General features: G+C 42.2%; 6 protein-coding genes across 12 annotated transcripts; 5 read left to right on the forward strand and 1 right to left on the reverse strand.

Annotated features, from left to right (window-relative positions):
* The first annotated feature begins 8,627 nt into the window (after positions 1 to 8,627).
* Positions 8,628 to 43,577, forward strand: LOC102147741 (putative KRAB domain-containing protein ZNF788). 2 transcript variants are annotated; one of them, XM_023646505.2, is made up of 5 exons: positions 8,628 to 8,828; positions 36,628 to 36,690; positions 39,976 to 40,102; positions 40,308 to 40,368; positions 40,764 to 43,577. In XM_023646505.2, exons 1-4 carry the CDS (start codon positions 8,799 to 8,801, stop codon positions 40,352 to 40,354), a joined length of 267 nt encoding a protein of 88 aa, XP_023502273.1. In that variant the 5' UTR covers positions 8,628 to 8,798; the 3' UTR covers positions 40,355 to 40,368; positions 40,764 to 43,577. The 2 variants fall into 2 exon arrangements, with proteins under 2 accessions (XP_023502273.1, XP_023502274.1); XM_023646506.2 differs by lacking the exon at positions 40,308 to 40,368 and having other exon boundaries at positions 8,678 to 8,828.
* Positions 40,906 to 42,384, forward strand: LOC138915114 (zinc finger protein 709-like). Its single transcript, XM_070274998.1, has 2 exons — positions 40,906 to 41,500; positions 41,714 to 42,384. Exons 1-2 carry the CDS (start codon positions 40,906 to 40,908, stop codon positions 42,382 to 42,384), a joined length of 1,266 nt encoding a protein of 421 aa, XP_070131099.1.
* Positions 43,578 to 78,526: 34,949 nt separating the features above from the next.
* On the reverse strand, positions 78,527 to 110,006 carry LOC100066332 (zinc finger protein 709). The gene is made up of 4 exons (XM_014741428.3): positions 109,670 to 110,006; positions 81,395 to 81,521; positions 81,130 to 81,190; positions 78,527 to 80,736 (listed from the first exon to the last, which is right to left on the reverse strand). The coding sequence occupies exons 1-4, from the start codon at positions 109,670 to 109,672 to the stop codon at positions 79,341 to 79,343; spliced, it is 1,587 nt and encodes a 528-aa protein (XP_014596914.1). The 5' UTR covers positions 109,673 to 110,006; the 3' UTR covers positions 78,527 to 79,340.
* A 9,845-nt stretch (positions 110,007 to 119,851) lies between these two features.
* On the forward strand, positions 119,852 to 143,323 carry LOC102147835 (zinc finger protein 844). The gene is made up of 4 exons (XM_023646496.2): positions 119,852 to 120,012; positions 139,407 to 139,532; positions 139,732 to 139,792; positions 140,187 to 143,323. The coding sequence occupies exons 2-4, from the start codon at positions 139,499 to 139,501 to the stop codon at positions 141,475 to 141,477; spliced, it is 1,386 nt and encodes a 461-aa protein (XP_023502264.1). The 5' UTR covers positions 119,852 to 120,012; positions 139,407 to 139,498; the 3' UTR covers positions 141,478 to 143,323.
* LOC100066418 (zinc finger protein 709) lies at positions 119,869 to 220,493 on the forward strand. Of its 4 annotated transcripts, XR_011440606.1 has the most exons (5): positions 166,296 to 167,100; positions 216,159 to 216,285; positions 216,491 to 216,551; positions 216,939 to 219,006; positions 219,917 to 220,493. XR_011440606.1 is itself a non-coding variant. In XM_023646478.2 (4 exons), exons 1-4 carry the CDS (start codon positions 120,210 to 120,212, stop codon positions 218,752 to 218,754), a joined length of 2,007 nt encoding a protein of 668 aa, XP_023502246.1. In that variant the 5' UTR covers positions 119,869 to 120,209; the 3' UTR covers positions 218,755 to 220,493. The 4 variants fall into 4 exon arrangements, 3 of the variants coding, with proteins under 3 accessions (XP_023502246.1, XP_005611941.1, XP_070129168.1); XM_023646478.2 differs by lacking the exon at positions 166,296 to 167,100 and adding an exon at positions 119,869 to 120,212 and having other exon boundaries at positions 216,939 to 220,493; XM_005611884.4 differs by having other exon boundaries at positions 216,939 to 220,493.
* A 15,302-nt stretch (positions 220,494 to 235,795) lies between these two features.
* LOC111774454 (zinc finger protein 709-like) lies at positions 235,796 to 253,930 on the forward strand. Of its 3 annotated transcripts, XR_011440607.1 has the most exons (5): positions 235,805 to 235,958; positions 248,557 to 248,683; positions 248,889 to 248,949; positions 249,341 to 250,987; positions 253,205 to 253,930. XR_011440607.1 is itself a non-coding variant. In XM_070273068.1 (4 exons), exons 1-4 carry the CDS (start codon positions 235,956 to 235,958, stop codon positions 250,791 to 250,793), a joined length of 1,644 nt encoding a protein of 547 aa, XP_070129169.1. In that variant the 5' UTR covers positions 235,796 to 235,955; the 3' UTR covers positions 250,794 to 252,425. The 3 variants fall into 3 exon arrangements, 2 of the variants coding, with proteins under 2 accessions (XP_070129169.1, XP_070129170.1); XM_070273068.1 differs by lacking the exon at positions 253,205 to 253,930 and having other exon boundaries at positions 235,796 to 235,958; positions 249,341 to 252,425; XM_070273069.1 differs by lacking the exon at positions 253,205 to 253,930 and having other exon boundaries at positions 247,903 to 248,683; positions 249,341 to 252,425.
* Positions 253,931 to 269,428: the final 15,498 nt, after the last annotated feature.

Genomic DNA, 269,428 nt, shown 5'->3' on the forward strand with positions numbered 1-269,428 from the left:
CATGATCAAGTGGGATTTATACCAGGGACACAGGGATGGTTCAACATCCGCAAGTCAATCAACGTGATACACTACATTAACAAAATGAAAACCAAAAACCACATGATCATCTCAATAGATGCAGAGAAAGCATTCGACAAGATCCAACACCCATTTATGATAAAAACCCTCAGTAAAATGGGTATAGATGGAAAGTACCTCAACATAATAAAGGCCATATATGATAGACCCACAGCCAACATCATACTCAATGGACAAAAGCTGAAAGCCATCCCTCTGAGGACAGGAACAAGACAAGGGTGCCCACTTTCACCACTCCTATTCAACATAGTTCTGGAGGTGCTGGCCAGAGCAATTCGGCAGGAAAAAGAAATAAAAGGAATCCAAATAGGTAACGAAGAAGTAAAACTCTCGTTGTTTGCAGACGACATGATCTTATACATAGAAAACCCCAAAGAATCCACAGAAAAACTATTAGAAATAATCAACAACTACAGCAAAGTAGCAGGGTATAAAATTAACGTGCATAAATCAGTAGCATTTCTATACACTAACAATAAACTAACAGAAAAAGAACTCAAGCACTCTATCCCATTCACAATCGCAACGAAAAGAATAAAATACCTTGGGATAAACTTAACCAAGGAAGTGAAGGATCTATACAATGAAAACTACAAGACTCTCTTGAAAGAAATAGGCGATGACATAAAGAGATGGAAAGACATCCCTTGCACATGGATTGGAAGAATAAACATAGTTAAAATGTCCATACTACCTAAAGCAATATACAGATTCAATGCTATCCCAATCAGAATCCCAAGAACATTCTTCACAGAAATTGAGCAAACAATCCTAAAATTCATATGGGGCAACAAAAGACCGCGAATTGCTAAAGCAATCCTGAGCAAGAAAAACAAAGCCGGCGGAATCACAATCCCCGATTTCAAAACATACTACAAAGCTACAGTGATCAAAACAGCATGGTACTGGTACAAAAACAGGTCCACAGATCAATGGAACAGAATTGAAAGCCCAGAGATAAAACCACACATCTATGGACAGCTAATCTTCGACAAAGGAGCAGAGGGCCTACAATGGAGAAAAGAAAGTCTCTTCAACAAATGGTGCTGGGAAAACTGGACAGCCACATGCAAAAGATTGAAAATTGACCATTCTTTTTCACCACACACCAAAATAAACTCAAAATGGATCAAAGACCTAAAGATTAGGCCTGAGACAATAAGTCTTTTGGAAGAGAATATAGGCAGTACACTCTTTGACATCAGTTTCAAAAAAATCTTTTCGGACACTGTAACTCCTCAGTTGAGGGAAACAATAGAAAGAATAAACAAATGGGACTTCATCAGACTAAAGAGCTTCTTCAAGGCAAGGGAAAACAGGATTGAAACAAAAAAACAGCTCACTAATTGGGAAAAAATATTTACAAGCCACTTATCCGACAAAGGGTTAATCTCCATAATATACAAAGAACTCACACTACTTAACAACAAAAAAACAAACAACCCGATCAAAAAATGGGCAGAGGACATGAACAGACATTTCTCAAAAGAAGATATGAATATGGCCAATAGACACATGAAAAGATGTTCATCATCGCTAATCATCAGGGAAATGCAAATCAAAACTACACTAAGATATCACCTTACCCCCGTTAGATTGGCAAAAACATCCAAAACCAAGAACGACAAATGTTGGAGGGGTTGTGGAGAAAGAGGAACCCTCATACACTGTTGGTGGGAATGCAAACTGGTACAGCCACTATGGAAAACAGTATGGAGATTTCTCAAAAAGTTAAAAATAGAAATACCCTATGACCCAGCCATCCCATTACTGGGTATCTATCCTAAGAACCTGATATCAGATATCTCAAGAGTCCGTTGCACCCCTATGTTCATTGCAGCATTATTTACAATAGCCAAGACGTGGAACCAGCCTACATGCCCAGAAACTAATGATTGGATAAAGAAGATGTGGTATATATACACAATGGAATACTACTCAGCCATAAAAAAAGACGAAATTGGCCCATTCACAACAATGTGGATGGACCTCGAGGGTATTATGTTAAGCGAAATAAGTCAGTCAGAGAAAGACGAACTCTATATGACTCCACTCATAGGTGGAAATTAGTATATTGAGAAGGAGATCTGATTGGTGGTTACCAGGGAAAAGGGGGGGTGGGGGGAGGGTACGGAGGGGGAAGTGGTGTACCCACAACATGACTAACAAAAATGTACAACTGAAATCTCACAAGCTTGTAATCTATCATAACATTAATAAAAAAAAAAAAAAGTCAAAAAAAAAAAAATGCATTGCATTCCCCTCTGTTCCATGGACAATAGCCCATTTATTGTAGATTTAAATGTGAAAGATAAGACTGGGCCACTTTTAGAAGTCACAGGTGAATGTTTTATTGACACAAGAATAGGGAGAAAATTCTCATACAAGAAAAAGAACAAGCCATAAAGCCAGAGACAGACAAATTCAAATATATTAAAATTAAGGTACTTAAAAGATAAACATCAAGGGAAAGAAAAATATCACCAATACATACAACATAAAAGGGTTAGTTTCCAGAGTAAAAATGAACAGACGCATAACTTAAAAATGGGAATAAAGCAAAGTGTACTTAACAGAAGATCATACAGTTGGCCCTGCATCTCTGCAGGTTTTGGTTCACGGTTGGTTGATTCTGTGGCTGCAAAACCTGTGGATACAAAGGGCCGACTATATATATAAGGAAATGTCTAGCCCCTTGGCAATGAGGTAAATAGAAAATAAAACATCCAGTAGATCCCATTTCACAGTGATTGGAACAAAAATTTTTCAATTAAATAATCCCATAAACCTAAGTGTTGAAGACTATTGTGAACAAATCAATAAGTTATGCACAAATGGAGGAAGGGTCAAGTCATGTACTCCATTGCTATTTCCTGTAAATTCGAACTTGATCACTATCTACAGCCCTGCAAGTTTTTTTGTTTTTTGTTTTGTTTTATTTTTTATTTTTATTTTTTCTATTTTTTTGAGGAAGATTAGCTAACCCTGAGCTAACTACTGCCAGCCCTCCTCTTTTTCGCTGAAGAAGCCTGGCCCTGAGCTAACATCCGTGCGCATCTTCCTCTACTTTATATGTGGGATGCCTAGCACAGCCTGGCGTGCCAAGCTGTGCCATGTCCGCACCTGGGATCCAAACCAGTGAACCCCAGGGCGCCGAGAAGCGGAACGTGTGAACTTAACCACTGCGCCACCGGTCCGGCCCCAATCCAGCAAGTTTTCAAGAATGTCCACAGAATGCACTTAGAGACTCATACAAGGGTGGCATCTATTAATATCAAATGATCTGGAGGATTTATCAACAGAAAAATAAAGCAACAAGTACTTAAAAATATGCAGCATGTTACCTATTGTATAAGCTTTATGGTCACCTGCACAAGCAGGTGGACCCCAACCCTTGATTTGGTTCAGATGTCTACACTAATGATAACACCCACATGCCTAGAGGGTATGAAAGGGTTTACTATTCTCATCACGGAACTGTCAGGGGAGGGCAGGGCAGGCCTCTCAGGCAGGTGGGAAATGCCCGGAGGGAGCAAGGAGAGGAGCCTGGCCTGGGTATTTTACTGAAGGAGGTGGGCTAGGGTGAGAGTTTGGGTAAAGGGGCAGGGCCTTTTGTGGACTGAATCATTTGCCGGAACTAAAGGAAGGGGGATCCAGGCTTTCTTATCACCATGTTAAGATGTGGGGCACAAGGGAATGAAGGAGAGATGAAACTTTAAAGCTGTCAGTAGTCAAAAAAAAAGAGACTTCTGGTCTCTGGTCTGGCACGTCAAGAGCTTAGAAACCACCTTCCAGTCTGCAGAAGAGAAAAGCCAAGAAACTTAAAATCAACTCTTCCATCAGATAAATGAGTACATGCGGTAAACTAGCATCCCCAAAATTAAAAAGAGAGACCAAAAAGTAGGTATTTTAAAATATGCCCAGAATATTTTGTTCCTAACAAAGCACATCCTCAAAACAACCTCACAATTGTTGAAATCACAACAATTTCACAAGAGCGTAACTCACTGGGATTTTCCCAGAGCCTAACTGACCTGTGGGGAAGGAAAGAGCCAACTTGAGTCTCTTCTAGCATTTTCTGCTCTCAAAGGTGGGGCACTTGTGAGAATGATAGGGTTTTTCCCCTCCAGACACCAAATACATGGAGTTGGTTCCAATGCCACTTCTCCAACTCTATGTCACCAAAGATATTTGAGTTGAACTGTTGGACATCTAACACTAACTACGCAGAGCTCTTGTCAGACTCCACAGGTTAAGAGCTCAGTCCCACACACTGACTGTTCTGCAGATGCCATCCACAAATGGGTGCCTGGGCTGCTGACATTTCCACTCAGCCTTCTACAAATTCATAGATTCCCTGGACACCCCATCAGGTTTTGTAATTTCAGGACGATTCCGAGAACTTAACAAAGCACTTTACTTACTACTATTGGTTTATATAAAGGATACAACTCAGGAACAGACAAAAGGCAGAGTTGCATAGGGCAAAGTAGGGCAGTGGTATGGGTGAGGGGAGTGGAGGCGGAGGGGGCTGCAGAGATTCCACATCCTCTCTGGACACTCCACCCTCCCAGCACCTGCATGTGTTCACCAACCCAGAAACCCTCTCAATTCTGTCTGTAAGGGTTCCGAAGGAGGTTTCATCACATGGCCTCAATTTATTAAATCATTGCCCATTGGTGATTAACCCAGTCTCCAGCCCCTCTCCTCTCCACAGAGGCTGGGAGCTGGGGCTGAAAGTTCCAAGCCCCTAATCAAGGCTTTGTGTTTCTGGTGTCTGACCCCCATCCTGAAGCCATCTAAGAGCTGGCCAAGAGGTGCCTCGTTAAAACAAAAGATACTTTATCACCCTTATAACTCAAGTATTCCAAGGGCTTCAGGACATTTTTGCTAGGAACTGAGGACAGAGATCAAATATCTTTCTTATCGTACCACAGGAGGTCAAACCCAGGCACACAGTCTCACTAAGAGATTGAGACCCAATTGCTGGACTGGAGGATGCTTCCCCTCTGCCCACACCTACCGCTACATCAACTGGGCTCTTGTTTAATATTAGTGGACTACACTGAAGGAACTAGATGTTTTCTGGTAATATCAGGAAGAAGTCAAGGGTGTCCCCTCTCACCACTCCAAGTTAACCCTGTACTGGAATTCTTAGCTAATGCAACTAGACACACAAAAATAAGAGATATACAGACTGGGAAGCAAGAGATACAAATGTCTTTGTGGCATATAAAAATGTTCTCTGTGGAGAAAATATTGAAGAATTCCAAATGGGAAAGAAAACCCGTTGGACTAATAAGAGAGTAGAGGATGTTTGAAGGATAAAAAGTTAATATACAAAAGTCAATTGTTTCCTATAGAGCCACACAAATATAGTGAACTCATCTTTGACAAAGGAGCAAAGGCAATTCAATGGGGGAAATATAGTTTTTCAACAAATAGTGCCAGAAAAACTGGACATCCACATGCCAACAACAAAAAAAAGAATCTAGATACAGACTTCATACTTTCCATAAAAAATTAACTCTAAGTGAATCATAGATCTTAGTGTAAAATGTAAGACTGCAACACTCCTAAAAAATAACACAGGAGAAAAAATACTAATATTGTATTCTGTGTATATACCACATTTTGTTGATCCAGTCTTCTGTTGATGGACACTTGGGTTGCTTCCACCTTTTGGCTCCTGTGAATACCACTTCTGTGAACACAGGTGTACAACTATCTGTTTGAGTCCATTTTTTTTTAAGATTTTATTTTTTTCCTTGTTCTCCCCAAAGCCGTCCAGTACGTAGTTGTATATTCTTTGTTGTGGGTCCTTCTAGTTGTGGCATGTGGGACGCCGCCTCAGCGTGGTTTGATGAACAGTGCCATGTCCGCACCCACGATTTGAACCAACGAAACACTGGGCCGTCTGCAGCGGAGCGCGCGAACTTAACCACTTGGCCACGGGGCCAGCCCCCTGTTTGAGTCCATTTTTTAACTTTTTTGGGGTAAATATTCAGAAATGGAACTGTTGGATCATGTGGTAGCATTCTCTGTAATTTTTGAAAAACCACGATATTGCTTTTCACAATGGAGACATGGTTTTACATTCCCATCAGAAGTGCACAGGGGTTCCAATGGGTGTTTTCATTGTCTTGATGGTGTCCTCTGAAGCACAAAAGTGATTACTTTCAATGAAGTTCAAATTATCTGGGTTTTTTTTTCTACTGGTTTTGCTTTTGGTATCATATTTAATAATTCTTTGCCAAATCCAAGGTCATATTTTCTCCTATGTTTTTTCTAAAAGTATAGTTTTACCTCAGATTTAGGTCTTCAATTCATTTTGGTAAATTATTTTATGTGGCATAATGTAAGGGTCCAACTTCCCTCTTCTGTGTGTTGCTGTTCAGTTGTCCCAGCACTAATTTTTTTTTTGAGGAAGCTTAGCGCTGAGCTAACATCCACCACCAATCCTCTTCTTTTTCGCTGAGGAAGATTGGCCGTGAGCCAATATCTGTGCCCATCTTCCTCTATTTTATATGTGGGACACCTGCCACAGCATGGGTTGATAAGCTCTGTATAGGTCCATGACCAGGATTCGAACTGGTGAACCCTAGGCTGCTAAAGTGGAGCACATGAAGTTAACCACTATGCCACTGGGCAAGCACTGTCCCAGCACTAATTTTTTTTGGGGGGGGGAAGATTAGCCCTGAGCTAACTACTGCCAGTCCTCCTCTTTTTCGCTGAGGAAGCCTGGCCCTGAGCTAACATCCGTGCCCATCTTCCTCTACTTTATATGTGGAACGCCTACCACAGCATGGTGTGCCAAGCAGTGCCATGTCTGCACCTGATCTGAACCAGTGAACCCCGGGCCACCAAGAAGCGGAGTGTGCAAACTTAACCACTGCACCACAAGGACGGCCCTCCCAGCACTAATTTTTGAAAGGAATATTCTTTCTTCATTCTTGGTACCTTTTTAAAAACTCAGTCGACCTTAGATGAATGGGTTTATATCTGGCATCTCAATCAAATCCACTGGTCTGTGTGTCTGTCCTTGTGTAATTACCACATACCTTGATTACCATGCTGACTAGTCAGGTTGGAAATCAGAAAATTTTAATCCTATTAATTTGTTTTACTTTTGAAGATTGGTTTGGCTGTCCTGGTTCCCCTGCAATTCCATGTAATTTATGAAAAAACTTGCTAATTTCTACTGTCAACTTAAAAAGCAAATTTGCCTGTTATTTTATCTCAAAATGAGTTTGTTCAAGAATAGCCAAGAGCCAGTCCTGATGGCCTAATGGTTAAAGTTCAGTGTGCTTGACTTCGGTGGCCCAGGTACGGTTCCTAGGGGTAGAACCAAATCACTTGTCTGTCAGTAGCCATGCTGTGGTGGTGGCTTACATAGGAGAACTAGAAGAAGTTACAACTATCATACATAATCATGGGGAAAAGGAGACTAAAAAAGAGGAAGATTGGCAACAGCTGTTAGCTCAAGATGACTCTAAAAAAAAAAAATCCATCCTTTAAAAATAAAGAATAGCCCAAAGAATTGCAATTTGGGATGGCATGCTATGGCAAACCATGGGCAAATCCAGAAAACTAAGAAAAGGAGCTGCTTTTATAGAGAACAATGGGGTGTAGGGATTGGTGTTCTAAATGAAAATCTATCGGGGGTGTTACGGCACATTGGGTTGTTATTCTCCCCCAGGATAGAAATGAAGAGAGACAACAAACGGGAGTAGAATAGTAAAAGTCTGTTAGCTTATGCACAGGAGAGGCACAAGTGAGCTGGCGCAGAAAGGAAAGGGGCAGGTGACTGGCTTGTTAGGGAGCGGGATTATGGGGTTTTTATTAGGCAAAGGCTGGGGAGGAGGGCCATGTCACAGCATATAGAGGTGGGATTGTGCTTGTGCTTACACTGTTGTTCAACATACCACTTCATGTGACACATGCATCATTAGCATGCTAACTCTCCACCCTTGGGTGTGATTTTTACAATGCTAGTGGGGCTAGGGTCACCTTCAGTGCACTCCTGGGTGCTAGGGCGCATGTGTAAGCCCAGGAAAGCGCAGAGGCTGGGGAATGTGGATCTTGGTCGTCTCTATCTGATTTTCCTAGCTTACTGATTGGTTAGGGCCAATCTTGTTAGGGCTTTATCTTGTTAGGCCCAGGGCCTTGCAGATGGCCCTGTGTCTTTAGGATGGTTCCTGTCTCACTTGCACCCAGCTAGGGCTGTGGGTTCCAACTTCGCACCAGAGCTAAGGGCTTGGGAGGCCATAGGGTTCATTAAAGTATGCTATCAGTGGAGGTGGGGAAGCGCTGGGTGGGAGATCAACACTGTCAACACAGATCAAAGAGAAGCCAGGCTAATTATTATATGTGGCGAGGTGACTTTTAAGTGTCTGTGTTTGCAAAGAAGGGTCACAGTTCCTCGAGTGGCATCACAGCACCGCGTTTCAATGGAAAAGTCCCCGGAGAGGACAACGTTCAACTCCAACCCAACTCAGACGTGTTATCTCCGTCCCGCTGTCACTCAGGACGGGGCAGTTCGAACTGTCCAATCAGAGTCGGCTCCGGGGCAGGTGGGCGGGGAGACGCTCCGCAACCACCTCCAACTTTCTGTCGCTCCACACTCCTTCCGATCACGGGACGCTTGCCCTTGAAGGCCCCACATTGTTCTGCCGCTGACTCTGTCGCCCTGTGACCTGATCCGAAGCGTAGGAAGGATGCTGGGGGACTCAGGGAACTCAGCAATGGTGAGAGTTAGGCCCAAGGGATCCAGAGACGGGGAGAAGGGGCTGGTGGGAAGCGGCGGGGCGGGCCCGGCCTCCCGCGGTCCCCTCCGGGCTCTGCGACCCCGAGTCCGTGGTGGCGCCGCTCGGCCCTCAGGCCCCTCCGGCCGCAGCGTGGGGGCGGGGCCGGCAGCCTGGCCCGGGGCGTCCTGTGGTCCCTGCGCGCGGCGACTGGGGCCGGAGCGTCTCTGGGCCGCTGTGCGCCCGCAGCCCCGCGTATCCCAGACGGTGCGGGGCCCGCGGGAGGGCCCGCAGGACAGTCGGGCCTCGGTCTCCGGGGTCCGTGCGCGGAGGGGCTGCGGTCTGTAGGTCCCCAGGGCCTCCTTCTCCTCAGAGGGGACTTATTTTCTCCCGAGTTTTCTGAATGTTTGGGGAGCAGGGTCTCAAATCCACGACCCTGTCCCCCCAGCTCTTCCAGGACCGACAATAAATCCCTAAATTTCCAGATCCCTCTTCACGTTCCCGAACGCCAACTTCCCGTCTCCGATTCCCAGCATCATTATCAACTACAAACAGACCCAATAATTTAATCATCGTTTTTCTATAGGCAATGAGTGGCCCTTTTAGAAGAGTTTCTTTCTTATTTGTGGATGTTTTACTTGAGAGAAAGCGAATCCCCCTGGAGGCGCGTGGTGCGAGCTCCTCCCGCCTGTCCTCCAGGCTGCGTCCTGGGCGCGGACGCGCAGCTGGCAGTCCTTTGCTGCAGGTTCCTCTGGAGAAACTTTCCTGGGCGATCTGCCCTGTCAGCACTGCCCCTCCCTGGGGTTGTCACCTTGGGAAAAATAGATTCACTTAAATTTAGTCTCAGTTTTTCAATGAATAAAAATTTGTGTAATCAATACTGCTTGAAAGAGAATATAAAATATCTCCAAAGAGGAAAGGAAGACGTGAATTTAAGAAAAAATAAAATACTCCAGTTTTACATTGCTTGATTTACAAATCGTTTTCCTTTTTTCCTCTGTTGAGAATGATAGTAACATTCTCATATCTGTTATTTTGGGTGAGTTCAAATGGATTTCTGGGACTTAGACTTGCAGACCTGAAGTGTTCATTCAGGATTAATACTTTAAATTTTCTGATCATGGAAATAATACTATATTAGCATCTTTTTTTTTCCAGAATGTAATGCATTCTTATGAAATTTCTTGTTGAGCCGGCAAATTGCCATACAATTTTCTTCCCTCGTCTTTCTTCCACATCAAGACTGGTTTGAGTGTTTTAGCTGGATTGTTCAAACACTGGGTTTGTGTATTTAAAATACCAGTGATGGTCCAAAAAACTCCAGTGGGGGCAGAGGCCTGAGTGCAGTGAGTCTAAGCTGAGGCCCCCTTGGGCCTGCAGAGGGAAGGCCTTGAAGGCCCAGTTGCTCTTCCTGGGGAGCCTCCCCCTGCAGGTGTCCTACTGCTCACACCCTGTGGAAGGAGCCTTTATCCTGAGAGGAGCTGCAGAGCCCTGGAAAGCTGGGGGTGCACATGCTCATGGGGTGGAGAGTGACACCCTTTCTGAGGTTGTCGCTCTGGATTCCTTGGGCCTGTTTCTAGACGTAATTGGAGTTTTGCATCCACAGTGTAGGTGCACTCAGAGTAATTTGTTTACACTGAGAAAGTCTGTGAGAGTCAGGAGCTCTGTGTCCTGGATTAGGGCCCATTAATCTTGGGTCCATCTGGGTCAGAACCTTAAACTGGATCCAGCTGAGTTTCCTCACTGTGAGAATGGGAGCCTGAGCCTTATAACGTGCTGCTTATTCCTGAAAATACCCCAGTGTGAGCTATAGGGGAAGGACAAACTAGGATGCTGCAGATTGTTTTAGTTAGAGATTTAAAAATTTTCATTTTGAATTCTGTACACTTTTGTAACTGATAGTGTAAATGAATTAAATCTTAGAATGGTTTCCTATGTGCGAAAGTTAAAATTAAGTAAAAGATTGTTAAATAGTAAAATATAGGATAAATTTCTGTTTACCTGAAGTAAATCTGTAAGATAACAAAGTCTAACTTAAGACTCAGTGCGGCATATCCTGGTCCCCTCCAGCGCTGTTACTCCAGCCACCCTCGAATACAGTTTTGATCGTTTTTGAGCCCCTGTTAGTGTTTGTTTATATAAGTCAATTGAGAATGCATATTTTTCTTACCCACTTTGTCCTTGTAGTGAGAAGTCAGACTCCACATTTTTGGGTGACTGCTCACAGCTTAAGCCCCGCCCACCCTCCTCCCCTCATGCCCCGACCTGGACAAGCTGAGGAGGAAGCCTGGGTCTTCTCTTCTCTGGAGTAGGCAGGAGATTCCGACCACCCCAGCCCCTGCCTGTGTGCAGAGCTCTTGCCCCGGCCCCACCCCCAGGCCCAGTGAAGCCCCAGGCCAGGCTTCATTCCTTGCTTTCTGAGCCCTGTCAGAGCTGCTTGAGAGGCTGGCCCTGCCCTCCCCTCAGACCTCGGTTATGTGAGTCCTAAGCCTTTTCCTCCCCTCTGTGTTTGTGCGCGCGCCACCCTGGCATCAGTGTCAACAGGGGAACCAGCCCTCTGCAGGGGACCTTAACAGTTGGCGCCCTGAGCAGCATGTCCAGACGTGACCCCACCCGTGGGTCTGTCTTCTCTTGCTCTGCCTTGCTCCCCTGCTCTGCTGCCTGGTGGCGGCATGCGCTGTGGGCTGCTGCTCACTGGGGAGCTCGTGCTGTGAGCTGTGCTGCCCCGTGTTGCGTTGTTGACCCACCAACCTCAGTTCTAGGTTCAGCTGAGCAGGTTAGCAGTTTGAAGAATTTATAGGCATCTGGGAGCAGGACTGTGGGATTGGGGCCTTCTGAAATGAGTCCTGGGTCAGTGTCTTTGTCAGGATTTATCTGTGTTAGAGTGAAGCCGTGACAGAGACTGGGTGGGCTCTGACATACTCCAGGGACGGGGGTAGACAGGAAATATACCCTGTGGAACTGGTGGGTCCATCAGATGGTCACTCTTGAAAGAGCAGTCATTTAAAAGAAAAAGAGAAGTGAGGGGAAAGGCAGACAGTAGGTGGCAGGCTGAGTCCACGCCGCTAATACCAGAGGGCTCCCCAGGCCCCTTCAGTACCTCTACTGCCACAAAGACCCTGACCTTCAGGGTTGCAGGGGACAACACCATGGCACCCCTCTGGCACAAGGGATTAGTGAAAACTTGGCTTGAGACCAGGATTTAAAACTTATAAAGAAACCAGTTGTCATGGGGGAGGCTCCTAACCCTGAAGGCACTGTTTTGAGGGTCTTGGGTGGAAAAAAATTGTAAATAGCAGAGTAGAGAGGCACTCCCTCCCCTGAAGTGTATCCCATGATGAAGAAAACAAAACAGGAAAGATCAGGAGGAAGGAAACAGTAGATAAAGCACTGATACAAAGGTACCACTTGGAAACCACTTGGAAAACCCACTTGGAAATCCAGAATATACTTAAAGAATTTATGTAACAAACAGTTAAAGGTACACTACTTGGCTTATGGGCCCCTACACCATAGGGTCTGAATTACTTTTGCTCTCTGATGTAATGCACCAATTCAGAAACCTTCAAGCAGTTAATCAGTACTAGGTGTCAAGTTACAGTTATACCTGGGATCCCACTAAATTTAAGGAAGGTGCCCCTGATGATACTTCAAAATGGTTTACATCAACCTTGAGGCTGTGGTTTCACCACGGAGCCCTCTATACTCAGTCTCCGACATGGAAATTACTCACTACAACCAATCAGCAATTGATAGGTATCCTGCTCTCACAGGTTTGGCTAAGTCTGTTCTGTGCAGTCCTGTGTCCACAGCCTCTCAGTTGCACTTGGCCTTCCTCTCTGAGGGGACGTGATGCCCCTTTAGTGGGTTATCCTCATGGATCTTCCACAGCTGTCCCCTCCCACAGTCATTGCAGGCGGGGTCTGAACTGCATCCCTGTTCCTCCAAGACCACAGGTACGATGTTATATTAATGACATCCTTTGAGGACATTCAGGACATACAAATATTGAAAAACAGCTCACAAAAAGTGATGGGACATTGCCATACATATAATGTGAAGCCCTCACAACTTTGTGAAATTACTGGAAATTATTTGATAATCGGAGACCCACTGCTTCCCTGACACCGTGAGGAATTAGATATTGTTCCTCTCAGCACCCACCACATCTGCTAGGTTTTCTTGATGTTTGGGAGGCAATACATTCCTTGTTTACAAGTTTAATGGAGCCCAATTGTGCTGCTACTTGCAACTTGGCCAACTTGAGTGGGAACACCTACCACGATTGTCTGGAGATTGTCTTCAAATTGTCATACAGCCAACAGTCCTGTTAGTGCTGTCAGAGACTCCTTCACTATAGAGGCCTCACTGGTTTTCTGTCATGTCTCCTGGGGTACCCATGATGGCTTGTCATGCAAGAGCCTACCGTAGACCGTGCACTATAAGCTGTTTGAGCTACAATTCCTCCTATTTCTGTGGTTATCCTGAAAGTAGGTGGCCCTGAGCATGGGGCCACCTATCCTGCAGTCCATTTTTATTTAGGACCTGGAAACAGCACTCCGTGAGCTCAGCATGGCTACCAAGAGCCCCTGGAGACTTGGAGTCAAACCTGGGCCCTCAGGGATATCCTACCTGCAGGATGGGGTGGCCTTCCATGTCCTCAGTTTCCTGCCAGGTGCCATGGTGTTGAAGGAGGTCACCCCTTTCCCAGACCCCCAGGCTCCCTGGGGAGCTCCTTAGGATTCTCTGAGTGAAAAGCAATAAGAGTTCATAGACTTTAGGGATGACATCACCACATTCGTACATGGTGGAGCTCGGGCAGGGTTGTTGCTTTTTATGTCTTAATTGTGACATCTCTGATGAAGGACTGGACCTGAGGGTCATCACACTGACCATCCATCAAGTGGTCCTCTTATCACTGACCAACAGTTGCCTCCAGCTGCAGACATTAGACTACAGGTGATTCTCTGAGAGTTGCCCCTTTGTGGTAAAAGACTCCGGGAATCTCTTGCCTCATAGTTACCTCCAATACAAATCAAAGTAACACTTGTCTCCACATATACGAAGGCCACACACAAAGCCTTGGAGGGCAATCTTTAACCATGTCAGAGTTCCAGACACTACTGATAGTAACAAAGGAATTTATTTCACTTCTAAGAATATACAATGCTGTGCTCTTAACAACACGTTTGATGGAAATTTCTCCTCTCTTCCAAGTCTCAGGATGCAGGCCTCATAGAGCACCATCATGGATTATTGAAGTAAGTTCAAATTAGTGGCATGAAAAATGGTCTGTTTATGTCATCAGCCAGTCTTTATGGGTGAAAATTAATGCATCTGTCCTTATCTTTTTTTCTATTAGAATTTCCCTTTTTTTAAGAACAGTTTTAAGTTTACAGAAAACTTGATCAGAAAGTACAGAGATTCCCACATAACATCTGTCTCCACTCAGTTTGCCCTATATTTTATATTTGTATTACTGTAATAGATTTGTTACATTTGAAGAGCCAATTTCATGCGTGAAAGTTCATAGTTTACATTAGCATTGACTGTGTTTGGTTAATATCAAATGACATGTCTCCATCCTTTCTGTATCATATGGAACACTTGCACTGTCCTAAAAATCTCCTGTGTTCCATCTATTCATTCATCCCTCCCTCCCACCCCAAATCCCTGGTAACCAGTGATCTTTCAGTGTCTTACATTTGATCTTTTCTAGAATGTCACATGCATGGAATCATAGAGTATGTAGCCTTGTCATATTGGCTTCTTTCACTTAGCAATATGATTTTAAAGTTTTTCTATGTCTTTTTGGCTTGATAACCTCATTTCTATTGATCACTAAAAAATATTTTATCCTATGGATGTACCAGCAATTGTTTGTTTATTCACCAATTGAAATTATCTTGCTTACATCTCAGTCTTGACAATTATGCATAAAGCTCCTATAAACATTGCTCTGCAGGGTTTTTGTGAACATCTGTTTTCAACTCATTTGGGTAAATTTGAAAAACTGTGATTGCTGCATTGTGTCGTATGAGTAGGCTTAGTTTTAAGAAACTGCCTTTCTTCCAAAGTGAGAATATCATTCCTTCCAACCAGCAGTGAATGAGGGTTCCTGTTGCTCTCCATCTTCACCATTATCCGGTGTTGTCAGTGCTTTTAATTTCAACCTTTGTAATAGGTGTCCGGTGATATCCCGTTCTTTTATTTGCAATTTCCTAGTGACATATAATTTTGAGCATCTTTTCATGTGCTTAGTTACCATCTGTCAATCATTGTTGAAGTGTGTGTTCAGTTCTTTTGCCTATTTTTAACTGAGTTGAGTGTCTTCCATTTGTTGAGTTCTAAGAGTTCTTTGGGTGTTTTGGGCACCAGTCCTTTATCAGATCAGTGATTTTCAAAGATTTTCTGCCAGTTTGTGGTTTGTGTTTTCACTCTTAACACTGTGCTTCACTGAGCAGAAGTTTTTAATTTTAATGAAGTCAAACTTATTTTTTTCTATTTTGGATCTTACTTTTAGTATTGTATCTAAAAATTAATGACCAAACCCAAGGTCACCTAGATTTTCTCCTGTTTTATATCAGTGTTTTAGTCTTACATTTTACACTAAAGATCTATGGTTTATTTTGAACTGAGTTTTGTAAAGTGTAAAATCTGTGTCTAGATTCTTTTTTTTTTTTTCATGTTTTTGCTGATTTTTTCTGGTATTTGTTGAAAAGACTGTTTTCCCATTGAATTGCCTTTGGTCCTTTGTCAAAGATGAGTTCACTATATGTGCGTGTATCTGTAGTAAACAATCGACTTTTGTATACTAACATTTTATCTTTCAGCCTTTCTCTACTCTCATCTTAGTTCAAGGGGTTTCTTTGGTATTGGAGATTCTCTGAGATTTTCTCCATAGACAATCTTGTGCCACAAGGACAGTTTAATTTCCTGCTTCCCAATCTATGTACATAATTTCCTTTTTGTCTAATTGCATCACCAAGAATTTCATTACAGGGTTGACTAGCGGTAGTAAGAGGGGCATCCTTTCCTTCTTCCAGATGTTACTGGAAGCATCTAGTTCCTTCAGTGTAGTCCACTAATACTGAACAAGAGTCTAGTTGATGTAGGGGTAGGTGTGGGCAGAGGGGAAACATTCTTTAGTGCAGTGATTGGGTCTGAATCTTTTAGTGAGCCTGTGTCCCTGGGCTTGATCTTCTGTGGTATCATAAGGGAGATATTTGGTCTTTGTCCTCAGTTCCTAGCAAAAACCTCTTGATACTCTTGAAATTACTTGAGTGATAAGGGTGATAGAGTGTCTTTTGTTTTAATGAGGCAACTCTTGGCCAGCTCCTAGGTGGCTTGAGGATGGGGGTTGGACACCAGAAACACCAAAGCCTTGATTAGAGGCTTGAAACATTCAGTGCCAGCTACGAGCCGCTGTGGAGAGGAGAGGGGCTGGAGACTGAGTTAATCACCAATGGCCAGTGATTGAATAAATTGTGCCCATGTAATGAAACCTCCATCAGAACCCTTACAGAACTGAGAAGGTTTCTGGGTTGGTGAACACATCAGGTGCTGGGAGGATGGAGTGTCCAGAGAGGATGTGGAATCTCTGCCGCCGCCTCCACCTCCACTCCCCTCACCCATACCACCACCTTCCTTTGCTCTATGCATCTCTGCCTTTTGTTTCTTCCTGAGTTGTGTCCTTTATCCTAAACAATAATATTAAGGAAAGCATTTTGCTGAGGTCTCAGAATCATTTCAGTAAATTAATAAATGTAGTGAGGTATTGAGAGAATCTATGAATTTGTAAATGGCCAAGTAGAAGGGGCAGTTTGTGGGACTGAGCTCGTAACCTGTGGAGTCTCATGTGACCTCTGGGCAGGTAGGTAGAGTTAGAATTGAATCAAACTGTTGGACATCTCTTTGGTGATGTGGAGTTGCAGAAGTGACATTGGAATAGACACCAAATATTTAGTGTCGGGGGGTGTATAAAATCCTATCATCTTCACAATTGCCCCACCTTTGAGAGCAGAAAAGGCTAGAAGTGGTTCAAGTTGCCTATTTCACTGCCCTCTTGTCAGTTAGGCTTTGGGAAAATCCCAGTCAGTTATGCTTTTGTGAAATAGGTTGTTTTTGGACACTTCTTGTTAAGAAAAATTTACTATTTTGGGCATTTTTAAAAATTACTATCTTTTTGTCTCTCTTGCCAGTTGTGGAGACAATGCTTTACCCTATGACCTCAGTTCTCTGATGGAAGAGTTGTTGGTTTCAAGTTTCTTGGCTTTTATTTTTCAGAACTTGAATCCAGCTTCTGAGCTCCTTGCATAACAGTCCAGAGACCAGCAGTCTCTGGCTCCTTTTTTTTTTTTCAATTTTATTGAGAAAAATTGGCCTACATGACTGAATAAATTCAAGGATACAACATGATAGTTTGATTTGCACATATTGTGGAATGATTACCAAAGAGCTCAGTTAACATCCATCTTCTGATATAGATAGAATAAAAAGGAAAGAAAGAAGAAAAGAAGAAAAAAGAATTTTCTCTCTATGTGATGAGAACTCTTAGGATTTACTCTCTTAATAGCTTTCCTAATATCACACTGCAGTCTTCGCTATAATCATGTTGTACATTACATCCCTAGCAAGTATTTATCTTATAACTGGACGTTTGTACCCTCTGACCACATTCCTCCAGTTGCCCCTACCCCTCTTTAACTCTGGTAACAAGAAGTCTGAGTTCTTTTTCTATGAGTTTTTTTTTTTAGGTTATACATATAAGTGACATCCTAAAGTATTTGTCTTTATGTCTGACTTATTTCTCTTAGCATAATACCATCAAGTTTCATCCGTGTTTTCACAAAAGGTAAGATTTCCTTGTTTTTTATGGTTAAATAATGCTCCATTGTATATATATGCCACAACTTCTATGTCCATTCGTCCATAGGTGGATGTCTATCTTCTCGGTGGTACGTAGGAGCCTCAGTGAGTGAGGATGTCATCATTGATCATTGTTTTCCTGCCATTTAATACATTTTTAAGCACTTTTGGAGGAGCTGCTTGGGTGTGGGTGTAAAACATGGACAGCAATACCGAAAGTCTGGCATTCTTAGGGTCAACAGCAGTGGTTCCCCGTAGAGATAAAGGCATAGACAGAGTTCATCTTCATGTTAGCCATGGCCAAACTTTTTACCACATGTGCTATTTGAGCACGATCCAGATACACGATTATCTGAAACTCGAGACTTCCATTGCTTTGGGCCATGGGTATTTGTTGTATTTATGCTCCTGTTTAACATCAGTTGAAAGGATTTGAAATTGCCTTTTGATTGAGCATATCATTGTACCTGCTATTCAGACTGACTGGCACAATTCGTTGCCCATGAAACCTTCGAGTTTCTCCCAGTTTGAGGAAGGGTTCTGGTCATCTGCACAGTTGTAGCCCATCATGGGTTTTCCTATGAATAGAAAGATACCTGTGCAAGTTCAGCATGATTTCCTGGTTAAAACACTAAAAAGAGCTGTGAATGTTTAGAGGGTAATTAATCCAAGCAATGACTGAGGTGAGCTGTAGACAGACACAGTATCATTTTGAGTAATATCCCATGTGATAGGAAAGGAGGTAAATTTGACATCCTCTAACTGGGAACTTTTCTCTGTCTTTTTGGAAGAGGAGTAGCTGGGAGGTTTTGTTTCCATGAACAAAGCCCCCAAAGCCCGTTTTTACTGTTTTCTAGGATCATTTCCATATGTTGACATTTCCAGGAGATGTTATGTAAGACGGGGTAAAACCTGACAGCTTTTTTTTCTTTAAGCAACAATGGAAATCCAAACTTGTTCCCTTTTTATTCAGTGCTAATTTATGTTTTCTTAGCAGTGTAGCAGTTAGGTGAGTTTGTAATTACTAGTATCTCATGTGATCCCCTGCCCCCATCCCTCCTCCCATGATGCAAATATAGAAAGTTAAGCACAGGCTCTTAGCCAAATTCACAGAGCTCATAACAGTGGAAACTCTTAGTTTTTTGTTTGTTTGTTTTGTGTTTTTTCTGAGGAATATTGGTCCTGAGCTAACATCCATGCCAGTCTTCCTCTGCTTTGTGTATGGGATGCCACCAGAGCATGACTTGATGAGCAGTGTGTAGGTCCACGCCCAGGACCCAAACCTGTGAACCCCAGCTTGCTGAAGTGGAACATGCAAACTTAACCACTGTGCGACTGGGCTGGCCCCAGAATCTTAGTTTTCAAGGCATAATGGGCAGTGTCAAAAATTTTAAACTCAGAACACTGCAAGGTTTGTATAATTATGAACTTTTACCAATATGGCGTCAAAGCTTCCAAACAGGACTTATAAGGCAACGTGGTGTTTTACTTGTATGACATTCTGGAAAAGGCAAAGGTATAGGAACCTAAAACAGATCAGTTCTTAAGAGTGGGAGGGTTCAGTACAAATGTCCACCATGAGAGTGTTCCTTTGGGGTGATGGATTTTTCTCCATCCTGATGGTGGTGTAACTATACATTTGTGAAAACTCAGCTATTCTTAAAATAGTATGTGAATAAACTAAAAACAATTAACAGAAAACAACAAAAATGTGCTCACATGCTAGGAGAATGTGAAACTCTCCTGAACTTTGCTACGTGTGCCACACTTCCTTCCACCACCTTGGGTTCCTTCTTAGGAAGAAGTGCAAGGACTGGGAAGAAGGACATAGGCCACTATAGACTGTTCCTGGTACCCAGTCTGAATAGAAAACTCCTTCTGGGACTACACCTGCCCTCATGTCATTCACATAACTGCAGAGAAAGTGATGTGGCTCCCAGCATCCATCTTTGAGTTGACAGCAGGTTTCCTGGGTCATATCCTGGGAATGTGGTGGTCTGAAACATAAAGGTGCATGTAACACCTCTCCAGGAACGTCCTCATCTAACCCTTGGGCATCAATATCACATCTTCCCAGAGCAGGTCTTGAGGCCATTTGGAGCTCTTAAGTTTCCCATCTCAAGCCTACTCTGTGCCTCCTTGCTAGGAAACATGTTTAAATGCAACACTTGTCCCCTGTGGAAATTTGCTGCTATATTGATCTTAAAATAAAAAAAGTCAGTAAAATGAGTTTATTTGGGAATAGCAGAGGAATTACAATGCAGGACATGGAAACTATGGTGAACCATAGACAGGTGGGGAGAACAGAACAGAAGGACTTGCTTTTATAGTGGAAAGGAGAAAACGGAGGGGCTGTGTCAACAGAAGTCTATTGAAGGAGGAGAGTTCAGGATGGTGACTTTTGGTGAATGTGGTGGTTTCTTATTGGCTGAATATGGTGGTTTCTCATTGGCTGGGCTGTTGCTGGGCAAGGAGAAATTCTTCCTCCCTCCTGCTGGGATCTGTAGAATAAGCTTCCTCCTGTTGCAAAATGGGAGGGACACTTCTTCCTGTTTGGGGTGTGCAAGGTAGGCTGAATAGTAGTGTGTGAGAGCTCCCCCTTCAGGGCTTCCTGACTCCATTTTAAATGAGATTTCCTGTATTTTCACATTTGCAGCCCCAGGTGACTGTGAGGTGAGGCAGTGGCAGAACCCAGACCCCATGTCATGAGGCACAGGCCACTGAAACACAGTACTCCCCGCTGTTGCATAAATATCAGCTCTGTACCAACAGGCACAGTTTGACAGTAGTTGCAATATCACCAATAATGTCAAGAAGAGATGTCCTGCCTTGTCCTAGCTCTGGGAGTCCCTCAGGTGCCTGGCTGTACCTAAATCACTCTCCTCAGATCTCTGGCATGTTCCACCCTATGGTTTCAGTGGCTCATGCACTGACCACCCCAGCTCCCTCACCTCAGAACCCGCCTCCAGAGTGAATTTGGAGCCCATCCACCAAGGCCTGTGCTTGCTTTTTCTGGATCAGGACTCACCCTGTAGAGTTCCAGCCCTGAGACCTGCATGAAACAGTGGTCTCAGCCAGACCCTCCATTGTCACAGTGTCCCCTCCCTTCACAAGGCTCCCAGAATGCAACGGGTACCAAGCCAAAGGATGTAGTGAGAAAAGCGGGGATTTCCACCTTCCTGAAGTGCGCAGGCGCAGGAGGTGATGCGCGCCTCCTTTGTCAGAGGCAGCGCCGAATGTTTCTAGAAGGGAAGAAGCAGAAATGAGGCAAGCCATCTCACAACATGCTCTCGCAACAACTTGCAGTGCTTTCCTGGGTCCCCAAGGTGATTCTCTGTGGCTGGGAGACCTGGGGGCTGAGGTCCCGAGGCCTCCACCCATCATTGAAGCCTCCAGGGAGGGCAGTGATCACGGCCTCAGTGAGGATGGCCCAAGGGGCTGACATGCACGAGGTCTGCATGCAGGTGAGACCTCAGCGGGTGATGGATCCCAGACTGGGGAGACCCCAGCCGGGGACATGGCAGCTGGGTGAGGACACACAGACCTTTGTTGTCAGCCCTGAGCTTCCAATGGGAAAGCAAAATGAGGAAGGGGCACGTGGTGAGGGGCGTGTTTCTGGAAGTGATCATAGCAACGTGAGGGGCTGGAACACGGTGATCACTGCAGCCATCGTGGGCCCCGACTCTCCCTCTTCGGGGCCTGGGCGGTGGGTCTCTGGGCTGTTATCTCTGAGGGTCTGTGACTTTGGGTGTCTGTGTGTGGATGTGAGCACATGTGTGTCCAGTGAGAAAGCGTGTGTGATTTTGTCTGTCTGTCTGGGGGGCTATATATTTATGTCCTTAAAATCTGGAATGCTGTTATGTCATTTGGTGCCTAACTGCCCTGCTAGCACGTCCCTCACCCTGTTGAATTGAGCTGACGTGAGCAGACAAATCCTTGTCTTCTTTCTGATTGTATTAGTCATGTGTTTTGTTTTCTGTCTCTTCAGATGTTTTGACATCTTGGGGGGCCTCTCAGACATAGGGAGACCCTGCCCCTCCCAGGGGCACCTCATTCCACGTTGGCGGTGGACAGCTTATGTGGAGCAGGCCTCTCATGTGCATCCTGTCCTATCCAGTGCCCTGTCCCTACAGACCTCCTTATCTGCCTCTCAAACGCCAGACGGTATTCCCTGCTCTAAACCCACCCCAGGGCCAGGAACCAGATGACAGGACCGTCCCTAGGCCCCAGAGGCTGCTGGGATTGTTCAAAGCAGCCAGTCCTGAGCTGCTCACTCTGCCCTGACTCACATTTCCTGTGGACCCAAATGAAGGCTGTGGCCTAGGTTTGCGTCCCACTCCTGATTCTGCCTCCTGAGCAACCCTGATGCAGCCCCTGTGACCCTGCCTGGCATGGTGTGCGCCTTGGGAAATGTAAGTGAAAAACTTCTTTCAGTGACATTGGCCTGTCCATGTTGTCACTTAGTCACCTCTGTAAATTAAAATCTCAAGGGTACAAATTGGACTCTGGTCCTGAGGAGAAAGTGTTCAGTGAAGATGGTGGAGCCACCGTGGGAGGACGGAGTGAGGTCTGTGGGAATGTGAGTCCACAGCAGAGCTGATGTTTCCCAGGGAGCCTGCAGCAGGGGACATGGGGGCTGAGCGAGGAGATGCTCACCTTTGGTCCCCTCGCTGAGCTCACAAAAGAAAAGCAAAGTGACAAAGGGACAGTTCATGATGGGATTTCTGGATGCATTTATAGCAGTGAGAGGGGCTGGCATGTCATGACTCCAGCCATTTTGGGCCCTGACTGCCATCCAGTCTCCCATTTTGTGATTTTCGTAGAGATGTCCTGTTTGTACTGTGTGGTGTCAGGAAGGGTGAAATCCCTTCCCCATCTGGAAGGGCTGAGACCCCCTCTTTGGGGATTGGTTTGGGAGCCAGGAGACACCCCTCTACCAGGAGGGGTGGGAGTGAGAACAACGCATTTTGTGAAGATCTGGGCCTGTGATGAGGCTTGTATAAGGCTTCCATGTGAGTGTGCGTCTGAGCCCCAAATGGAAGAACATTGGTGTGAGCCGTTCTGGTAGGTGCTTTGGTGAACAAAGCAGAACAAATGTCAGTTTGCTTTTTCTGCTTTTTGGGGTAAAGAAAGGAAATTATATAAATAAAATTATACCATGTGTCTGATGATTGGCCCTAAAGAGTAAAGAAAAGCAGTGAGGAGTGCAGAGGGCCTGGGCTTGTGTCTGTGGTAACATCTGTGTGTCTCTGAGCCATTAACTCTTAGGGTTTGAGAGTTTGTGTGTCTGTGCCTGTGTTTGTCCTCCTATGTGTGCCATGCCAAAGTCTGTGTGATTTTGCTTGTCTGTCTGTGGAGCTTTGTGTGTCTGGAGTGGTTGATTTTTCCCATGTTCTTGCCTAACTGCCCTGGTAGCGCCTTTCTCACCACGGTGGGTGGAGCTGGTGAGAGCAGACATCTCTGTCTTCTCTCTGATCTGAGAGAGCAAGCCCGCAGTCCTTCACCATCAAGAGTGACGTCAGCTGTGGGTTCTTCACTGATGCTTTATTTCAGGGTGAGGGAGTTTCTCCTAGTTTCTTGAGTGTTTTCCTTGTGAAGGGGTCTTGAACTTGGTCTAATGCTTGTTTGTATCTACTGAGATGATCCTGTAGTTTTTGACACTTATTCTATTAATGGTTCCTTATGTTTATTCATTTTTAGATGAAAAGCAACATTTCTTTCCTGGGTTAAGTCCCATGTGGTCCTCTTGTTTAGGTTATTTTTTATTTTGCTGAATTCCCTGTACAAGTATTTTGTGGAGGCTTTTTTCATCTATGTTAAAAATAGATATGGACAGCCCCAATGGCTGAGTGGTTAAAGTTCTGAACGCTCCACTTTGGTGGCTCAGGGTTCAAAGGTTTGGATCTCAGGTGTGGACCTACTTCATTCATCAGCTCTGCTGTGGAGGCATCCCATGTACTCAGTGGAGGAGGATTGGCAACAGATCTTAGCTTAGGACAAATCTTCCTCACCAAAAGAAGATATTTGTGTACTGTATTATAATGGAGTATACAGTTTAAAATTATCTAATACTGCATATAGTGTGTATCTTTGTGTGTATGTGTGTATACATATGGAGAGAGAATGTAGAATACAGTATATATATATTTATATATGGTATATGTGGTATATTACCTGTATATAGAATGAGTAATGTATAGTATAATATACATAATTAGTATATATTATATATAAGTAGAAGATATTATATGCAATTAACATGTATAATTAGTTTTGTAGTTTACAGTATAGTTATATTTTACAGAATAGTATTACAATCTTATCAGTCTGTAGCATAGTGGGTCTCATTACCATATCTGTCCACAGAATTATCCAAATAAGCCATTCCCATCCTCCCTTGGGAACATAGGGGCCCCTTACTGTCCTGATACCCCAAAGCCCGCCTCCCCAGCCCCTGTTTGTTTTCTCTGCTTCTGAGTGCAGCTGAGGTGTCAGTGTGTGTCTCGGAAACTGTAACTAGTTTATCAGCCTGAGGGTTGAGGTGAGGCTCTGCGGTTTGATGTCAGTACATGTAGAGACGTGTGTGACCTTATGTAGTTGAGTGACTGTAAGCAAGATTCTCCCAGAGTGCTTTCTCCCAAAGGGTGACCTTGGATAAGGAGCTGATGTTGTTGCCAGGCAGCTCGACCCTTGGCACTGGGCTAGAAGTCTGTAAAACTGTGAGGATGGGGTGGACCGTTGGCCAGGGCATCCTCTAGTATGACTGCCTGGAGTTTGACTGACCCTGCTGACCACTGGGTCCCATTGTAGGGGAGGAGGACATTTCCTCTCCCCAAATGTGGGTTCGTCTGGCTGGAGAACGAATTAAATTCACATGAGACAGAATAGCAAGAGAAAATTAAACAAAGCTTTATGAGGAACCATGGCCCGGGGCCTTTCTTCCGGAAGGAAGAAAGGGCACCGAAGACGTGGGGTGCACACAGTTGTTATATACCCCCCAAACAGGGTGTTTCACATGTGATTGAAATGTCCCTTTTACAACAGTCATGAGGCCGCTCTGTCAGCACAGCACTTGATGGAGGCAGATAGGTCTGCTGTCTCAGAGGGCGTAGCCGGAGGCAAGTCATTGTCTGGAGCTGGGGGGTCACAGGTGAGCTCAGCAATCAGTTCCTAGCCTAAAGAAAGATGCTTAATCCTTAAAGGAGACGCCAACGTTGGGAGGGGGAGGGAAGTCAGTTACAGGAGGTTACCAGAGAAGCACAATAAAATGCAGATTTAAGTCCTTGCCTTTGGTATTGATTAAGAGTTTTTAGAGAGAAGGTCATCGCCTTTCTTCCTGGTACAGAGAGGGAGGCACCTTTACAGATATTTACCTTACAAATGTAAATGTGTCCTAACGAAGGGCAAGTTCCATTCCTCCTTCCCTGTCCCAGTTTATCAAAAGCAATCAGCCTCAAATAATCCTGATGCCAAAGAGACATATCTTGGGGTGGCCAATTCCAGGTCCCCACACATCTTTGATCAGGGACGGCCTGGTTAGGGACAGCAGCAGCAGCCCTCCAGTGTGCTCCATCACACATGCTGGTGGCACACCACCATTGATGTGACATAGGTGCAGGATTTATTTTACATGAACAAGAAGTCAAAGCATATTTCACAGTGTAAACCTCTTGATCTTTGCCTATGAGGGGAAAAATAGTATATGCTTTAAATTGCTTCTTTGTACATGAATGCTGAAAAGACTGACAAAAAATGAATTACACTGTTATCTGCATGAGCATGGGGAATCTAGATGCCAATGCTAGGATTCATGCTAGGAGCAGCCTTCAGACATGCTTTTAAATCTCAGGCTGAGTTTTTGAAACTTGATATTCACAATAAACAATTCATGATAAACAACGGAAAAAATGTGAATGAACCGTATTTTATTTATTTTTAAAGATTTTATTTTTCCCTTTTTCTCCCCAAAGCATAGTTTTAGTTGTGGGTCCTTCTGGTTGTGGCATGTGGGATGCCACCTCAGCATGGCTTGATGAGCGGTGCCATGTCCGCACCCAGGATCTGAACCGGCAAAACCTTGGGCTGCCATAGCAGAGCACAGAAACTTAACTCGGCCATGGGGCCAGCCCCAACCATATATATTTTTTTTAATTTTTTTTTTCCTTTGTCTCCCCAAAGCCCCCTGGTACGTAGTTGTATATTCTTCGTTGTGGGTCCTTCTAGTTGTGGCATGTGGGACGCTGCCTCAGCGTGGTTTGATGAGCAGTGCCATGTCCACGCCCAGGATGTGAACCAATGAAACACTGGGCTGCCTGCAGCGGAGCGCGCGAACTTAACCACTCGGCCACGGGGCAAGCCCCCCAACCATATTTTTAATAGTGTTGAATAACAAAAATTCAACCAAGTAAATTTAAAGATCTAATTGGCTTTATTGAGCAATTCTTCCATTGGAAAGCATCCCTTCTAATAAGTAGAGAGGAGCTCCATGTGACTCCAGAAAGGGAAAAGTTTTAAAGGCAGGACAAGGAAGTCATACGTAGGAAAAAGGATTATTTTATGCAAGGTTCGCTCCCTCTGGGGACACAAGGATCTTATTAGGTGGATGACCTCATCTTCTTTTGGGGGATGGAGAGGCCCGTGTGGCAGATTGCCTCATTGGTGCTGAACAGAGAATCCTAGACTGATGGGTTAGACTACATTCCTGGGGAAGGCTGAAGCTGCCCATAGGTTAGGTATCAAGCCCTTTGTTTGGTGATGTAGGCCTAGCAAAAGTGACTCAATTTGGGAGCTGTGGTTTTCTTTCTCACAACTTCCCCCCTTTTATTTTATTTTTTTTAGAAAGGATGTAGCTGTTTGTTTTCTTCCTTGTTTTTTTTTGTGAGGAATATTGGCCCTGAGCTAACATCTGTTACCAATCTTCCTCTTTTTGATGAGGAGTATTGTCACTGAGCTCACATCTGTGCCAATCTTCCTCTGTTTTATGTGGGATGCCACCACAGCATGGCTTGATGAGTGGTGCTGGGTCTGTTCCTGGGATCTGAACGTGCCAAGCCTGGGCTGCCAGACCGGAGCACGTGAACTTAACCACTATGCCCCTGGGCCAGCCTCTACAGTTTCTCCTTTTTGATGAGAATCTTGGCTTAACTGAGAGATGTGATTGTCCTTTCAGGCATTAGTGCCACTCTCAGCTACCACTGTGAAATCCTCTCAGATTTTGTTGTTCCTTTGGGTGGCATCCAGAGGTCATGACATTTTTCCTTAACCCCTGTGACATTCACAGGTCAAGGCTTCAGGTTTACAGTCTTTAAGTCGGTCATCTCTTCCTTCCTGTCTGAGGTTCCAGTCTTAGGGAGATCATTTGATTGGTGGTTAATGGCTGCAAACCTGCATTTAAAGGTTTTGAGAGAACACAGTGCACCAGGGAGTTTATTTTGATTATAATAAACAGGATAGTTCTGAATATCTGGGGTGCACTTTGGAGCCATTGTCCCCAAGACCCAAACCAATCAAATCAAATTAGTGAAAGAAATACCACATTGAAGGAGTCACCTTCAAAAAAAGACAGGTGGCTTGCTCTGTGATATTCCGTAATTGAGTTTCAGCTTCCCCAGGAGTGTTCATTCAGGAGCAGCAGGTGGTGGTGGCCACAGCACAGACACCTCCCTGCTCAGCTAAGAGAGAATCAAGGGCTGTCCTGGTGCCAAGGACAACTGTGGCCAGAGAGTCTAAGGATCTTTGTTGGGCAGCTCTTGTCTTAGCAATGGGTTTGCAATGTCTTCAAGAGCTAAGGAGAGGTTTTCAGATTATATTCTCATTTACCTTTACTCCTAACCAGGTTAGTGTGGCCCTGTCAAAGGAAGTGAATCCTGAGTCCTGAATGCCTCCTGGTAGGTCCTTTCCAACTCAATGATGTAAATTCAGGAGAGTCAACCAGTGAGATGTCTGAGTTCACCTGTGAAAAGTTAGGGGAACAGTCAGATAACCTCAGAGGTCTTGCCCAGTTATGCAGCAGCCGTCCGGGCATTCATAGGCCCAAGGAGAAAGATAACCACTACAGACAAAGATAAATCCTGTAAGGGCAGATACCGCTCTCACTAAGGTGGCCTTGCTAGTGGATGGATTCATTCACAGGGATTGTTGCATTTGCCATTCAAGCCAGGCATCAGATTTTCTACTAGCCTGAAATAAAAAGTTGGTGTAAATTCCAGAGATGACCCTTCTTAGCAATGGCCTGGGACATACAGATGATGGTGTTACCTTTCCAGGCCCATGCCAGACTAAAGGAAAGGGAAAGGGGCCGGCCCGGTGGCGCAGCAGTTAAATTCGCACGTTCCGCTTCTCAGCGGCCCAGGGTTCGCTGGTTCGGCTGGTTCAGATCCCGGGTCCGGATATGGCACCACTTGACAGGCCTTACTGTGGTAGGTGTCCCATATATAAAGTAGAGGAAGGCGGGCACGGATGTTAACTCAGGGCCAGGCTTACTCAGCAAAAAGAGGAGGACTGGCAGTAGTTAGCTCAGGGCTAATCTTCCTCAAAAAAAAGGAAAGGGAGAAAGAAGGAAGGGTTTTGTGTTTAGCTAAAGTAGGAAATCTTGATCTGACATCTTAGGGTGAAGCAGTCTACATCTGTCAGCTGTTTCTCTCCCTTGTCAATCTGATGTGGAGGTCTCCGACATCTGCACAGGCCCAGATGTCAGGAGGAGCCTTCTTCAGCTGTGAGGGGTATATCTAAGGTTCAAGTCCCTGAAGTTTGGCTGTCATCTGTGTAGTGAGGAGGACCTGATGGAGTATCTTCCAAGGAGATTTCAGAGCAATTCGTATTCTTATCAGTTCATTTTTACAGTCTTAAAGTCATCAGAAAGTTACACTTGTCAAAGAGTTCTTTCTTTGAATCTCCTTGAAGATAAAGCACTTTTTCAGGAACACTTGTGAAAACATCAGTGTAAAACAATAACTGTAAGTGACAAAAGACTTAAAAATGCCCATGGTTAAAGATCTGATGAGAGTTCCTTATAATAGACTGACAAGGAAAATTTGTTATTTTGGTAACATATAGCATTTTAAGATAATAACTGGAACTTTGTTGACATTGTCCCAGAACAGATCAGATTTCCAGGAATTACACACAACTTCTGGAACACTTAGAACAGATACCTACACAGACACAACATAAAGGTTTAGTGTTACCTCCTATTTGACGATGCCTCCCACGTACTTTGACATATGAAATAAGCCTAATTAGTTTAACATCTCCCTTTCTATAAGGAGAGAGAACAAATACTTTGAAATGTTCCAGGGGCCTTCTGGAAAAGTCAGAGTTAATTCAAAGTCAAAAAGGCTTCATTTAGAATTGGATTTTTGGGAAATTTGTCAGAAATATCAAAAGGTTTTAGATACTTGCCTAAGTAGGATCACAGATCATTATGAAACGAAGTATTTAATTATCTATTTGACCAACGTGACATGAAAGATTTCAAAGGCAAATACAGAAGTTTACATACTTGTGAGCAAAATGTAGCTCTTTTAATATCCAGTACTGGGTTTAAGTAAACAAAGACCTGATGAAGACCACATGGAACACAGGTGATTGTTTTGACAAGATGCAAGATTTGTTTTTCTTCTAGGTAGGCAGTTTAATTAGTAAGGAAAGCAACAAACCTTTTCTAATTTCTGATTATCAAGATGAGACCAACAGTTCAAGAAAACATTGTCCTTTTAACGGCGAGAAAACCAAATACTAATTTTGCAGCATCTTACTTTTGATATTAAAACTCAGCTACTTAATTAAATTTATTCCAATCTTAGCCAACCCTGACCACACAAAAAATTCCTTTTCCTTGTTATTTTTAGTAGTTTTAATTAGATATATTAGAACTTTTAGCCCTTAGAAATTTTTAATTTCTAGTGAAGACTAAGAAGCAAGCAATTATGAACTATCTTTTACATTAGCATTCTGTGGCTTAGCAGACTTGTAAATACTTTTTGTAATATCTAGTAGTAGTAGTAGTAATATCAGTAGACTTTTCAGCATGGCACAAGACGTGTGTTCTGACAGACCCAAATATCTTTAATTCGTCTGTAGAAGGAAGCAAAAAGTGGATAAATCTATATTCAGTAATTAATATTTCAGTATTTTTCTTATTTGGAAATGATCTGGATATTCAGTGAATTTAACTGAACTCATTTAATTGAACTCAGCAAAACTTTAAGGTTATAGGCTACCAAAATGATTTCAGGAGACTATTAAAAAAGTACACTTGGGACATTTTATCTTACATCTCTTTAATTTGCCTGTTATTAACAACTATGTTTGGATGACCCAGAAAACTTCATTAGACATTAGAAAAAGACATCATCCTAAACTAATTCTTCTTGCTGACAAATTTCGTGAGAGATAACATGACGTCATTTGATTAATAAACTCAGGTGGAAGAATAGTTGGATGTTTGCATTATATTCAGTGTTGCTAACTCTAAAGACTTGTCTATTTTAATTAAATCAACTAACTGAAAACCAGTTTTAATACTGAGTATTTTCCCAGATCATGTGAACCTGAAAAACATTTGGGTTAGTTTATATTATATTTTTGAGAACTTTGTGAATACTAAGCTCTTTGTTTAAGTCAGTTAAGTAGAACTACTTACAAATTAACTTTGCTGATACCACCCACGGGTGGAAAAATACCACATATCTACAAAACATACCAACAAAGATAAACAGAGACCTTACAGTTCTCATTTTAAAATTTTACCCTTGAGACTGGTGTGATAATTTAAAATTCACTGGTTATTAAGAAGTTGGGTCTAAGTTGTTCTCCTGGTAGATGGAATAGGTTCAGATTCCCTGCTCAGATGGCTAAAGCCTTTCACTAATATCTGTGGAGAAACACTAAAAAGATTTTATTTGTCCAAGTTTCAAACGACCTTTCCCCCTTTCATTTTTCTTCTGGTAAGGATGACCTCCCTGAGTTCATACTTTCACATTTACGTCTCAGAGGCATGGGGAACGGATGCCAGTTTGTCCAAGAAGGACTTTGATCTCCTAAGGCCAATCATTTATAAGCCTTGAGTTGGAAAGGAGAGGTTTTGGGATTGCTAAAGGAATTTGACTGCCTCTAGAGCTGCATTTCTAGTTCTGTAAGGATTGGGGAGGCCAGGACAGTTGCTCTCTGTTCCTCAAAGAATTGGGTTGTAGCCTGGATGCTAAAGGACTGACACTCATCCACCAATGTTGGAATGTTTTTCTCTCCTCTGGGTACATTTAGCTTAGGGGAGAAGGAAAAAAAAAATTCTATCAGGCTCTGCATATCAGTTTGCAGTTTGGCCACATTTCTGGTTATAAAGTTATTAAGTCCATTAGAATATCTTCCCAGGTTTCATTCAGGACAAGCAGCAACAAGCAATGAATACTTCTGGCAATACTGAAAAAGCTCAAACTCAAGAAGTGTCCCCAAGGACCATGCAAAGACATTATCTTCAAAAGATCTAGACTCACTCCCAAAGATAGCCCCAAGAAAGAAGTGACAACTTGGTGTCTCCAGCAGGCAGAAACCCAAACCAGGTTTTAGGACATAAAACAAGAACAGCAAGAAGGCACTACCTGTTCTTGTGAGAGAAAGGATCAATAACCAGTTGGTTTGGATGTGGAAAGGAAGGGACTGTGAAATCTTATTTCCCTCTCTTGACTGGGCCCTGCAGACAGTGGTCCAGGAGAGCTGGCTCTGTAAGAATTCTCACCCAAAGCCGGCTGTTGCCAGTTCTCCCAGGATCCCAGCTGCAGGCTCCAAGTAGGGTTTAGAGTAGAGTATGTAGGTCTGGTATTTACCAAAATTTGGGAAATTTTCCCACTAATTTTAATTGTAGTTTCTATTGGCTGTTTAAGGGAATTCCATAGTCATTTGCTAAAAATCCCTCAGAGTCCCATCAACATTAAAAAGGGCCCATAGGGGCTGGCCCCATGGCTGAGTGGTTAAGTTCGCGCGCTCCGCTGCAGGTGGCCCAGTGTTTTGTCGGTTTGGATCCTGGGTGCGGACATGGCACTGCTCACTGAGCCACGCTGAGGTGGCGTCCCACATGCCACAACTAGAAGGACCCACAACTGAGAATATACAACTACGTACCGGGGGGCTTTGGGGAGAAAAAGGAAAAAAAATACATTAAAAAAAAATAAGAAAAGGGCCTGTGTGGGGGCCTTCTTTTGACGGTAGATATGGGGGTGTCAGGCCATTAACTTGGTGAACTTTAGTTTATGGTCATGTAGTCTTGTTTTAGGTACATCTTATATCTTTAATTTTTCATTAAGTTTTTGCAATGAAACATTCAGTGATCTATTTTTGGAACTTTGAAGCTTTGTTTTTAAGTGCATTTCTTAAATGATCTTGTCTAATGGAACATTCCTCATAGTAGCCATTGTTATTTCCTGAGAGCTGACAGCAGTTTGGTGGGACCCTTAGCTGTAAATGGAGCATCACCCACGTTTCTGTACAGCCTGATCTAGCTGCACATGGGGTGCAACCCACACTTCTACCCAGCCTTGTGTTGGAAAAGCAAAGTTTAAGTGACTTTGTTAGATTATTCAAACACTGGGTTTATGTCGCTTAAAATGACAAAGAGATTCCAAAGCAGCTCCAGTGTTGAGCAGAGCAACACAGTCAGAGACCCAAGCTAAGGCCCCCCTGGGCCTGCAGAGGGAAAGCCTTGAAGGCCCAGTTGTCCTTCCTGGGGAGCCTCCCCCTGCAGGTGTCCTACTGCTCACACCCCCATGGAAGGAGCCTTTGTCCTGAGAGGAGCTGCAGAGCCCTGGAAAGCTAGGGATGGACGTGCTCATGGGGTGGGGAATGATGCCCTTTCTGAGGTTGTGGTTGGTTCCTTAGGCCTGGACATTTTAGACATTGTTTGAGTTTTGCACCCACACTGTAGGTGCACTGAGAGTGTAATCTGTGCACAGTGAGGAAGTCTGTGAAGATCAGGTGTTGTGTCCTGTGGACAAAGCGTTCATGAATTTGGAGTTCATGTGGGTCAGAAGCTTAAACTGAATCTGACTGAGAGTTTCCTCCCATGTGAGAATGGGAGCCTGGGGGAGGCAGTGCTTCCATGCTCACAGGAGAGGGAGTGTGTGTGGGGCTCCCAGAGTGCATTTCTGTGGCTGCTCTGGGGTCCCCACCCTCCTTCACCAGGGACTGACCCACTCCAGGGGTTACATCTCAACCAGGAGAGTCTAGACCCCAAGTTTGGGAATATGGTCAACTTTCTGAATGTGAGTTTTCCTTCTGAACGATAGGCAAGCAGGCTGCTTCTATGAGCTGATTTGAATAAATATTCTGTCCTTGGATTCCTTTATGAATTAAAGATTGCTGCCCTTTGATTCTAGTTTCCATTAGCACTTGGGGTTTTAAAATGTAAGTTGAGGGCCTGGCCTGGTGGTGCAGCGGTTGTGTGTGCACGTTCCGCTTCTCGGCGGCCCGGGGTTCACCGGTTTGGATCCCGGGTGCGGACATGGCACTGCTTGGCAAGCCATGCTGTGGCAGGCATCCCACATGTAAAGCAGAGGAAGATGGGCACGGATGTTAGCTCAGGGCCAGCCTTCCTCAGCAAAAAGAGGAGGATTGGCAGCAGTTAGCTCAGGGCTAATCTTCCTCTAAAAAAATAAAAGTTAAAAAAATAATAAAATAAAATAAAGTTGATTGAGAGATATGATGTAAGACAAGAAAATTGTTGAACCTAATAGAAGTTTGGGTCCATTTAGGCAAGAGAGTCTCATGATGTGAGACGGGTGTACCTAAGTTGTCATGTGCGTTTTCCAATTTTAGGTCAGTTTTTGTGTCCATGTTCCTACAAAGCTTTGACATTTAAAAGGCTATATTATTCCTAAGGCAAACGAATTCCTATTTTAATGGATGCGAGGAAGAAGCACTTGAATTTCTATTTGCAGTGATATGAGGAACCAGGTCAAAGCTTATGTAAATCCTGGGAGTTCCTAGTTTATCACAGGGCTTAATTGCAAACGCCTTATGCATTACAATCTGCTACTCCTTCCTAAAAATATTCCCAGTGTGAATATAGTGGACGGACAGGCTATAATGCCCCTTGTCCTTTTTGCTGGAAAAACATTGGTAAATTTTGTATCGTCTGCTGTTTTATATCCATTAGTGTTTAAAGGATTATATCGGAGTGGTTTCCTATGTAGAGATGTTAAAATTAAGTTAATTTTATAAAGCAGAAGTTAGTTAAAAATAAAGACCAAGCATAAGAAAATATAGTGTATATGAATTTCTCTTATTTTAAATAGATAGTGCATGCAAAGGTCTAAAAATTTCCTAAGAGAGGAAACTCACTTAAGGAGACTCCCCGCCTGCTCGTCCTGCCCCGCTCCTCTGCTCTGACTCCAGCCTCCCTCACATGACCAGTGTTGCTCACTGCTTCACCATCCTGTTAGTGCTTCTTTATGTAAAAACAAGCCAGTGTGAATGCCTCTTTTCTTCCCCCATCTCTTCTTGTAATGAGTGGCCAGGGTCCACATATTTGCTGTTTGACTTCTGAACACTTAAGCCTCGCCCTCCCTTTTCCCCTGGGCCTTCTTACCTGGACAGGCTGATGAGAAAGCCTGGAGGCTCCTGCACTGTGGGCTGCATGCTGGGCAGCTCCTCCTGTGCGCCATGCTGCCCTGTGTTGCACTGTTGACCCCACCAAGCCTGGGTTGTAATTGCAGAGGACTCTGAGTTCACAGTTTTGATAATTCTTTGTCCTTGGGAAGCAGGAGTGTGATAATGGCACCATCCTTATTGTAGGCCATGTGCTATGTCTGGGGCAGAATCTGGGTGTTTACAGTGATGGTGAAACTGAGGCTGGGGTTGCCTTGACATTAGGGGATGTGTAGGGTTATGAGGATGATTATGTTCTGTGAATGAGGTAAACCCATTAGATAGCCACTCCTTAAAGAGCAATTATTTCAGAGAGAAAGAAGAGACAGGAAAAAGCAGCCAGTAGGTGTTGAGATTCCATAGGGCTCACCAGGACCCTTAAGTCACTTTGCTGCTGCTGTCACCCCTGCATGCGTTGCAACAAAGATCCTGACCCTCTGGGTTGTAGTGGACAACACCACAGTCTGAGTTTGGACCATTAAAGGGATTATTTCAAACCAGACTTAAGCCCAGGTCCGTTAAACTCTAGAAAGCAACCAGTTGTCATGGAGGCCTCTGACCCTGATGGCAGTGATGTGAGGCTCCCAGAGGAGGACCTTAAGTTGTCCATAGGCTTCTGATGCAAGAAACTGCCCCATGTCCCACATTGTCTGCCATTAGAGCTGCTGTCATCCTCTCATACTGAGATCTGTTAAAAATAGAGGCTCTGAGAAGCGCTCAGCATGTGACCCTCGACAAGGCACCTGTTATGCCTTTGGTGCTGGAAACAGTCCCCTGCCAGCTCAGCCTGGCTACCGACACCTGCCTGTGATGTGAAGGAGCCCAGCCCTGGCCGTGCAGCGTATGCCACCTGCTGAGGGGCATCGCCTTTCTTCAGTTCATTGAACAATGCTAGGGTGGTGGAGGAGGCCACCCCTCTCCCAGACACCTTGGTTCCCTGGGTAGTTCCTGGGGATTAATTGAACACACAGCACTGGGGAGTGCATAGACTTTGATGACATTACACATTTGTACATGATGGAGCTCAGTGGAGAGTTGCTGCTCTTCATTCCTTAATTGGGACATCCCTGATGAAGAACCAAACTTGTGTCACCAGAGGCAACCAAAGAGCAGGCAGTCATCGTACTACTGGCAAAAAGTTGGGCTCATCTGTGTATGTTCACAAACACTTGGATGATTGTCTAGGAGATGACCCTTTATGGTAAGGGAACTCTGGGAATCTCTTGACTCAGAGATAATGAAAAGAGAAATTAACATAACCCTTGTGTGTACATTACTAGGTCTACAATACAAGGACTCACCAGGACACTCGTCATCCACCTTGGAGTTCTGCCTCTACTGGTAGTGACCATGGCGCTTTTCAGAGGATACAGTGCTCTGCTCTCCTACAAGGAATTTGATGGAAGTTTCACCTCCCTTATGGGTCTCAGGCTCATAGAGCACCTTTCTGTCCTATTGAAATCAGTTGAATGAAAAATGTCTTGTTTCACTCATCAGGGGTGAATTAGAAAGAGTCTGTCTTCATCTTGTTTTTGAAAGACTCCAGTTTTTTTTAGAACAGCTTGTTTACAGAAAAAGTGATCAAAATTCACAGTTTCCACGTAACCCTTTTCTCTGCTTCTGCAGTTTGCACTGTTTTTTCACTTTCTGTATTACTGTGTGTTACAATTTCTGACCCATATTGATGCATTGCCATGCACAGTGTATATTAGCATTAACTCTTTATGCTATTCAATGTATGAGTTTTGATAAATGTGTAATGACAGATCTATCATTTCTGTATCATGGAGTGTAGTTTCACTTGCCTGAAAATCCTCAGTGCCCAGTCTACTTACTGATTCATCTCTCCTTCCATCCCCCAAGCTCTTCCCAACCAGTAGAAAGCTACTGGCTCATGCTTTTGTCTTTTCCAGAATGTCATGTAGTTGGAATCATACACTACATGCACTACATAGTCTTGCCACGTTGGCTTCTTTACTTGACAATAGGCTTTTAAGTTTCCTCCATGTGTTTTCATGGCTTGATACCTCATTTATTTTTATCACTGCACAGTATTTCATTGTACGGATGCACCAATGATTATTTTTGTGTATTTGACTCTTGAAGGACATCTTGCTTAAAACTCTCTCTTGCCAATTACAAATTAGGTGCCTGTAAACATTCCTGTGTAGGTTTTGTGTGGACATAAGGTTCCAACTCATTTGGAAAAAATCCCCGAGAGCCTTATTTTGGTATCTTACTCTAGGTAGCAACAGTGTATTTTGTTTTTAAAGAAACTTCCTGTCTTCTGCTGTAGGTGGAGCAAATTCCGTGTCCACCAGCAAAGAGTGAGGATACCTGGAGCTTTGCATCTTTACCGGTATTTGATGCTCTGAGGGTTTTGCACTTCACCCATTTAATAAGTGTTGAATGATACCTCATTGTTGTCCTGTTTGTAATTTCCTAATGACATTTGATGTGAAGCATGTTTTTATATTGCTCTTTTGCTGTCTATATATCTTCTTCAGTGAGCTGTCTGTTAGATCTTTTGCCCGATTTTCTAATTGGGTTGTTATTCTTTGGCTGTTGAGTTTTAAGAGTTCTTTGGATATTTCTGATACCATTCATTTATCTGATGAGCGTTTTACAAAGAATATCTCTTACTCTGTAAATTATGTTTTTATTCTCTTAACGCTGTCTTTCTGAGAGCAGGAGGTTTTAATTTTAATGAAGTAAAATTTTTGTTTTGGTTTTTTTTTTGGTAGACCCTGGGTTTCGGTTTTGTATCTACAAATTCATCTTGCAACCTGAAGTCATCTAGATTTTCTCTGTTATCTTCTAGGAGTTTATTCCTTTGGCATTTTACATTTAGATCTGTGACATGTTTTGACTTAGTTTTTGTGAAAGGTGTATGGCCTATGTCTACACGCATTGTGTGCGTGTTTGCATGTGGATATCCATTTTCCCACTTCTATTTGTTTAAAAAATTTCTTTTTCATCTGCTTTGCTTTTCCTTCTTTATCAAAGATCACTTGAGTATATTTGTGTGGGTCTGTAAGGAAAGCATTGACTCACATATCCTTCAGCCTTGCTGTACTTTTTTATTAATTCTAGGAGTTGTTTCTCTTGTTGTGAATTCTTTTAGATGTTTCACCAAGACAATCATCCCATATGGAAAAAAATGATATGAATTTAGCAACGGATTCATAAAGGTCTTCCATCTCAAGAAGTGGAAGTTCTGCTCTATTACTAGTTTGTCATAAATGAATGTTGGATTTTATCAAATCCTTTTTGATTTTCATTTCCCCCTCCTTTCCTTTTTTGTAGTAGTAATATCTGTCCTCCCTCTTTTCTTTGTTATCTTGACTAGATGTTTATCAATTTTATTAGTCTTGTCTAAGAACCAGGTTTATTTGTTTTAATTTGCTCCATTGATTTCCCACAATGACATTGATTCCTTTTTAATTTTGGTTATTTCATTTATTGTGCTTACTTTGGACTTTGCTTGCTCTTTTTTGTATTGCTTCTTAAGGTAGATGCTTATATCAATGACTGTAGATCTCTGGTTTTTCCAGTATATTTGTTCACTGGCATAAATTTCCCTCTAGGCACTGCTTTTGCTGCATCCAAGTATCTTTTGTATGTTGTAATTTCATTTCATTTCATTAAGTTCAAAATAAGTTTTCAATTTTCTTGAGACTTTTTTCATCTTACATATTACTTAGAAATGTATTGTTGAATCTCCACATACTTGCGGGTTTCCAACTATCTTGTTATTGACCTCCATATGAATGCCTAGGTGGCGTGAGAGCATATTTTCTATGATTTCTGTTCTTTGAAATTTGTTAAGATGTCCCTTTTTTCCCCAGAGGTTGTTGAATTCTCCAGCTGTTGAACTAGATTCATCTATTTCTGCTTGCATTCTGTCAGCTCCTGTCTTATGTATTTTAGCCCTCTGTCATACACATACACATGAAGGATGGCTGTGCCTGCTTGGAGAACAGACTTCTTCATCAGTATGTAATACCCCTTGTATCTCTGCATTGTCTATAATTCATATACCTATGCCAGCTCTCTTTTGACCTGTGTTGGCATGAGATATTTCTCTCCATCCCTTTACACTACGTCAGTCTGTGTCTTTATATTGAAAATGGGTGTCTTGTAGACAGTATATAATTGTTTGTTTTTTAAAATCTGATATTATGATATCCTTCAATTTTATTGAGACCATTGTTGATTAAAGTTTTTTTGTGTTTTTTTTTTTTGAGGAAGATTAGCCCTGAGCTAACATCCATGCCTATCTTCCTCTACTTTATATGTGGGATGCCTACCACAGCATGGCTTGCCAAGCAGTGCCATGTCCACACCTAGGATCTGAACTGGTGAACCCCGGGCAGCTGAAGCGGAATGTGCAAACTTAACCGCTGCACCACCAGGCCGGCCCCTAAAGTGGTTTTTGATACAGCTGGATTAATATTTAGCACCTCTGTTACTGTTTTTTAATCACTCTTGTTTGTTTTTTTTTTGTCTTCCACATTTTTCCCATATTCTCTGCCTGAAATAGAGCATTTTATCTGATTCTTTTGTTTCCCTTCTCTTAGCATATCAATTACACATTTTTTAAAAAGCTCTTTTAGTGGTTGCCTTTGAGGTTTCAGTACACATTTGTAACTAACCCACATTTTCTGCCAGATAACTTTATACAACTTCATTGTATGCAAGTACTTCATAACAAACTGTTCACAATTTCCCCTTCCCTGTTCCTTGTGACATTGCTGTCATTTATTTCACTTGTCTTAAGCTTCTCATTACCAAATAAATTTTTGCTAATATTGTTTTAAACAAAGTTATCTGTTCTATTAATTATAAATATATAAAAAATATTTTACCTTCATTTTTTCTTTTTTAATCCTCTACATTTATCTTTTACATTCTTTCTGATAAATTTTTGAACATTTCATTCAAAGTGGGTGCACTCATGACAAATTTGCTCAAATTTTGTCTCAGAAAGTCTTAATTTTTACCTTACTTTTGATGGATAATTTTGCTTGACAGAGAATGTATTCAGAAATGTCTTCTTTGTCATTTTCAATATATGCTCTGTCTTTTATTTCTCTGTGGTTTGAATGTGATATTCTTTGGTGTGCCCTTGAGTTTATCATGTTTACTGTTCTCTGAGTTTCTGGAATGTGCAGTTTGCTGGCTATGATTAACTTTAGGCTATTTTGTTGATTATTACTTCTTGTTTCCTCCCTTACTTTCTGTCTTTGTTTTCCTTCAGATATTTCCGTTATGTGTATTTTAATCCTTGTTAAAAGAGTGTTGTCCTAGGCTTCACAGATATTGTTTTCTTTCTTTTTTGTTTCATAATTTTAATATTTGTTTCATTGCATGGCATCTCTGTCATTTTCAAACATGCTTCCGACCCTCCCATTACAGAGAAATATGAAATGTGATCACAGTAAAAATGTGTAAATAATTTCCAAGTGTTCATGATGCTGTTAAATTGATGAGGAAGTGTGTACAGAAAAACAGTTTTTGATGATCACATCATGGAATGTTTGGAGATGACAGAGTCACACATAACCTTCCTAGAATTGGCGTATAGCTCCCCAGTACTTTCAGTCTTATGCATCCTGCTCTACACACATTTGTGGTGTTTTAGGACTCAGTGGTCATTGAGGACGTGGCTGTGAACTTCACCCCAGAGGAGTGGCCTTTACTGGATCCTTCACAGAAGAAACTCTACAGAGATGTGATGTGGGAAACCTTCTGGAACTTGGTCTCAGTAGGTAAGAATGCAGACATTCCTTCACTGCATCAATGAGAGAAAAAGTCTTTCCTATCCATCATCATTGTTCCAAGATGTAGAATGTGGAAAGGGAAGATATAGATAAATAAACTAGAAATGGTCATAGCTCATCATGGTCTTCAAATCTAAAGTTTTTTCTACAATGTCCAATAAGTTGGAATCAACTTTCTGGGTCTGCATTTCAGGAAAAACGTGGGAAGATCATGATGTTGAAGATCAGTACAGTAACTAAGTGAGAAAACAAAGGTGAGTCACACTCAGAATAGAAAGCAGTGTCTCACGTGAGAATCCTCGTATGTTATGAAATTTTACAAAGAAGCAAACAAAACAAATAAGCTGTGCTTCAATTTTAGCTATTCTTAGAAAATTTTCACCAAATATACTTTCTAAAATGTGATCTAGAGGTTCAACTTTTGCAGAATAATTCACTTGGAAACAGTTTTAATAAACCCTGGATGTGAATATCACTGGATAATAGCAAGTGTGAGATCCTCTTGTAGAGCATTCAGTATATTCAATTTCCGAGAATTCAGACAAGACAGATAGAAAACCTTAACTTTTCCTGCAAATTATAATAAATATAACAAATATAACATCGTTAATAAAGGAATCATTAATAATGTGCTTCTCATTTTTTACAGAAAGTGTATGATACTGAAACTCTGTGAAAATGAAGAGGGCAGTCAATGTGGAGAAAACCTCAGCAATATTCCAAATCTTGATCTGAAGAAGAAAACTACTGTAGCGATACCGTATAAATATAGTCCATGTGGAAAAGTCTTCATGCATCATTCATCCATGAAATGCTGCATTAGCTGTCTTACTGAATGCAAACCATATGACTATCAAGAATATGGAGAAAAGCCATATAAATGTAAGGAATGTGGGAAAGCTTTCACTTTTCCCAGTGTTCCTCGAAGGCATGAAAGAACTCATACTGGAGAGAAACCCTATGAATGTGAAGAATGTGGGAAAGCCTTTACTGCTCGCATCAACCTTGGATCACACATGATCTTTCACACTGAAGATGGAGCTTATAAATGTAAGGAATGTAAGAAAGTATTTGTTTCTCCTAGTGCATTCCAAATACATGAAAGGAGTCACACTGGAGAGAAACCCTATGAATGTAAAAATTGTGGTCAAGCATTCAGACATCCCAGAACTCTTCGAATGCGTGAAAGACAACTCAGTGGAAAGAAACCCTATAACTGCAAGGAATGTGGGAAAAGCTTTATTGCTCTCAGAAACCTTCGAGTACACATGATCACTCACAGTGGAGATAGACATTATAAATGTAGGGAATGTGGAAAAGTTTTCATTCATCCCAGTTCATTTCAGATACATGAAAGCAGCCACACTGGAGAGAAACCCTATGGATGTAGAGAATGTGGGAAAGCCTTCCCTTTGCACACTAAGTTAAAAAAACACAAAAGAATTCACACAAGAGGGACACCCTTTGGATGTGACAAATGTGATAATGCTTTTATTTCTCTTCGAGTTTTCCAAATACATGAAAGGATTCAAACTAGAGAGAAACTCTATGAATGTATAAAATGCAGTAAAGTATTCTGTTTTCCCAGTTCTCTTTGAGGGCATGAAAGACCTCATACTGGAGAGAAACCCTATGAATGTAAGGAATGTGGGAAAGCCTTTATATCTCCCTCAAGGCTTCGATCACACATGATTTTTCACACTGGAGATGGACCTTATAAATATAAGAAATGTGAGAAACTATTCATTTCTTTCAGTGTATTTCAAGTACATGAAAGGAGTCACACTGGAGACAAACCCTATGAATGTAAAGAATTCAGTAAAGCATTCACTTCTTCCACTGCTCTTCGAAAACATGAAAGAACTCATACTAGAGAGAAACGCTATGAATGTAAAAAGTGCAGTAAAGCATTCACTACTTCCAGTTATCTTCGAAGTCATGAAAGAATTCATACTGGAGAGAAACCCTATGAATGCAAAAAATGCAGTAAAGCATTCACTTCTTCCAGTTATCTTCGAAGTCATGAAAGAACTCATACTGGAGAGAAACCCTATGAATGCAAAAAATGCAGTAAAGCATTCACTTCTTCCAGTTATCTTCGAAGTCATGAAAGAACTCATACTGGAGAGAAACCCTATGAATGTAAAAAATGCAGTAAAGCATTCACTTGTTCCAGTTATCTTCGAAAATATGAACGAACTCACACTGGAGAGAAACCCTATGAATGTAAGGATTGTGGGAAAGCCTTTACAGATCCCTCAAGCCTTTGATCACACAGCATGATTCACACAGGAGCTAGTCCTCATAAATATAAGGAATGTGAGGAAGCATTCACGTATCCCAGATTACTTCAAAGACATGAAAGAAGTCACCCTAGAGAGAAAACCTATGCATGTAAAGAACATGGGAAAGCCTTCAGTTCGCATCAAAGCTTCTAAATACATAAAAGAAATCATACTGGATAGAAACCATATGAATGTGCAAAATGTAGTGAAGCATTTGGTTTTCCAGTTCTCTTTGAAGATATGAAAGAACTCATGCTGGAGAGAAACCTATGAATGATAGGAAAGTGGGAAAACCTTTATTTTTCATGCAAACTTTTGAGGATGTGGGAGAATGCACGCTAGAGGAAACAACATATGTAATGAATGTGGGAAAGCCTTTTGTCATCCCAGTTCTTAGTGAAGGCATAAAGAGTCAGTTGATTAAAATGTCTTGAATGGGGGCCGGTCTGGTGGCACAGCGGTTAAGTTCGCATGTTCCACTTCTTGGTGGCCCGGGGTTCGCCAGTTTGGATCCCAGGTGTGGACATGGCACCACTTGGCACACCGTGCTGTGGTAGGCGTCCCACATAGAAAGTAGAGGAAGATGGGCACGGATGTCAGCTCAGGGCCAGGCTTCCTTAGCAAAAAGAGGAGGACTGGCAGTAGTTACCTCAGGGCTAATCTTCCTCAAAAAAAAAAAAAAAAAAGCACTGAATGTAAACAATATGGGAAAGTCTTCAAATGTCTTACACCATTATATGTGAAATTCTCACCAAAAAGAAATATAAATATAAGTCATATAAGCTTCATGGAAATTAATTTGTGTAGGCTGTTCTAGAAAACATGACAGAGTTGTTATGAAGTTTGTAAATATATTGTGTTTACCAAGCATCTTTCTTAAAGTGCAACATTTGATTGTGGATTTCTATTAAGAACTTTCAGAAATGAATATTGATGTGAGATAATTCTGCAAGTCATCCTTCACCAACAGTATATAAGATTACTAAGTATTGGTTTTTCCTTAAATCAACTAATAATATTTTCTCTTCAACTTTTTTATAAATATTCGTTTTTCTGTATTTAGAGGCCATTCAAAAATGACAGTTTGTTGGCATTTTCTTACTGTCCTTGTATTGCAGTTCCTGGATATGCCTAATCCATTGTGTATATTGTTTAATAAAGAGCAAAATTAATTACCAGTCTTCCTTGTTTTAATGTTAACTTATGTATTGCAGGAGTGTCGTTCAAATGGGCACCACAAGAGGGTTCTTTTTGATGATGGCACATTTTCCATTTTTTGGTGGCAGGATTACTATACATTTGTGAAAATTCAGAAGTATACATAATTTTATGTATTTATATAGTTAATAGAAAATGAATAATGGAATCACTTTCATATGTTAGGAGAATGTTAAACTCTTCTGACCCTTGATTCTTATGCATTCAGCACTTCTTTCTAGCCTGCAGCATCCTTCTTGGGAAGATTGCAGGACTGAGAAGAAGGACTCAGTCCTCAACAGGCCTTTCTTGCAACCCTGTCTTAACTGGATGAAACACACCGTAGGGCTGCACCTGCCCTCAGCTCATTCTCAGAACAGGAGTGAAGTGAGAGGGCTCCCAGACTCTGTCCTTGAGTTTAAATCAGGCTCCTGGACAGGTCTGTAGAAATACTGTGGTTCTGAAACAAAAAGGCGTCTCTCAAGTGAGATCTGTCTGGGGACATCCTCATTCGTGTGCCTCAGCATCAGTTCTTTCCCTTATTATCCATAGAGCATTTCCAGCTCTTCATTTCCCTCCTCAAGCCTACTTGTGCCTGAGTATCTGGAGACATCTTCAGAAATCCATGCAGATCCCACTTTGGAAAATTCCCCTGAGACAATGCCAGGGGCCTGTGGGCTGAGAGGGTCACAGAAACAGTGATAGAACCCATGTCATGGGCACATTCTATGAACAACAGCTGTTCCAGATTTATCAGCTCTGCTTATTTGTTCAGCTACTTAAAAGTGACTGACTTTGAATGAGGAAACGAATGGCTCTAGAATTTCTCAGATTAAGTCCCTCCACTCGAGTCTCCATCCCATGCCCCTCTCCCATAGAGGTTGTAGCAGCCTCCCAGTATGCGTCCAAGAGCTCCAGACCTCCCACAGTGGACATCAATTGCCCAAGGCATTCTACCAGAAACTTCTCATCCAGTGCTGCACACAATTAGAGAAGCCTCTAATGGAGTCTTTTTGTAAATGGATGCTGTCCCAGGGCCTGAGCGGATGATCCTCCACAGCCAGCTTCCCTTTTTTTTTTTTTCTTTTTTTTTAAAGATTTTATTTTTTTTCCTTTTTCTCCCCAAAGCCCCCTCGTACATAGTTGTATATTCTTTGTTGTGGGTCCTTCCAGTTGTGGCATGTGGGACGCTGCCTCAGCGTGGTTTGATGAGCAGTGCCATGTCCGCGCCCAGGATTCGAACCAACGAAACACTGGGCCGCCTGCAGCGGAGCACACGAACCTAACCACTCTGCAACGGGGCCAGCCCCCAGCTTCCCTTTTTGCCTTGGGTCGTGAATGCAGGACCCCTCAAGTTAGGTAACCAGAGGCCTCGTCATTGAAGAGATGGGTACTTACAGCATAGAGCCAAAAATGGCGCTTCTGGCATATCACCCTACAGGAGGGAGTGTGTTCCCCTCTTCTCTGATTGATGGAGGAGGGCCCCTCCTTTTTAGACACATTGGCCACTTTGGCAGTGACTTAGGAGCACATGAATGACCCGGGAGTTCTTATACTTTATGCACAGTGTGCTCCACCGCACATGATGGGGTCCACTATGGAGCTGTGGATCAGAGCAAACAGGCCCTCCCTGATCACAGACTGGATCGGATGGATTAGTCAAAGGCCAGGTAATTGTGCCAGCTATAGAGAATCCCCTGGCCAAGAATCAGACTCATCTGCACAATTTTATAGATTCTTTGCCCACTGCCACTGATCTAGCTGTCTCATCCCACCAGTAGCAACACCTCCTTACCCAAGGTCACGTCCTGTGCCATCAAGAACTCTGGGATAGCTTGCCTCACATACCCAAGTACAAATCAAATCCTTGCTCTGCACACGTTACACCTCAGTCTGCAGGGGCTTATTTCATTGCTCAGGGTGATAAATTCACTCAGATTTCTGAGACACATACTGCCATCTCAGACCTAATGGCATTAATCTTGGCCCAGGGGCCCCTGTAACACAAAATCTTTAAGAGGCCTCTAACCTAAAGATATAGGCAAAATTTGAAGGACTCCCCCTCCTACTATGGAGAACTTAGTCAGTGACCAATGCACTTGGTGTGAAAAAAACGTGTCACGGGTAATATAATCCATGCGTGTTAAGTTCAGGTGGAGGAGGGGTCCCTACAGCTGATGGCAGATGGACTTTGTCGGGCTGCGCACCCCCTCTGCTGGGCTGCTTGCTACGCTCAGACTATGGTAGGACCTTTTATAGACAAATTACTCCTGTAATTTCTGAAGCCAGAATCAAGGACTCACCAAGACACTGGAAATTATTGATATTACCAACTAATGTCTCAAAATATAAAACGATGGGCTCTTGAGAAAGGCATTCAATGGATCTTGTACCTCTCACGACCCAGGCTGCAGCGCTCTTAGGATGGCTGAGGCTTACTTAGACAAACCTTGCTCTCTTCTAAATAGATGTTCCTGCTGTTGGAGTTACATTCAATCCCCAGACTGTGGGGCTTATGACTTTGTTCTGATCATCAGAGTTACTGGCTCCTTGTGAGTAGAGCCTTTCTATACTAGACATGAATGTCAGAACGGTCACTCCTACAGGTCTTTGGTTTACTGTAATCGTGCCCCCTGGCCACCACTCTCATATCCCACTCCTGGGTCTTCCTCCTACATCGCCTGTAGTCTGTGCCCTGTGTGTTAGTATTTCATTTTAGGCACCTGCCTTCAAAACCCCTTCCCTCCATTCAGCACAAATGTGCTGTTTTCCTACCATTACCATGCTCCTTGTCATGGGAGTCACTGGTACTGACCTCGGCACACGTGATGTCACTCAACAAACACATCCTAAATGCCAATCAAGAACTGTCCAGAACACTGAAAATACTTGCAACAGACACAGCTAGTGTTTGAGATGTTTTCCCTGAAGGAAAACCCCCTGGCAGCCATGTAGCTGATGACTACTTGGGTTTGGACTATTTATTAACCAGCCAGGGAGAGCTCTGTTCCCTAAAAGTGCTGCTTGCTGCATGTGGGCAGGCTGCACGGGCAGGGGACCATCAAGAACACAACAAATTAACGCTACTAGAATATTTGAAGAGTTTTGGAGCCACACTGACACACTTTCCGGGATCTCTCCAACAGCCTTGGATAACTGGATTCAAATAGTTTCTGAGGCTTTGTGATCCTAATTCTAATTTCTTGTGCTTTCACATGACTTTTCAATTAATATTCCAGTTCATGTAATGAGATAGGTCATTCAGTCAGTAAGCCTCAGGAATGAACTTTAATAAAGACACCGACCTCATTTTTACCATTTGAGTGTTCATCAGCTTTAGGTACCTGCTCACCCTGTCTGGCCCACAGTGTGACAATGGGTAAATAAGTCAGTGTGGTTGACACATGCCCCTTTTCTTTTGGTGCCAATGGTTAGGAGGGTCAAATTTTGAAAGCCTGCAGCCTCTACCCCCACACACATTAAAAGTTCTGGCCATTCTCCCTTGTACAAGCCAACGCAACCTGCTTAGCCTTGCCCTGCTCTCCTGAGAAAGTACCTGTGAGTATTAAACATGTTTCTATTAACTTGATGCCTCTGGCAACATAGTCTTTGCATCCAATCCTATTTTAGGTAAGGTGTTAATCCTGCCCCCAAAAGGGCAATGATAAAACAGAAGTAACCAATGGAAAGTGTCTTTTGGGTGACAGGTATTCAGGGTAGGGAATTTCTTTTTTTAATTTTATTTTTCCTTTTTTCTCCCCAAAGCCTCCCAGCACATAGTTGTGTATTTTCAGTTGTGACTCCTCCTAGTTGTGGCATGTGGGACGCTGCCTCAGCATGACCTGATGGGCAGTGCCACGTCCGTGCCCAGGATCCAAACCGGTGAAACCCTGGGCCGCTGAAGTAGAGCAGGTGAACTTAACCACTGGGCCACGAGGCCGGCCCCAGGTTAGGGAATTTAGGGAATTTTTATGACATGAGGAAATGAACTCCGAATACAGAGAGATTCCAGTATGATAATGTTTTTAGATGCATTAGTCACAAGAGAAAAACTAGACCACCTACGTGGCTCTAGTAGAATCAACAAATGAAAATAGAATAGTGTCACAAGGGAAAATACAGCAATGGAAGTGAATGGATGGTTTCTGTTCTGATATGTAAAGAGCTCTGAGTGATCATCTGATCTTCACAACAAGAAAAAAACAGAACAGCCTGAAAAGCAACACCTCTTCTTAGAACCAAGAGAGATTTGAGATTCAGGGCAAACCAACGCTCCCCAAATGCGAGACCAGCAAATACAGAGTATTACCACTAACCTGCACAAAAACCACAGGAGCCAGCAACCTCTAGGAACACATCGACTGTTCTGGATGAATTTCCTGGAGACCCAGCTTAGACTAGCTTGAGATTCAAAAGTTTTAGGGACTCCATGTGCTGGCCCCGTAAGTTCGCGTGCTCCGCTGCAGGCGGCCCAGTGTTTTGTTGGTTCGAATCCTGGGCGCGGACATGGCACTGCTCATCAAACCACGCTGAGGCGGCGTCCCACATGCCACAACTAGAGGGACCCACAGCGGAGAATATGCAACTATGTACCGGGGGCTTTGGGGAGAAAAAGGAAAAAAAATAAAGTCTTTAAAAAAAAACTTTTAGGGACTCCAGTCTTAGGGAACCCCCCAAATGTATGTCGTTTTCCACCAGAGCCCAAGGAAGTTCTTATTGTGAAAACTGGAAAAAATGGTCTTATGCTTCATGCAGGAAATGGTGAGAAAACATTTTTATGTAACACACAACATTCTGTGCTCTGTAACTTAGGCCATCCCTCAGATCTAATTTGACAAAACCTTATCTGATTGGGGAAAGAGCAGTCAGACAACTCCCAGGCCCTTCAGGATTTCTGTCTGACAAAAGGGGAGGAATAAATGCTAAGAATTTGTTCTCAAGTTCATAGCTCAGGGATTCTGTCCCATAAAAACTTTACAGGTTTAGTCATAGCAAGAAGACCATTTTCCCATCCTAATACCTTCCCACATATCAACAGGGCTCCAGTATAAAAACTGGGTTAAAACAGGATTGCAAGACACAGACTACTTAAGATTGACTTTCTAGGGAAACCCAAAGACGCCAGGAAGAAAAATACAGGGACACTTGTATGCAGCATATGGGGTCATAAGAGAGAAGTTTATAGCAATAAACATCTGTATTAAAAAAAGATACCAAGTTAACAAGGGAACTAGAAAAAGAACAACAAACTAAACCCAAAGCCCAAAATGATGCACTGAAAACTACAAAAATGGTCAAAAGAAATTAGGAAATGTATAAATAAATGGGAAAATATCCTAGTTTCATGATTTTCAGGACTTAACATTGTTGAGCTGGCACGGCTGCACACAGTCATCTGGAGATTCCAGGCAATCCTATCATAATCTCAGCTGTACACTTCGTAGAAACTTGCGACCTGTTTCATAAATTCTATGGAATTGCAAGGGAACCAGAATAGCCAAACCAATCTGGAAAAAGAAACACAAAGTAACAGGACTACCATTTCTGGGTTTCAAAACAAAAGTAATCCAGATAGTGTGGTACTGACACAGGGATAGACATAGAAATTTGTGGAAGATTGAGATTTGAGAAGTAAACCCCCACATTTATGGTCAACAGTTCTTTGACAAAAGTACCAAAAGTGAGGAAAGAATATTCTTTTCATAAATTAGCGATGGGCCAACTGGACAGCCATAGGCAAAAGAAGGAGATTATATCCTTAAAACACACAACATACAATGACTTACCAAAGAATTAAAGATGAGAGTAAAAGTATAACAAAAGTATATAAAACATAGAAAAAACTCCTGACATTGGATTTGGCAAAAATATGTCAGATATGACACCAAGAGCAATAATGGGAAAATAAGAGGGAATTAGGACTTGTGTAGTATGGATTAGTACTATGGTACTAATCTTATGGGACCACTGTGGTGTAAGCCAGTCGTTGACCTAAACTTCATTATGTGGGGCATGACTGTGCATAGATTATATCTCAATAAAGCTGTTCATTTATGTAAATAAATGCATTAAGAGCTTTGCAATGCAGAAAGAGTTTCACAATCCACTCTCTTAGGCTTCTTAGAATTTCCAGGTTAATTAACACATCCATCACCTGACATACTTACTTTGTGTGTCTGTGATGAAAATGCTTAATCCACTGTCCTAGTTTACACATATCAAGTCATCAGGTTGAAATGTTTAAATATAGACACTATTATTAGTCAATTGTATGTCAGTAAAGCTGGGGGGAAAAGTTTCTAGGTGCATACCATATTTACATAACAATTTAGTTTTCTTATATCAGTGACATTAGGAATCAATTGCCTTAGGGATATTATAGGCATTTACATTTCGAACTTCTCTAGGGACAAAGGCAAAAAGTGATCGAAAATAAATGTCCTTCCAGTGTAAAACATAAACTCGAGAATTTAATGAACACATCTCACAGCTTGTGGTCGGTCTGAAAAGAGTCCCTGCACCCAGCTAGGGCTGCCAGGTTCCTTCTTCCCACCGGAGCCACGGGTCCTGGGATTCTTTATGTTAAGAACCAAACGAGTAGCGGTAGGGTGGGGAAGGGTGGAAGGCTGAACGCTGGGAAGGAGAAAAAGTCAAAATGGAGCCACATTCTTTATTACAGATGGTGAGGTCACATTTAAGTGTCTGCGTTTCTAAACAAGGGTTAGGGTTCCATGAGTGGCATCGCAGTCTCTTACCCCATGCCCCTGAGCCCTACAGGGGCTTGTTCCCGTGTGCCCTGGCCTGGGCCAGCTTCTTGTCTGTACTTGCTCCTTCTTGAAACTGAATCAGGAATTCCCCATCACACCTGTTACCACGCATTCATAAAGAGGTGGGGTAAACAACAGGGTCAGACCCAGGCCTGGAAAAAATTCTCTTTAAATGTAAATAATTCAGGTGGTGACAGGTCAGGACCCACTGGCTGAAGCTGGTTCAGCTGAGCCAGGCGTCTTCCTGCTCACTGCCACTCAGGGTTGAGGGGGCGTGGCATGTAGAAACTGTCCAATCAGGGGAGCCACTGGGACAGGTGGGTGGGGCGATGCACAAGCATGGAAGTCCCTTTTCTCAGGCCTCACTGGGAATTGTAGGTCATCTGCCCTAAATGGTCCCTGGTGGCTCTGCCACAGCTTCTGTCACCCTGTGATCTCCACTGGTCATGGGAGTCATAGGAAGGTGTTTAAAGGATTAAGTCTTGGAGTGGTTTCCTATGTAGAAAAGTAAAATTTAATTTTAAGAAGCAAAAGTTAAGTAAAAATAATGATTAAGCCTAGGAAAATATGTGTGTATAAATTTCTCTCCTTATGTTAAATGAATAATGCATGTGAAGGTTAAAACAATTCCTAAGAGAGGAAATTCACTTAAAGAGACTCCCCGCCTGCAAGTCCTGCCCCACTCCTCTGCTCTGACTCCAACCTCCCTCTCATGACCAGTTTTGATCACTGCTTCACCATCCTGTTGGTGTTTCTTTACGTAAAAACACGCCCGTGCAAATGCCTATTTTTCTTACCCTTCTTTGTTCTTGTAATGTCTTAGGGATCTACATATTTAACTATGGAAAACTGAAGCCTCGCCCTCCCTTTTCCCCTGGGCCTTCTTACCTGGACAGGGTGATGAGAAAGCCTGGAGGCTCCTGCACTGTGGGCTGCTGCTTGCTGGGCAGCTCCTCCTGTGCGCCGTGCTGCCCTGTGTTGCATTGTTGACCCCACCAAGCCTGGGTTCTGTGTACAGAGGACTCTGAGTTGGCAGTTTCCATAATTCCTTGTCCTTTGGGAGCAGGAGGATGAGAATGGGCCGTCATTACAGTGGTTCTGGGTCAGTGTCTTTGGTGGAAACTGTGTGTTTAGAATGAAAGTGTGACTGAGGCTGTGTTTGTCCTCATATTTGGGGTGTGTCTTGGGGGTTAGCGGAATAACTGCCTTGTGAATGAGTTGAGCCCATCAGATGGTCACTCCTTAAAGAGCAGTTATTGCAGAGGAAAGAGAAGAGACAGGGAAAGGCAGCCAGTAGACGGAGTGTGGTGTCCACACTCCTAACACCAGAGGGCTCACCAGGCCCCTTCAGTGCCTCTGCTGCTGCCCCTGCCTCTACTGCCACAAAGACCCTGACCTTTGGCAGCATAGGGGACAACAGTTATGGCACCTGTGTGACACAGCCAAGGGATTAAGCAAACTGGATTTAAGCCTGCAGTCTTTAAACTTTATGAACCAACTGGTTGTTGTGCTGGAGGATCATAACTCTGACGGCACTGATGTGAGGCCCTCTGGAAGAACAATGTATAAATACCAGGGTACAGAGGACACCTCATGCCCCAAAGTATATCCAGTGACCTGAAATACAGAACAGGGAAGGACAGCAGAAAGGGAGCAAGAGGAAAAAGGCACTGAAAGAAGGTCCACAATGTGACCCAAATGGAAATCCAAAATACACTAAAAGAATTTTCACAACAACAATGATAAAAGAGTGCTCCTTGGCTTTTGAGCCTCCAAAACATAGGTTTTGAATCATGTTCCCATCTCCTGTGATGCAATAATTCACAACACTTCACGCAGTTACTCAATGCTGGGTCTCAAATTACAGTTACACCTGGCTGGGGTCTCAGTAAATTTAAGCAAAGGACCCGTGATCTCAGGGAAGTTACTGAGTATAACGCAGAGGCCGGATTGCTATACTTCACCTGAACCATGAGAACTCTTTGCCAGGCCTCCCAGTCAGGACCCATTGTCCCAAAATATCCCACCGTGAGCAGGAAAGCTCTGAATCCATAATTCATAAATTAAAATTCAGTTAAATCAAGTCTTCACTCCTTCCAAACTGGCTTCCCAAAATGGGACTCCATGGTCCCTACCCCTTAGTTAAATTAGATAACATGGCCCAGTGCAAACTGAACAGAACCTTCAAGGACTGAACACTATTGTAAGAAACCTACTTAGGAAGAAGTGATTATCCCCAGGGTTTCTACTTTGAACAGCTGAATTTGGCCTGTTCTTAAATCTGAACTGCATCTACCTTGTGCCAGGGTCCCAGGTATGACATTACATTAATGACATTCTCCGTTGTGGACACTCATCTCATGTTCAGGACATATATTGAATAAAGGGGCTCACAAACTGTGATGGGCCATTGCCCTACACACTGTATGCGGTCCTGACACCTTGGTTGCATTTAGGGAAAATGCAAATCAAAACTACACTAAGATATCACCTTACACTTGTGAGAATGGCTATAATCACCAACACAAAAAATAAAAAATGTTGGAGAGGGTGTGGAGAAAAGAGAAGCCTCATACACTGCTGGCAGGAGTGCAAATTGGTGCAGCCACTATGGAAAACAGTATGGAGATTTCTCAAAAAACTGAAAATAGAACTACCATATGAGCCAGCTATCCCACTACTGGCTATTAATGCAAAGAACCTGAAATCAACAATTCAAAGAGACATGTGCACCCCTATGCTCACTGCAGCATTATTCACAATAGCCAAGATGTGGAAGCAACCCAGTGCCCATCAACTGATGATTGGGTAAAGAAGATATGGTGTATATATATGGAATGGAATACTACTCAGCCATAAAAAATGACAGACTCATCCCATTTGCAGCAACATGGATGGACCTTGAGGGTATTATTTTAAGTGAAATAAGCCAGAGAAAGACAGACACTGTGTGATTTCACTCATATGTGGAAGATAAACACATGGACAAAGAGAACTATTTAGTGGTTACCAGGGTGAAGGGGGTGGGGGGAGGGCACAAAGGGTGAGGGGGTGCACCTATATGGTGACTGATAAATAATATACCACTGAAATTTCACTATGTTGTAAACTATCATAACCTCAATTAAAAAAATAAAATCTGACAGTACAAGTGCTGCGGGCAATGAGGAGCAAGTGGAACTCGCACCCTGCTGGGGGAGCGCAAAACGCCCGAGCTTCTCTGGAAAACAGTTGGGCCATTTCTTCTAAGTTAAACACACACCTACCATATGACCCAGCAGTCGCACTCCTAAGACTTTATTCACCCCAGCAAAATGAAAACTTATGTTCACAAAAAAGCCTAAAAGTGAAGGTTTACAGCAATTTCATTCACAGTTGCCCCAAACCGGAAACAATCCCCACGTCCTTCAGTTGATGACTAACAAAGGAAGTGTGGTTCAGCCACACTCCATGGAATACTGGTCAGCGATGGAGAGGAATGCAGACGAATCTCAAGATGCTAAGTGAAGGAAGCCAGACCCGGAAGCCTCCATACTGTACAATTCCATTTCTCTGACATCCTGGAAAAGGCAAACCCATAGGGAGGAGACCAGCTTAGTGGGGGCGAGGGGTCAGGGGTGGGGGAGGGTGCACCTACAAAGGGGAAGCCCAGGGCTCTGGAGAGGGGAGAATGGTCTGTACCTGGCTCATGGTGGAGGTAACACAACTGCGTGCATTTGTCAAAACTCAAAGAACTGTACCCCAAAAAGTGTGAATTTTATTGTATATAAATTTAACATTTTTAAATTAAAAAAATTATTTAATAAAGAGAAGGCCATGACCTTCCTGACATCATTGTTTATTTCAGTTATCCATAAGCTTTTCATTACCAAATACATTGTTGCTACTATTTTTAAAAAAGTGCCTTGAGTTATATTAATTATAAGAAATATCAAAGATAATTTACTTTCATTTATTCCTTTTCTGATCCTCCACCTTTATCATTTACATTCTTTCTGATGAATTTTTGAACATTTTATTAACAGTACATGTACTAAAGACAAACTCCCTCTGTTTTTGTCTCAGAAATTTCTTATTTTTTCTTTACTTTCGAAGGATAATTTTGCTCGACACAGAATTCTAGGAGAGTGGTTTTTTAATTTTAAAGGTTTAAATATTTTACTCCACTCTGTTTTTGGTTCTATGGTTTCTGAAAAGAAGTCTGATTGAATCTAATCTTTGTTTTTCTATAACTGAGATCTGCTTTCTCCTCTGGCATCTTTCAATGTATTTACTTTGTCTTTGATCTTTGTCTAAATGAATACAGTGTACTTGGGTGTGCATTTTTAGTGTTTTTTATGTTTAGTGTTTTCTAGCTTCCTAGATCTACAGTTGTCATCTATTATTAATTTTAGGAAATTTCAGTGATTGTAACTTATTTCTTCTGTTTCTTTCTGTCATTCTTTTCCTTTAGGTATTCCCATTTTGTGTATTTTATTTTGTTTTATTTATTTAATTGAGGTCATATTAGCTTATAACATTGTGTAAATTTCAGGTATACATTATTATATATCAGTTTCTGTATAGACTGCATCATGTTCACCATCAGTGGTCTACTTTTTATCTATCACCATACATATGTGCCCTTTACCCCTTTCACCCTCCTCTCACCCCCTTTCCTTCTGGTAACCATTAATCTGTTCTCTTTATCCATGTGTTTATCTTCCATATATGAGTGAAATCATATGTTTGTCCTACTCTGCCTGGCTTATTTCACTCAGCATAATACTCTCAAGGTCCGTCTATGTTGTGGGAAGTGGCATGATTTTGTCTTTTTTTATAGCTGAGTAGTATTCTGTTGTGTATATATATATATACCTCATTTTCCTTATCCATTAATCCATTGATGAGCACTTGTGTTGATTCCACATCTTGGTGATTGTGAGTAATGCTGCGATGAAGACAGGGATGCATAAATCTCTTTGAATTGTTGATTTCAAGTTCTTTGGGTAAATACCCAGTAGTGGGTTGGCTCGATCATATGGTATTTCTATTTTTAATTGTTGGGAAATCTCCATAATGTTTTCCATAGCACCTGCACCAATTGCAATCCCACCAGCAGTGTATGGAGTTTCCCTTTCTTCCACATCCTCTCCAACATTTGTTATTTCCTGTCTTGTTAATTTTAGCCATTCTAATAAGTGTAAGGTAAAATCTCATTGTAAGTTTGATTTGCATTTCCCTAATAATTAGTGACGTTGAACATCTTTTATGTGCCTGTTGGCCATCTGTATATCTTCTTTTGTAAAACTGTCTATTCAGGTGCCAGCCCCGTGGCCAAGTGGTTAAGTTCACGCGCTCCGCTTTGGTGGCCCAGAGTTTCACTGGTTCAGATCCTGGGCACGGACACGGCACCACTCGTCAGGCCATGGTGAGGCAGCATCCCACATGCCACAACTAGAAGGGCCCACAACTAAAATACACAACTATCTACTGGGGGGGGGGGCTTGGGGAGAAAAAGCAGAAAAAAAACATGTCTATTCATGTCACCTGCCCATTTTTTGATCTGTTGTGTTTTTGTTGTTGAGTTGTATGAGTTCTTTATATATTTTGGAATTTAAACCCTTGGTGAATATATGATTTGCAAATATTTTCTCCTTTTTGGTGGGTTGTCTCTTTGTTTTGTTCATGATTTCCTTTGGTCTGCAGAAGGTTTTTAATCTGATGTAGTCCCATTTGTTTATCTTTTCTTTTGTTTCCCTTGCCTAGTAGACATGGTATTCAAAAAGATGCTGCTAAGACTGATGTCCAAGAGTGTCCTGCCTATATTTTCTTCTAGGAGTTTTATGGTTTCACATCTTACTTTCAAGTCTTTAATCTATTTTGAGTTGATTTTTGTGGATGGTGTGAGATAATGGTCTCCTTTCATTCTTTTGCATGAGGCTGTCCAGTTTTCCCAACACCATTTATTGAAGAGACTTTCCTTTCTCCATTGCATGTCTTTGTCTCCTTTGTAGAAGATTAGCTGTCCACAGATGTGTAGTTTATTTCTGGGCTCTCAATTCTGTTCCACTGATCTGGGTGTCTGGTTTTCTGCCAGTGCCATGCTGTTTTGATTACTATAGCTTTGTAGTATATTTTGAAGTCTGGATTCTGATACCTCCAGCTTTGTTCTTTTTCTCAGGATTGCTTTGGCTTTTCGGGATATTTTGTTGTTCCATACAAATTTTAGGATTCTTTGTTCTATTTCCATGGAGAACGTCATTGGGATTCTGGCTGAGATTTCACTGAATCCATAGATTGCTTTAGGTAATATGAACATTTTAACTGTTTATTCTTTGACTCCATTAGCATGGAATATCTTTTCATTTCTTTATGTCTTCATATTTTTCCTTATAACAATATAATAGTATCATAGTTTTCAGTGTATAGGTCTTTTACCTCCTTGGCTTAATTTATTCCTAGATATTTTATTCCTTTTTTTTTTGCAATGGTAACTGAGATTGTGTTCTTGACTTATCTTTCTGCTAGTTCAATATTAGTGTAAAGAAATGCAACTGATTTTTGTATGTTGATTCTGTACCCTACAACTTTCCTGTCGTTCTTCATTTTTTCTAATAGTTTTCTGGTGGATTCATTAGGGTTTTCTATATATAGAATCACGTCATCTACCAATAGTGACAGTTTCACTTATTTCTTTCCAATATGAATCCCTTTAGTTTCTTCTAATTTCCTAATTGCTCTGGCCAAAACTTCCAGTACTATGTTGAATAAGAGTGGTGGGAGTGGATACCCTTGTCTTGTTCCTGTACTCAGAGGGATGGCTTTCAGTTTTTCCCCATAGAGTATGATGTTGGCTGTGGGTTTGTCATATATGGCCTCTATCATGTTGAGGCACTTTCCTTCTTTACCCATTTTGTTGAGAATTTTTATCATAAATGGATGTTTTATCTTCTCAAATGTTTTCTCTGCATCTATTAAGATGACCATGTGATTTTTATTCCTCATTTTTTAAATGTGGTGTATCATACTGATTGATTTGCAGATGTTGAACCTTCCCTACATCCTGGAATAAATACCACGTGATTATGGTGTATGATCCTTTTATTGTATTGTTGTATTCAATTTGCTAATAGTTTGTTGAGGATTTTTGCATCTATGTTCATCAGGAACATCGGCCTATAGTTTTCCTGTTTTGTGTTGTCCTTGTCTAGTTTTGGTGTCAGGGTAATGTTGGCCTTGTAGAATGAGGTAGGCAGTATCCCATTTTCTTTAATATTTTGGAGTAGTTTGAGAAGGATGGGTATTAAATCTTCTTTGAATATTTTGTAGAATTCACCAGACAAGCCATCTGGTCCTGGACTTTTGCTTTTTGGGTGGTTTTTGATTACTGTTTTAATCTCTTTACTTGTGATTGGTCTATTCATATTCTCTATTTCTTCTTGATTCAGTTTTGGGAGGTTTTATGATTCCAAGAATTCAGACATTTCTTCTAGGTTATCCAATTTGTTGGCATATAGCTTCTCACGGTATTCTCTTATAGTCCTTTGTATTTCTCTGGTATCCATTGTACTTTCTCCTCTTTCATTTCTAATTTTATTTATTTGAGTCTTCTCTCTTTTTTCCTAGTCTGGCTAAAGGTTTGTCAATTTTGTTTATCTTAAGAAATAACCAGCTCTTAGTTTTGTTGCTCCTTTCTACTGTTTTTTTAAGTTTCTATTTCATTTGTTTCTGCTCAAATTTTTATTTCCATTTTTCTACAGACTTTGGGCTTTGTTCTTTTTCTAGTTCTTTTAGGTGTAGTTTAAGGTTACTTCTTTGAGTTTTTCTTGTATGTTGAGGTAGGCCGGAATTGCTATAAATTTCTCTCTTAGTACCACTTTTGTTGCATTCCATAAGAGTTGGCATGTTATGTTTTCATTTTCATTTGTTGCTCGGTATTTTTTCATTTCTCCTTTGACTTCTTCATTGATCCAATGGTTGTTTAGTAGCATGTTGTTTAGTCTTCACATGTTTGTGACTATCCCAGCTTTTTTCTTATAGCTGATTTCTAGTTTCATGGCATTGTGGTTAGAAAAGATGTTTGATATCATTTCCTTCTTCTTAAATTTATTGAGGCTTGCCTTGTTTCCCAACATATGCTCTATCTTTGAGAACCTTCCATGTGCACTTGAGAAGAATGTGCATTCTGCTATTTTTGGATGGAGTGTTCTATATATATCTATTAAGCCCATCTGTCTAGTTTTTCATTTAATTCCAATATTTCCTTGTTGACTTTCTGTCTGAATGATCTATCCATTGATGTAAGTGGGGTGTTGAGGTCCCCTACTATTATTGTGTTACCATCAGTTTCTCCCTTTAGGTCTGTAAGTAGTTGCTTTATGTACTTTGGTGCTCTTGTGTTGGTGCATATATGTTAATAGGTGTTATGTCTTCTTGGTGGAATGTCCCTTTTATCATTATATGATGCCCATCTTTGTCTCCATTATCTTTTTATCCTGAAGTCTGCTTTGTCTGATATAAGTATGGCTACATCCACTTTCTTTTGCTTGCCATTTTCTTGGAGTATCACCTTCCATCCTTTCACTTTGAGCCTCTGTTTGTCTTTAGAGCTGAGATGTGTTTCCTGGAGGCAGCATATTGTTGAGTTTTGTTTTTTAATCCATCTAGCCACTCTGTGTCTTTTGATTGGTGAATTCACTTCATTTACATTTAGAGTGATTATTGATATATGAGGTCCTAATAGTGACACATCATCTCTTGTTTTCTAGTTTCTCTGTATTTTCATTGCTCCTTTTCCCTTGTATTTCTAACTGCCATTTCCATTTGGTGATTTTCCGTGATGGTTTTCTCGATTTTCTCTGTATTTATAATTTGTGACTCTGCTCTGATTTTTTGTATTGTGGTTACCATGAGGTTTGTATGAAAGATCTCATAAATGAGATAGTCCATTTTCTGATAGCCTCTTATCCATTAGCCTAAGCAGGTTCCATCCTTCTCCTCTTCCCTTTCTATGTTTTTGTTATCACAAATTATTCTTCTTTGCATTGTCAGTTTGTGACTAAATTGAAGTGTTTATAGTTATTTTTGTTGCTTTCTTTATCTTTTATGTTTTAATTGTTTGCTAACCTATTCTGATAGAGAGCTGCAATTCTCTGATTTTGTCTGTCTACATATGTCCTTGCTCAAAGCTTGGTAAACTATTGCCTTTTTGTTTCAGGTAGGAAGGCTCCTTTCATCATTTCTTGTAAGGCAGGGCTAGTGGTGACGAGCTCTGTCAGCTTTTGTTTGTCTGGGAAAGCTTTTATTTCTCTGTCATTTCTGAAGGATAATTTTGCTGGGTAGAGTATTCTTGGATGATAGTTTTTGTCTTTCAGTAATTTGAATATATCATTCCATTCTCTCCTAGCCTGTAACTTCTCTGATGAGAAGTCTGCTGAAAACCTCATGGGGTTCCTTCGCAGGTTATTTTCTTTTTCTCTTACTGCCCTTAACATTTTTTCTTTATCATTGAGTTTTGACAGTTTTAATATTATATGCCTTAGAGTAAGTCTTTTTGCATTGATGTAATTAGAAGTTCTGTTAGCTTCATGTACCTGGATGTTGAGTTCCTTCCCTAAGTTTGGGAAGTTCTCGGCTATTATTTCCTTTTTTAAAATTAATTAATTAATTTAATTTTGAGGAAGATTAGCCCTTAGCTAACATCTGCCGCCAATCCTCCTCTTTTTGCTGAGGGAAACTGGTCCTGAGCTAACGTCTGTGCCCGTCTTCCTCTACTTTTTATATGTGGGACGCCTGCCACAGCATGGCTTGATAAGTGGTGTATAGGTCCGCACCCAGGATCGAAACGGATGAACCCTGGGCCACCAAAGTGGAACGTGTGAACTTGGCCACTGTGCCGTTGGGCCAGCCCCTCAGCTATTATTTCTGTGAACAAGCTCTCTGCTCCTTTCTCCCACTCCTTTCCCCCTGGGATGCCTATAATCCTTATGTTGATTTTCCTTATTGTTTGATATTTCTTGAAGAATTTCTTCATTTCTTTAAAACCTTAGTTCTCTCTCCTCCACCTGAAGCATTTCTAGGTTTCTATCCTTGAGGTCACTTCCTCTCCTCCATAAGTTCTAGTCTATTTTTTGTGCTTTCTCCATTATTTTTTATCTCACTAATTGTATCCTTCATATTCAGAATTTCTGTCTTGTTTCTTTAGAGCTTCAATCTCTGGTAAACTGTTCCTTCTCTTCATTAATTTTATGAACTGTCTTCCTGAGTTTTCTTGTAACTCACTGAGTTTCTTTGTGATAGCTATTTTTATTTCTCTGTCAGTTAGATTATAGTCTTCTGTGACTTCTGGTTTGGTTTCTGGAGAATTGTCCTTTCCCTTCTATTCTGCATTGTTACTGTAGTTCTTCATGGTGTTTGATGAACTGACCCTCTTTTGGCACATCTGTGGTAGTAATCACCTTTTCTTATTTGGGTACCACTTTGGTTACTTTGGTCCCATGTTCCTCTACTGGCTCTCTGTGGGCTCAGGTGCTGCTGGCCTGAGCACCATCTGTGCTGCTATTCCTGGATTGTCTGGGGATCTAGGGACTTGTATACAGCACCTGCTGCTGGTGCAGCTGGTGTTGGGGTTGCCACCACTGGGGGCTGGGCCACTTGTTCTGCTGTGGTTCCTTTTGCTTCTGGTCACAGATTCTGTCTGCCACCATTGTGGGGAGCAGAAGCTGTTTCTCCTGTTCTTACCCTATCTGGTCACAGCTGTGCCACTTGGCTGCTCTGTGTTCATGCCGGCTGGGCCACCATGCTCAGTGAGTGGGTCATGCTCATGCAGGTGTGGCCATCACTCTTATGGGGCACTTTTGCTTGCTTGTGTTGTGCCACTGCCTAGTGGGGCAACTTCACAAAGGCCAGGCTGCCATGCTTTCTGGTCAGGTTGCACTCACATAGTCTGTGCTGCCACCACTTGGTGGGGAGCATTCATGTGGGTGGGCCTGCCACCACTCCACAAGCATTCACACATGGGCTGGGCTGCCCCTGCTTCCACTCACAGTCGTACGGGCCTCTATGTGAGGATCTGCATCCTGGATCACTGCCACTGGGGAGGAGTAGGGGACTGCTCCCTTATTTCCACTACTTCCTGGGCATCCACTCTACCCACCTTCAAATGTATAGCTGCCTGGATCTCTCAGGCATCCTGTTGTGCTGTGTAGGGATTCCAGTGTTGGTGAATGGATGTCTGTTTGGTTGTAACGTAGAAGAGAGAGACAAGAGGAATGACTCACTCTGCCATGATGCTGATGACACTCCCATTATACATATTTTAAGACTTCTGTTAGAGAAGGTTGTTCTAGGCTTCATGGATATTGTGTTCTGTCTTTTTTTCTTCTTTTTTTCTTTGCATTAGACTCTGGTGAAATAGATGTTTTTGAGTACAGGCCTTGTTAAGAACAGATTATCTGGGGCACATTTCAAAATGCTTTCTTTCTTCTCTCTTTCCCAATTTTAGAGACACTCATTTGCCCTGTGACCTCCAGGCTCTCATGGATTCAAGAAGAGTTGTTTATTTCAAGTTTCTTTTCTTTTCTTCTTGTGAGATCAAGAATGACAGCTTCTAAGTTCCTTAAGTTCTGGATCAGAAGTTGGCAGTGCATCATCCCTTGTGGTGGTTGGGAAAGACTTCCTCTTTTTGTTGCTGAAGAAGATTCACCCTGGGCTAACATCTGCTGCCAATCTTCCTCTTTTTGTATGTGGGGCACCACCACAGCGTGGCCACTGACAAACCAGTGGTGTAGGTCCATGCCCAGGAACTGAACCTGGGCCACTGAAGTGAAGCACACCAAACTTAACAAATTAGGCAAATGAGGCCAGCCCAGGAAAGACTTCCTCTTGAAGTTGGGGAATGGATATTTTATGTTATTTTGCAGGAAAGCACTGTTGACTTCTTTATGTAATCTACAATCATGGCCAAATTCACCATCAAACCTATGTGGACTTCGTTGAACTCCCTTGCAATCTGCAGCTCTTAGCCTGTTCCTCAAAGATAGCAGTGCCCAGGTACACTGTTAGGATTTGACCAGAAAGAGGTCTTATGGCACATTATCTCGCTGCCTATTCTAAAATTTGGCTGGAAGCAGTCCTGAGGCACACAGGTATAGGGATTTTTTAGACTTAAGTTGTCATGCCTTCTTCCTGTGTCTGAGCTCTAAGTTCCAAATAACTTTCTAGCCCCATCAAACCATAGAGAGAGAGAAAGGAAAAGCAGAGTCTGTGATAAATATTACACAAGTTAAAAGCAATGCTTCCCCACAAGATTATTTACATTCAGGCAGCTGCATCTCATTACTAATAATGGCCTGAAATACTTTTGGAGAATATAGCCAGGGGGGCTTTGGTAAAAGCTTAATTTTTACAAGCCACCTGGACTCTCATGTTCAGCAATGGGAATAGAAGAATTAGCTTCCAGTTCTTCATTAGGTTTTTATTCACTGCAACCTCATGCACATTTGACCCCACCACATGGAGTGATGATGTAACTGGTGGGTGATAAGGAAGAAGATATAAGAACTTTTCTCATGAGGAGTCAGTCTTAAAATGATAATATTTGGTTGATGTGTACAGCATTTCTGTCATTTCCTGAAATGCTCTGGACCCTGACATTAGAGAGAAATAAGATGTAATGTGATCACAGTAAAAATGGTTAATAATTTCCATGTGATCATAATACTTTTAAACTTATGAGGATGTGTGGATAGAGAGTTCAAGTCAGAGGACATTCACAAATGGGGAGAAAAAGGTAAAAATCAATTAGGAGTACATTTGTGTCTGTATTGAACATACAGCCTAGACTGTAGGCTGACTTTTTCTGGAAAGAACCAGAGAATTAGACTGCTTGGAGGAGACCTGAAAAGCTCAGAACAAATATCAAATAGCAAGCTCAGAAATTATTTCTAAAAATGACAAATTTTCACTGAATTAAATGGTAGAGAATGTTACACTCCCAGGATGTTGGTGATGTCAATTAATAAAAGGCATGAACTGCAAGAGAAGCAAGAAGTTTATTTGGGGTCCTGGGAAATGTAATTCAGGAGGCACAGATTTGAGTAGAAAATTTGCTCTGATGTGGACAAAGGAAGTGTCAGGGGTTTATAAAGTCAAAACTGCAAGCTTCCATAAGTTGTCTTGAACAATTCATGATCAGTTCTGGCAAGGAGCAAGCTGACATGCCAGTAGGTGATTGATTCTTAAGTTGTTCCTAAGCAGTTTGTTCTTTTCTGAAAGAGGAATTGTTCCAGGATATGGTTTCTGTGGTCAGGTGAAGTTCAAAATTCAGTCCACACCTGCCTGTGGATGTGCATAAGCCTCACTTCCTTAATGGCCTCCCAGCTCCATTTTAGAAGTCTTGACATATGTCACACTATTTTGGTATCTTCATCTACAGGGAAAACAATAGAGCAATCAGCCAGCAATTAATGGAGTTTAACCACTGGGTGTGGTCCATGAAAGAGGAAGACAGCCCTGCAAATACCATTGTCTGATGACAGTGGGCTCACCCAGAGCTGTGCCCCACCTTGGGAGATTTACCACAGGTTTCACTCTGTATGGGGGAAATAGGCCTCACTAAAACAATCCACGTTACTGAGCAAATTACAATAAAAACTTCTTGAATAAAGGGGACCAATACCTAGAGTTACTACAATATATTACCTATAATGTCCAGTTTGTAACAGAATTATGAGTTATGCAAAGATACAGAAAAGTAGCAACCATACACGGGGAAAAAAACAGCAATTGAAAAAATGACCCAACTCTTACAGGAAACCCCAGTAAAATTAACAGGTGACATCTCAGCAGAAAAATGGAAGGTCAGAAAGGAAAAAGCAGGTAACATATTCAAAGTGCACAAAGGAAAAACCTGTCAACCAGCAATCCTATGTTCACAAAAATTACATTATTAAAACTGAAGGTGAAATGAAGACTTTTCCTGGAGAAACAAAACTGAGATAATATATCGATAGGCAACTGCCATGCAAGAATGACTGCAGCAGTTCTACAGGCCTAAAGCACGTGACCCAGGGTGGTAATTCATGTTAATACAGAGAAACTAAACACCAGAATAAGGTATTCTGTAATTATGAAAGACACAATGAATACATATTTTCTCCTTTCTTCTCTTATCTGACATCAGACGAATTGTATAAAATACTATATGTAAAGTGCTGTTGGGACTATAATATATAGAAATGTAATGCATGTATAATATGTTTGCCATTAAATGCACAAAAGTCATAGAGGGAGCAAAGCTGTATGGGCCAAGGAAATGACTGCAAATGGTAAAGACATTAGTGTAACAAGATATTATTGGTTATGCTATTAATAGACATAATCTGCCTAACAATACGACAAAAATGGCAAAAAGGAATAGAGGTATATCAGTAATGTTTCCATGTATTGCTGGAATTGAGCTAGGATAAATTCAAAGCTCATTCTTATTAAGAAGTATATGTTAAACAGTTGACTAGCCCCTAAAAAAAATTCAAAAATGTAGTGAAAAAGTCATTTAAAAATTAAAATGCTACATTAGAAAATATTCACTTACTGCAATAGAAACCTTGATAGGAGGAGTAGAGAACCTGAAAAGAATGTGAGAATTGTAGAAAACAAAAAGTAAAACGGCAGGTGTTATTGTAACTATGTCAGTTATACTAAATGTGAATGGATTACATTATCCAAAAGGAGGAAGAGATTTCCACCTCAGATTTAAAACATAAACCATGATCTAAATAGATGCTGTGTACAAAAGGCGCACTTAGTTTCAAAGATACAGGTAGATTGAAAGTAAAGGCACAGGAAATATACATCTGTAAACAGCCCCCACAAGATAGCTGGAGAGATGATACAAATGTCTGGCCAAATAGACTTTAAAACAAAAAATATCACTAGAGATATTGAGGGACATTATGTTATGCTGAAAGGATTAGGTTAAAGTCTATGGCCTGCATCTCACATAGAACATAGAAAAAGATTTATAGCCATCAATGCCTATACTAACAAAGAAGAGAGATCTCAAATCAATAACCTAACCTTTCACCTTAACAAATTTGCAAAGATGGGGTACCAAACTGAAGCAAGGAGAAAAGGAAATAATAAAAATTAGAGCATAAATTAATTAAATGAAGAAGAGAAAAAAACACAGAGATAATTAATGAAATCAAAAGCGGATTCTATGATAAGATTAACAAATTGACAAATCTTGAGCTGCAGAAAATTGGGGAAGATTGAAATTAATATAATAAGGAAGAAAGGGTATTACTACTGACATTGTGGAAATAAAAAAGATTTGAAAGGAATTCAATGAACAATTGTATGGCAATTGTACTGGATAAACTCCTTGAAAGAAAAAATTACTGAAACTCTCTCAAGAGTAAATGGAAAATCTGAATAGCACTAAAATAAGTGAAGTGGTTGAATTAGTAAATAAAGAAGAAAAAATACTCTTCAAGCCAGGGCCCAGATGGCTTCAACTCAGAATTCTCCAAAACACTCAGAAAAGGTTTATTATGGATTCTTTACAAACTCTTAAAAAATAGATTAGAGACAACACTTCACACTCATTTTGTGAAGCCAGTAGTACTCTGATACCAAAACCAAGAAGTGTATTGCAGAAAAAACTACATCCTTATTTGTTTTGTGAACATGGATCAAAAAACTTCAACAAATACTAGGAAGCCTAAACCAGCAACATACAAAAAGAATTATATACAATGAGCAAGTGGATTTATTCCAGGGATGAAAGGTCAGGTTAACATCTCAAAATCTGTTAACATAAAGAAGGATGTCAATAGAGTAAAAAGCAAAAATGGCAAGTTCACTGCAATAGACTCAAGGAAAATAACTGAAAAAATCAATACCCTTTCATGTGTAAAACACTCAGCAGACCATGAATACAAGAAAATTTTCTTACTTCATAGTGATCATCTATGGAAAACCCATAGCTATTATTATGTTTAACAATGAAAGGCTGGGATGCTTTCCCCTGATAATAAGGAGCAGAAGAAGGACGGCTGCTCTTGCCACTTTTATCCTGGAATGTACTGAAGATGCTATCCAGATCCATTAGGCAAGAAAAGGAAATAAAATGCATGCAGATTGGTTTAGAAGAGGTGACAGTCTCTCTACCTCCAGATGTGCTATCTTGTGTAGGGCTTCAGAATATGTCACTCCAAGATATGGCACACTGGGCTATTGATTATTTTGAATTAAAGATCCTTGAGAAATGGCCATCACAGGAAGGACACTCTGACCCTCATTCGCCCCCCTGAAAGCATGAGATGAATCTCTCATGTGAAAGGCACCCTCTTTGAACCAGGAGGGTATAAGGCAACCTTATCATCAGAGACATGAAGTTTAGGGCTGAGAAGGCTGTATAAACAAACCTTGGGGGTTTTTTTACCGCTTACTATAACTAGCTCAAACCCCTCTGACTAGTTAATTTTTGCCAAATATATTGTTTCTATGTCTAAAAGGTATAAAAGCTTCCTGATTTGGTCACTTATTTGAGTCTTGTTTTTTTAATGAATTTTCCGTATGTAGGAAATTATTTTGTTTATTCCTGTTAATCTGTCTTACATCAATTTAATTATTAGACTACCTAAGGAACCTAGAAGGGAAGAAGGTAAAATTATTCCATCCCTATGGTTGCATATAGAGAACTCTGAGTCCACAATAAAACTATTAGAACTTCTAATCGAGTTCTCCAATGTTGTAGGATACAAAAGCAAAATATAAAAAAAAATTGTATTTTTATACACTTTCAATGAACAATGGTGATGATGAAATTAAGAAAACAAATGCATGTATAATAGCATCAAAAGTAATAAGATACTTAGGAATAAATTTAACAAAAAAGTACAAAATATATACTATGAAAACTATAATCGCGATTGACAGAAATTAATAAAAGTATCAATAAGTTGGAAACTATCCCAATTTCATGGATCAGAAGACTTAACATTGTTTAAATAGCGCTGTTTTCCAAAATGAAGAGTCAACACGATACTTATAATCCCAACTGATGGTTTATAGAAACTGTCAAGTTGGTTGATAAATTTATATAGAATTGCAGGGAGTCAGAATAGCCAAGCCATACTTAAAAAAGAAAAACAAATTTGTGGACTTACATTTCCTGATTTCAAAACGTTGTAGTGAGCAATGGTCATCTAGATAGTGTGGTACTGGGGCCGGCCCCGTGGCCGAGTGGTTAAGTTCGTGCGCTCTGCTTCGGCGGCCCAGGGTTTCCCTGTTTCGGATCCTGGGTGCGAACATGTCACTGCTCATCAGGCCACGCTGAGGCGGCATACCACATAGCAGAACCAGAGGCACTCACAACTAGAATCTACAACTATGTACTGGGGGGCTTTGGGGAGAAGAATAAAAAAAAAAGATTAGCAACAGTTGTTAGCTCAGGTATCAACCTTTAAAAGAAAAAAGTGTGGTACTGACACAAGGATAGACATACACATCTGTGGAATAAATTAAGATTTAAGAAATACACCCACACATCTATGGTCAACTTATTTTTGAAAAAAGTGCTAAGAATGGGGAAAGAGTATTTTCATAAATTGGTGCTGGGCGAAGTGGATGGCCATATGAAAGGAAAGAGACGTACACTTATATCACACCACATGAAATAATTTACCAAGAAGAATCAAAGACTCAAACCTAAGAGTAAAACTATCACGTTCAAATAAATCATAGGAAAAAGTTCCTGACACTGGATTTGGCAAAGAATTGTTAGTTATGATATGAAGTACAAAAATGGAGGGAAATGGTAATTTGGACTTTATCAAATTAATGACGTCTGTGCTTCAAAGGACATCATCAAGACAGTGAAAATACCCTTTGGAAACCTTGTTCACTATTGCTGGGAATATAAAATCATGTTGCAGGCATGAAAAACAACATAGGAGTCCCTTGAAAAATTAGGAGCTGAGTTATCATCCAATCTCGCAATTCTACTTATGGGTAAGTACCCAAAAGAGTTAAAAGCAGGGACTCAAACAGATTTATGTCCACTCATGTTCATATGAGCATTAGTTACAATAGCCAAAAGGTGAAAGTAACCCAAGAGTCCATCAATGGATGAACGGATAAAAAAACTGGTACATACATGCACATATATGGGCAGCTAATCTTCAACAAAGGTGCTAAGAACATACAAGGGAGGTAAGACAGTCTCTTCAATAAATGGTATTGGGAAAACTGAACAGCCACATGAGAAAGAATGAAAGTAGACCATTATTTCACGCATACACAAAAATAAACTCAAAATGGATCAAAGACTTGAAGATAAGTCCTGAAACCACAAAAATCCTGGAAGATAATATAGGTAGTAAACTCTGATGTCGGACTTAAAAGGATCTTTTCAAATACCATGTCCTCTCAGACAAGGGAAACAAAAGAAAAAATAAACAAGTGGGAGTTCATCAGACCAAAGAGCATCTGCAAGGCCAAAGAAACTAGGATCAAAACAAAGAGACAACCCACCAATAGGGAGAAAATTTTTGCAAATCATATATCCGAGAAGGGGTTAATCTCCATAATATATAAGGAACTCACACAACCAAACAACAAAAAAACAAACAGCCCAATCAAAACATGGGCAGAGGATATGAACAGACATTTTTCGAAAGAAGATATACAGATGGCCAATAAACATATGAAACGATGTCCAACATCACTAATCATCAGGGAGATGTGAATCAAAACTACACTAAGATACCACCTTACGCCTGTTAAAATGGCTGTAATCACTAAGACTAAAACCAACAAATGTTGGAGAGGTTGTGGAGAGAAGGGAACCCTCATCCACTGCTGGTGGGAGTGCAAACTGGTGCAGCCACTATGGAAAACAGTATGGAGATTCCTCAAAAAACTAAAAATAGAGCTACCATATGACCCAGCTATCCCACTACTGGGTATCTACCCAAACGACTTGAAACCAACAATCCAAAGTAACATATGTACCCCTATGTTCATTGCAACACTATTCACAACTGATGACTGGATAAAGAAGATGTGTATATATATATATATATATATATATACACACACACACATACAATGGAATACTACTCAGCCAGAAAAAAAGACAAATTCATCCCATTTGCAACAACATGCAAAGACCTGGAGGTGGGTCAAAGACCAGCTGTGGGTTGGGGGGCTGGGGTTATGAGCCTACCACTGCTTGTGCTCAATTCTCTGTGGCCGGGGGTGTCATAGCAGCAGGGGAACCAAAATTACATGCACCACCTCCAGTGCTGCTACCTGGTTCTGTGGGGGTGTTGATACCACCACTGCCTGGGGGTCTGGGATCATGGGCCCTGCATCTCCCACTGTGCCCAGGGAGCTGAGGTTGTGGGCACCACCTCTGCTGTTACCCCAGTTCTGCCTCCTCTGTGTGTTCCAATCAAACCAGCTTCAAATGTACAGATGTGTGGACCTCTCCAGCATCCTGGTTGTTAAGCAGAAGAAAGTCTGTTGAGTTACAAATGTCTTACTAGTTATAGATTGAAAGGGAGAGACAAAGGGAGCATCTCACAGTGCCATAATGCTGCCATCACACTTTATTTGTTTCTTTAAGGACGTGGCTCATGTGATTAAGGAGATGGGATAAGTTAGAAATCTGCAATCAAGATGGGCAGGTTGGAAACCCTAGGAAAGAACTGTAGTCCAAGTCAAAGACATTATAGTGGCAGAATCCTTCTTGTTCAGGGAAGGTCAGTTTTTGTTCTAAGAACAATTGATTGGAAGAGGAGCATCCACATTATGGAGCTTAATCTCGTTTACTTAACCTCCACTCATTGAAACGGTAATCTCATGAGAAAGTGACCAGAAATACCCAGCAGGATGTTTGACTAAATATTTGGGCACTGTGGCCAAGTTGAAACAGAGATATTGGCTTGTAGTTTTCTCCTCTTCGCATGTTTTTGTCTGTCTTTGGCATCAGGGAGATGCTGGCCTCAAAAAATGAGTGTGGAAGCATTCCTTCTAGTTTTTGGAAGAGGTTAAGAAGGATTGGTATTAATTCTTTGGATTCATTATTGGTCTGTTCAGACTATTTTTCAATTCTTCCTTGGGGGGTTGTATGTTTCTAGGAATTTATCCAATTTCTTCTAGGTCATCAAATTTGTTCACATATACATGTTCATAATAGTCCCTTTTGATTCTTTTCAGTTTTGAGGCATCTGTTTTAATATGTCCTCTTTCACTTCTGACTTTATATACTTGATATATACAGAGAGATTCTTCTCTCTGCTTTTCATAGTCAGTTAAGGGCTTGTCAATGGTGTTTTTCATTTCAAAACACTGATAGTTTTTAAATTCTTCTGTTTTCCTATATTCTCTCTATTTCTGCTCTCACCTTTATTATTTCCTAACTTTGCTAATTTAAGGTATAGTTTGTTGTTCTTTTTCTAGGTTCTTGAGGTATAATATTAGGTTATTTTGCTACCTTTCTTCCTTAATATGTGTCTATTGCTATAAACTTCCACTTTACTACTACTTATGCTGCGTCCCACCAGTTTTCCTGAGTTGTTTTCATTTTTGCCTCAAGATATTTTTTAAATTCCGTTTTGACTTTCTCTGACGCAGTGGTTGTCCAGGAGTGTTTTAATTTCCACGTATTTGTCAATATTCACAATGCGATTAGAGGTAAATAGTCCTTTGGTGCGAGGCTGTATGATTTCTTGACTAGGCCGTAGACCATTAATGTTTCCTTGGCTGTACATGTCAGGGGCTTCCATATCCTCTAGTGCCCTTGTGTTTTTCTTCCCTAGTGTGTTTGGGAATCCCTAGAAACTCAGTCTTCTGTAGAGTCTGTGTCTTACAGCTCCATTTTAATCCACGGTTTTTATACTAGATCCCTGATGATAAGGTGGGAAGGTATCAGGTGGAAAATACACTCTTATGTTATGATGAAACCTGTAATCTCTTGGCGGGACAGAATCCCCGCCCCAGGAGCTTCAGAACAGGTTCTCAGCATTTACTCCTCCCCTTTGTCAGAGAGGAAACCCGAGGAGTCTGGAGTTGTCTGACTGCCCTTTCTCCCAGTCAGAGAGAGTCTGTCAAATGAGTTTGCTTTGAGGGATGGCCTAAGTCTCAGAGAACACAGTGCTTTGTGTGTATAATGTTCCCCCATTTTCTGCAAGGAGAATGAGACTTTCTTTTCCAGTCTCCACAGTGAGAACCTCCCTGGGCTCCTTAGGAAAAATTCATGAAATTGGGGAGTTTTCTAAGACTGGAGTCCTCACAGGTTTTAACTCTCAAGCTAGTCCACTCTTGGGCAAATCCATCTCTAATAGTTCGTGTGTTCCTAGAGGTGGCTGGCTCCAGTCATTTCTCCTCTGTAAGTGGTAATTCTCTACATGCACCTGTGTCTCATTTTGGGGCACTGGTTACCATGCAGTCGCAAATCACTGATGGATCTAAGAAGGTGTGTTGCTTTTCAGGTGGTTCAATTATTTTCTTGTTGCAAAGATGTGAACAATCACTCCAACTCACTACATATTGAAACAGAAACCATCATTCACTCTGTCGCTCTGCATTTTCCCTTGTGAGTAGCCCATTTTCAATTATTGATTGTCCTGCTGGAGCTCATGTGTGTAGTTTCAAAGTTTTTCAGTTTTTTTCTCTTCTTTCTCTTCTTCTTCTCCTCTTTAAAGCCCCCCAGTACATAGTTGTATATTCTAGTTGTAGGTCCTTCTGGCTGTGCTATGTGGGATGCTGCCTCAGCATGGCTTCATGAGCAGTGCTAGGTCCGCACCCAGGATCTGAACCAGGAAACCCTGGGCTGCCGAAGGGGAGCACAGGAATTTAATCACTGCCACATGGCTGGCTTACCTTTTCATTTCTAACCAGTGCATCTGAAAACATTATCATACAGGGTCTCTGCACTTGGATTTCTTATCCTCACCTTCTAAACATTCCCTACACCGACATCCTGTGCTTCACCTGAAAGCCATTTTCTGGGGGTTGCCTTGTGTTTTATCAATGCCCTTGTGGGGGCAGGATTAATACCCGACCTTAATGAGACCAGACAGCAAGACTGCGTTGCCACACGCATCTTGTTAATGAAATGTTTATTACTCAGGGTTACTTTCTAAGGAGAGTAGGGCAAGGGGAAGCTGGCTCAGGTGGCTTCTGCAAAGGTCCATGGGTTTGCTGTTTAAGGTGTGCAGGCATAGAGGCTGCAGGTTTTCATGGTCTGAGCCTCCTGTCTGCAGACACAGAAAGAAAAGGGCCCCCTGTCAACCTTCAAAACTTGTTTACCATTGTGGGCCAGACAGGGTGAGAGGGAACCTACGGCTGATGGAGAGTCAAATATCAAATACAAGGTCAGTGTCTTTATTAGGGTTCACTCCTGAGGTCAGTTGACTGAATGACGCCATTACTTATTTAAATAATTTTGATTTGAATATTAATTAAAAAGCGATGTGAAAACCAAAAGCAACATATTGTATTGAAGATGGCAAAGCCTCAAAAAAACCCATTTGAATCTAGTTATCCAAAAGTTTTGGAGATACCTAGAAAAATGTCAGTATGGTTCCATAACTCTGTACAAATACTTATGTGATATTACTGTTTATTGTAATTTTTACCTCATTTGTTCATATTGGTGGCACCTTCCCAAAACAGCCTACCCACAGCCAACAAGCTGCCCTTTCTCCTGTCTCTTCTTTTTCTCTCTGAAATAACTGCTCTTTAAGGAGTGACCGTCTGAAGCGCTGACCTCAGGCACAGGGTATAATCATGCTTTTGCCCCCTCCAGACTCCCCCCTAATGTTGGGACAAACCCAGCCTCAGTCACAGCTTCACTCTAGACACAGATAGATTCCAGCCAAGACATCGACCCAGGACCCCTGTGATGAGGGCCCATTCTCATCCTCCTGCTCCCAAAGGACAAGGAGTTACAGAAACTGCCAACTCACAGACCTCTGTACACAGAACCCAGGCTTGGTGGGGTCAACAGTGTAACACAGGGCAGCACAGTGCCCAGGAGGAGCTGCCCAGCAAGCAGCAGCCCACAGTGCAGGAGCCTCCAGGCTTTCTCATCAGCCTGTCCAGGTAAGAAGGCCCAGGGGAAAGGGAGGGTGAGGCTTAAGTTGTCAGAGGTCAAACATCAAATATGTGCACAAATATGGCACCTTGTACAAATATGTGTACAAGAACAAACAGGTGACAAAATAAGGATTCACATTGGCTTGTTTTTTGTTGTTTGTTTGGGTTTTTTTTTTTTTTTTTTTGAGGAAAATTAGCCCTGAGCTAACATCCATGCCCATCTTCCTCTACTTTATACGTGGGATGCCTACCACAGCATGGCTTGCCAAGCAGTGCCATGTCCGCACCTGGGATCCGAACTGGCGAACCCAGGGCTGCCGAAGCAGAGTGTTCGCAATTAACCGCTGCACCAGTGGGCCAGCCCCTACACTGCCTTGATTTTATGTAAAGAAACACTAACAGGATGATGAAGCAGTGATCAACACTGGTCATGTGAGGGAGGCTGGAGTCAGAGCAGAGGAGTGGGGCAGGACGAGCAAGCAGGGGGTCTCCTTAAGTGAGTTTCTTCTCAATGGAATGTTTAGCCCTTCCAATGGACTGTTTACATTAAATAAAAACAGAAATTTTTAAGTACAATATTTTCCTATGCTTAATAATTATTAACTTTTGCTTTATTCACTAATATGTGTGCGCTATGGTCAAGCCAAGTTGCCACGGGGATATTGGCTTGTGGTTTTCCTCTCTTCTTCGTCTGGCTTTGACACGAGGGACATGCTGGCCCCAGAAAATGAGTTTGGCAGTGTTTGTTCTATTTCAACTGTTTGGACGAGTTTAAGAGGGGTTGGTGTTACTTCCTTGAATTTGTTCTTATTTGGTGTTGGTTCATCCAGGCTTCCTAATGTTTAATTCTTTCTTGGTAGGTTGCATGTTTTTATGAATTTATCCATTTCTTCTAAGTTATACAATTTGCATCTAAATATTCATCATGGCCCCTTTTGATCTTTTGGAGACATCTGCTGTACTCTGTCCTCCTTCATTTCTGATTTTATGTACTTGAGTCTTCTCTCTTCATTGTTGGTCTAAGAGTTTCTTGATTTTATTTTTTTTTAAATGGAAACTATTGTTTTTCTATTCCCTATTTCTGCTTTAATATTTATTATTCCTTAACTTTAGCTAACTTTGGGTTTACTTTGTTGTTCCTTTTCTGCTTCCTTCAGGTGTAAGTTTATGTTGTTAAGTTGATATCTTTTTTACATAATATAGGTGTTTTTCATTATGAACTTCCCTTTTACTACTCTTTATACTTCATCCCACAAGTTTCTTAAGTCTTTTCATTTTTTTCTTGTGATTTTGTATGTGTGTGTGTGTGAGGAAGACTGGCCCTGAGCTAACATCTGTGCCAACCTTCCTCTAGTAGGTGTGACACCTCCACAGCATGGCTTGGTGACCAGTGTGTAGGTCCACACCTGGGATCCAAACCCACAAACCTTGGGCTGCTGAAGCAGAGTGTGTGAAGTTAACCACTGTGCCACCAGGCTGGTCCTTGAGTTGTTTGTTTGTTTTTGAGGAAGATTAGCCCTGAGCTAACATCTGCTGCCAATCCTCCTCTGTTTTGCTGAGGAAGACTGGCCCTGAACTCACATCCATGCCCATTTTCCTCTACTCTATATATGGGATACCTGCCACACATGGCAAGCCAAGCGGTGCCATATCTGCACCCAGGATCCGAACCAGCGAACCCCGGGCCACTGAAGCAGAACGTGTGCACTTAACTGCTATGCCACCAGGCCGGCCCGTGAGATATTTTTTACATTTCCTTTTCCTTGTTTGGCAGCACATATGCTGAATTACCTTTTGATTTTTGTCTTTGAGTCAGTGGTTTGTCCGAGTGTATTATTTAATTTCCACATATTTTCACAATAAGATTTGAGATAAACAGGCCTTTAGTGTGAGTGTTATGATTTCTTGAACAGGAGTCAGACTATGTTTAGTGTTTGCTGCAGGTGGAGGGGTCAGGGGCTTCATGGTCTGCAGTGTCCTTGCACTTATCTCCCTGGTGTGTTTGGGTTTCCCTAGAAACTCATTCTTAAATAGAATCTGTGTCTTGCAGCTCTGTTTTCATCCAGTGTTTGTATCCTGAAGCCCTGCTGATATGGTGTCAGGTATTTGGAATGGAAAATGTCCTCATCTGTTACGATGAAACCTGCAATGTTTTGATGGTAAAGAATCCCTGGACCGTGAACTTCAGAACAGGATCCTAGCACTTATATTTCCTCCACTTGTGTCAGAGAGGAACCTGAAGTGACTGCAGGTGTCTGTTTGCACTTTGCCCAATCAGAGAAGACTTTGCACATTAGTTTTCTTTGAGGAATGGTCTATGTTACAGACAAAATGCTTGTTGTGTATATGAGAATGTCTCCCCCCATTTCCTGCATGAAGCAAGAGGCATTTTTTTTCTGATCTTCACTATGAGGACCAGGTCAGGTCTGCTGAAGGAAACATGAATTTTGCGAGCCCATATGACTGCCCCAACCCAGAGTTTTTAACTCTGAAGATAATCCATACTATGTCTCCAACAATCCATCCACTACAGTTTACATGGTCCTAGATATTTGCTGACTCCAGACCTTTCTCCTCCCAGTACACAGTAATTCTCTACGTTTGCCTCTCTCTCATTTGGGGGCACTGTTTGCCAGGTAACCATGTAACCTCCAATCTCTCACAGATCTGAGGGGCTCCTTTTCACAGTGTCTAGTGTTGTTCTTGTGAAGGTGAGATGATCGCTCAGCACTATTTACATATCAGAACAGAAACTATCCATTCACATCTGTTGCCCTGTATTTTCCCTTGTGAGACGATATCATTTTCACTTATCGATGCTACTGCTAGAGCCATGGGGGTGGTTTGTTTTTCTTTGGTGACCAGTGCATCTAAATCATTATCACACAGGGATCTCTGCATTTGGATTTCTTTTCCTCATCTTATAAAAATTCCCTACCCTGAAAACCTGTGCCTCACGCAAGACTTTCAATGGGCTACATTCTGTGGTATCATTGTTCTTTTTGGGGCAGGATTGACACCTGACCTAAAATGGGATTGGATGCAAGGCTGATGCTGCCACAGGCATCAAGTGAATAGAAATGTTTACTACTCACAGGTAGTTTCCAAGGAGTGTAGGGCAAAGGTAAGCAGGCTCAGGTGGTTGATGCAAAGGACAATGGGTTGGCCCTTTAAGGAGTGTGGGGTAGAGGCTGCAGGTTTTAATGTCTGACCCTCCTACCCACTGACACAAAGAAAAGGGGCGTGTGATCCTTCCTGACCTGTTTACCATTGATGACCAGGCAGAGTGAGCAGGAATCTAAAGCTGATTGAGAGTCAAATATCAAAGATGACGTCGGTGTCATTATTGAAGTTCACTCCTGTTGTTCATTAACTGAGTAATGACACATCTCATTTAAATGAATTTGATTTGATTAAAAATCCACGTGAATAAAACAAGGCACACAACTAAGATGACAAAGCCTCAAAAACACATTTGAATCCAATCATTCTGAAGTGTTGGAGAGAAAGGAAAATGTGTCAGTGTGGTTCCAGAACTCTGGTCAAATATTTAATTAACGCTAGCATTTATTTTAATTTGTCTCATTTGTTGTGTTCTTGGAGACACCCTGCCAGTGCAGCCTGCCCACATGCAGCGAGCAGCCCTTTTAGGGAACAGAGCTCTCCCTGGCTGGTTAATAAATAGTCCAAACCCCAAGGAGTCAGCAGCTAACATGGCTGCCAGGGGGTTTTCCTTCAGGGAAACATCTCAAACACTAGCTGTCCACTACAGGTATTCTGAGTGTTTGGGACATTTCTTGATTGGCATTAAGGATGTGTTTGTTGAATGACATCATGCGTGCCCAGGTAGCAGTGACTCCCATGACAATGAGCACATTTGTGCAAATGGTAGGAACACAGTGTATTTGTGTTCAATGGGCTCGAGGACACAGGGTCCACAGACCACAGGTGACATTAGGAGGAACACCCAGGAGTGGGATCTAAGAGTGGTGGCCAGGGGGCATTATTACAGTAGACCAAAGACCTGCAGGAGTGCCCATTCTGACAGGAATGTCTGGTATAGAAAGGCTCTACTTAGAGGTGCCAGTGAGCCTGATGATCAGGACAAAGTACTAGGCCCCAAAGACTGGGCATGAATCTAACTGATGACTCAAACAGCAGGAAGGCCTATTAAGAGGAAAGCAAGGCTTGTCTCAGTGAGCCATTAGCCAGCCTATGAGGGGGTAGCCCAGGGTTGTAAGAGAGGTACAAGGTCCACTGAAAACCTTCTTTAAAAGCCCAGTTTTTTGTATTTTGATAAATGATTTGATATTGTCAATAATTTCTAGAGTATCTTGGTGAACCCTTGCATTTTGGTTTTAGGAGATGATGTATGATAGCATAATAAATTTTTCTATATATTTCTACCATGGATTGAGCATCACAAGTGCCCCAGAAAAGGCGGTGAGGGGCCCTACAATGTCTATTCACCCTAGCTGTAAGGAGCCTTCATCAGCCTGGAGGCGATGTCCAGTGACTTTTTTTTTTCATATTACCTGCTTTGATCAGTCACTAAGGTATCCATGGCAGAGGAGGGAAGTCTCTTGAATTGTGCCTAAACCTTTAGGTTAGAACTGTTGCCAATCTTTTTTTTTCCTGCTTTTTCTCCCCAAATCCCCCCAGTACATAGTTGTATGTTTTAGTTGTGGGTCCTTCTAGTTGTGGCATGTGGGATCCTACCTCAGCATGGCTTGATGAGCGGTGCCATGTCGCCATCCAGGATGAAACTGACGAAACCCCGGGCCGCCAGAGCAGATGACGCAAACTCAACCACTTGGCCACAGGGCTGGCCCCAGCAACAGATTCTTAAAGATCCAGTTCATATTACCCTTACTACAACTTGAGGGTGATATGTCCAGTTCTAGATCTGTTTGCCCCATCACAAGTCTCTACTTAATTCTTAATTAATTAATACTTAATTCAAAGTCTATTCACCAAATACAAATCAGACGGAAGGAAAAAGAGCAAAGGCCCAAATGGGAAAATAAGAATTCGCAGTACACTATACACTCTGATTATCTTGCCACACATAAAAACTTATCCCAACAGTTTAATAGAATAGGAACTGCAAATAGGCTCCTATACCCGCCACCTCAGAAAAGGAGCTTTCTCTAAGAAATGTATAACACGTACAACAGATGAGGCATATCCTGGAACTGCAATATAAAGTCAGTAAAAAAGTCCCAAAGACTACAATGTGTCATTTTTCAATGGCCCCTTAACACAATTAAAACATTTTAAAACAATTAAAGAGAAGACATTAACTGATTTAAGAAAAAAGCAGCACCTATTAATGTTTATATAGTATTGATGAAGGATGACTTGCACAACTATCTCACCTCAATATTCATTTCTGAAAGTTATTAACAGAAATCCAAAATCCAATGTGGCACTTTAAGAGGCTTGGTAAACAATATAATTACAACTTTTATAACAACTCTTCCATGTTGAAAGTTTTCTAAAACTCTACATAAAATTAATTTCTATCAAGCTTTCTCATGACTTACATTTACATTTCTTTTTGGTGGGAGTTTCACAGAGAAGGATGTAAGCCAATTGAAGTCCTTCCCATGCTGTTTACATTCAAGAGATTATCATCAAGTGAATCCTTTCACGCCTTCAGAAAAAACTGGGATGACAAAAGGCTTTCCCACATTCTCTACATTTACATGGTTTTTCCTCTAGTGTGCATTCTTGTAGATCCTCAAAAGTTTGCATGAGAATTAAAGGCTTTCCCATTTTACTGACATTCATGGGATTTCTCTCCAGTGTGACTTCTTTCATGTTCTGGAAGTGAACTGAGAAAACTAAATGTTTTATTACATTTTTAAATTCATATGGTTTCTATCTATTATGATTTCTTTCATGTTTTTGAAGAGAAGTGGAAGACATGAATGCTTTACTGCACTTTTTACATTCAAGAGGTTTCTCTCCAGTATGAGTTCTTTCATGTGCTTGAACATTACTGGGAAAACGGAAAGCTTTACCACAAAATTTACACTCATAGGGTTTCTCTCCAGTATGTGTTCTCTCATGTTTTTGAAGAGCACCGGAAGAAGTGAATGCTTTACTGCATTCTTTACATTCATAGGGTTTCTCTCCAGTGTGACTTCTTTCATGTACACGAAGAGAACTGGAACAAGTGAATGCTTTACTGCATTTTTTACATTCATAGGGTTTCTCTCCAGTGTGAATTCTTTCATGGACTCGAAGAGAACTGGAAGAAGTGAAAGCTTTACTGCATTTTTTGCATTCATAGGGTTTCTCTCCAGTATGAGTTCTTTCATGTTTTCGAAGAGAACTATTACAACTGAACGCTTTACTGCATTCTTTACATTCATAGGATTTCTCTCCAGTGTGACTCCTTTCATGTATCTGAAGAGAGCTGGAAGAAGTAAAGGCTTTACTGCATTTTTTACATTCATATGGTTTCTCCCCAGTATGAATTCTTTTATGTTGTTGAAGTAAACTGGGAGAAATGAATGCTTTACTGCAATTTTTACATTCATAAGGTTTCTCTCTAGTATGAATTCTCTCATGTTTTCGAAGAGAAGTATTACAACGGAAGGCTTTACTGCATTCTTTACACTCATAGGGTTTCTGTCCAGTATGAATTCTTTCATGTACTTTAAAACTTTGGAGTAAACTGAAGGCTTTACCACATATTTTACATTCATAAGGTTTCTCTCCAGTATGAGTTCTTTCATGTAATTGGACATTACTGGGAAACCTGAAGGCTTTACCACATATTTTACATTCAAAGGGTTTCTTTCCAGTATGAATTCTGTCATGTTTTTGAAGAGAACTATTACAACTGAAGGTTTTGTTGCATTCTTTACATTCATAGGGTTTCTCTCCAGTGTGACCCCTTTCATGTATTTGAAGAGAACTGGAATAAGTGAATGCTTTACTGCATTTTTTACATTCATAGGGTTTTTCTCCAGTATGAGTTCTTTCATGTATTTGAAGAAAACTGGGAAATCTGAAGGCTTTCCCACATTCCTTACATTTATAGGGCTTCTCTCCATAGTTTTGATAGTCATGTGGTTTCTGTTCAGTGTGACATCTAACATGCTTATTAAGGGATGACTGATGCATGAAGACTTTTCCACATGCACTGCATCCCCATGGTTTAGCTCCTATAGGTTGCTTGTTCAGATTTAGATTTGGAATAAGGCTGAAGTTTTCTCCACATTGACTACCCTCTTCACTTTCACAGAGTCTCACCACCATATGACTTCTGTAAAAAAACGAGAAGCATATTTTTAATGATTTCTTCATTAATGGCTTTATATTTGTTACATTTATTATTATTTACAGGAAAAATTTAGGTTTTCTACGTTTGCTGAATACTCAGAAATTGAACATACTGAAAGCTCTGCAAGAGGACTTCACTTTTGTCATTATCTAAACAATGATATTCCTATCTAGGATTTGTTAATTTACTTCCAAGTGAACTATTTTGCAAAAACTGCACCTCTACATAACAGTTCTAACAGTATATTTTGTGAAAAATTTCTAGAGAATAGCTAAATTTGAAGCAAGGATTAGTTTTCTTTGCTTCTTCTCAAAATTTCATAAAATACCAGAATTCTCATGTGAGACAATGTTTTCTAATGTGACTGTGACTCACCTTTGCTTTCTCCCCTGGTCTTTGTACTGATCTTCAATATCATGATCTTCCCATGTTTTTCCTGAAATGCAGACCCAGAGAGTTGATTTCAAAGCATTAGATATTATAGAAAAAGCTTCATATTCCAAGTCCATAATGGGCTATGGCCATTTCTAGTTTATTAACCAGTGTCTCCGTTTCCACATTCTACATCTTGGAACAATATTAATGGGAAAGAAACATTTGTTCTCTAATTGATGAAGTGAAAGAATGTCCTCATTCTTACCTATTGAGGCCAGGTTCCTGAAGATTTCCCACATCACTTCTCTGTAGAGTTTCTTCTGTGAAGGATCCAGTAAGGCCCACTCCTCAGGGGTAAAGTTCACAGCCACGTCCTCAATGTCCAGTGAGTCCTAAGACATCACATACATGGTTAGAGTAGGATGCATATGTGTAACAGCACTGAGGACCTCTATTCCATTTGTAGGAAGGTTACATATGATTCTATCATCTCGAAACATTAAATCTATGTTATGATCATCAAAAACTCACCGTTTTTCTGAACACATATTATCAATTTAACAGTATCATGAACACATGGAAATTATTTACACATCTTAATGTGATCACAAAACACTGCGTTTTTCTCTATTTACATGGTCCAGAGCATGTTTAGCAATTGAAGAAAGTGTGTGCAAATGAAACAGTTATTATCCTTTTAAGACTGATGGTTCCTTGTAAGAAAAATTCTTTCATCTTATTTCTTATTACCCACTTAGTTACAGCATTCCATGAGGCAGAGGGTCAAATCTGTATGAAGTCACAATGGATAAAAACATAGTGAAGAACTGGAGGCTCTGTTGTCTAGTCCCATCACCAAAGAGAGAGTCCAGGAGGAGATCTCGTCAAGATGGCAGTGTAGGCAGGCTCTGAACTCACCTCCTCCCATGAACACAACCAGGTTACAAGTATTTTTGGAAAAGTTACCCTAAAGAGAAAACTGAAAACTGGATAAAAAGAACCCCCACCACAAGGGACAGTCCTGACTGCGACGGAAGAGGCAGAAATTCCTTCTGGAGAGATAAAAGCCACCTTCGCGAGTGGTGGAGCCTCACAGCCAGCTGGGCAGGAGCCACCCTAACGTACGCAGCCATCCCTGGAGAAGTGAGGACCTGAGCGGGGGCATGTTACTGCTATAAGCACCCTTCAGATTCAGCACAACTGAGACGAGTGTCCTACTGTCTGGCTTCGCTGGCTATTAACTGCAATGGAGAATACCCCCAGAAAAGCTATCTGATGAAAGCCAAAAAAACCAGCTCTTAAAAGAGCCCATGCACAAATTACCCATCTCAGAGAGCAACCTAAAATCACCAGGAAGAAGGCTACAGTCCTTTGGTGAAAACAGACTCACCTGGTAGGCTCTGGGTGCATCTCGGTGAGAGGTGAGACCTCTCTGGAGACTGAGACATTGGTGGCGGCCATTGTTATGACCTAGTTCAGGCATGCTGACACAGACGCTGGCAGAGGCCATTGAAGCTCTTCCCTAGGCCTGTTAGCCCAGGGGTCTGCCGCACCCACTACAGCGCAGATTTAATCAAGTTCAGCCAGGGCAGGCAGCCCACCCTAGGGACCAGCCCCACCCAACAACAAGCCCTTAGGCTACTTGTCAGCCTGCATAGACTGGGTGTCTAAAGGGAGGCAAGTCTGTCCACTTCTGTGGAGCAGGGCCTGTGTGAGGACCAGGTGAACTGTGGGGGGCATTCGTGGAGAGGTGGGGGCCTCTACAGTGAGCCGACTGGATATGCTCCAGGGGGTCAGGAAGTGTGCATGGGCCAGGACTGTGTTGACAGTGTGTGTAGACCTGTGAGGGGTGGGGCTTATCAGTGGCAGAATACCTGTGATTCACAAACAGGCACAAAAAGTATCAGCCCAACCTACCAAAGCCTGAAACAACTGGGTGCTCCCATGCCTGGGGCCAGCCGTAGTCAGCTGCAATCCTAAGAGAGCTGACAACAGCCTTGCAGGCCTAAGGTCTACAGCAACTGTAAGCCCCTGAGCCTAGCAACTAGCTACACTGGGTACCTATCCAATTAACAGGAAAACTGCAAGAGAAGTGTGCTATTAGACCTTGTAGTCAACAGTGCTGGGGTTCCCCAAACCTAATTTACAAACAGCCAGACAAAGAGGGAAAGCCTAGACTCCCTGGGTACCTGCAGTAAGAGCAACCCTGCCACAGCAGAAGGACACAAGTAGCCCACACAGGGGTCACTCTTGAATCATTTGGACTGGTGACGAGACGGAAGCACACTTCTGGGCCTCAAAAAGCATCCCTTACCTAAGGCCACTTCTCCAAGATCAGGAGACATAGCTGACTCACCTAATACATAGATATAAGCACAGAGAAAGAGGCATAGTGAGGAGGCAAAGGAAGACGTGCCAAGCAAGGGAACAGGACAAAACTCCAGAAAAAGAACTAAATGAAACAGAAATAAGCAATTTACCTGAAAAAGAGTTCAAACAAAAACTCATAAGGATGCTCACTGATGTTGGGAGAAGGCTGGATGAACACAGTGAGAACATCAACAAAGAACTGGAAAATATAAAAAAGAACCAATTAGAAATGAAGAATACTGGAAATGAAAAATTGACTAGAGGGACTCAATAGCAGTGTAGATGATACAGAAGAATGGATCAGCGAGCTGGATGAAAGACTAGAGGAAATCACCCAAGTTGAAGGATAAAAGAAAAAGAAAAAAGAATTAGAAAGAAGGAGCACAGTCTAATGGAACTCTGGGACAATACCAAGTGCACTAACATTCATATTATAGGTGTCCCAAAAGGAAAGGAGAGAGACAAAGGAGCAGAGAATCTATTTCAAGAAATAATGGCTGAAAATATTCCTAACCTAAGGAAGAAAACAGACACCCAGTACATGAAGCACAGGGAGCACCAAACAAGATAAGCCCAAAGACACCCACACCAAGACATATTATAATTAAAATGTCCAAAATTAAAGATAAAGAGAGAATCCTAAAAGCAGCAAAAGAAAGGCAACAAGTGATAGGAAAGCACATGAGGCTATTGGTGGACTTCTCAGCTGAAACCCTGCAGGCTAGAAGAGAGTGGCATGACATATTTAAAGTTTTGAAAGCAGAGTCCAGGAGCCGGTAAAAATCAAACTTTTAACAAAGCCCAGCTGGCCACATTGTCCTCCAGGCCATCATTACAAGTAATCAGATGCAGCTGGCTGAATGTAAATATTCCTGTGGGGAAGCATTGCTTTTAACCTGTGTAATGTTTATTATAGAGTCAGTTCTTCCTTTTTATATATGATTTGATGGGGATAAAAATTTATTCAGAATTTAGCACTCAGACATAAGGAAGAAGGCATGACAACTTAGACCATAAAATCCCTATATTCATGTGCCTCAGGGCTACTTCCCACCAATTTTTACAACACACTGTGAGATAATAATGTACCATAAGAGCTCTTCCAGGTCAAACACTAACAGTGTAGCCTAGGCCTAGCTGGCCTCAAGGGGCAGGTTAAGAGCTGCAGAATGCAGGGAGTTCACAATGGTCTGATGGTAAATTTGCCCATGACTATAACATATGTGAAGGATTTAACAGTGCTTTCCACCAAAAGAACAAGAAATCTCCATTCTCCAACTTTAAGATGAGTTTTTCCTGACCAGATACTGTAAATGATGCCCTGCCAACTCATAATCCTGCACTTAAGGAACTTAGAAGTTATCATTCTTGATATAAAAGGATGAAAATGAACAAATCTAAAATCAAAAACTCTTAGATCCATGAGATCCTTGAGGTCATATGGTAAGCCAGTGTCTCCATAATGGGAAGAAGAAAAAAAAAAAGTGGCATTGTGAAATAAGCCCCAGAGATTCTGTAGTTATCAAGGCCTCTGCTAAACAGAAAAGCTATTTCACCAGAGTCTCATGCAAAGACAAGAAGAACAAAAAAGAGAAAACCCAATATCCATGAAGCCTAGGACCACCCTCTTAAACAGAAGGTTTAAAAAGATATGTTGGGAATACCTGAAGGAAATGGAAGACAGAGAGAAACAGAAGAAACAAGTGAAGTAATAATCACCAAAATATCCTAAAGTTAATGATAAGCAGCAAACTCTATATCCAGGAAGCTCAGAGAACACGAAACATGATAAATTACAAAAGTGCACACCAAAGGATGTTACATTCAAACTAGAGAAAAATGAAGGACAGAAAATGTACTGAGAAATGCCAGAGAAGAAACACCCCTCAGGTATAAAGAAAAAAGGATTTAAATTAAATTGGACTTCTCTTCAAAGACCAGGCAAGAGAGAACAGAGTAGAGTAAAATATTTCAAGGTTTTTGTTTATTTGTTTTTTGAGGAAGATTAGCCCTGAGCTAACATCTGCTGCCAATCCTTCCTCTTTTTGCTGAGGAACACTGGCCCTGAACTAACATCCATGCCCATCTTCCTCTACTTTATACGTGTGATGCCTACCACAGCATGGCTTGCCAAGCAGCGCCATGTCCGCACCCGGGATCCGAACTAGTGAACCCCAGGCCGCCAAAGTGGAATGTACGCACTTGACCACTGTGCCACTGGGCCGGCCCCTCAAGTTTTTTTTTTTTTAAAGATTTTATTTTTTCCTTTTTCTCCCCAAAGCCCCCCAGTACATAGTTGTATATTTCTCATTGTGGGTTCTTCTAGTTGTGGTATGTGGGACGCTGCCTCAGTGTGGTTTGATGAGCAGTGCCATGTCCGCGCCCAGGATTCGAACCAACGAAACACTGGGACGCCTGCAGCGGAGTGCGCGAACTTAACCACTCAGCCACGGGGCCAGCCCCCCGGCCCCTCAAGTTTTAAAAATAAAAAAACACTCTCCTCTAGAATTCTCTGGCAAGCAAAATCATCCTTCATGAAGAAAAGAAAAATAAGGATATTCTGAGACAAAAATTGAGGAAATTTGTCATGACATAGCTACCTTTAAAGAAATGTCAAAAAAAAAAATCAGAAATAGCATAAATGATAAAGGTAAGTGATTAGAAAAATGAAGGTAAAATATTTTTTATATTCCTTATAATTAACATAACAGATGTTACTTTGTTTAAAATAATATTAACCACCATGTATTTGGTAATGAGAGGCTTATGGACAAGTGAAATAATGAGAGTAATATGACAAGGGACAGGGAAGGCAAAATTGGGAATGCTGTGTTAAGAGCTACATGCACTACATGAAGTGGTATAGTGTTACTAGGCAAAGGAGGTGAGTTAGATGTAAATGTATGCTACAAACTCAAGGGCAACCACAAAATGTTTTTTAAAAAGATGTGGGGGGCAGGCCCAGTGGCAAATCAGTTAAGTTTGTGTGCTCCAGTTTGGTGGCCTGGGATTCTCCAGTTTGGATCCCAGGCGCAGACCTACGCACTCCTTATCAAGCCATGCTGTGGCAGGCGTCTCACATATAAACTAGAGGAAGATGGGCACAGAAGATGGGCTCAGGGCCAGTCTTCCTCAGCAAAAAGAGGAAGATTTGCAGCAGATGTTAGCTCAGGGCTAATCTTTCTCAAAACAAACAAACAAAATATATATATATACCCCAGACTTTCTTATCAGCCTGACAGATAAGAAGGTCTAGGGGAAAAGGGAGCATGAGGATTAAGTTTTCAGAAGCCAAACATCAAATACATGGACCCTGGCCACTCAATACAAGAACAAACATGGGTAAGAATAACAGGCATTCACACTGGCTTGTTTTTACATAAAGAAGAATTAACAGGATGGTGAAGCCGAGATCAAAATTGGTCATGGAAGGGAGGATGGAGTCAGAGCAGAGGAGCGGGGCAGGACATGCAGGCGGGGAGTCTCCTTCAGTCAGTTTCCTCTCAGGAATTTTTTAACCTTCCCGCACATTTATTTAAAATAAGGAGACAAACTTATATACACATATTTTCCAATGGTTGATTGTTTTTAATTCAATTTGCTTTTAAAAATTAATTTAATTTTAACATTTCCACATAGGAAACCACAGCAAGATTTACTCCTTTATACACTAATGGATATAAAACTGCAGATAATAAAAATTTAGACATCCTTTTCTAACAGAAAGGAAAAGGAGCATTATAGAATGTCCCTCCACTATATTCAAACTGGGGATATTTTCAGGAAGGAGTAGCATATTATAACACATAAGGGGTTTGCAAATTAAGCCCTCTGATAAACTAGGAATTCCAAGGATTCACATAAGCTTTGATGTGTTTCCTCATATCAATGAAAATAGAAATTCAAGTGCTTTTTCCTCACATCCATTAAAACAGGAATTCATTTGCCTTAGGAATTGTATAGCCTTTTAAACGTCAAATTTCTCAAGGAAATAGACACACAAAATCTGATCTAAAATAGGAAAATGTGCACAGAACTAGGAACTTAAATACACCCATCTCACATCTTGAGGTTCTCTTGTCTAAATGGAACAAAATATTCTATTTGGTTCCCCCAATTTTCTTGTCTTACTCATATAATATCACTCAATCAATGTATGTTTTAAAACCCAAAGTGCTAATGGAAACTAGAATCAAAGGGCTGCAATCTTCAATGGATAAAGGAATCCGAGGACAGAAACATGAATATTGGAATCAGCTCATAGAAGCAGCCTGCTTGCCCAGAGTTCAGAATGAATGCCTACACTCAGAAAGTTGACCATATTCCCAAATTTAGGGTCTAGACACTCCCAAATGAGATGTCACCCATCACCCCTAGACTGGGTGAGTCCCTGGTGAAGGAGGGTGGGGACCCCAGAGCAGCCACAGGAATGAACTCTGGGAGCCCCACACACACTCCCTCTCCTGTGAGCATGGAGGCACTGCCTCCCCCAGGCTCCCACTCTCACATGTGAGGAAACTCTCAGCTGGATTCAGTTTAAGCTTCTGACCCACATGAACTCCAAATTCATGAACCCTTTGTCCACAGAACACAACACCTGATCTTCACAGACTTTCTCACTGTGCACAGATTACACTCTCAGTGCACCTACAGTGTGGGGGCAAAACTCAAACAATGTCTAAAATGTCCAGGCCTAAGAACCACAACCACAGCCTCAGAAAGGGCGTCACTCCCCACCCCATGAGCACGTGCACCCCCAGCTGTCCAGGGCTCTGCAGCTCCTCTCAGGATAAAGGCTCCTTCCATGGGGGTGTCAGCAGTAGGACACCTGCAGGGGGAGGACCCCCAGGAAGGACAACTGGGCCTTCAAGGCCTTCCCTCTGCAGGCCCAAGGGGGCCTTAGCTTGGGTCTTGGACTGGGGGCCTCTGCTCCCCACAGGAGATGCTTTGGAACATCACTGTTATTTATTTAATTTTTTATTTTTTGAGGAAGATTAGCCCTGAGCCAACATCTGCTGCCAATCCTCCTCTTTTTGCTGAGGAAGCCTGGCCCTGAGCTAACATCCATGCCCATCTTCCTCTACTTTATATGTGGGGCGCCTACCACAGCATGGCGTTCCAAGCGGTGCCATGTCCACACCCGGGATCCGAACCGGCGAACCCTGGGCCACCGAATCGGAATGTGCACACTTAATCGCTGCACCACCGGGCGGCCCTCATTGTTATTTTAAATGACACAAACCCAGCATTTGAATAACCCAGCAAAATCACTTAAACCCAGTCCTTCCAGGGAAAATAGAGAAGAAAATTATAAGGTACTTTTACTAGTTTGAGAAGAAAATCCAAAGTATCTATTCCTTTCACAAAAAAAAAATCAGTTTATTATTACTCTTACTGAGCAAGGTCATGCCAACTGATATGCACAGAAGCTGATACCAAGAAGAAACAGTTAACTGTGCAATTGTTTGGGAAGGAGACAGAAGGAAAGGCTCTCAACTCCGTCTCCCTCATCCAAAGCATGGGGTGAGGTTGAAGGCAGCAGGGAGGGCCAGCTGGGATGTAAAAGCTCTGGCAGGACGAGTTTTAATTGGCAGATCAAAACATTTTCTTCTGCACAGGCTCCTGGCTGGCTGGCCTCCCCTGAAAAATAGCTTTAACATCCTGTTGTTAAGATGTGGTTAGTGATGGGAGATTACCAGGAAAAGACAGTAAATAAGAGTAAAGTTGTCATGTAGATTTAACTCACTGCATCTCTCTTGATGAGTTTCTAGAGATTTAGAGTCATCCTGCCCTTCCCGGCACACCCTTACAAATGAACATTTCTCATATATGTAAATTTCCCTTACAAAAGGGTAACTTCTACTAGGTTTTCAGAGCTTTTCCTTTGTCTGCTATTTTTTAATCATCATCAGCTCAAAATAGCCCTTATACCAGAAACATATATTTTGGGCTGGCAAATTCTGTTCCTGGTCCTGTGATTACATTATTTCCATGGCAAGAAATCACACTTGACACTTGTGGTCTGCATGTCTAAGGCCTGGAATTTCATTTGGAAACATCCAAAAGTAAAGAAAAGACCTGAGAAACTTACGACACACATTCAGGAGAAGAAATAGTGAAACAATTATTCTTAACAAATGGAATGTAACATAGGAATATTATTATTATTATTTTGAAATTCACCAATTTGTTGCCTGTTTGGAAATATTTTATATTGTCTTCCGAGGTGCACTGATAAGTACATTTACCTTCATGAAAAACTGAGACTTAAATAAGTGAATGAATCTTTTCTAGGGCACAAAACCAGGGAGGGGCAGTGTCGACAGGCCAGATTACACAAGAAATTTTCTCATGAAGAACCTCCACCGAAAGGACTTCCCATAAGATGTCTGGACCCAGAAAGCTCCTGAAGGGAGAGGCACAAGGATTTCCTGCAATGTAGTTCCAGGTGGGTATTCTCTGCTTTCCCCTTATGTAAAATATCCACACACAAATAAGATCTTTAAAATACTGCATCTGTTGGAAATGCACCAGGGAGGAGGAGGAGGTGATAAAGATGCTGTGAATCGGAGAGGGGAAGTTGGCTTTGGGAATGCGAGGAGGGATCTGAAAATTCAGAGACTTATTGTCAATCCTAGGAAGAACGAGCCTTGGGGGCACAGCATGGTGGATTTGAGACCCTGCTCCCCAAACATTTGGAAAACTCAGGAAAAATCCAGTGCCCCCTAGGGAGAAAAGGAGGCACTGAGGACCCCAGAGACCACAGCATCTCGCATGCATGAACTCAGGAGACAGGGTCACCAATGTCCCTGACGACCCTCTCCACAGTCACCATACAATCTGGGAAGATGTGTGGCTGTGGGTTCAGAGCTGCCCAGAGAGGCTCCAGGGATGAAGTCACTGTGCTAAGTGACCAACAGGATGCCCAGGGTCCCGACTGCCTGCTCAGGCCCCTCACTGCCAGCCAGAGGGGACAGAGGTCCAAGCAGCGCCAGTGGTGGCCTCAGAACTGCAGACTCCAAAGTTGACCATGGGGAGGCCAGGTCCTAACACTGCCGATTCTGACCAGCCCCTCCTCCCTATCCCCTCGCCCCAGGGCAGCACACTCAGCATTTCTAGGTGTCCTGGTTCTCCCCGAGTCCTTCCTAGAACACCCATTACCAATGCAGATCACAGTGTGACAGAGGCTGTGGCAGAGCCACCAGGGACTGTTAATGGAGGCAACAATCCACCCTGAGCATGTCAGGAGCAAGAAGGGAGGTCCAGGTAGGTGCAGTGTATCGTCCCACCCACCTGCCCCAGCAGCTCCCCTAACTGGACAGTCCAGAAGGCCCGCCCACTCATGCCTGAGTGACAGTGTGCAGGTAGGGGAGTTGCTTGGCTCAGCTAAACCAGCCTAGGCTGGTGGCTGGAATGAATTACCTGGCACATTTGCATTTACACAGAACTTTTTCCTGGCCTGGGGCTGCCCCTGTTTTCACCCAGCTCTTTCTGAGCACATGGGCACCCTCGTGCACTGGGAACTCCTGAGTGAGTTTCAAATGGAGCAAGTACAGACCATGAATGTGGGTGACCCAGGCCAGGCCACACTGAAACAAGAGGGTCTTATGTCCTCTAGATGTCAAAGGCTTGTCCTAAGACTGCGAGGCCAATCACGGAACTGTGACCCTTGCTTAGAAATGCAGACACTTGAATGTGACCTCACCATCTGTAATAAAGAGTCAGACTCCATTTTAATCTGTGATCCTTGCTAGCGATGAGCCTTCCACCCATCCCTCCCCACCCCACTCATTTGGTCCTTACAGAATCGGAGAACAATTGGCCCTCAGGGGAAGTCTGAATCCCACAGCCCTAGCCAGGGCCCAGGGACTCTTCTCAGTCTGACCACAGGGTGTGGCATGTGCTCATTAAAGTCCCAGGTGTACATTTTACACTGGAAGGAAATTTATTTTGGATCAATTTTTGATCATCTCCCTAGAGACCTTTCAAATGTTAACCACTATAACATCTGAATCTAAGGCAACTGATTGCTATTTTCACTGATACAACAACAACCATAAATCATTATGTAAATATGGATAGACCTGGAAAATCTTCCTCATACCCCTAGCTTATAGAGGTATAACTGACTAAAAAATTGTCTATATTTAAAGATTACAATGTGACCATTTGAAATACATATACAATTTGTATACTTGAAATTTACTAAGACAGTGTATTAAGCATTCTCACCACACACACACAAAGTAACTAAGTACCTAGGAGTGGAATGGATAGGTCATACGGTCATTTTAGGTTTTACATTTGAGGAACTCCCACACCTTTTTCCATAGTAACTACACCATTTTATATTTTCACCACCAATGTATGAGAGTTCAAATTTCTAAATATATCCTCAACACCTGATACTACGTCACTTCATGACTCTGGCCATCCTAGTGGCTGTGAAGTGGTCTCTCCCTGGGGTTTGATTTGCATTTCCTTGATGACTAACAATGTTCAGAGTCTTTTCATATGCTCTTAACCATTTCTCTGTCTTCCTTGGAAAAGAGTGTGTATTCTGAGCCTTTGCCATATTTAAATTCAGTTGTTTGACTTTTTATAATTAAGTTTTCAGAGGTTTTTAGATACGTCTGATGCAAGTTCCTTATCAGAATTACGATTTGTAAAATTTTCTTTCATTCTGTTGGTGGTGTTTTCATGCTCTTGAATTAAAAATTTTAGTATGTACCAAATTTTTTTGATCCATTCATCTGTTGATAGGCACTTGGGTGACTTCCACCTTTTGGCTATTGTGAATAATGCTAATATAAACATGAGTGGACATATATCTAAGTCCCTACTTTCAATTCTAATTCAATTTTGAAAAGTAAAATTGCTAGTTCAGATTGTAATTTTTGAAAAGTTCCCATCATGTATTTCATACCATCAACATAATTTTATATTCCCAGTGACAGTGCACAAGGGCTCCAAAGGGTGTTTTCACTCTCTTGATAGTGTCCTTTGAAGCACAAAAGTCATTAATTTGATGAAGTCCAAATTACCTAATTTTTTTCCATTTTTGTTATTGGTGCATTATCTAACAATTCTTCGTCAAATGCAAGATTAGGAGGGTTTTCCTGTGTTTTATCTAACTGTGTTATAGTTTAATTTTACACTTAGGTCTTTATCCCTCCTGGTAAATTATTGTATGTGGTGTCATGTAAGGATAAAACCCTCCTGTCTTCTGCATATGTCTATCCACTTGGCCTAGCACAAATTTATGAAAAGAATATTCTTGACTCATACTTGGCACTTTTTTCAAATATCAGTTGACCACGAAAGTATGGGTTAAGTTCTCAAATCTCAATCTGTTCCACAGATCTGTATGTCCATCCTTGTGTTAGTACCACACACTCTTGATTACAATTGCATATTACAAAGTTTGAAATCCGGGAATTTTAGTCCTGCCATTTTGTTTTTCTTCTTACAGATTCCTCTGGCTATTCTGGTTCCTGTGCAGTTCCACATGATTTTAGGAAAGAGCTTCCCAATTTGTGTAAAGGAATAAGCTGGGATCATGCCAGGTAAGTGCTGAATCTCAGATCATTTGGGGAATAGGGCCATTTCAGCAAAGTCAAGTCTTCTGATTTGTGAAACTGGGATGTTTTCCCATTTATTTTTACATTTTTAATTTCTTTGGGCCATTTTTTGCAGTTTTCTGAGTATTCATTTTGTACTTCTTTTGCTAAATTTATCCCTAAGTATTTTATTCCTTTTGATTTCTCTGTCAAGGCATTTCTTAATTTCATTATCAGATTGTTCATTGCAAGTGTATAGAAATACAATTACTTTTTATGTTTGATCTTGTATCCTACCTTAATTATCAGTTCTAATAATTTATTTAGCAGATTCCTCAGAGTTTTGTAAAAACAAGATATCTCATCTGGAAGTAGAGATAGTTTTACATCTTTCTAACCAATCTTTATGTATTTTATTTCCTTTTCTCACACAATGGCTCTAGCTAAAATCACCAGTATATTCTAGAATAGAAGTGGCAAAAGCAGACATCCTTCCCTGGTTCCTTAACTTCAGGGGGAAGCATCCCGTCCTTTACAATTAAATATAGCATTAGCTGTGGGTTTTCCATAGATGCTCTTTATGATGTTAGGAAATTTCCTTCTATTCCTGGTAATCTGAGTGCTTTAATCATGAAAGGGTACTGGACTTTGTCAGTTACATCCCCTGAGTCTATTCTGCCATTTTTGCTTATAATCTATTGATATCTTTTATTACATAAATGGATTTTGACTTTTTTTTTATTCTTTATTCACTTTCAATTCTTCTTTATTCATATTCTCCATGTTCCCCTTTTTTTTTTTTTATTAATGGTATGATAGATTACAACCTTGTGAGATTTCAGTTGTACATTTTTGTTAGTCATGTTGTGGGTACACCACTTCCCCCTCTGTGCCCTCCCCCCACCCCCCCTTTTCCCTGGTAACCACCGATCAGATCTCCTTATCAATATGCTAATTTCCACCTATGAGTGGAGTCATATAGAGTTCGTCTTTCTCTGACTGGCTTATTTCGCTTAACATAATACCCTCGAGGTCCATCCACGTTGTTGTGAATGGGCCAATTTTGTCTTTTTTTATGGCTGAGTAGTATTCCATTGTGTATATATACCACATCTTCTTTATCCAATCATCAGTTTCTGGGCATGTAAGGTGGTTCCACGTCTTGGCTATTGCAAATAATGCTGCGATGAACATAGGGGTGCAACGGACTCTTGAGATTTCTGATATCAGGTTCTTAGGATAGATACCCAGTAATGGGATGGCTGGGTCATAGGGTATTTCTATTTTTAACTTTTTGAGAAATCTCCATACTGTTTTCCATAGTGGCTGTATCAGTTTGCATTCCCACCAACAGTGTATGAGGGTTCCTTTTTCTCCACAACCTCTCCAACATTTGTCGCTCTTGGTTTTGGATGTTTTTGCCAATCTAACGGGTGTAAGGTGATATCTTAGTGTAGTTTTGATTTGCATTTCCCTGATGATTAGCGATGATGAACATCTTTTCATGTGTCTATTGGCCATATTCATATCTTCTTTTGAGAAATGTCTGTTCATGTCCTCTGCCCATTTTTTGATCGGGTTGTTTGTTTTTTTGTTGTTAAGCAGTGTGAGTTCTTTGTATATTATGGAGATTAACCCTTTGTCGGATAAGTGGCTTGTAAATATTTTTTCCCAATTAGTGAGCTGTTTTTTTGTTTCAATCCTGTTTTCCCTTGCTTTGAAGAAGCTCTTTAGTCTGATGAAGTCCCATTTGTTTATTCTTTCTATTGTTTCCCTCAACTGAGGAGTTACAGTGTCCGAAAAGATTCTTTTGAAACTGATGTCAAAGAGTGTACTGCCTATATTCTCTTCCAAAAGACTTATTGTCTCAGGCCTAATCTTTAGGTCTTTGATCCATTTTGAGTTTATTTTGGTGTGTGGTGAAAAAGAATGGTCAATTTTCAATCTTTTGCATGTAGCTGTCCAGTTTTCCCAGCACCATTTGTTGAAGAGACTTTCTTTTCTCCATTGTAGGCCCTCTGCTCCTTTGTCGAAGATTAGCTGCCCATAGATGTGTGGTTTTATCTCTGGGCTTTCAATTCTGTTCCATTGATCTGTGGACCTGTTTTTTTTTAGGAAGATTAGCCCTGAGCTAACATCTGTGCCCATCTTCCTCTATTTTATATGTGGGACGCCTGCCACAGCTCAGCTTGTCAAGCAGTGCCATGTCCGCACCCGGGATCCAAACTGGCCAAAGTAGAATGTGTGCACTTAACTGCTGCGCCACCAGGCCGGCCCTGCACCTGATCTTAACAGAGTGAACGGTTCTCAGCCCATCCCGTGTTGACAGAGGGGTGACCCCTGACTCACAAACCAATCTCCACAGGAGGGTCCACCTGTCCCTCCTGATGGTGAAGGACCTTCGCACTTCCTGGGCCCACACAGTACAGTAAGGTCACCTCTGTAAGAGTCATAGCTCAGGAGCTTCAGCAGGGGAGAGTCAGTGCCCACGATGGCTGCAGGGATCACCATGTTCCAGCCCCTCACACTGCTAGGATCACTTCCAGAAACACGCCCCTCACCATGTGCCCCTTCCTCACTTCGCTCTCCCATTGAAGTTCAGTGGGGACAACAAAGGTCTGTGCATCCTCCCCCAGCCGCCGTGTCCTCTGCTGTGGTCTCTGTGATCCGGGATCCATCACACCTGAGGTCTCGCCTGCATGCAGACCTCATGCAGGTCAGCCTCATGGGCCATCCTCACCAAGGCCTTGATCACTGCCCTCCCTGGAAGGTTCACTGGTGGGTGAAGGGGACCTTAGAACATCAGACCCCAAGTCTCCCAGCCACAGAGACAGGAAAGCACTGGAAGTTGTTGCAAGAGCAGGAAGGGATGTAACTTGACCCATTTCTGCCTTTTCCCTAAAAGAAACAGTGGGCCTGGCCTCTGACAAAGGAGGGGGCTTGCAACCTCCTGCACCTGCGCACTTCAGGAAAGTCAGAAATCCCCACCATTTCTCCACTTCCTTTGGCGTGATGCCCTGTGAAGGGAGTAGGCACTGTGACTGTGGAGGGTCTGGCTGAGACTGACATTTCCCACAGGCCTCAGGGCTGGAAATCTGAAGGGTGATTCCTGTTCCAGAAAAAGTAAGCACCAGCCTTGGTGGGTGGGCCCCAACTCACTCTGAGGGCACGTTCTGAGGTGAGGGAGCCACACATGGTCAGCACATGAGCCACTGAAACCACGTGGTGGAATGTGCCAGAGATCTCAGGGAGTGATTTAGGTACAGCCAGGTGCATGAGGGACTCCCAGAGCTTGGACAAGGGCAGGCATCCCTTTCTGACATTATTGGTGGTATTGAGACTATTGTGAAACTGTGCTTGTTTGTGCACAAGTGGTATTTATGTGACAGTGGGGAGTATTGTGTTCTGGGGCCTGCACCTCATGACACGAGTTCTGGGTTCTGCCATTGCCTAACCTCAGAGTCACCTGGGGTTGCAAATGTGAAAACAAATACAGGAAATCTCATTTAAAGTGGAGTCTTCCTTCTCAAACAGGAAGAAGTGTCCTTCCCATTCCCCAATAGAAGGAAGCTACCTGCCAGACCCCAGCAGGAGGAAGAATTTCTCCTTGCCTAGCAACAGCCCAGCCAATGAGAAACCACCACACTCAGCCACTGTCATCACCCAGAACTCTCATTCTCCTTCAATGGACTTCTGTTCCAAACAGCCCCTCCCAGCTTCTAGCTTCTTCCTTTCCTTTATAAAAGCAAATCTGTCTGTTCTGTTCTCCCTACCTGCCTATGGTTCATCATAGTTTGCATGTCCTGAATGTACTACCTTTGCTATTCCCAAAGAAACTCATTTTACTGGTAAAAAAAAAAAAAAAGTGGCTCTTTTAATTTTTTTTTTTTCCAAAGATTTTATTTTTTTCTCCCCAAAGACCCCCGGTAGGTAGTTGTATATTCTTCGTTGTGGGTCGTTCTAGTTGTGGCATGTGGGATGCTGCATTAGCGTGGTTTGACGAGCAGTGCCATGTCCGCGCCCAGGATTCGAACCAATGAAACACTGGGCCACCTGCAGCGGAGCGCGCAAACTTAACCACTCAGCCACGGGGCCAGGCCCTGGCTCTTTTAATTTTAAGGTCAACACAACAGAGAAAATTTCCAGAGTGGGACAAGTGTTGCATTTAAACATGCTTCCCAGCAAGGAGGCACAGAATAAGCTTGAAATGGGAAACAATAGCTGGAATTGGCCTCAAGACCTGCTCTGGGGAGACAATGTTGCTGTCCAAGGATTAAATGAGGATGTTCTCAGGGAGATACCACTTGTGGGATGTGTTAGATGCACCTTTATGTTTCAGACCACCGCATTCCCAGGATATGACCTGAGAAAGCTTGTGCCAACTTCAAGATGGATGCCAGAAGCCCTGTCACTTTCTCACTAGTTACGTGACTGACATGAAAGCAGGTGTAGCCCTAGAGGGAGTTTTCTAATTCAGACTGGGTACCAGGAACAGTCTATAGTGGCCTATGTCCTTCTTCCCCAGTCCTTCTACTTCCTAAGAAGGAACCCAAGGTGGTAGAAGGAGGTGTTGCACGTGTACCAATCAAAGTTCAGGAGAGTTTAACATTCTCCTAGCATGTGAACACATTTTTGTTGTTTTCTATTGTTTTTAGTATATTCACATACTATTTTTAGAGTAGTTGTGAGTTTTCACAAATGTATAGTAATACCACCATCAGGATGGAGAACATTCATCTCATGGTGTCCATTTGGACTGAACCCTCCCACCCTTAAAAATTGATCTGTTTCATGGGGCCGGCCCCATGGCCGAGAGGTTAAGCTTGCACCCTCTGCTTCGGCAGCCCAGGGTTTCACTAGTTCGGATCCTGGGTGTGGACGTGGCACTGCTCATCAAGACATGCTGAGGCGGCATCCCACATGCCACAACTAGAAGGACCCACAACTAAAATATACAGCTGTGTACCGGGGGGCTTTGGGGAGAAAAAGGAAAAATAAAATCTTTAAAAAAAAAAAAAAAAAAAAAACCCTGATCTCTTTCACGTTCTTACACCTTTGCCTTTTTCCAGAATGTCATATAAGTGGAACACCATGTTGTCTTATGGGTCTCCTTTGGAAACTCTGATTTTGTAAAAGCGTATAACTATATAAACTTTGCAGTTTTCTTGTGAGTTTATAATTTTTGACATTGCCCATTATGTCTTTAAGAGATTCTTCTGTTATGAGCTGTGTAAATTTGGGTAAGACCTCGTGGTTAACTTTCTTCATCTGCATCATGGGAGGAAGAATGGGGGCAGGGGATCAAATGAGATACTAATAAGTATAAAATCACATAATCTCTACAGTCCTAGGAAAACAAATTAGCACTGGAAAAAAGGAAACTAGTTTGGATTTCCATTGTTTTTTAGTGAAACAAAAGCTGTCAAGTTTTATTCCATCTTCCATAACGTCGCCTGGAAATGTAAACATATGGAAATGATCCCTGAATACAGTAAAAATAGGCTTTGGGGGCTTTGTACATCATTGAAACAAAAACCTCCTACCTACTCCTCTTATAAAAAGGCATAGAAAATTTCCCAGGTGGAGGATGTCAAATATACCTCCTATGCCAACACACAGAATGTTACTCAAAATGAATGATACTCTGTGTGTCTACAGGTCACTTCAATTATTACTGGGATCATTACCATCTAAACATTCATCACTCTTTTTAGTGTTTTAACAAGAGTTTAACATTAAACTTGCAAAGATAGCACTATACTCATAGGAAAACCCATGATGGGCTACACCTGTGCAGATGATCAGACACACCCCACCCCCCTGAGCACCCCTTCCACAAACTGCGACAAAATCAAAGTTTTCATGGGATAGAAATTATGGCACTTGGTCTGAATAGCAGCTAAATGATATGATGAATCTAAAGGCAATTTCAATGGATAAATTCTTGGACTCCTACAATCTCCCAAAGCTTAGTCAAGAAGCAGCAGACAATTTGAACAGACCAATCACAAGGAAAGAGACTGAAACAGCAATCAAAAACATCCCAAAGAATAAAACCCCAGGACCAGATGGCTTTCCTGGGGAATTCTACCAAACTTTCAGAGAGGATTTAATACCTATCCTTTCCAAGCTATTCCAAAAAATCAGGGAGGATGGAACACTTCCTAACACATTCTACGAAGCCAACATCATGCTAATACCAAAGCCTGACAAGGACAGCACAAAAAAGGAGAACTACAGGCCAATATCGCTGATGAACAAAGATGCAAAAATTCGCAACAAAATTTTGGCAACCTGAATTCAGCAATTCATCAAAAGGATCATACATCATGATCAAGTGGGATTCACACCAGGGTCACAGGGATGGTTCAACATCCGCAAATCAATCAACGTGATACACCACATCAACAGACTGAGGAATAAAAACCACATGATCATCTCAATAGATGCAGAGAAAGCATTTGACAAGATCCAACAGCCATTTATGATAAAAACTCTGAACAAAATGGGCATAGAAGGGAACTACCTCAACATAATAAAGGCCATATATGACAAACCCACAGCCAACATCATACTCAATGGGCAAAAACTGAGTGCCATGCCCCTGAAAACAGGAATGAAACAAGGATGCCCTCTATCACCACTCTTATTTAACATAGTACTGGAGGTTTTGGCCAGAGCAATTAGGCAAGAAAAAGGAATAAAAGGAATCCAAATAGGGAGGGAAGAAGTGAAACTCTCGCTGTTTGCAGACGACATGATCTTATATATAGAAAACCCCAAAGAATCCATTGGAAAACTTTTAGAAGTAATCAACAACTATAGCAAAGTTGCAGGGTATAAAGTCAATTTACATAAATCAGTAGCATTTCTTTGCTCTAATAACGAACTAACAGAAAAAGAACTCAAGAACACAGTACCATTCACAATCGCGACAAAAAGAATAAAATACCTCGGGGTGAATTTAACTAAGGAAGTGAAAGACCTATACAACGAAAATTACAAGGCTTTTCTGAAAGAAATGGATGACGACATAAAGAGATGAAAAGACATTCCATGTACATGGATTGGAAGAATAAACATAGTTAAAATGTCCATTCTACCTAAAGCGATCTACATACTCAACGCCATCCCAATCAGAATCCCAATGACATTCTTTACAGAAATAGAACAAAGAATCCTAAAATTCATATGGGGCAAGAAAAGACCCTGAATTGCTAAAGCAATCCTGAGAAAAAAGAACAAAGCTGGAGGCATCACAATCCCTGACTTCAAACATACTACAAAGCTACAGTAATCAAAACAGCATGGTACTGGTACAAAAACAGGTGCACAGATCAATGGAACAGAATTGAAAGCCCAGAAATAAAACCACATATCTATGGACAGCTAATCTTCGACAAAGAAGCTGAGGGCATACAATGGAGAAAAGAAAGTCTTTTCAACAAATGGTGCTGGGAAAACTGGAAAGCCACATGTAAAAGAATGAAAATTGACCATTCTTTTTTCACCATTCACCAAAATAAACTCAAAATGGATCAAAAACCTAAAGCTGAGACCTGAAACCATAAGGCTACTAGAAGAAAATGTAGGCAGTACACTCTTTGACATCAGTATTAAAAGGATCTTTTCGGACACTATGCCTTCTCAGACCAGGGAAACAATAGAAAGAATAAACAAATGGGACTACATCAGACTAAAGAGCTTCTTGAAGGCAAAGGAAAACAGGATTGAAACAAAAAAACAACCCACTAACTGGGAAAAAATATTTGCAAGTCATATATCTGACAAAGGCTTAATATCCATAATATATAAAGAACTCTCGCAACTCAACAACAAAACATCAAACAACCCAATCAAAAAATGGGCTGGAGACATGAACAGACATTTCTCCAAAGAAGATATATGGATGGCCAATAGGCACATGAAAAGATGCTCATCATCGCTGATCAGGGAAATGCAAATCAAAACTACACTAACATATCACCTTACACCCATTAGAATGACAAAAATATCTAAAACTAATAGTAACAAATGTTGGAGAGGTTGCGGAGAAAAAGGAACCCTCATACACTGCTGGTGGGAATGCAAACTGGTGCAGCCACTATGGAAAACAGTATGGAGATTCCTCAAAAAATTAAAAATAGAACTACCATACGATCCAGCCATCCCACTACTGGGTATTTATCCAAAGAGCTTGAAGTCAGCAATCCCAAAAGTCCTATGTACCACAATGTTTATTGCAGCACTGTTTACAATAGCCAAGACGTGGAAGCAACCTAAGTGTCCAGCAACAGACGAATGGATAAAGAAGATGTGGTACATATATACAATGGAATACTACTCAGCTGCAAAACAGAACAAAATCATTCCATTTGCAATAACATGGATGGACCCTGAGAGAATTATGATAAGTGAAATAAGCCAGCGAGAGAAAGATAATCTGTGTACGACTCCACTCATATGAGGAATTTAAAATTATGGACTAAGAACAGTTTAGTGGATACTAGGGGAAAGGTGGGGTGGGGGGTGGGCACAAAGGGTGAAGTGGTGCACCTACAACATGACTGACAAACATTAATGTACAACTGAAATTTCACAAGATTGTAACCTATCAATAACTCAATAAAAAAAAAAGACACTTTATCACCTTATAGCTTAAGCAATTCCAAAGGATTCAAGAGGATTTTGCTAAGAACTAAGAACAAAGATCAAATATCTTTCTTCTTATATCTCAGAAGGTCAACCCCAGAGACACAGGCTCACTGAAAGATTGAGACCAAATCACTGGACTGGAGGATGCTTCCCCTCTGCCCACACCTCCCTCTACATCAGCTGGGCTCTTGTTTAATAGTAGTGGACTACAGCGAAAGAACTACACGCTTTCCAGTAACATCAGGAGGAAGGCAAGGATGTCCCCTCTAACCACTGCTTACCAACTTTGTACTGGAATTCTTAGTTAATGAAATTAGACATGAAAAGGAAATAAGATACATAGATTGGGAAGCAGAAAATAAAACGGTCCGTGTGGCACAAGATTTCCTATGAAGAAAATCTCGAAGAATTCTCAATAACAAAGAAACCCCTTGAACTAAGAAGAGAGTAGAGGAAGGTTGAAAGATAAAATGTTAATATACAAAAGTCTATTGTTTCCTATAGATCCACACAAAGATGAAGTGAACTCATGTTTTACAAAGGACCAAAGACAATTCAATGGGAAAACAGCCTTTTCAACAAATGCGAGAAAAACTGGCCATCCACATGCCAAAGAAAAGAATCTAGACACAGACTTATACTTTTCACAAAAATTAATTTAAAATGAATCATAGATCTTAGTATAAAATGTAAAACAACACTCCTAAAAGATAACATAGGAGAAAATCTAGGTGACTTTAGGTTTGGTGATTAATTTTTAGATACACCACCAAAAGCAAGATGCAAGATAGAAAAAAAAATTAGTTTGACTTCATTAAAATGGAAACCTTCTGATTAGTAAAACAGTGAGAATGAAAACACAAGTCATAGACTGGGAGATAATCTATGGAAATCATTTATCTAATAAATGACTGGTACCCAACATCCAAAGAACTCCTAAAACTCAACAAAAGACAAACCACCCAGTAAAAAATGGGCAAAAAATCTGAACACACACTTCAACAATGACTTAGATGGTAAATAAACACATGAAAACATGCTCAAAATCATATGTCACCAGGAAATTACAAATAAAAGAAGAATGAGACATCTCCAGACACTTATTACAATGGCTGAAATTAAATACACTGAGAACACCCAAAGATGATGAAGATGGAGGGCAACAGGAACCCTCATGCATTGCTGGTGGGAATGGAGAAGGGTATGCCTAATTTGGAAGAGAGGAAATTTCTTAAAACAAAGCCTACTCTTACCAAACAATAACGCAATCACACTTCTTCAAATTTACCCAAATGAACTGAAAACTGATGTTCACAACAAACTCTGCATGTGAATGTTTATAGAAACTTTATGCATAATTGTTAAGACCTTGATGTAAGCAAGATAATTTCAATAGGTGAAAGGATAAACAATCATGGGTCCATCCATAGGATAAAAATTCTTCAGTGATGAATAGAAATGAGGTTGTCAAGCCAAAAAGACATGGAGAAACTTTAAAGTCATATTGCTAATTGAAAGAAGCCAATATGACAAGGCTACACACTGTATGATTCCAAGCATATGACAATCTGGAAAACACAGAAGTACAAGACACTGGAAGATCATTGGTTTCTAGGGATTTGGGGTGGGAGGGAGGTATGAATGAATAGGCGGCACACAGGAGAATTTTAGAACAGTGCAAGTGTTCCATATGATACAGAAATGATGGAGACATGTCATTTTACATAAGCAAAACCCCAGAGAACGTATAAGAGAGAGTCTATGCTAAAGTAAACTATGGACTTTTGTGCATCAAACTGGCTCATCCAAAGTAACAAATGTATGACAGTTATACAAGATAGAAAATATAGGGCAAACTGTGTGGAAGCAGAGGGATTATGCGGGAAATCTCTGTACTTTCTGATCAAGTTTTCTGTAAACCTAAAGCTGATCCCAAAATAAAGTCAACTAGGACAAAAAGATAAAGACAGATACATTACTATTCACCCCTGATAACTGGCAGATGACAGAAACAGTTCAGGTTTCATCCCATTAATTTGATCTTATTTCAATAAGCCATTAGGGTGCTCTATGAGCCCTGCACCCTGAGAAATTGGAAGAGAGAAGAAATTTCCATTGAATGCCTTGTTAAGAGCCCAGCACTGTATATTCTGAGAAGTGAAATGAGTGCCTTTGTTACTATCAGTAGTGTCTGGAACTCCCACGAGGATAAGGAGTGTCCCGGTGAGGCTTTGTGTGTGGCCTTCATATGTGTAGAGACAAGTGTTATTCTGGTTTCTATTGTAGGTAACTGTGAGGCAAGAGATCCCAGGAATTCTTTTACCACAAAGGGGCAAATCTCAGTGAATCTTACATAGTCTGTAATGTCTGCAGCCGGAGCCAACTGTTGGTGAGCACTAAGAGGACTGTCTGTTTAATGGTCGGTGTGATGACCTTTGGGTCCAATCCCTCATCAGAGATATTCCAAGTAAGACATGAAAAGCAACTCTACCTGAACTCCACTATGTACGAATGAGGTGAGGTGTCCCTAAAGTCTGCACATTCTCATTGCTTTTAACTCAGGGAGTCATAAGGAGCTCCCCAGGGAGTCTGGGGGTCTGAGAGGGGTGACCTCACTCAACACGATGGTACCTGGCAAGGGACCGAGGAGAAGGAAGGCCACCCCCTCCTGCAGGTAGGATATCCCACAGGTCCCAGGTTTGGCTCCATCATGTCTCCAGGGGGTCTCAGTAGCCATGCTGAGCTCTTGGAGAGCTGTATCCACATCCCAAGGCAAACTGGACTGCTGGATAGATGGCCCGATGCTCAGGGCCGTCTGCTTTCAGACAGACTCATAAGTAGAGGTCATTGCAGCTCTAATGACACGTGTGGGGCCCAGGGCAGGTTCTTGGACAACTTAACGCTCTCGTGGGTACCCCAGGAGGCAGAACAGGAGGTCACTGAGGCCCCTATAGTAAAACAAACTCTGAGGATACGTAGGAGTGTTAGTTGTATGACAATTTGAAGAGAGTCTCCAGACATTTGTGGTAGGGGTGCCCACTCAAGGTGCAAATTTGCAAGGAACAGCACAAATAGGCTCAAGTAAAATTTGTAAACAGGGAATACACTGCCTCCCAAACATCAAGAGATACTAGTAGATGTTGTGGGTGCTGAACAATAGGTATTTCTTCATAGTGTCACGGAAGCAGCGGGTCTCAGATTATCGAATAATTTTCAGAAATTTAACAAAGTTGTCAGGACCTCACATTCTATGTGTGGCAATGTCCCACCTACTTTTTATGGGCTCTTTTCTTCAATATTTCTAAGTCCTGAATGTCCTCAGAGGCTGTGTCAGTAATGTAACATCGTCCCCGTGTTCTTGGTGGAACCAGGATGCAGTTCAGACCCCGCCTACAATGACTGTGGGAGGGCACAGCTGTGGAAGATCCATGAGGATAACCCAGTAAAGGGGCATCATGCCCCTTCAGAGGGGAAGGCCAAGTGCAGCTGGGAGGCTGTGGACACAGGACTAGACAGAACAGACTTAGCCACATCTGTGAGAGCAGGGTATTGATCAATTGCTGATCGGTTGTAGTGAGGAATATGTAGCCCCCATACTGTTGGGGACTGGGTATAGAGGTCTGTGTGGTGCAAACACAGCTGCAAGGTTGAGGTGAACCACTCTGAGGTGTCAATCATTCTTTCCAGGTTTAATTAAGACAAACTAGGCTGTTAAAAGGAACAATGGGAATAATCAACCTGTCACTAACTAGGTTTTCTAAATAGATTTCAATCCTTCAAGACCCTGTGTAATTTACATTGGGACATAGTAACTACTTGATATGGGGGTAAGGTCCCTGGGGTCCCAGTTTGTCAAGCAAATTTGTGAGTGGCAAAGACTACATTTAAGTTTAACTCTTGCTCGTTGGATCAGAGCTTCCCAGCTCACTATGGGATATTTTAGGACAATGGGTGTTATGACCATGGAGAACTTAGGCAAGACCATAGTTCTGATGGCTGAAGATGAAACATTTGTCCTATTTGTCCTCTATGTTATATTCATTAACACCCCTAAGATCATCAGGGGCACTTTTGGTAAATTTAATGGGATCCCAGGTATAACTGTAATTTTACACCTAGGATTGATTAACTGAAGGTTTCCAAATTAGTGCATTACATCAGAGAGCAAAATTAATTCAAAACTATGTTGTAGAGGCCCAAAGCCAAGCAGTGTACCTTGATCTGTTTTGTTATATAAATTCTTTTTGCATATTTTGGATTTCCAATTGGTTCAAACTGGACCTTTCTTTGAGTATTTTTTCTGTTGTTTCCTCCCCCCGTACTTGACTGTTTTGGGTTTTTTTGGTCATCTGTTATACTTCAGGGGAAAAGGCATCCTCTCTACCCTGGTATTTATATATTTTTGCTTCTCAAGAGCCTCAAAAAGTGCCATCAAGCTTGGGAGCCTCCCCGATGACAACTGGGTGCTTTAGTGAGTTTAAGGTCCCTGGACTTAAGTCAGGTTTTAAATAATCCCTTTGCTGTGCCACAGGGGCGCCACGGGTGTTGTCCCCTATAACCCCGAGGGTCAGGATCTTTGTCTTAGTAGAGGCAGGGGTAGGAGCAGCAGCAGAGGTTCTTAAGGGTCCTGGTGAGCCCTCTGGTATAAGGGTGTGAACTCCACCCTCCATGTATTGGCTGCCCTTCCCCCTCTTTGTCTTTTTAGATGACAGCTGTTTCAGGAGTGACCACGATGGGCCCTCCTCTTGCAGTGGGTATAGTCCCCCTGTGCTGCCCCCATTCCTGGGGCATTTCAGGGCCAAAGTAGCCTCTGTAACAGCTTCACTCTAACACACAGATAAATCCCACCAAAGACATTGAAACAGGACCACTTTAAGGAGACCCCAATCCCATAATCCTAGACTCAAATGCCTATAAATTCTTGAAATTGCCAACTCTGGGTGTTTGAACCTAGAACTGAGGCTTTGTGAGTCAACAATGCAACACGGGGCAGCACAGCTCACAGCACGAGCTCCCCAGCAGGCAGCAGCCGACAGCGCATGCCACCACCAGGTAGCAGAGCAGGAGAGGAAGTCAGAGCAAGAGAAGACAGACCCAAGGGTGGGGTCACGTCTGGACAGGCTGCTCAGGGTGCCAACTGTTATGGTCACCTGCAGAGGGGTGGTTCCCTTGTTGGGACTGATGCCAGGGTAGCACAAACACACCTGTATGCACCCCCCCACACACACAGGGTAGGAAAAGGCTTAGGACTCACATCATAGAGGTCCGAGGGGAGGGCAGGGCCGGCCTCTCAAGCAGCTCTGACAGGGCTCACGTCCTCTCTTTCAATCAACTTACAGTCTCAGGGCCCAAGTGCTAAGGGAAACTAGAGCCAAAGGGCTGCACTAGTCCACCGATAAAGGAATCCAAAGGAAAGAAACACAAACACTGGAATCAGCTCAGATGAGCAGCCTGCTTCCCACAGCACAGAAGGAAAGCCACAGTCAGAAGGTCCCATGTTCCTGACTCTCCTGGTGGAGACAGAGCTCTGGAGGAGGTCAGTCCCTGGAGGGGGCGGGGGGGGGGGGGGGGGGGGGGCGGGCGGCGGCACCTGAGCAGCCACAGGAAGGAGCTCTGGGAGCCTCACACATCCTCCTCTCCCCAGGGAGCAATGCACGTGCTCCCTCTCTCAGGCTCCATTCTCACAGTCAGGAAACTCAGCTGGATCCAGTTTAAGGTTCTGACCCAAATGGACCCCCAGATTAATGGGCCCTAATCCAGGACACAGAGCTCCCGACTCTCACAGACTTTCTCAGTGTAAACAAATTACTCTCTGAGTGCACCTACACCGTGGATGCAAAACTCCAATTATGTCTAGGAACAGGCCCAAGGAACCACAGTTACAACCTCAGAAAGGGCGTCACTCCCCACCCCATGAGCACGTGCACCCCCAGCTTTCCAGGGCTCTGCAGCTCCTCTGAGGACAAAGGCTCCTTCCATGGGGTGTGAGCAGTAGGACACCTGCAGGGGGAGGCTCCCCAGGAAGAACAACTGGGCCTTCAAGGCCTTCCCTCCGCAGGCCCAAGGGGGCCTCAGCTTAGACTCACTGCCCTCATGCCCCTGCCCCCCTGGACTTTTTTTGGACCACCACTGATATCTTAAATGACACAAACTCAGTGTTTAAACAATCCAGCTCAAACACTCCAACCATTCTTTATATGAAATGAAGGAAGAACATTGTATGGCATTTGCTGGCTCAACAAGAAACCTCACATTAAAAAGTAAAAAAGATATTATTTCCATGACAAGAAATCATTTTATAAACTGTAAATACTTGAGCACTTCAGGTCTGCCAGTCTAAGCCCTGGAAATCCATTTGAACTCACCCAAAATAAATGAACAGAACTCAGATTTTTTTTTTTTTGAGGAGGATCAGCCCAGAGCTAACATCTGCCGCCAATCCTCCTCTTCTTGCTGAGGAAGACTGGCCCTGAGCTAACACCCATGCCCATCTTCCTCCACTTTATATGTGGGACGCCTACCACAACATGGTGTGCCAAGCGGTGCTGTGGCCGCACATGGCATCCGAACCTACGAACCCCGGGCCTCCGAGAAGCAGAATGTGCGCACTTAACTGCTGCGCCACCGGCCGGCCCCAGATCTCAGAATATTACTAACATGCTCTTGGAGGAAAAAAGATAATTTTTAAATCATGCAATGAACTACTGGAATGTTTTTTCCCGAAATTCACCTCTTTCTTTCCTGTTTGAAAAAATGTTATACTGTCTTCCAAGCTGTATTGATGAAATAAACTTTTATTCACTGAAAACCTGAGACAAGAGAAAGTGAATCTATCTTTTCAAGCTGACAAACCCAGGGAGGGGCAGCGCTGACTGGACAGATCACGGGGAAAGTTTGCCCAGAGGAACCTCCAACCAAAGGATTTAGGATTGAACGTCTGCGCCCAGGACACAGCCTGGGAGGAGAGGCCGAAGGAGTTCACACAACGCGCTTCCAGGCGGGGATTCGCTACTTTCTCTCAAGTAAAACATCCACAAACAAGAAATAAACCCTTTTAAAAGGGCCGCCCATTGATTGTGGGAAAATGATAAACAAAATATTGGGTCAGGGAGCCGGCCCAGGCCGAGTGGTTGAGTTCGCGCGCTCCGATTCGGCGGCTCAGGGTTTCGCTGGTTTGGATCCTGGGCGCCAACATGGCACCACTCATCAGGCCACGCTGAGGCAGCATCCCACATGCCACAACTAGAAAGATCCACAACTAGAATCTACAACTATGTACTGGGGGGCTTTGGGGAGAAAAAGAAGGGGGGAAAAATAAAAGAAGATTGGCAACGGTTGTTAGCTTAGGTGCCAAACTTTAAAAAAATATATATTTTTATATACATATACATATATCGGGTCTGTTCGTAGTTGATGACGACGCTGTGATTCGGAGACGGGAAGTTGGGGTTCGGGAACGTGAGGAGGGATCTGGAAATTTAGGGATTTATTGTCGGTCCTGGAAGAGCTGGGGGCACAGGGTCGTGGATTTGAGACGCTGCTCCCCAAACATTCAGAAAACTCGGGAGGAAACGGGTCCCCTCCGAGGAGAAAGGAGGCCCTGGGGACCCACAGACCGCAGCCCCTCCGCGCACGGACCCCGGAGCCCGAGCCCCGACCGTCCTGCGGACCCTCCCGCGGGGCCCGCACCGTCTGGGACACGCGGGGCTGCGGGCGCACAGCGGCCCAGAGACGCTCCGGCCCCAGTCGCCGCGCGCAGGGACCACAGGACGCCCGGGGCCCGGCTGCCCGCCCCCACGCTGCGGCCGGAGGGGCCTGAGGGCCGAGCGGCGCCACCGCGGACTGGGGGCCGCAGACCCCGGAGGGGACCGCGGGAGGCCGGGCCCGCCCCGCCGCTTCCCACCAGCCCCTCGTGGCCCAAACCGTGTCTCCGAACCCCCGGCCAGAACTCTCACCATTGCTGAGTTTCCTGGGTCCCAGGCGTCCTTCCTATGACTTGGTACAGGTCACCGCGTGACAGAGCTGGCAGCAGAGCAACGCGGTGACTTTAACAGCAGGCGACCTGTGACCGGAAGGACTATGGAGCGATAGGAAGTCGGGGGTGGTTGCCCAGTGTCGCCCCGCCCATCTGTCCAGGAGCCGACCCTGATTGGACAGTTAGAAAGCCCCACCCCCAGTCCTGAGTGACAGCAGGATGGAGATTATCTGTCTGAGCCAACGCGATGTGGAAATTGTCGTCTCCCGGGACTATTTCATTGAAATGCGATGCTACGAGGCCACTCGGGGAACTGTGACCTTTCTTTGCAAACACACTTAAAATCACCTCCCCATATGTCATAATTAGTCTGTCTCCACTCTGATGTGTGATCTTCCACCCGGCGCTTCCCCACCTCCGCTGATATCATATTTTAAAGAATCCTATGGCCTCCCAAGCCCTCAGCCCTGGTGGGAAGTTGGAGCCCGCGTCCCTAGCTGGGCGCAAGGTCTCTTCCCAGTCTAACCACAAAGTATGAGATGTGTTCATTCAGTTCTCAGGTGTACGTTTTACCCTGGAGGGAAATTTATTTTAGATCATTTTTTTAATGTATCCTGAGAGAAGTTTGAAATGTAAAAGTCTATGATATCCCTAAGGAAATTCGGTTCCTATTTGGACTGACATAACAAAAAAAACCAAGAAAAGCCTATGTAAATGTGGGATGTACTGGAAAGTATTCACATGCTTAAGAGATCGGAATGCAAAACTTTTGCATTGCAAAACTCAATGCATTTATCCAGTTATTTGAACAGTTGTGGGTTTTTTCAGAAACAATACACATACAATACAGTAGAGCCCTCTAATGTTAACAACTCACTGTCTTCAGTATATTCACAGATACTGTGCAATCATCACTGCAGTCAATTTCAGAATATTTCCATCACCTGAGAAGAAACTCCTATACCCTTAACCTTTCACTGCCCTATCTTCCCACCTAGCTTCTTCAAGTGCCAGACCTAGACAGCCACTAATCTATTGTCTGTCTATAAATTTCCATATTTGTTGACTTTCATATGAATGAAGTTGTATAATATGCGGTGTTTGTGTTTGACTTCATTCATGTGGTATAATTTGTTCAGGGAATTCCATGTTGTAGCATGTATGAATACTTCATTTTTTAAAATTGAGATATAATTGACAATCAACATTATATTCGTTTCAGGTGTACCACAATAAGTCTACTCAACAGCCATCACCACACAGAGTTATATATTTTTTTTTCTTGTGTTGAGAACTTTTAAAATCTACTCTCAGCGAATCTTAAATATACAATTCAGTATTATCAATTATAGTCACCATGCTGTACATTACATCCCCATGACTTATTTATGTTATAACTCGAAGTGTGTACCTTTTGATTACCTTCTATATTTATTCCATCAAAGTTACATCTTATCCACATTAAGTGTGTAGTTCATAGTTTGAAGTACACTGACATTGTGAAACCAATCTCCAGAACTCTTTTCACCTTGCAAAACTGCAACTCTCTGTGTATCAAACAGCAATGCCCACTTGCCCCTGACCCCCAGGCCCTGACAACCACTGTCCTGCTGTCTCTATGAATTTGACCACTCTAGATACCTCATATTAGTGAAATACAGATTTTGTCCTTTTTTTGACTTCCTTGTTTCACTTAGCATAATGTCCTCAAGGTTCACTCATGTTGTAGCATGTGTCAGAATTTCATGTCTTTTTTTTTTTTTTTAAAGATTTTATTTTTTTCCTTTTTCTCCCCAAAGCCCCCAGGTACATAGTTGTATATTCTTCGTTGTGGGTCCTTCTAGTTGTGGCATGTGGGACGCTGCCTCAGTGTGGCTTGATGAGCAGTGCCATGTCCGCGCCCAGGATTCAAACCAACGAAACACTGAGCCTCCTGCAACAGAGTGCGCGAACTTAACCACTCGGCCACGGGGCCAGCCCCAGAATTTCATGTCTTTTTTAAAGCTGAACACTATTCTGTTCTATGTGTAGACCACATTTTGTTGATCCATTCATCCGTTGATGGACACTTGGGTTGCTTCCACTTTTTGGCTACTGTGAATAATGCTACTGTGAACACAGGTGTGCATATATCTGTTTGAGTCCGTGTTTTGAATTCTTCTGGATATATACTCAGAAATGAAAATGCTTGATCCTCTGGTAAGACTTGCTGTAATATTTAAAAAAAGTCCCATACTGTTTTCCACAGTGGTGCCATGATTTTGCTTTCCCACCAGAAGTGCACCCGGGTTCCCATGAGTGTTTTCACTTTCTTGATGGTGTACTTTGAAGCAAAAACGTGATTAATTTTGACAGAGTTCAAATTATCCATATGTGTTTACTTTTGGTGTTATAATTCTTTGCCAAATCCAAATTTTCCTCTTTGTTTTTTCTAAGAGTATTATTGTTTTACCTCTAGTTTAGGTCTTTGATCCATTTTGGTAAATTATTGTGTGTGGTGTAATGTAAGGGTCCAACTTCATTCCTCTGCATGTTTTATCCAGTTGTCCAGCACTAATTTTTTAAAAGAATATTCTTTCCTCATTCTTGGACCTTTTTTGACAATCAGTTGACCATAGATGAATAGGTTTATACCTGCAGTCTCAGTCAAATCCGTGGATCTCTGTCTGTCCTTGTGTCATTACCACATTACCTGGATTACCATGCTGAGAAGTCAGATTTTAAATCAGGAAATGTCAGCCTTGTCACTTTCTCTTATGTTTTCAAGATTGGTTTAGTGATTCTGGTTTGCCTGCAATTCCATATAATTTATCAAAAGCTCGCCAGTTTCTATAACGAAGTCAGCTAAGATTCTGATAGGGATTGTGTTGGAAATCCAGGTCATTCTAAGAAGCACTGTCATCTCAACAGTGTTAAATCTAAGGATCCATGAACATGGGCTATTTTCCCTTTCATTTATTTATTTATTTATTTATTTTTAGGGTTCACTATTTTTTTTCTTGCCTCCATTGGTTAGGGAGTAATAAAGAACAAGGGGAAAGACAGCATCGCTCCAAGGTCTTTGCTCATTTCATTAAAGATTTGCAACATCTGAATATCCAAACCCCTCCCAACCTCACTTGATTCTTTTTAACTTCCAAAATTCAAATCAAATCTTTGACAATAAAAAAAGTTTATTGGTTATTATTATGAGAAATTAGTTTCAGAGAAAATGTGGCTAGAAGAGGATGTTTCTCCACCTACCCTCAGAATGCTTGCAGCTCTGTGGTTGATATCCCTTTGCATGTGTGTATGTTCACTAATGATCATCCAATAGCAGTGGTACATGGTTTGTAAATTTACAATATATGAAAGTATATAATAATTTTTCTGTCACTATGTGATTACCATAATTATGCATTTTTGATACAGCTCCCTTTTTTTTCATTTTACCTTTTGACCCCCTCCACCCATTTCTGCAATCTCCCCCACCCCATGCCTTTGGCAACCACCACTCTGTTATCTGTATCCATGAACTTGGTGTTTTTGTTTATTTGTTTGTTTGTTTTAGATTCCACATATAAGAGAGATCATACAACTATTGTCTTTCACTATCTGATATATTTCACTTAGCATAATGCATCGAGATCCATCCATGTTGTCACAAATGGCAAGATATCATTCTTTTTTATGGCTGAATAATTTCCATTGTCCATTTATACCACAATTTCTTTATCCATTTATTTATTGGTGGACGCTTAGGTTGTTTCCATATCTTGGGCTATTGTAAATAATGGTCCAGTGAACACGGGGGCGCATATATCATTTTGAGTTAGCATTTTTCCTTTCTTTGGATAAGTCCCAAGAAGCGGAATTGCTGAATCACATGGTAGGTCTATTTTAATTTTTAATTTTTTTTTTGAGGAAGATTAGCCCTGAGCTAACTACTGCCAATCCTCCTCTTTTTGCTGAGGAAGACTGGCTCTGAGCTAACATCCATGCCCATCTTCCTCTATACATGGGACACCTACCACAGCATGGCTTTTGCCAAGCGGTGCCATGTCAGCACCCGGGATCCTAACCAGCAAACCCCAGGCCACCGAGAAGCAGAACGTGCAAACTTAACCGCTGCACCACCAGGCTGGCCCCTATTTTAATTTTTTGATGAACCTCCATACTGTTTTCCGTAGTGGTGACACCACTTTACATTCCACCAACAGTAAACAAGGGTTCCCTTTTCTTCACATCCTCACCAACATTAGTAATTTCACATTTATAGATCTTTATGAATTCTTTAATGGTGTTTTGCAGTTTTGGGAGTATCTTCTTTTCTTTATTTTTTTTTTTTTCCTGAGGAAGATCAGCCCTGAGCTAACATCTGTTGCCAATCCTCCTCTTTTTGCTGAGGAAGACTGGCCCTGAGCTAACATCTGTGCCCATCTTCCTCTACCTTATATGTGGGATGCCTACCACAGCATGGCTTGCCAAACAGTGCCCTGTCCGCACCCAGATCCAAACTGGCGAACTCTGGGCCACCAAAGCAGAAAGTGCCCACTTAACCACTGCACCACTGGGGTAGCCTCTGGAGTATTTTCTACTTTTTATTAAATTTATTCCCCTTTTATTCCTTTCGATGCTACTGTAAGTAGATTTCTTTTGTTAATTTCATTGTCAGATTGTTCATTGCAGTGTATAAAATGAAATTTATTTTTATATACTTATCTTGTATCATAAAAATTTGCTGTACTTGATTATCAGTTCTAATAGGTTTTCAGTGGATTCCTTAAAGTTAAGTCATATACAAGTGAAGATAATTTTACATATTCCTACCCAGTGGGGATGCATTTTATTTCCTTTTCTTTCAATACTATTCTGGCTAAAATATCCAATACATTGTCAAATAGATGTGGCAAGAACAGATATTCTTGTGTTGTTCCTCATTTTGGGGAGAATATCCCCAAAATATCCAGCCTTTCACCTTTACATATAACATTAGCTGTGGGCCTCCTATACTTGCTCATTATCAGGTTCAGGAAATTTCCTTCAAATCCTGGTTTGCTGAGTGTTTCTACCATGAATGGATGTTGGATTTTGTCAAATATTTCCTTTGTGTCTCTTGAGAAGATCAAGTCATCTTTCTTTTCACTCTATTAACATGATGTCCTACATTAATGGGTTTTGAGAGGTTAACCCAGCCCTGCATCCCTGGAATTAATCCCACCTGGTCATGATGTATAAATCTTTTAGGTCGTTGCCGGATTAGGCACTAGTATTAATTGAGGATTTTTTGGATCCATATTCACAAAGGAAATAGGTCTGCAGAGTTTTTTGGTGATACTTTCGTCTGATTTTGGTATCAGGATAATACTGGCTTCACACATGAGTTTGAAGTGTTGTGTTGATTCTGTTTTAGGGGATTTCATGAAGAATCACTATTAAAGCTTAATTGTGGGGGCCCGCCCCATGGCCGAGTGGTTGGGTTTCTGCAGCGGCCCAGGTTTCGCCAGTTCGGATCCTGGGCACGGACGTGGCACCGCTCATCAGGCCACGCTGGGGTGGCATCCCACAGGGCACAACCAGAGGCACTCACAACTGAAATGTGCAACTGTGTACTGGAGGGATTTGGAGAGAAAAAGCAGGGGAAAAAAAAAAGAAGATTGGCAACAGTTGTTAGCTCAGGTGTCAATCTTTAAAAAAAAACAAACCTTAATTGTATGTTTTGGAGAATTCTGCTGTGAATCCCTCTGGGTCTAGGCTTTGCTCTATGGGTAGCTTTTTTTTTAAGATTTTATTTTTCCTTTTTCTCCCCAACCCCCCGGTACATAGTTGTATATTTTAGTTGTGGGTCCTTCTAGTTGTGGCACGTGGGATGCCCCCTCAGCATGGCTTGATGAACCGTGCCATGTCCACACCCAGGATCCAAACCAGCGAAACCCCTGGCTGCTGAGGCTAAGCTCATGAACTTAACCACTCGGCCCCCAGGCCAGCCCCTATGGGTAGCTTTGTTTACTAATTCAACCACTTTCATTTATAATTCTAATCTGATTGTCTGTTTCTTCTTGAGTCACTTTTGGTAGTTTTTGTAGTTCTAGAAATTTGTCCATTTCATCTGTTATCTAACATGTTTGCATGCAGTTGTTCATTGAATTTCTTTATAATCCTTTTTATTTCTATAATATCAGTAGTAAGAAAATCCCCTCTCTCATTCTGATTCCAGAGATTTGAGTTGATTCTTTTTCTTCAAGTCAATGTAACTAAATTGCCTATTAGCTCTCTATTGTTAATCTTGTTGATCCTTTCATAGAACCCATATTTGGTTTCATTGATTTTCTTTGTGGGTTTCCTATTCTCTATTTTCTTAATTTCTGCTCTGATTTTTATTATTTCCTTTTCTCCTTACTGTTGGTTTGGTTTCTCATCATTTTGAATGTGTTAGGTAAGAGGTTAAGTTATTGATTGAGATCTTTTTCTTTGTTAGTTTATTGCATTTGTGGGTATAATTTTTATCTATTTAGTGTTTTTGATCTTGCCCGTAAACTTTGGAATATTGGGCCCTCCTTTTCATTCATTAAAAATGTTTTCTAATTTCCTTATTGATTTCTTTCCCCCATTGGTTATTTCAGAGTGTCTTGTCTTGGGCAAAATGTGAGTTTGCCCAAATTTTCCCAAGATAGTCATTTCTAACTTCATCTCATTGTGGTCAGAGATCTTGATTTTATTTCAAATTTTTTAATTCCTAGCATTTTAAATTTATGAGGTGTTTTTTACGGAGGGGGTATGACCTACCCTGGAGAAAGGTTCATGTGTGGCTGAGAAGAATATGTATTCTGTTGTATAAGAAGTTGCATACTAGATGCCAGACGCCTTGTTCATATGCCCCCAAATGATTCCACATTTGGAAAACAGCTGTAATTGACATCCCAACCTCTTTAAGATTATGATATTCTAAATCCACTCTGCTTAGTTGTTTTTTTTTTTTTAAGTAGACTATTTTCTCTCTTTTTTTGAGATTTTTTTTTCTTTTTCTCCCCAAAGCCCCCTGGTACATAGTTGTATATTTTTAGTTGTGGGTCCTTCTAGTTGTGGCATGTGGAACGCCACCCCAGCATGGCTTGATGAGCGGTGCCATGTCCACGCCCAGGATTCCAACCGGCAAAACCCTGGGCCACCGAAGCTGAGTGCTCAAACTTAACCCACTTGGCCATGGGGCCGGCCCCAACTCTGCTTAGTTTTTTAACAAATAAACATGCAAATTAAAGAAGGTGAGAAAAAATAGTTTTAAAAGTGTAAACATTCATCTTCATGCTGTGCCATTTAGAGGTACTTCATTCTTCCCAGCATAAGAAGGATCAGTTGCTCTCTCATTTTCATTCAGAAATAAGAGCATGTTAGTTCACAACCTCGAGAGTTTGGGTGGCATCTGAAACTGGCTCCTGTCCACGGAGGGCAAGGAGAGACTGAGCAACGAGGCAGATCACTCCAGATGGGGAGGTGGCAGTTTTAATAAGCAAGGAACTTACATATGAGGCTTGTCTTAGGCGAAGCAAAATGAGTAGATCTCCACACCCACCTGCCAAAAACTTAAAATTTTATATAGAGACTTTAACGGGGTTCAGCAATGGGTACAGTCCAGATGGTCTCAGCAACACATTATTCTCTCTAGGCTGCATCCTTGAAATGGCTCTTAGTTTGGGAACAGTGGGCAGAATGTTTATTCCAAGGACAGGGGAGTGGGTAAGGAGGCTCCAATTGCCTGTCTAGCTGGAGGGTCAACCAGTGGTCATGTTCTCACAATAACCTCCTCCAACAGAGCAGCTTCTTTTATCTTGAGTAACTCATTCCAGTAGGGCCATTTTTCAAAGTCATGGAAAAAATCTCTCTCTCCATACCTACAAATAACTCCCTGTGCTTCTTAAGTGGAGCATTTGTTTGGTTAGAAGACCAACTTGTAGGGTATTCTTGAGTCCTCATGGGCTTCCCTCAGTGCAGGTGGATGCACCAACCCTCTAAGTATATTCTGGCCCACATGTTTGCCATGATGGAGATTAACAGGAACCACGTGCTCTTACTAAATTCGACCTTAAGCTATCACGTCTATGGTGCTGACCACAGTGACTAAAGGACCTTTGAGAGCACCATAATCTGACCTCAAGAATGAGTGAGACTGTCCCTAATGTTACCTGCAAGAATTAGAACAATTCATCAATTCGTCAGAGCAGGAAGCACACCCCCAGTTTCTGACCAGATGAGGCCACTACTGGAACTGTACAATTCCCACAGGTGGAAATGAAAGTAGGGTGAGGAAGGGCAGTGATGAAATGTACTTTTCTCAGAAGCATGTTTCTGAGAGTGTGTAAGAGTGGAGCCGGACTTATGCATCTGCCCAGGTGAGTGCACATTCTTAGGATGGTGTGTCCTTTATTTGCAGTGAACATGAGGAGTTAGGACACAAAATGAAAAAAACAGAGGCATTCCTGACTTAGGAAATCAGAGTGACTTCCAAGAAAACCGCTTCTAGACTATTATTTTCCAGATAGTTCTTAATGGGCAGATGAAAAACAGATAATGAAATGGAAATATCTTCTGCATCTCTCAATGCTTGATGCTGAATATCCACAGAACTTTTCTTCCTACATTGGACGGGTGACTGAACGATGGCGCTACTGCCCAGCAGTGTTCCCCCTTGTATGATGAGCACTACTTGCAAAGTGGGCCCTTCTTTTCTATTTCATTGAGATCGCTTATGGTTCTTTGGTTCTGCCCCTCAGTTTCCATCTGTCTGATGGCCTCCAAGGATCCTTCTGTCCCTGGGCATGGTGGAGTCATTGCTGAAGTTCAGGTGAGCTTGGGTGTGGTATTTTGACTCAAATGATAGCAAAGGCAAGCATTTCCTTAGGGAATTGGGAGAAAGTTGTCAGAATCGGTATCTGTGCAGATTATATGGAGAAGATGCCTGTCATGGACTGATTCCAAAGTTCTCTGTTGGAATGAATGTTACTGTCTAGTGTCTTAGACTCACCCATCAGTGAGAAGATTATTGAGATAAAACCCAATTTTATGATGTCTCATTCCAGACCGATTAAATAGTGTAACCACAGGTAAGTTGTGGGTCATGGCCACAGAGACTGATTTCACCACCAGTGAAAAAGTATCCCTTCTTATGTTTTCCATGGGATACAATTTTTTTTACGTCAGAAACGTTTTCTCAATACATTCTGAATACTCAGAAGTCACTCCTTCTGAAATGATGGTTTTTACTCCCAATACTTTCCTTCTGAATCTGACTGACTTGTCGGAAAGATGCATCCCTGATGTTGTAACCTAACTCAATGGGTTACTTCTTGGTGATTGTGGAACCAAAAAGCACAACCAAGGCCAAAGTAGGTGAATAAAGGTTCACTTACACAAGCAATGTAGAACACCAGGCATCTCGCCCAAAGCAGCGCCTCCCCAAACAAGGGTTTGGGGATCCTTTCATTGTTAGATCATAGTACAGTTCATGAATATTCAGTTAAGGAAAAGGTGGGAGATAATGGTTTATTGCCTAACAGTCATGTTCCTTTAAGGCTCATGGGTAGCGTCTACACATGCTACTACATACATCTCATGATCTAGAAATGGCTGCTTGGTCCCTCCCAGAGGAGGAGAATTTAAAATGCTAATAAGATTTTAATAGGCACATTCAGTTTAGTTCACTTAAGAACGGTTTGAGGCGGCTGCAAGTGGCACCAGCTAGCTTGCTTGTGGGAATTTTCTGTGGTTAGGCTCTTCCAGAAACTTTCCCTCTGTAGACGCTCAACAGATAATGTTAGTTTTTATCAGATATTTGATACCTCTTTCTTTGCCCAGTTCCCTAGTCACAGTATCTGTGCCTGTCTACATATCTGGCAAAAATTTGTCAGACTCCAGTTGTCAACAAACATCAAAATACAAATCTAAGTATTGCATATGGTGAGGTGACTTTCAGTTGTGTGTTTATAAAACAGGACCACAAATCCAGGAGTACCCTCCCAGCGCTCCCTTTCAACGCAAATGTTCGTGCAGATGACGAGTTCTGACCGGCATTCTGCTCAGACACCTAAACTCAGGCGGCTGTCACTCAGACACAAGGTGGGGGGGGGAAGTCTTTGCAACTGTCCAATCAGAGGCGGAAGCGGGGCTGGTGGGTGGGGCGAAGGGCCCCAATCCGCCGGAAGTTGCACTTGCTCCAGCGGCGCTGGGGACCGTGTCTCCCCGCCGTTAAAGGTTCCCCGTGACTCTGCCGCCTGTTCTGTCCAGTTATGACGTGTAGCGACCTCGAGAGTCAAAGGAAAGACACTGGGGGACCCAGGAAACCTAGAAATGGTGAGGTTTTGGGTCTGGAGTCAAGATGAGGGGGAGGAGTGTCTGACCCATCGAGACTTTCCTTCTTCATTCGTGCTCGGGGTCCATTGCTGCCTGCTGTTAACGGTCCCTGGTGACTCTGCTTCAGCCTCTGTCGCTGTGACCTGCACTGACCGTGGGGGTCATAGGAAGGACTCAGGGGTTCGGGAGCCCTAGAAATGGTGAGTGTGCGACCTCGGGGTGAGGACGCAGGAGGAGGGGCTGGTGGGAAGCGGCGGGGCGGGCCCGGCCTCCCGCGGTCCCCTCCGGGGTCTGCGGCCCCGAGTCCGCGGTGGCGCCGCTCGGCCCTCAGGCTCCTCCGGCCGCAGCGTGGGGGCGGGGTCGGCAGCCGGGCCCCGGGCGTCCTGTGGTCCCTGCGCGCGGCGGCTTGGGCCGGAGCGTCTCTGGGCACCTCTGCGCTCGCAGCTCCGCGTCTCCCCACATGGTGCGGTTGTTGAAAGCCATCAATAAATTGTAAGGATTTTCTGAATAGCTACCCAATTGTGTTTTTAGTTGAGCCATATTGGACGTTGAAAATGGCACATGGACTCCAATGATCCCCATTTCCCCATTTGCTACCTCTCGAGGGGGAAATATCCGGGATTATAAGAGGGCCCACTGCTCGTATGATCTGCGGGACTTGTGCGGATTGAGGACTCAATTTTAGGTTCCTCCTGGTGGGGACGGGTATTCTGGTCTTTGAGTCCTCCGGAGAGATTAATTCAGCACGAGCTGCAGGGGCCTTAGGAAGAGGTCTAACAAGGCAGTCGTCATCTAATATATCAGGGGTAGGTTTTTGTACTTTAGTGGGGGAAGCTAGACACATGCAACAACCCGCTCTGAGTTCAGGATCTTGATATAGGGCCATGAATGCTTGAATATAAGGGATTTCGGACCATTTTCCCAGGTCGTGGCAAAGTAAGTCTAGTTGAAAAATAATATTAAAATTTACGGTGCTATTCATGGGCCATTTTTCCTCATTCAGAGTATATTGAGGTCAAATAGTATTACAGTAAAAGATGCCTCTTTTTCTTTAGGTCTTGTAGATCTGTAGATCTTTTGCCCAGTTATTTAAAAGGCAACCCAAAGGTAAGTCCTTACGAATGGAATTAGAAGCTCCCATGGTCCTAAGAAGCAAAAAAACAAAAGAAGAGAGATAAAAGAAAAGAGGCCATTACCTTGAAAATCCCCCGACCCTAGGGCAGCGTCCTGCCCTTTGGCCTGTGGGGTTCCTATAGCAAGGGGTGATGGGGGCGTCTCCCGGCATTGCATCCCTTGGATATCATTCCTATTATGCGTGGCAGTACTAGGTGCCTGGTGAGTGGTCCCAGAGACAAAATAATAGAGAAAAACAGAGGAGAATTTTATGCTGGTCTGGGGGACATTCTACCCAATTGCATCCTGGAGCCATTCTCCCAAGAAGGGGTTCCCATACTCAACCAAAGGTTAGAGTTTGGTACTTTGCTTGAACTGGAGTCCCAGCTGGGACTTTCCCTTGGTTCAGAGTGTGGTCAGGAGCCATCGGGAGGTATACCAATCCAGCTAGGAAAAGAAACCTGCCAGGAGTCTTGGAGGTTGGCGACTGTGCTAATGACTTAAGTGGTTGACTCGTGCCCATGTAAAACTTATATATTAGAGATAGGATTAGGAAGGAATAGGGTTAATTCATTCTTCATCACCGTTAGGCTTGAGGTACTGATTCTCTTCGGGCTGAATGCCATAGTTTGCCCCATAGAGTAGCCACAGGAGCAAACTTGGATTCATACAGCTGTCCGAGAAGGCTCCCGATGAATAAGTGAATTAGATCCATCCTTGAAAGAGAGGAAGGCACAAGGAAGAAAAGTGCACTTACCAGAACTTCAGCTCACAAGCCAGTGAAGCAAGATCCCTGTACAGGGCACCAGAAGAAATGATGGGGCTCAGTGAGCCGAGGAGTCGAAAGAGATTTCTTGGATTCTCAAGGTCTGGTAGTAGTGCTCCTTTATTCAGAAACTAGCATGGGGACAGGACCCATGAACAGTAAGAGCTGCCATGGGTTGAGGGTAGGGCTAAATTTATAAGGCATAGATATGTGAGTTATTTCTTTGCAAAACAAAGGAAAGATCATGTAGTAAAGTCATTAAAATGGAGGTGGGGTCTGGTTATCGAGTGGTCGTATAACTTTGGATACGAATCAGGTCAAGACCTCCTATACTTCCTGGAGGATGATATGGATCAGTATGTAGGCCAGAATGCCTTGGGCTTCTCTCCCTGGGGTAGTCTTGATCCACATCATAACCACCTGGAACTATGTTGCGTGAACTCCTCCTGCCTCTACTCCCAGGGTCTTTCTGGGCACAGACATCCTAGGGGAAGTCCTCTGGGTAGAGGTTTCACTTGAGAAACTTTTCAGGATGATCTGTCCTGTCAGCACTGTCCCTACCTGAATTAGTCACCTTTAAAATATTCATTCACTTTATTTCACTCTCAGTTTTTCAATGAATAAAAATTTATTTATTCAGTACAAATTGAAAGACAACATAAAATATTTTGAAAGAGACAAGAAAGGGGTGAATTTCAGAAAAAATGAAATATTCCAGTTTTACATTGCACGTACTAAATTCTTCTTTCCTTTTTTCCTCTCCCGTCGTGGGTAGTAATATTCTGAGGTCTGTTCTTTCATTTTGAGTAAGTACAAATAGATTTCCAGGGCTTAGACTTGCAGACCTGAAGTGTTCAAGTAGGATTAATAGTTTGTGAGAAAATTACGTGTCGTGGAAATAATACTATATTAATATCTTTTTTTCCTCCAGAATGCAACACATTCTTGTGGGGTTTCTTGTTGAGTCAGCAAAATGCCATACAGTTTTCTTCCCTCATTTCCACATAAACACTGGTTGGAGTGTTTTAGCTGGATTATTTAAACACTGGGTTTTTGTCGTTTAAAATATCAGTGGTGGTCCAAAAACCTCCAGTCGGGGCAGAGGACTGAGGGCGGAAAGTCTAAGCTAAGGCCCCCTTGAACCTGCAGAGGGAAGGCCTTGCAGGCCCAGTTGTTCTTCCTGGGAAGCCTCCCCCTGCAGGTGTCCTACTGCTCACACCCCCATGGAAGGAGCCTTTGTCCTCAGAGGAGCTACAGAGCCCTGGAAAGCTGGGGGTGCACGTGCTCATGGGGTGGGGAGTGATGCCCTTTCTGAGGTGGTAGCTGTGGTTCCTTGGGCCTGTTTCTAGACGTATTTGGAGTTTTGCATCCACAGTGTAGGTGCACTCAGAGAGTAATTTGTTTACGTTGAGAAAGTCTGTGAGAGTCAGGAGCTCTGTGTCCTGGATGAGGGCCCATTAATCTGGGGTCCATTTGGGTCAGAACCTTAAACTGGATCCAGCTGAGTTTCCTCACTGTGAGAATGGAGCCTGAGAGAGGGAGCATGTGCAACAATTGTTCCCTGGGAGAGGAGGATGTGTGGGGCTCCCAGAGCTCCTTCCTGTGGCTGCTCAGGTGCCCTCCCCTCCTTCTCCAGGGACTGACCCCCTCCAGGGTTCTGTCTCCACCAGGAGAGTCAGGAACACAGAACTTCTGACCATGGCTTTCCTTCTGTCCTGTGGGAAGCAGGCTGCTCATCTGAGCTGATTCCAGTGTTGGTGTTTCTTTCCTTTGGATTCCTTTATCGATGGACTAGGGCAACCTTTTGGCTCTCGTTTCCCTTGGCACTCGGGCCCTGAGACTGTAAGTTGATTAAACGATGGAATGTGAGGAAAGTAAGAAATTTAAGAAATTTTTTGATCAGTTTTCTTTTGTGCATGTCTGCCAGACACCGTCCTGCAACCACTGCAGCCCAGTGACACAGTCGGGGCACACGAAGCACGGGAGTTGCAAAGCAACCCCTGCAGGAACAGCCGAGGGTCCTCCTTGCTCAAACTGCTGTTACTAGTTGCTGTATTGGTTCTCCTCATGACGCTTGTGCTTACCCAGGGGAATCTGCTGGGAAAGGAAAATCCCACTGTAATATACAAGAAAGACCCTCTTCTGACTAACACTCCTTCAACATCCCGAGGGCCCTGCCACAGAAAGAGGGTCATTCAGCTGGGATATCGGGGAAGACCCTTCCCAAACAAATATGGGCCTATCCCCGTGCCTTCCCCTATAGTCATTACAGGCAGAGAAATACCCCGGGCCATTAAGGTAGAAGGACGCTGATGGTAGCCCCCTCCCAGGGAACAGGGCTATGCAGAGGTTACCTCCCACACCTACGCCACCTACATCCACTCTATGGAACAATGGCTGTTCGAAGTAAATAGGAAATACAGATGGGACTATTATGACACGTCGGGGCGCTGGAAAGAAATAGATGAAAAGAGGGTTAAAGGGTCAAATGTCTCAGTGTGGGAGTTATATAAGAGGATGTGGGGACCTGTATGTGCCTGGTCTAAACGTACCGTGGCTTACCTTTGCCCCAAGGCTTGTTCCATCCTCCAGCATAACCCGAGTCTCGCCCCCTGCAAAGAATACTGTAGAGATCTATAAATATTAACTGCACTTACCCAGAAAATGAAAAGAACAGCTCTTTCCCAGGACTGAATAAGGGAAGTAACATTTAGAAACTGCTGATGACGCAGATAAATTAAAGAAGTAAAATGATATCATGGGGAAAAATCAAGCTACTTCAGGGGAGAAAATAGATGTACCCCAAACGCTTATGTAATCCTCAAAATATATATAAACACACGCTTGACAATAAAGACTTCAGACTTGCTTCCACCAACTTGGCGTGCAGTCTCATTCCCTTCCCTTCGCCGACGCCGTTCATCCCTCAGGAACCTGGACTCTGCTGGAGCTGGACTCCGGCACATGTCTCTAGAGAACAGATTAATTTAAAATAGTAAAGCAATTAAATTCTATTTTAATAGGTGTGAGGAAAACTTCTGAAAGCCTCTGTATATCTTTGAAAACCCAATACAGTTAAAGATTTAAACTCAAACTTTGATTGCATTGTAATATGCCGCTTATTACTGAAAATGCCCCCAGTGAGAGATGTACGGGAAGGACAAACTAGGATGCTGCAGGTCCTTTTAGTTAGAAAAAGACTTGAAAAATTTATTTTCTATGATTTACACTTTTGTAACAGTTACAAAATCTAGATGATCTAGATCTACAAAATCATTAAATCCTAGATCAGTTTCCTATTACGAGAATTAAAATTAAAGAATATAAACTTCTCTGTTTTTTAAAAATAATTCTGTAAGACAGCAAAGTCTAGCTTAAGAAGATTCACTGGCAACATATGCTGGTCCCCTCCTGTACTTTTGCTAAAGTAAAACCCAGATACAAGCTTTGATCATTTTTGAGCCTCCTATTAGTGTTTCTTTATCTAAATAAATCAACAATGCATATTTTTCTTACCTGCTTTGTCGTTATAATGAACAGTCAGACTCCACATTTTTGGGTGACTGCTCACAGGTTAAGCCTCACCCACCCACTTCCCCTTGTGCCCCCACCTGGACAAGCTGAGGAGGAAGCCTGGGTGCTCTCTACTCTAGAGCAGGCAGGAGATTCCACCACCCCAGCCCCTGCCTGTGTGCAGAGCTCTTGCCCCGGGCCCACCCCCAGGCCCACTGAAGCCCCAGGCCAGGCTCCATTCCTTGCTTTCTGAGCCCTGTCAGAGCTGCTTGAGAGGCTGGCCCTGCCCTCCCCTCAGACATTATTATATGAGTCCTAAGCCTTTTCCTACCCTGTGTGTGTATGTCTGTGTGTGCCACCCTGGCATCAGTCTCGACAAGGGAACCACCCCTCTGCAGGGACCATAACAGTTGGCGCCCTGAGCAGCATGTCCAGACATGACCCCACCCGTGGGTCTGCTCTTGCTGTGCCTTGCTCCCCTGCTCTGCTGCCTGGTGGCGGCATGCACTGTGGGCTGCTGCTTGCTGGGGAGCTCGTGCTGAGAGCTGTGCTGCCCTGTGTCACACTGTTGACCTTACCAAGCCCCAGTTCTAGGTTCAGCTGACCAGAGTGGGCAGTTTGAAAAATTTATAGGTATTTGGGAGCAGTACTATGAATTTGGGGCCTCCTTAAATGAATGCTGGGTCAGTGTTTTTGGTGGGATTTATCTGTGTGTTAGACTTAACCTGTGACAAGCTGTGTTGGCCTGGCATAATCCAGGGATGAGGGTGGTAGACAGGGACTATAAGCTTTGCAGGAGGTGGGTCCATCAGATGGTCACTGCTGAAAAAGCAGTCATTTAAAAGAAAGACAAGCTGTAGGTGGTGAGCTGAGCCCACACTCCTGATAACAGCGGGCTTCCCATCACCCTTCAGTACCTCTGCTGCTGCCCCTGCCTCTACTGCCATGAAGGTCCTGGCCTTCAGGGTTGTAGGGGACAACACCCATTGCACCCCTGTGGCACAATGTATTAGTTCAAACTTGACTTAAGCCCAGGGTTTAAACCCTATAAAGCAGTGTCATGGGTAGGCCCCTAACCCTGATGGCACTGTTTTGAGTCTCTTGAGTGGAAAAAAATTTATAAATACCGGGATAGAGAGGAATCCCCTCCCCTGAAGTGTATCCCATGAGGAAGAAAATGAAACAGGAAAGATAGGAGAAAGGAAACAATAGATAAATTACTGAAGTAAAGGTCCGTAATTTGGGCCAGTTGGAAATGTTTTATCCTATGGATGTACCCATGATTGTTTATCCTTTCACCGATTGAAATTATCTTGGTTACATCTAGGTCTTGACAATAATGCATAAAGCTCCTGTAAACATTCATGTGCAGGGGTGTTTGTGAATATCTGTTTTCAGCTCATTTGGGTAAGTTCAAAGAACGTGATGGCTGTATCGTATGGTAAGAGTAGGCTTAGGTTAAGAAACTGTCTTTTTTCCAGACTAGGCATTCCATTCTCCGTTCCCACCAGCAGTGAGTGAGGGTTCCTGGTGCTCTCCATCTTCATCACCTTTCGCTGTTCTCACTGTTTTAATTTCAGCCATTCTAATAAGTGTCTGGTGATATCTCATTCTTTTATTTATAATTTCCTAGTGATAATATGATTTTGAGCATCTTTTCATGTGCTTATTTACCATCTGTATGTCATTGTTGAAGTGTGTCTTCAGATCTTTTGCCCATTTTTAACTGGGTTGATTGTCTTCTTTTTGTTGAGATTCTGGAGTTTTTTGGACTTTTTGGTTACCAGTTCTTTATCAGATAAGTGATTTCCAAAGCTTATCTGTCAGTCTGTTACTTGTGTTTTGACCGCTTAACACTGTGTTTCACTGAGCAGAGGTTTTCCATTTTAATGAAGTCAAACTTATTTTTTTCTATCTTGAATCTTGCTTTTGGTGTTGTATCTGAGAACTAATGACCAAACCCAAGATCGTGTAGATTTTCCACTATATTTTAGCACTGTTGTGGTTTTACATTTAATATTAAGATCTATAGTTAATTTTGGTGAAATTTATCAAATCTGTGTCTAGATTCTCTTGTTGCTGGCCAGTGGATGGCCAGATTTTCTGGCAGAATTTGTTGAAAAGACTACATTTTCCTTGATTTGTCTTAGGTCTGTTGTCAAAGATGTTCATTATAACTGTGTCGACCTATAGCAAACAACTGACTTTTGTCTGTTAACAACTACTTTGTCTATTCAACTGTCCTCTACACTCTTCTTAGTTCAAGGGGTTTCTATGTTATTAGGGATTCTCTGAGATTTTCTCCCTTGACAATCTTGTGCCACAAAGGTAGTTTAATTTCCTGCCTCCTGATTTGTGTACCTTTTATTTACTTTTCATGTTTAATTGCATTAGCTAAGAATTCTGGTACAAGGTTTGCTAGGAGTAGTGAGAGGGGACAGCCTTGCCTTGCTCCTGATCTTACTGGAAAACATCTAATTTTTTCAGTGTAGTCCACTAATATTAAACAAGAGCCCAGTTGATGTAGAGGTAGGTGAGGGCAGAGGGGAAGCATTCTGCAGTCCATTGATTTGATGTCAGTCTTTTAGTGAGCCTGTGTCTCTGGGCTTGGACTTCTGTGGTATAAGAAGAAAGATATTGGATCTAGCAAAACCTCTTGAAACCCTCAGAATTACTTGAGTGATAAGGGTGACAGAGTCTTTGTTGTTTTAATGAGGCAACTCTTGGCCAGCTCCTAGATGGTTTCAGGATGGGGGTTGGACACTGGAAACCCCAGGCCTTGATTAGAGGCTTGGAACTTACAGTCCCAGCCCTGAGCCTCTGTAGAGGAGAGGGGCTGGAGCCTGAGTTAACCACCAATGGCCATTCATTTAAGAAATTGTGCTCATGTAATGAAACTTCCATCAGAACCCTTGAAGACAGAATTCAGAGGGTTTCTGGGGTGGTGAACACATCCAGCTGCTGGGAGGGTGGAGTGTCCACACAGGATGGGGAATCTCTGTAGCCCTCTCCACCTCCACTCCCCTCACCCATACCACTGCCCTACTTTGTCCTATGCATCTCTGCCTTTGTCTGTTCTTGAGTTGTATGCTTTATAGTAAACCAATAATAGTAATTAAAGCAGTTTGCTGAGTCCTCAGAATCATTTCAGTAAATTACCAAATGTAATAAGGTGTGGAGGGAATCTGTGAATTTGTAGACAGCTGAGTAGAAATGCTGGCAGCCTGGGCACCCCTTTTGTGGTTGACATCTAAAGAAGGGGCAGTTTGTGGGACTGAGCTCTTATCCTGTGGAGTCTGACGTGAACTCTTGGTACATAGTATTAGAATTAAATTGAACTGATGGATGCCTCTTTGGTGATGTAGAGTTGGAGAAGTGGCATTGGAACAGAGACCAAATAATGTTAGGAGGTGAAAAAAATTCTATCACCCTCACATGTGCGCCACCTTTGAGAGCGGAAAAGGCTAGAAGAGACTCAAGTTGGCTCTTTCCCTCCCCAAAGGTCAGTTAGACTCTGGAGGAAAATCCCAGTCAGTTATGCTCTTGTGAAATAGATTACTTTTAGGGCATGCTTGTGAAGAACAGAGTATTTGGGGTATATTTTTAAATGGCTGCATTTTCTCTAATTGTGGAGAAAATGGTTTACCCTGTGACCTCAATTCTCTGATGGAAGTGTTGTTGATTTCAAGTTTTTTGGCTTTTTCCTTCTGAGGACTGGAATCCAGCTTTTGAGCTCCTTGTACGAGAGACCAGGACTAGAAGTCTCTGACTCCTTTTCCCCCCAGTTTTATTGAGAAAAAATTGACATACATGGCTATAAATTTAAGGTGTCCAGCATGATGGTTTGATTTACACGCATAGTGAAATGCTTACCACAGTAGATCAGCTAACATGCATCTTATCATATAGACACAATAAAAAGAGGAAAGAAGAAAAGAATAATCTCTCTGTGATGAGAACTCATAGGATTTTCTTTCTTAACAGCTTTCCTATATATCACACAGCAGTGTTAGCTATAATCATGTCATACATTACATCTCTAGTAGTTATTTATCTTATAACTGGAAGTTTATACCTTTTGATCACCTTCCTCCAATTGCCTGCCCCCTCCTACCTCTGGTAATCAACAGTCTGATCTTTTTTGCTTTTGTTTTTTCTAGATTCCAGATATAAGTGAGATCACCAAGTATTTGTCTTTGTCTAACTTATTTCAATCTGCATAGTGCCTCTTAAGTTTCATCCATGTTTTCACAAATGGTAGGAATTCCTTGTTTTTTATGGCTGAATAATACTCCATTGTCTATATATTTATATATACCAAAACTCTGCATCCATTCATCCATTGATGGATGTATATCTTCTCTATGGTAGGTAGGGGCCTCACTGAGTGAGGATGTCATCATTGATCATTGTTTTCCCACCATCTAATTTGTCTTAAACACTGTTGGAGGAACTGCTCGGGTGTGGATATAAACGATGGACAGCAATACCTAGAGTCTTGCATTCTTGCGATTGACAGAAATGGTTCCCCATAAAGATAAAGGCATAGTCATGTTTCAACTTCATTTTAGCCATGGTTAAACCTTTTACTGCATGTGCTATTTCATCATGATCCAGAGACATGGGTATCTGGAACTCAAAACTTCCATTGCTTTGGATAATGGGTAGTTGTGTTATTTGTGTTTCTGATTAATATGAGTTGAAAGGACTTGAAATTGCTTTTTAATACAGCATATCATTTTGCTGCTATTCAGACTGAGTGAACAGTTTGTACCCCATGAAATCTTAGAGTTTCTCCCAGTTCTAGGAAGGAGTCTGGTCATTTGCACAACTGTAGCCCATCATGGGTTTTCCTATGAGTAGAATGACACCTGTGCAAGTTCAATGTGATTTCCTGATTAAAACGTTAAAAAGAGCTATGAATATTTAGCGGGTAATAATCCAAGGAATAATTAAGGTGACCTATAGACAGAGGCACAGTATTGTTTTGAGTAATATCCTGTGTGGTGGCAAAGGAGGTAAATTTGACATCCTCTAACTGGGAAAATTTCTGTGCCTTTTTATAAGAGAAGTAGCTGGGAAGTTTTTGTTTCAATGATGTGCAAAGCCAACAAAGACCATTTTTATTGTTTTCAGGGATCATTTCCATATGTTTACATTACCAGGAGATGTTACGGAAGAAGGCATAAAACTTCAAATAGCTTTTGTTTCATTAAGTAACAATGGAAATCGAAACTTGTTCCCTTTTTTTTCAGTGCTAATTTATGGTTTCTTAGCAGTGGAGAAATTATGTGATTCTATAATTATTAGTGTGTCATTTGATCCCCTTCCCCATTCTTCCTCCCATTATACAAATGAAGAAAGTTAAGCATAAATTCTTACCCAAATTCACATAGCTTATAACAGTGAAATCTCTTATTTTTGAGGGCATAATGGGCGGTATAAAAAATTTCAACCTCACAAGAATGCTGCAATGTTTGTGTAATTAGGCTCTTTAACAAATATTTGGAAACAAAGTTTCCAAACAGGACTCATAAGACAACATGGTGTTCCACTCATATGACATTCTGGAAAAGGCAATAGTGTGGGAACCTAAAACAGTTCAGTTCTTAAGGCTGGGAGGGTGCAGTACAAATGGGCACCATGAGAGTGTTCCTTTGGGGTGATGGAGTGTTCTCCATCCTGATGGTGGTATGACTACACGTTTCTGAAAACGCACAACTACTCTTAAAGTAGTATGTGTATATGCTAAAAACAATTAATAGAAAACAACAAAAATGTTTCACATGCTAGGAGAAAGTTAAACTCTCTTAAACTTTGATTGTGTTGTGTACCACACTTCCTTCCACCACCTTGGGTTCTTTAGAAAAATGTGGAAGGACTGGGGAAGAAGGACTTAGGCCATGATAGACTTGTCCTGGTACCCAGTCTGAATTAGAAAACTCCCTCTAGGGTTCCACCTGCCCTTATGTCATTCACATAACTGGTGAGAAACTGATAGAGCTCCAGGCCTCCATCTTTGAGTTGACAGCAGGTTTCCTGGGTCATACCCTGGGAATGCGGTGGTCTGGAACATAAAGCTGCACCTGACACATCTCCACACTGGGCTCCGCCTGGGAACATCCTAATCTAATCCTTGGACATCAACATCATGTCTTCCCAGAGCAGGTCTTGAGGCCATTTCCAGCCCTAAAGTTTCCCATTTCAAGATTGCTTGGGGCCCTCCCCATTGCCAAGTGGTTAAGTTCGCGTGCTCCACTTCAGTGGCCTGGGATTTCGCTGATTAGGATCCTGGGCGCAGACATGGCACTGCTCATCAAGCTGTGCTCAGGCGGTGTCCCACATAGCACAACCAGAAAGACCCACAACTAGAATATACAACTATGTACTTGGTGGGGCTTTGGGGAGAAGAAAAAGAAAGATTGGCAACAGATGTTAGCTCAGGTGCCAGTCTTAAAAAAACAAAAAAGTTGCTCTGTGCCTCCTTGATGGGAAAAATGTTTAAGTGCAACACATGTCCAACCACAAATTTTCTGTTGTGTTGACCTTAAAATCAAAAGAGCCACTTATTTTACCAGTAAAACAGGTTTATTCAGGAATAGCAGAGGAAGTACAATTCAGGACATGCAAACTATGGTGAAACATAGGCAGATAGAGAGAACAGAACAGATAGGCTTGCTTTTATAGAGGACAGGAGGAAGCTGGAAGCTGGCAGGGGCTGTTTGGGACAGAAGTCCATTGAAGGAGAATGAGAGATCAGGGTGGTAACATGGCTGAGTGTGGTGATTTCTCATTGGCTGGGCTGTTGCTGGGCAAGGAGAAATTCTTCCTTCCTCCTGCTGGGGTCTGTAAAGTAAGCATCTTCTGTTGGAGAACAGGAGGGACACATTTTCCTATTTAGCGTCTGCAAGATGTGGTGAGTAGTAGTGTGTGAGAGCTACCCCTTCAGGGCTTCTGGACTCCATTTTAAATGAGATTTCCTATATTTTCACATTTGCAGCCTCAGTTGACTGTGAGGTGAGGCAGTGGTAGAACCCAGAATTCATGTCATGATGCACAGGCCCCTGGAACACAGTACTGTCACATAAATGTCACTCCTGCACCAACAGGCAACAGTCTCAATACCACCAATCATGTCAAAAAGAATTGCCCTGCTTTGTCCTAGCTCTGGAAGTTCCTCAGGCACCCAGCTGTACCTAAATCACCGTCCCTGAGATCTTGGACACATTCCATCCTGCCATTTCAGTGGCTCATGCACTGACCACAGCCAGCTCCCTCACCTCAGAACCCACCTCCACAGTGAGTTTGGAACCCTCCCACCAACGCCAGTGCTTACTTTTTCTGGAACAGGAATCACCCTGCATAGTTCTAGTCCCTGAGGCCTGTGGGAAATGGTGATCTCAGGCAGACCCTCTGCAGTCATGGGCTCCCTCCCTTTAAGTAGTTCCCAGAATGCAATGGGTACCATGCCAAAGGAAGTGGCAGAAATGGCAGGGGTTTCCACCTTTCCTGGAGTGCACAGGTGCGGGAATTGGTGCCCCTTTTCTTTGTTGGAGGTCACACCTACTGTTTCTTGAATGGAAAGGCAGAAATAAGCCAAGCCACATCCCAGTGTGCCCTTGTGACAACTTCCAGTGCTTTCCTGGGTCCCCAAGGTGATGTCTTTGTCATTGGAGACCTGGGGGCAGAGGTCAAAGGCCTCCTCCCCCCATAAGCAAATGTTCCAGGGAGGGCAGTGATCAAGACCTTGGTGAGGATGGCCCATGGGGCTGACCCATGTGAGGTCTGTGCACAGGTGAGACTTCAGGCAGTGATGGATCCCAGACAGTGAAGACCACAGCAACGGAGATGGTGACTGGGTGAGGACTCACAGACCTTTGTTGTCCGCACTGAGCTTCCAATGGGAAAGCAAAGTGAGGAAGGGGCAGGTGGTGAGGGGCGTGTTTCTGGGAGTGATCCTAGCAGCCTGAGGGACTGGGACACGGTGATCACTGCAGTCATCGTGGGCCCTGACTCTCCCTCTTCAGGCCCTGGGCTGTGGGTCTCTGGGCCATTATCTCTGAGAGTTGGTCAGGTTTCAGCCAGGATAAGCAGGGACAAGCAGTGAGTACTTCTGGCAACAGTAAACAATCTCCTGGACTCAAGGTGTCCCCAAGGAGGGAGCAAAAAGATACTATCTTGATAAGGTCTAGAGTCACTCCCAAAGATAGCCACAGGAAAGAACCAATAACTTGCATGTCTCCAGCAGGCAGAAAGCCAAGCCAGGTGTTCAGGACATAAAACAAGAGAAGTAAGAAGGCAATAGCTGTCTTTGGGAGAGAGGAGATCAATAACCAATTGTTTTGGATTTCAAAAGGAAGGGACAGTGTTAATTTTTTCCCTCTCTTGACTGGGCCCCACAGACCACTATCCAGGAGAGCAGGCTCTGGTGAGAATTCTCACCCAAAGCCGGCTTTTGCCAGTTCTCCCAGGATTCCATCTGCAGGCTCCAAGTGGGGTTTAACGTAGACGGCATAGCTCTCCTATTTACCAGAATTTCCCAAAGTTTTTCCTTAATTTCAATTATAGTTTCTATTGGCTGTTTAAGGGAATAATGTAGTAATTTGCTAGAAAATCCCTGAGTCCCCTCAGCATTTGGAAGGGCCTATGTGGAGGCCTTCCTTTGAAGGTAGAGATGGTGGTGTCTGTCAGAACTTTTGTTTATTGTCTTTGTTTTAGGTATGTCAATCTTTAATTTTTCATTAGATTTTTGAAATGAAACTTTCAACAATCCGTTTTTGTAACTGAGTCTTGTTTTAAATGCCTTTCTTAAATGATCTTATCTAATTGGGACAGTCCTTATAATAACCATTGTTATTTCCTGAGAGCTGACAGCAGTTTGGTGGGACCCTTAGCTGTAAATGGAGCATCACCCACGTTTCTGTCCAGCCTGATCTAGCTGCACATGGGGTGCAACCCACACTTCTACCCAGCCTTGTGTTGGGGCCGCAACCTGAAGGCTACCAAGTCCAGCTCTCAGGACACAAAAGATCTTATTAAGATTTGGCCGTTTTTGTTGATATTCAAGCTTCCAGGACCACAGTTCTTAGATATAAAATAAGCAGGTGTCTCTGAAGGTGGCACACTTAGCTCTTAGATTTGATGGATTCTGTTTCTTCTAGCTAAGTCTTCAGGCTTCTTGGAGACAAAATCAGAAAAGAGATGTGCCTCTGGGGTGGAGAATATGTGATGTTTCAAAGTGCACATCATTGCATGGAAATTTGCTTGAGGTTGGTGGGTGATCTAGTGTCAGTCTGACCCATTCCATGACCAACTTACCCTAACATGGGAGCCTTTGCGTTAGGTGGCAAGCACTCTAACAGCCTTTAAATGCCCTACCCATGCCTACTAATTTTTATGGCCTTTCTGTCCCTGAGATCCTCTTTAGCCATAATGTTTATTTACATAAAAGAAGAAAAACAAACTCATGCACCTGAACATACCAGCAGTAAACAAAATATGTTACTGCCGAATGGCCAAGAAAAATGCCCAGTGCACACCATCAGTTTCCAACATGGAACCTGGGACTAGGAGATGGAGTGAACCAATGGACCTCAACACACAGGGACTGTGGACTGATGCCGAACAGATGGAAACTGGGGCTGCCACCGGCAGTTCCCAACATGGATTCCAAACAAATGAGGATTGCAGGCTGAACTGCCAGTGGGGTGCCACATGGAATCTAGGGACAGAGTCCAGTGTGGGGCTTCCAGTGAAGTGGGGCCTTGTGGTCTTAACCACCAGCAGTTCCCAGTGTGGCACTAGTGATTCCAGAAAAATGGGGAACTGACTGGAAATGCGATGAGATTGGGAGCTTTAGGCAAAGACAGTGGAGCTCAGAGCGAAAGAGAACTTATCCACAGCCCTTGGAAGGCTCAGGAAAGACAGAACTAAAAAGGGGTTATGGGTACCACTCCTGTGTTGATCATTGTCCCAAGTGCTGTCAGAAGTTTGCTTCAGATCCTGATCCTGCCATCAAATCTGTTAAATAAAAATTCAGCTGAGTAAATTTAAAGATCTATTTGGCTTTATTGAGCAATACAGGAATCAGGCAGCATCCCATCTAGTAAGTAGAGAGGAGCTCCAAGGGTACAGAAAGGGAAAGGTTTTAAAGGCAGGACAAGGAAGTCATGAAGAGAAAAAAAGGATTCGTTCAGATGAGGTTATCTCCCTTTGTGGGAAAAAAGGTCTGATTAGGTGGATGACCTCATCTTCCTTTAGGGGATGGAGAGGCCCATGTGGCACATTACCTCATTGGTCCTGACCAGAAGATCCCAGAATGATGTATGTTCTTGGGGAAGAGTGAAGCTGCAGTTAGGTTAGATATTAACCCCAGGCTTGGTGTTGTGGGAATAACAAAAGTGACTCCATTTTGGGCTTGTGGTTTTCTTTTTAACAATCGTTTATAATCAAATGACTAATATATTTTTAACAGGAAGCCAGAGCTCTATGTGTTGTCTAAGTAATTTTTTTAAGTGTGCGATAAATTTTAACAAACCATAAAAAGTTAATTTTCTCAATTCTGTGTCTCTATAAAATGAGAAGTGATATTACAGCCTGTAGTGCCATTGTATATCAAGCTGGAGAGAGTTTACTGAAAGGGGCAATGTATTAAATGCACTGGTGTGATATATTAATATGAGGAGATCCTCTGACCCGCTCCCCAGTGAAACTGATGAAAATTGTTTTAAAACAACCATTTAAAGCCTCTGGAAATTGTCCTAACGGCAAATGGCAAATGAGGAACATCTATTCAAGAAAATAAGTTTTTTGTGAGAAGGAAAGAGTGTGCAGAATTTGAACCATGTCCACTCCTTACCAACTTTCAGCTCAGGAAGTAAGCTCTCCTCTCTAGAGTACTGTACCCAGAACCAGAAGACATGACTCTCTCCCCCTCAGCTTCCAGAACAAGGGCTTCTTCCTATAATGAGCAGGACTTCAACATTACCCATCCTGCCCTCAGCTGCCTGTTGTTGAATTTAATCTCCTCACTGGTTCGCATGAAAACTGGGGACCCTCTTCTTGCACCCAGCCCCTTCTCATGGTGCGGAGGCTCTGCTGTGCTCATGCTGTGCTGAGAATGCTGGGCGCTGATCACTCTTGCCCAGCTCATGAGGTGGCTGTAACATGGGACAATCAAGAGAATCTCTAGCTGCTGTCTCTCCACTGCACTGATGTTTCAATCCCTAAATTGGGATTGTCATTCAGAGTGAGTCTTGCTGTTGTCCCCATCACAGCTCCAGAGTCCTGGAACAGAGATTTTGCCTGAACACTGCAGAGGAGCCAGCCATAAAACACAAAGCTCTTAATTCCTTCCCAAAGAAGTTAACTTGACCCCAGCAAAAGATCATGAAAAATTCAAGTCAAATGATTCTGTCAGAAATGTGGAGAATGAGGTGAAAGGCAATTAGTAGATTTGTGTATGTAGTGAAGATACTGCTTAGAGTGTAGGCTGACTAGTTTCTGGAAAGAACCAGATAATTCGAGTGCTGAGAGGATACTACCAAGGGTCAGAACAAATATCAAACAGTGACCTGAGAAAATATTTCTACAAAGGAGCCAGAATTTCACATTGGTGAAAACAGTAGAGCAATCAGCCAGCAGTTAATCTAGTTTAACCATGGGCTGTGTCGGTGATGGAGGAAGAGAGCCCTACCAGTCCCACTGTCTCCTGATGGTAGATGCACCCAAAAGCCATGCTGGATTCTAGGAGATGCATTAGAGGTTTCTCTCTGTGTGGAGGATACAGACTTAACTAGAATAATCCACCCAGTTACTGAACAAAGCTAATAACAATAAAAAGTGCAAGTAGGAAGGAGACCAGAAGCCAGAGTTGCTAAAACATATTACCTAAAATGAGTGGTTTGCATCAAAAATATGAGACATGCAAAGATACAGGAATGTAGTAACTATACACTGGGGGAAAAACAGCAATTGAAAAATTAGCCAACTCTTACAGGAAACCCCAGTAAAATGAACAAATGTTGTCTCAGCAGAGAAAAGGGAGGTCAGAAGGCAACAGATAACATAGTCAAAGTGCACAAAGAAAATACCCATCAACCAAGAATCCTACATTTGTTATATTATTTATAAGAAATATAAGCGATATTTTACCTTGATTTTTTTCTTTTTCTAAACCTCTGCCTTTATCATTTATGTTCTTATTGATAAATTTTCAAACATTCAAAGTAGGTGTACTCATGAAAAATTTCTTCAATTTAAATCTCAGAAAATCCTTATTTCTCCTTTATTCTTGAAGAATTTTTCTTGACAGAGAATTCTAGGGGACTTTTTTTTGTTTTCAAAACTTTACATATTTCACTCTATTCTCTTCCTGCCTGCATGGTTTTTGAAAAGTCCAGTTTAATTCAAATCTTTGTTTCTTTATACCTAAGATGTGTTTCTTCTCTGTCATTTCTCAATACATTCTCTGTCTGATTTTTCTCCAGTTTGAATATGATGTTCTGGGATGTGCACTATTGCAGTTTATCATGGTTAGTGTTCTCTGAGATTTCTGGATGTGCTGTTTGCTATCATTAATTTTAGGATATTTTGGTGATTATTACTTCCCTTGTTTCTTCTGTTTCTCTCTTTTCTTTCAGGTAGTCCCATTGTGTAAACCTTTTCTGAAAGAGGGTTGTCCTAGGCTTCACGGGTATTGTGTTTGTCTGTTTTGTTCTTTTTGGCTTTGCATTGGACTCTGGTGAAGTAGACTTTTTGTTACTACAGGCTGTGTTAAGAACAGAATATCTGGTTGCACTTCAAAATGCCATCTGTTGTATCTTTTTCCTAATTTGGGGGGACACTGGTTTGCCCTACGACCTCAAGGCTCTCCTGGGTCTAAGAAGAGTTGTTCAGTTCAAGTTTGTTCATTTTCTTGTGAGGTCAAGAATGACAGCTTCTAAGCTTCTTAAGTGTGGGATCAGAAGTTGGCAGGGCATCATCGAGAGTGGCAGACACTTCCTGATGAAGTTGAAGAGTGGAGATTTTATGTTCTTTGTAGGAAATCATTCACATGTTTGATAATCACTGGCAAATTGACTATCAAACCATTGTGAACTTCAGTGAACTCATTAAGCAATCCGTAGCTCTTAACCTGCCCCTCAAGCCAGCAAGGCTCAAGGTGCACTGTTAGTGTTTCTCTAGAAAGAGCTGTTCTGCACATTCTCATCTCTTTGTTGGTTCTAAAAATTGGCAGGAAGTGGCCTTGAGGCACATGAGTATAGGAATTTTATGGTATAATTTGTCATGTCTTCTTCCTTGTGTCTGAGCTCTAAGTTCCAAATAACTTTCTGGCCCCATCAAACTATATAGAGAAAGGAAGGAAGAACTGAGTGAGTCTATGAGAAATATTACACAAGTTGAAAGCAATGCTTCCTCACAAGAATATTTACATTCAACCAGCTGCACCTGCTTACTTGTAATGATGGCCTGGAGTAATTTAGGACAATGTGGGCAACTGGGTTTCATTAAAAGTTTGATATCTACAGGCCTCCTGGACACTCTTTTTGGTGATGAGAGTAGATAAAAAAGCTTCCAGTTCTTCACTATGTTTTTATCCATTGAAACCTCATGCAGGTTTGTCCCTCTACCTCATGGAGTGCTGTAACTGGTGGGTAATAAGGAAGGAGATGAAAGAGTTTTTCTCACAAGGAATCGGCCTCAAAATTATAATATTTGTTTCATTTTTGTCTTTCCTTGTATCCTCTGTATCCTGCCACTACAGAGAAATATGATGTAATGTGATCACAGTAAAAATGTGTAAATAACTTCCATGTGTTTGGAATTCTGTTAAATTCATGAAGAAATGTGTACAGAAAATGAATGAGTTTTTGATGATGGCAGCATAGAATAAATGTCTGGAGACGACAGAATCATACACAACCTTCGTGCTTATGGAGTATAGATCCCCAGTGCTATCAGCCTTATGCATCCTGCCCTACACATATTTGTGGTGTTTTAGGACTCAGTGGCCATTGAGGACGTGGCTGTGACTTCATTCTGGAGGAGTGGGCTTTACTGGATCCTTCACAGAAGAAACTCTACAGAGATGTGATGTGGGAAACCTTTAGGATCCTGGCCTCAGTAGGTAAGAATGAGGACATTCCAGCACTTCACCAATGAGAGAACAAGTGTTTCTGGCCCATCTGGTCCAAGATGTAGAATGTGGAAGTGGGGGATATTGGTAAATAAGCTAGATGTGGTCATAGCTCATTGTGGACTTAAGTCTAAAATTTCTTCTATAATTTCTAATACTTTGGAATCATCTTTCTGGGTCTTCATTTTAGGAAAAATATGGGAAGATCATGATATTGAAGATCAGTACAAAGACCAGGAGAGAAAACAGCGGTGAGTCACACAATGGAAAGCACAATAGAAAGCACTGTGCAATGTGAGAATTCTGGTATGTTATGAAATTTTAAAAAGATGCAAAGGAGACAAATAACCCTTGCTTCAAATTTAGCTGTTCTTAGAAAATTTTCATCAAATACGTGTTCTGAAATGTGATGTAGAGGATCAGTTATTGCAAAATATTTCACTTGGAAACAATAAACTCTATAAAGGCACATCACTGCTTTGGTAATATGAAAGCCTCTTGTAGAGCATTCATTATTCAATTTCTGAGAATAGAGACAAGACAGAAAACCTAAACTTTTCCTATGAATCGTAATAAATATAACATGTAAAATCTAAGTTATGAATTAAATATAAGAATTAATAATGTGCTTCTTATTTCTTACAGAAATCATATGGTAGAGAGACTCTGTGGAAGTGAAGAGGGTAGTCAGTGTGGAGAAAACATCAACTTTATTCCAAATCTCAATCTAAACAAGAAAACCACAGGAGCTAAACCATGGGAATGCAGTGCACGTGGAAGAGTCTTCATGCATCATTCATCCCTTAAAATGCACGTTAGATGTCACACTGAACACAAACAACATGACTATAAAAAATGTGGAGAGAAGCGATGTAAATGTAAGGAATGTGGTAAAGCCTTCACATTTCTCAGTTCTCTTCGAAGGCATGAAATAGCTCAGACTGGAGAGAAGCCCTATGAATGTAAGAAATGCAGTAAAGCATTCACTTCTTCCAGATCTCTTCAAGATCATGAAAGTACTCATACTGGAGAGAAATCCTATGAATGTAAAAAATGCAGTAAAGCATTCGCTTGTTCCAGTTATCTTCAAAAACATGAAAGACATCACACTGGAGAGAAACCCTATGAATGTAAAAAATGCAGTAAAGCATTCAGTATTTCCGCTTACCTTCGAATTCATGAAAGAATTCATACTGGAGAGAAAACCTATGAGTGTAAGAAATGTAGTAAAGCATTCTCTTCTTCTAGGTCTCTTCAAGTACATGAAAGAGCTCATACTGGACAGAAACCCTATGAATATAAAAAATGTAGTGAAGCATTCACTTCTTCCACTTCTCTTCAAAGACATGAAGACATCACACTGGGGAGAAACCTTATGAATGTAAAAAATGCGGTGCAGCATTCACTTATTCCACTTCTCTTCGGCTACATGAAAGAACTCATACTGGAGAGAAACTCTGTAAGTGTAAAAAATGCAGTAAAACATTCACTTGTTTCAGTTATCTTCAAAAACATGAAAGCACTCATACTGGAGAGAACCTCTACAAATGTAAAAAATGCAGTAAAGCATTCACTACTTCCAGTTATCTTCAAATACATGAAAGAATTCACACTGGAGAGAAACCCTATGAATGTAAGAAATGTAGTAAAGCATTCACTTCTTCCACTTCTTTTCGAAGACATGAAAGAAATCACACTGGGGAGAAATCTTATGAATTTAAAAAATCCGGTACAGCATTCGCCTCTTCCAGTTCTCTTTGAAAACATGGAAGAAGTCACACTGGAAAGAAAGCCTGTGAATGTCAGGAAAGTGGGAAAGCCTTTATTTCTCATGCAAACTTTTGAGGATATGCACGAATGCACACTAGAGGAAAAAGCATGTAAATGTAAGGAATGTAGGAGAGACTTGTCATCCCAGTTCTTTCTGAAGGCATGAAAGGACTCACGTGATAAAAACCTCTTGAATGTACACAGGGTTGGAAAGACTTCAGTTGGCCCATATTCTTCTCTGTGAAACTCCCACCAAAAAGAAATATAAATGTAACTCATATGAGAAAGCTTGATGGAAATTAATTTGTGTATAATGTTCTAGAAAACTTTCAACATGAAAGAGTTGTTATAAATATGTTGTGTTTACCAAGCCTCTTAAAGTGCAACATTGGATTGTGGGTTTTTGTTAATTACTTTCAGAAATGAATACTGAGGTGAGAGTTCTGCAAGTGACCCTTCATCAATACTACGTAAGATTAATAGGTAGTGCTTTTTCCTAAAGTCAGTTAATAATATTTTCTCTGTAATTTTTTTTTTTTTTTTTGAGGAAGATTAGCCCTGAGCTAACTGCTGCCAATCCTCCTCTTTTTGCTGAGGAGGCCCTGAGCTAACATCCGTGCCCATCTTCCTCTACTTTATACATGGGATGCCTACCACAGCATGACGTGCCAAGTAGTGCCATGTCTGCACCCGGGATCCGAACCAGCGAACCCAGGGCTGCCAGAAGCGGAACATGCACCCTTAACCCCTGCACCACTGGGCCGGCCCCTGTGATTTTTTTTATAATGTCTCAATTGTTCTGTGTGAAGTGGCCATTGAAAAATGACAGTTTGTACTTTTTGAGATTTTCTTACTGGCCTTGTATTGCAGTTCCTGGATATGCCCAGTCCCTTATACATTTGGCTACTTTCTTAGAGAAAGCTCCTTTGATGTGGTGGTGGGTATAGGAGCCTATTTTTATTTTACACACTATTGAACACTTGGAATAGAATTTATTTATGGCAAGTTTGTCAAAGAGTATACTTTGCTGTGAATTTTTTTTTTCACATTTGGGCCTTTGCTCTTCCTTGTGACTGGTATTTGGTGAATAGACTTTGAATTAAGTAGAGCCCTGTGATAAGGCAACAAATTCTAGAGCTGGACATATCACCCCTTTATTGTCTCATGTCAGTGGTTAATATTAAGACCTAGATATTTAAGAATCCATGCCCTTTGTACTTTCATGTTGGAATTCACCAACCATGTCACTTGCGTGAGATTTCAAAGGCAGAAGCAAACAAGGCCTTAGTCAGATACTGGAGCCACCACACAGGGAGAGAGACAGTTCCATTGGAGCTTTGAGGACATCTTCCTCAATCCCATTTTCTGGATTCTTTGCTTTTCTGTGGAAGAGTATCTTGAAAACCACCACTGACTGATTTCCATTTTCTTAGGGGTGTATTTTCCACTGGTGTTTTCACAAATTTCTCATCAAAGATGCAATTAAAGTTAGGCTTTTTCTACAAGGCCTCTTGTGCCCACCAGGAAGCTTACTGAGAGTTTGTGATTTTGAGTATTCTGTGATTCCCCTCTTCTCTAGATGATGTCTGTAGAAGGTCTAATTTGTATACGAAATACCTTATGCTGTTAATACTGCTAATGAGTATTTTTTCCTGATTTACCATGACATCTACAATGGGGCAGTCAAAAGAAGTACTTGGGAGTTTGTTTCTCTGCTGCCTTGTGCAGCGGCTGCCTTGACCCAGTTCTTCCATGTGAGAACAATCACCTTTCTCACGTCAGGAAGACTGTGTGTGTTTCCTGTTACTTGTAGCTGACCATATTCCCTCAATATGTTTTCAATAGTGTTTGTATGTCATTAAAACTATGTACATTTCCGTGTGAAATGAACCTTTCTGTAGTTTCACTGATGTATTTTGTCAACTGTTTTCTAAACCATTCTGTACTAATAAACATTGTGGTTTTATTTTCTCAGATTATATTAAAATTCATTTTAATTATTGGTTTTCAGATATACTTTGCAATTTTATTCATTTAATCATTATACATTATGAGGTAATTTTCAAATGTACATACAAATTCAGGTATGTTTTCCTCAGGCAAACTTTAATTTTTAGTCTTTTATAGTTAATATTTTTGTCATGAAACTAATTTGTAATTTATTCTGAACCCCTAACTTAAAAATCATGGTTTTTTCAGTGCCCTCTTGCCAGTGACCTGCATGGTTGCACCTGTAGTCAAAGAGAGGGATGTAACAAATTCTAATAAAAATGATCACAAAGCATAAAGGACTGAGGTATGACAGTAACAGGGTGCTCAAAAGGACTTCTAAAAGAGTTTCGACAAGTGGTTGTTGATTTGATTCCTATTCAAGGAGGAAGGTCCTTTTCTGTCTGACAGCTGTGAGGAGGTAAACTTAATTCTAACTTTGTAAGCATTTTGTCCTTGATAAAATATAATCATTGTTTTCTAGAAGGCAAAACCAGTGTCGTGAAGCTGAAGTTAATTTTTAAGAAGTTCCAGTCAGTCATTTTAGTAAGAAGAAGGAAAACAATCATTTTTATGAGTTTGACTTTTATCCCTTATCATTTTTACCTCTATGGTGACAAAATACTGTTTTGTTTTGGAAACTGTGTACTTTTAATGAACCAGCTGTCGGACACTTTTCAGCAGGGTAAGACTTGGCCTTGCAGTGGATGCAGCCAGCTCCCGTTCCTCTGGAACAGCTTTGCTAGGTTTGCTTTTCCTACTTACAGTCAAAACACTGATGTATTTCCTATGGTGAATTAGACGCTGTTTACTATGAAGTACCTCACTGAAATACATCAATTCACTTCTTAGCATCCTACATAATATTTTCAATATCTCCTTTATGACTCAATGGAGGGCTTTGAGTTTAGGTAAATTGTGAGACCACACAAACCTAGCAAGGGAGAGAGAGGACCACTGTGCCAGTCAAGCCTTTCTTTCTCAGACACTATGCTCTTGATGCTAGTGTTTCAGCATCCCTCACCTGCCATGCACTTGAGAGTCAGTGTACCCAATGTAGCAGAAATAAGGCATGGTAGGATTTGGATATAGTGCTTGAAACAAACAAGTTCTTGCAGTCCTGGTGCTTATGTATTTGTGGGAAATGAGAGATGATTACAACTAGTAAAGCTTTGTTTATGAGATGGAGACAAGGGCTTTGAAGGAAAGTGAAAAGAGCATTGAGCTAGTAGAGAGCTAGTAATGTCCTCCTTGAAGGTGCACACATCTATGAGGGCAGGAGAGAGTGAGGATGTCGTCGTTGTTTAGAGGTGATCCTCTCAGGAATAATTGAGGTGAGCTGCAGGGATAGTATTTTGAGTAATATCCTAATTGAGTATAAAAGGAGAAAAGGAAAATTTTCCACATCTTTCATCAGGAGTGGCTGGAAGTCTCTCGTGTCAGTGATCCACAAAGCCCTGGAACCCACTGAGCTGATCACAAGTTTCCTTTCCCTGTGCTCAGGTGTCCAGCACATGCTGTGGAAAAGTGGGAAACAGCAGTAACAGCTGCAAGGTTTAAAACAGCAAAGGAAATGGAATGTTTTCCATTTTTCTTGAGTGTTAATTTATGTATTGGAGGGGTTTTGTTCAAATGGGCACCACAGGAGTGGTCTTTTCGAGTGATGGTATGGTTTCCATCTTTTGATGGCAGTATTTCTATACATTTGAGAAAACTTATGAGTGCACTTAAAATATTTTATATATGTTTATATATGTGTTGTATATACAGTTAATAGGAAAATAACTCATATGCTAGAAAAATGTTAAGCTCTCTTGAACCTTGATTTTTACGTGTTCAGCTCTTCTTTCCACCATTTTGAGGTTTTTCTTAGGCAGCGTGAAGGACTGAGCAAGAAGATTCAGTCCCCAACAGGCCTTTGTTGCAGCCCTGCCTTAATTGAGAAAACCCCTAGGGTTGCACCTGCCGTCAGCTCATACTCATAACTAGGAGTGAAGTGAGAGGGCTCCCAGAGTCTGTCCTTGATTTTAAATCAGGTTCATGGACAGATCTTTGGAAATACTGTGGTTCTAAAACATAAAAGTGTGTCCCCATTGGGATCTGCCTGGGGACATCCTCATTCATGTGCATCCCCATCAGTTCTTCTCATTGCCATCCATAGACCATTTCCAGCTGTTCATTGCCCAACTCGCGACTACTCTGTTCCTGCTTACTTGGAAACGTTTAGAAATCTATGCGTGTCCCACTCTTGAAAATTTCCCTGAGGCAGCATGGGGGTGCTGCAAGCTGAGAGGGTGGCAGAAGCAGTGTAGATCCGTGTCATGGGCACATTCTGTTAGCCACAGTGACCACAAACATCCCATATTTATCAGATCTGCTTGCTTACTTATTGATACAACACTTAGAAATTGACTGAATTTAATAGGGAAATAAAGGGCTCTAGTAAAATCAGTAAATGAAAAACGCTCTAAGTCTAGGCCCAGTTGGCTTCAACTCGGAATTTTCCAAAATACTCAAAGAAGGTGTATTACAGATTCTTCACTTGCTCTTCTAAATAATAGAATGGAGAAAACACGTCACACTCATTTTGTGAAGCCAGTACTACTGTGATACCAAAACAAGTGTATTGCTAAAAAACCACACCCTTATTTATTTTGTGAATATGAATGTAAAAGATCACCACAAATACTAGCAAGCCCAATCCAGCAACATATAAAAAGAATTATATGCCATGACCAAGTGGGTTTCTTCTGAGGATGAAAGATTGGGTTAAAATTTCAAAATCCATTAATGTAATGAAAGATATTAATAGAGTAAAAATCAAAAATGGTGGGGCCGGCCCCATGGCCGAGTGGTTAAGTTCTCGCGCTCCACTGCAGGCGGCCAGGTGTTTCGTCGGTTTGAGTCCTGGGCACGGACATGGCACCACTCCTCCAGCCACGCTGAGGTGGCGTTCCACATGCCACAACTAGAAGGACCCACGACTAAGAATATACAACTATGTACTGAGGGGCTTTGGGGAGAAAAAGGAAAAAAATAAAATCTTTAAAAAAGAAATAAAAAATGGCAAGATCATTTCAATAGACTCAATGAAAATAATTGACAAAACCAGTACCCTTTCATGATTAAAACACTCAGCATACGAAGAACAGGAGGAAATTTTCTTACTTCATAATGAGCATGTGTGGAAAACCCACAGCTAATGTTATATTTAATGGTGAAAGATGAAAACTTTCTCCTAAATACAAGGAACCAAAGAGAAGTGTCTGCTCTTGCCACTTCCATTCTAGAATGTACTAGAGATTTTATCCAGAAAAGGCAAGAAAAGGAAATAAAATGCATGCAGATGGGTTGGGAAGATACAAAACTCCATGTCCAAATAGGTATCCTGTGTAGGGATTTAGAATATGGCACATCAAAATATGGCACATTAGCATATTGATTATTTTGAGTTAAAGGTACTGGAGAAACAGCCATTGCAAGAAAGACACTCTGGTCCTCTTTGTCCCCCTAAGGCAGGAGATGAGTTTTCCATGTGAACAGTACCCTCCTTGAACCACGAGGGCAGAAGGCAACCTTATCAGAGACAGGGAATTTAGGGCTGAGAAGGCTGTATAAACAAACGTTGGTTTTTCTTCACCATTTCCTACCCCTAGCGCAAACCCCTCAGCCTTGTCAGTTCTTCCATAATTTACTGTGCCTTTATCTGAAAGGCATAAAAGCTTTCTGCTCTGATTACTTCTTTAGGTCTCATCTTTTTAAGTGACTCCCATACGTATGTGATTAAATTTGTTTTCCCTCTGTTACTCTGCCCCACATCACTTATTAGACCAGCCAAAGAACCTAGAAGGGAAGAAGGGGAAAGTTTTCTGCCCCTAGACTTGCATATAGAAAATTCTGAAAAGTCCACCAAAAAGCTATTAGAACTGATAATTGAAGTCTGCAATGTTGTAGAATACAAGATCAAAATATAAAAATGAATTGTATTTCTATATACTTGTAATTAACAATCAGATAATGAAATTAAGAAAATAAATGCATTTGGAGTAGCATCCAAAAAATAAGATACTTAGGAATAAATTTAACAAAGAAAGTACAAAATGAGTACTATGGAACCCTCAAACATTAGCAAAAGAAATCAATAAATGTATAAATAAATTGGAAAACATCCTGATTTCATGGGTCAGAATACTTACTGTTGAAATGGCACAGCTTCCCAAAATAATCTGAAGAGTCAACACCATACTTATCATAATCCCAGATGATTTCTTTATCAAAATTGGGAAGTTGATTTTATGTGATATTGCAGGGAATCTGAATAGCCAAACCATTTTTTAAAAGAAAAGCAAATTGTTTGGACTAACATTTCCTGATTTCAAAACTTTGTACTAAGCAACAGACATCAAGATCATGTGGTATTGACACAAGTTTAGACACAAATATCTGTGGCGTAAATTGAGACTAAAAAAAAAACCCACACAGCTACGGTCACCTGATTTTGTAAAAAAGTGCCAAGAATGGGGACAGAATATTCATTTCATAAACTGATGCTGGGCCATGTGGATAGCCATATGAAAAGAAAGTACTTGTACACTTATATCATACCACGTATGATCATTTACCAAGAAGAATAAAAGACCTTAATGTAAGAGTAAAACTATAACACTCTTAGATAAAACATAGGGAAAACTTCCTGACCTTGAATTTGGCAAAGAACTGTTAGAGATAAGATTAAGAGGAAAAAAGGTAATTTAATCACTTTTGTGCCTCAAATGATACCATTAAGAAGGTGAAAACAGGGGCCAGCCCCATGGCATAGTGGTTAGGTTCTGCACATTCTGCTTCTGTGGCCCAGGTTCACAGATTCAGATTCCTGGTGTGGACCTACACCTCTCATCAGCCACATTGTGGTGGTGACCCACATACAAATAGAAGAAATTGGCACAGATAGTAGCTCAGGGCTAATCTTTCTCAAGCAAAAAAATAAATAAAATAAAGAGGAATGGCAACAGATGTTAGCTCAGAGCGAGTCTTCCTCAAAAAAAAGTAAGTGAAAACACCCTTTGGAACACTTGTGCACTGTTGCTGGAAATATAAAATCATGTTCAGTTTCTGAAAAACAAGGTGGCAGTTCCTCAAAAAAGTGCAAATTGAGTTACCATCTGATCAACCAGTTCTATTTCTGGGTAAGTAGCCAAAAGATTTGAAAGCAGAGACTCAAACACATCGATGTCCACTCGTGTTCATATTAGCATTATCTACAATAGCCAAAAAATTAGAAGTGTCCTTCGGTGGTTGAATGGATCAAAATTCTGCTAGTGGCTTTGAATATCTCCACCATCTAGATGGTGCCCATGATTTTCCCTAAAGACTAATGCCTAGTCACCATGTGGTCAGTTTTGAAGAGAAAAACAACTATTTTTAGTTACCGCCTAGGAATTTCAGAGTCTGACAACCCTGCTCACACTGAAAATATGGATGTCGAGTATATGTAATGGCCAGTGCCTAAAGGTCAGGGTATTGGTGACCATTTGGACAGGGTTGGTGACTTTTAAGCATTTATGCAATTGATCCCATTTTAGAGGGTTAGAATTCCCTAGCTAGTATCCATACCTGGTGGCATCTGCATACTTGTATTAAAAATATGTAAATATCTGTTATAACCTAATAATAAACAGTCAAATAACTCAATTTAAAAGTGGCAAAGAATGTGCATACATATTTTTCTAAGAAAGGTAGACGAATGGCCGAGAGCATATGAAAAAATGCTGGACATCATTAGTCATCAAGGAAATGAAAATTAAGACCTCAATGAGATACTAATTCATAATCACTAGGATGACTAGAATCCAAAAATGAGATAATATCAAATCTTGTCAAAGGTCCATGGAGAATTTCAACCCTCACACATGGGGGTATGAATATAAAATGGTGCAGCCACTCTGGAAAACAGTCTTGGAGCGCCTCAAAAATTAAACCTAGAATCACCATATGATTCATCAATTGCTTTCCTAAGTATGTGACCCCCAAAAATGAAAACATGTGTTGGAACAAAATTTGTACATGAATTTTATGGTAATATTGTTTCTAGTAGCCAACAGGTGGAAACAGTCCAAATATCCGTGAATGGATGCATGGATAAACAAGTTTTATCCATCCACTGGAATATTATTTGGCCATGATAATGAATGACATGGTTATACATGGTCCAACATGGATGTACATTGAAAACATTGTGCTATGTTACTGAAGCCAGTCCCAAAGTCAATGTCAGTACACACATTTAATTATTCCATTCCTAGAAAAGACCCAAATAGGGAGATCCATAGAGACAGAAAGTAGATGAGTGGTTGTCTAGGGCTGGGAATTGTAGAAGGAAGAGGAGAAGATTGGGAATGATAGCTAAAGGGCAGAAGAGTTTCTTTTTGAGGTGACAAAAATGTTCAAAAATTGACTGTGGTGAGCCAGCCCTGATGGCCTAGTGCTTGCAGTTTGGCACAGTCTACTTTGGTGACCTGGGTTCGGTTCCTGGGTGTGGAAGCGCACCCCTCGTCTGTAAGTAGCCATGCTATAGTGGTGGCTCACATAGAAGAACTAGAAGGGCTTACAACTAGAATATACAAGAATGTACTGGGGCTTTGGGGATAAAAAAAGAGGAAGACTGGCAACAGATCTTAGCTCAAGGTTAGTCTTTCCCAGGAAAAAAAAATTGTGCTGATTTCACATTTCTAGAAATACACTGAAAGCCATTAAAATGTACTGTTTAATGAGGTGCACTGTACAGTATTTGAATTATATCTCAATAAAGCTATTCAAATAAAAACTGGCTCAAAAGTTTTTCAATGCAAGATTTGCAATCCAGGCTCTTAAGCATATCAGTTTCCAAGTTAATCAACACATCCTTCCCCTCACTGTGTTATAGTGTGTGTGTGTGTATGTGTGTGTGTGTGTGTGTGGTGAGAATGCTTAAGATCTACTCTCTTATCAAATTGCAATTATACAATATACATATAACAAATGATCATGTTGTAACTTTAAAATAAATTTTGTCACTTCAGTGAAGCTGGGGGAAAAGTGGTTGCCAAATGCATCCCAAATTTACACAATGATTTATTTTCCTTATATCCATGAAAATAGGAATTCAATTACCTTAGGGATATGATCACATCCCTGTAGAGTTTCATCTGGGATGGATCCAGAAGAGCCCACTCCTCCATGGTGAAGGTCACAGTCCCATCTTCACGGGCCACAGAGTCCTAAAACATGACACATATGTATACAGGAGGATGGGTAAGATGGACAAGCACTGGGGATTTATATCCACTTCATAAGGAGTTCACATATGACTCTGTGGTCTCCCAATGTTTATTCCATGAGTTGGTCATCAGAAGTATTACTCTCTGGCCACACTCACTTCCTCATAAATTTAACAGCATCATGAAAACATGGAATGTACTGGTACATTTTCACTGTGATCACTTCAAGTCTTCATTGCTTTCTACTGTCAGCGTACAGAACACCTCAGAGAAATGCTATATAAATGAATGAAATGTTTCTATTTTAAGCACATCAATTCTTTGTGGGAAAATTCTTCATCTTCTTCTTAATACCACCATGTGATGCAGCACCCCATGAAGCACAGCCTCATAGCTGCATGAAGTTTTACCAAAACTTCCAGTGAAGAAGTGAAAGCTCTTTATTGTGTTCCCATCACCAAACATGATGGGCCTAGAGGCCTGTGGAATCCAACTTGTAAGAAGATCCAGCTGGCCATGTTGTCCTGAAGTCCTCCAGGCCACGTCAGATCCAGCTGGCTGAATGAAATTTTTTTTTTTTTTTTGTAAAATTGGTCTGAGGTTTCGCCCCACCATCAGGATTCATTTTTGTGTGTGAACCAATCTTGTTTTATTTTTATTTTTTTTTATCAAGTCCATAATAGTTTACATCATTGTGTAATTTCAATTGTACATTATTTCTTGTCTGTCACCATATAAGTGCTCCACTTCACCCCCTGTGCCCACTCCCCACCCCCCTTCCCCTGTTAACCACTGAACTATTTTCTTTCTCCATGTGCTTCATTATGTTATATGAGTGAAGTCATCTGGTGTTTGTCTTTCTCAGTCTGTTTATTTTGCTTAGCATAATTCCCTCCAGGTCCATCCATGCTGTTGCAAATGGGATGATTTTGTCTTTTTTTATGGCTGAGTAGTATTCCATTGTATATATATATATATATCACATCTTCTCCATCCAATCATCAGTTGATGGGCACTTGGATTGTTTCCATGTCTTGTCTATTGTGAATAGTGCTGCAATTAACATAGGGGTGCATATGTTACTTTGGATTGTTGATTTCAAGCTTGGGTAGATACCCAGTAGTGGGATAGCTGGGTCATATGGTAGTTCTATTTTTAATTTTGGGGGAATCTCCATACTGTTTTCCATAGTGGCTGCACCAGTTTGCATTCCCACCAGCAATGTATGAGGGTTCCCTTCTCTGCACACCCTCTCCAACATTTGTTATTTTTAGTCTTAATGATTATAGCCATTTTAACAGGTGTAAGGTGGTATCTCAGTGTAGGGTTTTTTTTAGTTTTTACTGAGTTAATGATAGGTTACAATCTTGTGAAATTTCAGTTGTACATTATTGTTTGTCAGTCGTGTTGTAAGTGCACCCCTTCACCCTTTGTACCCACCTCCTATCTTACCTTTCTCCCAGTAGCCATAATCTGTTCTCTTTGTCTGCATTTTTAAATTTTTCATATGAGTGAAGTCATGCAGAGATTGTCCTTCTCTATCTGGCTTATTTCTCTTAACATAATTCCCTCAAGGTCCATCCATGTTGTTGCAAATGGGACGATTTTGTTCTTTTTTACGGCTGAGTAGTATTCCATTGTGTATATATACCACATCTTCTTTATCCAATCATCTGCTGATGGGCACTTAGGTTGCTTCCATGTCTTGGCTATTGTAAATAATGCTGCCGTGAACACTGGGGTGCATGGGACTTTTGGAATTGCTGACTTCAAGCTCTTTGGATAGATACCCAGTAGTGGGATGGCTGGATCGTATGGTAGTTCTATTTTTAATTTTTTGAGGAATCTCCATACTGTTTTCCATAGTGGCTGCACCAGTTTGCATTCCCACCAGCAGTGTATGAGGGTTCTTTTTTCTCCACAACCTCTCCAACATTTGTTACTATTTTAGTTGTTTTTGTCATTCTAATGGGTGTAAGGTGATATCTTAGTGTAGTTTTGATTTGTGTTTCCCTGATGATTATGGATGTTGAACATCTTTTGATGTGTTTATTGGCCATCTGTATATCTTCTTTGGAAAAATGTCTGTTCATATCCTCTGCTTATTTTTTTGATTGTGCTGTTTGTTTTCTTCTTATTCAGTTGTGTGAATTCCTTATATGTTGTGGAGATTAACCGCTTGTCAGATATATGATTTGCAAATGTTTCCTCCCAACTGGTGTGTTGTCTTTTTGTTTTGTTTTGTTTTGAGGAAGATTAGCCCTGAGCTAACATCTGCTGCCAATCCTCCTCTTTTTGCTGAGGAAGACTGGCCCTGAGCTAACATCCGTGCCCATCTTCCTCTACTTTATATGTGGGATGCCTGCCACAGCATGGCTTGACAAGCAGTGCATAGGTCCACACCTGGGATCCGAACGAGCAGCCCCTGGGCTGCCGAAGCGGAATGTGCGAACTTAACTGCTGTGCCACCGGGCCAGGCCCTGTCTTTGTTTTGATTCTAGTTTCTTTTGCCTTTCAGAAGCTCTTTAGTCTGGTGAAGTCCCACTTGTTAATTTTTTTTGTTGTTTCCCTTGTCTGAGAAGACATGGTATTCGAAAAGATCCTTTTAAGTTTGAGATCAAAGAGTATACTACCCATGCTATCTTTCAGGAGTTTTATTGTTTCAGGACTTTAAGTCTTTGATACATTTTGAGTTTATTTTTGTGTATGAGGTCATGGTTTACTTTCATTCTTTTGCATGAGGCTGTCCAGTTTTCCCAACACCATTTATTGAAGAGACTATCTTTTCACCATTGTATGCTCTTGGCACCGTTGTTGAAGATTAGCTGTCCGTAGATGTGCGGTTTTGCTTCTGGGCTTTCAATTCTGTTCCATTGATCTGTGTGCCTGTTTTTGTACCAGTACCATGCTGTTTTGATTGCTATAGCTTGTAATACATTTTGAAGTCAGGGATTGTGATGCCACCAGCTTTGTTCTTGTTTTTCAGGATTGCTTTGGCTATTCCGGGTCTTTTGTTGCCTAATATGAATTTTAAGATTCTTTGTTCTATTGCTGTGAAGAATGTCATTGGGATTCTGATTGGGATTGCATTGAATCTGTAGATTGCTTTAGGTAGTATGGACATTTTAACTATGTTTATTCTTCCGATCCATGTGCATGGAATCTCTGTCCATTTCTTTATGTCATTATCTATTTCTATCAGTAATGTCTTGTTGTTTTCCTTGTATAGGTCTTTCACCTGCTTGGTTAAATTTATTCCAAAATATTTTATTCTTTTTGTTGCAATTGTAAATGGGATTGTATTCTTGAGTTCTTGTCCTGTTAGTTCATTATTAGAGTATAGAAATGCTACTGATTTTTTAAAGTTGACTTTGTACCCTGAAACTTTGCTGTAGTTGTTAATTATTTCTAATAGTTTTCCAATGGATTCTTTAGGGTTTTCTGTATATAAAATTATGTCATCTGCAAACAGCGAGAGTTTCACTTCTTCATTGCCTATTTGGATTCCTTTTATTTCGTTTTCTTGCCTAATTGTTCTGGCCAAAACCTCTAGTACTGTGTTGAATACCATTGGTGAGAGTGGGCACCTTTTGCTTGTACCTGTTCTCAGAGGGATGACGCTCAGTTTTTCCCCATTGAATATAATGTTGGCTGTGGGTTTGTCGTATATGACCTTTACCTTGTTGAGCCACTCTCCTTCTATACCCATTTTATTAAGAGTTTTTATCATAAATGGATGTTTGATTTTGTCAAATGTTTTCTCTCCATCTGTTAAGATGATCATGTGATTTTTTCCCCTCCTTTTGTTAATGTGGTGTATCATATTGATTGATTTGAAGATGTTGAACCATCCCTGTGTCCCTGATATGAATCCCACTTGATCATGGTGTATGATCTTATTAAAGATTTTAATTTTCCTTTTTCTCCCCAAAGCCCCCTGGTACACAGTTGTATATTTTTAGTTGTGACTCCTTCTAGTTGTGACATGTGGGATGCTGCCTCAGCATGGATTGATGAGCAGTGCCATGTCCGTGCCCAGGACCTGAACCCACGAAACCCTGGGCCGCCGAAGCAGAGCACATGAACTTAACCACTTGGCCACGGGGCTGGCCTCTGATCTTTTTAATGTATTGCTGTATTTGATTTGCCAATATTTTGTTGAGGATTTTTGCATCTATGTTCATCAGCGATATTGGCCTATAATTTTCCTTCTTTGTGTTGTCTTTGTCTGGCTTTGGTATCAGAGTGATGTTGGCCTTGTAGGATGCATTAGGAATAATTCCATCTCCCTCAATTTTTTGGAATAGTTTGAGAATAATAGGTAATAAATCTTCGTTGAATGTTTGGTAGAATTCTCCAGAGAAGCCATCTGGTCCTGGACTTTTATTTTTGGGGAGGTTTTTGGTTACTATTTCAATCTCTTTCCTTGTGATTGGTCTATTCAAATTCTTTACTTCTTCTTGATTCAGTTTTGGGAGGTTGTAAGAATATGAGAATTTATCCATTTCTTCTAGGGTGTCTTGTTGGCATATAGTTTTTCACAATATTCTCTTATAATCTTTTGTATTTCTGTGGTATCCATTGTAATTTCTCCTCTTTCATTTCTAATTTTATTTATTTGAGCCTTCTCTCTTTTTTTCTTAGTGAGTCTGGCAAAGAGTTTGTCAATTTTATCTTCTCAATGAACCAGTGCTTGGTTTTACTGATCCTTTCTACAGTCTTTTTTGTTTCAATTTCATTTATTTCTTCTCTAATTTTTATTATTTCCCTCCTTCTGCTGTGTCTGGTCTTTGTTTGTCTTCTTTTTCTAATTCTGTTAGTTATAGTTTTAGATTTTTTAAAGATTTTTCTTGTTTGTTAACATGGGCCTGTATTGCTATAAATTGCCATCTTAGGACCACTTTTGCTGCATCCCATATGAGTTGGTATGGTGTATTTTCCTTCTCATTAGTCTCCAAATATTTTTCATTTCTCCCTTTACTTCTTCAACGACCCATTGGTTGTTCAGTAGCATGTTGTTTAGTCTCCACATTTTTGTTCCCTTCCCAGCTGTTTTCTTGTAGTTGATTTCTAGTTTCCTAGCGTTATGGTCAGAAAAGATAGTAGGTATGATTTCAGTCTTCTCCAATTCATTGAGGTTTGCCTTGTTTCTCGATATATGGTCTATCCTTGAGAATGTTCCTTGTGTGCTTGAGAAGAATGTGTATCCTCCTGTTTTGGGGTGGAGTGCTCTCTATAAATCTATTAAGTTCATCTGGTCTAGTGTTTCATTTAAATCCACTAACTCCTTGTTGACTTTGTGTCTGGATGATCTACCCATTGATGTAAGTGGGGTGTCGAGGTCCCCTACTATTATTGTGTCATTGGTAATATCTCCTTTTAGGTTCATTAATAGTTGCTTTATGTACTCTCGTGCATATATGTTTATAAGCATTATGTCTCCTTGGTGGAGCATCCCTTTTATCATTATTTACTGCCCCTCTATGTCTCTCTTTACCTGTTTTATCTTGAAGTCTACTTTGTCTGATATAAGTATTGGCAACACCTACTTTCTTTTGTTTGCCATTAGCTTGGAGTATCATCTTCCATCCCTTCACTCTGAGCCTGTGGTTGTCTTTAGAGCTGAGATGTGTTTCCTGGAGGCAGTATTTTGTTGGTTATTGTTTTAATCCATCCTGCCACTCTGTGTCTTTTGACTGGATAAGTCAATCCATTTACATTTAGAGTTGATTATTAATATATGAGGGCTTAATACTGCCATCTTATCACACATTTTCTGGTTCTTCTGCATTTCCTTTGTTTCTCATCCTGTGTATTTCTGACTACCAATTTGATTGCTAGTTTTCTGTGTTGGTTTTCTTCATTTTCTCCTTGTTTATCATATACGTCTCTGTTCTAATTATTTGTTTAATGGGTACCTTTAGGTTTGCACAAAGCATCTCATAGATGAGATAGTCCACTTTTCCTTAGACTTTACTGATTCTATTCCTTTCTTCTCCCCCTTCTAAGTTATTTTTGTCATATCTTATTCCATCTTGTGTTGTGAGTTTGTGGTTAATGATGAAATAATTTTTGTTTTGGTGTTCTCCTTCTCTTTATCCTTGATGTAAAAGTAAAGTATTTGCCAACCTGATCTGATAGAGAGCTGCCATTTTCTGATTATTGCCTACCTATTCATCTCCTTGCTCAGGGCTTTGTAGCCCCTTTCCTGTTTTGTTTTGTTTGTTTTCCTTTCAGGTGTGAGGGCCTTCCTGAGGATTTCTTGTAGGGGATTCTTGTGGCAATGAACTCCCTTAGCTTTTGTTTATTTGGGAAAGTTTTTTTGTCTCCATCATATCTAAAGGAGATTTTCACTGGATAGAGTATTCTTGGCTGGAAGTTTTTATCTTTCAGAATTTTGAATATATCATTCCAGAGATTGAATATATCTCTCCTAGCCTGTAAGGTTTCTGCTAAGAAATCTGCTGAAAGCCTGATAGGGGTTCCTTTGTTATTTTATTCTGCCTTGCTGCCCTTAATATTTTTTCTTTGTCATTGACTTTTGCCCACTTTACTACTATATGCTTTGCAGTAGGTCATTTTACATTAACATAGTTGGGACTTCTGGTAGCGTCTTTCACATGAATTTCCATCTGCTTCCCCAGGCTTGGGAAATTCTGCACTATTATTTCTTTGAACAAGCTTTCTGCTCCCCTCTCCTTCTCTTCACCCTCTGGAATACCTATAATCCTTATGTTGCATTTCCTAATTGAGTCAGATGTTTCTCTGAGAGCTTCTACATTTCTTTTTAGTCTTAGTTCTCTCTTCTCCTCCCTCTGAAGCATTTCTATAGTGTTGTCTTCTATATTGCTAATTCAGTCCTCCATAATGTCAGCTCTGTTGTTTACGGAGTCTAGATTTTTCTTTATCTCAACTATTGTGTTTTTCTTCTCCAACAGTTCTGATTGGATTTTCTTTATAGTTTCAACCTCTTTTGTGAAGAAGCTCCTGAATTTGTTAATTAGTATCTGTTTCTTGTTACTCATTGCGTTTCTTCTGATAGCTATTTTGAATTCTTTGTCATTTAGTCTATGGATTTCTGTGTCTTCAGGGTTGGTTTCTGGGTACTTGTCATTTTCCTTGTGGGCTGGAGACTTAATATGCTTTCTCATGCTGCTTGATGGTGTGGATTTTTGCCTCCACATGGTGTTATTATCTGGTCGCCACTGTCATGTGCCTCCACTGGGTGAGGATCAGGCTCTGTCTATTCTGGGCCCAGCATGATTAGGAGCTCCCCAGCTCCAGCCACTGACTGCTTTTCTCATTGTGTGATGCTCTGGATGATGGCAGATCTGGAGCACTAGGCAGGGGGAGGGGTGCTCTCCTTCATCTGTGCTTCCCTTGGCCTCCACTTCTCACTCTGTGTGATCAGGACTGGAGTACCAGGAGGGAAAAGGGGTACTTTCTTACATCTGCATGCCTCCCCCAACCACTGCCTCTCTCTCTGCATGGTGCTCTGGGCACTCTTGGGGCTCCGCCAGCCACCGCTTCTCTCTCTGTGCCTCACTCCAGGTGACTGTGGGGCTAGAGCACTGGGTGGGGACAGGGCACCTCGCCTCAGCTGCGCACCTCCCCCAGCCATGGCCCCTCTCTCTCCGTGCTGTGCTCTGGGCAACCGTGGTGCTGGAGAGCCAGGCAAGGATGGGGCACCTCTCCTCAGCTGCACACTTCCCCCAGCTGTGGCCCCTCTCTCAAAGTGCCATGCTCTGGGTGCCCATGGGCCTGGAGCATCAGGAGGGATGGGGCACCTCTCCTCTGCTGCTCACGTTCCCCATCTGTGGCCCCTCTATCTCTGCAGAGCTCCTGCCAATCAGTTTCCACTTCCTCCAGAGGATCCAGCCCCACCCCCACCCTCAGACGTATGGCTGTGTGCGTCTCTCATACATCTTTTGTGTTGCATATATGTCCTCTGTTGGTATATAAATGTCCTTGTGGTTGTATTTTAGATGGGAGAGTCCAAGGGAAGAACTCACTCTGCCATGATGCTGATGTCACTCCCAGACTTTCTTATCACCATGTACAGATGTGGGGCACAAGGGAATGAAGGAGGGATGAAAGTTTAAATCTGTCAGCAGTCAAACATCAAAAGGAGGAGTCAGAGACTTTTGGTCTCTGGTCTGGCTTGTAAGGAGCTTAGAAACCAGCTTCCAGTCCTCAGAAGAACACAGCTGAAGAACTTAAAATCAACACTTCCATCAGAGAAATGATGTCATGGTATAGACTGCTATTCCCCAAATTAGAGAGAGAGTCCAAAAGTAGCTATTTTAAAATATGCCCAGAATATTCTTTTCTTAACAAGGCACGTCCTCAAAACAATCTATTTCACAAGAGGATAACTCACTGGTATTTTCCCAGAAGCTAACTGACCTGAGGGGAGGGAAAGAGGCAACTTGAGTCTCTTCTAGCCTTTTCTGTTCTCACAGGTGGGGCGCTTTTGAGGATGATAGGATATTTTTTTCCCTTCCAGACACCAACTATGTGGTGTCTGTTCCAACGCCACTTCTCCAACTCTACATCACCAAATAGATTTAAATACAACTGTTAAACATCTAGCACTAACTACTGAGAGTTTGCGTCAGACTCCACAGGTTAAGAGCTCAGTCCCACACACTGACTGTATGTCAGATGCCATCCACAAATGGAGTGCCTAGGCTACTGAAATTTCTACTCAGCCATCTACGAATTCATAGATTCCTTTGACATCCTGTCAGGTTTGGTAATTTAAGGACAATTCTGAGAACTTAACAAAGCACTTTACATACTATTATTGTTTTATATAAAGGATACACCTCAGAAACAGACAAAAGGTAGAGATGCATAGGGCACAGTAGGGTTCTGGTATGGGTGAGGGGAGTGGAGGTGGAGGGGGCTGCAGAGATTCCACATCCTCTCTGGACACTCCACCTTCCCAGCACCTGCATGTGTTGACCAACGCAGAAACTCTCTGAATTCTGTCTGTAAGGGTCCTGATGGAGGTTTCATTACATGGGCTCAATTTATTAAATCACTGGCCGTTGGTCAACTCAGTCTCCAGCCCCTCTCCTCTCTGCAGAAGCTGGGAGGTGGGGCTGTCTGTTCCAAGTCTCTAATCAAGGCTTGGTTTTTCTGGTGTCCATCCCCTATCCTGAAGTCTTCTAGGAGTTACCCCAGAGTTGCCTCATTAAAACAAAACACACTGTGTCACCCTTATCACTCAAGTAATTCCAAGGGCTTCAGGAGAATTTTGCTAGGAAATGAGGATGAAGATCAAATATCTTTCTTATTATATCACAGAAATTCAAGCCTAGGGACACAGGCTCTCTAAAAGATTGAGACCCAATCACTGGACTGGAGAATGATTCCCCTCTGCCCACACCTACCTCTACATCAACTGGGCTCTTGTTTAATATTAGTGGACTACACTGAAGGAACTAGATGCTTTCCGGTAACATCAGGAAGAAGGCAAGGATGTTCCCTCTCACTACTCCTAGTCAGCTCGTACTGGAATTCTTAGCTAACGCAGTTAGACACAAAGAAGAAATAAGAAATATACAGACTGGGAAGCAAGAAGTACAAATGTCTTTTTGGCAAATGACAAGATTGTCTATGGAGAAAATCTCTAAGAATCCCAAATAATAAAGAAAAACCCTTGAACTAATGAAAGAGTAGAGGAAAGTTGAAGGATAAAAGGTTAATATGCAAAAGTCAATTGTTTCCTATAGATCCACACAAATATAGCGAACTCATCTTTGACAAAGGAGCAAGAGCGATGCAAAGGGGAAGCATCCTCTTATCAAAAAATAAAGCCAGAAAAACTGGACATCCACATTCCAAAAAGAATAGAATCTAGACACAGCCTTTATACTTTTCACAAAAATTAACTCAAAATGGATCATAGGACCTAGTGTAAAATGTAAAACTCCAACACTCCTAAAAGGTAACACAGGAGACATAATAATAATATTCTGTTCTATGTGTGTACCACATCTTGTTGATCCATTCATCTATTGATGTAAACTTGGGTTCCTTCCACCTTTTGGCTACTGTGAATAATGCTTCAAGAACACAAGTATAGGGGCTGGCCCCGTAGCCGAGTGGTTAAGTTTGCGCGCTCTGCTGCAGGCGGCCCAGTGTTTCGTTGGTTTGAATCCTGGGCGCGGACATGGCACTGCTCATCAAACGACGCTGAGGCAGCGTCCCACATGCCACAACTAAAAGGACCCAGAATGAAGAATATACAACTATGTACCGGGGGGCTTTGGGGAGAAAAAGGAAAAAATAAAATCTTTAAAAAAAAAAAGAACACAAGTGTACAAAGATCTATTTGAATCTTTGTTTTGAATTCTTTGGGGCATATGCTCAGAAATAGAATTGCTGGATCATGTGGTAACACTCTCTGTAATTTTTGAAAAACTGCCATACTGTTATCTACAATGGTGACATGATTTTACATTCCCACCAGAGGAGCACAGGGGTTCCCATGGGTGTTTTCACTATCTTGATGGTGTCCTTTGAAACACAAAAGTAATTAATTGCAGTGAAGTTCCAATTATGTGTTTGGTTTTTTTTCTTTTTTACATGTTTCGCTTTTGGTGTCATATCTAATAATTCTTTGCTAAATCCAAGGTCATATTTTCCCCAGTGTTTTTTCTAAGAGTACTATGATTTTACTTCAGATTTAGGTCTTTGATTCATTTTGGTAAATTATTCTATGTGGTGTAATGTAGGGGTCTAACTTCATTCTTCTGCATGTTACTATCCAGTTGTCCCAGCACCAATTTTTTTTTTTTTTTGGTTTAAACATCTTTTTTTTTTTTTTTTTATTAATGTTATGATAGATTACAACCTTGTGAGATTTCAGTTGTACATTATTGTTATTCATGTTGTGGGTACACCTCTTCCCCCTTTGCCAGCACCAATTTTTGAAAAGAATATTCTTTCCTCATTGTTGATACCTTTTTTCCAAATCACTTGATCATAGATAAGTGGGTTTATATCTAGAATCTCAATTGAGTCCATTGATCTGTGTGTCTGTCCTTGAGGCATTACCACATACCTTGATTACTATGCTGAGTGGTCAGACTTGAAATCACAAAAAGGTTAATCTTACCACTTTGTTTTACTTTTGAAAATTGGTTTGGCTATTCAGGTTCCCCTGCAATTCCATATAATTTATGAAACAACTTGCCAATTTCTATTGTCAACTTAAAAACCAAAGTTTCCTGTGATTTTTATCTCAAAATGAGTTTATTCAAGAATAACAAATAGAATTGCTATTTGAGATGTGCCTGGTACAGCAAAGCAGTGGCAAATCCAGCAAACAAACAAAAGGAGCTGCTTTTATAGAGAAAAAGGGGGAGTAGGGGGGGTGCTGTTTTAAATTAAAATCCATGGTGGGGAGTAACAGCTCAGGGCAGGAATGGATCCTCATTGACTGAGGTGCAGCATTTGTCATTGGCTGGGCCTTGGCAATGTAAGAAGAGAAATCTTCCTTTGGTTTAAAGTAGTTTTACTTCCTGTCAAAGATGAAAGCCATGCTCTCTTCCTGTTTGGTGCAACTGAGGATGTGTGGTAGGGCATGAGAGCTCCCCATACAGGATTTGCCAACTCCAGTATAGTTAAGGTTTCTTTGATTAATATCTGCAGTTGTAAAGAAGTCAGTTGAGATTCTGATAGGGATTTTGTTGAAAATCTAGATCGTTCTGGGAAGTATTTCCATCTCAACTGTGTTAAATCTAAGGATCCATGAGTATGGGCTTTTCCCCGTTTATTTATTTATTTATTTGTAGGGTTCACTCTTTTTTTCCTTGCCTCTATTGGATAGGGAGTAATAAAGAGCAAGGAAAAAGTTGGCATCACTCCAAGATCTTTGCTCTTCTTTATTAATGATTGGTAATGTCTAAATATGAAAGTCCCCTCCCAACCTCACTCCATTCCTTTTAATTTCCCAAAACGTAAATCAAATTTTTGCCAATAATATAAGTTTAATGGTCATTATTACAAGAAATTAGTTTCAGAGAAAGTGTGACTACAAGAGAGTTTTTCTCCACACACCCTCAGAATGCTTGCAGCTCTGTAACTGATGTCATTTGCATGAGTGTCCATTCATTAATGACCATCCAATAGCAATGGGGCATAGTTTCTAAGTTTTAAATATATAAAATCATATAGTCATTTTTCTATCACTATATCATTATCATAAATATACATATTTTGGTACAACTCACTTTCTTTTGTTGTTTTTTTTTCATTTTACCTTCGACTGCCTTCACCCATGTCTCTCTCTCCCCTCTCCCCACCTCTGGCAACCACCAGTCTGTTCTCTGTATCAATGGGATTAGCGTTTTGGGTTGTTTTTTGTTTGTTTTTATTTTAGATTCTCTATATATGAGAGCTCACACAATATTTGTCTCTCTGTCTGACTTATTTCAGTTAGCGTAAGGCCGTCAAAGACCATCCATATTGTCACAAATGGCAAGATTTCATTCCTTTTTATGGCTGAATAATATTCCACTGTACATGTATACCACAGTTTCTTTATCCATTTATTTATTGACAGACACTTAGGTTGTTTCCATATCTGTAAATAAGGTTGCAGTGAACATGTGGGTACATATATCTTTTTGAGTGAGTATTTTAGTTTTCTTTGGATAAATAACCAGAAGTGGAATTGCTGAATCATATGGTGGGTCTATTTCAAGTTTTTGTGGAACCTCCATACTGTTTTCCACAGTGGCTGCACCACTTTACATTCCCACCAACAGTCCACAGGGTTCCCTTTTCTTCACATCCTCACCAACATTTGTTAATTCACACTTGTAGATCTTTTTTTTTTTTTTTTTGATGTTTTGCAGTTTTCAGAGTACTACTTACTTTATTAAATTTTTTCCATTTTATTATTTTGATGCTATTATAAATAGATTTCTTTTGTTAATTTCATTGTCAGATTGTTCATTGCAGTGTATAAAATACAATTTATTTTTATATACTGACCTTGTTTCATACAAATTTGCTGTACTCCATTATCGGTTCTAATAGATTTTTCAGTGGGTTCCTTAGAGTTTTCTATTTACAAGACAAGACACATGCAGGTGAAGATAGTTTTAGATCTTCCCACCCAGTCTGGATGCTTTTTATTTCCTTTTCTTGCAAAACTGTTCTGGCTAAAATTGCCAGTACGTTGTCAAATAGAAGTGGAAGGGCAGACATTCTTGTTTTGTTCCTCATTTTGGGGAGAAAATATTCAGCCTTTCACCATTAAATATAATATTAGCTGTGGGTATCCCATACTTGCTCATCATCAGGGTCAGGAAATTTCCTTCAAATTCTAGTTTCCTGAATGTTTCTGTTGTGAAAGGATGTTGGCTTTTGTCAAGTACTTACTGAGTCTATTGAGACAATCAGTCCATTTTTGCTTTTCACTCTATTAAGATGATGTGTTAGGTTAATGGATTTTGAGAGGTTAACCAGACCCTGAATCCCTGGAATTTATCCCACTTGTTCATGGTGTATAAATCTTTTAAGTTGTTGCTGGAGTAGGTACTAGTATTAGTTGAGGTTTTTCTGGATCCATATTCACAAGGAAAATAGGCCTGTAGTTTTTTTGTGATACTTTTGTCTGATTTTGGTATCGTGATAACACTGGCCCCAAAATGAGTTGGAAGTGTTGTGTTGATTCTGTTTTGGGGGAGACTTTGTGAAGAGTTCCTGTTAAGTCTTGATTGGATGTTTTGGAGGATTCTGCTGTGACACCCTCTGGGCCTGGGCTTTTCTTTATGGGTAGTTTTTTGCTTACTAATTCAACCACTTGTTCTAATTCTAATCAGATTTCCTTTTTGAGTCACTTTTGGTAGCTTGTGTATTTCTAGGAATTTATCCATTTCATCTAAGTTATCTAATTTGCTTGCATAAGATTGTTAATTCCTTTATAATCCTTTTCATTTCTGTAATCTCAGTAACGATATTCCCTCTCTCATTCTGCTTCTAGGAATTTGAATCTTCTCTCTTTTTCTCTATGTCAACCCAGCTAAATTGTCTACTAGTTCTCTGTTGTCAATTCTGTTGATCTTTTCCTAAAACCCACATTTGGTTTCATTGATTTTCTTTATGGGTTTTCTATTCTCTATTTTTTAAATTTCTGCTCTAATTTTTATTTACTTTTCTCAATACATTTGGTTTGGTTTCTCATCCTTTTGAATGTGTTAGGTAAAAGGTTAGGTTACTGATTTGAGGTCTTTGTTAGTTTAGGTATTTATAGGTATACTTTTTATCTATATAGTGTTTTCAATGTAGCCCATAAAATTTCTTATATTGTATCATTTTGTTATTCATTAAAAATGTTTTCTTGGGGCTGGCCCCGTGGCCGAGTGGTTAAGTTGGCGCCCTCCGCTGCATGTGGCCCAGTGTTTCGTTGGTTCGAATCCTAGGCGCGGACATGGCACTGCTCATCAAACCACGCTGAGACAGCGTCCCACATGCCACAACTAGAAGGACCCACAACGAAGAATATACAACTATGTATGGGGGGGCTTTGGGGAGAAAAAGGAAAAAATAAAATGTTTTCTAATTTCCTCATTGAGTTCTTTGACCCACTGGTTATTTAGGAATGTCTTGTTTAATTCCCTCATATTTGCATGTTTCCCCAAATTTTCTGAAGATATTGATTCCTATTTTCATTCCATTGTGGTCAGAGATCTTAGTTTGTATTTTAAATTTTAAATTTCCTAGTATTTAAAATTTATTAGGTATTTTTTAATGGTGAGGATTGATCTATGCTAGACAAAGGGCCATGTGTGGTTGAGAAAAATATGTATTGTGTTGTGTAAGAAGGTTTAAGAAGTTGCACACCAGATGCCACAGACCCTGTTCACATGCCCCAGTAATGATTCCAAATTTGGAAAACAGGTATAATTAACAGCCCAAGCTCTTTAACTTTATGTTATCCTAAACTCACTCTCCATAGTTTTGTAACAGCAAACATGCAAATTAAAGAAGGTGGTAAAAAATGCCCCCATATATCTTAGGTTTTTGATGATAGAACTTATCTCTTCTATTCCTCCACAGATAAGGTGTTACTTCTGGGTTCCCATCTTTGTTGGGGAACAAATCAAAAAGCACCTACTTGGCCTTTCCCATCAGAATATGCCTCACTAAAAGGGCTGGTAAATCAGCACGTGTATTTTGCACATAAATAAGTACAACTATTTTGATTCTATATCTTGGGCCTAATGAGCTAACCTATTTTTATAACTTTATTAAGCATTTATAAGTTATAATTTTATAAGGTTTGTGTGTGGCCTTTGAATATTGTATATTTATATTTTGTTTTTGATTATTAAGACCTATTTAAACTGTTAATGATATGATCTTTCTCTCTCTGTTATTATTGAAAACTTTTTCCCAGGTGGTGTTTCTATGTCTTTTATTATTATCAGTGATATATTTACATTTTTTAGTTTATCAAATCTATTCAAATTTCATTCACATTTTTCTTGGAATGTCATGACTTCTACTGCCTAAGTATATAGAAATACTTTCTAATGGTTTTTCAGTATTTGCATTTTATATGTTTTACTCTTTAACTCGGTACCCCATATACAATTCTTTTGGATGAAGGAGACAGGAAGTTATAGACTGCTACAATTCATCATCTGTTTTGTTACATCCTTGTGTCTGTTTATTGTTAGCTCATAGTACAGTTCATGAATATTCAGTTAAGGGTGGGGCACGAGATCAGTGTTTACCGTCTAACAGTCATGTTCCTTTAAGGCTCATGGGTAGCAGGTACCGATGCTACTACATACATCGTATGATCCAGAAATGGCTGCTTGGTCCCTCCCAGAGGAGGAGAATTTAAAATGTTAATGAGATTATAATGGGGAAAGTTCACTTCAGACCAGATTGCTAGATCTGGCTCCAGCTAGCTTGCTTGTGAGAACTTTCTGTGTTTAGGCTCTTCCCGACACTTTACATCTGCAAACACTTCAACAGATAATGTTAGTTTTTATCAGATGCTCTGTACCCCTTTCTTTTCCTAGTTCCCTGGTCACAGTGTCTGTGTCTGTGTACCTATTTGGCAAAACTACGTCAGACTCCAGTTGTCAACAAAGATCAAAACGGAGAGACTGATTACTGCATACGGTGAGGTGACTTTCAGTTGTGTGTTTTTGTAAAGAAGGATCACAGCACGAGGATTCCCCTCCCAGCACTACCTTTCAACGCAAACGTCCCTGCAGAGGACGAATTCTGTCTGGCATTCTGCTCAGACACCTAAACTCAGGGGGCTGTCACTCAGACACAAGGGGGCGAGTCTTGCGAACTGTCCAATCAGAGGCGGCTCTGGGGCAGGTGGGTGGGGCGAAGCGCCAACCCCCGGAAGTTGCTGCTGCTCCAGCCGCGCTGTGGATCGTGTCTCCTCGCCATTAAAGGCTCTACGTGGCTGTGTCGCCACTTCTCTCGCCTTGTGACCTGTACCGACCTCGGGAGTCTTAGGAAGGTAGCCAGGGGACCCAGGAGACCTAGAAATGGTGAGTGTGCGGCCCCGGGGTGAGGAAGCGGGGGGAGGGGCTGGTCGGAAGCGGCGGGGCGGGCCCGGCCTCTCGCAGTCCCCTCCCGGGTCTGCGGCCCCGAGTCCGCGGTGGCGCCGCTTGGCCCTTAGGCCCCTCCAGCCGCAGCGTGGGGGCGGGGCCGGCAGCTGGGCCCCGGGCGTCCTGTGGTCCCTGCGCGCGGCGACTTGGGCCGGAGCGTCTCTGGGTCGCTGTGCGCCCGCAGCCCCGCGTGTCCCAGACGGTGCGGGGCCTGCGGGAGGGTCCTCAGGACAATCGGGCCTCGGTCTCCGGGGTCCGTGCGCGAGAGGAGCTGTGGCGTCCCTAGTCCCTTTTTTCTTACCAGATGGCACCCGTTTTCTCCTGAATTTTCCATATATTTGGGGAGCGGAGTCTCAAATCCAGGACCCTGTCCCCCGAGTCTCGATCTTCCTAGTACTGACAATAAATCCCTGAATTTCCAGTCTCTCCCCGAATTCCCAAATGCCAACTTCCTGCCCGCGACTCACAGCATTATTATCAACTATTTGGCCTCCTTGTTGGATTTGAAGCAGATTCAGTGTTTTAATTGTTTTCTCACCGTTAATGGAGGGCTGTTTTTAAAAGATTTGTTTTGTGTGTGTGGATATTTTCCATGAGTGAAAAGCAGCCTATAACCACCTGGAACTACGTTGTATGAAATCCTCCTGCGTCTCCCCAGGATCTTTCTGGGCGCAGACAGCCTGTGGGAAATCCTCTGGGTACAGGTTCCTCATGAGAAACTTTCCTGGATGATCTGTTCTGTCAGCACTGTCCCTACCTGGGTTAGTCACCTTTAAAATATTCGTTCACTTTATTATAGTCTCAATTTCTCAATGAATAAAAATGTATTTAACCAACAGGACTTGAAACACAATGTAAAATATCTCCAAAGAGTCAATAAAGGTGAATTTCAGGAGAAATAAAATATTCCGGTTTTACGTTGCAAGTGCTAAACTTTCTTTCACCTTTTTTCTCCCATCGTGGATTGTAATATTCTTAAGTCTGTTCTTTTATTTTGGGTGAGTTCAAATGGATTTCTATGGCTTAGACTTGCAGACCTGCAGTGTTCAAGTAGGATTAATAGTTTATAAAAAAATTTCCTCTCTTGGAAATAATACGATATTATCATTCTTTTTCCAGAACGTGATATATTCTTGTGGGGTTTCTTGTTGATTTAGCAAATTGCTGTACCATTTTCTTCCCTCATTTCCACATAAAGACTGGTTTGAGTGTTTTCACTGGGTTGTTCAAACACTGGGTTTGTGTATTTAAAATATCAGTGATGGTCCAAAAAGTCTCCAGTGGGGACAGAGGCCTGAGGGTAGTGAGTCTAAGCTAAGGCCTCCTTGGACCTGCAGAGGGAAGGCCTTGCAGGCCCAGTTGTCCTTCCTGGGGAACCTCCCCCTGCAGGTGTCCTACTGCTCACACCCCCATGGAAGGAGCCTTTATCCTGAGAGCCCTGGAAAGCTGGGGGTGCACGTGCTCCTGGGGTGGGGAGTGATGCCCTTTCTGAGGTTGTAGCTGTGGTTCCCTTGGGCCTGTTTCTAGACATAATTGGAGTTTTGCATGCACAGTGTGGGTGCACTCAGAGAGTAACTTGTTTACGTTGAGAAAGTCTGTGAGAGTCAGGAGCTCTGTGTCCTGGATGAGGGCCCATTAATCTGGGGTCCATTTGGGTCAGAACCTTAAACTGAATGCAGCTGAGTTTCCTGACTGTGAGAATGGAGCCTGAGAGAGTGAGCATGTGCACTGTTCCCTGGGGGGAGGAGGGTGTGTGGGGCTCCCAGAGCTCCTTCCTGTGGCTGCTCAGGTGCCCTCCCCTCCTTCTCCAGGGACTGACCCCCTCCAGGGCTCTGTCTCCACCAGGAGAGTCAGGAACGTGGAACCTTCTGACCGTGGCTTTCCTTCTGTCCTGTCGGGGGCAGGCTGCTCATCTGAGCTGATTCCACTGTTAGTGTTTCTTTCCTTTGGATTCCTTTATCGATGGACTAGTGCAGCCCTTTGGCTCTAGTTTCCCTTAGCACTCGGGCCCTGAGACTGTAAGTTGATGGAGAGATAGGATGTGAGGAAAGCAAGAAAATCGTTTCATTTTTGTGTCAGTTTTTCTATGTGCGTGTCTCTAGAGAACATAGAAAGTAAAGAGCTAAAGCAATTGAGATTCTATTTTAATTGGTGTGAGGAAAACTTCTGAAAGCTTCTGTAAACCTTTGAAAATCCAATACAGTTAAGGGTTTAGACTCAAACCCTGATTGCATTATAGTGTATAATATACTATACTCCTGAAAATACCCCACTGTCAGCTAAAGGGGGAGGAGAAACTAGGATGCAGCATGTCCTTGTAGTTAGAAAGAGATTTGAAAATTTTGTTTTGTATGGTTTACACTTTTGTAACTGTTAGTTTTTAAAGGAATTAAATCTTAGAATGGTGTCCTATGTACAAGAGTTAAAATTAAAGAATATAAATTTCTTTGTTTATTTGAAATAAATCTATAAGACGGCAAAGTGCCAACCTATCCTGGTCCTTTCCAGCACTGCTTCTCAAGTCACCCCAAATACACAATTTTGATTGTTTTTGACCCTCTGTTAATGTTTCTTTATATAAATCAATTGAGAATGCATATTTTTCTTACCTACTTTGTCGTTGTAGTAAGCAGTCAGATTTGACATTTTTGGGTGACTTCTCACAGCTTAAGCCTCAGCCACCCTGTTCCTCTTGTGCCCCCATCTGGACAAGCTGAGCAGGAAGCCTGCGTGCTCTCTCCTCTCGAGCAGGCAGGAGATTCCCACCACCCCAGCCCCTGTCTGTGTGCAGAGCTCTTGCCCCGGCCCCACCCCCAGGCCCACTGAAGCCCCAGGCCAGGCTCCATTCCTTGCTTTCTGAGCCCTGTCAGAGCTGCTTGAGAGGCCGGCCCTGCCCTCCCCTCAGACCTCTATGATGTGAGTCCTAAGCCTTGTCCTACCCTGTGTGTGTGTGTTTTGTGCCACCCTGGCATCAGTCTCAACAAGTGAACCACCCCTCTGCAGGGACCATAACAGTTGGCGCCCTGAGCAGCATGTCCAGACATGACCCCACCCGTGGGTCTGTCTTCTGCTCTGACTTGCTCCCCTGCTCTGCTGCCTGGTGGCACATGCACTGTGGGCTGCTGCTTGCTGGGGAGTTGGTGCTGGGAGCTGTGCTGCCCCGTGTTGCATTGTTGACCCGCCAACCTCAGTTCTAGGTTCAGCTGACCAGAGTGGGCAGTTTCAAGAATTTATAGGCATTTCAGAGGAGGATTATGGGATTGAGGCCTCCTTAAATGAGTCCTGGGTCAATGTCTCTGCTAGGATTTATCTGTGTGTTAGAGTGAAGCTGTGACAGGAGCTAGGTTGGCCTGACATACCTCCGAGATGGTGGTGCCACAGGGGGGGGACTATACCCTTTGCCAGAGGTGGGTCCATCACTCCTGAAAAGAGCTGTCATTTGAAAGAAAAAGGAGAGGGGGAGAGACAGGCAGTAGGTGGCAGGTTGAGTCCACACTCCTAACACCAGAGGGCTCCCCAGGCCCCTTCAGTACCTCTGCTGCTGCTGCCGCTGCCTCTACTGCCACAAAGACCCTGACCTTCAGGGTTATAGGGAATAACACCCATGGGACCCCTGTGGCACAAGGGATTAGTTCAAACCTGACTTAAGCTCAGATTTTAACCCTATAAAGCAACCAGTTGTCATGGGGAGGCTTCTAACCCCGATGGTACTGCCTTGAGGCTCTTGGGTGGAAACAAATTATCAATAGCAGGGTAGAGAAGGCACTCCCTCCCCTGAAGTGTATTCTGTGAGGAAGAAAACAAAACAGGAAAGATCAGGAGGAAGCAAACAGTAGATAAAATCCTGAAACAAGGTCCACACTTTGACCCAATTGGAAATCGAGAATATACTAAGAGAGTTTACACAGCAAAACAAACGGAGGTGCACTGCTTGGCTTATGGGCCTGTACAACATAGGTTCTGAATTAATTTTGCTCTCTGATGTAGTGCACTAATTCAGAAACCTTCAAGCAGTTAGTCAATACTAGGTGTCAAGTTACACTTATACCTGGGATCCCAGTAAATTTAAGGAAGGTGCCCCTGATGATCTTAGGGGTGTTAATGAATATAATATGGAGGACAAGTAGGACAAATGTTTCATCTTTAGTCATCAGAACTATGGTCTTGCCTAAGTTCTCCGTGGTTATAATACCCATTGTCCTAAAATATCCCATAGTGAGCTGGGAAGCTCTGATCCAATGAGCAAGAATTAAAATTGAATGTAGTCTTTTCCACTTACAAATTGGCTTGATGGAGCTGGCCTGGTGGCACAGCAGTTAAGTTCGCACGTTCTGCTTCTGTAGCCCAGGGTTTGCTGGTTCGGATCCTGGGTGCACACATGTCACCGCTTGGCAAGCCATGCTGTGGTAGGCATCCCACGTATAAAGTAGAGGAAGATGGGCACGGATGTTAGCTCAGGGCCAGTCTTCCTCAGAAAAAAGAGGAGGATTGGCAGCAGATGTTAGCTCAGGGCTAATTTCCTCAAAAAAAAAATTGACTTGACAAGTTGGGACTCCAGTGACCTTACTCCACAAATCAAGTAGTGAATATGGCCCAGTGTAAATTATCCAGGGCTTTGAAGGATTGAAAGCTGTATAGAAAATCTAGTTAATAAAGGGTTGATTATTCCCAGTGCTTTTTTTTTTCTTTTTGAGAAAGATTAGCCCTGAGCTAACATCTGCTGCCAATCCTCCTCTTTTTGTTGAGGAAGCCTGGCCCTGAGCTAACATCCGTGCCCATCTTCCTTTACTTTATATGTGGGACGCCTACCACAGCATGGCTTTTGCCAAGCGGTGCCATGTCCGCACCCAGGATCCGAACCGGCAAACCCCGGGCTGCCAAGAAGTGGAATGTGTGACCTTAACCACTGCGAAACCGGGCCGGCGCCCCCCCAGTGCTTCTTTTAACAGCCTAATTTGTCCTGTTATTAAACTTGGAAACAGTGGATGACACCTCAGAGTGGTTTACCTCAACTTCAGACTGCTGTTGCACAGCACAGACCTCTATACCACCTCCCCACATTATGGGAATTACTGACCACAACCAACCAGCAATTGATAAGTATCCTGCTCTCACAGTTTTGGCTAACCTTGTTCTGTCCAGTCCTGTGTCCACAGCCTCTCAGCTGCACTTGGCCTTCCCCTCTGAAGGGACAGGATGCCCCTTTACTGGGTTATCCTCATGGATCTTCCACAGCTGTGCCCTCCTGTAGTCGTTGCGGGCGGGGTCTGAACTGGTTTCTCCAAGAAGTCAGGTTTGACATTACCTTGATGACATCTCCTCTGAGGACATTCAGAACATACAAATATTGAAAAAAGCTCACTAAAAGTGGATGCGACATTGCCAAGCATATAATATGAGGCCCTGACAACTTTGTTAAATTTCTGGAAATTATTTGATAGTCTGAGACCCGCTCCTTCTCTGGCACCATGAAGAGATAGCTGTTATTTCCCTCAGCACCCACTACATCTACTAGGTTCTCTTGATGTTTGGGAGGCAGTATGTTCCTTGTTTACAAGTTTCCCTTGACCCCATTTGTGCTGTTACCTGCAAGTTTGCCACTTTGAATGGGCATCCCCAGTTCAAAAGTCTGGAGACTCTTCAAATTGTCGTACAACCCACACTCCTTTAGTGGCATCAGAGACTCCTTCACTACAGAGGCCTCAGTGACCTTCTGTCATCCTCCTGGGGTACCCATGGTGGTCTTAAGTTGCCCACAGGCTTCTGATGCAAGAACCTGCCCTAGGCCCCACACTATATGCCATTAGAGCTGCAGTGACCTCTTCTTACAAGACTATTCTGACAGTAGATGGCCCTGAACATGGGACCTTCTATCAGGCAAGTCCATTTCGACTTGGGACCTGGGAAGGGCACTCCAAGAGCTCAGCATACTCCTGAGACCCCCTGGGGACGTGATGGAGCCAAACCTGAGCCCTCTGGGATATCCTGCCTGCAGGAGGGGTGGTTGACCCTGTCCTCAGTCTCTTGCCAGGTGCCATGATGTTGAAGGAGGTCACCCCTTTCCCAGATCCTCAGGCTCCCTGGAGACATCGTTAGGATTCCCTGACAGAAAAGCAATGGGAGTTCGTAGACTTTAGGGATGACATTGCCACATTTGTACATGATGGAGCTCAGGCAGAGTTTCTGCTTTTTATATCTAAAATGGGACATCTCTGATGAAGGACTGGACTCAGGTGTCATTACATCAATCAGTCATCTTAACACCAACCAAAAACCGGCTCCAGCTGCAGACATCACAGACTTTGTGGTAAAAGAACTCCAGGGGTCTCTTGCCTCACAGTTACCCACAATAGAAATCAAAGGAACACTTGTCTCTACATGTACGCAGGCCACACGCAAAACTTCACCAGGACACTTTTTGTCCATGTGGCAATTCAGACACTCATTTCACTTCTCAGAATACACATCGCTGCGCTCTAAACAGGGCATTCAGTGGAAGTTTCTCCTCTCTTCCAAGTCACAGGGTGCAGGCCTCAAAGAACAGCATTATGGCTTATTGAAATAAGGTCAAATTAAGAGAATGAAAGATGGTCTGTTTCTGTCATCAGTTAGTCAACAGGGGTGAATATTAATGCACCTCTCTTTACCTTTGTCTGACCTAGTAGACTTTACTTTTTTTTAAGAGCTGCTTTAGGTTTACAGAAAACTTGTTTGAAAAGTACAGAGATTTCCCACATAATGCCTCTGCCTCCACACAGTTTGCCCTGTATTTTATATCTCATATTACTGTGGTACATTTGTTACATTTGATGAGCCAATTTGATGCGTGAAAGCTCATAGTTTACACTAGTGTTGACTGTTATACAATCTCTGGGCTTTGGCTAACGTCAAATGACTCGTCTCCATCATTTCTGTATCATTTGCAATTCTTGCACTGTCCTAAAAATCTCCTGTGCTCCCCTTATTCATTCATCCCTTCCTTCCACACCCAACTCCCTGGCAACCAATGAGCTTTCATTGTCATGTACTTCCATTTTTTTTCCAGGATGTCATATGCTGGGAATAATACAGTGTGTAGCCTTGTCATATTGGCTTCTTTCCCTTAGCAATATGATTGCAAAGTTTCTCCACGTCTTGTTCACTTAGTAACCTTATTTCTATTTATCGCCGAAGAATGCTTCATCCTGTTGATGTACCAGTGGTTTATCCATTCACCTGTTGAAATTGTCTTGCTTGCATCTTGACCATTATGCATAAAGCTCCTATCAACTTTCAAGTGTAGGAATTTTGTGAAGATGAGTTTTCAACTTGTTTGGGTAAGTGTGAAGAGCGTGTTTGCTGCGTCATATGTGTAGGCTTAGTTTTAAGAAGTTGCCTTTCTTCTGAAGTGGGCATACCAATTTCCATTGCCACCAGCAGTGAATGAGGGTTCCTGTTCTTGCCATCTTCACCATCATTTGGTGTTCTCAGTGTTTTAAATTTCAGCTGTTGTAATAGTGTCTGCTGACATTTCGTTCTTCTTGTAGTCGCAAATTTGTAGTGACACATGATTTTGACCATGTTTTCATGTGGTAATTTACCATCTGCATGTCATTGCTGAAGTGATTGTTCAAATCTTTTTCTCATTTTTCACTGGCTTGTTTGTCTTCTTTTTGTTTTGGGTACCAGTCCTTTATCAGATAAGTGATTTTCAAAGATTTTCTGACAGTTTGTCACTTCTGCTTTTCTTCTCAACACTATGTTTCACAAAGTGGAAGCTTTTCATTTCAATGAAGTCAAACTTATTTTTTTCTGTCTTGGATCTTGTTTTTGGCGTTGTATCTAAAAATTAATCTCGAAACTCAAGGTCATCTAGATTTTCTCTTGTTTTATCTTTTAGGAGTTTTGTAGTTTTACATTTTATACTAGGATCTGTGATTCATTTTGAATTAATTTTTCTGAAAAATGTGAAGTCTGTCTAGAATCTTTTTCTTGCATGTGGAAGGCTAATTTTTCTGGCAGTATTTGTTGAAAAGACTATGTTTTCCCATTGAATTGTCTTTGGTCCTTTGTCAAACGTGTTAACCATATTTGTATGGCTCTATACAATCTATATTAACGTTTTATCTTTCAACCTCCTCTACAGTTTTCTTAGTTCAAGGGGTTTTCTTTGTTATTGAGGATTCTCTGAGATTTTCTCCGTAGACCATCCTGTGCCACAAGAACAGTTTTATTTCCTACTTCCTGTCTATGTACCTTTTATTTCCTTTTCCTGTCTAATTGCATTAACTAAGAATTCCAGTCCTAGTTTGACTGGGAGTGGTGAGAGGAGACATCCTTGCCTTCTTTTTGATGTTATCAGAAAACATCTAGTTCTTTCAGTGTAGTCCACTATTATTAAATGAGAGCCTAGTAAATGTAGAGATGGGTGTGGGCAGCGGGGAAGCATTCTCTATTCTGATGTTTTGGTCTCAATATTTAGTGAGCCTGTGTCCCTGGTGTTGACCTTCTGTTATACAGAATGAAAGATATTTGGTATACATCGTCAGTTCCTAGCAAAAACCTCTTGAAGCCCTTGGAATTCCTTGCATGATAAGAGTGATAGTCCTCCTAGACGGCTTAAGGTTGGGGGTTGGATGCCAGAAACACCAAGCCTTGATTAGAACCTTGGAATTTTCAGCCCCAGCTCACAGCATGTGTGGAGAGGAGAGGGGCTGGAGACTGAGTGCATGATTTAATAAATTGTGCCCATGTAATGAAACCTCTGTTGGAACCCTTACAGACAGAATTCAGAGAGTTTCTGGGTTGGTGAACACATGCAGGTGCTGGGAGGGTGGAGTGTCCAGAGAGGACGTGGAATCTCTGCAGCCCCCTCCACTCCCCTCACCCATACCACTGCCCTACTTTGCCCTATGCAACTCTGCCTTTTGTCTATTCCTGAGTTGTATCTTTTATAGTAAACCAATAATAATGAAGCACTTGGCTGAAGTCTCAAAATCATATAAGTAAATTACGAAATGTAATCAGATGTTGAGACAATCTATGAATTTGAAGATTTATGAGTAAAACCGTTGGCAGCCCAGGCACCCCATTTTTGGTTGACATCTGAAGAAAGGGCAGTTTGTGGGACTGAACTTTTAACCTGTGGAGTCTGATGTGCACTCTGGGTGGTAAGTGTTAGGATTGAATTGAACTGATGGATGCCTCTTTGGTGATGTAGAGTTGGAGAAGTGTCATTGGAACAGACACCAAATACTTGGTGTCAGGAGGGGGAAAATCCTATCATTCTCACAAGTCCCCCACCTTTGAGAGCAGAAAAGGCTGGAAGAGACTCTAGTTGGCTCTTTCTCTCCCCCGGGTCAGTTAGGCTCTGGGAAAATCCCAGCCCTGTGAAATAGACTGCTTTTAGGGCATGCCTTGTTAAAAACAGTATATTTGGGGTTTGTTTGTAAATGGCTAATTCTTTGTCTCTGTTTCTAATATAGAGACAGTGGTTTACCCTGTGACCTCACTTCTCTGATGGAAGAGTTGTTGATTACAAGTTTCTTGGCTTTTTTATTCTGAGGACTCGAATCTGGCTTCTGAGCTCTGTGTATTACAGACCAGAGACCATGATTCTCTGACTCCTTTTTTGCCAGTTTCATTGAGAAAAAATTGATACACATGACCGTATAAATTTAAGGTGTGAAACATGATGGTTTGATTTATACATATTGTGAAATGATTACCACAGTACGTCAGCTAACATCCTTCTTCTTGTTTAGGTACAAAAAAGAAAGAAAGAAGAAAAGAATAATCTCTGTGATAAAAAATCTTAAGATTTACTCTCTTAACAGCTTTCCTATGTATCATTCAGGAGTGTTAGCTATAGTTATCATGTCGTACATTACATCCCTAGTACTTATTTATTATATAACTGGAAGTTTGTACCTTTTGACCACCTTCCTCCACTTGCCTCCCCTCCACCTCTGATAATCAAAGGCTGATCTCTTTTATGTGAGTTTACTTTTGTTTTTTATAGATTCCACTTAAAAGTGAGATCATAAAGTATTTGTCTTTCTCTGTTTCACTTAGCATAGTGCCTTCAAGTTGCATCCATGTTTTCACAAATGGTAGAATTCCTTGTTTTTTGTGGCTAAATAGTACTCCATCATCTGTGCATATATACCACACTTCTGTATCCATTCATCCACTAATGAATGTGTATCTTCTCCATGGCAGGTAGAGGCCTCAGTGAGTGAGGATGCCCTCATCGATCATTGTCTTCCCACCATCTAATGCATCTTAAACACTGTTGGAGGAACTGCTCGGGTGTGGATGTAAACAGTGGGCAGCAATACTGAAAGTCCTGCATTCCCCTAGGAATGCAATGGTTCCCCATAAAGATAAAGGCATAGACAGGGTTCATCTTCATTTTAGCCAGGGTTAAACATTTTGCTGCATGTGCTATTTGACCACGATCCAGATACATGGCTGTTTGGAACTCTAGAATTCCATTGCTTTGGGCCACGGGTGTTTATGATATTTATGTTTCTGTTTAGCATCACTTGAAAGGATTTGAAATTATCTTTTGGTTCAGCATATCATTTTGCTGCTATTCAGACTGAGTAACACAATTTGTACACTATGAAACCTTCAGGTTTCTCTCAGTTTGAGGAAGGGTTCAGGTCATCTGCACAGTTGTAGTCTGTCATGGGTTTTCCTAGGAGTAGAGTGATATCTGAGCAAGTTCAGTGTGATTTCCTGGTTAAAATGTTTAAAAAAGCTATGAATGTTTAGAAGGTAATGATCCAAGCAATGGCTGAGGTGAGCTGTAGACAGACACACAGAATCATTTTGAGTAATATCCTGTGTGGTGGCAAAGGAAGTAAATTTAACATTCTCAACCTGGAAAATTTTCTATGCCTTTTTATAAGAGGTGCAGCAGGGGCCGGCCGCATGGCAAGTCGTTGAGCTCGCGCAGTCCGCTTTGGCACCCCGGGGTTTCACTGGTTCGGATCCTGGGCGTGGACATGGCACTGCTCCTCAGGCCATTCTGAGGTGGTATCCCACATGCCACAACTAGAAGGACCCACAACTAAAAATATACAGCTATGTGCTGGGGGAACTTGGGGAGAAAAATCAGGAAAAAAAAGATTGGCAACAGTTGTTAACTCAGGTGCCAATCTTTAAAAAAAAGAAGAAAGGAGCAGCAGGGAGATATTTTTCAATGATGCACAAAGCCCATTTTTATAGTTTTTAGGGATCATTTCCATATGTTTACATTTCCAGGAGATGTTATGGAAGATGGGGTAAAACTTGACTGCTTTTTTTCATTAAACAACAACAGAAACCAAACTTGTTCCCCTTTTTTTTCAGTGCACATTTGTTTCCCTAGCAGTATAGAGATTATGTGATTTTGTGATTATTAGTATCTCATTTTGATCCCCTGTCCCCGTCCTTCCTCCCATAATACAGATGAAGAAAGTTAAGCACAGGGTCTTAACCAAATTCACACAGCTTATAACAGAGCAATCCCTTTGTTTTGAAGGCATAATGGGCAATGCCAAAAATTTTAAACTCACAAGAAACACTGCAAAGTTTGTATAATTATGCACTTTTACAAAAGTGGCATCAGAATTTCCAAACAGGACCCATAAGGCAACATGGTGTTCCACTTCAGTGACATTCTGGAAAAGACAAATGTATAGGAAAATAAAACAGATCAATTCTTAAGGGCGGGAGGGTTCAGTACAAATGTCCATCATGAGAGTGTGCCTTTGGGGTGATGGAGTGTTCTCTGTCCTGATGATAGTGTAACTATACATTTGTGAAAACTCACAGCAACTCTTAAACTAGTATGTGTATATACAAAAAACAATTAATAGAAAACAACACAGAGGTGTTCACATGCTAGGAGAATGTGAAACTCTCCTGAAGTTTGCTACATGTGCAACACTTCCTTCCACCTCCTTGGGTTCCTTCTTAGGAAGAAGTGGAAGGACTGGGGAAGAAGGACATCGGCCACTATAGACTGTTCCTGGCACCCAGTCTGAATTAGAAAACTCCTTCTAGGGCTACACCTGCCCTCATGTCATTCACATAACTGGTGAGAAAGTGATAGGGCTCCCGGCCTCCATCTTTGAGTTGACACCAGGTTTCTTGGGTCATATCCTGGGAATGCGGTGGTCTGAGTCATAAAGGTGCATCTGACACATCTCCACGTGGGATCTGCCTGGGCGCATCCTAATCTAACCCTTGGGCATCAACATCCTGTCTTCCCAGAGCTGGTCTTGAGGCCATTTCCAGCTCTTAAGTTTCCCATTTCAAGACTTCTGTGTAGCTTTTTGCTGGGAAACATTTTAAATGCAACACCTGTTGCACTCTGGGTATTTACTCTGTTGTGTTGACCTTAAAAAACATGAGTTATCTTACTAGTCAAATGAGTTTATTCAGGAATAACAGAGGAAGTACAATTTAGTATATGCAAATAATGGCGAACCACAGGCAAGTAGGGAGAACAGAACAAACGGGCTTGCTTTTATTATTTTTTATTTATTTATTTTTTTATTGAGTTAATGATAGGTTACAATCTTGTGAAATTTCAGTTGTACATTAATGTTTGTCATTCGTGTTGTAGGTGCACCACTTCACCCTTTGTGCCCACCCCCCACCCCACCTTTCCCCTGGTATCCACTAAACTGTTCTCTTAGTCCACATTTTTAAATTCCTCATATGAGTGGAGTCATACACGGATTATCCTTCTCTAGCTGGCTTATTTCACTTATCATAATTCCCTCAAGGTCCATCCATGTTATTGCAAATGGAATGATTTTGTTCTGTTTCGCAGCTGAGTAGTATTCCATTGTATATATGTACCACAACTTCTTTATCCATTCATCTGTTGACGGGCACTTAGGTTGCTTCCATGTCTTGGCTATTGTAAATAATGCTGCAGTGAACGTTGGGGTACATAGGACTTTTGGGATTGCTGACTTCAAGCTCTTTGGATAGATACCCAGTAGCGGGATGGCTGGATCGTATGGTAGTTCTATTTTTAATTTTTTGAGGCATCTCCATACTGTTTTCCATAGTGGCAGCACCAGTTTGCATTCCCACCAGCAGTGTATGAGGGTTCCTTTTTCTCCACAACCTCTCCAACATTTGTTGCTATTAGTTTTAGATATTTTTGTCATTCTAACGGGTGTAAGGTGATATCTTAGTGTAGTTTTGATTTGCATTTCCCTGATGATCAGCTATGATGAGCATCTTTTCATGTGCCTATTGGCCATCTAGATGGGCTTGCTTTTAAAGAGGAAGGGAGCATGCTGGAAGGGGCTCCTTGGAACAGAAGTCCATTGAAGGAGAGTGAGAGTTCAGGGTAATGACAGTGGCTGAGTGTGGTGGTTTCTCATTGGCTGGGCTGTTGCTGGGCAAGGAGAAATTCTTCCTTCCTCCTCCTAGGGTCTGTGAAGTAAGCTGCTTCCTGTTGGGGAATGGGAGGGACACTTTTTCCTGTTTGGAGTCTGCAAGTTATGGGGAGGAGTAGTGCATGAGAGCTCCCCCTTCAGGGCTCCCTGACTCCATTTTACATGAGATTGCCTGTATTTGTTTTCACATTTGCAGCCCCAGGTGACTGCGAGGTGGGGACAATGGCAGAACCCAGAATTCATGTCATGAGGCACAGGCCCCTGGAACACAATACTCCCCACTGTCACATAGCCATCCCTTCTGCACCAACAAGCACAGTTTCACAATAGTCTCAACACCACCAATAGTGTCACAAAGAGTTGCCCTCCCTTGTCCTAGCTCTGGGAGTCCCTCAGGTACCTGACTGTACCTAAATCACTGTCCCTGAGATCTCTGGCACATTCCACCCTGTGGTTTAAGTGGCTCCTGCACTGACCATGCCCAGCTCCCTCACCTTAGAACCCCACTCCAGAGTGAGTTTGGAGCCCACCCACCAAGGCCAGTGCTTGCTTTTTCTATATCAGGACTCACCCAGCAGACTTCCAGCTCTAAGCCCTGTGGGAAATGGTGATCTCAGCACACCATCTGCAGTTGTGGGGCCCCATCCCTAATTATCACTCCTAGAATGCGGCAGGCCCCATGCCAAAGGAAGTGGCTGAAAATGGCAGGGAATTCCTCCTTTCCTGACCCGCACAGGCAGAGGTGATGCCCTCCCTTTGTAGGAGGCTAGTCCCACCATTTCTTGAAGGGAAGAGGGAGAAACTAGCCAAGCCACGTCCCAACCTGGTCTTGGAAGAATTTCCAGTGCTTTCCTGGGTCCTCAAGGTGATGTCTCCATGGCTGGGAGAATTGGGATCTGAGGTCCCAGAGCCTCCATCCCCCCAACGAGTGAACATTCCAAGGTGTGGAAGTGATCAAAACCTCAGTGAGGATGGGCAATGGGGCTGACTTGTGCCACGTCTGCACACAGGTGAGACCTCAGGGGGTAATGGATCCCAGACTGTGGGGGATACGGTGGCCAGGTGAGGATGCACAGAGCTTTGTTGTCTGCACTGAGCTTCCACTGGGAAAGCAAAGTGAGGAAGGGGCACATGGTGAGGGGCGCGTTTCTGGAAGTGATCATAGCAGCGAGAGGGGCTGGGACACGGTGATCACTGCAGCCACCGTGGGCCCTGACTCTCCCTCTTCAGGGCCTGGGCTGTGTCTCTGGAACATTATCTCTGAGGCTTTGTGACTTCAAGTGTCAGTGTGTGGGTGTGTGCACATGTGTGTCCAGTGAGAAAACCTGTGTGATTTTGTCTGTCTGGGGGGCTGTGTGTGTATGTCCTTAAAATCTGGAATGCTGTTATGTCATTTGGTGCCTAACTGCCCTGGTAGCACCTCCTCACCGTGTTGAATTGAACTGACACGAGCAGACAAATCCTTGTCTCCTTTCTGATTGTATTCATCGTGTGTTTTATTATCAGTTTCTTAAGATGTTTTGACATCTCCGGGGGCCTCTCAGACATAGGGAGACCGTGCCCCTCCCAGGGGGACCTCATTCCACGTTGGTGGTGGACAGCTTGTCTGGAGCAGGCCTCTAATGTGCATACTGCCCCATCCAGTGCCCTGTCCCTACAGACCTCCTTATCTGCCTCTCACACGCCAGACAGTATTCCCTGCCCTAAACCCACCCGGGGCCAGGAACCAGATGACTGAGGACCGTCCCTAGGCCCCAAAGGCTGCTGGGATTGTTCAAAGCAGCCAGTCCTGAGCTGCTCACTCTGCCCTGACTCACTTTTCCTGTGGGACCCAAATGAAGGCTGTGGCCCAGGTTTGTGTCCCCCTCCTGATTCTGCCTCCTGAGCAGCCCTGATGCAGCCCCTGTGACCCTGCCTACCATGGTGTGCACTAATCTTGGGAAATGTAAGTAATATAAATCTTTCAATGACATTGGCCTGTCCATGTTGTTTTAGTCACCTCCATAAATTAAAATCTCAAGGGTACAAAGCAGACAGTGACCCTAAAGAGAAAGTGTTCAGTGAAGATGGTGGCGCCACCGTGGGAGGACGGAGTGAGGTCTGTGGGAATGTGAGTCCACAGCAGAGCTGATTTTCCCAAGGAGCCTGCAGCAGGGGACATGGGGGCTGAGCGAGGAGATGCTCACCTTTGGTCCCCTCACTGAGCTCACAATAGGAAAGCAAAGTGACAAAGGAATAATTCATGGTGAAGAAGTTTCTAGAAGCATTTATAGCAGTGAGAGTGGCTGAAAAATCATGACTCCAGCCACTTTGGGCCCTGACTCTGCCATCCAGTCTCCCATTTTGTGTTTTTTGTAGGGATGTCCTGTTTGTACTGTGTGGTGTCAGGAAGGGTGAAATCCCTTCCCCATCTGGAGGGGCTGAGACCCCCCTCTTTGGGGTTTGGTTTGGGAGCCAGGAGACACCCCTCTACCAGGTGGGATGGAAGTGAGAACAACACACTTTGTGAAGACCTGGGCCTGTGATGAGGTTTGAGTAAGGTTTCCTTATGAGTGTGTGTGTGTCTGTCTCTCTATGAGCCCTGATATGCAAGATGTACTGGAGTGACAGGCCTTCTGGTAGTTGCTTTGCTCAACAAAGCAGAGCAAGTACCTCAGTTTGCTTTAATGCTGACATTTTATGAGATAAAAAAGAAGATATAAATTAAATTATACCATGTGTCTGGTGATTAGCCCTAAAGAGTGAAGAAAATTGGGGAGGAGTGCTGAAGGCCTGGGCTTTGTGTGTCTGTGAGCCATTACCTCTGAGGGTTTGTGAGTTTGTGTGTCTGTGTCTGTCCTCCTATATGTGCCATGACAAAGTCTGTGTAGTTTTGCATATTTGTCTGTGGAGCTTTGTGTGTCTGTCCTTTGAATTCTGGAGTGGTTGATTTTTCCCATGTTCTTGCCTAACTGCCCTGGTAGCACCTTTCTTACCCCGATGGGTACAACTGGTGAGAGCAGACATCTCTGTCTTCTCTCTGATCTGAGAGAGCAAGCCTGCAGTCCTTCACCATCAAGAGTGACGTCAGCTGTGGGTTCTTCACTGATGCTTTATTTCAGGTTGAGGCAGTTGACTGAGTCATCACAGATTACTGAGTGTTTTCCATGTGAAGGGCTGTTGAGCTTGGTCTAATGCTTGTTTGTATCTATTGAGATGATCCTGTAATTTTTGAGGTTGATTCTATTAATGATTTTCAGATGTGAAACCAACATTTCTCTCCTGGGTTAAATGCCACATGGTCATGGTGTTTAGGTCATTTTACATATTGCTGGATTCACTGTACTAGTATTTTTTGGAGGCTTTTATAAAAAAGTCATTTGATTACTGTATTATAGTGTAGTATATAATATAAAATTAATGCTGCATATAGTGTGTATATGTGTATATATATATATTGAGGAGAATGTAGAATACAGTTTATATATTTATATATGGTATATTTAGTCTATTACCTGTATAGTATAAGTAGCATGTAGTTCAGTATTATACATAATTAGTTTATATAATATATAAGTAGAATAGATTATATAATTAACACATGTATAATTTTGTAGTGGACAGTATAGTGTTATACTTTTAACGAATAGTATTACTGTCTTATCAGTCTCTAGCATAGTGGGTATCATTACCATGTCTGTCCACAGAATTATTCAAATGAGTTGCTCCCATCCTACCGTGGGAACGTAGGGGCACCTCAATGTCTTGATACCCCAAAGCCTGCCTCCCCCACCCCGTTTGTTTTCTCTGCTTCTGAGTGCAGCTGAGGTGTCAGTATGGGTTTCAGAAATTGTAACTAATTTATCAGCCTGAGGGTTGAAGTGAAGCTCTGCAGTTTGATGTTTAGTACATGCAGAGACATGTGTGAGCTTCTTATGTATTTGAGTATTTATAAGCAAGAGTCCCCCAGAGTGATTTCTCCCAGAAGGGTGATTAGGATAAGGAGTTGATCTTGTTCTTGTAGCCAGGCAGCTCAACCATTGGCAATTAGCTAAGTCTATAAAAATGTGAAAATGAGGTCCACTGTCGACCAGGGAGTTTGACTAATCCTGCTGACCGCTGGGTCCCATCTTTGATCTGGGATGGCCTGGTTAGGGACAGCAGCAGTAGCTCTCCAGTGCTCTCCATCACATGTGCTCGTGGCACACCACCATTGATATGACATAGGTGCAGGATTTATTTTTCATGAACAAGAAAGCAAAGCACATTTCACAATTTAAACCACATGATCTTTTTATATCAAAGGGAAGAAAAATTATGTACTTTAAATTAGAAATCCTGAAAAGACTTACAAGAAGTGAATTACATTGTTATCTCCATGAGCACGTGGAATCTAGATGTCAATGCTAGAATTCATGCTAGGAGCAGCCTTCAGGCACACTTTTAAATCTCAGGCTGAGTTTTTGAGTCTTGGTATTCATGATAAACGTTTCATGATAAAAAAATTTGTAGGGAGGGGTGGGCAGAGCAAAATGGCGGGGTGAGCTGACCCGGGATTCTCTCCCCTCCAAAATACAACAAAAGATTGGAAGAACTGAATTTCAGAGAATAAACATAATGCCAGCTCATTAGAGACCTACAATACCAAGAAGGCGGAGATCGTAACCTTGCTTACACCTTCGGAGGCGCCAGAACGGTAGGAGAGAACATCGCTCCCTCCCCTAGAGTCTGCGATCACTGCGGCGCGGGGCGCGGGTCGGGAAGGAGCGGGGGAGGGGCCACGCGAGCGGGGGATCATCCAGGACTCCTGCCGTTGATTCAGTGGAGACCCGCTGACGGGGGGAAAGCTTCCGTCTGTGGGGACCCTATAAATCAAGGGCCTTGGGAGACCAGAGAACAGAACTGATCTGAACCCAGACTGGCGCCTTTGAGTAACAGCCCCTCCCCCCTAACAAAGCCAGTGGGCACAGCCATCTTGCCCCGAAGGTGGAGAGCTAACACGCCGCTCTCGACCCCCATCTAGTGGCGACAGGCTGTAACTGCAACTGAATTCTACCACCATGAGAAAAAACCGCTCCTCTACCATCCAGCAATTTATAAAAGCCCCAGACCAGAAGAAAAACAATAAAAACACAGAATTAAGTCCTGAGGACTTGGAATTAGGTAAACTAAGTGATAATGAATTCAGAGCAGCTATAATAAAAAAACTCAATGAGGTAGAGAGAAAGATAGAGAAACAAGCCGAGTTCTGGAGTTACTTCACAAAAGAGATCGGAATCATAAAGAAGAATCAAACAGAATTACTTGAGATGAAAAACACAATGGACCAGATAAAACAGAATACGGATTCCCTGAATGCCCGTGTAGACAACCTAGAGGAGCAAATCAGCATAATCGAGGACAGACAGGCTGAATGGCGCCAGACAAAGAAAGAGAACTAAGAATTAAAAAAAATGAGGAAAATCTCAGAGAGATAATGGATTCAATGAGGAGTAAGAACATAAGGATCATAGGAATTCCCGAGAATATGGAAAAGGAAAATGGAGCAGAAAGTGTGCTTAATGAAATTATTGAAGAGAACTTCCCAAATCTAGGGATCAATGGAGAAATGTGTGTAGAGGAGGGTTTTAGATCTCCTAGATTTGTCAATGTAAAAAGACCCACTGCAAGGCACATAATAGTAAAGTTGGCACATAGGAATGATAAGGAAAGAATACTCAGGGAAGTAAGAAAAAAAAAGAGAATAACCTATACAGGAGCCCCTATCAGACTGTCAGCGGATTTCTCTACAGAAATCCTACAAGCTAGGAGAGAATGGAGTGATATATTCAAAGCTTTAAAGGATAAAAACCTTCAGCCAAGAATACTCTATCCAGCAAGAATTTCCTTCAGATATGAGGGAGATATTAAATCTTTTTCAGACAAACAAAAGTTAAGGGAATTTGTAACTAAAAGCCCTCCATTACAAGAAATTCTCAAGAAGGCTCTCATACTTGAAAAAAGAAAAAGGGAGAAAGGGGACACAATCCACAGACTAGGGAGACCGATGGATAGAACCAGAACAGGATAGCAAATATTCAACTATAGCATTAGGGTAAAAATAAGGAAACTACCAAAACAAGGACGATCTTAGCACTCTAACTACAAATTAATAAGAGGAGTTGGAATAAAAAATGAAAATAATTATTTAGGAGGGGAAGAGCAAAGGGTCTAAATCAGTATTGGTCGAGTAAGAGACCACCAGAGAATAGACTATATTATACACGAGATTCTAAATACAAACTTCAAGGTAGACACTAAAATAAAGTACAGAACAGAGTCACAAATCATAGATAAGGAAAAATCTAAGAAACCCAGCATAATAAATTGCAGTATTAAATGGGTAGTCTAAAGCACACAGGAAAACAAACACAGGAAAACAAGATAATGAGCGACAGATTGACAGCATTAACTCCACATGCATCAATGATCACTCTCAATGTGAACGGATTGAACTCTCCAATAAAAAGACACAGAGTGGCAAAATGGATTAAAGAACAAGATCCAACAATTTGTTGCCTCCAGGAAACACACCTCAGCCCCAAGGACAAACACAGACTCAGGGTGAAGGGGTGGAGGACAATACTTCAAGCTAATAGCAAGGAAAAAGAGGCAGGTGTTGCAATTCTCATATCAGACCAAGTGGATTTCAAAATAAGACAGGTAAAGAGAGACACAGAGGGACAATATATAATGATCAAAGGGACACTTCATCAAGAATAAATAACGCTTATAAATATCTATGCACCCAACACAGGAGCACCAAGATTCATAAAGCAACTATTAACAAACCTAAAGGAAGATGTTAAAAACAACACAATAATAGTAGGGGACCTCAACACTCCACTCACATCAATGGACAGATCATCCAGACAGAAAATCAACAAGGAAATAGTGGAGCTGAATGAAAAACTAAAACAATTGGACTTAATAGACATATATAGATCACTCCACCCTGAATGAGCTGAATACACATTCTTCTCAAGTGCACATGGAACATTCTCTAGGATAGACCATATGTTGGGAAACAAGACAAGCCTCTACAAATTTAAAAAAATTGAAATAATAACAAGCATCTTCTCAGATCATAGTGCTATAAGGCTAGAAATTAATTACAAGAAAAAAGCTGAGAAAGGCACAAAGCTGTGGAGACTAAACACACTACTGAACAAGCAGTGGATCATTGAAGAAATTAAAGAAGAAATAAAAAAATACCTGGAAACAAACGAAAATGATAGCATGCCATACCAACTCATATGGGATACAGCAAAAGCTGTATTAAGAGGAAAATTCATCGCAATACAGGCTCATCTTAACAAACAAGAAAAATCCCAAATAAGCAACCTTAAAGCACACCTAACTGAACTAGAGAAAAAAGAACAAATGAAGCCCAAAGTCAGCAGAAGGAGAGAAATAATAAAAATCAGAGCAGAAATAAATACTATAGAAATGAAAAAGGCAGTAGAAAGATCAATGAGACAAAGAGCTGGTTTTTTGAGAAGATAAATAAAATTGACAAACCACTAGCCAGACTTACAAAGAAAAAAAGGGAGAAAGCTCAAATAAGCAAAATCAGAAATGAGCGAGGAGAAATAACAACAGACTCTGCAGAAATACAACAGATTGTAAGAGAATACTACAAAAAACTATATGCCAACAGAATGGATAACCTAGAGGAAATGGATAAATTCCTGGACTCCTACAATCTCCCAAAGCTCACTCAAGAAGAGGCAGACAATTTGAACAGACCAATCACAAGGAAAGAGATTGAAACAGCAATCAAAAACATCCCAAAGAATAAAACCCCAGGACCAGATGGCTTTCCTGGGGAATTCTACCAAACTTTCAGAGAGGATTTAATACCTATCCTTTGCAAGCTATTCCAAAAAATTAGGGAAGATGGAACACTTCCTAACACATTCTGTGAGGCCAACATCACGCTGACACCAAAACCTGACAAGGACACCATGAAAAAAGAGAACTACAGGCCAATATCACTGATGAACATAGATGCAAAAATTCTAAACAAAATTTTGGCAACCAGAATTCAGCAATTCATCAAAAGAATCATACATCAGGATCAGGTGGGATTCATACCAGGGACACAGGGATGCTTCAACATCCGCAAATCAATCAACGTGATACACCACATCAACAAACTGAAAAATAAAAACCACATGATCATCTCAATAGATGCAGAGAAGGCATTTGACAAGATCCAACAGCCATTTATGATAAAAACTCTGAACAAAATGGGCATCGAAGGAAACTACCTCAACATAATAAAGGCCATATATGACAAACCCATAGCCAACATCATAGTCAATGGGCAAAAACTGAACCCCATCCCCCTGAAAACAGGAACAAGACAAGGATGCCCTCCATCACCACTCTTATTAAACATAGTACTGGAGGTCCTGGCCAGAGCAATCAGGCAAGAAAAAGGAATAAAAGGAATCCAAATAGGGAGGGAAGAAGTGAAACTCTCGCTGTTTGCAGACGACATGATCTTATATATAGAAAACCCCAAAGAATCCATCGGAAAACTGTTAGAAGTAATCAACAACTACAGCAAAGTTGCAGGGTATAAAATCAATTTGCATAAATCAGCATTTCTATACTCCCCTAATGAGCCAACAGAAAAAGAACTCAAGAATACAATACTATTCACAATCGCAGCAAAAAGAATAAAATACCTTGCGGTAAATTTAACTAAGGAAGTGAAGGACCTATATAATGAGAATTACAAGGCCTTTCTGAGAGAATTGGATGACAACATAAGGAGATGGAAAGACATTCCATGTACATGGATTGGAAGAATAAACATAGTTAAAATGTCCATTCTACTTAAAGCAATCTACAGATTCAACGCCATCCTAATCAGAATCCCAATGACATTCTTTACAGAATTAGAACAAAGAATCCTAAAATTCATATGGGGCAACAAAAGACCCCGAATTGCTAAAGCAATCCTGAGAAAAAAGAACAAAACGGGAGGCATCACAATCCCTGACTTCAAAACATACTACAAAGCTACAGTAATCAAAACAGCATGGTACTGGTACAAAAACAGGTGCACAGATCAATGGAACAAAATTGAAAGCCCAGAAATAAAACCACACATCTATGGACAGCTTATCTTTGACAAAGGAGCTTAGGGCATACAATGGAGAAAAGAATGTCTTTTCAACAAATGGTGCTGGGAAAACTGGAAAGCCACATGTAGAAGAATGAAAATTGACCATTCTTTTTCACCATTCACCAAAATAAACTCAAAATGGATTAAAGACCTAAAGGTGAGACCTGAAACCATAAGGCTTCTGGAAGAAAACGTATGCAGTACACTCTTTGACATCAGTATTAAAAGGATCTTCTCGGACACCATGCCTTCTCAGAGAAGGGAAACAATAGAAAGAATAAACAAATGGGACTTCATCAGATTAAAGAGCTTTTTCAAGGCAAATGAAAACACGATTGAAACAAAAAAAACAACCCACTAACTGGGAAAGAATATTTGCAAGTCATATATCTGACAAAGGCTTAATATCCTTAATACATAAAGAACTCTTGCAACTCATTCACAAAACGTCAAACAACCCAATCAAAAAATGGGCTGGAGACATGAACAGACATTTCTCCAAAGAAGATATACTGATGGCCAACAGGCACAGGAAAATATGCTCGTCATAGCTGATCATCAGGGAAATGCAAATCAAAACTACACTAAGATGTCACCTTACATCTGTCAGAATGACAAAAATATCTAAAACTAATAGCAACAAATGTTGGAGAGGTTGCGGAGAAAAAGGAACCGTGATACACTGCTGATGGGAATGCAAACTGGTGCAGCCACTATGGAAAACAGTATGGAGATTCCTCAAAAAACTGAAAATAGGGGCTGGCCCCGTGGCCGAGTGGTTAAGTTCGCGCACTCCGCTGCAGGCGGCCCAGTGTTTCGTTGGTTCGAATCCTGGGCGCGGACATGGCACTGCTCATCAGACCACGCTGAGGCAGCGTCCCACATGCCACAACTAGAAGAACCCACAGCAAAGAATATACAACTATGTACCGGGGGGCTTTGGGAAGAAAAAGGAAATAATAAAATCTTTAAAAAAAAAAAAAAAAAACTGAAAATAGAACTACCATACGATCCAGCCATCCCACTACTGGGTATTTATCCAAAGAGCCTGAAGTCAGCAATCCCAAAAGTCCTGTGCCCCCCAATGTTTATTGCAGCACTGTTTACAATAGCCAAGACGTGGAAGCAACCTAAGTGCCCATCAACAGACGAATGGATAAAGAAGATGTGGTACATATATACAATGGAATACTACTCAGTTGCAAAACAGAACAAAATCATTCCATTTGCAATAACATGGATGGACCTTGAGAGAATTATGTTAAGTGAAATAAGCCAGCAAGAGAAAGATAATCTGTGTATGACTCCACTCATATGAGGAATTTAAAACTATGGACCAAGAACAGTTTAGTGGATACCAGGGGAAAGGTGGGGTGGGGGGTGGGCACAAAGGGTGAAGTGGTGCACCTACAACATGACTGACAAATATTAATGTACAATTGAAATTTCACAAGATTGTAACCTATCAATAACTCAATAAAGAAAAAAAAAAAAAAGCTTGGGGAGGAGTCCCATGCTCCACTTCTGGTTCCATCTCATTAGTCAGAACTCCCGCATGGTCATAGCAAACTGTGAAAAAGGTGGGGAAATGTTTTTTATATCAGGTAGCAGTGCCCAGCTGAAACTTGGACTCTCTTCCAAAGGGAAATGACGAAGATGCTAGGCAACCGACGGATCCCCCATAGGACCCATCCTACAGAGTCAGGAAGGGACGTTCCAGGATGGCCACTGCCAGGGGCTGTAGGAAGAGCCAGACCATGTCAGAGGAGGAAGGAACCCTTTGAGAGAAAGATTTTTTGGGGAAAAATGAGGACCCCATGCTTTAGAAGATATGATCAAGAGGGCAGGAGAGCTTGAGAATCTGATAAGCATGTTTCTTATTTTTTATAAATGAGCAAAAAGAATGGCAGTTACAAGTTCCAGGAGAAACAAAAGCTGTACAACAAAATCACGTTGAAATAGGAAACAAAATAAAACAACGCTGTGAGAAAATAGAATTCATTGAATAGTTTTAATAAAGTATATTTTCTTTTAAGTGGGCAGGGAGTCAGATAGCGACTATGTAAAGAAAGAGATATAATCCTAGCATACTCCTTGAACCAATGGGAGAGAAATATTTACATAGGTATTAACATAAAAATTGTACATGTTAGTTTTTTTTTTTTAGTAATGTTATGATAGATTACAACCTTGTGAGATTTCAGTTGTACATTTTTGTTAGTCATGTGGGTACACCACTTCCCCCTCTGTGCCCTCCCCCCAGCCCCCCTTTTCCCTGGTAACCACCGATCAGATCTCCTTATCAATATACTAACTTCCACCTATGAGTGCAGTCATATAGAGTTCGTCTTTCTCTGACTGGCTTATTTTGCTTAACATAATACCCTCGAGGTCCATCCACGTTGTTGTGAATGGGCCAATGTTGTCTTTTTTTATGGCTGAGTAGTATTCCATTGTGTATATATACCACATCTTCTTTATCCAATCATCAGTTTCTGGGCATGTAGGCTGGTTCCACGTGTTGGCTAGTGTAAATAATGCTGCGATGAACATAGGGGTGCAACGGACTCTTGAGATTTCTGATATCAGGTTCTTAGGATAGATACCCAGTAATGGGATGGCTGGGTCATAGGGTATTTCTATTGTTAACTTTTTGAGAAATCTCCATACTGTTTTCCATAGTGGCTGTACCAGTTTGCATTCCCACCAACAGTGTATGAGGGTTCCTTTTTCTCCACATCCTCTCCAACATTTGTCACTCTTGGTTTTGGATGTTTTTGCCAGTCTAACGGGTGTAAGGTGATATCTTAGTGTAGTTTTGATTTGCATTTCCCTGATGATTAGCGATGATGAACATCTTTTCATGTGTCTATTGGCCATATTCATATCTTCTTTTGAGAAATGTCTGTTAATGTGCTCTGCCCATTTTTTGATCAGGTTGTTTGTTTTTTTGTTGCTAATCAGTGTGAGTTCTTTGTATATTATGGAGATTAACCCTTTGTCAGATAAGTGGCTTGTAAATATTTTTTCCCAATTAGTGAGCTGTTTTTTTGTTTCAATCCTGTTTTCCCTTGCTTTGAAGAAGCTCTTTAGTCTGATGAAGTCCCATTTGTTTATTCTTTCTATTGTTTCCCTCAACTGAGGAGTTACAGTGTCCGAAAAGATTCTTTTGAAACTGATGTCAAAGAGTGTACTGCCTATATTCTCTTCCAAAAGACTTATTGTCTCAGGCCTAATCTTTAGGTCTTTGATCCATTTTGAGTTTATTTTGGTGTGTGGTGAAAAAGAATGGTCAATTTTCAATCCTTTGCATGTGGCTGTCCAGTTTTCCCAGCACCATTTGTTGAAGAGACTTTCTTTTCTCCTTTGTAGGCCTTCTGCTTCTTTGTCGAAGATTAGCTGTCCATAGATGTGTGGTTTTATCTCTGGGCTTTCAATTCTGTTCCATTGATCTGTGGACCTGTTTTTGTACCAGTACCATGCTGTTTTGATCGCTGTAGCTTTGTAGTATGTTTTGAAATCGGGGATTGTGATTCCGCCGGCTTTGTTTTTGCTCAGGATTGCTTTAGCAATTCGGGGTCTTTTGTTGCCCCATATGAATTTTAGGATTGTTTGTTCAATTTCTGTGAAGAATGTTCTTGGGATTCTGATTGGGATAGCATTGAATCTGTATATTGCTTTAGGTAGTATGGACATTTTAACTATGTTTATTCTTCCAATCCATGTGCAAGGAATGTCTTTCCATCTCTTTATGTCATCGTCAATTTCTTTCAAGACAGTCTTGTAGTTTTCATTGTATAGATCCTTCACTTCCTTGGTTAAGTTTATCCCAAGGTATTTTATTCTTTTCGTTGTGATTGTGAATGGGATTGAGTTCTTGAGTTCTTTTTCTGTTAGTTCATTGTTAGTGTATAGAAATGCTACTGATTTATGCACGTTAACTTTATACCCTGCTACTTTGCTGTAGTTGTTGATTATTTCTAATAGTTTTTCTATGGATTCTTTGGGGTTTTCTATATATAAGATCATGTCGTCTGCAAACAACGAGAGTTTTACTTCTTCGTTACCTATTTGGATTCCTTTTATTTCTTTTTCCTGCCGAATTGCTCTGGCCAGCACCTCCAGTACTATGTTGAATAGGAGTGGTGAAAGTGGGCACCCTTGTCTTGTTCCTGTCCTCAGAGGGATGGCTTTCAGTTTTTGTCCATTGAGTATGATGTTGGCTGTGGGTCTATCATAGATGGCCTTTATTATGTTGAGGTTCTTTCCTTCTATACCCATTTTACTGAGGGTTTTTATCATAAATGGGTGTTGGATCTTGTCGAATGCTTTCTCTGCATCTATTGAGATCATGTGGTTTTTGTTTTTCATTTTGTTGATGTAGTGTATCACGTTGATTGACTTGCGGAGGTTGAACCATCCCTGTGTCCCTGGTATAAATCCCACTTGATCATGGTGTATAATCTTTTTGATGTATTGCTGTATTCGGTTTGCCAAAATTTTGTTGAGGATTTTTGCATCTATGTTCATCAGTGATATCGGCCTGTAGTTCTCCTTCTTTGTGTTGTCCTTGTCAGGTTTGGGGATCAGAGTGATGTTGGCTTCATAGAATGTGTTAGGGAGTTCTCCATCTTTCTCAATTTTCTGGAACAGTTTGAGGAGAATAGGTATTAAGTCTTCTTTGAATGTTTGGTAGAATTCTCCAGAGAAGCCGTCTGGTCCTGGACTCTTATTTTTGGGGAGGTTTTTGATTACCGTTTCTATTTCCTTACTTGTGATTGGCCTATTCAGATTCTCCATTTCTTCCTGATTCAGTTTGGGGAGATTGTAGGAGTCTAGGAACTTGTCCATTTCTTCCAGGTTGTTCAATTTGTTGGCATATAGTTTTTCATAGTATTCTCTTATGATCTCTTGTATTTCATTGGTATCTGTTGTGATTTCTCCTCTGTCATTCCTAATTTTATTTATTTGCGATTTCTCTCTTCTTTTCTTGGTTAGTCTGGCTAGGGGTTTGTCAATTTTGTTAATTCTTTCGAAGAACCAACTCTTTGTTTCATTGATCCTTTCTATTGTCTTTTTAGTTTCAATATCGTTTATTTCTGCTGTTATTTTTATTATTTCCCTCCTTCTACTGACTCTGGGCTTTGTTCTTTTTCTAGTTCTGTTAGGTGTCGTTTGAGGTTGCTTATGTGAGCTTTTTCTTGTTTAGTGAGGTGAGCCTGTATTGCGATGAATTTCCCTCTTAGGACTGCTTTTGCTGCATCCCAAATGATTTGGTATGTCGTGTTCTCATTTTCATTAGTCTCCAGATAAAATTTGATTTCTTCTTTAATTTCTTCAATGATCCGTTGTTGAGAAGCGTGTTGTTTAGTCTCCACATTTTTGCACCTTTCTCTGCTTTTTTCTTGTAGTTGATTTCTAGTTTAATAGCATTATGATCAGAAAAGATGCTTGATATTATTTCAACTCTCTTGTATTTATTGATGTTTGCTTTGGTTCCCAAAATATGGTCAATCCTTGAGAATGTTCCATGTGCACTTGAGAAGAATGTGTAACCTGCTGTTTTTGGATGAAGTGTTCTATATATATCTATTAAGTCCATCTGGTCTAATTTTTCATTTAATTCTATTATTTCCTTGTTGATTTTCTGTCTGGATGTTCTGTCCATTGGTGTTAATGGTGTGTTGAGGTCCCCTACTATTATTGTATTGTTGTTGATGTCTTCTTTTAGTTCTATTAAGAGTTGCTTTACCAATTTTGTTGCTCCTGTGTTGGGTGCGTATATATTTATAAGTGTTATGTCTTCTTGGTGGAGAGTCCCTTTTATCATTATATACTGTTCCTCTTTATATTTCTTTATCTGTTTTGCTTTGAAATCTACCTTGTCTGATATTAGTATAGCAACATCTGCTCTCTTTTGTTCATTATTAGCTTGGAGTATTGTTCTCCATCCCTTCACTCTGAGTGTGTGTTTGTCTTTGGGGCTGAGGTGTGTTTCCTGGAGGCAGCATATTGTTGGATCTTGTTCTTTGATCCATCCTGCCACTCTGTGTCTTTTGATTGGGGAGTTCAATCCATTTACATTTAGAGTGATTATTGAGATGTGGGGGCCTACCACTACCATTTTGTGTCTTGTTTTCCGGTTTTCTTCAATTTCCTTTGTTTCTCGTCCCATGGTTTAATCTGTTCTGATGAAGAGCTGCTACTCTCTGTTGTTGTCCTTCTACTTATCTCCTCTGCTCTTGGTTTTGTAGCCCCTTTCCTTTTTTGATTTTTCAGAAATGAGGGTTTTCCTGAGGATTTCCTGAAGAGGAGGTTTTGTGGCAATGAACTCCCTTAACTTTTGTTTATCTGGGAAAGTTTTTATTTCTCCATCGTATTTGAAGGATATTTTCTCTGGGTAGAGAATTTTCAGCTGTAGATTTTTGTCCTTCAGATTTTTGAATATATCATTCCACTCTCTTCTAGCCTGTAAAGTTTCTGCTGAGAAATTTGCTGATAGCCTGATGGGGGTTCCTTTGTAGGTTAGTTTCTTTTGCCTGGCTGTCCTTAGTATTTTCTCCTTGTCATTGACTTTTGCTAGCTTCACTACTACATGCTGTGGAGTTGGTCTTCTTGCATTGATAAAGTTTGGAGATCTATTGGCTTCTGTCACCTGAAGATCCATCTCTCTCACCAGATTTGGGAAGTTCTCAGCCATTATTTCTTTGAATAGGCTTTCTGCCCCTTTCTCCTTCACTTCTCCCTCTGGTATACCTATAATCCTTACGTTGCATCTCCTAATTGTGTCTGATAATTCTCGGAGAGTTTCTTCATTTCTTTTTAGTCTTGCTTCTCTCTCCTCCTCTGCCTGCAGCAATTCTATATTGCCATCTTCCAAATTGCTAATTGTTTCCTCCATATTATCGGCCCTACTGTTCAGAGCATCTAGATTTTTCGTAATCTCCTCTATTGTGTTCTTCATTTCCAATATTTCTGTTTGGTTCTTCTTTATCGTATCAAACTCTTTTGCGACATAGCTCCTGAACTCGTTGAGTTGTCAGTCAGAATTCTCTCTTAACTCATTGAGTATTTTAATGATGGCTATTTTGAAGTCATCATCATTTAGGTTATATATCTCATTTTCTTTGGGATTGTTTTCTGTGTATTTGTTACTTTCTTTCTGTTCTGGAGATTTAATGTATTTTTTCATATTGCTTGATGTTGATTTGTGCCTCTGCATGGAGATAGAGTTTCGTTGCTCCTTTCACTTGTTTCAGCTGCTGTGGTGGGGGAGCAGCTGTTTATACTGCCCCAACCAGGAACCCTGTCCGCAGTTGCTAACTGGGCCTGGGCCCCTCCTCGTAGTCACAGTGGTCCTTTGGATTCCCTCCTCTGCCGTGGGGGCCGTCACAGGGGGGCTTCAGGCTGCTGGTGCCTACTGTTGCAGCCCACCTAGATGTGCTCCCTCCTTGGGGTCTGCAACAGTGTTATGGGCTTTTCCAGTGGCCTAGGGTGGGATCACTTATATTTGTCGCTCCGTTGCTGTCGGCACCCACAAAATCTCACTTGTCCTCTATGGGTCGCAGGAGAGCTATTGGCATCTTCTACAGTCTGTGGTTAGTTCACCTAGCTATGCTGCTTTTGCCCTGGGGTCTTCCAGCCTTGTGGCTGCCGGCTGGGTGCCTTCTACTGGTGCTGTGCAGAGGCTTTCCCTAAGGCTGCTGTGAGCCTGTAGGGATTTCCCCTAGGCTACGGAGCTGGGTCTCTGGAACTGCCCCCAACCACAGTCCTCTCTGAGATCTCCAGCAATCCCTAGTCCCACGGGGCGGGCAACGGCAGCTGGGGGTCACCCCGCCCTCTGGGCTTCTCTCCGGGACTCTCCCGGAGTTGAGTGCTGGGCGTGGCCCTTCTGCTAATGGCAGACAGAGAGTTTTGTCTGCTGCCCGGGCGGAACTCCGGAGCTTCCCCTCCGGGTCGCAGAACCGGCCTTTGAAACTTCCCCCAGCCCCAGTCCTCTCCGAGATCTCTGGCAATCCCTAGTCCCACGGGGCGGGCAACGGCAGCTGGGGGTCGCCCCGCCCTCTGGGATTCTCTCCGGAGCTTTTCCGGAGTTGAGTGCTGGGCATGGCCCCTCTGCTAATGGCAGACAGAGAGTTTTGTCTGCTGCCCGGGCAGAATTGTGTAACTTCTCCTCCGGGGCGTGGAGTCAGCCTTTGGAGCTTCACCCAGTCCCAGTCTGCTCGGAGATCTCCGGCAATCCCTAGCCCCACCGCGCTGGCAGTGGCAGCCGGGAGACCTTTGTACCCTCAGCGACTCTCTCTGGGACCCTCCAGGCGCCGCAAACACCAGGCGGGGTCTCCCGGCCAATGGCAGGGAGAGACTCTCCCCGTGGGCCCAGGTGTGCAACTCCAAAGTTTCCCTCTGCGTTTAGGAGTAATTGCGGGGGGTTTAGGTAGGGTTCTGGTCACCTGTTTCCACCGTCGCTCCTCTGTTGTGTGCTCGCTCCTGCCCTAGATGTGTGTAGATCTTCTGGGGGCGTCCGTTGGGAGAAAGCCGCTTGCGGGTACTAGGCTGCTCGGTCGGGGTCGGAGAATTTTCACCTATTTCCACATCCTCCCGGAGGAAAGTCCGTCCACCTTCCGATGTATAGTCGCGTGGGTATCTCAGACGTCCTGAGATGCTGTCTGGATATCCTTTGTTAAGCGATAAGTGTCCAAATAATTGTAGACTCGAAGGGGGAGAGACAAAGAGGACTACTCACGGCGCCATCTTGGATGCTCTGTACATGTTAGTTTTTAATGTCTAGAATGAGGCTTCAGACACGATATGGACCAGTTGTAGCTGGAATACAAAACAAATGTTAACATTATAATGTCAAAGTGTAACTGAAAGATGGTGGAATGTGGGAGCCGGAGGAGGAACATAAAGAAAAGGGGAGGAGAAAAAAAAAATATTTGTAGGAACCATATTTTGTTTTTAATAACAAAATTTAACAGTAAATTTTAAAGATCTAATTTTCTTTGTTGACCAACTCATCAATTGGGCAACATCTCATCCACTAACTACAGAGGAGCTCCGAAGGTCTGTGGAAAGGGAAATGTTTGAAAGGCAGGACAAGGAAGTCATAAATAGAAAAAAGGATTATTTTAGGCAAGGTTACCTTGCTTTGGGGATGTGCAGGTCTTATTAAGTGGATTACCTCATCTTCTTTTGGGGACAGAGAGGGCCCATGTGGCAGATTACCTCATTGGTGCGGACCAGAAAATCCTAGACTGACCAGTTAGACTGCATTGCTGTGGAAGGCTGAATCTCCAGTTTGCTTAGGTATTAAGCCCTTGTTTGTTGATGTGAGTCTAGCAAAAGTGACTCTATTTTGGGCCTGTGGTTTCCTTTTTGACAACTGCCTCCTTTTTTTACCAGACTTTCAGATTAACTGAGAGATGTGATCAACATTTAAGGCATTAGCACCACCCAGCTACTGCTGTGAAATTCTGTTTTTGTTGTTCCTTTGGATGATATCCAAAGGTCGTGACATTTTTGCATAACCCCTGTGACATTCAAAGGTCAAGGCTTTGGGTTCACAATCTTTAAGTCCATCATCTCTTCATTCCTTTTCTGAGGTTCCAGTCCTAGGGAGATCACTTGCTTAGTGGTTAGCAGCTGCAAACATGCATTTAAAGCTTTTGAGACAGTATAATGTGCTGGGGAGTTTATTATGAGTATAATCAGGATAGTTCTCAATATCTGGAGTGCATATTTGAGCCATCGTCCCCAAGAACTAAACCAATCAAAATCGAATGAGTCAAAGAAAAACCTCATTAAAGGAGTCACCTTTTTACAAAAGCAAAGTGGCTTTCTCAGTGATATTATGTAATTGAGTTTCATCTTCCCCAGAAGTTTAAATTCAAGTGAAGCTGGCGGTGTTGGCCACAGCACAGACACCTCCCTGCTCAGCTAAAAGAGAATCAAGGGCTGTCCTATTACCAAGAACAACTGTGACCAGAGAGTCTGAGGATCTTTGTTGGGCAGCTCTTGTCTTAGCAATGGGTTTTGCAATGTCTTCAGGAGCTAAGGAGAGGTTTTCAGATTATTTTCTCATTTACCTTTACTCCTAACTGGTTAGTATACTGGAAGTCTGGCCCAGTCGAAGTGAATCCTGAGTCTTGAATGCCTCCTCATAGGTCCTTTCTAACACAACAGTGTAAATTTGCTGGATGGGACTTACCAATAAGATGTCTTAGTTCACTTGTGAAAAGTTAGGGGCACAGTTAAATAACATATGAGGCATTGCCCAGTTAAGTGCAGCCATCCAGACATTCATAGGTCTGAGGAGAATAATAACCACTACAAAGATAAATCCTGTAAGGGCACAAAGCACTCTCACTGAGGTGGCCTTGCTAGTGGATTCATTAACAGGGATTATTACATAAATAACTCTCTGTAAATGACAAAAGATTTAAAAATGCCCATGGTTAAAGATCTGATGAGAGTTCATTATAATGGAATTGACAAGGAAAATAGGTATTTTTGTAACATAGAACATTTTAAGGTGATAACTGGAATTTTGATTGATAGTGCTATATCAGCACATATCAGATTTCCAGGAAACTTACACAATTTCTGGAAAATTTAGAATATACGCCCGTAAAGACACAACATAAAGAAGGCTTATTATTCTTATCTGACAACGATTCCCATGTAATTGACATAGCAAATAAGCCTAATTAGTTTAACATCTCCCTTTTTATGAGGAGAGAGAATAAATCCTTTGACACATTCCAGCAAACCTCTGGAAAAACTTACAGTTATTTCGAAGTCAAAGAAACTTCGGTTACAATTCAATTTTTGTCAAGTTTGTAAAAAATATCAAAAAGTTTTAGATACTTGTCTAAATAGGTTCAGAGATCGTTGTGAAACCATACTTATCTATTTGACTAAAGTGACAATAAAAGATTTAAAAGGCAAATCCAGAAGTTTACATAATTGTGATCAAATTTAGCTCTTTTAATGTCAAGAGGACTGGGTTTAAGTAATGCAAGACTTGATGAAGACCACATGGGACATAGGTGATTATTTTGACAAGACACAAGGTCTTTGTTTTTTCTCTAGGTAGGTTACTTAAAAAGATAAAGAAACAAACATATTATTCCATTTCTTTATGTCGTCATTGATTGCTTTCTGTAATGTCTTATAGTTTTCATTGTATAAGTCTTTCTGCTCCTTGATTAAATTTATTCCTAGATATTTTATTTTTGTTACAGTTGTAAATGGGATTGTATTCTTGAGTTCTCTTTTTGCTAGTTCATTATTAGAGTGTAGAAATGCAACTGATTTTTGTGAGTTGATTTTGTACCATGCAAATTTGCTATAGTTCTTGATTATTTCTAGTAATTTTCTGATGGATTCTTTCGGGTTTTCTGTATATAAAATCATGTCATCTGCAAACAGGAAGAGTTTCACTTCTTCCTTGCCAATTTTGATACCTTTTATTTCTTTTTCTTGTCCAATTGCTCTGGCAAAAACCTCCAGTACTGTCTTAATAAGAGTGGTGAGAGTGGGCACCCTTGTCTTATTCCTATTCTCAGAGGGACAGCTTTCAGTTTTTCCCTGTTGAGTATGATGTTGGCTTTGGTCTTGTTATATATGGCCTTTATTATTTTGAGGTACTTTCTGTCTTTTTTTTTTTTTAAAGATTGACACCTGGGCTAACAACTGTTGCCAATCTTTTTTTTTTTTTTTTCCTGCTTTACCTTCCCCAACCCCCCCGTACACAGTTCTATATCTTAGTTGCAGGTCCTTCTAGTTGTGGAACGTGGGACACCTCCTCAACGTGGCCTGATGAGCGGTGCCGTGTCCACGCCCAGGATCCAAACCCTGGGCTGCCGCAGCAGAACGCGCGAACTTAACCACTCGGCCATGGAGCCGGCCCCCTTTTTTTTTTTTAAAGACTTTTTTAATGTTTTCCTTTTTCTCCCCAAAGCCCCCCGGTACATAGTTGTATGTTTGTAGTTGTGGGTCCTTCTGGTTGTGGCATGTGGGACACCACCTCAGTGTGGCTTGATGATCGGTAGGTACCATGTCTGTGCCCAGGATTCGAACCGACGAAACACTGGGCTGCCTGCAATGGAGCACATGAACTTAACCACTCAGCCATGGGGCCGGCCCCTGAGGTACTTTCCTTCTATACCCATTTTATACAGAGTTTTTATCGTAAATGGATGTTGGATCTTGCCAAATGCTTTCTCAGTGTCTATTGAGATGATCATGTGGTTTTTATTCCTTGTTTTCTTAATATAGTGTATCACATTGATTGATTTGCAGGTGTTGAACCATCCCTGGTGTAAATCCCACTTGATTGTGGTGTATGATCCTTTTGATATATTGCTGTATTTGGTTTGCCAGTATTTGGTTGAGGATTTTTGCATCTGTGTTGGTCAGTCATATTGGCTTGTAATTTTCCTTCTTGTGTTGTCCTTGTCTGGCTTTGGATCAGGGTGATGTTGGCCTCAAAAAATGTGTTGGGAAGTATTCCATCTTCTTTAATTTTTTGGAATAGCTTGAGAAGGATAGGTACTAAATCGCCTTTGAATGGTTGGTAGAATTCTCTAGAGGAGCCGTCTAGTTCTGGACTTTTATTTTGGGGGAGGTTTTTGATTACTGTTTCAATCTCTTTCCTTGTGATTGGTCTATTTAGATTGTCTATTTATTCTTGATTCAGTTTTGGCAGGTTGTATGAGTCTAAGAATTTATCCATTTCTTCTAGGTTATCCAATTTGTTGGCATATAGTTTTTCATAGTATTCTTTTACAATCCTTTGTATTTCTGTGGTATCCATTGTAATTTCTTCTCTTTCATTTTTAATTTTATTTATTCAACGCTTCTCTCTTTTTTTCTTTGTCTGGCTAAGGGTTTGTCAATTTTGTTTATCTTCTCAAAGAACCAGATCTTGGCTTCATTGATCCTTTCTGCTGTTTTTTTTTTCTTTTTTTGAGGAAGATTAGCCCTGAGCTAACATCTGCCATTCCTCCTCTTTTTGCTGAGGAAGGCTGGCCCTGAGCTAACAACCGTATCCATCTTTCTCTACTTTTATATGTGGGATGCCTACCACAGCATGGCTTGCCATGTCCGCACCCAGGATCTGAATTGGTGAACCCCAGGCTGCCAAAGCGAAATGTGTGCACTTAACTGCTGTGCCACTGGTTCGGCCCCTCTGCTGTTTTTTTGTGTGTGTATATTTCATTTATTTCTGCTCTAATTTTTAGTATTTCCCTCTTTCTGCTAACTTTGGGCTTTGTTCTTTTTCTAGTTCTGTTAGGTGTAGTTTAAGATTACTTATTTGAGATTTTGCTTGTTTCTTGAGGTGGTCCTGTATTGCTATGAATTTCCCTTTTAGAACCACTTTTGCTGCATCTCAAGAGTTAGCATGTTGTGTTTTCATTTTCATTTGTGTCCAGGTATTTTTGAATTTCTCTTTGGTTTCTTCATTGGTCCAATGGTTATTCAGTAGCATGTTGTTTAGTCTGCACCTTTTTATTACTTTTTCAGCTTTTTTCTTGTAGTTAATTTCTAGTTTCTTAGCATTGTGGTCAGAAAAGATGCTTGATATGATTTCAGTTATCTTCAGTTTACTGAGACTTGCCTTTTTTCCAACACGTGGTCTATCTTTGAGAATCTTCCATGTGTACTTGAGAAAAATGTGTATTCTGCTGGTTTGGGATGGAATGCTCTCTTTATATCTAAGTCCACCTGATCACGTATTTCATTTAAATCCACTATTTCCTTATTGATTTTCTGTCTGGATGATCTATCCATTGATGTAAGTTTTGTGTTGAGGTCCCCTACTATTATAGTGTTGCCGTTAATTTCTCCCTTTAGGTCTGTTAATAGTTGCTTTATGTACTTTGGTGCTCCTGTGTTAGGTGCCTATATGTTCGTAAGTGTCATGTCCTCTTGGTGGAAAGTCTCTTTTATCATTATATACTTCCCCTGTTTGTCTCTCATTGTCTTTTATCATCTTGAAGTCAGCTTTGTCTGATGTAAGTATGGCCACATCTTCTTTCTTTTGCTTGCCATTTGTTTGGTGTATCATCTTCCATCCCTTCACTCCGAGACTGTGTTTGCACTTAAAGCTGAGATGTGTGTCCTAGAGGCAGCATATTGTTTGGTCTTGCATTTTAATCCATCCAGCCACTCTGTGTTTTTTGATTGGAGAATTCAGTCCATTTACATTTAGAATTGAGTTTTGATATGTGAGGGCTTAATACTGCTACTTTATTTCTTGTTTTCTGTTTGTCATATATTTCCATTATTTCTCTTCCCTTCTCTTTCTGACTGCTATTTCAGTTTTATTGTTTTCCGTGGTGGTTTTCTCTTTATTTGTGAATTGTGGCTCTGCTCTCATTTTTTGTTTATTGGACACTATGAGGTTTGTATGAAGTATCTCACAGATGAGATAATCCATTATTTGATTTCCTCTTATTTACATTAACCTTCACAGGTTCCATCCCTGTCTTCTTCCCTTTCTGAGTTATTATCGTCACAAATTTTTCTGTTTTGTGTTGTGAGTTTGTGACTAAGTTGAAGTGTTTATAGTTATTTTTGATGCTTTCCTTCCCTGTATCTTTTACGTTATAATTAAGTGTTTGAACCTGTTCTGGAAGAAAGCTGCAGTTTTCTGATTTTGTCTATCTCCTTGCTCAAAGCTTTGCAGCCCTTTGCCTTTTTGTTTCAGGTATGAGGGCTTCCTTCATCATTTCTTGTAAGGGACATCTAGTGGCCATGAACTCCTCAGCTTTTGTTTATCTGGGAAATCTTTTATTTCTCTATTGTATCTGAAGGATAGTTTCACTGGATAGAGTATTCTTGGCTGAAAGTTTTCATCTTTTGGTATTCTGAATACATCATCCCATTCTCCTCTAGCCTGTAAGCTTTCTGCCAAGAAATTTGCTGTAAGCTTGATAGCAGTTCTTTGTAGATTTTCTGCCTTGCTGCCCTTAATATTTCTTCTTTCTCATTGATTTTTGCTAGTTTTATTATTATATGCCTTGGAGAAGGTCTTTTTGCATTGATGTAAGCAGGAGTTCTATTGGCTTCATGTATCTGTAAGTCCATTTCTCTCCCCAGTTTGGGGAGTTCTCAGCTATTATTTCCTTGAACAAGCTGTCTGCTTATTCCCTCTTTTCTCCCTCTGGAATACATATAATCATTATGTTTCTTTTCTAATTGAGTTGGGTGTTTCTCAAAAAATCCCTTTTTTTTTTTCTAAAGATTTTATTTTTTTCCTTTTTCTCCCCAAAGCCCTCTGGTACATAGTTGTATATTCTTAGTTGTGGGTCCTTCTAGTTGTGGCATGTGGGATGCCACCTCAGCGTGGTTTGATGAGCAGCGCCATGTCTGCGCCCAGGATTCGAACTGATGAAACACTGGGCCACCTGCAGCAGAGCACGCGAACTTAACCACTAGGCCACGGGGCCAGCCCCGAATTCCTTCATTTTTAAAGTCTTAGTTCTCTCTCCTCCTCCACCTGAAGCATTTCTACATTTTTACCCTCTAAAGCACTAGTTCTTTTCTCTTTAATATAAGCTCCATTTTTAAGGGTTTTAGATAATTTTTTATCTCATTAATTGTGTTCTTCATGTCCAGAATTCTTTTTTATATTTTTAGTCTCTTTGGTGAAGTATTCCTTCTGCTAATTAATTTTATTTCTGAGTTCATTGAACTGAAATGAGAAAACTCATTTGTGAGTTTTCTTGTAACTGGTTGAGTTTCTTCTTGACAGCTATTTTGAATTCTCTGTCATTTAGATTGTAAATTTCTCTGACTTCAGGGCTAGGTTCTGGAGACCTGTCACTTTCCTTCTGCTCTAAGTTGTTACTGTACTTTTTCATAATGTTTGATAAATTACATCTTTACTGATGCATTTGAGGTATTAATCAGATTGCAGATTCCACCTGCTGCTGCTGGGGGGAAGCAGTAGCTGTTTTGATCCCATCTCATCTGTTGAAAACTGCAGGTACAGTGGGTGCTTCCACAGGCCAGGATGGTGTTTGTACATGAGCCAGGCTGCCACTGCCTCCACTTAGAGTTGAGCCAGCTGCTGTGCTTGGTGGGTGGGGCTTCTTCTTGGTGTCCAAGATGGAGCCACTCCTAGGGCCTGCAGCAGACTGGTCAGCACTCCTGCAGCCTGGGAAAGAATTCACATGTATGTTCAGGGCTCCCACCACCTCTGCTTACAGTTGTGCTGAGGCACATTCTCACTGACTGGGCCGTGGCAGCATGGTGGGTGGGTCCCCTAGCTGGGAGAGCATTCATGAACGTGCACAGGGCTGCTCCCACCTCTTCTAACAGTCACAATGATGTGCATTCCCTCTGCTGGGGCTGCAGTGGCATGGTGGGTGCTCCTGCCAGCCAGGAAAGCATTTGTGAGCACCTGCAGGGCTCTTCTTATAGTCACACTGAGTCATGTTCCTACTGGTGGGGCCACTGCAGGGATAGCGTTCTTTGACAGTCTGACCTGTCCCTGCCTCCTCTTAGAGTGGCACTAGATGCTGTGAGAGGACTTGTGACCTGTCTCACTGCTGCTGGGGAGGGGTAGGGGAGCACTCACATATCTGCACTGCTTCCTGAGGATCCACCCCATCCGCCTTCAGATGTACAGCTGCGTGGGTCTCTCATGCATCCTTTTGTGCTCTGTAGGTATTCTCCATTGGTCAGTGAATGTCCATGTAGTCTTAATTCAGAGGGGCAGAGATAAAGGGAACAGCCCACTCCACCATGTTGCTGACATCACCTCAGTTTTTTTCTTATTTGGAAATGATCTGGGTATTCAACGAATTTAACTTAACTCATCATTTGACTTAATTCAGCAAAACTTCAAGGTTCCCAGCTACCAAAATATTTGGGGAGACAATTTAAAATGTTCACCTTTGAACTTTTTATCTTACTTACACCCGTGTAGTTTGCTTATTCTTAATAACTATGTTTAGATCACTCATAAAAAGTCATTAGACATTAGACGAAATCAACCATCATCCCAAACTAATTTTTCTTGCTGACAAATGTAAGAGATAACATGAACTTATCTGATTGGTAAACTGTGGTGGAATAAGAGTTGTAGGTCTGCATTATATTGAATGTTGATAACTCTAAAGACGTGTCTATTTTAGTTAAATCAACACATGTAAACTAGCTTTGATACTGAATATTTTCTCAGGTTATGTCAACTTGAAAAGCATTTGTGTTAGTTTCTAGTATATTTCTGAGAACTTTCTGAGTACTAAGCCTTGTTTGTTTAAGCCAATTACATAGAACTCTTACAAATTAATTTTAGTAACATTATCTACAGATTGAAAAACATCACTTATCTGCATCACATACAGATAAACACAGAGACCTTCTAGTTTTCATTTTAAAATTTTAGCCAAGAGACAGATATGATAATGTAAAACACACTAGTTATTAAGAAGTTGGATCTAAGTTGTTTTTCTGGTAAATGGAATAAGTTAAGTTGACCTGCTCAGATGGCTAAAGCCTTTCACTGATATCTGTGGAGAAACATTAAAAAGATTATTTTCCCAAGTTTCTAATGGCCTTTCCCACTTTCGTTTTTCTTCTGATAAAAAATCCCTCCCTGAAGTTCATCCCTTAACATGACTTCTCAGAGGCACAGGGAAAGGATGCAAGTTTGTCCAAGAAGGACTTTGACTTACAAAGGCCAATACTTTATAACTTTTTTGAGATGAATAGGGGAGGATTTGGGATTGGTAAAAGGAATTTTAACTACTCCCAGAACTGCTTTTTGAGTTTTGCAAGGATTTGTGAGAAAAGGACAGTCACACTCAATTCCTCAGAGAATTGGGTTGTAGCCTGGATGCTAAAGGACTGAGACACCCTACCACCAATCTTGGAAAGTGTTTCTTTCTCTCTGGGTACATTTAGCTTAGAAGAGAAGGAAAAAGGAATTTTTTAGGCTGTATAAATAAAAAGATATTTATTAGACTGTAAAAATCACCTTGCAATTTGGCCAGGTTTCTGGTTATAAAGTTATTAAATCCTTTGGAATATCTTGTCAGGGTTCAGCCAGGAGAAACAGTGAATCCTTCTGGCAATACTGAACAACCTCTTGGACTCAAGAGGCATCTCCAAGGAGGATGCAAAATATATTATCTTCACAAGATCTAGAATCACTCCCACAGTTAGCCGAAAGAAAAAACTGCCAACTTGCATGTTCCAGGCAGGTAGAAAACCAAGCCATGATTTTGGGATCTAAAACAAGATAAGCAAGAAAGCAATAACTATGTTTAGGAAAGAAAGGATCGATAACCAGCTAGTTTGGACTTGGGAAGGAAAGGACAAGGTGAAGTTTTATTTCTCTCTCTGAACTGGGCACTGCAAATAGCCACGCAGGAGAGCTGGCTCTGTAAGTATTATCACCCACTGCTTGTACCTGTCAGTTCTTCAAGGGTCCAACTTGCAGCTTTCAAGTGGGGTTTAAAGTAGAGGATGTACCTCTGGTATTTAGCAGAATTTGGCAGGGCTTTTCACTAATTTCAATTGTATTTCTGTTGGCTCTTTGAGGAAATAGTGTAGTAGTTTTCCAGAAAATCCTTCAGAGTGTTTTCAACTTTGAGGGGGACCTGTGTGGGGCCTTCCTTTGAAGGTAGATATACAGGTGTCTGCAAGGTCATTAACTTGGTTAATTTTTGTTTATTGTCGTGTAGTCTTGTTTTAGATAGAGTTTATATCTAATTTGTCATTAACTTTTACAGTGAAACTTCAATGAAGGTACTTTTTGAATTTTGAAAATTTGTTTTTAAGTGCGTTTCTTAAATGACCTTATCTGACTTGAACATTCCTCATAGTAGCCATTGTTATTTCCCTGAGAGCTGACACCAGTTTGGTAGGACCCTTAGCTGCAAGTGGAGCTTCACCCACATTTCTGTCCAGCCTGATCTAGCTGCGCATAAGGTGCAACTCACCCTTCTATCCAGCCTTGCTTTGGGGCCCCCAACATGATGGTTCTCAAGGCAAGCTCTCAGGACACAAAAATCTTAGTAAGATTTTGCCATTTTTGTAGAGATTTATAGCTCATGGGATCATAGTTCTTAGATATAAAACAAGCAAGTGTGTCCAAAGGTGGCACATTTAGCTATTTAGATTTTAAGGATTCTGTTTCTTTTAGCTAAGCCTTTGGGCCTCTTGGAGACAAACTAATTCTCAACAGGATGCACCACTGGACTGGACATTGTGTAACGTTTCACAGGGTACCTCATTGCATGGAAATTTCGTTGAGATTGATGGGTGACCTAGTGTCAATCTAACCCATTCTGTGACCAGCTTATCCTAACGTGAGAGCCTTTGAGTTAGGTAGTGAGCAGTCTAACAGCCTTTAAATTCCCCACCCATGCCTACCAGTTTTTTTAGCCTTTTGGTCTCTGAGATGCTCTTTAGCAATAGTCTTTATTTACATAAAACAAGAAAAACAAACATATGCACCTTAACACACCAGCTGTAACCAAAAGATGCTACTGTGGTGTGGTCAAGAAAGTGCCCTATGATTATGATCAGTTGCCAACATGGAATCTGGTAGTGGGGAATAGATTGAACCAGCAGACCTCAACAAAATGGACTGTGGACTGATGCCAAACAGATGGGAAACTGCAGCGGTCACCAGCAGTTTCCCATATTTTATCTGGGGACAAAACCAAGAACTGAGAATTCCAATCAAATCGGGAATTGAGGTCTAAACTATCAGTAGTTCCCAATGTGAAACTACCAATTCAGAACAAATGGAAAATTGACTGGAAGGTCAATTAGATTGGGAGGTTTGGGCAAGACAGTGGAGCTCAGAACCAAGAAAGAACTTATCCACAGCCTTCAAAAATGATGAGAAACGGGGCCAAGCCCGGTGGCGCAGTGGTTAAGTGCACACATTCCGTTTTGGCGGCCCGGGGTTTGCTGGTTCAGATCCCAGGTGTGGATATGGCACCACTTGGCAAGCCATGCTGTGGCAGGCATCCCACATATAAAGTAGAGGAAGATGGGCGTGGATGTTAGCTCAGGGCCAGTCTTCCTCAGCAAAAAGAGGAGGATTGGCATCAGATGTTAGCTCAGGGCTGATCTTCCTCAAAAAAAAAAAAAAAAAAAATAAGTGGTGAGAAAGAATTCAAAACGGGTTCACAGGTACCTCACCTGTGTTCCTCATTTTTCCCAAATGCTGTCAGAAGTTGGCTTTCCATCCCACTGCTGCCACCAAATCTATGAAATAGCAAAAGTTCAAGCAATCAAATTTTAAAGATCTAACTGGCTTTATTGAGCTGTTCATCCATTGGAAAGCATCCCATCTAGCAAGTAGAGAGGAGCTCCACATGGCTACAAAAGGGGACAGGTTTTTAAAGGCAGGATGACGAAGTCATAAACAGAATAGAGGATTATTTTTGGCAAAGTTCCCACATAACCCTTCTCTCTGTATCCACAGAGTTTGTGCTCTTTTTCTCATTTTGTACTAATGTGGTACATTCTTTACAATTTCCAAACCCATGTTGATGCGTTAGAGTGCAGAGTGTACATTAGCATTGACTCTTTATATTATATACTGTATGGGTTTTGGTAAATGTAAAATGACATGTGTTAATCATTTATGTATCATATAGTGTAGTTTCACTTCCCTAAAAATCCTCTGTGCTCCATCTCTTGATTCATCCGTCTCTCCAGCCCACAAATCCTTCACACCTAAAGATCTCTTTAGTGGCTCATGCTTTTGTCTTTTCCAAAAGGTCATATACTTGCATTCATACACTACATATCCTTGTCCCATTGCCTTCTTCAGTTAGCAGTATACTTCTAAGGTCCCTCCATGTGTTTTCATGGCTTAATACCTCATTTCTTTTTATCATTGAATAGTATTTTATAGTATGGATATACAATTCTTTGTTATTGTCTACTTGACTCTTGAAGGATTACTTGCTTAAAACTCTTAACTCTTGGGGCCACCCCTGTGACCGAGTGGTTGGGCTTGCATGCTCCGCTTTGGTGACTTGGGGTTTCGCAGGTTTGAATCCTGGGCGCTGACATGGCACCACTCATCGGGCCATGCTGAGGCGGTGTCCCACATGCCACAACTGGAAGGACCCCCAACTAAAAATACACAACTGTGTACCCAGGGGGTTTTGGGGACAAAAAGGAAAAATAAAACCTGTTTTGAAAAAAATAAAAAACTCTAACTCTTGCCAATTATAAATAAAGTGCCTATAAACTTTCATGTATAGTTTTCTGTGAACATAGGGTTTCGATTCATTTGGGAAAATGCCAAGGTGTGATTGCTGGATCTTAGTCTATGTAGTAACATCATATTTTGTTTTTAAAGTAAGTTCCTGTCTTCCACTGTGGATGTACCAAATTCCATTTCCACCAGCAACAAATGGGGATTACCTGTAGCTTCGCATCTTTACCAATTTTTGGTGTTTTTTGTGTTTTGCATTTTAGCAATTTAATAAGTTTTGAATGATACCTTGTTGTTTTGTTTGCAATTTCCCAGTGACATTGATGTAGAACATGTTTTCATATTGCTTATTTCCGATCTATCTATCTTCTTTAGTGAGTTGTCTGTACAGACCTTTTGCCCATTTTTACTTTTTGTGTGTGTGTGTGAGGAAGATTAGCCCTGAGCTAAAATCTGATGCCAATCCTCCTGTTTTTGCTGAGGAAGACTGGCCCTGAGCTAACATCCATGCCCATCTTCCTCTACTTTATACATGGGACGCCTACCACAGCCTGGCTTGCCAAGCGGTGCCATGTCTGCACCCAGGATCCAAACCCCAGGCTGCCGAAGCAGAACATGTGCACTGTACTGCTGCGCCACCAGGCCGGCCCCGTTGCCCATTTTTAAAATGAGTTGTCTGTCTTCTCACTGAGTTTTAACAGTTTTTTGGATATTTCAGATACCAATCATTTATCTAATTGTTTTACAAAAACTTTCTCGTATTCTGTGAATTTTAATTCATTTAAGACTTTCTCAGAGCAGTAGTTTTTCATTTTAATGAATTGTGTGTGTGGGTGGGTGTGTGTACCTTGCTTTTTGGTTTTGTATCTAAAAATTATTCATCTCAAAATCCAGGGTCATCTGGATTTTCTCCTATGTTATCTTCTAGGGATTTATTCCTTTGGAATTTTACATTTAGATCACTGATGTGTTTTAACTTATTTCTGAAAGGTGTAAGGCCTGTGTCTACATTTGTTTTTGTGTGTTTGCATGTGGATATCCATTATCTCCGCCAGTATTTATTTAAAACACTTTTATTTTCATTTGAATTGCCGTTCTTTCTTTGTCAAAGATCACTTGACTATATTTGTCCACTCACTCACGTGTTCACTCACGTGTTCAACCCTGCTGTAATCTCTTATTAGTTGCAGGAGTTATTTCTGTTGTGAATTTTTTCAGAGGTTTCACAGAGACAATCATTCCATATGGAACAAATGTTATAAATTTTGCTACAGGATTCACTCATAAAGATGTTCTTTCTTAAGAAGTGGAAGTTAAATAGATTTTTATCAAATCTTTTATTTCCATTTCCCCCTCCTTTCTTTCTGATATTAGTAATTTCTGTCTTCCCTCTTTTCTTTATCTTGACTAGAAGTTTATCAGTTTTATTAGTCTTGTCAAAGAACCAACATTTTTTGTTTTAATTTCCTTCATTGATTTCCACAATGACATTGATTTCTTTTCTAATTTTTATTTCTTTTATTGTCCTTACTTTGTGTTTAATTTGCTCTTCTTTCTATTGTTTCCTAAGATAGATGCTTTTATTGATTATAGATCTTTGGTTTTTTCAGTGTGTTTGTTAAATGGGATAAATTTCCCTGTAGGCACTGCTATTTTTGCATCCAATAACTTTTAGTATATTGTATTTTTCATTTTGTTCAAAATCATTCTTAGTTCTCTTGAGAATTCTTTCATCTTATGTATTATTTAGAAATGTGTTGTTGAATCTCCACATATTTGGGGTTTTTCCAAATATCTTGCTGTTAGGCCTACATGATGTGAGAGCATACTTTGTATGATTCTGTTCTTTCAGATTTTTTAAGGAGTGCTTTGTGTCCCATAGTGTAGTTTGTCCTGGTGAATGTTCCATGTGAACTTGAGAAGAATGTATATTCTGCCATTGTTGTATAAAGTATTCCGTAGGTTGCAGTGAAATTCAGTTGTTTCACAGTGATGTTCATTTCACCTCTGTCCTTGCTCATTTCCTGCCTACTGGAATTTATAATTTGTGATAATAGAGTGTTGAGTTCTACAGCTATAATACTGGATTAATCCATTTCTCGTTGCATTCTATCAGTTCTTGCCTCGTGTATTTTACCGCTGTTTTTATGCTGATACACGTGAAGGACTGCTTTGCCTTCTTGGACAGTGGCACCCTTTAGCAGTATCTAATGCCTCTCTATATCTCTGAACTTTCTTTGGTTTGAAATCTGCATTGTTTATAGTTCATATACCGATTGCAGCTTTCTTCTGAGTTGTGTTTCCATGGAATATTTTTCTCCATCCCTTTACCCTTCATCTAAGTGTGTCTTTATAATTAAAGTTGGTTTCTTGTAGACAATATATAATTGTTTTTTTGAAATCTGATGTTAAAGTGTCTTTCTGTTGTATTGAGACCATTGATGATTAAAGTGATTATTGATACAGTTGGATTAATATTTACCAGTCCTTTCGCCATTTTCTATTATTACCCTTGTTTGTTTATTTTTGTCTTCTGTCTTTTCTCCACCTTCTCTGGCTGAAATTGAGTATTGTGATTTTTTTTCCTCCTCTCTTTGCATGTCAGTTACCTATTTCTTTAAAAACATTATTTAGTGGTTGCCCCTGAGTTTTCTTCATACACTTACAACTAACTCACCTCCTCTGCCAAGTAACACTGCACCCTTTCACTGGTGTGCAAGTACCCCCTAATACACGTTCCCAATTACCCCTCCCCTGTCCGTTATCACATTGCTATCATTTATTTTACTTGTCCACAAGGCCCTTATTACCAATACATTATTGTTAATATTGTTTTAAACAATGTGTCACCTGTTAAATTATTAAAAAAATTAAAGGTATTTTACCTTCATTTCTTCTTTTCCTAACTCTCTTCATCAGTTATATTCTTTCTCATAAATTTTTCAACATTTCATTCAAAGTAGACTTAGTCATGAGAAATTTTCTCAATTTTTGTCTCAGAAACTTATTTCTCCTTTATTTTTGAAGCACAATTTTGTTTGACAGAAATTTCTATGATAGTGTTTTTTTATTTTCAGAACTTCAAATATTTCAGTTTACTGTGTTTTTGCTTGCATGGTTTTTGAAAAGAAGTCCAGTTTAATTCAAATCTTTGTTTCTTTATACCTAAGATGTGTTTCTCCTCTGATTTCTCAATATATTCTGTCTCCGATTTTTCTCTACTTTGAAGAAGAAATCCCTGAGTGTGCACTTTTGTAGTTTATTATCTTTAGTGGTTTTTTTTTTAAAGATTTTATTTTTTTCCTTTTTCTCCCCAAAGCCCTCGGTACATAGTTTATATTCTTTGTTGTGGGTCCTTCTAATTGTGGCATGTGGGATGCTGCCTCAGTGTGGTTTGATGAGCAGTGCCGTGTCCGCACCCAGGATTCAAACCAACGAAACACTGGGCCGCCTGCAGTGGAGCGTGCCAACTTAACCACTTGGCCACGGGGCCAGCCCCTTATCTTTAGTGTTATCTAAGATATTCCTGGATGTACAGTTTGCCAGTGATAATTAATTTTAGGATATTCTGGTGATTATAATTTCAGTTTCTTCTGTTTCTTCCTGTCTTTCTGTTCCTTCATGTTTTCCCATTATGTCCATTTTAAACCTTCTGTGAAAGAGGGTGTTCCTAGGCTGTGTGGATATTCTGTTGTCTTGTATGTTCTTTCTGTCTTTGCATTAGACTCTGGGGAGATAGATTTTTTGTTCAGTACAGCCATTCTTAAGAATAGAATATTGGGGGCATATTTAAAAATGCCATCTTTTTTTCTCTTTCCCAACATTGGTGACACAGGTTTGCTCTCTGACTTCAAGGCTCTCAGGAATTTAAGAAAAGAGTTGCTTACTTCAGGTTCATTTTTTTGTGAGATCACGAATCACAGTTTCTATGTCCAGTACATGTGGCATCAGAAGTTGGCAGGGCATGATCTAGCCTGATTGGTTATGAAACACTTCCTCTTGAGGTTGGAGAATGGAGGTTTTATGTTCTTTTGGAGGAAAGCACTGTTAAATCTTTCACAGATTTTATAATCATGGGCAAATTGCCCATCAAACCTTTGTAGACTTCAATGAACTCCCTTGCAATCTGCAGCTCTTAACCTGTTCCTCAAGGGCAGCAAGACTCAGGATACACTGCTAGCATTTCGCAAGAAAGAGCTCTTATGGCACATTATCATCTCACTGTTTCTTCTAAAAATTGGGAGGAAGTAGCTTTGAGGCACATGAATATAGGGATTTTATGGTCTAAGTTGTCATAGCTTCTTCCTTGTGTCGGAGCTCTAAAGTTCCAAATAAATTTCTAGCCCCATCAAATCATACAGAGACAGAAAGGAAGAACTGAGTCTATGATAAATATTACAAAAGTTAAAAGCAATGGTTTCAGGAAGAGTATTTATATTCACCCAGCGACATCTCATTGCCTATCATGACCTGGACTACTTTAGGACAGTGGGATCTGTTGGGCTTTATTAAAGTTTGATTTCTACAGGTCTTTTGGACTCTCTGATGATGTGAGTAGAGAAAAACCTTCTAGTTCTTCACTACAATTTTATTCATTGAAACCTCATGCAGATTTGAACCTCTGCCTCATGGAGTGCTCTAACTGGTGTGTAATAGGGAAGAAGATGAAAGAACTTTTGCAATAAGGAATCATCAGCCATAAAATGAAAATATTTGGGGCTGGCCCCGTGGCCAAGTGGTTAAGTTGGCGCGCTCCGCTGCAGGCGGGCCAGTATTTCGTTGGTTCGAATCCTGGGCGCGGACATGGCACTGCTCATCAAACCATGCTGAGGCAGCATCCCACATGCCACAACTAGAAGGACCCACAATGAAGAACATACAACTATGTACCAGGGGTCTTTGGGGAGCAAAGGGAAAAAATAAAATCTTTTTTAAAAAAAAAAAAAGAAGAAAATATTTATTTCCTTTGTATAGCATTTATGTCTTTTTCCAACATGGTCTCGACCTTGCTGTTAGAAGTAGAATGTAATGTGACCACAGTAAAAATGTGTGAATAATTTCCATGTGTTCATAAAGCTGTTCAATTGATTAGGAAATATGTACAGAATAAGAGTGAGTTTTTGATGATCATGACATAGAATAACTGTTTAGAGATAACAGATCCACACATAAACTTCCCAACAATGGAGTATAAGTCCCCAGTGCTGTAACTCTTATGCATCCTATTCTACGTATGTTTGTGATGTTTTAGGTCTCAGTGGCCATTGAGGATGTGGCTGTGAACTTCACCCCAGAAGAGTGGGCTTTACTGGATCCTTCACAGAAGAAACTCTACAGAGATGTGATGTGGGAAACCTTCAAGAACCTGGCCTCAATAGGTAATGATGAGGGCATTTTTTCACTTCATCAATTAGAGAACAAGTGTTTTTTGCCCGTCAACACTGTTCCAAGATGTACAATGTGGAAAGGAGGGGATGTTAGTAAACAAAGTAGAAATAACGATAGCTCATCATGGACTTAGAATCCAAAAGATGTCTATCATTTCTAACTCTTTGGAATAAACTTTCTGGGTCTGCATTTCAGGGAAAACATGGGAAGTTCATGACATTGAAGATTGGTTCAAAAACCATGGGAGAAAACAAAGGTGAGTCACACTCAAAATAGAAAGCAATGTCTTGTGAGAATCCTGTCATGTTATGAGATTTTAAACAGAAGCAAACAAAAAAAATAACCCTTGCTTCGAATTTAGCTATTAGAAAATTTTCACCAAATATTCTTTCTCAAATATGATGTAGAGGTTCACTTTTTGAAAAATAGTTCACTGGGGAATAGTATTAATAAACCCCATGTGCAAATATATCACTGCATAATAGCAAGGGTGACGTCGTCTTGCAGAGGATTCCTTATGTTCAGTTTCTGAGAATCCACAGAAATCAGGAAACCTAAACTTTTCCTACGAATCATAATAAATACCATAAATATAAAATCATCAGTAAAAGATTATTAATACTGTGCTGCTTATTTTTTACAGAAATCATGTGATAGAGAGACTCTGTGAAAGTGAAGAGGGTAGTCAATGTAGAGAAAACTTCAGCCTTCTTCCAAATCTCAATCGGAACAAGAAAACTGCAGGAGCTGAACCATGTGAATGCAGTGCATGTAGAAAAGTCTTTATGCATCATTCATGCCTTAACAGGCACATCAGATGTCACACTGAGCACAAACCATATGACTATCAAAAATATGGAGAGAAGGTGTATGAATGTCAGGAATGTGGGAAATCCTTCACGTTTTCCAGTTGTCTTCGACAACATGAAAGAACTTATACTGGAGTGAAAACCTATAAATGTAAAAAATGCAGTAAAGTGTTCACTTCTTCCATTTCTCTTCAAATACACAAAAAAGTTCATACTAGAGAGAAACCGCATGAGTGTAAGATATGTGGGAAAGTCTTTGTAAGTCCTTCAACCCTTCGATCACACATTATGTTTCACAATGGAGATCAACCATATACATGTCAGGTATGTGGGAAAGCCTTCACTTTCCCAAGTTTACTTCAATTACATGAAAAAATCCATACTAGAGAGAAATCCTTTGAATGTAAAACATGTGGCAAAACCTTCAGGTTTTCCAGTAGTTTTCAGGCACATGAAAGAACTCATACAGGAGAGAAACCCTATGAATGTAAAAAATGCAGTAAAGCAATTAGTTATTCCAGTTCTCTTCAAGTACATGAAAGAACACATACTGGAGAGAAACCCTATGAATGTAAGATACATGGGAAAGTGTTTCTAAGTCCCTCAAGGCTTCAGTCACACACAGTGTTTCACAGTGGAGATCAACCATACCAATGTAAAGTATGTGGGAAAGCCTTCCCTTTTCCCAGTCGTCTTCAAAAACATGAAAGAACTCACACTGGAGAGAAGCCCTATGAATGTAAGATATGTGGTAAAGCCTTCAGGTTGTCCAGTAATGTTCAAGTACATGAAAAAATTCATACTGGAGAGAAACCCTATGGATGTAAGACATGTGGGAAAGTCTTTCTGCGTCCCTCAAGCCTTCAATCGCACATGATGTTTCACAATGGAGATCAACCATATAAATGTAAGGTATGTGGGAAAGCCTTCCCTTTTCCCAGCCTTCTCCAAAAACATGAAAGAACTCATACTGGAGAGAAACCCTATGAATGTAAAAAATGCGATAAAACATTTAGTTCTTCCAGTTCTCTTCAAGTACATGAAAGAACTCATACTGGAGAGAAACCCTATGAATGTAAGATATGTAGGAAAGTCTTTCTAAGTCCCTCAAGCCTTCGATCACACACGATGTTTCACAATGGAGATCGGCCATATAAATGTAAGGTTTGTGGGAAAGCTTTCCCTTTTCCCAGTGTTCTTCGAAAACATGAAAGAACTCATACTGGAGAGAAACCCTATGAATGTAAAATATGTGGTAGAGCCTTTAGGTTTTCCAGTAATGTTCAAGTTCACAAAAGAACTCATACTGGAGAGAAACCTTATGAATGTAAGATATGTGGGAAAGTCTTTCTAAGTCTCTCAAGCCTTCGCTCACACATGATGTTTCACAATGAAGATCAACCATGTAAGTGTAAGGTTTGTGGGAAAGCCTTCCCTTTTCCCAGTCTTCTTCAAAAACATGAAAGAACTCATACTGGAGAGAAACCCTATAAATGTAAAAAATGTAGTAAAGCATTTGCTTCTTCCAATTCTCTTCGAATACATGAAAGAACTCATACTGGAGAAAAACCTTATGAATGTAAGGAATGTGGGAAAGCTTTCATTTCTCGTAGATCACTTCAAAAACATGAAAGAAGTCACACTGGATAGAAACCCTTTGAATGTCAGGAAAGTGGGAAAGCCCTTATTTTTCATGAAAATTTTCAAGGATATGAGAGTATGCACACTAGAGGAAAAATGATGTAAATATAAAGGATGTAAGGAACCCTTTTGTCATCACACTTCTTTCTGAAGACGTGAAAGGACTGACAATAAAAACCGCTTGAATGTAAACAGCATGAGAAAGAGTTCAGTTGGCCTACATACTTCTATGTGAAATTCCCACCAAAAAGAAACGTAAATGTAAGTAGTATGAGAAAGCTTGATGGAAATTTGTTTATAATGTTCTAGGGAAGTTTTAATGTGAAAGAGTTGTTATAAAAGTTGTAAATATATTGTTTACCACACATCTTTCTTAAAGCATAACATTGGATTGTAGATTTCTATTAATTCCTTTCAGAAATGAATATTGAGTGAGATAATTCTACAAGTTATCATCAGTAGTACAGAAACCTATGAGGTAGTTCTTTTTCCTTAAATCAGTTAATAGTATTTTCTCTTTATTTTTTTATAATCTTTCAATTATCTATGTTAAGGGGCCTTTGAAAAATGACAGTTTGTATTTGTTGGGGTTTTCTTGCTGGCCTTGTATTGCAGTTCCATTGTATATATTGTACCTTTTTAGAGAAAGCTTTTTTTGGTGTAATGGGCATAGGAAGCTGATTCCATTTTCCATACTGTTAAACTGTCAATAAATTTTTATGTATGGCAAGTTTACCAAGGAGCATACTTATTTGTGAATTATTATTTTCATATTTGAGCCTTTGCACTTTGTCCCTCCTTCTGACTGGTATTTGGTGAATAGACTTTGAATTAAGTAGAGGCCTGTGATAAGGCAACAAAATGCAGAGCTGGACATATCACCCTTGTATTATGTTATGTCAGTGAGAGTTACATTAAGAACTGGAACTTCAGGAATCCACCCCGTTTAGGCTTCCATGTTGGAATTCTCCAATAGCCTCACTTGCATGAGATTTGCAAAGCAGAAGCAAACAAGACGTTAGGCAGGTTTTGGAGCCACCACACAGAGAGAGAGACAGCTACATAGGAGCTTTGAGGACACCATCTTCCTGATCATTTTCTAGATTCTTTGCCTTCTAGTCAAGTGATCTTGAAAACCACCACCAACTGTTTGATTTCCATTTTCTTACAGGTGTATTTTCCACTGGTGTTTTCACAAGCTTCACATCAAAGATCCATTACGCTTAGGGTTTTTCTGTAAGGCCTCTTATGTCCACAGGAAAGTAATTCAGACTTTGGTGGTTGGGAGCATTCCCTGATTCCTTTCCTCTCTAGATGCTACCTAACATCTAATTTGTGTGCTAAGCATCTTATTCTGTTAATAGTGCTAATGAGCATGTTTTCCTGATTCACCATGATATCTACAATGAGTATAAAAGGAAGGACATGGTAGTTTGTTTCTGTGCTGCATTGTGCAGTGGCTGCCTTGACCCTATTTTTCCATGTGAGCAAAATCACCTTTCTCACGTTGGGAAGAGTATGTTTGTTTCCTGTTACATGTGGCTGAATGTATTTGCTCAATACGTTTTTAGTAATGTTTGATTTTGTTGTTAAAACTACCTGCATTTCCTTGAGAAATGTATACTTCTTTAGTTGTTTTATTGATGTATTTCATCAACTGTTGTAATGCATCATATGCTAATAAGTATTATGAAGTATTTTTGTAGCTATAATTTTCTCAGTATGTATTAAAATCCATTTTAAATAGAGATTTTCAGATATACTTTGTGATTTTCTTCATTGAATCAGTATATATTGAGTCAATTTTATCATGTACATAACATTCGGGTATTTTTTATCAGGCAAATTTTAATTTTTACTGTTTTTTTGATTCTATAGCTATAAGTTTACTCTGTAACTGTAAATCACAATTTTTGTCACCAAACTAATTTCTCATTCATTCTTAACTCCAAACTTAAAACTCATGGTTTTTTTAGTGCCTACTTGCCAGTCACCTGCGGGGTTGGAACTGTAGTGAAAGAGAGGGGTGTAGTGAATTCCAGTGAGAATGACAGTAGACCACAGAGGAATCTGTGAGTTGTAACACTATCAGGGTGCTCAAAGGGACTCCTTAGAAGATTTTGGCAGCTCTTTGTGGATTTGATTGCTGTTCAAGGAAGCAGGTCACTTTTCATATTGAATGCTGTGAAGAGATAAGTAATTCTAACTTTGGTAAACCTTTTTGGTCCTGGGTAAACCTAATCATTGTTTTCTAAAGAAGGCTAAAAGAATGTGGTAGAGCTAAAGTTAATCAGTAAGAAGTTCTAGTCAGTCACTTTAGTATGAAAAAGTGAATATTAATGATTTTTATGATTTGGAATTTTATCTTTCACTATTTTTATTGATATGGTTACAAAATGCTTTTCATTTTGGTAACTCTATAACTTTTGGTGAAGGAGGTATGTGACGTATTTCCTCTCAGTACGAGAAGACTTGGTCTTCCAGTGAATGCAGGCCTACTCCTGGTCCTCTGGAATAGCGTTTTCCTTTTCTACTTAATATCAAATCACTAATGCATTTTCTACAGTGTATTAGACCCTGTTTACCATGAATTTTTCATATGGTAGACCAAGGAGGTTTTCACTGTGGAGACTGGAAAAAATGTCTCATTATCCATGCTGGAAATGGAGGGGAACATTTTGATATACATACAATGCATCCTGTGCTCTGTAACTTAGGCCATCTCTCAAAGCAAACTAATTTACCAAAACCATCTCTGACTGGGGAAAGAGCAGTCAGACAACTCCCAGGCTCTTCAGGTTTCCTCTCTGACAAAAGGGGAAGAATGATTGTTAAGAACCTGGTCTGAGGTTCATAGTCCAAGGATTCTGTCCTACCAGTACATTACAGGATTAATCATACCATAAGGGAAAATTTTTCTACCCTAATGCCTTCCCAGCATATCAACAGTGATACAGTAGAAAAACAGTGGATTATAATGGGGTTGTAAGTCACAAACTCTACATAAGGTTGAGTTTCTAAAAGGAACCCTCATACACTCCTGGTGGGAATGCAAACTGGTGCAACCACTATGGAAAACAGTATGGCGATTTCTCAAAAAATTAAAAATAGAATAGGAAAATACCATATGACCCAGCCATCCCACTATTGGGTGTCTATCCAAAGAACTTGAAATCAGCAATTCCAAAAGACCCATGCACCCCTATGTTCATTGCAGCATTATTTACAATAGCCAAGACGTGGAAGCAACCTAAGTGCCCACCAACTGAGGGTTGGATAAAGAAAATATGGCATGTATATATGCAATGGAATACTACTCAGCCATAAAAAAGGATAAAATCGTCCCATTCACAACATGGATGGACCTTGAGAGTATTGTGTTAAGTGAAATAAGCCAGATAGAGAAGGACATCTCTGTGTGACTCCACTCATATGTGGAACTTAAACACGTAGACAAAGAGAACAGATTACTGGTTACAAGGAGAAAAGGGTGATGGGGGTGGGCACAAAGGGTGAAATCATGCACCTACAATATGACTGACAAACAACAATGTACAACTGAAATTTCACAAGATTGTAAACTATCATAATATCAAAAGTTAAAAAAAAAAAAAAAAGATTGAGTTTCTAGGGATACCCAGAAAGGGAAGAAAAATTCAAGGACACTGGAAAATATCGAAGCCCCTGACACCTACAACTAAATCAAACATTAACAACCTAAGATGTATTCAGGAAATCATACAACCTCACACTGAAAGACTACTGACCTCTTATGTTACTGTGAAAATTCACAAATATGTGGAAATGAAACAGTCTTGGACAATCACTGGGTCAAAGAGGAAATCAAAGGGGATTTAAAAAAATAGCTCAAGACAAAAATGAAAACATCTCACATAAACTTGTGGGATGCAGCATAAGGAGTAGTAAAAGGGAAGTTTATACCAGTAAACAACTATATTAAGAAAGAAATATTTCAGTCTAACAAAGTTATACCTCAAGGAACTAGAAGAAGAACAACAAACTAAATCTTAAGTTAGCAGTTAGGAAACAATAAAGATTAGTGCAGAAATAAATAGAATATAGGAAAATAGAAAATTTTCAAAATTGTCAGTTTTTTGAAGTAATAAACACAAATGACAAACTCAACTGACTATTAAAAGAAGAGTGAGGAATCAAGTACATAAAATTAGAAGTGAAAGATCACATTTTAAAATGGGTGCCTCAAAACTAATAAGAATCCAAAGGGACTGTTATGGAACAAATTGGATAATCTAGAAGAAATGGATAAGTTCCTGGACACATATAACCTATCAAGGAAGAAATAAAAATAGCCTGAACAAACCATAAAAAATTCATGGAATCAATACTAATTTTTCTTAAACTCTTCCCAAAATTAGAAGGAATGGCTCCAAACTTATTTTTTGAGGCCAGTATCTCCCTGATACAAAAGACATCCCACGAAAAGAAAACTACAAGCCAGTATGTTTAAACTGTTTCAACTTTACTTGGCCATAGTGCCCAAATATTTAGTCAAACATTCTACTGGATCTTTATGTGCAGGGTATTTTTTATGAGATTACATTTCAGTGGGTGGAGATTAAGTGAGATTACTCTCCATAATGTGGATGCACCTGATGCAATCAATTGTAGTTCTTAAGAGAACAAAAATTGAGATTTCCTGAACAAGACCTACTCTGCTGCTAGACCGTCTTTTGACTTAATCTCGTTCTTTCCTAGGATTTCCAACCTGCCCAGCTAGACTGCAGGCTTTCAACTTAGTCTCCACAGGAGCCACTTCCTTAAAGAAAACAAGTGTGATACCAGCATTGTGGCAGCGTGAGCTGCTCCCTTTGTCTATCCCTTTCATTCTATAGCTGGTAAGACATCCATAACTCAAGAAAGGTTCCTCTGCTTAACACACCAGGACACTGGAGAGATCCTCACATCAGTACATTTGAAAGTGGGTTAATTAGAACACATAGAGGAGGCAGAACTCAGGTAACAGTCGAGATGGTGCCCCAGTGCCCTGAGCAGAGCATCTTAGCCCACATCCCAAGAAAACGTAGCAGTGGCAGAGGTAGGGCCCGTGATCCCAGCCCCTCGAGGCTGCATTAGTACCCATACCCCCAGAGAACCTAGTAAAAGAAGTGCAGGTTGCACTTCTGACTTTGACCCCCAAGCTGCTGCAGCACCCATGGCCACAGAGAATTGTGTAGTGGTGGGTGGCTGTGGGCCTGTGACCCCAGCCCCCCATGCACAGCCATGGTGCCTGGAACCTGAGAGCCCTTGATGCAGTGGAGGTGTCTTTGACCCTGGCTCCCATGCCACCCTTCCTCTCCCCACCAGCAGCAGTAGTGTCTGTGACCCAGGCACCCCTGGACACAGTGGAGCCATCTGCAGTTCCATGACCCAGGTTGTGATACCTGTGACTACAGTGACATAGACAGCAACAAGGCACAAGCAAACTTGGAAGCACAAGCAGCTACAAGGGCACTGGAAACACCTCTGTCAGAGGCAGTAGAAGGTTGAAAGTGCTGGCTTGCACATACAGGCAGAGTTAGCTCAGGTAACAGGAACCCAAAATTTATGCTAGTTCGGATCCCGGGTGCAGATCTATGCACCGCTTATCAAGCCACACTGTGGCACAGGAAGATGGGCACAGGTGTTAGCTGGGGACAAGTCTACCTCAGCAAAAAGAGGAGGATTGGTTGGGGATGTTAGTTCAGGGCTAATCTTCCTCAAAAGAAAAAACAAAAGGTAAAGAGGAAAAGGATGGAACCTATACAGGCAAATGAAGTTAAGACTCTATCAGCAGAAAAAGGACTATTTTATCTATGAGATGTTTTATACAAATCTCATAGTAACCAAAAAACAAAAATCTAAAGCACAGAAACAAGACGTAAAAAAAGAGGAAGCTGTGAAAAACATAGAAGACCACCAAACTAAAATGGCAGAAACGCAAGGGGAAAGAAAGAATGGAGATAAGAGAGCAATTGGAAAACAAAAGATAAAATGGCACCAGTAAGTCCTCATAGATCAGTAATGACCCTAAATGTAAATGGATTGAAATTACCTATCAAAAGGCACACAGTAGCTCGATGGATTAAAAAACAAGACCCAAATGCATGCTGCCTCCAGGACACTCATCTGAGCTCTAAAGTCAAAGCAGCACAAAGTGAAGGGGTGGAAGATGATCCTCCAGGCAAATGGCAATGAAAAGAGAGGGGGTGTGGCCATACTTACATCAGACAAAATAGATTTCAAGACAAAAGTGCTAACAACAAAGATGGACGTTATATAATGATAAAGAGGATAACCCATCAGGAAGACATACCATTTATTAATATACATGCACACAAGATAGGAACACTAAAATATATGCAGCAACCATTACCAGACCTAAAGGGAGAAATTGACAGCAACGTGATAATAGTAGGAGATTTTAACACCCCACTTAGATCAATGGCTAGGTCAGCCAGGCAGAAAGGCAAGAAGGAAACAATGGCCTTAAGTGACACATAGGCCAGATAGACTTGATAGATATATACAGACCATTCCATCCAAAGGCAGCAGAATACCATCCTTCTCAAGTGCACATGGAACATTTGTGTTGGGACACAAAGCAAGTCTCAATAAATTTTAGAAGACGGAAATCATATCAAGAATCTGTTCTGACCACAATGGTGTGAAGCCAGAGGTCAACTACAGGAAGAAAGCTGGAGAAATCACAAATCTGTGGAGAGAAAACAACAGGCTGCTGAACAACTACTGAGTCAATGTCTTCAAAGAATTAGAACCAAAAATCCTAAAATTTGTATGGAACCACAAGACCCAGAATAGCCAAAACAATTCTGAGAAAAATGATTGACGTTGAAGTATCACACTCCCTTATCTCAAACTATTCTACAAAAGTGTAGTGACCAAAACAGCATGATATTGGCAGAAAAGCAGACACACAGATCAATGGAACAGTATTGACATCCCAGAAATGAACTAATGCAGCATATAGAAACAACTAATTTATGACAAGGGAGCCAGGAGCATGCAATGGAGAAAGGAAAGTCTCTTCAATAAATGGTGTGGGGAAAACTGGACAGCCACATGTAAAAGTTTAATAAGTAGATGACTATCTTCTACCATACACAAAAATTAACTCAAAATGGAATAAAGACTTGAAGATGAGACCTGAAATATAAAATACATAGAAGAAAACAGGTGGTAAGCTCCTTGACATTTGTCTTAGCAAAGTTTTTGGATTTGACACCAAAGGCAATGGAAACAAAAGCAAAAATAAACAAATGGGACTACGTCAAACTAAAAAGTTTCTGCCCAGCAAAGGAAACTGCAAAAGGAAAGGCAACATACCAAATGGGAAAAGATATTTGCAAATTGTATATCCAATAAAGGGTTAATATGCAAACTATGTAGAATGTATACAACTCAACAACAAAAAACAAAAGTTATTAAAAAACGGGCAGAGAATCTTAATAGACATTTTTCCAGTAAAGACATGCAGATGGTCAACAGGCACAGGAAAAGATGTTCAACATCACTAATCACATGAAATGTAAATCTAAAGTACAACAAGATATCACGTCACACCTGTTAGAGTGACTATTAGAAGAAAGAAAAGAAAAAACTAGTGTTGGAGAGGATGCAGAGGGAAGGCTTCGCCACCAGGCCGGCCTGAGTGATTCACTTTAAATGAGAAGTCATTTCTGTGTGTGTAATGTTCTAAATAGTAATTTTTAAGTAGTGTTCAATACTTCTTTGGAAATCATTAAAAATAAACTTTCTCAATTTTGTTCACATATGAAGTGACATAAGAGGGGCCGGCCCGGTGGCGCAGTGGTTAAGTTTGCACATTCCACTTCTCGGCAGCCCGGGGTTTGCCGGTTTGGATCCCGGGTGTGGACGTGGCAGCGCTTGCAATCCATGCTGTGGTAGGCGTCCCACGTATAAAAAGTAGAGGAAGATGTGCATGGATGTTAGCTCACGGCCAGGCTTCCTCAGCAAAAAGAGGAGGATTGTCAGTAGTTAGTTCAGGGCTAATCTTCCTCAAAAATAAATAAATAAAATAAATTCATTGGCAGTGGCCCTAAAGGCAAATAGGAAATGCAGATCTAATCAAGATAATCTATGAAGATTTGTAAGAAATGTGAGAGTCTGTAGCATTTGTACCAAGAGCACTGCCTCCCTAGCTCCTCCCAGCTCACATTGGTGAGGACTCTACTCCAGAGTCCTGCTGTCTAGAACACGGGGCACCCTGTCACCCCAGCTCCCACTAGTAGGGCTTTCTTCCTGGGAAGAACAGGACTTCAAATTGTCAAACCCTGCCCCCAGCTGCCTGTTGCTGGGTATTAAGTCCTGGGGGAGTTTGCTTGAAAATCTGGGACACGATTGTTTGAGTCCCTCCACATGGACCTAAAGCAGTATCTTTGGAATGGTGCACTGACAGTACTGGGGCACCAGTCACCCTGTCGCAGCTCATGACTTGTCTGGATAATAATTCATTCATGTGGTGCCAGGAGACACAAGGAAGACGACCTCTGGCTGCTGTCTCTCCACACCCCTGAGCACTCAACTCCTGAAGTGGGATTGCCACTCAGAAAGGACTTCCCGTTGTCCTCCAGACAACTCCAGGGTCCTGGCACAGAGATTTTTCCTTAATCTGGGTGTGAAGCAAGCCACAAAACACATAGGTCTTCATACCTTTCCAAAGAATTAAGGTGGCTGGCAAGAGATCATGAGAAGTGCAAGTCAAAGGACTCTCTCAAAGAAGTGGAGAATGAGGTGAAAGGGAATTAGCAGTAGATTTGAGTATTTCATAAAGCTACAGCTTAGACTGTGGGCTGACTAGTTTTCTGGAAAGAACCATGGAGTTAGACTGCTGAGAGGAGGCTTCTGAGGGTCAGAACAAATATCAGTGACTTCAGAAAGTGTTTCTACGTGGGAGTTAGATGCTCATTTATTGCTAGAGCAAATTATGCCCCCGGGACGTTGGTGAAAACAGTAGAACAATCAGCAGCAGTTAACTGAATGGAACCATCGAGTGTGGCCCCTAAAGGAGGAAGAGAGCCCTGGCAATACCACTGTCCCCCAGGACAGCAGTGGGCTCACCCAGAGCGGGGCCCACCTGAGGAGCTGGGGAAGAGATTTCCCTCTGTATGGTGGGTGATGAGAGAAACAACTTTAGTTTTTCAGAGTTGCTGCCTCAGCGTGTTACAGTCTGATGCCCGTGCTCACACCCAGAATCTGGACATTTATATAAGGACCTGAGTTTAGGATTCCGCCGTAGGTTCCCGCTTTACTTTCCCAGGGCGCTTTTTCAGCTAAGCACTTAGAGTTCAGCCTGGAATAGTTAGTGACCTCTGCCCCAACCCCCTTATAAGTACCGGGTGCTTGCTCCCTGCTTTCTCTCTCCTGGTCGCTCATGACCAGGACAGAGGACGGCCCTTCCCCCGGCTCACTGCACCCTCAGCCCCCGCTTCTGTGACCTGTAATAAATCCTGTGACTCTGTTCCTTTGGGTGGGTGCATTGAAACGGCCCCTTCAATCAAAATGAGCCTGTGGGTTTCACTTCCCCACAGTGGGAGCTTGGATGCTGAGGGAGCTCCCTGCTGACCCTGTGTGGGTGGCCTGTGCCCCCTCCTTCATGGGGTATAATCTGCCTATCAATTCAATACACCAACTCTGGCTTCTGCACACCATTGGCCATGGGGATGGGGCTGTGGGCTGTTTGTATGCACTCGATGCCTCGGAGCTGTGAAGGGCTTACTAACCTCCTCTCCTGGACTGCTCAGTCTCTCTGGGAGGAACCACGGCTTGTTGTGGTGGGATTTCCACTTATGCATAAGCTGCTGCCGGGTGAAGCCTCGGATTCCCGCCCTACACTGTCAGTGCTGTAGGTCAGAGCGCCCTGAAGAGACCGGACTGCAGGCCTCAGTCTGAGGTGGGTGTGTCTCCCAATCATCTCTGAGGGACCCCGCTGGGTGTCAGGGCTGGAGGTGGTGGGCTGTAATCACATTAGGAAACCCTGGTCTTGAACCCAGGAGAGCTGACTGGGAATGTAGGGCTCTGCCCCTTTCCCCAGGCAGGGACCAGGGACCTGGGCCATCAGGTCCTGGGAGCTGAGGAGGGTCCCCCTAGATCAGTGCTGGGAGGGGAGGCGGCTGCTGGGCCCACGGTGTCAGTGACAGGTATCGGGGTGTTCAGCTTGGCCAGTCAGCCCTATGCCGTGACAGAGGCAACTCTCCCAGGGGCATCAAGGGAGGCTGGCCGGGCAAACGCTGCCGAGGCAAGTGCTTCTTATGGTGCTGCCTTCCTTGCAACTGTCACAAATCATCCCTGACCCCAGGGGACATGGGGAGTTCCACCCCAAACATAGTGCAGCAGAATGAATTCTCCCGAAAAGCAGGCCCCTGAGCACATGGTACCAGGTTCTCCCAAGTCCCCAGAGGAGGTTGGAAAACTACCAGATGCTTGTAAGACCCCTGCTCCAATGGCCTGGGCTCCACTGAGCGTGGTCGTGCATCAACAGGCCAAATCGCCACTGCTGCGTTCTCGGGGCTTGGGAGCTTTCCTGAGCGCATCAGCTAACACTGCACTGGGAGAGGTGGGCTCCAGCCCCCGGGGAATGATGGGGACACACTAGAATGGGAGGCAGCAGCACGTGAGTCAGGGAAGAGGCAACATGCTCAGGTCTCCCCCGTCACTATCCAGCAGGAGTGAGAGACAGAGACTGTAATAATTATCCTGAGAGAAGTGCAAGGTTTTTTAGAAAAAATTGTCCAAAGGGAGTGGGAGAGGGGCACATGTTGGCTCTTACAGGTCTTTGGACTCACTCCGAGCTGTTGCTCACTGAGACTGAGTCATGCCAGCTGGCTGGACTGGTCAAAGATCCCAGAATTCACAATTTGTTCAAAACAAAACAAAACAAAACAAAAATCTCAAGGTATTGAGGGCCCATTTTATTACAGATACCCTAGGGGACACCACGGACTTGTCACCACAGCGAGGACACTCCCAAGTGACATGAGCCACCAGGGCAGAAGCAGCAGACAAAAGAAAGGGGGAAATGGACTCTGCAGAAGAGACCCCCCAAGCTCTGGAGCCCACAGGGATGAGGGGGAGACACCCTGGCTCTCCTGACTTGAACTTTTATGGCTTGGCACCAAGCCCAGCCTTCCATCACGGTTGTCACGGCGAAGGCTCACTGTGCATGGAAAACCCTGCATGACACGCACCTCCTGTTACCTCAAATTGGATGGTTCAATGGTTGTATGGTTTTGTTGAGAGCCAGGCCCCCCAGAGCCCCTGACCATTTCCAAGCCAGAGGAGGCACCCTTGTGGCCAGCATCTCAGGAGTTCTTCTTAAAGGGGGATCTGCTATTCTTAAGGCCATGGTGTCACAATTCATAGAAATGTCAGCTACAGTGCAACAGGCAGTAGACTACATCGATGCTGTAGCTGGATAGGAACAAGAGAATTTTCCAGATCTTGTTTGCCAGTAAAAGTGAATGGGCCTCACTGCCCCTTCCCCCAGAGACACAACAGAGGGTGCCTAGGGAATATCGGGGCCTCCAGGCCTCTTATTGGTACAATAGAGGGGTGGCACTTTGTCCCATCTCTCTCCTTCATGAGATGACCACCAGGTCTCCTGCATTGGCAGCTCTGGAGATCAGGGGTCCCGAATGACCTAATTTCAGGACAGCCCGGCCACAAGTTAGAAACATTTGCTCAGGCTCTGATGCCTCTTAAAGAGACTGCCGACTGCCCCAACGATGGATGCTGTCACCCCTTAGAATGCCCCAGCCGTGGCAGCAGGATCTGTGATCCATACCCTGATCTCTGAGAGTGGCAGAAATCGAGGCCCCTGTGCTAGGAACCTGGCCATTCCCCAGAGAGTGTCTCTCCCCTGGGGGACAATCACCCACACACTTCTTTAATTATCCTTTGGGACACACATAATAAACAACCTTGTACTGCTCTCATTGACCCTGGAGCCCCAATTACAGTGCTTCCTGGGAAGCACTCCAAACCTAAGCCAGGGGCGCCTTAAAATTACAAGGGGTAACAGGTGGGACAGGAGAAGGCGTTCAACTTCCATTGGATGTCGCTCTTGAAACAATGTGCATTAAAAATCTTTTAGTGGTGGTGACCCCTCTGGCCCTACCCTTTCCTGTTATAGTATGGACAACTCAAGGTGCCACCACACCATCTGGAACAAACCCATGTTCCTGGCCTTCCTGGTGGGAGCTGCCCATTGGGAGCCAGTAAAATTACCATTCCTGATTCAGGACAGCAAATACCCCCAGTATCATTTCCAATAGGCACTGAGGAACTACCACCCACAAGTCAAGATTTATGAAACACTAGATCTCCTTTCGATTCTCCCATTTGGCTGGCATAGAAGCCTGCTACTGTGGAGTGGTGCCTCACAGTCCACGATGGAAATTTAAATGCTCAGGTCCCCACTATTAAGGCTCCCATTCCCTACATTGTCCAATTAATAGAAGACATCCAAAGGACTCCAGGGGACCACTGTGCCATGATCAATCCAGCTAATGTGTTCTCTTCAGTATCGATCACCAAGGAGTCCCAGTCAAATTGTTTGCATATTTGAAGGGACCCAACATACCTTTACACGGCTGCCTATGGGTGATCTTAACAGCCAGGCTATTGCCCACAATCTTTGCTGGCAAAACCTGGATGCCCTTACAGTGTCCCCTCTCACTGTCAGACACTATGTTGATGGCATTCTAACTCGGGGCGCTTCAGAGGATGTGGTGCATGAGAGCCTAGCATAGCTGGTGACCCACCTACAATGTAGAGGATGAGCTATGGCCCCACATAAAATTCAAAGGCAGCCACAACTGTTAAATTTCTGGGAATTCATGGGTCCTCTAAAGGCTGGGCAATTTTACTTGCAAATGAACATCAATTCTTGACTATTCAGCCTCCCATCAAGCTACAAGCCCAACACATCTTAGGTCTCTTCACACCTCACTTAGCCATCACTCTCAGACTCATTCACACAGTCACACAGTCCCCCACAATTCATTAGGGAGAATCTCAACAGCAAGACTCACGGTTGTTGTAAAGGTCAGTTCATCAAGCTCTCCCCTTGCGTGCTGTTGGCTCCTCCTTCAGATTGAGGCCCTGGCCACCATGGACTATGGGTCCTGGACCCTTGGACTAAACATGCCTCCTCCTGGTTGCCTATGGGCTTCTAGAACAGAGGGCTCCCTCCCCAGCTTCCTGCTATACCCCAGTGGAACATCAAGTTCTGGCCACTTATTGGGCTTTGTTAGAAACAGAGGCCTTCACAGGACAGGAGCCTGGTCTCCTGCATGTGCACATTCCTGTCACATCATGGAAAAGGGATGCCTCCCAACAGTGGCTCGGCATGGCCACCAATGCCTCTTTGTTAAAATGGAAATGGTAGCTTCAGGAATGGGCTACACCTGACATTTCAGATCTTTCTAAATTACAGGAGAATGTGACTTCCCTGAGCCTCGCCCCGTGGACCTTGAGGAACTGGTGACAACACCCCCATTGCCTAAGCCTCTGGTGACCTGGGTGGACCCTAGGAAGAGTTGATGGAGCTTCTAAGAGAGTCCGTGTACTTCACAGACAGCAATGCCACCACTGGACATGGTGGAGCCTGATGGAGAGCAGTAGTGTGCCTTCCTGCCAGTGGTGCCACTCATCAAAGATGGCAAGTCAGGGTTGGCTCAGCTTGCTGAGCTGGTGGCAGTACAAATGGCTGTGCAGAGTGCCATTGCCCATGACAAGCCTCTTGTCCACATTTTTACTGACTCATGGGCAAGCTAACAGGTTAATGGTTTGGTTGGGCTAATGCAAGTGGGACAATTTTCACATTCAAAGCTGTAGTATTTGGAGTGCACCAATTTGGAGGGACATTCTCCAGGCACCAGTCACTATTATGGTCACTCACATTTCAGAACATACAAATGCCGTCACATCAGAGTTACTTTTCAGAAACTCTGAAAAGTAGAATTTAGCCTTAGCAAGAGACATGTCCATTTGTAAAGGAAATCTCCATCTGTAAAGGTGTCTCCCTCTCTGTACCAGGAAGAAGGAGGGATGACCTTATGTCTAGAAACTCTTATCAGTGTAGAAGGCAAGGACTTACATCTGTATAATAACCTTACTCTTGTTTACTGTGTTTTCTGGGAACCTCCCATAACTGACTCTCCCCACCCCCAGCATCCTCCTTTGTCTTTAGCTGAGGAGGGTATTTAAGGTGAGAAACTCTGCCATTGTGGGGAGTTACTCAGCTTTTCTGGGTCTCTCCCATGTATACATATTATAAAGTTTTGTTTAATTTTCTCCTGTTATTCTGTCTCATGTGAATTTAATTTCTTATCCGTGCAGAAGGACCTAGAGTGGGTAGAGGAAATGTCTTCCTCCCCTACATATACATAAATTTGTTTATTTGAAATGAATCTGTAAGATAGCAAAGTCAAACTCTAGAAGACTCACTGCCAATTTGTCCTGGTCCCCTCCAGTGCTGTTACTCCAGCCACCCCCAAATACAGTTTTGATCATTTCTTGAGACTCCTGTTAGGCTTTCTTTATATAAATCAATGAGAATGGATATTTTTCTTACCCACTTTGCCCTTGTAATGATCAGTCAGAGTCCACATTTTGGATGACTGTTCACAGCTTAGGTCTCACCCACCCTGTTCCCCTTGTGCCCCTACCTGGACAAGCTGAGGAGCAAGCCTGGGTGCTCTCTCCTCTAGAGCGGGCAGGAGATTCCCACCACACCAGCCCCTGCCTGTGTAGAGCTCTTGCCCCGGCCCCACCCCCAGGCCCAGTGAAGCGCCAGGCCAGGCTCCATTCCTTGCTTTCTGAGCCCTGTCAGAGCTGCTTGAGAGGCTGGCCCTGCCCTCCCCTCAGACCTCTGTTATGTGAGTCCTGAGCCTTTTCCTACCTTGTGTGTGTGTGTGTGCCACTCTGGCATTAGTGTCAACAAAGGAACCACCCCTGTGCAAGTGACCATAACAGTTGGCACCCTGAGCAGCATGTCCAGACATGACCCCCACCCGTGGGTCTGTCTTCTCTTGCTCTGACTTGCTCCCCTGCTCTGCCACCTTGTGGTGACATGCACTATGGGCTGCTGCTCGCTGGGGAGTTCGTGCTGTGAGCTCAGTGGCCCCGTGGTGCATTCTTGAATCTACAGTTCTAAGCCACAGTTCTAGGCTCAGCTGACCAGTATTAACAGTCTTAAGAATTTGTAGGCATTTGGGAGCGGGACTGTGGGGTTGGGGCCTCCTTAAATGAGTCCTGGGTCAGTGTTTCTGGTGGGATTTATCTGTGTGTTAGACTGCAGCTGTGACAGAGGCTGGGTGGGCCGTGACATACTCCAGGGATGGGGGTAGACAGGGACTATACCCCTGGGAAGAGGTGGGTCCATCAGATGGTCACTCTTGAAAGAGCTGTCATTTCAAAGAAAAAGAGAAGTGTGGCTGAAAGGCAGGCAGCAGGTGACAGGCTGAGTCCACACTCCAAACACCAGAGTGCTTACCAGGCCCCTTCAGTACCTCTGCTGCTGCCTCTGCCTCTACTGCCACAAAGACCCTGACCTTCAGGGTTGCAGAGGACAACAGCATGGCACCCTTGTGACACAAGTGATTAGTTCAAACCTGACTTATGCCCAGGGTTTAAACCTTATAAAGCAACCAGCTGTTATAGGAGAGGCTCCCAACCCTGGTGGCACTAGGTGTCATATTATAGTTGTATCTGGGAACCCACTAAATTTAAGGAAGTTGCCCCTGATGATCTTAGGGATGTTAATGAATATAATATAGAGGACAAATAGGACAAGTATTTCATCTTTAGCCATCAGAACTATGGTCTTACCTAAATTCTCCACGGTCATAATAGCTATTGTCCTAAAATATCACATAGTGAGCTTGGAAGCTCTGATCCAATGAGCAAGAGTTAAAATTAAATGAAGTCTCTGCCACTTACAAATTGGCTTGACAAATTGGGACCCCAGAGACCTTACCACCCAAATAGAGTAGTTAACATGGCCCAATGTAAATTACCCAGGACCTTGAAGGGTTCAAAACTGTAGAGGAAGCCTAGTTAGTGAAGTGTTGATTATTCCCAGTGCTTTTAACAGCCCAATTTGTCCTATTAAACCTATTTGTCCTCCGGAGCTCCCAGACTTCATTCCTGTGGCTGCTCAGGTCCCCACCCTCCTTCACCAGGGACCGACCCCCTCCAGGGGTTACATCTCAATCAGGAGAGCCTAGACTGCAAGTTTGGGAATATGGTTAACTTTCTGAGTGTGGGTTTTCCTTTTGAACTGTAGGCAAGCAGGCAGCTTCTATGAGCTGATCTGCCTATTTGTGTCTCCTTGGATCCGTTTATCACTTGAAGGTTGCAGCCTTCTAGATTCATTTGCTCTTGGAGTTTTAAAATCTAACTTGACGAAGAGTTATTATGTGAGTAAGGGAAGAAAAATGTGGAACCAAATAGAATTTGTGTTCCATTTAGGCAAGAGAACCTCAAGATGTGAGATGGGCGTATTTAAGCTCTGTAAAGAGATAACTCACATACCTATGCCTTAAGTTTAGCTCTAACCCTCAACACACTGCAGCAGCTCTTCCTGCCCATGGGTCCTGTCCCCATGCTATTCCATACTATTCTCTAAATAAAAGAGCACTACTGCCAGACCTTGAGAGTCCAAGAAATCTTTCTTTTGATTCCTCTGCTCCCCGAGCCCGCATCAATCTGTACTTGGCACCGTTTGAAACTCAGTCAGTACTTCCCAATGCACCCCGGCGCCGCGCAGTTCACAAAGAGCTGGTTGTAAACAGAGGCAGCGCCAGGCCAGGAAAAAGTTCTGTTTAAATGCAAATATACCAAGCGAGTCCGGTTCCAGCAGCCAGCCTAGTTGAGTTCGCTGAGCGCTGCAGCCTCCCACCTGCTGTCACTCTGGCAGGAGGGGGGGGGGCGTTTAGGCCCGTCCAATCAGGGGAGCCGCTGGTGCAGGTGGGTGGGGCCATGCACTGCACTTCCTGTGAAGTCGGCTTCCGGCTTCTGCCGCGCTGCAGGTGAGCTGTTGTCTGCTGTAAGGGTCCTGGTGGCTCTGCCAGAACCTCTGTCACCCTGTGACCTGCACTGGCCGTGGGGGTCGTAGGAAGGACTCAGGGGTCCCGGGAGCCCTAGAAATGGTGAGTGTGCGGCCCCGGGGTGAGGACACGGGAGGAGGGGCTGGTGGGAAGCGGCGGGGCGGGCCCGGCCTCCCGCGGTCCCCTCCGGGGTCTGCGGCCCCGAGTCCGCGGTGGCGCCGCTCGGCCCTCAGGCCCCTCCGGCCTCAGCGTGGGGGCGGGGCCGGCAACCGGCTCCCGGGCGTCCTGTGGTCCCTGCGCGCGGCGACTTGGGCCGGAGCGTCTCTGGGTCGCTGTGCGCCCGCAGCCCCGCGTGTCCCAGACGGTGTGGGGCCCGCGGGAGGGCCCGCAGGACAGCCAGGCTTCGGGTTCCGGGGTCCGTGCGCGGAGGGGCTGCGGTCTGTGGGTCCCCAGGGCCTCCTTTCTCCTCGGAAGGGACCCGTTTTCTCCTGAGTTTTCCAAATGTGTGGGGAGCAACGTCTCAATCCACAGTCCTTTCCCCACAGGCTGGCTCTTCCTGGGCCTGACAGTAAATCCGTAAATTTCCAGATGCCTCCCCGCACTCCCAAAGCCACTTCCCCTCTTTCATTCACAGGATCCTTATCAACACTTATGGAGGACTTCAAACATACCCGATATGTTAACCGTTTATTATCCCCCAGAGCCATGGATGGCTCTATTTTTTTTTTGTAAGATTTTATTTTTCCTTTTTCTACCCAAAGCTCCACCCCCCACATAGTTGTATATTTTAGTTGTGAGTCCTTGTAGTTGTGGCATGTGGGAGGCTGCCTCAGCATGGCCTGATGAGTGGTGCCATGTCTGCACCCAGGATTCAAACTCTCGAAACCCTGGGCCACTGAAGCGGAGCACGCGAATTTAACCACTGGGCCACCCGGGGGCTCAGGATGGCTCTATGTTAAAGATTAGATTTGTCTGTGTGATGCGGACTCCGGAAGCAGAGAAGTCGAAAGAAAGATTCCTTGGACTCTCAAGGTCTGGCAGTAGTGCTCCTTCATTCAGAGAACAGCGCGTGGACAGGACCCATGGGCAGTAAGAGCTGCAATGGATTGAGGGCAGGGCTAAACTTATAAGGCATAGGTATGTGAGTTATTTCTTTACAAGACAAAGGAAAGATCCTGTAAAAAAAATTGTGGGGATGGCCCATGGCGCAGCAGTTAAGTTCTCACGTTCTGCTTCGGGGGCCCGGGGTTTGCTTGTTTGGCTCCAGGTGCAGACATGGCACCACTTGGCAAGCCATTCTGTGGCAGCATCCCACGTATAAATTAGAGGATGATGGGCACAGATGTTAGCTCAGGGCCAGTGTTCCTCAGCAAAAGAGAGGAGTATTGGCAGCAGATGTTAGCTCAGGGCTAATCTTCCAAAAAAAAAAAAAAAGTCGTTAAAATGGCTGGTGCAGGTGGGTTTGGTTATTGGGTGGTCCTGTACCTTTAGATAAGAATCAGATCAGATCAAGTCAGGATGTCCTGTGCTTCCCGGAGGATGATACAGATTGCTATGCAGGGAAGGACGCCTTGGGCTTCTTTCCCTGGGGCAGCCTCCATCCTCATCATGTGGATATTTTACATGAGAGGAAAGCAGAGAATAATCATCTGGAACCTCATTGCAGGAAATCCTTGTGCCTCTCCCCGAGGATCCTCTGGGCCCAGACATCCTATGGGAAGTTCTTTGGGTGGAGGTTCCTGTTGAAAAAATGTCCTGGGTGATCGATCCCATTGGCATCCGCCCACCCCCCATTTGTGAATGAGAAAAAATTATTCACTTATTTAAGTCTCAGTTTTTCAATAAGGGTAAATACATTTACTGAACAGACCTTGGAAGACACTATAAAATAGATCTAAACAGGCAACAAAGAGGTGAATTTCAGGAAAAATATAATATTCGTTTGTTATATTCCATTTGTTAAGAATATTTGTTTCACTCTGTCTTCACCTGAGCATGTGTAGTAAGTTTCTGAGATCTGTTGTTTACTTTTGGATGTTTTCAAATGAAATTCCAGGGCTTAGACATGCTGACCACAAGCGTTCAAGTGTGATGTCTTGTGACAGAAATAATGTCACCACAGGACCAGGAACAGAGTTGTCATCCCAAAGCGTGCGTCTTTGGCATAAGGGCTATTTTGAGCTGGTGATTATTAAAAAAACAGCAGACACAGGCAAATCTCAGAAACCTAGAAGTTACTCTTTTGTAAGGGAAATTTACATTCTAAGAGAAGCGTCCCTTTGTCAGGGTGCCTCCCTCTGTGTGCCAGGAAGGGCAGGATGACTCTAGATCTCTAGAAACTCTTACCAGTGGAGAAGGCAATGAGTTGAATCTGCATGACAACTTCACCCTTGTTTATGGTGCGTTTCCTGCCAGGCTCCCATCGCTAACCCCATCTTAACAACAGGACCTTAAAGCTCTTTGTCACAGGAGGTGGCCAGCCAGGAGCCTGTGCTGAAGAGAAAGTTTTGATCTGCCAATCTGCCCTCACCCTGCCAGGTCTTTTCATCCCAGCCGGCCCTCCCTGCTCCCTTAAGCTTCAGCCCATGCTCTGGATGAGGGAGACGGAGTTGAGAGCCTGTCCTCCTGTATCCTTGCCAATCGATGGCACAGTCAAATGTTCCTTCTTTCAAAGCCTGGTGTGCCGTGGTCTCAGCTTCTGTGCGCATCAGGTGGCGACCCCTCGCTCAGCAACAGTAATAATCAACTGACATTATTTTGCTGAATGGAATAGATATTTGAGGTTTTATAGTTGAAGTGGTAGAAATACCTTATACTTTTCTTCCCTATTTTCCATGGAAGGACTGGGTTTAAGTGATTTTGCTGGATTATTCCAACACTGGGCTTGTTTGATTTAAAATAACAGTGATGTTCCAGAGCATCTCCAGTGGGGAGCAGAGGCCCTCAGTCCAAGACCCAAGCTAAGGCCCACTTGAGCCTGCAGAGGGAAGGGCTTGCAGGCCCAGTTGTCCTTCCTGGGGAGCCGCCCCCTGCAGGTGTCCTCCTGCTCACACCCCCATGGAAGGAGCCTTTCTCCTGAGAGGAGCTGCAGAGCCCTGGACAGCTGGGGGCTCACGTGCTCATGGGATGGGGAGTGATACCCCGTCTGAGGTTGTGGTTGTGGTTCTTAGGCCTGGACATTTTAGACATCATTTGAGTTTTGCCCCCACACTGTAGGTGCACTGAGAGTGTAATCTGCACAGTGAGGAAGTCTGTGAAGATCAGGTGTTCCATCCTCTGGACAAAGGGTTCATGAATTTCGAGTTCATTTGCTTCAGAAGCTTAAACTGAATCCTGCTGAGAGTTTCCTCACATGTGAGAGTGGCAGCCTGGGGGAGGCAGTGCCTCCATTCTCACAGGAGAGGGAGGGTGCGTGGGGCTCCCAGAGTTCATTCCTGTGGCTGCTCAGGTGTCCCCCCCGTCCTTCCCCAGGGACTGACCCTCTCCAGGGGTTCTGTCTCAGTGGGGAGAGTCTACACCTCCAGTCTGGGAATATGGTCCCTTTCTGAGTGTGGCTTTCCTTGTGAACTGCAGGCCAGCAGGCTGCTTCTATGAGCTGATTGGAATATTCCTGTTTCTGTCCTCGGATTCCTTGATCAGTTGAAGATTGAGATCCTCTGATTCTAGTTTCCATTTGCACTTGGCGTTTGGAAATGTAATGTCAGAGATACGATGTGAGCAAGGCAAGACAATTGTGGAAACAATTTTCTTCCATTTAGACAAGAGAACCTGAAGAGGTGAGATGGGTGTATTTCAGTTCTCAGGTGTGTCGACGAAAATAACCAATCTATAAATGAAAATTTGGGTGAGTTTATCCTGAGCTGAAATCTGAGGATTATAACCTGGGAGAGTCTTTCCACAAAGGAACAGAGCACTCCAAAGAAGTGGGGGTACACAGGGTGGTTATATACCCTCAAAGAGGGTGTTTCACATGTGATTGAAATGTCCCTCCCACAATAGTCACAAGATTGCCCTGTAGGCACAGCGCTTGATGGACACAGCAGGTAGTGGTCTGCTGTCTCCGAGGGGATAGCACGAGGCAAGTCTGTTGTCTTGAGCTGGGTGGTTACAGGCGGTGGGCATAGCAGGGAGCAAGTCTATTGTCTTGAGCTGGGCGGTCACAGGCTGGCACCACAAGCAATCAGTTCCTAGCCTAAGGAAAGATGCTTAATCCTTAAAGAAATGCCAATGTTGGGAGGGGAAGAGAAGTTGCACCTTTATCTCAAGGGCCTTTGTTCTTGCCATGGGGAATATCTAAAGCAGATATACAGTGCATGCTCAAGCCCTTTTGGAAAGACGAGGTCATCCCGAATTAGGTTTACCCAAAATGGCTTCCTCATATGCTCCAATATATCCTATTACTTGCCATTTTTATTTGTCAGGTGCATTTTCCAGGTTTACGTCAGTTTTGTGTGTCCATGTCCCTAGAGAACTTTGACATTTAAAAGGCTATACTATTCCTAAGGCAAATGAATTTTATTTATTTTCTTATTGTTTGTGTGTGAGTGTGTGTGTGAGAGGAAGATTGTAGCTGAGCTACCGTCTGTGCCCATCTTCCTCCATTTTATGTGGGATGCTGCCACAGCCTGGCGTGATGAGGGGTGCTGGGTCCACACCTGAGATCCAAACATGCGAACCCCAGACCACCGAAGCAGAGCAAAGTGAACTTAACCGCTATGCCACCAGGCCAGCCCCTGAATTCTATTTTAATGGATGTGAGAAAAGGCACTTGAATTTCTCTTTTCATTGATATGAGGAATCAGGTCAGAGCTTGTGTAAATCTTTGGAATTCCTAGTTTATTTCAGGGCTTAATTGCAAACCCCTAAGGTAGTGTAATATGCTACTCCTTCCTAAAAATGTTCCCAGGGTAAATATAGTGGAGGCAGAAACAAAAATGCCCCTTGTCTTTTTTCTTAAAAGGAGATTGGTAAATTTTTTATGGTGTACAGTTTTATGTCCATTAGTGTTTAAAGGATTAAATCTTGGAGTGGTTTCCTATGTAGAAATGTTAAAATGAAAAGTTATTTAAAAGTAATGATGAAACATAGGAAAATATGGCATATATAGATGTCTCTCCTTATTTTAGTTAATTTTTGAGGAAGATTGGCCCTGAGCTAACATCTGTGCCCATCTTCCTCTATTTTATATGTGGGTCGCCTGCCACAGCATGGCTTCACAAGCGGTGCATAGGTCCATGACCAGGATCCAAACTGGCGAACCCCAGGCCGCCAAAGCAGAGCATGTGGACTCCACTGCTATGCCATTGGACCAGCCCCTGCCTCGCCTTATTTCAAGTGAATGATACATGGGAATGTTTTTTCTTTTTTTTTGAGGAAGATTAGCCCTGAGCTACCTACTGCCAATCCTCCTCTTTTCACTGAGGAAGGCTGGTCCTGAGCTAACATCCTTGCCCATCTCCTTCCACTTTATATGTGGGACGTCTACCACAGCATTCCATGCCAGGCGGTGCCATGTCTACACCCGGGTTGCGAAGCGGCGAACCCCAGGCCACTGTAGCAGAACGTGAGCACTTAAGCGCTGGGCCACCGGGCTGCTCCCTTCATGGGAATGTTTAAAAAATTTGTAAGAGAGGACAGTAACTTAAGACAACTTCCTCCCCACATGTCCTGCCCAACTCCCGCTCTTACTCCAGCCACTCTTAAATGACCACTTTTGCTCACTGCTTCATCCTGTTAGTGTTTCTTTATATAAAAACCAGCTAGTGTGAATGCCTATTTTTGTCCCTCAAGTTTGTTCCTCTAATGAGTGGTCAGGGTTTGATGCTGATGATGTTTGACAACTGAACACTTAAGCCTCGCCCTCCCTTTTCCCCTGGGCCTTCCTACCTGGACAGGCTGATGAGAAAGCCTGGAGGCTCCTGCACTGTGGGCTGCTGATTGCTGGGAAGCTCCTCCTGGGCTCTGTGCTGCCCTGTGTTGTACTGTTGACCCCACCAAGCCTGGGTTCTAACTGCAGAGGACACTGAGTTGGCAGTTTTGGAAATTCCTGTCCTATGTGGGCAGGAGTCTGTGAATGTGGCCCTCCTTAATGTGATGTTCTGTCAGCGTCTTGGGTGGCGTCTGTCTGTGTGTTGAGAGTGAAGGTGAGAGTGAGGCTGGAGTGGCCTTGACATTAGGGGGAGTCTGCGGTTATGAGGATGATTATACCCTGTCACTGAGTTGAGCCCATCCGATGGTCACTCCTTCAAGAGCAATTATTTCATAGAGAAAGAAGGGCCAGGAAAGTGCAGCCAGTAGGAAGCAAGATTCCAGAGGGCTCCCCAGGGCCCCTAAGTCACTCTGCTGTTGCTCCTAGCCCTGTACCTGTTGCAACAAAGATCCCGACCCTCTGGGTTATAGTGGACCACACCACAGTCTGAGTTTGGCCCAGTGAAGAGATTAATTCAACCCAACTTAAGCCCAGGCATCTGAGACTCTATAAAGCAAGCAGTTGTCTTGCCCCTTTGTGGGAAAAGAATTCTGGCAATCTCTTGCCTCAGAGATCCCCAAAATAGAAGTCAGAGCCACACTTGTATGTACACTAATAGGTCTACAATAGCAGGACACTCGTCATCCACCTTGGGGTTCTGCCACTACTGATAGTGACCTTGGCATTTCTCAGAGGATCCAGTGCTGTGCTCCCCAACAAGGCATTCGATGGAAGTTTCCCCTCCCCTGTGGGTCTCAGGCTCCTAGAGCACAGACTGGCTTATTGAAATATGTTGAAGTTGTTGCACAACTAGAAGGACCTATGACTAGAATATACAACCATGAATGGAGGGGCTTTTGGGAGAAGAAGAAGAAGAAAAGATTGGCAACAGATGTTAGCTCAGGGCCAATCTTGAAAACAACATGACTTGAAGTCAGTTGAATGAGAGATATCCTGTTTCAGTAAAAAAGGGGTGATTTGTAATGTCTGTCTTCATCCTTTTTTAAAAAGACTGCATTTTTTTAGAGCAGTTTTAGGTTTACAGAAAAATTGATGAGAATTTAGCATTTCCACATAACCCTTCTCTCTGCATCCGCACAGTTTGCACTTTTTCACATCGGGTATCACTGTGGTACATTTCTTAGAATTTCCAAGCCCATCTGGACACATTACAGTGCACGGTGCACATTAGCATTGACTCTGTGTGTTACACACTCTGTGGGTTTTCGCAAATGTGTAATGACGTGGACGCATCCTTTCTGTATCATGGAGTGTAGTTTCACTTCCCTGGAACTCGTCTGTTCTCCACCTATTGACTCATCCCTCCCTCCAACCCCCAAATCCTTCACCAGCAAAGATCTTTCTAGTGCCTCATACTTTTGTCTTTACCAGAATGTCATGTACTTCGAATCATACACTACATAGCCTTGTCACATTGGCTTTTTTACTTAATAATAGATTTTTAAGGTCCCTCCATGTGTTTCCATGGCTTGATACCTCATTTCTTTTTATCATTGGATGATGTTTCATTGTTTGGATGCACCACTGATTGTTCAATACTTGAAGGACATCTTGTTGAAAATTCTAACTCTTGTGAATTATGAATAAAGTGCTTCTCAACATTCTTACGTAGGTTTTGTGCAAACATAAGGTTTCAGCTCATTTGGAAAAATACCACGGAGCGTGATTGCTGGCTCTTACTGTATGTAGTGACGGTGTATCTTATTCTGAAAGGAGGTTCCTGTCTTCCAGTGTGGGTGTTCCAAATCCCGTTTCCACCCGCGATGAACTAGGATCCCTGTGGCTTTGTATCTTCACTGATATTTGCTGTTCTGAATATTTTGACTTTTACCCATTTCATAAGTGTTTAGTGCTGCCCACTGTTGTTTTCTTTGCAATTTGCTAATGACATTTGATGTGGAGCATGTTTCATATTGCTTATTTCCCATCTAGATCTCTCCTTCAGTGAGCTGTCTGCAGATCTTTTGCCCATTTTTTAATTGCATGTTTTTCCTCTTACTATTACAGTTTAAGAATTCTTTGCATATTTCAGATACCAATCATTTGTCCAATAAATGTTTTACAGAGATTTTCTCTTACTCTGAATTGTGTTGATCTTGTCTTTACCCCATCTTTTTCAGAGGAGGAGTTTTTCATTTTACTTAAAATTGTAAAATTTTTGGTTTTTTCTTTTGTGGAGCTTGCTTTTTGGTTTTCTATGTGAAAATTCATCAGCAAACACAAGGTCATCCAGATTTTCTTCTGTGTTATCTTGTAGGAGCTTATTCCTTTGGCATTTACATTTAGATCTGTGATGTGTTTTGACTTAATTTTCATGAAAAGTGTGAGGCCCGTGTCTACATTTGTTTTGTGTGTGTGTGTTTGCACATAGATATCCACCAGTTCTCCCACTGTTGGTTTAAAATACTTGCTTTTTCAATTGAATCTCCTTTCCTTCTTTGTCAAAGCTCAGTTGACTCTCTTCGTGTGGGTCTAGAAGGAAAGCAAACTTGCTGTACTCTCTTATTAGTCCCAGGAGTCGTTTCTGTCATTGTGAGTTCTTCCAGTTGTTGCATAGAGACAGTCATATCATATGGAAGAAACATCATGAATTCAGCTACAGGATTTGTGAAGATGTTCTTTCTTAAGAAGTGGAAGTTCTCCTCTATTACTGGTTTATCATAAATAGATGTTGCATTTTCTCAAATCTTATTTTATGTTCATTTCCCCTACTTTCCTTTCTGATATTACTAATTTCTGTCGTCCCTCTTCCCTTTGTTATCTTGAGTGCATATTTCTCAATTTTATTGGTCTTGTGAAACAAGTAGCTTTTTTCTTTTCATTTTCTCCATTGATTTCCCATAATGACATTCATTTCCTTTCTTATTTTATTATTTCTTTTATTGTGCTTGCTTTGGGTTTAACTTGCTCTTCTTTTTATTCTTAGCAAAGGTACATGCTTGCATTAGTGATTAGAGAGCTTTGATTTTTCCAGTGTATTTGTTTGATGGCATGAATTTACCCCTGGATGCTGCTTTCGCTACATCCAAGAACCTTTGCTATGTTGTGTTTTCATGTTTTTAATTCAAAATAATTTTTCCTTTTTCTTGAGACTTCTACTTTCATACTATGTATTATTTAGAAGTGTATTTTTGAAGCACCACACATTAGGGGGGTTTCAACTATTGCTGGTATTGCCTTCTAGAGGAATGCCTATGTGGTATGGGAGCCTATTTTGTATGATTTCTGTTCTTTCAAATTTGTTAAGGTGTGCTTTATGTCCCAAGGTGTGGTTTGTTTTGGTGAATGTTCCATGTGAACCTGAGAAGAATGTATATTCTGCTGCTCTGTGAAGTATTCCGCAGATTACAATGAAACCCAGCAGTTTCGCAGTGCTGTTCATTGCACATCTGTCCTTCCTCACTTCCTGCCTACTGAAATGTCTAATTCCTGATGAGGGGGTGTTGACTTCTACAGCTGTGGTACTGGATTTGTCTATTTCTCCTGCATTCGATCAGTTCCTCCCTGAGGTGTGTTGCCCCTCTGTTGTTAGGCAGGTACACATGCAGCGTTGCTGTGCCTTCTCAGAGAATAGGCCTCTTCATCCGTACCTACTGCCCCTCTATCTCTGCATCTTCCTCAGTTTGAAATCTGCATTGTCTATGATGTCTATTCCTCTGGCAGCTTCCTTTGGATTCGTGTTGGCATGGTCTGTTTTTCTCCATCCCTTTACCCTCCATCTCCCTCTGACTTTGTACTTAGAGTGGGTTTCTTGTAGACAGCATACAGTGGTATTTTTTGAACTCTATTACTGTGTCTTTCAGTTGTAATGAGACCATTGATGATTAAAGAGGTTAATGATTCAGTTGGATTAATATTTACCAAAATTTTAGTTTTTCCATTTTTACCCTTGTTTGTTTTTGTCTTCTACCTTTTTGCCACCTTCTCTCGTTAAAACTGAGCATTTCCCGTAATTCTTTTCCCCCCTCTCTTAGCATATCAGTTACACATTTTTTAAAAGACACATTTTTGTTGTTGCCCTTGAGATTTCAGCATACATTTACAACTAACCCACCCCTCTGCCAAGTGACACTGTGCCACTTCACTGTGTGCAAGTACCTCTTTACACACTGTCCCCAATTTTCCTTTCCCTGTGTCTTGTGACATTGCTGTCATTTATGTCTCTTGTCCATTAGCTTCTCATTACCAAATTCGTTCTTCCTGACAGTAGTTGAAACAAAGTGTCATCTGTTGTATTAATTATAAGAAACATAAAAGATATGTCCCCTCATCTTTTCTTCTTCTAATCCCCTACCTTTATCATTTACATTCTTTCTGATAAACTTTCCAACAATTTCATTCTAAGTATGTGTACTTGGGACAAATTTCCTCAAATTTTGTCTCAGAAAGTCCTTATTTCTTCTGTGTACTCAAGGATAATTTTGCTTGACCGAATTCTGGGAAAGTGAGTTTTATTTTCAACACTTTAATTCTTTCAGTCTCCTCTGCTCTTGTTGCATGGTTTTTGAGAAGTGGTCCAATTTAATTCAAATCTTTGTTTCTTTCTGTTGAAGGTGTGTTTCTTCTCTGGCACTTTTCAGCACATTGTCTGTGATGTTTCTCTAGTTTCAGTGTGATACCCTTGGGTGTGCACTTTTGTACTTTATCGTGTTTAGTGTTCCGTGAGCTTCCTGGATGGACAGTGTGCTGGCTATCATTAATTTTAGAGTAACTTGGTGATTATTACTTGACGTTTTCTTCTGTCTGTCTCTTTTCCTTCAGGTATTCCCACTATCTGTATTTTAAGCCTTCATTTACAGAGGCTTGTCCTAGGCTTTGTGGAAATTGTGTTCTGTCTTTTTTGTTATTTTTGCCCTTGCATTAGACTCTGGTGAAATAGTTTTTTTTTTTTTTTTTTTTTTTTTTTAGTACAGGCCTTATTAAGAACAGAATATGTGGGGCATATTTCAAAATGCCATCTTTTTTTTTTATCTTTCCCAAGTTTGGAGACTCTGGTTTGTCCTGTGACCTCAAGGCTCTCCTGGATCTAAGAAGGGTTGTTCATTTCAAGTTTGTTCATTTTCTTCTTGTGAGAACAAGAATGACAGCTTCTAAGCTCCTTAGGTGCAGGATCAGAAGTTGGCAGGGCATCATCCAGAGTGGCTGCTCAGGAAACACTTCCTCTTGAAGTTTGACAAAGGAAATTTTATGTTCTTTGTGGGGGAAACCACTGTTAAATCCTTCGTGTATTTTATAATCATGGCAAATTTAACATCAAACCATTGTGGACTTCAAGGAGCTCCCTTGCAATCTGCAGCTCCTTTGTTTTTTTTTCTAAAGATTGGCAGCTGAGCTAACAATAGTTGCCAATCCACCTGTGGTTTTTTTTTTACTGCTTTTTCTCCCCAGATCCCCTAGTACATAGTTGTATATTGTAGTTGTGAGTGCCTCTGGTTGTGCTATGTGGGATGCCGCCTCAGCATGGCCTAACGAGCAGTGCCATGTCCGCACCCAGGATCCAAACCAGCGAAAACCTGGGTTTCCAAAGTGGAGTGGGCGAACTTCACTACTCGGCCACGGGGCCGGCCCCGATCTGCAGCTCTTAACCTACCCCTCAAGGGGAGCAAAGCTCTGGTACAATGTTAGCATTTGACCAGAAAGAGCTCTTGTGGCACATTATTATCTCACAATGTGTGCTAAAATTGGTGAGAATTAGCTTTGAGGCCCATAAGTATAGTGATCTTATGGTCTAAGTTTTCATGGCTTCCTCCTTGTGCCTGAGCTCTCAGTTCATAATAATTCCAGCCCCATCAAATCTTCCAGAGTGAGAAAGGTAGAACTGAGTCTATGATAGATATTACACAAGTGAAAAGCAGTGTTTCATCACGAGAATATTTACATTCAGCCAGCTGCATCTGCTTGCGTGTAATGGCCTGGAGCAGTTTAGGACAATGTGGGCAGCTGGGCTTGGTCAAAGTGTGATTTCACAGGCCTCCTGGACTCTCAGTTTGGTGATTGGATCAGATTAAAAAGCTTCCAGTTCTTCACTATGTTTTGTTTTCCTTTTTTTTTTTTTAGAGGCAGATTAGCCCTGAGCTAACTACTGCCAGTCCTCCTCTTTTTGCTGAGGAAGCCTGGCCCTGAGCTAACATCCGTGCCCATCTTCCTCTACTTTATATGTGGGATGCCTACCTCAGCTGTGCGTGTCAAGTGGTGCCATGTCTGCACCCGGGATCCGAACTGGTGAACCCCGGGCTGCAGAGAAGCAGAACGTATGAACTTAACTTGTGCACTACCGGGCCGCCCCGTTCGCTATGTTTTTATTCACTGAAACATCCCGTAGATTTCACCCTCTGCCTCATGGAGTGCTGTAACCTGTGGGTAATATGGAAGAAGATGAAAGAACTTTTCTTACGAAGAATCATTGTTCCACAAATGATATTTGTTTCATTTGTATAGCATTTGAGTCATTTCCCAACATGTTCTGGAACTTGTTCTTAGAGAGAAATCGGATGGAATGTGATCACAGTGAAAATGTGTATTTCCGTGTGTTCACAATATTGTTAAATTGATGAGCATTGTGTACAGAAAAGAGGGAGCTTGTGATAATCACAAATAGAATAAATGTTTGGAGATAATAGAATCCCATCTAACCTTTCTAGAATTGCAGTGGAGATCCCCAGTGCTGTCAGGCTCATGTATGCTACTCTACACACATTTGTGGTGTTTTAGGACTCAGTGGCCATTGAGGACGTGGCTGTGAAGTTCACCCCAGAGGAGTGGGCTTTACTGGATCCTTCACAGAAGAAACTCTACAGAGATGTGATGTGGGAAACCTTCAGGCACCTGGCCTCAGTAGGTAAGAATGAGGACATTCCTTTACGTCATCAATGAGAGAACAAGTGGTTCTTGCCCGTCATCAGTATTCTCAGATGTAGAATGTGGAAAGAGGAGGTTGTTAGTAAATAAAGTAGAACTGGCCATAGATTATCATAGACTTAGAATCTAGAAATTTTTGTCTAATTCCTAATATTTGGAATAAACTTTCTGGGTCTGCATTTCAGGTATAACATGGGAAGATTGTGATCTTGAAGATCACTGCAAAGACCAGGGGAGAAAAGTAAGGTGAGTCACACAATAGGAAGCTCTGTCTCATGAGAATTCTTGTATGTTAAGAAATTGTTTTAAAATAGAACAAACAAAACAAATAACCCTTGCTTCAAATTTAGTTATTCTTAGAAAATTTTCACCAAATATACTTTTTGAAATGTGATGTAGAGGTTCAATTTTTGCAAAATATTTCACTTAGAAATAGTATTAGTGAATGTTATCTATGAATATCACTGTTTGGAAAATAACAAGTGTGAAGTCCTGTTTCAGAAACTTCAGTATATTTAATTTCAGAGAATTCACAGAAGGAAGAAAACATAAACATTTCCTATCAATCATCATAAACACAAGAAGTATAAAATCATTAATAGAGAAATCATTAACAATATTCTTCTCATTTTTACAGAAAGCATAGGGTAGGGAGACTCTGTGAAAGTGAAGAGGGTAGTCAGTGTGGAGAAAACTTCAGCCTTCTTCCAAATCTCAGTCTGAACAAGAAAACTACAGGAGCTAAACCATTTGGATGCAGTGCATGTGGAAGAGTCTTCACGCATCATTCATGCCTTACAACACACATCAGATGTCACACTGAACATAAAACGTGTGAGTATCAAACATTTGGGGAGAAGCCATATAAATGTAGGAAATGTGGGAAAGCCTTCGCTTATCTCACTTTACATCTACCATGTGAAAGAACTCATACTGGAGAGAAACCCTATGAATGTAAACAATGCAGTAAAGCATTCGCTTGTTCCAGTTCTCTTCAAAGACATGAAAAGATTCATAGTGGAGACAAACGGTATGAATGTAACAAATGTGGTAAAGCATTTACTTGTTCCAGTCATCTTCAACTTCATGAAAGAATTCATACTGGAGACAAACCCTATGAATGTAAGAAGTGCAGTAAAGCATTCACTTCTTCTGGTTATCTTCGACTTCATGAAAGAACTCATAGTGGAGAGAAACCCTATGAATGTAAAAAATGCAATAAAGCATTCACTTGTTCCCCTTATCTTCAAAGACATGAAAGAATTCATACTGGAGAGAAACCGTATGAATGTAAGAAATGCAGTAAAGCATTCATTTCTTCCAGTTATCTTCGAAGACATAAAAGAATTCATACTGGAGAGAAACCCTATGAATGTAAAAAATGCAGTAAAGGATTCACTTCTTCCAGTTCTCTTCACAGACATGAAAGAATTCATACTGGAGAGAAACCTTATGAATGTAAAAAATGCAGTAAAGCATTCACTTCTTCCAGTTGTCTTCGAGTTCATGAAAGAGCTCATACTGGAGAGAAACCCTATGAATGTAAAACATGCAGTAAAGCATTCATTTCTTCCAGTTATCTTCGAGTTCATGAAAGAGCTCATACTGGAGAGAAACCCTATGAATGTAAAACATGCAGTAAAGCATTCACTTCTTCCAGTTATCTTCGAGTTCATGAACGAACTCATACTGGAGAGAAACCCTTTGAATGTAAAACATGCAGTAAAGCATTCGCTTGTATCACTTATCTTCGAGTCCATGAAAGAAGTCACACTGGAGAAAAACCCTTTGAATGTAAAAACTGCAGTAAAGCATTCTCTTCTTCCAGTTCTCTTCAAAGACATGGAAGAACTCACACTGGAGAGAAACCCTTTGAATGTAAAATATGTCGTAAAGCCTTCAGGTCTACCAGTAATCTTTCAAAACATGAAAGAACGCACACAAGAGAGAAACCCTATGAATGTAAAAACTGCAGTAAAGCATTCACTTGTTCCAATTCTCTTCAAAAACATGAAAGAACTCACGCTGGAGAGAAGCCCTATGAATGTGAGGAACATGAGAAAGGCTTTAGTTCTCATGCAGACTTTTGAGGATATGCACGAACGCACACTACAGTTAAAACCAGGTAGATATAAACAATTTGGGACTTTTCTCATCCCACTTCTTTCTTGAAGGCATTCAAGGACTCATTGGATAAAAACATCTTGAATGTTGAGAGCATGAGAAAGAGTTCAGTTGGCCTACACCCTTCTATGTGAAACTCCCACCAAAAAGAAATATAAACGTAAGTCCTATGAGAAAGCTTCATGGAAATTAATTTGTACATGAGGTTCTAGAAAACTTTGAACAGAAAAGAGTTGTTATCAAAGTGGTAAATATATTGTATTTGTCAAGCCTTTCTTAAAGTGCAACATTAGAGTGTTGATTTCTATTAATTACTTCAGAAATGAATATTAAGGTGAGATGATTCTGCTAGTCATCCTTCATAAATAGTAAATAAGATTCATAGGTAGTGCATTTCCCTGAAATCAGTTAATTTTTTATCTTTAGTTTTTTTAATTATGTTTTAATTGTTCTGTGTGAAGGGGGTATTGAAATATGACAGTTTGTATTTGTTGTGATTTTCTTCCTGGCGTTTTATTTACAGTTCCTGGATATGCCTCATCTATTGTACATATTGTACGTGTTTCAGAGAAAGCTCCTTTCTGGGGGTGGTGGGTGGAGGAGCCTGTTTTTATTTTCTGTACTCTTAAACAGTTGGGAAAAAATTTATGCGTGGCAAGTTATCCCAGAGTGTACTTCCTGTGAATTCTTAGTTTCCTATTTGTGCCTTTGCTGTTTGTCCTTCCTTCTGACTGGTATTTGGTGAATAGACTTTGAATTAAGTAGAGGCCTGTGGCAGGGCAACAAATTCTAGAGCTGAGCACATCACCCCTATACTGCATTATGTTTTATGTTCACCCCTATACTGCATTATGTTCTTTCATGTTTTTGAAGAGAATTGGAACAGTGAGAGTAATCTGAAGAGCTAGATCTTTAAGAATCGGTCCCATTGCTGGTTCCTTGTTGAAATTTCCCAGTGGCCTCACTTGCATGAGATCTGGAAGGCAGAAGCACACAGGCCTTAGGCCGATTTTTGAGCCATCACCGAGGGAGGGAGACAGTTGCATAGGAGCTTCAAGGACACCATCTTCCATCCCTTTTTCTGGATTCTTTGCCCTTCTTGTCAAGAGTATCTTGGAAACCACCAACAATTAGTTGATTTCCATTTTGTTAGAGATGCATTTTCCACCACTTTCACATCAAAGATCCATTCAAGGTAGGATCTTTCTGGAAGGCCTCTTGTGTCCACCAGGACACAATTCAGACCTTTGTGGTGGGAGTGTTCTCTGATTCCCCTTTTCTCTAGATGATAATTGAGTAAAGTCTAACATGTATAGGAAAGACCTTTGCTGTTCATAGTGCTAGTGAGCACATTTTCCTGCTTCACCATGGTATCTACAATGGGATGTAAAAATAAGAACCTGCGAGTTTGTTTCTCTGCTGCCTTGTGCAGCAGCTGCTTGACCCAGTTCTTCCATGTGAGAACAATCAGCTTTCTCTTGTTGGGAAGACAGTGTGTGTTTCTTGTTACTTGTAGATTGAATGTATTCCCCCAATGTGATATCAATGACCTGTGAGTGTATGTCAATAAAAGTATGTCCATCTGTTTGGGAAATGAACACTTCTGTAGTTGTTTCATTGATATATTTTATCAACTGTTTCAGTGCATCCTATGTTAATATTATTGTGGATTTCATTTTTACAGACTATGTTAATATCCATTTTTGATTATGGATTTTCAGATATACTTTGCAAGGTTCTTCATCTAATCATTATACATTTTGAGTCAGTTTTATCATGTGTGGACCAATTCAGGTGTTTCTTCATCAGGCAAACTGTAGTTCTTATTCTTTTACACTTAGAACTTTTGTCATGAAAATAATTTCTCACTCATTTTTAACCCCAAAATTAACCACCATGTTTTCCTTCAGTACCCTCTTCTGGTGACCTGCAGGATTGCACCTGCAGTCAGAGATGGGTGTAAGGAATTCTAGTAAGAATGACCACAGACCTAAAGGACCTTGAGGTGTAACAGTAATGGTACTCAAAGGGTTTCTTACAAGATTTGGCCTGCGTTTGTGGATTTGACTGCTATTCAAGGAGGCAGATTATTTTCTGTATTCTATGATGTGAGGAGGTGTACTTAATTCTAACTGCTGTAAACTTTTTTCTTGTGAACTGAATCATTGTTTTCTAGAAGGCAAATGTAGTGAAGGTAAGTTAATTTTTAAGAAGTTCCAGTGAGTCATTTTAGTAAGAAGAAGGAAGAGAGTCATTTATGATTTGGACTTTTATCCTTTACCATTTTTACCTGTATGGTAATAAAATGCTGTTAGTTTTGTCTTGGAAACTGTGCACTTTTAATGACCAAGCTGTTGGACCCTTTTCTCTTCGACAGGGTAATACTTGGCCTTGCAGTGGATGCAGCCAGCTCCTGGTCCTCTGGAACAGCTTTGCCTTTCCTACTTAGAGTCAAAACACCGATATATTTCCTATGGTGAATTAGGCACTGTTTACTGTGAAGTACCTCATTAAGTACCTTAAATACATAACTTCTCTTCTTAGCATCCTACATAATATTTTCAATATCTCCTTTACACTCAGCTGAGGCCTTTGAGTTTAGGTAAATTGTGAGACAGTGCAGACCCAGCCAGGGAATTAGGACCACTGTGCCACTCTGAAGCCTTTCCTTCTCTGAGACTGTGCTCTTGCTGGTACCGTTTCAGCGTCCCTCACAAGCCATGCAGCATGGAGTCAGTGTACACACTGTAGCAGAGCTGAGACAGTGGGATCTGGATACAGAGCGTGAAACAGACAAGTCCTGGCAGTCCTGGTGCTTCCATGTTTGTGGAAAAGCAGAAGTGATGGACACAGTGAAGCTTTGTTTTATAGAATACAAATAAGTCCTTTGAAGAAAAGTAAAAAATAGCCTTGAGCTATTAGGCTGAGGTGTGTTTATATCTTTTCTATGAGGGTAGGAGTGAGCAAGGATGTCATTATTATTATTATCTGGGACTTGAGACTTCCTATTGATCTAAGCCACAGGTATTTGTATTGTCTTTTGTTTTTAATGTCATTTGAGAGGATTTTTATATTACCATTAAATATTTAACATGTTAGCATATTTGGCATTTTCATTATGCTGCTGTACAGACTGGAGTGTGCAACATACACCCCAGTAAACCATGGAGTTCCTCCCACTTAGAAAGACAGTTGCCTTCACCTGCACTGTTCTAGCTCATCCTGAGTGAGTTCTATGGGTAGAGTGACATCTCTGTGGGTCTGCTGTGATCTCCCCGTGGAAACAGCACAAAGAGCTCTGGCTGGTTAGAGGCAACGAGCCAAGGAATAATTGAGTGAGCTGCAGAGAGAAGGTATGAATTTTAGTAACATCGTAATTGAGTGTCAGAGGAGAAATTGGAAATTTTCAACATCTTTTAATCATAGGACTGGCTGGAAGTCTTTAATTTCAATGGTCCAGAAAGCCCTGGTGCTCAGGTAGCTGATCACAGGTTTCCTTTCTATATGCTTAGACGTCCAGCACATGGTGTGGAAAATTGGGGAAGAGCAATAACAGCTTCAGGGTTTAAAACAGCAAAGGAAACAGAATGTTTTCCCTTTTTTACTTTAAGTGTAAATTATGAATTGGGCTTCATTCAAATGGACACCACAGGATTGTTCTTTTGAGGTGATGGGATTTTTTTCACCTTTTGATGGCAGTCTTCCTAACATTTCTGAAAACTCATGAGAGCGCTTAAGAATTTTACATATGTGTTTTATATACAATTATTAGAATATGAATGATATAATTGCTTTCATATGCTAGAAGAATGTCAAGGTCTCCTGAAGCTGGATTTTTATGTGGTCAAACCTTTCCACCACTGTGGGATCCTTCCTAGGAACATTGCAGGACTGAGATGAAGGACTCAGTCCTCAACGGGCCTTTCTTGCAACCCCGGCTTATTTGAGAAAACACCCCCTAGGGTTGCACCTGCCCTCAGCTCAGACTCTTAACTGAGTGAAGTGAGAGGCCTCCCAGACTCTGTCTTTGAGTTTAAATCAGGTTCGTGGACAGATCTTTGGAAATTCTGAGGTCAGAAACATAAACAAAGTATCCCAAGCAGAATCTACCTGGGGACATCCTCGTCCATGTGCATTAGCATCAGTTGTTTTCAGTGCCATCCATAGACCATCTCCAGGTCTTTATTTCCCAACTCAAGCCTACTCTGTGCCTGCATACTTGGAAAAATCTTTAGAAATCCACATATGGCTCACTGTACATTTTCTCTGAGGCAACAGGAGGGACTGAGCTGAGAGGGTGACAGAAGCAGTGTTAGAAACCATGTCATGGGCACATTCTGTTACCCACAGTGACAGAGCAATCTCAAATTTATCAGAGCTGCTTGCTGACTTATTCACACGACACTTAGAAATTGATGTACATTGAATTGGGAAACAAAAGGCTGTGGAATCTTTGAAATAACATTCCATTAGTGTCCCCCTCCCCACAGTCCTTCTCAAAGATGCCTTAGCAGCCTCTCATTGAGCATCCAAGCGTCTCTAAACCCCCATGGTGGACATATATTACCCAAGGCATTCTTGTACCAGAACTATTCTCTTCACCAGGTGCTGCACACAATTAGAGAAGCCACTGCTGGCAACTGCCAGAGTCTTTATGTAAATAGAGTCCCTTCCACGGCCTGAGTGGATGATCCTGCAAGCGAGCTTCCCATTTTGCCTTGGGTCATGAATGCAGGAACCCCCAGGCTTTCTAATCAAAAGCCTCCTCATTGAAGAGATGGGTATTTACAGCATGGAGCCAACATTGCTCCTCTGGAATATCCAATGAACAGTCGGAAGTGCTTTGTTCTTCTCTGATGTAACCCATTCTGAGGAGATCATTTCCAGTTTAGACACATTGGCCACTTGGAGAGTCACTTAGGAGCACATGGGTAACTAGGGTGTTCGTAAATTTTATGGACAGTGTGCACCGCCATACCCGACAGAGTGCACTGCAGAGATGCTGCCTTCTGTCGCCACATCAGACAGGCGATCCTCGATCAAAGAATGGACTGAAGCATCAGAGTGATCAGTCAAACAACAGTCATGTTAGGAATAGAAACATTTTTAGCCCAGAATCCAACCTGTCTGTACATGTTTTACAGACCCTGAGCCATTACCCATGATCCAGCTGTGCGGTGCCATGAATACCACCAACCACTTATCCAAGGTTGCCCTCTATGTCTTAAAGAATTCTGGGAATATCTTGCCTCTCAAATACCCAAATACAAATCTGGCCGCTCCTTACTCTGCCCATATTAGACCTCTTGCTGCAGAGGGTGATTTTTATTCCTCAGGGTGATAAATTGACGTGAATTTCTGAGACACATATCAACACCTCAGACCTGATGGTATTAACCTTGGCCTTATGGTCCAACATAATGTGAAACCACTTACAGACCTCTAACTTAAGAGTGTAGGCAAAATTGAAGTGATTTCCCTCCTCTGCCATGGTTAACCCAGTGATGGACCAGTGAACCTGATGTGAAAAAGCAAGTCACTGGTAATATCATCAATGGACACACCTGGCAGGATGAGGAAGGGATCCCCACAGCTGATGGCAAGTAGACTTGGTAGGTCCATTCCCCCATCCCCTGGGCTCCTTGCTGTGCTCAGACCGTGGTAGAACTTGATATGGACAAATTACTCATGCCATCATACATTACCCTGCTGAAGCCAAAATGCAAGGAGCCGCCAAGATGCTCTAAATTTATAGATATTACCAGCTCAATTCTGAAAAGAGGAAACTCTGGGCTCTCGAATAAGTTGTTCAGTGGACGTTTTACCACTTCAACCACCACAGGCTACCCCCCTCTTAGGATGGTCTCATGGCCTCCTCAGGCCAATTTGCTTTCTTCTCACTGGGCCTTCCTGCTGTTGGAGGCATTGATTAGACTTAATCCCAGTCTTCGGGGCTCATTGCTTTGTTGTCATCGTCAGGTTCACTGGCTCCTTATAGATAGAGGCCTTTCCCTACTGGACATTCCTGTGAGAACGGTCACTCCTACAGGTCTCTGGTTTATTGTAACAGTGCACCCTGGCCACCACTGTTGTATCCCACTGCCAAGTCTTCCCCTCACATTGCCTGTGGTCTATGTGCCCTGCGTGTTGATACTTCATTTGGGGCACCTCCTTCAAAACCCCTGTGGCTCATCACATACAGATGTGCTGTTTCCCTACCATTTGCACTCACGTGCTCATTGTCATGGGAGTCACTGCTACTGACTTAGGCACAGATGACGTCATTCAACAAACATCCTTCCTGCCAATCAAGAAATGTCCAAAACACTCAAAATTCCTGTAGCAGATAGCTGGTGTTTGTGATGTTTCCCTGAAGGAAAACCTCTTGGCAGCTGTTGTAGCTGCTGACCAGTTGGCCTTAAAGTATTTATTATCCATCCAGGGAGAGCTCTCTTCCTCTAATAGGGCTGCCTGTGGTATGTGGGTAGGAAGGTGCCACCAATAACACAACAAGTGAGACAACAGATTAAAAGAATAATATCACTTAAATATTTGAACAGAGTTCTGGAACCACACTTACACGTTTCTGGATCCCTCCACATATTTGGATGACTTGATTCAAATAGTTTTTTGAGTCTTTGTCATCTTAAATATAATATGTTTGCACTTTTCCCATAGGTGTTTAATTACTATTCAAATTTATTTGACTAGTTGCATCATTCAGTCAACCAACCTCAGGAGTGAACACTATAAAGACACTGACTTGATTTTCCACATTTGACTCTAAATCGGCTGTAGACGCCTGCTCACCCTGTCGGGATCACAATGGTAAACAAGTTATGATGGTTGACACGTGCCCCTTTGCTTTTTGTGCCTGCAGATGGGAGGCTCAGACCTGTAAATCCTGAAGCCTCTAAACCTACACATCCTAAATGGCCAGCCTGTGGTCCTTTGCACAAGGCACATGAAGAAGCTTTCCCTTGGCCTATTCTCTTTAGAAAGTATTTTGGAGAATAAACTTTTGTATTAACTTATTGCATGTAGCAACATAGTCCTGACGTCTGGTCTGAAGGTAGAGTATTAATCCTGCCCCCAAAATGGCAATGATGAAACAGAAGGTAACTCATGGAAAATGTCTTTCTCATAATGCACAGGAGCTCAGTGTAGGGAATTCTTAGAAGCAGTATAGGAAAATGAAGATAAGAAAGTATCAGCAGAAAAAGGACTATTTTATCTATGAGACGTTTTATACAAATCTCATGGTAACCACAAAACAAAGATTTAGAGCAGAGGAACCAAGCATTAAAAAAGAGGAAACTGAGAAAAACATTGGAAACCACAAAGTAAAATGGCAGACAGAAACACAAGGGAAAAGGGAAAATGGAGATATAGACCAATTAGAAAACAAAAGACAATAGCACCGGTAAGTCCTCCTAGATCAATAATCAGCCTAAATTTAAATGGATTGAAATTACCAGTGAAAAGGCCCAGAGTGGCTGCATGGAGTAAAAGACATGACCCGACTCTCTGCTGCCTCCAGGACACTCAGCTCAGCTCTAAAGACAAACACAGGCTCAAAGCGAAGGGGCAGAAGAGGAGCCTCCAGGCAAATGGCAGCCAAAAGAAAGGGGGTGTGGCCATGCTGACATCAGACAAATAGACTCCAACCCCAAAACAGTAACAACAGAGATGGACCTTATATACTGATAAAGGGGCTATGCCATCAGGACGACCTAACAGTTAATAATCTATGGGCACCCAACACGGGAACACTCAAATATATACAGCACCCATTGGCAGACCTCAAGGGAGAGATTGACAGCAATGCAATAATATTAGCGGATTTTAACTCCCCACATACATCAGTGGGTAGGTCACCCAGGCAGAAAGTCAACAAGCAAACATTGGCCTTAAATGAAACACAGTAACAGACAGACTTCCTAGATATATACAGACCGTTCCATCCAAAGGCAGCAGAATACCATCCTCCTCAAGTGCACGTGGAACATTTGTGTTGTGACACACAGCAAGTCTCAATAAATTTAACAAGACTGAAATCACATCAAGAATCTGTTTTGACCACAATGGTGTGAAAGCAGAGGTCAACTACAGGAAGAAAGCTGGAGAAATCACAAATCTGTGGAGAGAAAACAACAGGCTGCTGAACAACTACTGAGTCAGTGTTGTCACAGATGAAATCTTGCCATTTGTGACACCGTGCATGGATCTTGAGGGTGTTATTCTCAGTGAAATAAGTCCGAAGGGGAAAGAAAAATGCCGGATGCTTTCCTCACGTGGAGTATATAACAAAAACAAACTCAAGCCCTGTCACCCCAGCTGCCACTCCGAGAGCTTTCCTCCTGGGAAGAAGAGGACTTCAAATTGTGAAAGCCTGCCCCAGCGGTCTGTTGCTGAGGGTGAACAAGTGCGGGGCGAGTTGGCTTGAAAAGTTGGGACACCGTTGTTTCACTCCCTCCACATGGAACTCAGGCGACATCTGTGGAGCAGTGACCTGACAATCCTGGGGCACCGGTCACCCTGTCCCAGCTGCTGAGGTGGCTGGAACATAAGTCATCCATGAGGTGCCAGGAGACACAGTGAAGATGACCTCTGGCTGCTGTCTCTCCCCTCCCCTGAGCACTCCTGAAGTGGGATTGTCACTCAGAAAGAGGCTTCCCGTTGTCCTCCAGACAACTCCAGGGTCCCGGCACAGAGACTTTTCCTGAGTGTGGGGGTGAAGCAAGCCATAAAACGCATAGCTCTTCATACCTTTCCAGAGAATTAAGGTGGCTGGCAGGAGATCATGGGAAGTGCAAGTCAAAGGACGCTCTCAAAGAAGTGGAGAATGAGGTAAAAGGCAACTAGGAGTGGATTTGTGTATTTCATAAAGATACAGCTTAGACTGTGGGCTGACTGGTTTCTGGAAAGAACCAGAGAATTAGACTGCTGGGAGGGGGCTTGCAAGGGTCGGAACAAATATCCAACAGTGACTTCAGGAAGTGTTTCTACAAAGGAGCAGGCTGTTATTGGACTAACTGGTAGAGCCAATGATGCCCCCAGGACACTGGTGAAAACAGGAGAGCAATCAGGCAGCGGTTAACTGAATGGAACCACCACGTGTGGCCCCTAAAGGAGGAAGAGAGCCCTGGCAATACCAGTGTCCCCCAGGACAGCAGTGGGCGCACCCAGAGCGGGGCCCACCTGAGGAGCTGGGGAAGAGGTTTCGCTCTGTATGGCGGGCGGTGAGAAACAACTTGTGTTCTGAGTTGCTGCCTCAGCGTGTTACAGTCTGAGGCCCCTGCTCACACCCAGAATCTGGACGGTTAGAGAAGGATCTGAGGTTAGGATTCTGCCCTAAGTTCCCGCTTTACTTTCCCAGGGCGCCTTTTAAACTGAGCACTTAGAGTTCAGCCCGGGAATAGTTAGTGCCCTCTGCCCCAGCGCCCTTCTAAGTACCGGGTGCTTGCTCCCTGCTCTCTGTCTCCTGCTCGCTCCTGACCTGGACAGACGACGGCCTTTCCCTAGCTCACTGCACCCTCAGCCCCTGCTTCTGTGACCTGTGAGTAATAAATCCTGTGACTCTGTTCCTTTGGGTGGGTGCATTGAAACTGCTTCTTCAATCAAAATGAGCCTGTGGGTTTCACTTCCCCACAGTGGGAGCTCGGATGCTGAGGGAGCACCCTGCTGACCCTGTGTGGGTGGCCTGTGCCCCCTCCTTCAGTGGGTCATAATCTACCTATCAATTCAATACACCAGCTCTGGCTTCTGCACATAATTGACCATGGGGATGGGGCTGTGGGCTGTTTGTACCCACTCGATGCCTTGGAGCTGTGAAGGGCTTACTAACCTCCTCTCCTGGACCGCTCAGCCTCTCTGGGAGGAACCACCGCTTGCTGGGGTCTGTGGTGGGATTTCCACTGCTGCATAAGCTGTTCCCGGGTGTTGCCTCGGATTCCCGCCCTACAGTGTCAGTGCTGTAGGTCAGACCGCCCTGCAGAGACCGGCCTGCAGGCCTCAGGGTGAGGTGGGTATGTCTCCCACTCATCTCTGAGAGACCCCGCTGGGTGTCAGGGCTTGAGGTGATGGGCTGTAATCACATTAGGAAGCCTTGGCCTTGAGCTCAGATGAGCTGACTGAGAAGGTATGACTCTGCCCCCTTGCCCCAGGTATGGAACAGGGGCCTGAGCCATCAGGTCCTGGGAGCCGAGGAGAGTCCCCTAGATCAGGGCCAGGAGGAGAGCCAGCTGCTGGGCCCGTAGTTTCAGTGATTGGCATCGGGGTGTTGAGCTTGGCCAGCCAGCCCTACCCCATGACAGAGGCAACTCTCTCAGGGGCATCATGGCAGGCTGGCGGAGCAAACGCTACCGAGGCAAATGCTTCTTATGGTGCTGCATTCCTTGCGGCTGTCACAAATCATCCCTGATCCCAGGGGATATCAGGAGTCCCACCCCTGACATGGTGCAGCAGAATGAATTCTCCCTAAAAGCAGGCCCCTGAGCACATGGTACCAGGTTCTCCCAAGTCCCCAGAGGAGGTTGGGAAACTACCAGATGCTTGTAAGACCCCTGCTCCAATGGCCTGGGCTCCGCTGAGCATGGCAGTGCATCAACAGGCCAAATCGCCATTACTGCGTTCTCGGGGCTAGGGAGCTTTCCTGAGCGCATCAGCTAACACTGCACTGGGAGAGGTGGGCTCCAGCCCCTGGGGGATGACGGGGACACCCTAGAATGGGAGGCAGCAGCATGTGAGTCGGGAAGAGGCAACATGCTCAGGTCTTCCCCGTCACTATCCAGCAGGAGGGAGAGACAGAGACATGTAACTATAATAATTATCCTGAGAGAAGTGCAAGGTTTTTTAGAAAAAATTGTCCAAAGGGAGGGGGAGAAGGACACTTGTTGGCTCTTACAGGTCTTTGGACTCAGCTCCGAGCTGTTGCTCGCTGAGACCAAGTCATGCCAGCTGGCTGGACTGGTCAAAGATTCCAGCATTTACAATTGGTGTAAAAAAAAAAAAAAAAACCTCAAGGTATTGAGGACCCATTTTACTACAGATACCCCAGGGGAGACCACGGACTTGTCACCACAGCGAGGACATTCCCAAATGACATGAGCCACAAGGTCAGAAGATGCAGACAAAAGAAGGGAGGAGATGGACTCTGCAGAAGAGACCCCGTCAAGCTGTGGAGCCCACAGGGATGAGGGGGAGACGCTCTGCCTCTCCTGACTTGAACTTTTATGGCTTGGCACCAAGCCCAGCCTTCCATCACAGTTATCACAGCAAACACTCACTGTGCATGGAAAACCCTGTGTGAAACGCACCTCCTGTTACATCAAATTGGATGGTTCAATGGGTGTATCGTTTTGTTGTGAGCCACGCCCTCACAGAGCCCCTGACCATTTCCAAGCCAGAGGAGGCACCCTTGGGGCCAGCATCTCAGGAGTTCTTCTTAAAGGGGGGTCTCCTATTCTTAAGGCCATGCTGTCACAATTCATGGAAATGTCAGCTACAGTACAACAGGCAGTAGACTGCATCGATGCTGTAGCTGGACACAAAAAAGAGAATTTTCCAGATCTTGTTTGCCATTAAAGGTGAATGGGCCCCACTGCCCCCTCCCCCAGAAACACAACAGAGGGTCCGTAGGGAATATGGGGGCTTACCACAGAGGCGTGGCACTTTGTCCCATCGCTCTCCTTCATGAGATGACCAGCAGGTCTCCCTGCACTGGCAGCTCTGGAGATCAGGGGTCCCGAATGACCTAATTTCGGGACAGCCCGACCAAAAGTTAGAAGCATTTCCTCAGGCACTGCAGGCTCTGCAAGAGACTGCCGACCCCACCATCCCTGACCCCAAGGTTAGATGCTGTCTCCTCACAGAATGCCCCAGCCGTGGCAGCAGGATCCGGGATCCTTCCCCTGATCTCTGAGAGTGGCAGCAATCGAGGCCCCTGTGCTAGGAACCTGGCTGTTCCCCAGGGAGTGTTTCTCCCCTGGGGGACAATCGCCCACACACTTCTTTAATTATGCTTTGGGACACACATACGAAACAACCTTTTACTGCTCTCATTGACCCTGGAGCCCCAGTTACAGTGCTTCCTGGGAACCCCTCCAAACCTAAGCCAGGGGCGCCCTTTAAATTACAAGGGGTAACAGGTGGGACAGGAGAAGGCTTTCAACTTCCTTTGGATGTCGCTCTGCAAACAATTTGCATTAAAAACCTTCAGGGACGGCCCAGTGGGACAGTGGTTAGTTTCACACATTGTGCTTCAGTGGCCAAGGGTTCACCCGTTTGGATCCTGAGTGCAGACATGACACTTCTTGGCACGTCGTGCAGTGGTAGGCGTCCTACATATATTAAAAAAAAGTGAAGGAAGATGGGTACAGATGTTAGCTCAGGGCCAGTCTTCCTCAGCAAAAAGAGGAGGATTGGCAGCAGATGTTAGCTCAGGGCTAATCTTCCTCAAAAAAAAAAAAGTTGGGGCCCGGCTCTGTGGCCGAATGGTTAAGTTTGCATGCTCCGCTGCGGTGGCCCAGGGTTTGGATCCTGGCCGTGGACATGGCACTGCTCGTCAGGCCACGTTGAGGTGACATCCCACATCCCACAACCAGAAGGACCTGCAACTAAGATATACAACTATGTACCGGGGATGGGGGCAGGGGTTGGGAAATAAAGCAGAAAAAAAAAAAAAAAAAAAAGATTGGCAGCAGTTGTTAGCCCAGCTGCCAATATTTAGGAAAAAAACAAAGTCTTTTAGTGGTGGTGACCTCTCTGCCCCTACCCTTTCCTGTTATAGTATGGACGCCTCAAGGTGCCACCACACCATCTGGAACAAACCCACATTCCTGGCTTTCCTGGTGGGAGCTGCCCATTGGGAGCTAGTAAACTATCACTCCTGATTAAGGACAGTAAATACTTCCAGTATCATTTCCAATAGGGGACTGAGGAATTACCGCTCACAATTCAAGATTTATGAAACACTGCGTCTCCTTTCGATTCTCCCATTTCGCTGGCATAGAAGCCTTCTACTCTGGAGTGGTGCCTCACAGTCCACGATGGAAATTTAAATGCTCAGGTGCCCCCTATTAGGGCTCCCATTCCCTACATTGTCCAATTAATAGAAGACATGCAAAGGACTCCAGGGGACTACTGTGCCATGATCAATCTAGCTAATATGTTCTCTGCAGTATCGATCACCAAGGAGTCCCAGTCAAATTGTTTGCATATTTCAAGGGACCCAATAGGCTTTCACCAGGCTGCCTATGGGTGATCTTAACAGCCAGGCTATTGCCCACAATCTTTGCTGGCAAAACCTGGATGCCCTTACAGTGTCCCCTCTCACTGTCAGACACTATGTTGATGGCATTCTAACTCGGGGCGCTTCAGAGGATGTGGGGCATGAGAGCCTAGCATAGCTGGTGACCCACCTACAATGTAGAGGATGAGCTACGGCCCCACATAAAATTCAAAGGCAGCCACAACTGTTAAATTTCTGGGAATTCATGGGTCCTCTAAAGGCTGGGAAATTTCACTTGCAAATGAACATTAATTCTTTTGGAGAAACACACACCTCACTTAGCCATCACTCTCAGACTCATTCACACAGTCACACAATCCCCCACAATTCATCAAGGAGAATCTCAATAGCAAGACTCACAGTTGGTGTAAAGGTCAGTTCATCAAGCTCTCCCCTTGCGGGCTGTTGGCTCCTCCTTCAGATTGAGGCCCTGGCCACCATGCAGTATGTGTCCTGGACCCTTGGACTAAACATGCCTCTTTCTGGTTGCCTATGGGCTTCTAGAACAGAGGGCTGCCTCCCCCAGCTGCCTGCTATACCCCATTGGAACATCAAATTCTGCCCACTCATTGGGCTTTGTTAGAAACAGGCCTTCACAGGACAGGAGCCTGGTCTCCTGCATGCCCCCATTCCTGTCACATCATGGAAAAGGGACGCATCCCAACAGTGGCTCGGCATGGCCACCAGTGCCTCTTCTCTAAAATGGAAATGATGCCTTCAGGAATGGACTAAACCTGACATGGCAGATCTTTCTAAATTACAGGAGGATGTGACTTCCCTGAGCCTCACCCCGTGGACCTTGAGGAACTGGTGACAGCACCCCCATTGCCTAAGCCTCTGGTGACATGGGTGGACCCTGAGAAGAGCTGATGGAGCTCCTAAGAGAGTCCATGTACTTCACAGATAGCAATGCCACCACTGGACATGATGGAGCCTGATGGAGAGCAGTAGTGTGCCTTCCTGCCATTGGTGCCAGTCATCAAAGATGGCAAGTCAGGGTTGGCTCAGCTTGCTGAGCTGGTGGCAGTACAAATGGCTGTGCAGAGTGCCATTGCCCATGACAAGCCTCTTGTCCACATTTTTACTGACTCATGGGCAGTTGCTAACAGGTTAGTGGTTTGGTTGGGCCAATGGCAGTGGGAGAATGTTCACATTCAAGGCTGTAGCATTCGGAGAGCACCAATTTGGAGGGACAATCTCCAGGCACCGGTCACAATTATGGTCACTCACATTTCAGAACATACAAATGCTGTCACATCAGAGTTACTTTTCAGAAACTTAGAAAAGTAGAATTTAGCCTTTGTAAGAGACATGTCCATTTGTAAAGGAAATCTCCATCTGTAAAGGTGTCTCCCTCTCTGTACCAGGAAGAAGAGGGGATGACCTTCTCTCTAGAAACTCTTATCAGTGTAAAAGGCAAGGAGTTAAATCTGCATAACAACCTTACTCTTGTTTCCTGTGCTTTTCTGGGAACCTCCCATAACTGACTCTCCCCACCCCCAGCATCCTCCTTTGTCTTTAGCTGAGGAGGCTATTTAAGGTGAGAACCTCCACTATTTTGGGGAGTTACTCAGCTTTTCTGGGTCTCTCCCATGTATATATGTTATAATGGAAAGGGGTTTACTCAGTACAAAGACCTTCCCTATCAAACATGGCACAGAGACTTTGGCTCTTTTAAACCTTGTGCTTCTTCCAAAGCAAGTGGCTGTGGTCCATTGCCGGGGATATCAGAAGAATTTGTCTCTTGAGAGCATGGATAATAACTTTGCTGACCGGGAAGCTAAATGGGCTGCTAAACAAAGTAATCTTTTAAGCTTACTCCCCATTCCCCCTGCTTTGGGTCTTATTAGTGCTAATTATACAACTGAAGAAATAGCCCTGGCTCAAGAAAAGTGATATATCCAGGAAACAAAATAGTCTTGGCTAATTAATGACCAGGGAAAAATTTTCATACGCAAAAGCCTTCAATGGAAATTAGTTAGTGGAATTCCTCAGGCTACCCTTTTTGGCAAACAATCGTTGACTCAGCTACTTTGTAAATCCTTCAATGGCCATGTTTTCCATGCCACCATTAGACAGCTCTGATGCTCTTGTGCCACTTGTGCTCAAGTAAATTGAGAGGGGGCAGCTAAACCACCTTCTCTGTTAAGGCCTATACAATGACGGGTACCTATCCCGGGGAAGATTGGCAACTGGATTTTACCCAAATGCCTCCATGTAATGGCTATAAATACCTTTTGGTATCTGTCGATACCTTTACAGGCTGGATTGAGGCCTTCCCTTGTCAAAGTGAATGGTAAATCAAAGTAACAAAGGCCCTTTTAAGGAAGATTATCCCACAATTTCGCTTGCCCAAGACCTTACAGAGTGATAGCGGTCCCTCTTTCATGGCTTAAATAACACCACAGGTCTCTTCAGCTTTACAAATTAAATAATATTTGCATTCAGCTTGGCATACACAATCCTCTTGGAAAGCCGAGAAGGCAAACCATAGTCTAAAACGACATCCCTCCAAGTTAAGTCTCGAGACTAAGGAAACTTGGATTACACTCTTACCTATTGGCCTCCTACAGATGAGAACGGCCCCTCAGAACAGTTTAGGGTTAAGCCCTTATGAAAGCCTGTATGGAAGGCCCTTTCTATCCACCAATATAGTATTGGACTCTGATTACCACCAACTATGTTGATATTGCATTGAGGCTGGTCTAATATGAAAGGACCTAAACGGCTATGTTAATAATCGTTTACCTAACCTGGAAGCATTGTCTGACCATATACCTTGCCAGGTAAATCCTGGAGATATGGTATATTGAAAAGATTGGAAAACACATTATCATGGGTTAAGCCCAAAATGGAAAGGACTTTATCAAGTCATTCTAAGAACCCCCACAGCTGTAAAATTAAAAGATCATACTTCTTGGACACATATTTCCCGAATAAAACTTAGAACTTCTTTTCAGGACAAAGCTGATCCAGATCCTACTGTTCAACTGGACTACTCTTGTGAACAAACTGCTGGTTTAAAACTACTTTTTAGAACAAAATGAACCCTATGTTCATTATTTTCTTCTTATCTCTGTCTGTAATGATGGACAATTCTTTTTTAAAATGGGCTCAACATTATGCTGAGCTCCGTAACCAAACCACATATTGGGTTTGTGGACTCTTGCCTCTGTCTAGTACTTCTGGTCTCCCCTGGTGGGTCTCTCCCCTCCAGGGTACTGATTGGCGTGCCATGCTTCTCTTCACTACACAATACATTTCTAGCTCTTCTCTTTTACAAGATTCATCTATTAGTAATCATCATGTCTCCTGTGGCCATCCCAGGTCTCTGACACCTGGGAGTTCCCTGGCCACAATCAAACCTTTTCCTTCAACACTACTGCCCAAATACTAACTAGATTTGCCTTGTCACAGGTGGATCATAAACAACAAGTTCCAAAGGTAAAGTCCCCAAACTATTGATACACACAGGATGGACTTTATCAAATTTGGGACAAATATATTTGGCTCACTCCTACTAGTGGTCAACTCAGTCAAAAGGCCACTCCATGCTGGGAACAAACCAATCACAACTGTGATACATGGCCTAATAGCACCTGACCTATGGGAAAAATTCCCCGTTATATGTGTTCTCATATCACAAAAAGTACTGATTGGTTTGGGACTGACTGGGATAGGCGGCCCAGCATACGTTGGTTAGCCCCTAATGGCACTCAGTGGTTATGTGGCTCCAACTTATGCTGCCACCTGGATGGACTGGATGATGCACTTTAGGCTTCACCTGGATGCAAGGTAGAACTACATTCACTATATCTCCTCCTGCTAAGCTACCCAACCTGCAACAGCGCTGGACCCGCTCTGTCTTCCACTGGTATGACCACCTTGCCTCAATTTTCCTTCCCCAATTAGGAATCAAAAGTGTCATCTGGCACATGGAAGCTGTAAACAAATTTACTATGAAGGCATTAAATGATACACGACATAGCCTTTCGCTGCTCAATTTAGAAGTATCCCAAATGCGTAAGGCAGTCCTCCAAAACCAAATGGCACTGGATGTCTTGACAGCAGCACAGGGGCATGCTTGTGCCATTATAAAAACGGACTGTTGTGTCTATATTTCTGACTACCATCAAAATATCTCTGGCTTCCTGTCTGATATGAGCCACCAAATTAAATCCATGTCTGACCCTACCCTATCTCTAAATGATTGGTTGAACTCCTGGTCAGGACCAGGTTTCGGGACTACTATCAAAACCTTATTCATTGGGTTAATCATATTGCTTGTCTTTCTTATTATAATTTGCTGTCTATTTCGTTGCTTGTGTTCCGCATGTCAACAAAGTTTCACCTCCTGGACCACCTCTCGTCAAATGATTCTCTCGTCTCCAGAGGATCCATGTACCTTGTCAGCCTTGGGCTCTGCGGGCGCAACCTTCCAGTCCTCTGAACTTCCTACCTGTACCTATGGCCCCATTTAGGGACAGCTCTATGACCTTGCACAGCTGTTAGTAGTTACAGGAGACTGACCATTGTCCATATCCCCAACAGATCAGGGCCAAATGGGTTCAGGGGGGCTTATGATGAGGATTATTTTAGGCTGGTAACTTTTTAAAAAACTGCAGGTGGGAAGGAGGCTCTGAGGAGCGGAATTTGCTCGCCCTTTGATGAGAGATATTTGCATTTGTGAAGGAAGTCTCCATCTGTGGGGGTGTCTCCCTCTCTGCACCAGGAGGAAGAGGGGATGACCTTATCTCTAGAAACTTTTAATGGGGACTGCAAAGACTTAAGTGGTGTTTATTGTGCTTGTCTGGTAACCCTATGTAGCTGACTCCCCCCCCAACCAACATCCTCCAGGAAGCACAGAACATCCTGACTTAATCTGATCTGATTGTTATCTAAAGTCACAGGACCACCCAATAACCAGAAACCACCTGCACTGACACCATTTTACTGACTTTTTTCACATATTCTTTCCTTTGTCTTGTAAAGAGATAACTCACAGGATGCGGGGTCGGTAAGCCGAGGAGTCAAAAGAAAGATTTCTTGGACTCTCAAGATCTGGCAGTAGTGCTCTTTTATTTAGAGAATAGTACAGAATAGCATGGGGACAGGACCCATGGGCAGTCAGAGCTTCTGCTGCTGGCATGGGGACAGTGTCCATGGGCAGGCAGAGCCGCTGCTGCTGCTGCATGGGGACCAGACCCATGGGCAGTCAGAGCTCCTGCTGCTGCCCTGAGTTGAGGGTTAGCACTAATTTTATAAGGCATGGGTACATGACTTATTTTTACTGGAAAAAGAAAAGATGAT

Source organism: Equus caballus, chromosome 7 (assembly GCF_041296265.1).
Source record: "Equus caballus isolate H_3958 breed thoroughbred chromosome 7, TB-T2T, whole genome shotgun sequence".
In the NCBI taxonomy this organism is placed as follows: Eukaryota; Metazoa; Chordata; class Mammalia; order Perissodactyla; family Equidae; genus Equus; species Equus caballus.

Excerpts from the sequence above, each read along its gene's own strand:
- LOC102147835 (XM_023646496.2), top strand. The coding sequence starts at position 139,499 with ATGTGGGAAACCTTTAGGATCCTGGCCTCAGTAG. Across the intron at positions 139,533-139,731 it reads TAGGATCCTGGCCTCAGTAG|GAAAAATATGGGAAGATCAT; the intron begins GTAAGAATGAGG and ends TCTTCATTTTAG. Across the intron at positions 139,793-140,186 it reads GACCAGGAGAGAAAACAGCG|AAATCATATGGTAGAGAGAC; the intron begins GTGAGTCACACA and ends TATTTCTTACAG.
- LOC100066418 (XM_023646478.2), top strand. Across the intron at positions 216,286-216,490 it reads CAAGAACCTGGCCTCAATAG|GGAAAACATGGGAAGTTCAT; the intron begins GTAATGATGAGG and ends TCTGCATTTCAG. Across the intron at positions 216,552-216,938 it reads AACCATGGGAGAAAACAAAG|AAATCATGTGATAGAGAGAC; the intron begins GTGAGTCACACT and ends TATTTTTTACAG.
- LOC111774454 (XM_070273068.1), top strand. Across the intron at positions 248,684-248,888 it reads CAGGCACCTGGCCTCAGTAG|GTATAACATGGGAAGATTGT; the intron begins GTAAGAATGAGG and ends TCTGCATTTCAG. Across the intron at positions 248,950-249,340 it reads GACCAGGGGAGAAAAGTAAG|AAAGCATAGGGTAGGGAGAC; the intron begins GTGAGTCACACA and ends TCATTTTTACAG.
- LOC102147741 (XM_023646505.2), top strand. The coding sequence starts at position 8,799 with ATGCTGGGGGACTCAGGGAACTCAGCAATG. Across the intron at positions 36,691-39,975 it reads GGAGCTTTGCATCTTTACCG|GACTCAGTGGTCATTGAGGA; the intron begins GTATTTGATGCT and ends GTGGTGTTTTAG. Across the intron at positions 40,103-40,307 it reads CTGGAACTTGGTCTCAGTAG|GAAAAACGTGGGAAGATCAT; the intron begins GTAAGAATGCAG and ends TCTGCATTTCAG.
- LOC100066332 (XM_014741428.3), bottom strand. Across the intron at positions 81,191-81,394 it reads CAGGAACCTGGCCTCAATAG|GAAAAACATGGGAAGATCAT; the intron begins GTAAGAATGAGG and ends TCTGCATTTCAG. Across the intron at positions 80,737-81,129 it reads GACCAGGGGAGAAAGCAAAG|AAGTCATATGGTGGTGAGAC; the intron begins GTGAGTCACAGT and ends GTTTTTTTACAG.
- LOC138915114 (XM_070274998.1), top strand. The coding sequence starts at position 40,906 with ATGCATCATTCATCCATGAAATGCTGCATTAGCTGTCTTACTGAATGC. Across the intron at positions 41,501-41,713 it reads TGGAGAGAAACCCTATGGAT|GGCATGAAAGACCTCATACT; the intron begins GTAGAGAATGTG and ends GTTCTCTTTGAG.